Source organism: Rhinopithecus roxellana, chromosome 2 (assembly GCF_007565055.1).
Source record: "Rhinopithecus roxellana isolate Shanxi Qingling chromosome 2, ASM756505v1, whole genome shotgun sequence".
Lineage (NCBI taxonomy): Eukaryota > Metazoa > Chordata > Mammalia > Primates > Cercopithecidae > Rhinopithecus > Rhinopithecus roxellana.
This window is the reverse complement of record NC_044550.1, coordinates 190,397,176-190,640,968: the sequence shown is the minus strand read 5'-3', so window position 1 is coordinate 190,640,968 and position 243,793 is coordinate 190,397,176. Positions and strand designations below refer to the sequence as shown.

At 38.7% G+C, this 243,793-nt stretch overlaps 5 protein-coding genes and 1 long non-coding RNA gene across 11 annotated transcripts; 5 read left to right on the top strand and 1 right to left on the bottom strand.

The window, feature by feature from the left end:
• Positions 1-3,786: 3,786 nt before the first annotated feature.
• Positions 3,787-82,220, top strand: TRPC3 (transient receptor potential cation channel subfamily C member 3). 2 transcript variants are annotated; one of them, XM_010362558.2, is made up of 12 exons: positions 3,787-4,380; positions 23,321-24,092; positions 31,110-31,298; positions 40,755-40,919; positions 43,600-43,816; positions 45,282-45,515; positions 48,442-48,706; positions 51,510-51,705; positions 52,968-53,177; positions 56,772-56,855; positions 74,296-74,371; positions 76,836-77,442. In XM_010362558.2, the coding sequence occupies exons 1-12, from the start codon at positions 4,166-4,168 to the stop codon at positions 76,976-76,978; spliced, it is 2,766 nt and encodes a 921-aa protein (XP_010360860.1). In that variant the 5' UTR covers positions 3,787-4,165; the 3' UTR covers positions 76,979-77,442. The 2 variants fall into 2 exon arrangements, with proteins under 2 accessions (XP_010360860.1, XP_030773549.1); XM_030917689.1 differs by lacking the exon at positions 56,772-56,855 and having other exon boundaries at positions 76,836-82,220.
• A 3,982-nt stretch (positions 82,221-86,202) lies between these two features.
• Positions 86,203-141,967, top strand: BBS7 (Bardet-Biedl syndrome 7). Of its 3 annotated transcripts, XM_010362560.2 has the most exons (19): positions 86,203-86,421; positions 89,029-89,094; positions 94,442-94,504; positions 96,026-96,201; positions 98,522-98,708; positions 102,233-102,305; positions 102,979-103,095; positions 104,714-104,844; positions 108,936-109,020; positions 110,365-110,467; positions 112,190-112,382; positions 113,931-114,005; positions 120,539-120,604; positions 125,000-125,139; positions 133,000-133,164; positions 137,689-137,798; positions 137,916-138,019; positions 138,153-138,276; positions 140,430-141,967. In XM_010362560.2, the coding sequence occupies exons 1-19, from the start codon at positions 86,386-86,388 to the stop codon at positions 140,561-140,563; spliced, it is 2,148 nt and encodes a 715-aa protein (XP_010360862.1). In that variant the 5' UTR covers positions 86,203-86,385; the 3' UTR covers positions 140,564-141,967. The 3 variants fall into 3 exon arrangements, 2 of the variants coding, with proteins under 2 accessions (XP_010360862.1, XP_030781137.1); XM_030925277.1 differs by lacking the exon at positions 102,979-103,095 and having other exon boundaries at positions 140,430-141,918; XR_004055466.1 differs by lacking the exons at positions 138,153-138,276; positions 140,430-141,967 and having other exon boundaries at positions 137,657-137,798; positions 137,916-138,017.
• A 516-nt stretch (positions 141,968-142,483) lies between these two features.
• Positions 142,484-149,867, top strand: CCNA2 (cyclin A2). Its single transcript, XM_010362562.2, has 8 exons — positions 142,484-142,965; positions 143,742-143,985; positions 145,301-145,413; positions 145,607-145,830; positions 146,795-147,002; positions 147,452-147,565; positions 148,192-148,325; positions 148,683-149,867. The coding sequence occupies exons 1-8, from the start codon at positions 142,753-142,755 to the stop codon at positions 148,729-148,731; spliced, it is 1,299 nt and encodes a 432-aa protein (XP_010360864.1). The 5' UTR covers positions 142,484-142,752; the 3' UTR covers positions 148,732-149,867.
• On the bottom strand, positions 149,296-165,271 carry EXOSC9 (exosome component 9). 2 transcript variants are annotated; one of them, XM_030925285.1, is made up of 13 exons: positions 165,072-165,271; positions 164,645-164,739; positions 163,780-163,899; positions 163,557-163,659; positions 161,882-162,019; positions 159,019-159,101; positions 156,175-156,307; positions 154,617-154,705; positions 152,947-153,093; positions 152,267-152,448; positions 151,346-151,399; positions 149,864-149,942; positions 149,296-149,547 (listed from the first exon to the last, which is right to left on the bottom strand). In XM_030925285.1, the coding sequence occupies exons 1-13, from the start codon at positions 165,135-165,137 to the stop codon at positions 149,463-149,465; spliced, it is 1,374 nt and encodes a 457-aa protein (XP_030781145.1). In that variant the 5' UTR covers positions 165,138-165,271; the 3' UTR covers positions 149,296-149,462. The 2 variants fall into 2 exon arrangements, with proteins under 2 accessions (XP_030781145.1, XP_010360863.2); XM_010362561.2 differs by lacking the exon at positions 151,346-151,399 and having other exon boundaries at positions 149,402-149,547.
• A 17,478-nt stretch (positions 165,272-182,749) lies between these two features.
• Positions 182,750-191,490, top strand: LOC115895476. Its single transcript, XR_004055660.1, has 3 exons — positions 182,750-183,099; positions 190,976-191,132; positions 191,355-191,490. It is a non-coding gene; the product is annotated as an uncharacterized LOC115895476 (long non-coding RNA).
• Positions 191,491-203,517: 12,027 nt separating this feature from the next.
• Positions 203,518-210,089, top strand: TMEM155 (transmembrane protein 155). Of its 2 annotated transcripts, none has more exons than XM_030913712.1 (6): positions 203,518-203,887; positions 204,830-204,938; positions 206,138-206,207; positions 207,135-207,197; positions 207,332-207,489; positions 208,550-210,089. In XM_030913712.1, the coding sequence occupies exons 4-6, from the start codon at positions 207,144-207,146 to the stop codon at positions 208,728-208,730; spliced, it is 393 nt and encodes a 130-aa protein (XP_030769572.1). In that variant the 5' UTR covers positions 203,518-203,887; positions 204,830-204,938; positions 206,138-206,207; positions 207,135-207,143; the 3' UTR covers positions 208,731-210,089. The 2 variants fall into 2 exon arrangements, with proteins under 2 accessions (XP_030769572.1, XP_030769574.1); XM_030913714.1 differs by lacking the exon at positions 203,518-203,887 and adding an exon at positions 203,999-204,185.
• Positions 210,090-243,793: the final 33,704 nt, after the last annotated feature.

The window sequence follows — 243,793 nt, the reverse complement described above, 5'->3', positions numbered from 1 at the left end:
TTAACACAGAATCCTTATAACAGCCCTATGAAGTAGGTACAACGACTATATCTTCATTTTACTGAGGAAAAAACTGAGGCTTGGAGAGGTTAAGTAGCTTTCTCAAGGTCACACAGAACCTGCGAGCAGCCGAGGTGGGATCTGATTCCAGGCCTCTGGCCGTATGTTCTTAAATACCTCCCTATAATACAAGTTTAAGCTAACTTTCCAGAAAATATAATCATAATTTATAATTTATTTCTATGTTAAAGTAAATTTTGAATCCTAATATGGTTTGGCTGTGTCCCCACCCAAATCTCACCTTGAATTGTAATGATCCCCAGGTGTCAAGGGTGGGGCCAGGTGGAGGTAACTGAATCATGAGGGCAGATCCCCCATACTGTTCTCATGGTCGTGAATAAGTCTCATGTGATCTGATGGTTTTATTAATGGAAGTTCCATTTATAAATGGAAGTGCACAAGCTCTCTTGCCTGCCGCCATGTAAGCCATGCCTTTGCTTCTCCTTTGCCTTCTGCCTTGATTGTTAGGCCTCCCTAGCCACGGGGAACTGTGAGTCCATGAAACCTCTTTCCTTTATAAATTACCCAGTCTTGGGTATGTCTTTATAAGCGCATGAGAACAGACCAATACAAGTTCCAAACTTCTGACTAGAGGAAAATTTCAAAACATATGTTTTAAGTGAGGAAACTGCCTGCGATCGCCTTGGACTATAAGAGAACAGCAAGCATTAGCGAAAAGCAGTTTATGGGACATTATAAGTTCTGTGTAAAAGGCACTAGAATGTTAATTACCACATTATAAGTTTGGGAATCCTAATTTGGGGGAGGTTGATTGTTCTGATATGCAGCTTTTATCTTCTTAATTTATATGGGTAACAAAATTAATCAGTTAAGGCTACTTTAAAAAGCCAGCAAATGCATTTATAGGAGAACTTCTACTTTTTTTTTTTTTTTTTTTTTTGAGACGGAGTCTCACTCTTGTGCTCTTGTTGCCCAGGCTGGAGTACAGTGGCACGATCTTGGCTCACCACAACCTTCGCCGCCCGGTTTCAACCAATTCTTCTGCTTCAGCCTCTGCACTGGGATTACAGGCACCTGCCACCACCCTCAGCTAATTTTTGCACTTTTTTTTTTTAGTAGAGATGGAGTTTCGCCATGTTGACCAGGCTGGTTTTAACTCCTCACCTCAGGTGATCCACCCACCTCGGCCTCCCAAAGTGCTGGGATTACAGGTGTAAGCCACTGCGCCTGGCCAAGAACTTCTGCTCTCAACGAGGGGGAAGAAATGTACACTGTTAAGAACACTTTACCTGTTTCTGTGCTCTTGCTACCTTCAGAAAATTGCTAAGTCTAACTTCTACACTGTGTCTAATAAGAAGACACTGTTGAGCAGTAATTCTTACAGATAACTGTATTTATATTTTAAAATTTTTTTGATACATTGAAGTGTTTGCTTTTCATGCCTGTTTTTTTCTTTGTGGTTTCTCCTATTCCTTTTGAGGTCAGAAAGTTCTCCTCTGTTATGGGCTGAATTGTGTCCTGCCAGAATTCACATGTTGAAGTCCTAACCCCCAGTACCTCAGAATATGCCAGTATTTGGAGATGGAGTCTTTAAAGAAGTAATTAAGTAAAATGAGGTGATCAGGATGGGTCCTAATTCTATATGAGTGCTGTCCTTATAAGAAGAGGCGACCAAGACACAGGCACAGAAGGAAGACCATGTGAAGACAGGGAGATGGCCATCTACAAACCACAAAGGGAGGCCTCAAAAGAAACCAACCCTGTGAACACTTTGAACTCAGACTTCTAGTCTCCAGAATTGTGAGAAATTAAGTATCTGTTGTTTAAGCCACCCAGTCTTTGGTACTTTGTTATGGCAGCCCCAGGAGACTAAGGCATTGTGTAGGAGTAAACCTTGGTGACTCCAGCATTGGTATAGAGCTTCTATCCACAGTCCTATAAGGCAGCAGTTTATAAACATATTAATGTAATTATAAAGAAACTATAATCTTAATAATTCATCCAACAAACATTTATTTAGCTTGTCCTGCATATCAGGTACTGAGCTAAATAGCAAGGACAAAAAGATGAGCCCCTAAGTAGCTCAAAATAAATAAGATCCCACATCACCCTCAAGGGATTCATAGTTTAGAGGAAACTGGCAAATACAGAGTGAATTTCAGTATTGTGTGATCACTGGTAAGACTGTAGTATACATAGTGTGAGGACCAGAGCCTGTGGGAAATCCACTGGGACCCAAGAGGGCTGTCACACTGGAGGCCACAGCTAACCTAGTTCTCTAAGGAAAAGTCAAAGTGTGGCAAATGAATAAAGAGAGACATTTCAGTGACAGGAATGCCATAGACAAAGGCAGAGAAATGGGAAAGTATCTAGCATATCAGTTGATGACTGAGAGTTCGGGGTAACTGCAGTTAGAATGTGTATGAAAGAAGGTGGGAGGAGAGATTGAAAATTTGGATTTTAACCTGAAAGTAGTAGGAAGCCACCAGAGATTTTTATAGAGAAAAGTCATGATCAGATTTTGCTTTGAGCATGGTCTTTCCAGTAGTACAAAGAATGAAACAGTATGGTGAGAGGTGGGCTGCAGAAAGGCTGGATAGTAGGGAGAAGTAGGGGAGCCTGAATTGAGGCGGTGGTACCGGGTGGAGAAGGGCAGTCCTGCTTTAGAGATATTCCAGACGTGAAATTGAATAGGTCTGCTAACCTACATTGTGAAAATGTTAGCACTTGCTTATGTACTAACAACTGGAAAACACTTCCAAGCATAACGCACTATACAATATTTACTTGTTTTTGTTTTTCCTGTATTAGATGTATAAATATCATTGCTTCTTTCAACATATAGACTTGCCAATTTAATACACAATATTTTACTTACTTTTTAAGAATTAAATTCAAAGAAGCCACGTTTTCTTGTGTTTTGTTTAAATTTGGGAAGAACTGTTCCTCTAAAAAGTACAGTATAATTGGATACAGTTAAATAAATTTTATCTCATCAGAACGTGTCCAGTATTTTTGTGATTTTTCCAAGTTGGACTTGCTGGAAAGCCGTCTATTTGAAGCAAGAGAAAGTCTGGGAGAACACACTCTTTCGGATGTAAACTAAGTTTTCTCACTACCCACCTATCATGAGTACTTTGTTCAGTCTCTCTAGGCCAAGGGTTTCTTATTCATAAAAGGACCAACAGACTCCTTGATTCCTAAGATTCCTGCTAAGATTCTGTAACTCTTTTCTCCCAAAAGAATGACTGGTCTTGAATTCCAAAATGCAATTTTTGTGCGTGTGTTTTAAAAAGAAGACTGCATTTCGCTGAAAAATCTTCCTTGTAAAGTATATAAATCTTATTAGATGCCTTTGAGATTCATTAAAAGAACCGAAGCATCAGGCACGTTTAAAACATTACCAGGCTCGATGGAGTACAAAGGCACTGAGGGGAATGTACTTAAACCTCCGTAGGTTCAACCAAGTCTCACTGGGCGTAACACAACGAACAAGTGACGCTTTTTGAAACAAATTTGGAGTTGGCTGCAGGAAAATTAACAAGCCAGTGGATTTCCTTTTCCCTTCCTTAGGAAACTTGTTTCTGTAGATGCAAAAAGGGCCCTAGATCCTCTGGAAGAGAAAGAGGCGAGTGGGGAGGGGAAGTTTCTCTGCTTTCTTTACTCCCCACCTGCAGTCTGTCTGATTTCCTCTCCAGCTCTGTCTGATAAGGAATTGATTCTCCCCCTCCTCTTCCCCCTCCTGCCCTCCCTCTCCTTCTCCCTGAGTAACGATGCTGTCCTAGCAAGAGATGCTGTCGGAGACAGGAGACAGGCGCCTAGGAGGCATCGCCGCCGCCGCGGGGCTGGAGAGCCTCTCCCAGCACCAGCGCCCCGCTCGGCCCCGGGCTTCCTCGTCGCAGCCACGGCCGCGGCGGTTGCTCCCATGTTTTGATGGTGGGCGGCGGCAGCTCGGCTTCGGCGCCAGCCTCTAACTGCTCGATCGCTGGCCGCACCGCTCTCCGCTCCTGCCTTCCTGCCCTGGGCCGCCCGGGGCCGCGGAAGCCGCGGGAGGTGGGGAGGGGCGCCCCGGGAAGACCGCACCGCCGCGAAGGTGGAGGAGGCCGGCAGCCGGTACCCCCACACCCGGACCGCAGCCGGCGCGATGTCCACCAAGGTCAGGAAGTGCAAGGAGCAAGCAAGGGTGACCTTCCCCACGCCGGAGGAGGAGGAAGACGAGGGCGAGGACGAGGGCGCGGAGCCGCAGCGCCGCCGCCGGGGCTGGAGGGGCGTCAACGGGGGTCTGGAGCCGCGCTCGGCGCCCTCGCAGCGGGAGTCGCACGGCTACTGCCCGCCGCCCTTATCCCACGGGCCGGACCTGTGAGTACCGGGCCCGGCCGCGGCCCGCGCCTCGGAGGGCGGTGCCGGGCGGGGGGCGGGAAAGCGCGCGCCGGGCGGCTCCACAACGTGCCTGGGACCTCCGAGACCCACATGGTACGGCCTGGCAGTTCGATTCGGGGTGATTTGGAGAGGACAGACCTCGGCCGAAGGCTCGCCCCCTCGGTCCCGCGCGGTGGAGGGACTCAGGGGCCGCCGAGTGCGTGGCGGGGGCTCTGTCCCGGCTCAAGCGTACGGAGCAGCCCGCAGGCGGGCACTCTGACTTCAGACTGGCATCCTGGCGAACAGCCACTCCCTGCCCTAGAGCCGAGGAGCTCGCACGACTGCCGCCAGGGCTGGGCACCCCTTGGAAGACGGACCCCGGGGTCCCGAGCTTACCTAGGGAGGCCGAGGAAGGTTAAAAGATGTGCACAGACCCAGGCGCGCACTTGAACCCCGAACTTCTCCTGGGCGTCCCAGCATGTAGCCACGCTGGGAACTTGGGTCCCCTCCGACGCTCTGGGACGTGAGGGGCGGGGGCAGAGAAGTGGGGAGTAGGGAGCGGACAGTGCGATACAGGGTGTGGGTTGAAGGTTTGCCCAGGCGCCTCGTCTGTGGTTCAGGCACAGTTGGGGTGAAACTGGAACTGAAGCCCTATAGGGTTCCCTGAGGGAGGGAGTGGGCATCGGGCAGCCGGGGAATCGTTTTAGTGGTAACTTTGGCCGCGGTTCCCGGGCGGAGTGGCTCGCGCCCCGGCACGGGGGCTCTCTTTCTCTCCCTCTCTCTCTTTCTAAACGAAGGAGCGGTCGGCGCGCTAATGCATGAGAAAGAGCAACTTTTCTTAATTTCCAATCTTGGAGACAGCTTTTAATCAGTGCGAGACGCAGAGAAGATAAAAAGAGGGTGATCGGTTTCACAGGGTGAGATGCTCTGTATTTTTCCTGTCACGTACACTGGGAGTGCCACAGGGCTTACTGTCTTTTTTTAGGAAGAACGCTCAGAACTAGGTAGAGAACTTGGGGTCGGATGGTGGCGGGCGGCGCAGACCAGCTGAGCCGGGGAGGTGGTTCTCCAGGGTGGGGACAGAGGTTCTGCAGCGCCCCCTGCTGCCGGCGAGCGGCCCACCGCCCGAGGCCGAGACCTCCGGGTTGACCCCTGCACCCCAGGGTCGCGCGCTGCTTCGCCTGCGCAGAGTCTGCGTCTGGTCTGGCTGCACCTACCCATAGAACACAGGAACACAATCAATGGCTGGGAGTAGATCCCGCAGGGAAGAGTTCTGATTTTAAATGAGCGACTCATCCGGATATGGTTCAGTTATTGCTGAAGATAAGCGTGGAATGGAAACGGCCCAGGAAATGGAGGGAAGGTATATCCTTTGGGATTAAAGCACCACCAGCTCACTTCCCCGTCTCCCTAAGGTTTTAAAACATTGTCCATTTTTCCTTTTGACAAATTAGTTTTTATAACCTAGCTGTTTCTTGATTCCTTTATAAAATTCTTCTTTTTTAAAAACCTTAAATCCTTCCAATAGACACCTGAACTCTTATCTGAGGAAGTAGGGCGGAGCAGAGATTATTCACTTAGCTTCTGAAATTTGAGGTCAATTACACAAAGCTCTGGGGCAAATTCTATTGTAGACTTGCTGTCTCACTGCTAATAGAACATCTTTTGTATATGTTTGCTAACTTTACATAATTCAACAAGTAAATGTGGTGGTGTACTTATTTTGTAGAGGTCAAGAAGAAGACCCAGTCATTTTTAAGGAGATATACATTAAAAACTTTTTTTCTAGAGGCGGGGCAGCAAGCTCTTCATGTTTCTTTCAGGCTTGTCACTTGGTAACATCAGAGACTAGCTTGGTCTCTGTAACAGAGATTAGCTGTTTATTCCACCTTTGAGGAGAATATGGCCACTGTTTAATAAACAGTGTTTATTGTTGTTTAAAAGTGAACACGACAGCCGTAGAATGGATTCCGAGAAGGATATCCAGGGTCATTTCAGTAGACAAAACAGCATAGCTGAATTTAAAATTCAGCAGGATGCTGAGGATACAATCCCACCTTTACCAAGATAATTTCTCAGGGTAATTCTGTTGCTGGTTTCACTGCTCCATGCTCCCCTATTCCATGTGGAAATTTTAAATAGACTGACTTGGTAGGAAAACTGTCACCTGCTGTATCACTAACAAGATTATTTTTACCTGTTGATAGAACTCTTGATTCAACCACTGATTCAAACCAAGACTTCCTTCATCCCAATTGGTTGCAAACCTAGGACCAAGTAATATGTCATTGTAGTGATGGCCTCATTTTTTAATAGTGTTTCAGTTATTCAGTATATCTGATGAATTCCATAAAAGGTATTGGAAGGCCGTTTTCATGAGTCTCAATTCAAGTGTTTCTCAAGCATGCATATTTGCAAAGTGTGGGCTAGGTACAGCAAGCCACAAAGATGAGCATGACAACTTTCCTGTGCTCAAGAATTTTAAAATCTCATGAGGGAGACATGGGAATGAGACTGGGCATGAGCAATTATGCTGTAAGTTATAGTAAAATCAGTTCCATTAAAAAAAAGACAACATACAAAGAGTTACAAAGGGTCAAGAGAAGGACCACGTTAGGTTGTGGGGAAATCAAGGAAACCTTTATGGGCCTTGAAGGATAGATAGGACATGAAGCAGAGACAAGGTAAATACTTAATTCAAGTCCTCTCTTCCCCCCAAATGCCAGGCATGTCTAAGGAATATTAGTTGGGTTTGGATGGAACATAGATATGTGTAGGGGAGCAGTGATATTTAGCTGGACATGTTGGTTTGAGGCATTAGTGTGGAGGATCCTGTATGCCAGGACAAGGCACTAGGGAGCCACTGATTGTTTTAAAGTAGCAGTAATTTGAGCAAACCCACTCTGAACTGAAGTGGCAATTAATAGAAAGTGAAGAGACAAATTAGGAGACGACTGTAACTCTCCAGGCTGAGATTAGGCTCTGTAATAGTGTAGTGTTGGTGGAATGGAAAGGGGAGAAATTGGGGGAAAAAAAACCAGCTAGAATCTGAAATTTTGCAACTCACTATGCATGAGGGCTTTAAAGAGAAAGCAGGATCAGAGACAATTTAGTGATTTTTGACCCAGATAACCAAGTTGGTTGATGCCATTGTTGACAAGAAAAAAGCAAAGGTGAGGATCTGATTTTTCAGATAGTTCTTTTGTTGTTGTTGTTGTTGTTGTTTTCTTTTTAAAGGAATAGTGAATGATCAAATATTTCTGATAGAGGTGTTAAGCAGGGAAAAGGAAATACAAGTTTAAAGCTGTCTGATGGGAATTGTTAGACAGTTGTGTGAGTACATGAGATTACTCAAAGGAGTGTGAAGAGAGAAAGGGAGTCCAAGCTAGATTTTGAGGGAAAAAAATTTTTGTTTAGAGGGCGGGGAGAAAAAGCAGCAAGAAAAGAGAAACATGGATGCACACTTGGCAAAAACTGAAAAGATCAAGAGAAAAACGTATGACTCTACTGTTAGAAGAATCAGTCCTTGTACGTATTGGCATACATGCACAAAATCATTAGATTTTTCAGCAATGTTATCTTTAACAGAGAAAGATTTCTAGAAAAAAATTCTGTTTAGTTTTTCTTCAGAGGAAGTGCTGCCAAAAAGTAGTCACAATAAAAGCAGTTAATTTGTGTCTATATACTACTTCATGCTGTCGTTTATACTCATTCACTTAAATCGCTCCTTTTTAAAGCAGTTTTTAAAATCATTGTCACTTAGCAAATGAGGAAATTAGTACACAGAGATGTAATGTTCTAACGCTTCCCCGGCAAATCTATAATAGATCTTCTAAAACTCACCTTTATATGATCAAGGAACCAAAAATGAGTCCACGGTGCCTTGTAACTCAGATTACCTAAAACACTTTGTATGTTAGTTTCTGTGGCACTCACTGGTCTTGTATAAATGTTCCATTCTTGGCTTAGTGCGTGTGTTGGCTCAGGCATTAGACTGGAAGCAGCACTTCCTTCCCTGCCAACCCTGGAGGGAATCAGATTCTCCAAGTGATTGTTGAATCTTAGGGACATGAGTCTGAACTTTGAGTCCAGGCTGACTAGTGTTATTAAGAAAGAGGCAGCTTTCTTTACAGTTATAGTTTAATTTTTAAGAACAGCACAGCATGGCATTAGACTTAAGGAATTTATTTTTCTAATTTTTTTTTTTTTTTTTTTTTGAGACAAAGTCTCACTCTGTCACCTAGGCTGGAGTGCAGTTGGGCGATCATAGCTCATTGCAGCCTCAAATCCTAGGCTCAAGTGATCCTCACATCTTAGCCTCCCAAGTAGCTGGGACTACAGGCACACACTACCATAAATTTTGTAAAATTTGTCATACAGACGAGGTCTCACTATGTTGCCCAGGCTGGTCTCTTAACTCCTGAGCTCAAGCAATCCTCCTGCCTCTACCTCGCAAGTTGCTGTGATTATAGGCATGAACCACCGCGCCACCCAGCCTTGAGGCCTTTAATACTCTGAAACTTTTCTTTATATTATCAGTTCTATAACCTAGAGTAGCAATTTCACTATGTACAATGAGTCGTCATTTTTGTTGGTTTGTTTTAAATTATTTTATGTAGTATCAAAGTAATACACGAATATAGCTTTAAAAGTTAGATAGTGCTAAAAGACTTCTACGAACAACAGCAAGCCCCCAGCAATTTCCTGGTCCCTTCTCCTTTTCTGTGTGCTTCACTTTCAACTTTTTCATATACTGATATCTTTTTATTCATATTTTAGATGCTATCAATAGTCTCAGGTGAGAATTTATGTTCACATGTATCTCTTATTCTCCCCCTATCTTCCACAAGATGGTTTATCACAATTTCTGGTTAATATCTTATTTAAGTTCTTCATTAATATGGCTATGTAATCATTGTTCACTGCTAAGTCAAGTAGTATAGTATGACTAATTTATTTTATTTGATAATTGGTTGTTTTTCTTGGAGTAAATATTTGTCACATCGTGTCCTTTTTTCTTAGCTAAATCTTCTACAGTGTCTAACTGTGTATATTTTCCTGAAGTTATCCCTTCTAGAGCCCTCTAACCTTCTTTGTATGAGGTCTTTGTTTCCCCCCGCTTCAGGAAGCTCTTAGAATTGTCTCTTCATTAGCTCTCTTCTGAAGATGTACCTTGGTATGGATGCTTTCTTCACCATCTGAGCTGGACACTGGGGTAACACTTTCCATCTGGACATTATGTCCTTTAGTTCTGGGAAGTTTTAGTTCTGAGAAGTTTTCCTAACCACCATTTTTATTTTTTGCTTTTTCTAGAATTTCTATTGTCTTGATGTTGGACCTCCTGACTGATCCCCTAGTTTTTGTATCTCTTCTGTTCTGATTTCCAATGCTTGCTTTTTGTGTTTTTTCTATTTCCTTGTCTCTATCCCCCAACTCTTTCACTGAATGTATTTCCATCTTAGTGATTATATTTTTAATTTCTAAGAGTTCTTTCTTGTCTTATGAGTATTCTTTTTTGTAGCATTCTTTATTTCAGAGATCCAGGGTTTTTTTCCTAATATTTCTCAGGGGAGAAGAGATTGGGAAATAATAAACCTGGCTGTTGGTATTGACGAACTGGGCAAGAGTCCCCCTGTTCCTAGTTCCTGCCCTCCTGTAGGCCTGGTATCCCCACGTCTAGAGCATTTCTGTTTCCACATCTCCAGAGATTCCATATCCTATCTCTTATAGGGTTGCAGAAGGGTTGTCACTTAACCATATCAATTAGCAGGTGGGAATGTAGGGGGAGGGTTTCTATGTACTTGTTATACAGCCAATCCCCTCATTTTAGGTTCCAGCCTTATCTCTACTTTCTGGAATTCTTTTTGCCTTCAATTTCTGGGCATTCTCTGGCATTGAGCTGGGTGGATCAGCTTGTTTTCTGTAACAGCCTCTCCAGTTGAAACTTCTTTCTGTCCACTAAATGACTTACTATTTTAACAACTTACCACCTTTCCACCATTACATATTGTGGCTTGGAGTTACAAATGTCTCTTGGTTTCATGGAAGATGAAATTTGTGTTGCAGTTCCTTGTTCTCCTTGTTTAGGGAGGTAATTTTGAAAAGAAGTGGTGAGAAAGGCCTTTATTCCACCATCTCGAGACTGAACATCTCTATGATTGTGTGTTGTGTTTATTTAAGCCCTATCGTTGGCAGTATTATTTAACATAACCAAGAATGGCAGAAGGAAGAACATTCTTACTCGTAACTGATCTTATTAGGCACACGGAGTAGATAGTAACTTACACTGTGTGATAAGAAGGTCGTCTGAATTCCCCACCTAAAATCATCTTAGTACCACACTTCTGAAATTTAACAATATAGAATATTTTGAAGAATAATAGAATGTTTGAATTTAAAAGGATTTCATCTAGTCCAGTCTCTTATTTTACAAATTAAGAAACTGAAGCTGCAGGTTGACATCTGATTCACAGCAGCCCCAGGCCATCTGAAATCCCCAGCTTTCTGGGACTGTGCTGTTCTCACTGTGGCCTCCTTTGGTTAAGCATTTCTGTCTTCCTCAAAGAAAGTTTAAAATGTGTGTACTCCTGGGAGAAGCAATACAGGAAACTATTAATTAGTATTTATTTATGAAATCCAATTAATTCATCATTTAAATTTGGCTGCTGATGGCAGATCAACTTGAGAAAGTTGGTAAGCTAAGTAGGAGGAGGTCTAAGAATAAGAGGAAAGAGGAGAAAAGGTTATTGCAAAGCACAATTGACCCCCTGCCAAATATTATTTATGATTATCCCTTTTATTAATATTAGAGAGGTGAGAGGATCCCAGTCCAGCACTAGACCGTCTTCTGAGGACTGAGTTAGAATTTTAAGGATTTTTCATTATTGTGCTGGGATATAAAATGTGTCTGTTCTTCTGTCCCTCTCTCTTTCTCTTAAAGTTGTTATTAAACATTGAGCTTTTCCTTTGCCTACAATATCCCATAAACCTTTACTCCCCCACCCTCCCCCAGCACCCCCAGTTTATAATAGGCAATCAAACACCATGGGAAATGTAATGGGAGGAAGAAAATTTTATGGAGTTGCTGTGCCCTTTCTAGCTCAGGATTGAGATTTCCTGTTTCAGGGAGGATGCTTAAGGAATGATGAATGGCTGCTGGGCATTCTTCTAAGAAAGGGAGGCTCTTTGCTTGTCCAGAAGTCTTGCTTCTCAACCCTCTCCCCTGTACTGCCCTTGGAGTTGCATAACATCCACCCAGAAGGGGTGCTGTATTAGTGGGCTGTGCTGGATGAACACATAGGAGTCTGGCCCGATACAGAGGGTCTGCAGATGTAGACTGGGATGGCTGACTTCACACTTATGCATGAGGGGCTCAGCAGTGACTTTATGAGAATAATTAGGATTGTTATAGCATTTTGTGTTTAATTTAGCATTTAGATCAGGTATATTTGTCTTCAATTATCTAGTTTTAAAAAAAAAAACCCTATTGAAAATACTATTTTCTTTGCACTGTTCAAATAATAGGTGATAATATGGATTTGGTCCTAGGTCCTTTTAAAAAATGAGAATTAAATGTCCACAAATGCGTGACTTGTTAAGGAAAATGTGTGACTTGTTTCGACTTTAGATATGGATAATAATGATAGAAAACCAGATCCCTTTATTCTAATAACTATATATATATAATTGATAGTGACTAATGTATTTAAATACGAACTTCTCTCGGGTCAATAGAAGTTCCTTAATTTTATTATCTGAGGTCATTTTGTCTGAATTCTTGTTCAAGTATAGATTGAATTTATATAACTTTTAATTTGTCACTGATCTTCCTGAAATAATAAAAATTAGTTTTAAAAAGCATTGTGAAGATGAGTTTGAGATTTGTTTAATTACTAATTATTAAAAGTTATTAATTTTAAGATTTATCTTCTGTTTGCCTCTAGATAATCCTGAAAAAATATAACTATGTAAAACCAAAATCAAGAGATATAGAATGCATCAAATACTTTTGTGGTGTAACCAAGAATTAAATGTTATTAAGCAGAAATTTGCTTTGAAAGAATGATTGTTGACATTACTTTTATTATTATTAATTTATATTATTCGTGACTTTTTTTTTATAGATGAATCACTTCAATGCCCCTCCACCACTGCTTCTTCCACACATAATCATATGTGACCAGGGGTATTCTGTAATCTAGAGGGGGAAAATTGTCTGTTCCTTAGGTCTTCAGTGATGTGGTTTAAGTATGTGTGCATCTGTGCACCCATCCCTCCGATAGATATCACCGTATACTAAAAGCCAAGCATATGGAGATGAAAAGAGGCAGCCTTTGCCTTTAAGAACATTTTAGCATCACTGGAGAGATAGGCATGAAGACAGACAATTGCAAAGCAATGCAGTAGTTGGTTTAATGGGGAGTTATACATAAAACACAGTCCTAGAAGCATAAACATCTAAGTTCTAGAAGGCATTTGCTCGAATACTTTCTTGGGCACATACATTTAAGAAGTATTACCAAGAAGTCATGCAGGCAATGGCTAAGGGTCCTCACTTCTGCTCCAGTGTACTTTTAGAGGGAGCAATGCACTGTTAGGTATCTGTTTGCTTTTCTGGTTTTAGCTGCTGAGGAATCTGGCAAAGAGCTACTCATGCTTTCATGAAAAGAAGGAGAGATAAAGGAGAGACCAGGGTTCCTCTCCTTAAATACACAACAGCTTCTTGCTTCTGACAGTCATTAGGGCAAATGCCAAAATTATCATATGTCTAATAGATTTTTTTTAAGTTTTCTTTTTTGTTTGTTTGTTTGTTTGTTTGTTTTGAGACAAGGTCTCATTCTGTCACCCAGGCTGGAGTGCAGCGGCGCAATCTTGACTCATTGCAACTTCCGACTCCTGGATTCAAGCCATTCTCGATTCTCGTGCCTCAGCCTCCCAAGTAGCTGGGACTACAGGCATGCACCACCACGCCCAGCTAATTTTTGTATTTTTAGTAGAGATGGGGTTTCACTATGTTGTCCCAGTTGGTCTAGAACTTCTGGCTTCAAGTGATTCATCTGCCTCTGCCCCCTAAAGTGCTGGGATTACAGGCATGAGCCGCCATGCCTGGCCAAGATTTATTAAAATTATACATGAAGAATTCTGAGGCCGGGCGCGGTGGCTCAAGCCTGTAATCCCAGCACTTTGGGAGGCCGAGACGGACGGATCACAAGGTCAGGAGATCGAGACCATCCTGGCTAACACGGTGAAACCCCGTCTCTACTAAAAAATACAAAAAAACTAGCCGGGCGAGGTGGCGGGCGCCTGTAGTCCCAGCTACTCGGGAGGCTGAGGCAGGAGAATGGCGTGAACCCGGGAGGCGGAACTTGCAGTGAGCTGAGATCCGGCCACTGCACTCCAGCCTGGGCGGCAGAGCGAGATTCCGTCTCAAAAAAAAAAAAAAAAAAGAATTCTGAATATAATGCAGGCCAACAGAAACTATCAGGGAATTCATTACTGTGGAGACCTAAATATCTCTCTGCGCTTATAAGTGCTGGAATGTTTACATTTTAAATATTTATGTGTGTGTGTCATGGGGCGATAGGAAGGATGAGAATCTTTAGAAACAAAATCTGTGCTTTCCTCTTTCTTCAGTGAAGCACTTTATCTTGCTGGTTTGGTTGTTACTGTGACAATGTATTATTGAGCTCTATGATGTGTAGGTAGATGTAGGCTGAGAAGTAGGTATGAGATACTTGTGGGCTACCTGTGGCCATGTACCCTCTAACTAGACAGTTGAACTGATGGGCTAGCTTTCTCTACCCTTGCATGCTGGTGCATTTAGCAGCTACTGGGGTTCAGTATCCCCATTCCACTTCTTTCCTTCCAAAAAATATATATTAAGAGATGTTCAAAATGTGCGTTTTTGATGGTATTAAGACTGTTTGTGAGATTTTCTCTCCTCCTTCCAACCACATACACATAAGCCTACTGTGTAGATGTCAGATGTCTCCAGAGGTAGGTGCATTGACTGACAGGTGCCTGCTTGCCAGGGAGATTATGGGATTTTTCTATTTTTTGACTTTTCTTCTCTGATTTTCTTGTCCTTTGTCAGTACCTGCTGCTTCCCACCCTCATTACCATTTCCAATTATCACCATCTCCATAGTGTAACTAACATGGTGGCTGTTCTCTAACACTTTCCCCCACCTCTGTGCTTTTCTCACTACTTATCTTCTGTGGCTCCGTCTGCTCTTCTTGCCCTTCACAAACTGATGGACAGGATCCTGGCTGGTTAGCACTGTCACTTTCGTCAGTGTGGTAAACTCTCCATCCAAACATTTTGGATGTCATTCTCATTAACTCAACTCACAGTGATGGTGTTCTTACTTTGCTTGCTTGCTACATGGGTTGAACAGTTGGTTAATCTTTACATCATTCAGTAAAGGATTTGAGGTGACTTCCTTAATAATGTTCATGTATTGCAGCATGCTAAGGAGCTTGTGATTCAACCCAAAGAGCCATGTTAGAAGCTGTTCTTTGTAGAACCAAAATGTTCCAACACATAAGCTCAGCATACATTTTAATAATGATACTTGGATTTATAACCCATTGTTCATTTTCTTATTCCCTAGCAGCATCATGATAAAGTAGCCAGGAAGAAGACCTCTGAGCTCTAATCTTCTAGTTCTGTATCCCTCAGTGACTTTAAGGGAGGTACCATTCTGATGAAGTCTTTTAATCTGCAGAATTAGTATCAATTGCCAAGTATTTTTGAACATATACTACATTGTATAAGGTACAGTGGAGATAATATATCAAGAATAAAACATAAGATAAGCATAAAACGTTTATCCTCAATTGAACTTGAGGACATGAGTGTCACAGGAGACAATAATCAAGGAGATGAAATAAAATTAAGTGTCTATTATTTATGAGTAGACTACCTATATTACAAAAGCTCAGGCTGATGTGGTCGGGAATGGCTTCAGAAAGGATCAAAAGACTCAACATTTCATACTGAACAGAATCTTGTGGGTCATATCGGCATTGCCCTGTGAAACGTGACCCTCTGTATACAGAAGTGTGATGTAAACTGGACCACTGATGGTAGGAAGGATTTGAATTGGTGAAGAGCAGAAATAACAGTATATTCAGGGAGGGAAACACAAGAGGAACATCCCAGAGGTAGGTGTAAAAGGGTCAAGAAATCATTCACAACTTGGATGGGCAGCAACGTGTAGCTCCTGTAATCTGCCTGTGACAAAAGTCTGTCTCCCCAGCCTCCCACCTACTGAGTAGGAGAGAAAAAATTAACTGCCCAATCTGTGGTTCACATTAGTGTGTTTTTGCTTACTAAACAGACACTCAACAAGTGAATAGTGCAATCAATAAATTAAGCAATTAAGTCAATTAAGCAATTAAGCGGTTATGTGAATTGACAAGGAGGGAAGGCTTGCTCTGCATTTTGCAGGGATTTGGTCAGTTAGGACAGTGTCTCCCCATGTCTTGAGCTGGCGTGGAAGGGGTTTTTGCTTCCTGATTCTTGTCCCCCAATCTCCAAAAGGGCTCAGAGTCTTAGTGGCCTGTTTACCAGCATTCAGCACACTGCAGAAAGAGGCTGGGAGGCTGACCTCTTTTATCTTAGTTTGATACTAAAAGTAAATGTTTATTTGGATAAACTTGCTCAGGCTCTCAGGAACTACCCTTTCCCCTGCTCCTCTCTTGTCACATCTGGCCCTTGGGGGAGGGGAGCTTTCCCCCTGGAGGGGGAAAGAGTTAGTGTCCTAACTCTTCTGGTCTCTGGGCACTGTTCTATGTCTACTTGGGTGCTGCTTGTCAGCAGAAGTAACTGGATCTAGGCTGACTTTCTTTTGTTAGAAATCCAGATATGCTCCCTCAAGTACTTGGTTTCAGCAAAGCTCCCACCGCTGCAAAGCCCAGCACCTGCAACATCCTCCATCTGGCTTATAGTACCAGCAGTCTGTCCCAAGCCTTAGTGCAGGCTACCTGGCTCTCATAGCAGGGTCCACATCGCAGGGGAGATGAGGGTGGCTCGAGAAAGCTCTTTGCTTTACCCACATCATTCCATTACTCAACCAGTATTTAAGGTACTTCCTTACTTATTGAATTCACATCTTGACTTTTACTTCCTTGCTGTTGTTTATTTATCCTCCCAGAACAGTAAGCATCACGGCTTTGCTGTCAAAAGTGGGAGAGCTATCTTGTCTGCACAATGAGAGCACTTTATGATCAGGGTCCTTCAGGATGAATTAGAGGAATAAAGGAATTGAGCAAATCTTTTCATTAGACAATTTCTCTTTTCTCAAATTCTGCTTGCAAAATCCTCAAAATCATTCAGTCAAAAAATAGAAAAATCCCATAATTTTTTGCTTGCAAGAATCTGAACTTCTCCATGATCCTTTTCTTTTCACTCCTCTAAAATGTATCTTCTTGAACTCCTCTTGAACACACTCACCCAACTCTATGCTGCACCACCCACCCTCCAGGCAGAGATGTCCTGAGTCAACCAGGGCAAAGATCTTGTATTTGAAAAGGCAAAAAAGAAGAGCACCTTAATATATTTTCAACAAATATCCTTAATAGTACGGGAGTACCCTTGACAGTACAGGAATAGCAGAATAATATGTTTACAGGACAGTGAAGAATGAATCTGAGGAACAAGGGAAGGAAGTTTGGCTAGGCAGGGTGGGGTGGGCTGTGACCATCCCTGAAAGTCATACAGAGGAGTTTCAACTGATGAAAAGAGCAGTAGGGGGGTTACTAATGGTTTTCTGGTTTTTTTTTTAAAGGGAAGTATGATATGGTGAAAGCAGAGTTTACGAACAGGAAGATACTGGGCATGGTTGTCATGTATAAAGAGGAGAATCAGGTACAGCTGGAGACAATGAAAAATAAGAGTCAGACAGATTCCAGGTTGAATCCCAGTTCTTCGTTATTTTAGCATTTATGTTACCTTGGGCAATTTCATTTGAGCTCAGTTTTGTTATCTATGAAACAGAGAAAATTATAACTGCTTCGTAGTATTGTTATGAGAATTAAATATGATAGTGCATTGAAAACACTACATACATATGAGGTGCTCAAAAAAGTTTAGTTGCCTTCCCTCATGCCATCTCTGCTGGGAAGCTGTTACAACAACCTAGCTATGGCTTGATAAAGATCTGGAGGCTGGTGCTGGCAATGAGAATTGGAAGGAAGCATTCAGTACAAGAAACATCCCAAAGCAGAAGCTTTAGAACTTTGTGACTGACACGATCATAACAGTGAGTCATAGATGACCTTGAAATTTCTAAACCTGAATAATCAGCCTGAGATACAAATGTTAGGGGTGGGAGCTGCTTTAAGGAAGAAGGTGAGTTGGGGCATTTTAGAGTGGCCATGGGACAGACCACAGTACATGTGGGACCTAAGGTCAGGTGAGAGGATGGGATCTAGGAAGAGATTTGGAAACTCGACTAAACAGATATTTATCAATATTTACTTTCTATGGGCCACTGGGTAGAACTCTGTGGATAATGACAAAGAACACATGACTGGACTATGAATGTGTACAATAGTGGCATATATGAGAGGGTATTTATTAATACTCTGGGTTTTTTTTTTTTTTTTTTTTTTGAGACGGAGTCTCGCTCTGTCGCCCAGGCTGGAGTGCAGTGGCTGGATCTCAGCTCACTGCAAGCTCTGCCTCCCGGGTTTACGCCATTCTCCTGCCTCAGCCTCTCGAGTAACTGGGACTACAGGTGCCCGCCACCTCGCCCGGCTAGTTTTTTGTATTTTTTAGTAGAGACGGAGTTTCACCGGGTTAGCCAGGATGGTCTCAATCTCCTGACCTCGTGATCTGCCCGTCTCAGCCTTCCAAAGTGCTGGGATTACAGGCTTGAGCCATTGCCCCCGGCCTTTTTTTTTTTTTTTTTTTTTTTTTTTTAATAAATTCAGACACTTGAGTACCGGAGCCTGAGGTTGCAGGGAGGCAGAGGTTCCGGCGAGCCAAGATCCTGCCACTACACTCCAGCCTGGGTGACAGAGTAAGACTCTGTCCCAAATAACTTAAAACAGGTTTAAAACACATGGAATATAGGATATTTGGTTTTAAATCTATGTGAGAAATCATTTTAAAAAGGAGAAAGACTGTGCCAGAAATTTGGAATAAGATAGTAATAATAATTGAGCAGTTTTAGTTCCTAGCTATATTCCTGGATACCGTAAGAGGGGTCAGGGGAGTGAGGGTTATAAAGTTTTTATTATTAAAGGACAAAAACTCATCTGAAGAGAGAGGCTTGTTGATTTGCAAGTCTAGGTTGACTTTGGCACTTTAATCCTCATAAAAGGTACAAAGAATACTATAGTGAACAATCTCTTTAACTCTTTAATTGTTTTTGAAAACATACAATAATATTTTTAAAATATCACTCCTTCATAAAAGCAAGGTCTTGACATTAAATGGTCACTGCTGAAGGCATTTCTGTAGGCTGCCTACTTGCTATGCTGTGGTTTGGGTAAATAGCTTCCTGGAGACCAAATTTTAAATAGTTAATAAAGTTTAGGGAAACTAAATGAATGTGAGGCTACTTGTCCCTTAGCCCGTGCTGCTCAAACATATTATTTCGCCTTCATTTTTGGCAGGACCAGAGTGACAACTGCGTGAAGGCCTCATAGTCAGGGGTCATTGATCCAGGATGCTCCATTATTTTTATATTGGAGGTTCCCAGGAATTGTAAAGGACTTTCATTTAAAGTATGTATTTCAAGGTCCAACCATGAGAGATTCTGATTTAGTTCATCTGGAATGGGGCCCAGAAATCTGATTTCAACAAGCCTTCCAAGTGACCTTGAGGCAGGTAGTACTCAGGTCACACTTAGAGAAACCCTGTTGGAGGTCAGATGAGTTGATAGCAAAGTTATGAAAACTGAGGAGTGTTACTTGTATTTTAGCTTCTGAATAGAGTAGAGCAGAGGGTTCCCTATGGTTCCACCACAATATTTCTCAGAAGAGCCTTTCATCTGCTTAAGTGTTTTGTTTGGACAAATTCTAGGATCCCAAGAAGCATGAAAAAAAAAATGTTTTGCCTTAAAATGTATTGTCAGTGTCCTCATTCAGGCTGGCATGACAAAATATCATAGAATGGGTGACTAAAAAAACAAACAAAAAAAACCCAGAAATTTATTTTCTTCCAGTTCTGGAAACTGGAAGTCTGAGATCAGGGTGCCAGCATGTTCGGTTTCTGGAGAGGTACCTTGTAGGTGGCCACCTTCTCAATGTTTCCTTACATAGGAGGTAGCAGGGTGAGGGGAGCAAGCCCTTTTGTCCTATAAAGGCATTAATCCCATCATCAGAGCCCCATCTTTATGATCCTGTGATTTCATAATAATCTCCCAAAGGCTCTATCTCCAAATACTATCACATTACGGGTTAGGGCTCAACATATGAATTCTGTGGAGACACAATTTGGCAGTTGGATATTACTAGCTATCTGTATTAGTCAAAAGGAGCTTAAACATGGCCCTCATAGATCTGCGGGTCAGTGGTACTCCACTGCTTTTACTAGAAAGACGTCCCTGCAGAATGTACTGTCTGTCACAGCGTTGAATGACCCATTGGATGAAGATCAGAGGGTAGGAAATTCCTGGCAAAATAATTTTAGTGTTAAAATTGCTAGAGTTAAACATTCTGTCGTCCCATTCACCCACATTCCTTCCCTATTTTTCATGCTAGAAGAGATACATTGTCAAGGCCAGCTGAGATTATGTTTATGTATTGTGGATGATGTGAATATTGTCTCATTCCATCAGTTCAGACTAATGAAATTTATCTTAGTACTATAAGGAAAGTTAACAAAAAGACACTTCCATTTGTGAATTTACCATAAGATGAGTGACATTGTCAGCTCTTTTATTTTGAAAAAACAGTATAATTTGTTCTAATTGAGATATCTGACTTCTCAGTGTCATAAGTTTTTAAAGACAAAATAAAAATGACATGTGATTTGTTCTAAAATCAGACATTTCAGTTCAAATATATAGTATGGAGGTATAGCTTCTGAAGGAATAAGATAGCATTAAGAAAAAACTTAAAATACTAAAAATACAAAGGAAAAATTCATGAAAGAATGATGTCCTAATATTCTCAACCCAGTGTCTTTTGGGAGAAATAATAGGATTTTTATAAGTGATTTTCCCTGTAGGTAGCAATCATTAAATTAAAAGCCTTTCCACCAAGATGTCACACTTTAATAAGAGTTTATTTTCCCAAAGATAACCCCTCTGAGTATTGAAATTCTGACATATATACTCCGCATATATTTCCTCTCATCAATATATAATATTTTATACAACATGGAATTTCTGATCATTTGAAGAATATCAATTCATAGATTAATAATAAAAATATTGACCCAATGAAGTCAGTACCACTAATAGTAATAAAACATACTTATTGCTATCATATTTACAAGATTTGTTTAAAATCCTTGTCATAGAGTTTGGTCTTGTGACAAAGTTCTCTTCTATGCAGTTCTTGTCCACCTAAAAGTCATTATTATACCAACACACACACACCCCCCCCCACATGTGTCCCCCAACTCAGACTTGCACCCTGCCCTTGTCTCCCACACATACCACACATCATACACTCTACTCCACACCCTCCCCTACACATCATACCCTACTCATAACAGCCAAATACAGGACATTTATTTTGCTTCAGAAAGATTATAATGTAATGATTTCTAATAAATACTTATATTTTAACATTTTTGTCAACTAAGGGATTAAAAATTAAAATTTTAATAAATAAAAATTTAAAGCATTAATTTTATGTTTAATAAAGAGATTCACACTGTGGTTAAAACTATTCAAAATATGCAAGAGGGTATAAGTGAAAAGTGAAAGTCCCCCTTCCTCTGTAACTTCTTAGTCCCAGCCCGGATATGACTTCAAAAGCTTCATGTGTTCATTTCTAGAAACTGCTACAAATACATATGTGTATATAAAACAAATATGTTTATTTAATTTTTAAAAGTCAATCAGTTGACACTAGTCGAGCCATTAGAATTGGGTGCCAGTCACAGCACTGTGTCCTTGCATAAGTCAACAAGCCTCTCTGGGGACTCCTTTAGTTGCCATGCCTCTATAGAGTCAGGCTTGCCCAGCCACATTTGCCTTAGTCCCTATCCGGGAGACCTTCTGCCAGAGGCTTCTGTGCTCCTCTCTCTGTTTGGGGCCCTCAGAGCTGAAAACGGAGTTGGCGCTAGGCTGCCTCTGGTTCCTCTTGCCAGGGAAGCTTCCCAATTTAGTCATCCACCCCAGGCACCCAGGGAGGCCAGTATCCTCTCTAGTTAATTTTCAACTTCTGACTCCACGAATACAGTTTTTTCAATGGTAGGAGGTATTTCTGGAATATATATTCTAGAAATAAAGCATTTTCTTTTCTAGCCATTCACTTTTAACTTTGACTTATTTGCTTCAAAAGTCAGTATTGTGGAAAAAGCTTTATCTGGTACTTTTTGGTACAATTCATCCCACCAAAAATCACAGATTTTTAAAAGGAAGTTATCTTGAATGTTGGAACTGGGTAAGGTAAGATACAGATTTATACAATATTTGTGCAAAATTTTAATAGCCACCAAAATATTGCACAGATTATTGAAAGATTATAGATAGTCACAATGTTAAAAGTGTTTATTTAGCATTGTTTTTCAGAGACTCTGAATTTCTGAAAAAGCTTTTTATTCATAAGGAAAATCTGGAGAACTTTATAAAATTCGATTTTATACCTGGCATAAGGATGATGCACAAGGAAATGAAATTATTTACCTAACATCACGGAAATTAAGATGTGAACTCAAATCACTGTACACATCAATTGATGTAACTTTTATAATGCAGCTAAATAAATCTCAACTAATGTGGTTGTGTTAGGATTTCAGTGCGCATTGATCTGGATGTACAATTAGTGCCCAGCTGCTTTACTCACAAAGTAATTCTAGTGATTTTTAAACCATAATCAAACCTTATCCTTTGAGTTCCAAGAGGCCAATATGTAATACTAGTAATTAAACAATTCTCATTACAAAGGCACAGTTGTTTTCAATAAAATCAATCTAGGTTGATGCTCAAATTTTTAAATTGCTAAATCTTGTCTGCATCTCTGAAAAGATAAATCTTGTAACTTAGGGATGGGTGAATCCCCTTAAGAGAAATGCATAAGGTGGAGGGTGTGGGGGCGAGTGGCAGGTATCTGTAGTCCTAGCTACTTGGGAGGCGGAGGCGGAGGATTGCTTGAGCCTAAGAGTTCAGGGCTGCAGCTGTGATCTTGCCACTGCACTCTAGCTTGGGCCACAGAGACTCTGTCTCTAAAAAAATATTTAAATAAACAAAAATTTTAAAGAGAAAAAGATGAAACTAAGATCCTGCAAGATGATACTTGGCCTAAACCCTGTGCTTTTTTAGGGGGCTGAGGGTCAATGATTTTATTTAGTTAAAAGGATGCAATGACTTGGCAGGAGTGTTTTGGTCTCATTCTTGAAAAAATTAACTTCCCTTAGCCTTCAAGCCTAGTACTTTAATGCCAAGTACCTGCAAGCCTCAATGTCCAAGACTTTTAAGAGCAGAAGGTACGATGAGTTACATCTTTACTAGGGTCACAAGGAAGGCATGGGTATATGGAAATTTTTATTATTCCATCTGAATATCATGTTCTAGAGAACAGGAGCATTTGTTCTGAAGGGCTACCGGCTCCCTTCTGGGATCTAGCAGCCAGGGTTAGATCACAGGTGTCACTTTCAGGCAAGTAGTTAGCAACGATATCGCTAGCAACTGAGCCGGCCCCGTGCAGACAGAGGTTTGCAGTGGGTGCTGTGTATTACAGAAAGGGCCCTGACATGTGAAAGGAAGGAATATGCCCTAATATTCTACAGTTATTTTATCGTTGCTACTGATTAGGTCCATGGAGGGAAGCCCATCCCTGAGACGCATGACGGTGATGCGGGAGAAGGGTCGCCGCCAGGCTGTCAGGGGCCCGGCCTTCATGTTCAATGACCGGGGCACCAGCCTCACCGCCGAGGAGGAGCGCTTCCTCGACGCCGCCGAGTACGGCAACATCCCAGTGGTGCGCAAAATGCTGGAGGAGTCCAAGACGCTGAACGTCAACTGCGTGGACTACATGGGCCAGAACGCGCTGCAGCTGGCTGTGGGCAACGAGCACCTGGAGGTGACCGAGCTGCTGCTCAAGAAGGAGAACCTGGCGCGCATTGGCGACGCCCTGCTGCTCGCCATCAGCAAGGGCTACGTGCGCATCGTAGAGGCCATCCTCAACCACCCTGGCTTCGCCGCCAGCAAGCGCCTCACCCTCAGCCCCTGCGAGCAGGAGCTGCAGGACGACGACTTCTACGCTTACGACGAGGACGGCACGCGCTTCTCGCCGGACATCACCCCCATCATCCTGGCGGCGCACTGCCAGAAATACGAAGTGGTACACATGCTGCTGATGAAGGGCGCCAGGATCGAGCGGCCGCACGACTATTTCTGCAAGTGCGGGGACTGCACGGAGAAGCAGAGGCACGACTCCTTCAGCCACTCGCGCTCGAGGATCAACGCCTATAAGGGACTGGCCAGCCCAGCGTACCTCTCATTGTCCAGCGAAGACCCGGTGCTCACGGCCCTAGAGCTCAGCAACGAGCTGGCCAAGCTGGCCAACATAGAGAAGGAGTTCAAGGTAAGCTTTGCGCTCTACCCCGGCTGCTCTGCGTGCTCACCCACTTCCCCACTGCTGCCTGGCCCGTTCTGCCACCGTTCGCTCCACATTCGGTTTTGCCCAGTGAATGTGAAATCACAAGGGACTGAGCGCGTCATTCAGACCTCGTCGGATGTTTTCTTTTTCCCTCTCAATGATGGTGCTGTGACAAATTCGCTTTGGGGATCCAGTATTCTGGATCAGAGAGCTATAATTATGGTGCCGCTCTGTGTTCTGGGTAAGCATTAAATAAAACTCAAGATTTCTCCCCTTTTTGCTAAAAGGAGGGTTTTGGTGTGACTTTTTGTCTTCCAAATCCTTCCTCCTGTTTTGTAGTTAGTTGTATGGTAGCGCATAAGTAGTAATAGTTTGTTTTATTTCCCCTGAGGGAGTGTACCGTTTCTGGAGGTCCTGCAATACTAGGTCTGTGTTGGACTGGACAGAGCAAGCTCCCATTCCATCTCCAGGATAGTGTTAGTTTTGAATGCACTGTTCATTGGCCCAAGCATTTGTGTATCCCTTTAGAATCAAAAGTCAAAAGACCAATAAAAAATACTATTAAAGTCACTTCACTGATATGACAAAATGCCTCTCCCTGAATTCCACATATGTATAGTCAGCATGGTGAGCCGTAGATGTCAGTTCAATCTAGCAATATGAGGACAGCAAAGTGATTTGCTTTAAAGGATTTTTTTTAATGAGTGAACTTTTTTTCTGAACATTATTTTCAGTCAAGCAGTATTATTTATTTTTATAAAAATTATATATTAACGACAGATCATTTTTGTTTTTTAGTCAGTTGCTACCTCCTATGCATTTTGATTGGTTCTGGCTACTAAATCTGGGTATTTCATAGTTCTGATCAATATCATTTAGACTGTTTTTGGCAGGTTCTTGTCTCCCATTTCCCATCTAAAAAGATGATTGTAGACATCAATTCCTTAAATTATTTTCTAGATGCTAAGTTAATCTTTTTCGTTGAGTGTTATGGTGTCAGATCACAGAAAAAGTGATTATTCTTTCACATCTGAATATAGTTTTTATAGTTAGTGAGATTTACACAAATGCAACTAGCAATATAATTCAGGTTACAGAAAATATACTTTGCCCCGGTGTTGCAAGAAAATGGTGGGAAAGTGGTCTCATCCCTTTTCCATACACACAAAATTCCCTGGATATCCATCAATGCTCATTTTGTCCCAGTGGCGATCTGGACTTACTATAATTTTGTTAATCCATTAAAATTTTTTTCTGATGTAAAAGCTACACACATTTATTGTAAAAATTTTCCAAAAAAGGTAAAATACAAAGAAGAAAGTAAATATTACTTTGTATCGAATCCCTTTGAAGAGATTCATTATGTGGTATTTGAAAAGATTTATTTACTTGGACCCCAAATGATTTTTTTTTAGATAGAACTCAGAGCAAGTTGGAAACTCCAAATTCTGTTTAGAGACAGTAGAAAAGCAAGTAGGTAAAGCACTTTTAAATATCACTTTGTTATTTTGAAACAGTAATTAAAACATAATTCTAAACGTATTTATTTTCCACTGTTTCAAATGCCACACAAACCTTGTTTTTTACACATTTTTCTTGACATACTGAAAGTCTGCAAGAGATTCTATAAAGGAATATTTTCTAAGATCATGTTTTAATAATTTACTAAAGATGGTGATGTTTGCAATTCCACCCAGAGACGTCAGCTCAGTGCAACCATGGTAAGAGAATTTGTTATTCATAGTTTTACCCTGAAGCTGGCTAGATCCATATTGGTAATGCTTAGAATCTCTTTCATTGTAACGTAAAGAGTCACCTCTGATTACCTTTCAAGGGTGGGGAAATATCACAAATGAAGAGGCAAAAAGAGAGAAAACACAGTTGAGTTCTAGAGAACATCTATAAAGCTGCCAAATATCTATAAGGATATGCAAACATCATCTAAATCTCCCAGTTCTTTTTTCTAGATTATATGGAAAGTGCTTGTGTAGCAAGATAGCCCTCTCTGAGCCAAAGTTAAGACAGTTCTTTAGAAATTATAGTCTCCAAGGACTTCATGTCTCTCTCCCCTAACTCAATGTGCCTTTTCTCTCTCATTTTTACCTGTCCTTGTTATTCCTTTCTTATCTGTCTTTATTTCACCTTTCTCCCCTCTTGTCCCATGTTCATGTCCATCTGTCAGGGCTTTAGACAGACAGAGAAAATAGTGCTTCCATAGCACTGACCCAGAGACTCTGAGCTCTGAAAGGGCAGTGAAAATGAAGCTCATTTCTGAAGCAAGCAGGTAACCTAATTTGCCCTATTCCATGGTGTTCACTATATTCTTCCCATGGGGACTTTGAGCTCAAAGTGTTAGCCTTGAAATAAAAACATAGTTCCCTAGTGAAAAAGAGGTGATTTTTTTTCCTTTTAAAACACCTATATTTATTTTATCTTATCAATGGCCCATATATCTAGTATCTCACCCCTGAAATTGCCATCGTTTAGGTGCTTCAGAGAATATTCTCGGCCACTCTGCAGTTTTCACATTTCTTTGAGAAATACAGTAGGCATGGTGCTGAAAACATATGAAGGTCAATGCCCTAAGAGGTCAAACATTCTAGGATACAGATTTAGATAAATTAGTGGAGGATAGCTCGGTGACAGGTTATTAAAGAAATATTTTGGATATACAAATGCTGTTTGAAGCTATTCTGAGAAACAGAATATTGGAAGGATAGACTCTTGGTCTAATCCTCCAAAATGTCAGTGGCAAGGAAGCCAGTCATTTATTAAGCTGTGAGAACGCAAATTGAAATTTTCTAGTTCTGACTGAGTCATGACGCACCTTTTTTGTAAAAATAAAGAAGTGGGGAGAGGCGTTTGCTTCCCTGTGCCTCAATTCTCCTCTCCTTAAAGTAAAAAAAAAAAAAAAAAAATCACCTTATATCACACTACAGCTGTAAGGAAAAAAGAATGAATATAAAAAGCAAGATGACATTTTATAGCAGGAAAATACTCTAGGAATCATCTTTCATTTTGCAAAAGAGAAAGCAAAGGCTATAGGCAACATTTCATATGCTAAGCCTAGATTTGAGTGTCTTGAGTCCCAGTCGTAGGTATTATATCTAATATAATGTACCTGGTAATATCGAAGCACTTCTTAGCACCTAATTTGTATCAAACATGTTCTAAGCATTTAATCCTCATAGTACCAATATTGGGTAGGATTATTCATGTCAGAGACATAAAGTGAATACCACAATATCACACAGCTAGTAGGTGGTAAAGCAGTATTTGAGCCCAGGAAGTCTGGCTTCAGACTCTATGCTTTTAATCACTATGATAACTTGCCTCTTTTGTTATTAGGGAAGGCCTGACAGAACCAAGCCTGTTAAGAGTTGAATTTCAGTTTTCCTCTTCAGGATAAAAAAGGATTAGAATGATAATTAAACCACATACATTAAAAGGAGTGTGCAGAACCTGTAGATATACTGTAATGAAGACTGAACTTCACTGTTCTTCCTCTGGCTTGATCGGATCCTTAGGGTTTTAAGTTCTGCTCTATAGGGTGTGCAGTAGGTCCACCTGCTGACTGTGGAGGGCTGTGGTAATGGATGAGTGGTTTATTAAAGACCATTATGCAAAAGTAACTTAAGAAAAAATTATTAGAAAATGTAGACCAGAAAATGGTCTGATCTGTGAAGTAACATGGTGGAATTACCATTCAATGCGGCCTCATGGTGGAATTAAGAGTCAATACGGACTTTACATAGATGATTGCTTTTGCAGCTGAAGAGAGGCTGTTCTTACCTGGAGTTCTCCATCTTTCCCAGTGAGCTCTGCATAGGTTTAAAAAAAGGTATCCAATTACTGTAACAAAAGAAATCACCATTATCTCCAGTTCTGATTATTTTCTGCACTCTGGCAACAGACTTCTTTAAGTGGGAAATGTTTAAATTGTTATAAAAACAAACAGTGCTGTCCTTGCAATATGTTTGATTATCAGTTTTTTGGATTATTTACTGATCTTCCAGTGGATGTGAAAAAAAGCTTCCCTTAAAACTAAACAGGTTATAGACTATAATTTTATAAGTAATGAGTTATTATTTAGGTATTACTGCAGATGTGGGTACTAAGTTTTCTTCAAAGCATGGAAAGTAGCCTCTTTCTATTTCTGATCAATGGAGAAATGACCACCCTATGTTGTACCAAATCTTACAGAACAGTCTGAACTGAAGAATAACATGAGGAAATTTCATCTAAAAAAATTGTATTAAAAGGGAAGCTTTATATGGAAACGGGCATGGATTTAATACTTCTTCTGGATGCTATAATAAAATATTTCATTAGTCTTTCAGGAATGGAAAGCAGATGGATATTTAACTGACACTCTGCACAGAAACCAGAGACTGAACATTTTATTAATTTTATCAGTTGCATGGTACCAACTTGAATGGAAACTAAAGATTGAAGTTTTATTCATTTTATCTGTTCCCTTATGAGGGGAAAAGGATTAACTGTAACTGTTCTTTATCTGAATTTCCGATATCTGAAATGGAAACTATTCTAATCTGTGTAGCCTTTAAACAGTCTCTCTTCTTCTTGTTTATTTTGGCTGATGACGTGGTTTTGCCCATCAAATCACATTAATTATTTAAAGGAAAAAAGTTGGAATTCTTCATATCTTTTTTTTAAGTATGATTTTTGGAAGCCCAGTAATTCTACTGTGCCAAATATTACTTAGATATATCGACACTTACAGTGTCTCAGGACATGTTACAGTGGGGAATTCTGTTTTCCTCAAGTGTTCCACATTAGATTATTATCTGGTTAGCCTTCCTAATAGGCTAGAATTTTAGTGAAAGTCATAAAAGTAGAACTGGGGTTTCCAAAAATGAGACACTTTCTCAGGAGATGGTCGTTGACACCTTCATTAGAACAAATGGACTAGAAACAAAGCTCCATTCAGAAGGCAACAAGGAATGCTACCAACTGACTTACTTATAGTAGTCCATGGCAGTATATAAGTATGCAAATGAAATTAAAGATTCGTGGATTATTTTTAGCAAGGTGTTAGTTCCAGTGGCCTGGAAATTTTTCTCTCAGTTACTGAATTCTGTAACCCTTGAGAATTCAATTACATACAATGATATATTTCTCTTCTTCTAGTTCTGCAGGGCACGATAATATGCCCTTCAGACAAACAAACAAACAGAAAACTCTCTGTATACAGGTGGGTATCCATCTACCTCTCTACATTCATTATAAACCAATTATTCTCAAACATAATATGTATCAGAATCATCTGGAGGGTGTGTGAAAACACAGATTGCTGGGCTCTTCCTCAGTTTCTAAATCAGGACATGTGGTCTGGGGTCTGAGAATTTGCATTTCTAACACATGCCCAGGTGCTGCTGATGCTGCTGTTCTGAGGACTACACTTTGAGAAGCAATGTCTCCAGTAAGGCAAGGGATAATGAACTGGACAAGTTATTTTTCACTGTCAACCTAAATAACAGAGAGAGAGGTTCTCTAAAAGAAAATGAGGCCGGGTGCAGTGACTCACGCCTGTAATCCCAGCACTTTGGGAGGCCCAGCTGGGCAGATCATTTGAGGTCAGGAGTTCAAGACTAGCCTAGCCAATATGGTGAAACCCCATCTCTACTGAAAATACAAAAAAATAGCCGGGTGTGGTGTCACCTGCCTGTAATCCCAGCTACTTGAGAGGTTGAGGCAGGAGAATTGCTTGAACCTGGGAGACGGAGGTTGCAGTGAGCCAAGATTGTGCCACTGCACTCCAGCCTGGCAACAGAGCAAGACTCCATCTCAAAAAAAAATAGAAAATCATATTTATCTGGGAATGTAATATTGCAGTGGAAATACAATTGACATGGTAAACTCTGTGTGTATTCAGGGAGGTAAAGAAAGACAAGTTTTTTAAAGGAAAAGTGAGGAGGGCTACACTCCAGGAACAATAACAAAGGCAGAGCCAGTCCAAAGCTGTACAGGCAGTTGCTGGGCAGATGTCCTCACAGAGGTATTTTTTGTGTAAGGTTGCTATGGCCTTTATGCAAGGTTATGGTTTTTTGCACTCTCTTGTGATAGTTTTTTGTGTGAGAACCCTCCTTTCATGGCCTTCTCTGACTCTATTAGTCAGGGATTTTTGTTTTGTGTTGTTTTTAACACAGTTGACTTAGTTTTGACAACTTTCATATCACATATAGTTGATCTTCTACATCAAATTGCCATTTTAGAAAAATTGCCATTATAGAAAAATTTCCAGCGTAGAAATGGTCTTGTTTTGACTTTACAAGAACTATTGTTTGTACAAAAGAGGGAAAACTCTTTGATCCTTTGGTCTTTCAGCATACAATTTTTTGAGTAAATGCTTTTTAAAATTTTTAATTGACAAATTATTATTGTATATATTTATGGGGTACCATGGGATGCTTCGATAGATGTATACAATGTGAAATGATTAAATCAAGCTAATTAACATATCTATCACCTCACATTACTTTTTGTGGTAGTGAGATATTTGAAATTTACTCATCAATTTTGAAGTATGTAATATAGTATTAAAGCTATAGTCACTGTGCTGTGCAGATAGATCTCAAAAACTTATTTCTCCTGTCTAAATGAAACTTTGTTCACTTTGACCAATATCTCCTCATTCCATCTCTACTTTACCCTACCTCTTATTCCCACCCCCTGCCTCTGGTAGCCACTTTTCTATTCTCTGAGTTTGACTTTTTTAGATTCCACATATAAGTGAGATTATTATCATGCCGTTTTCAGAACTATCTCGGATGGTAGGGCTGTTTGCAAGAGAAGGAAACCTGGCTAAGGGGTTGGGTGGGTGCAAATCCAGCCTATATTCAGTTCAACAAGCCTTGTATCCAGGTAGGCTGCAGCTTTCTACTCCCAAAAGAAGGGATACCTTTTTCTAATTCACCCAAACACTTTCCATTGAATAAAAGCAAATTATTTGTGTTAAAACACTAAACCTCTTGTTCTTAGAATGACTATCGGAAGCTCTCCATGCAGTGCAAAGACTTTGTGGTGGGTGTGCTGGATCTCTGCCGAGACTCAGAAGAGGTAGAAGCCATTCTGAATGGAGATCTGGAGTCAGCAGAACCTCTGGAGATACACAGGCACAAAGCTTCATTAAGTCGTGTCAAACTTGCCATTAAGTATGAAGTCAAAAAGGTAAGTGGGCCTACTTTCATCTAGTGCCATATTAGAATAAACATGTAATACAAACTATGCCATAATCCTAGGAAAATTATTAAAATAATAAGACTAGATGCTAGTAGGCTGGGCAACATAGTTAGACCGTGTCTACAAAAAAATAAACAAAATTAGCTGGGCATGATGGCATGTGCCTGTAATCCCAACACTTTGGGGCCTGTAATCCCAGCACTTTGGGAGGCCAAAGCAGGAGGATCACTTGAGGCCAGGTGTTCAAGACCAGCTAGGCAACATAGCGAGACCCTGTCTCTACTAAAAATTTAAAAATTAGCCAGGCATGGTGGCACATGCCTGTAGTTCCAGCTACTTGGGAGGCTGAGGCAGGAGGATCACTTGAGCCCAGGAGATTTGAAGCTGCAGTAAGCAACGATAGCACCACTGCACTCCAGCCTGGGCAACAGAGCAAGCAAGTCCTTGTCTCAAAAAATAAAATAAAAAATAGATGCTATTGATAAAAGATTTTTTTGTGGGGGGTAAAGTTGCAAGTTAAATGTGTAGCTTCTGATCCTTTCTACTTTTTACCCATGGTGGGACCTTGAATAAGTCATAAATATGTAAATTTCAGTTCCCTCATGTACAAGGAGGATAATATCTCTTATCTATTTCAGGGTTTTGGTGGAATTTAAATGGGTTATGATATGCAAAAGCACTCTGTAAACTGTTAATTACAATACAATTAATAATGCTGTTACTTGTATATGTTTTTATAAGGCACTTTTACATTCTTATGTGAATCCTTGCAGCAAGTCTGTTATTATTCATTTTATCTACAAAATACATCAGTAGATGATGGGGTTTCTATTCTACAAGGAAACTGAGGATTGCCAAGCTTCAATGATGTGTCTAAGGTCACACAACTATGGAGTTGGTCATGCAGGTGCCAGAAATAAAAATTATGATTTTTTACTCTGGTTACTGCAGAAAAACTGTTATGTGTTTCTATTTGCCAACTTGTATGGGGCTTTTAAATAATTCATAAAAATTGTAGTTATAATGTTTCACAATAATAAATATCTCAGTTATCCAGAATCCAATACTTTATACATGTTATATAACAGATTTTTTTGTACTTTAAGAGAAACTGATAAATGACAAAGAAATAATCTGTTATCAGCTCTGGTTTTACGAAGTTGATCAATTTACAAAGAGACAAGTGTTCTGTCTTTTCTGCAGTGTGACATGGTGCTTAAGAGGGCAGGCACTAGAGCCAACCTGTAAGGATTCAGGTCCCGACACCACCATGTGCTCCTGTGTGACCATGGGCAAGTCACCTAACCATCCAGGCCTCCATCTGCTCACTAGTAAAGTGAAGACAATAGTTGTACCTACTTATTCATTTGTTTAAGGATTGCATGAGATAATGCATGTAAAGTAGTTAGCACGCAGTAGTACATAGTGATTGCTCAATAAGTATTAGCTATTAATAATAACATTTCTACATTATGAAAATTCATACCCAGAGTGATGACTCTCAAGCTAGTTAATCCTCACTCATCAAAGACAGATTTCATGCCGCTTGTACTGAATCAAGTCCTTAGTAAGAGGAGTTTATTTAAGCAGGAAGGAATTTAGTAAGTGATATTGAGGAAGCTCACAGAATCCTAAGAAGAGGTACAGGAACAAGCTTATCTAAGCTGTGCTTCCAAAAACCTCACCCAGAACCAGGCACAGCGCTGACCTGCTAAGGGAGTTTCTGTGGCCCAAATGGAACAATTCTGTCTCTGCTGCTCCCATATCAGCACAGAGAGGATGCTCTGAATCCTGCCTGTTTTCATATGGCTCTTTCCACTGGTCAAAATGCCTCTGATCAGTGGACCTAAGCCAATGTTTGCACCCTAGCAGCAAGTGAGGATGGGGAAATCTCTCTCACTCTGTCGCTGTCTCTTTCTCCTCTTTCTCTCTCCCCTCCTGTCTGTCTTTCTCTCTTCTGACACACATACTTCTGCTACGTCAATGTAGAAAACTTATACACGTAGTATTTGCAAGATTTTGGTCAACCATTAATGGCAGATCTCTCCTCTATTGCATAAGACAGTCAAATGTGAAGATTCTCAATAAAGATGGAAATAAAACCACTTTTCAAAGAAAGTATGTTACAAGATAATTAAATTGGCTAAATTGCCCTCCTCTCAGAGCGTTCTTGCTAGTTGAGGTTTAGTTATTAATATATTGAGGGAAAAGGATAATTTTGAGCAAGATTGATAGTAAACTGTTTTTCAGAAAACTCTGTGGAAATATATTCATACATCCTGCAATATGTATCTCTTTTCTTTGGCACCTGAGAGAATTGATTTCAGTTGTGACTGGTTTTTTATCATTGCTTTGAAAGTGTTATATGAGCAGAGACAGCTCATCTACACTTGTGCTTCTGTCAACTAAACTGCCTTGCAGAGTTTCTTTCTTCCTGCATGTTAACTTTAAATAAATTGGCATGTAGGTTACAATGTATGAGGTGTCGTTAATAATAAATTGATACCAGTCAACCATCAGGCAACCAAAAAAAATATTTAGAACTGTAAGAAGATTTAGGACTTTGCAAACCTTCTTGGTTTTGTTTGTTTTATGCTATAAAAGGAGTATTAATTAGAGTAAAGTCTTTTATTTGGAATCCTCACTCAATAAATGTATGTAAAAATTATATTCTAGAATAATAAATGTATGTAAGAATTCTGTTCTAGAATAATAAATGTATATAAGAATTCTATTCCAGAGTACTTGCAAAGCCCCAATTCCTCCTTTCTTTCTTCCTTTCAAAGGCTTCCTTCATTTTCAGTCAACACTCACCCGTCTTCACTCTCACAAGGAGGAAAAATATCACCCTACCCACTCCTGCTGCTTCCTTTTCCCACCATCTCATTTCTAGTCTCCAAGCAAAACCACATCTTGGGTTATAATGATGCATAAACCCTGCCCACTCTGGCACAGAGGTAGTCTATGGCCATATGCAAGTCATTGGGATTTCAAAGTAACTTTATATGGACTCCCCTACCCCCTGATAACATAATAAAGTCATATTTATTCAAATCAACCCATAATTCCACCAAGGAAACCATTCCTATCTAATGGTAAGCCATATTGGCCGCATATGAGACTCAGGAAGTCTTTCTTCTACCGACTGCCCAAGACCTACTCCCAGCTTTGGTTCTGAGTCTGTTGTCTTCTAACTGGGCTCATTATTCCCAGAGCTCTGGTCTTTCCTAGAAATCAAAGCGTGAGTTCAACCTAGGCCTTACAGAACTCAATGATACTTAATCCAGTAAATGAATATATAAAACACCAGAATAGGAAGTATCTGACCATGAATTTAATGTTTATGTCAGAAAGGACTTTCTAATATAAAAGCAAAGAAATCTCAAAGCAAAAATACAAATAATCTGGTCACATATAATTTAAAACCTCTGTATGACATCAGAAAGATTATAAACAAAAAAGTGAAGGGCAAACTGGGAAAAAATTTTTTTTATTATAACTCACAAAAGATTGATCTTCTTAATATCCCAAGAACTCAAACAAATTTGTAAGGAAAACATCCAGAGCCCTGTAGAAAAATTAGCACAAGGTTTGAATAGGCATGTCACAGAAGAGAAAATTCAAATGACTAACATGCATATTTAAAATTTTCAGACCTTCTAGTGATAAACGTATACTAATGTACAAATACCATTTTCCTTGTCTCAAACTAACAAAGAATAAAAATTTATAATTCTCAGTGCTGATAATAAAACAGCAACCATCTGCCTGCATCTTTACTAATAGGGAATGGATTTTGGAGATTATTCATCCTAAAATCTTTTTTTTTTTTTTTTTTTTGAGATGGAGTCTCACTGTCACCCACACTTTTGTGCAGTGGTGAGATCTCGGCTCACTGCAACCTCCGCCTCCCAGGTTCAAGTAAATTTCCTGCCTCAGCTTCCCGAGTAGCTGGGATTACAGGTGCCCATCACCATGCCTGGCTAATTTTTGTATTTTTAGTAGAGATGGGGTTTTACCATGTTGGCCAGGCTGGTCTTAAAATCCTGACCTCAAGTGATCCGCTCACCTCAGCCTCTCAGAGTGCTAGGATTACAGGTGTGAGCCACTGCGTCCAGCCTAAAATCATTTTTAAGGGATCTCTAAGGTAAATTATAAAACTGGAAGGATAGTAAACACTCTTACTATTTATAGAAATACCTATATTGTTCTTTGAAAAGAGAATGGAATAGACTGGAAGATGAAATTTGATTTTCTGAAAAATGGGTACAGGAAAATTAATTTTTAGGCAAAAACACTAATTTTGTTTAATTAGAATAATGGACTATTTGCCCCTTCCAAAAAGTCTTGAGTTCTAATTCTGACTCTACCTCTATCCTGCTCTGTGATGTGCAGCTGAACATTAATCCACTCCCCACCATAGAAATAACCAAAGTTCTACCTGTTTCACCATGAGCTATGTCTATTGTGAGAAAGTTTTTGACAAAAGATACCACTGAATCTGGAAAACTGGGCTCTCAGAAAGAGAAGGAGAACATTTCCTGAGTTCTTCCTTTCTGTTCTCCTATTAATATTTCCTCCATAGTAGGATTAGATTTAAATGTAGAAAAGCCATCCTAAAAAGAAACATGCAGCAGTATAAACAGGATAAAAGCATCCATTGTGTATCCACTTTCTGTGCAAAAAGTATACATGGGAAGCCCAGAATTAAAGAAATGCAATGAGAGAGTGGTAAATATGCCACTGAGACTTTGGAATGGGTGTGCTGGCTGGCACAGTCCTGTGTCCTATACTGCGTGGCCTCTTGTCCTGGTCTTCCCCAGGCACCAAGAGATAACAGAGCATTTTGCACTCAGCAAGTTTGAAAATCCAGAAAACCTGTGCAATATAAGTTTTGGGTTTATATTTCACAATTCATTGAGTTTTAAAAAGAAGTTGAATTGCCTAGTTTTTATTTACAAGAATATTTTCCTTTAAATTGTATGAATTGTGGCTCTAACAGTATCATTAAAAACAAATCCAGAGCTCCTACCATGTTTTTACACAACAGTATTCCCATGGAGACAGTTCTTGTGAAGACTGATTTGATGCAAAACAGTGTAACATTAATTAATTTTTAAATTTAAAATTTGATTGTTTTCCCTAACCTGCCCTGATCAGTGGTTCAGTTTATAATCTATTAGTCATTTGGCAAGAAAAAAACATTTCATTTGTTCTCAATGCTGATTGTCCAGTTGAAAGATTGAGATTTTCTTGTGTCAAGCATTCTCTCTTTAAATCAAAAAACTCAAAATAAGGGTATTATGATTGTGATGACTTCAATTTGCTGATCCACTGAAGTTAGAAAACAGCATACAAATGTTATCCAGTTGGGTGTAACTGGTGTAGTGACATAAGGAGATTTTTCAGGAGGTAAAACACTTTTCAGGTATAAAGGTCACTGCCCTATATCGAAGTCATTGAGAAGACCAAAACTCATCTCCTAAAGGGATTAGCTTTTTTGCCTTCACTTGCTATTATTGTACTGACTTTACTTTCTTTTTTGAAATGCTCCTTGTGTACTCGCATTAGGATTTTAAATCATTGGAGGAAAATCTGTTTGTGTGGATTAAATGGAATCAACAGAATCCATGAAGTGATGTATAATTATCTCAAAAAAAAAAAAAAAAGAGTAGAATTAGTAGCATAGTAGATAGACCTGTCAAGCTGAATTTTAAAGTGTAACAGGCAAAATGCAAAGACCACAATTTTGGTTACTACTTAATGTAGAGTAAGGGTTTGCACTGTTTTACAGGTTACATCAAGTCAAAGATTGACCATCACATATATGCCATATGGAAAAGATTGAGTCCATCAAGTCTTTGATGCTGTGCAGTCTTTATAAATATGTAATTAATGCCATAAAGCACATCTTCAAATTTAAAAATTAGTCCAAGGACGAGGAGTAGGAAAGGGAGATATACTATAACATCAATATTTCTGTCCTCAAGAGTTTAAAACCTAAGAACGACCAGTGCCTTAGTCCACTTGTGTTGTTTTAATAGAATACCTGAGATGGAGAGACTTATACGAACACAACTTTCTTGTCTCATAGTTCTGGAGGCTGGGAAGTCCAAGATCAAGGCAACAGTGGGTTTGGTAGTCTGATGAGGGCTGCATCCTCTAGAGGGGAGGAACACTATGTCCTCACATGGCAGAAGAGTAGAAGAGCCAGCTAGTTGAATGCTGCATGAAACCTTTTTTATAAGTGTCTTAATACCATTGACAAGGGAGCAGCCCTCATGGCCTAATCACCTCTTGAAGGCTCCACCTGTTAACTCTACCACATTGACAGCACCTGAATTTTGGAGGTGACACATTCAAATGATAGCTAACCAGAGACTCACAAAAGGGAAATTTGTCCATCAATTCCATATAGACACATGTCTACCTGTCTCCTAACTTCATGGGAATTTTGTTTCCTACAGAAACCCTTGGTCTAAAAACTGCATTGTTGATATCCTAAGTGGTAATCTGATTTGATGACATTATATGTTCCACCTGTAGTTTACCCTGAATGAACCATTACCTGTCCCAAGCTTAGCCTGGCTGCAGTCACCAGGGATGCCTTTTATTTATATCTGTCTAACTTCCCCCAAATGCAGATCCTTCAAATATCAAGATGATTGTACCAACATTCAAATTAAGACTATTTTAAATTCTGATTAGGCATCTTGACAAGCATATGAGTTGAAGTCTCAGTTATAATAGCTTATTTTGTGTCTATTCAAAGCTTACTGTGTACTCTAGAACAATGACCTCTTATCACTTAATTCAACTCTGATGCTTCCATTTTTATCTTCTTGTACCAATATACTGCCTGGATCTGGATCATACTGCCCCTGCCTGGATCGTAGGAGGGGCTTAAGACATTTTGATGAGTGAATAAATGAATGAATGAATGAAGGACATTTAGGGACCATAGAGGGAGAGGTGAAGCAGGAAGGAAATGATCTAAATACAGTACAGGGGCAGAAGTGGAAGTTTGGAGAAGTTCTCAACAAGAATCCTAGGAAGTTGTCACATATACCCAGGAAGCCTTCAACTTTGATTATATTCATGAGTTCAAATAATGATTGCATTGGTCTGTGAAATGCTGTTTTCAAAATTACAACCTTGGAAAAGTGACAAAATCTTGGGTTTGGAGAGAAGATCTAATATATCCTTAGCAACTAGCAGCTATTGAAAATCAGGGCCTGGGATTTTGAAAACTGAATGGAAAGGAACTCGCATGATAAAATATGCTTCTTAGTTCAGGCTGCTGTAACTAAGTACCATAGGCTAGGTGGTTTATAAACAACAGAAATTTATTTCTCGGCCAGGCACAGTGGCTCATGCCTGTAATCCCAGCACTTTGAGAGGCTAAGGCGGGCGGATCACATGAGATTGAGAGTTCGAGACCAGCCTGACTGCCATGGAGAAACCCCGTCTCTACTAAAAATACAAAAAATTAGCCAGGCATGGTTGCACATGCCTGTAATCTCAGCTACTCGGGAGGCTGAGGTAGGAGAATCGCTTGAACCTGGGAGGCGGAGGTTGTGGTGAGACAAGATTGTGCAATTGCACTCCAGCCCTGGGCAACAAGAGCGAAACTCCATCTCAAAAAAAAAAAAAAAAAAAAAAAAAATTATTTCTTACAGTTCTGGAGGCTGGAAATCCAAAATCAGGATGCCAGCATGGTGAAGATCTGGTGAGGGCTCTCCTCTGAGTTGCAGACTGCTGACTTCTCATAGTATCCTCACATGGTGGAAAGAGAGCAAGCTCTCCCACCTCTTCCTATCAGGGCACCAATCCCATTCATGAAGGCTCCTCCCTCATGATCTAATTACCTCCCGAAAGCCTAGCTTTCTAACCCATCACACTGAGGCTTAGAATTTCAAGATTATAACTCAGTTAATTATTTCAAATCTAATGTTCGTAAATTTATTCTCACCACCTCTGTCCATGGGTCGTTGAGTTCCCGTGTATGGTGGTGCAGAGGCAGCCGCCAGTGCAACCATCAGTGGACTTCTCCACTGGTTGCACTCTAGGGGCAAAAGCAAGGATTTGGGGAAAATTGCATCTCCATCACCTGTTCTGGGTGATAAGACTTTCTTTTTTAATTAAAGTTGTTCATGGGAAACTATGCACCAGTCAGTGGAAATCTGTGCGTTTCCTTGTAGGTGGGCTTTGATAAAGAGCCAAATATGAATAACTCTAGGAATTGCCTGGAGTTACTAAGAATCATCAGGATCATTAACTACAACTTGATTAAAGAGGAACCTTTTGACAAGTAGGAACTGCAGCTACTCTCTTTGTTTCTCAGTTCCCAAAAACATTTCATGGGTGTTTCTTAACAGGTTCATTGTTACTGTTTATTCTATTTTTTAGAAGACAGTGACACCTTGATTTTTGTGTTACTAAGAACTCCTTTAAAAAATATGTTGTCACTCATAGTTGATTTTTTAATTCCTGAGCTTGGACAACGAGCATATGACCATTCATAAAAAGGCATATCTGGCTGCAAATGGGCAGATTTTGGCATAAGGACCTTTACATGGGTCTGACTACAAATACATTCTGCTTCTTGAATAATGACAGGGCTTTAAAGAAATCCCAGTCCCTCTAAATGATGCAGGCAGAAAACTTAAGAAAATCAAATGGGAAAAAAATCAAATGGCTGGGCTGAAATAAGTATACTTTGCTAATTTTTCCTGATTAGAATTTTATTTATTAAAGAACTGCTGAAGATAAATAGTCGTGATATTTTGACCTTTTGATAAAGGAAGCAATAAAAAAGAGGACAGGAGGGAAGTGACATTTGATGTCAGTTCCTGGAAGAAGTGCATGTGTAGACCCAGCATAATATTTGCAGGTTCATTTATTATTTTTCAGACCTTTTACAGATTTGCAGTAATAGTACATCATTACACAAAGGGTGCATCATGCATTTTTTTTTATATGTAGCATTTTAGGGGTTGCTCACGAAACTTCACACATTTCTCTTTTAGCTATAGTCTACAATAAACCAAGTAACTTTTTTTCTTTTCCATTTTGAACTGAATGCAAGTAAGCTGGCCAACCGCAAGATGGGACACATTTTTACAAAAGAAGCCAGATGTCACCCAGATTCCACAGAGAAATCTGTGAATCATGGAGGGTTTCTATCAAAAAGAACTATGATTAAGGACAACACCAATTTTATCCTCTCATTTCCATTCTAGTTCTTCTATTAGTTCTGAAATAATTTTGAAAAATGGAGGGAAAGCAAAGAAGAATATTACCAGAACCTTCCAGTACCAATATGCTAGAAAAATATGCTTTAATGTCTTTAGGATGCACGTGTATTTAATAGTTGAACTACTGACAATGGTATGGTAACTTACCTTTCTTTCCCCTTCTCAAACTCTCTCTCTCTCCCAACAGTTTGTGGCTCATCCCAACTGCCAGCAGCAGCTCTTGACAATCTGGTATGAGAACCTCTCAGGCCTAAGGGAGCAGACTATAGCGATCAAGTGTCTCGTTGTGCTGGTCGTGGCCCTGGGCCTTCCATTCTTGGCTATTGGCTACTGGATTGCACCTTGCAGCAGGGTACTCGCTTTCTACATCTATTTCCTCTGTGGTGGTGTACTGTGTCTCTTTGGGATAAAAAAAGAAAAAGCTTCATGCTTAAGACTCGTATCAGTTTTACCCTGAATGTTAATTGACTCAAGAACACAAATTCTCCTTTTTAATTACTGGATCAATTCAAATAAGGGATGAAAAAGGATTTGGTACCAGTGGGATAGATCACATTTGCAGGCATGAAGTACTTAGGCTCGTTTAAGATAAAATCCTCATGGTAGACAGAGAAGGAAAAGGTGCTTGAATGAAGTAGCACTTGTACTGATTTTATTGACGGCTTAATAAGTAGTGTGTCAGCTGGGTTGGCCTGTGAACAGACCGGGGAATGGAGAGCACTACAGCAGTAGTACCAAGAAGCAGTTACACTGGGAACTAGAAGGGCAACCCATTTGGACCTGTCAGAAGAAATCCAAGGTTGAGTGTGTGAAGCACAGTTGAGAACAGTGGTGGTATCCAAAGTCTTCAAGAAAATGCATGTCAGGTTCCGCTAGCCCTTTGTTAATTCAGACAGTTCTTAAAAATGTAGGATTTAGGTTCAGGGATTTTAGGTTTTTTTAGATTATTTGTTTTTGCTTGGATCATTTTGGTTAGTACCTTTATTCTCCTCTCAACTTTCCAATGTAAAATCAATTTAGTTGTGCCCAAGAGATCCCCTAGCAAGATGTGGAAAGGAATACTATTCATGCCAGTTATGGGCACTGCCAAAGAGAAGGAGCTGTGCTGAGATCCTTTAATCCTGTTTTTACATTCTGAAATTTGGTTTTGTTTAAATCAGAGGTAGTTTCAAGGCAAAATGAGTCAAGGGCACTTATAAGTGATCCTGGAAATCTGTCATCTCTCTGGCTCAGCAATCTCCCCCAGCAGAGTTCTGCTCTGCAAACACCATATACGTGTGAGAACATTCATCCATCTCACTTCATCATTGAGTTGCCTATGCACGTTAAGGCAGAACGTTTGTCATTTTGATCGTGTCTGATGACTCAGCCAAGTTCTTTTGTTGCATATCATGGAAAATTACTTTAAGATTCTTCAAATACATAAACACTAAAGATGAAAAACTATAAATAATATGAGAGGGTGTGCAATAAAACAAAAATCATATCTTACCCAAATAATTTTCCTTTCTGAAGGAAATGAATTGGAAAGTTCGGGTCTAGAAGTGTTTGTCTCTTAGGGGAACTTAATCAGTTAAAACATTCCATCAGGTTTGAAGTAACCATCTTGGAGTCCACTTCTTTTCTCCCTGCACTTTTACAAGTACAACTAACAGTATGGCATGCTCTGCAGAGAAGGGAAACATGGAAGTTGAGCCATTCCCAGAGCCCATGTTTAGAGCTGCCATATACCACCTATCTTATGACAAAAAGGCAACATAGCAAGAATTTTCCATGTATATCCCATTTTTGAGATTTGCATTCTGCTTTCTTTTCATGTTATTTAAAGTTCTAAGAGATTGACCTTTAGGAGAAACAGGCTTGGTAATTCCCAAGAAATTTCTATGTGCTATGGATAAGCTACCCCCAAACGTGCCCTTTTTGCAGCTGTGTAACAAGGTGATGTGTAAATGTGTTGTTTATTTTTCTGTGTCTAACACGGAAAATGTGACTTTTGTGTGCGTTCATGTTCAATCCCAAAAATACCTGACATCGCTTTCATCATTTATTGACATCACATTAAGGTTCTAGACCTACAAAAACATTTGTTCGGAGTTACAGTCCTTTAAATGTGAACCTCAGTACTTTATAAGGTCACAGACAGGGTTAAAAAGCAGGGTCTGAGAGTATAGAAGAGAGAACATACTTGATAAATCTACCAAATGTACCTAATTCTTAGACTGTGGAGGCCCTTGGGACAGGAGGAATTGTTTTTCATTTTCACAGGAACATGGGACTTTTAAGGACATTATATCATAGGGGATTTTAAAGGAGTCACCTTAAAATAATTATAAACTGAACTTTGGAAGTCCTTTTGTACCATTTACATGATTATCCAACTCAGAGATTACTTTCAATTAAGGTAACCTACTTAGAGATTTTAATTATTGTGTATCTCCCTCTTCTTATTAAGGCAGTAACAGATGCAATATTCGTCTTAGTTCTAATATTTTCTGTCTTTTTTTAATAGCATACCAGGTATAACTTGATTTTGGAATATTTAGAAATGAGAACTAAAATTTACTTCAGTAGTAGTAATTTTTTTAATCTTCAAAGGGTTTTTAATGTCTTATATGAGTCTATAAGAACCTCATAACATCTCAGTTACAAAGCAATAAAGAATTACACAGTGCAAAGTTGAAGTTTCTTTTTCTAGACCCTAAAAATCTGGACTTTGCATATTCTTTTGTGTAAAAATAAAAGCAAGAACCGGTATGGCCCTGTGATTTCCAGAAGCGCATCTGTGAATGCAGTCTACCATAAGGCAAATTGGACATTTAGAAACAATGAATTTTGAAGACTTATTAAATTATTTTTGGAGGAAGCATCCCCCTAAAAAAAGAATATTTTTCATAATGTAGAGCTTTTTGGAAACAGAAGCAGAATTTTGAGTCTTCTCCTTTCATCTATTTTTTGTTTAATCCTATATTGTAATCTCCACAAGTGAAAGCCAGATTTTCTGAAGCAAACTTTTCCTCTTTGTTTTGTTATAGCTGGGGAAAATTCTGCGAAGCCCTTTTATGAAGTTTGTAGCACACGCAGCTTCTTTCATCATCTTCCTGGGCCTGCTTGTGTTCAATGCCTCAGACAGGTTCGAAGGCATCACCACGCTGCCCAATATCACAGTTATTGACTATCCCAAACAGATCTTCAGGGTGAAAACCACCCAGTTTACATGGACTGAAATGCTAATTATGGTCTGGGTTCTTGGTAAGCCTTTTATTTATTCTACCAAAAAGTAATTATAGAAATAATTGCCATTTTCTATTGAAAAAAATGTTATTATATCTTATATGGTGATAATATCACTGTTGCAAGATAAGCTAAATAGCAAAATAATCAAATAATTCTCAGCTAGGTAATGCTAAAAGGTGTCCCTTAACACTAAATAAAATTTTTTATGTGTAACACGACCCTAATTACAAATATACCATGTTTCAGAAATCTAATTTCAATTATTGAACAAGATGTAAGTTTTAAAATGTGACTTGTTGTGATCAATTATTTAATTGAAATACTTGTGAAATAACCCAATGACTATCAACTGATGACAAATACTTTTTGTTGTTTAGTTCCAGAGATTTTAGGAGAGTTTTCGTTTTCAGAATGTTTGTTATTAGGTTGGGTGCAAAAGTAACTGTGGCTTTTACTATTTTTAAAATGACAAAAACTTCAATTACTTTTGTGCCAACCTATTTCATCTTACAATAACCCATTTTGAATAGCTGTGTTAAAGTAAGAATTTGAAGTAATGTGAGGAAAAGAATTTGTTGTGCTCTCTGCTAAGAAATGGAGATTGGAACCAGGTTGTTTATTTCTGATTAATCCGAAGTCATTTTTGTATCTATTTTATCCAGTATGAGTCTTGATGTCTTCTCATTTTCTGAGTTAGTAGGTTAGTTCTTCCTCCCTCCTGTGGCCTCAGCCTAGGTCAAGTAATTATTTTATACATTTTCTTTTAAGCCATTAACTTTTTTAAAATTCTACAATATTTTCCCTTTATGTAGTCAGGACAATTTGTTAAGTTGTTAAGTTGTACTATTTTGTCCTCTTGTCCCAGAATGGCATTTTCTGCTTTCAGTTTCTTCAGAATGTCCTAGGGCCTCTCACTTAAGGGTTTTGTCTTTTTGAAATAATGTCGCTCACTTTTTAGCATGACATGGAAATGAGAAGAGGGGATAAGAGTGTGATATGAGTATTATTGGTAAACCGTTCTTCTTGTTAAAAATCTTGGGGACTTATTTCTCCAATAATCACTACGGTTTGATAACTAACCATTGTGATTATATAGAACATATTTTCTTCCCCAAAAGTCTTATAGGACAACTTGAAGAACCTTCCTTGCTTATTTTCTTTCCTTCTTTCTTCTCCTCACCCCCCTCCACATGTACCTCCTCTACATGAATAGAGACATTTCTGGTGCCACATGTAGACTGCTTCTCCAAATTCTAGTGTTGTGGGGTGAATTATTTTCTTAGCAGGAGCTTCTTCCATTTAACTCTGCACAGGGCCTCAGTGACCATATAGTTAGTCAGTCAATGCTTTGTGAGGCCTAGTACTGTGCTTGATGTGTAGGGTATTTTAGAGATACCTGTGGCCTGATGGTGGACATGGTAATGGCTTCTCGGTCTAGCCTGTAAAATCTGACCTGCACCTTCTGTATTTGTTGTGACAGGAATGATGTGGTCTGAGTGTAAAGAGCTCTGGCTGGAAGGACCTAGGGAATACATTTTGCAGTTGTGGAATGTGCTGGACTTTGGGATGCTCTCCATCTTCATTGCTGCTTTCACAGCCAGATTCCTAGCTTTCCTTCAGGCAACAAAGGCACAACAGTATGTGGACAGTTATGTCCAAGAGAGCGACCTCAGTGAAGTGACACTCCCACCAGAGATACAGTATTTCACTTATGGTAAGTGATTGGCTTCAGGGTCTCCTTATGTTTCAGGAAAGGTATTGGAACCACATTTTGGAAGGAAATGCCAATTAGAGTATGTTTAGTATAAGAGGTTTATTGGGCCGGGCGCGGTGGCTCAAGCCTGTAATCCCAGCACTTTGGGAGGCCGAGACGGGCGGATCACGAGGTCAGGCGATCGAGACCATCCTGGCTAACACGGTGAAACCCCGTCTCTACTAAAAATACAAAAAAAAAAACTAGCCGGGCGAGGTGGCGGGCGCCTGTAGTCCCAGCTACTCGGGAGGCTGAGGCAGGAGAATGGCGTAAAGCTGGGAGGCGGAGCTTGCAGTGAGCTGAGATCTGGCCACTGCACTCCAGCCTGGGCGACAGAGCGAGACTCCACCTCAAAAAAAAAAAAAAAAAAAAAAAAAAAGAGGTATATTGAATATTTATGGACAGTGGAGAAAGCATGAACTTTGGAACCTACAAAACTGGATTCATTTCAAGGCTCTGACCCCCTTTACTGTGTAAACTTGTTTAAGTCAACTTGCTTCACTGTGCCTCAGTTTTCATAGCTATAAAAAGACAATGTTACAAGGTGGAAGAAAATTACCTTTAAGCCTATAAAATAATTACTATTGGGAGACTGTCTTAATTAGGGAAAAAATAGTTTGATAAACTGCTTGATGTGAAAGATAAGTCCCTGAGAGCAGGAGATAGATAATAAAAGTTGCCAAACTGCTCTGCAGGCAAAGTGAACAGTAATTCAACAGAGGCAGGAAGTAGGTTCTAAAGTGACCATGAGAATGTAAGCTCTGGAGAACCAGCAGAAATGTTGGGGGAGGATGTTGTCCTGCTCACATGTCATGGAATGGGGTTCATGTCAAATATCTCTATATTATGAAGAGCAGTGAGACCTCAGCTGACACCCAGTGTGAAAGAACATTGATGCCTTCCTTGCCCCGTACAAACCAATGGTAAGTAATGTTAGCTTCCCTTCTCTTGAGGCCAAATTGAGGAGCCACAGTTAGCAAATTTGTATATAGTTGTAAAATCTGAAATCTGGAAAAGACTTTAGAAAGTGCTGTCTAAACTTCATCTTATAGGTAGGGGAACTCAGGCACAGAGTTTAACTGTGATCTGGTTGTGAAGAATAATTTTTTTGGGTGTAATTAGGGCACATTGTGATGAGTACAAGTAGCATGTAAACGTTATTGAAGGCTGGACTTCCGCTCCAAAATGTAAGATATAATTAAGCACCTCTGTTATTCTCAGCAAGCAAAAATTTTTATATACTAAGGAGACTTGTTCAAATGAGCAAATGATCACCATTTGTAATTAAAGAATTAATTTTAGATTGCATTTTATATATCTTGACTATTTCATAACCTATTTATTTAAATTTATTCATGTATATTTAGTGGCTGTTGTCTGGAAGGGATGGATTCAGGCTTCCCTATCTTCTATATGTATTGTTTTGATCAAGTTTTTAACCTTTCTAAGTCTGGTTTCTGCATCTCTAAAAGAGGATAATAATATCAAATCCATAGGATCATCGAAAGCAGTATTTGACACATATTAAATAGTCAAGAAATGTTAGTTTTTTTAACTTTTATTTTATATTCAGAGGGTACATGTGCAGGTTTGTTACCTGAGTATATTGCATGATTCTGAGGTTTGGGGCTAGGAATGGCCTCATTACCCGGGTACTGAGCATATACCTAATAGATGTTTTTCAACCCTTTCCTCCACCCTCTAGTAGTTTCCAGTTTCATTGCTGCTATGTTTATGTCCATGAATACCCACTGTTTAGCTTCCACTTACAAGTGAAAACCTGCAGTATTTGGTTTTCTATTCCTGCGTTAATTCACTTAGGATAATGGCCTCCAGCTGCATTCATGTTGCTGCAAAGGACATGATTTTTATTCTTTTTTGTAGCTGCATAGTATTCCATGGAGTATATGTACCACATTTTCTTTATCCAATCCACTGTTGATGAGCACCTAGGTTGATTCCGTATCTTAGCTATTGTGAATAGTGTTGCAATGAAGATGCAAGTGCGTGTGTCTTTTGGTAAAACAATATGTTTTATTTTGGATATATACCCACTAATGGAATTGCTGGGTTGAATGGTAGTTCTGTTTTAAGTTCTTTGAGAAATCTTCAAAGTGCTTTCCACAGTGGCTGAACTGATCAATAAATGTTAAGTTTTGTTGTTATTGCAGATGTCTGCAATACATCCATTCTTTTGGGAGTGACTCAGTTTGCACAAAATTAACCACATAATATTTCATTGACCTGACAGGTCTGCTGCAGACTTAATAAGTGACCTTGAAAGGGTTTTTAGGGGTCCTCATTCTGAATCTGTATCCAAAATTCTTTTACTTCAGTGGCATTTTACGTTTTTCAGGGACAAGTTATATTGCTGAGATATATTGTCAGCACCATTGTGATTCAGTGACATTCTCACTCCTCGAAATATTTTATTTGCATAAACTGTTGGATGAACTAATTTTCCCACAAAATATGGAAAAGAAGTTACACTCCAGCTGTGCCTATAGGATGACAAAATAACTGGTCAGTGAATTTAATAACTGAAGGGACAAATCAGTCAAGTCAGTTGTTTTGTCACCCTGGAAACAGTCTGTGTCTAAGGAAGTGTTTTAACCTCTTCATGCTTTGTATTTTATTCTGTTTCTGCTCAATGTGAAGTCAGCTTAGTATCTTTATAATAGTGTACCCTCTATCAAAAGTAATATAGAGTTTATGTTTCTGGTTGAAGATGAAAATAATCCCTGGACAGTTAATTAAATCTAGAGTAGTTTCAACTGAGATGGTAACCACCTACCTACAAGATAGATCCTATTTAAGGTATTTGCTTTGCATAGTTGACAATGAATAGAAAGCTCCATTTTTAATCTCTTTCTCTCTTTTTTTCTAGCTAGAGATAAATGGCTCCCTTCTGACCCTCAGATTATATCTGAAGGCCTTTATGCCATAGCTGTTGTGCTCAGCTTCTCTCGGATTGCGTACATCCTCCCTGCAAATGAGAGCTTTGGCCCCCTGCAGATCTCTCTTGGAAGGACTGTAAAGGACATATTCAAGTTCATGGTCCTCTTTATTATGGTGTTCTTTGCCTTTATGATTGGCATGTTCATACTTTATTCTTACTACCTTGGGGCTAAAGTAAATGCTGCTTTTACCACGTAAGTAAAACATCTTTTTATAAAGGAAAGAGAAATTCTAACCAATTTACAGAAAGCATAGGAAAAATTTCTCTGACTGTAATAAAGATGTTTTTAAGCACAGAAAATAATCCATCAAAAACAGTTAGTGCTTGTGTGTGATTACATTGCTCTGAAGGCTCATCTCTGAGCTTAGTGAGAGTTTGACCACAGAATGGGTCAGAATTTGGAAAAACCCTAGACAAAACTGGCTATATTAAGAAAACAGGATAACAGATTTATAATACTGGGTGTCTCTTGCATTATGTATAACATTAAAATTAGTTTCATCATTTTATAGCCAGCACTCTTCTTTCAAAACGGAAGCATCAGCTTTTATTTTAATATATTCATTGATCAGTACAGGGAGTCGAGTAAGAGGAAATTATAGCTAAACATTTTATAGCCCACTATCATAGTAATACCAGTTTCTTCCTTTGGCCATGCTGGTTTCTGCACTGGAGACTCACCTCTTCCATGAAGTCTTCCTTGATCAAGTTTCCTTAGTCATTTTCCCTTTAAGTTCCTTCAGCATGAAGACACCCAGATTGTGAGATCTGTTCTCACCCAGTGGTGTTTGGTTGTCATGGACATAGGGCCCCTGTTGTGTACTGCAGTTCTTCCAGGTGGGGAGGTCATAAACCCTCCCTGCACTCCCTTTTTTCCCAATAATGCCACTACTGGAAACAAACTATACACTCAGTAAGTACTCTATAGACCACAGTAGAATATCAAGCCCTTGTAGACATCTCAATTGTTCTAAAATGAATGTTTTAATAGTTAATATAGAACAGGTTTTGGAGGTGAAAGAGATTTGAAACTCGCTTTATTGTAATGAAGAAAAAAACCTGTTTTGAACCCAGCAGGGAAATGACAAAGAGATCTTGCACACAATGTGACCCCTGCCCCCATTTTCCTTTTAACTCTATGGTAACTCATTTTATACATTCTATTTTCTTCACTGTTTTGTCTAGGGATGTGACCATACAATGTAATAGAAAGGACACAGGCTGAAAATCATGCAGACCTGGATTTGAATGCAATCTCTGCTGTTTTCTAGCTGTGACTTTTGGTTAAGTTCCTGAACATTTCTCAGTGTCAGTTTCCTTATTTTTAAAATAAGCACAATAAAGTTTAAATAAGGTCGTTTTGACAATTATGTAAGGTGAGTTATATAAAGCCTCTTGCCCACAGTAGGAGCTCAGAACTGCCAGTGTCCTTTCCTTTTTTACTATCCCCCTCTTCCCACACATGCACTCTATATAGATTTGAAGAGAAGCTAGGGGCAGCAAGGTTTGCAAAGGAGCAAGAGGAAGGTGCAGGAGAATTTTGTGATACAGTCAAATAAATGGCAGGAAGAAAAAGGTTATAGTTTTTCTTACTCTCCTGTCAGCATCTATGCCATAACATCACACAGCCAAATGTTTCGTAATAGAGAGTAACTGTACAGGAATAGAGTTCTATTCAACCCTCCATCCTCAGGGTGTAGCAAAATTTCTAGAACATAATAGATGCTCTGTTAATATTTGTTTTATGAGTGAATGAATAAACCAGTACTAAAACCTACAAATCTATAAAATTCATTGTTATTTAGGATGTGTTATAACAAACTTAAAACGTACTTTTTCACAAATCTTTCTCTGAGACAGAAAAAGACTTACTTTTGAAGGTGTAATGGAATTTTATGTGTGTAAATCTTTAATTTAATTATTATTAATTTAGTTCACTAGTGATTACAATTTGGTTCTGTAACAAAACCACCCAAATACATGTTGCCAAATATCATTTAATTAAGGGACAAAAGTAGGTAATTAATCTGGTGAGGGTCTAAGTGCTAATTGTTGTGGTGGAAGAATCAGGAAGTACATTATGTAAATTAAGGGAAAAGAACAGGAGTCTTTCATTCTGTTGCCTCCTCTTCATTTCCAGTTAAGTATTTCTAGGTAGGTAATATATTCCTGTGATAAAAAATTTAAATAGAGAGGCGTCTACAGGGAAATGCCTGTCCTTCTCCCTACCCTTGGCACAGTCTCTTACTTCTCCTCAGTTCCCAGAGGCAATGGTTTCTTTTGAATATTTTCAGAGCTATTTTGTATATAAAAAAGAATATAAGTATTTGTATGCCCTTCTTTTTTATTTAAATGATAGAATATTTCACACTTGCTATATCTTATTTTTTCATTTAGTATATCTTTGATATAATTTTATATAAACACACAAAGCTCGATCTGTCTCATTTTCCCACAGTGGCTGCATAGCATTCCATCATATGGATATACCAGAATTATTTAGCCTGTCCCCTATTTATGGATATTTAGATTACTTTCATTCTTCCCTACTGCAAATGATGCTGCAAGGAATATGTTTTTACATACTTTTTAAAAATTGGTTATATAATTTTAATCCCAACCCTGTTCTACTACAGAAAACCTGATTTAAATTTCTAAATCACTTACAAAATCAAACAGCAAATTCCCCTTTTTGTAGGAGAAAGGAATGGTTATTGTGACTTGACTTCAGCTTTCTCCTGTGGAGTTCAGAGAATTTTCACTTGATGATAACTTCAGAAAAGCTAGACAGTGGCACCATTTAATCACCAGTTCCTGAAAACCCGAGAGAATAATTTTTCTATGAAATGTCATAACAAAGTAGTTATACTCTTGGAGTATATTATGGTGGCATTTTACGTCTGTACAGTAATTAGACCCTAACTTGTTTTTTACTTTTCACTCTTAGATATTGAAAACTGTTAACTTACTTACTTTTTACCTTATTTTTTCAACAGTGTAGAAGAAAGTTTCAAGACTTTATTTTGGTCAATATTTGGGTTGTCTGAAGTGACTTCTGTTGTGCTCAAATACGATCACAAATTCATAGAAAATATTGGATATGTTCTTTATGGAATATACAACGTAACTATGGTGGTCGTTTTACTCAACATGCTAATTGCTATGATTAATAGCTCATATCAAGAAATTGAGGTAAATCTGTTTTCTATCCATAGTGTCTATCCTTGTCATCCTATTCTGATAGTATACATCTGCTTCTGTATCCTATGGCTGAGCTCCAGCTCATATAACAAAGAGGCTTATATCCACACAGAGCCTGGGCCTTTCCCTGTGTTTTCTACCTGGATAGATAGCTATCCACATTCTGGTGTCTTCTAGGTACACAGCAGGGTTCCCCATGAATTTATTGCTGCTCTGCCTTCTCTCAGGGTATATTTCAGAAGTTTTGAAATAAGTGGCTAGAAGAAGTATTGGCCCTAAGGAAATTACTCTCTTTTCAATTAGTGAGCCCACCATTCTACCTGGTAGAATGACCAGATGTTTGGCAAACACTAATGGTGTTCTTTATCCAGTCAAAAGTTTGAGTATTCTAGAAGTCTCTTAATTCTTGGTTTTGGATTGAGCTGGGTTTGGTACCTCTCTTCACTGTTGTATCTATGTTTTCTCATGCCCTTCACTTCAGTGTTCAGTATCTTTTTAGTGCTTTGTGGTTTGTTAACTCCACCAAATCTCTATGTATGTTTTAGCAACTCATAATATATAGTGTCCTCAAAATAGAAGTTTTGGTCCTAATGGCCTTCTAGGCTGTGTGAACTGAGAGAGGCAGCTTCCTCCTAGTACGAACCCCCTTCCCTTCATTTCTCCTATCAGTTAGGGTGGTTATCTCCATCACCGTGGGCAGCACAGAGAATGAAAGGAAATGTAAGACAGGATCAGGCTACTCAGGGGCTTATGTGACATTTGGGGACATACGGTAAACACAGAAATGCCAAAAAGCAATTCATCTGAGAATCATTTTTTCCCCTTGCCCTTGAAATATAATATGCTGTGTCTACAACCTGGCTTGGATAGGTATAGGTGAGGAAGGAGGATGGGAAATAGGCAACTGATGTCAAACATGCAGAATTGACTGGGTGGGGGACAGAGGGAGGAATTAATCTTTTTATCCTTCCTCGGCACTCTATTTTTCTTGTCTTTTTTGCCTTGTTTTTGGATGGTAGACAGGAAGTTCTGGTTAAATTTCAGTGGGTACAGGTAGAGGCATATGAAAGAGAATGAGAATCTTTTATTTGAAAAATAAGAATATTATGTAGGTCTATAGAATATATGTAGATAAATGTGTATAAGTTACCTATGTCAAAAACATAACTTAGATTCATTGTAAAAACCTATTAGCATCAGTTACTAGAATATTTAGCTTTTAAAATTAGTTTTTTTTCTATTTTGTGACACAGGATGACAGCGATGTAGAATGGAAGTTTGCTCGTTCAAAACTTTGGTTATCCTATTTTGATGATGGAAAAACATTACCTCCACCCTTCAGTCTAGTTCCTAGTCCAAAATCGTTTGTTTATTTCATCATGCGAATCATTAACTTCCCCAAATGCAGAAGGAGAAGGCTTCAGAAGGATATAGAAATGGGAATGGGTAACTCAAAGTCCAGGGTAGGTATTGAAAACTTACCAAGACCTTAAAATAAATGTTCTGTCTCTTTTTTTTCTTGTCTTTTGATGTTTGTTCAATAATTTTTATGTGTGAACTTAGAAGATGTTAAAAGTAACTGTCTAGTCCACAGTCTTTCACAGACTAATACTAAATATTTTCATGATGTTTCAAGAAGTCACTGAGTCAAGGCCCTGTTTTGATCAGAACATCATATAAACTACCAGATTGTAAACAAACAAAAAAGACTTTAACTTGTTAAAAGTAACCAGAAAAGTTACTGTTAGAAAACACTTTGTTTTTGTGTGTTCCGTGCTTCTCAACTGTTATTCTGAAGTTACATAGTTTAAACTTCCAGCCTTCCTCTTGGTGTATGTATAGTTCACCACCACCATATTCTCCTTTTTTGTAGAAACATTCTATTTGGCTAAATAATCTTTTTTCCATTAGTGCCATAAAATAGATACAGGCCCAAGAGCATCCTCAAATAATCATAAGTACTCATTTTATAAATAAGCAAGAAACCCTTGAGTTATCCCAGTTGAGTCATAGTTTAATTTTAACAAAGAAGATAATTTTCATGATGGTACTTTGTTATCATGAACTAACTTTCAGAGATAGAATTGGTATAGATAGAAGGATGTGAGTGAACCTAAATAATAGGGAATGAGGCAGACAGGAACAAATGTATGAAGTATAACTTTTTCGAAAATTGTGAAAATGGTCTGTAGCTATAACATCCTAAAAGCCCACAAGATATCAATGTTATCTCCATAAAGCATATGCCTTCCTGAGCGAAGGTAGATATTTTTTCTCAGTTGAAACTGGGAGAAAAAGTTAAGATTAGTGCAATTTAATTTATTGCTTTTTAAAATTGTTGTGAGTCTTCAAGAATTGTATTCTTTAAGAAAGTGACCTTTTAAATCTTTTTTTGTTTGACCTGGATATGGGCTCTTAAGGCTATCGGGTTACAAGTCAGCAATTGGTTGTGACAGCCCATAATTTAAAATAATACCTCATGTATTCAGTGAGAAGCAGTATAACACAAAGAAGAGAGCTTCGGCATTAGACCTGGATTTGAATTGTGGCACTTGTGGCTTATTAGCAAGGAACATGGATAAATCACTTCACAACTCTGAGCCTTAATTGTCCACCAATTGTAGACAATTGTCTAACTCTGTAGAATTGTTGTGAGGATTATATGAGATCTACAAAGTTCCAGCCTCAACAAATATCAGTGCCCTTCCTCATTCACAGTTTACAAAGTGCTTTGCTGTACATTTGAACCTCATGCAACGCTGTGAGGTAGGTATTATCATTATTCCCATTTTATAGATAAGACAATTGAAGCTATTCAGATAACTTGCTTATGTGAGGTCACATAAACTGACCAGTGTGGGGTAGGTGCAGAATTCAAGTATTTTAGCATCAGATGCCTAGCTCTCTCTGCGGCACCCGGATGCCTCATGCTCAGCACCTGAGTCCACCCTTGGTTACCGGCCCACTTCCTCTCAGCAAGCTGTACCTTCAGCTGTGAGGTAACTGGTCTCTTAAAGGAGTCGGGCTCTAGTTGTCACCCTGGGCAGCTCCTGCTGCTACTGAAATTGACTTTGCTTTGAGGGACCTTTGTTTTTCTGGGGATTTATTAACTGAAGCTTTATTGCAAAAAAGAAGTCTCTCAAGTGTGGGAGCTCACAACCCTTGCACTTCACAGAACACACCCTGAATTTTCTTTCTGTAGGCAACAGGTCTCACTGACTTCATTCCTGATATTATCATAATGTAGAAGGGGAAATACTAAATGTCAGGCTGAGAGGAGCACACACAGTAGGCTTGTGGCTACCTAGACCCCTGTAAAGAAAGCATAGCCTGTTCACAGGAACGGGAAGGAAGCGTTGCATTTAGGTTGTCCTCTCCTGCCTGTATCGTACCATTGACAGGAAAGAATAGCCTTTCTCAGAGAAGATTCTGGAAATAGAAAGTTGGACACTGATCTCTCAGGAGGCTTGCTCCTCAACTTTCCACTCTTCCCATATCTGGTTAAAAACTGCCACAATACAGTGTTCCTCCTCTGGAACTAAGACATCTAGGCCAGCAGAACGTGATGTTGCAGGAACAGGAAACAAAAATTTTGCTAGTGGATCACTAGGGGTGATGGTGAGTGGTGCCACTTCCACTTCCACCCCTTGATTCCCGGACCCATGAATCCTGGCTATGGGAGAAATAGTACCACATATTGGACACTGATTCAGAGCATACACAGCCTTCTGGAGAACTCTGCCCCAGCCCTGCAAAATATTGTCACCTAGTTGGTTTTGTAATTGTGACTTCAAAAGGCCATTTCATCGTTGTATCAATCCAGCCACTTCAGGATGATGGGGAACATGGTAATATCAGTGGAATTCCATGAGCATGAGCCCACTGCTGTACTTCTTTAGCAATAAAGTGAGTGCTTTGGTCAGAGAAAAAAAAAAAAAAAAACTGCCACAATAAATAAATAAATTTTTGATTTTATTTTTTAAATTTTGCATACAGATGTTTGCATCTCTTTAATATTACTCATATTCATAGATACTCTTCATGTATTAAATGTAGCAGAAATTTGGAGAAATTATATTTTTCTATTTCTCTTTTTTAGAAGAGAGGGGAAGGAGCCTCAAGAAATCTTTCCGGCTAACCTAGACAGCTAACCTCAGTCAGCAATCAGATACTGGCCTCCAGTGGCTGATTGGAGAATTAACTGTTAGCTAAGGTTTTCGCCAGGCACAATTGTAAGAGAACAAAGGAAGGTCCTTTCCTATCAGCGCTACTTCCTTCTCTCTTAGCATCCTACACCTTCCTGAGTTAAATGGTGGGAAGTTAGGTGGTGAGGTGAATCATCTCTTTGGCTAGAGGGCCACGTCTTTGAATCACACCTTACAGTGGCAGAGCTTGTCCACAGATAAGAGGACCTGCTGATATACGTGCAGAGTAGGTAGTACCTGTGGGTTCCTCTTGTTTCCTGTTCCTACCCACTCAAAAGCTAAACCTTAAAAAGAAAAAGAAAGAAAAGAAAAGGAAACCAAAATTCTTTAGCCCAATTCTCTCCAAAATTGTGAACCTGACTCAGTATAAGGCCAAGATACTTTGGAAGATGGGTTATTTTGGCTAATATTTTAGGGCTGCAAAATACCAAATGGTGCCATCTGAACGTGCAATGTGTTTCTATTCAAGTCTAGGAGAGGAACTTAGACTCAGGAACAGATGAAACTTCTATGGAACTTGGCCTTCTAGATGCCTTGAGTACATTTTGATAAAGTATGCAAGGTCCCCAGGAAAAATTATGTTTCTTATGAGCCAATTTTTAACATATAATTTCAATTAAATAGTTCTATTACAGTAGTACATCGTGCCAACATTTTGATAAAAGTGAGCATATTGCTCACAGTAATTTTAACCTTTGGGAATATATTACATCACTTACAAAGCTCAACTTCCACAAAATGTTTCTTGGGAATGTTGACTCCAGAAATGTTAGCAAGGAGAATAAATGGATTATATTTTTTATTCCAAATGAATGTATTCTAATTTACTAGGTTAATTGTATTTTTTCCTAGTTAAACCTCTTCACTCAGTCTAACTCAAGAGTTTTTGAATCACACAGTTTTAACAGCATTCTCAATCAGCCAACACGTTATCAGGTAAGCATTCATTAGACGTATCTCTTGATCTGTATGTGATTCCATGTATGTCTGCGTGTGTGTTTGTGTGTGTGTCATGAGTTGAATTATATTCTTGAGATATGCCATGAGGATAGCTCAGAACAAAGAAAATGATTCAACACCTGTGAACTTTTCTTAAAAAATTAAAAATAAAAGAAAATAGTATGTTAGTTGGAGGAGACTTTAGAAATCAGAGTCCAAGTCCTTCATTGTTTTTAACTAAGAGTTCCTCTCACAATATTGAAAGCAAAGTGTTGCTACAATTACCAAATAATGTATAACTTAAACTGGAGAAAGCAGTAGAAGACAGAGTATGTTAGAATGAATAATTCTCCCACAGCAGGAAAACTTGGTTTTTCTCTCTGTTTTTCTTTCAGGTGATCCATTTTTTAAATGGATTGTTTGGCTATACTGTTTCATGAGTACTACTTTAAAATATCTTCTGCATTTTGATACTGGATGTGACATTTGAACAGTATTCTCCAACTCAGGGGAAGTTATAGCCCTTTGTTTTTCATCTAGTTGATCATTTCGATCATGAAGTCTTTGACTTTCTGATGTGTATAAGTTCACAAAAGTGAAGATCAAGGAATTTATAATATATTGGTGATGTCAATTACTGCATATTGTTCTATTCCTTATCCAATTTTTTTAGAAGCAGGAAACCACAAAATAGCTCAGCACACTGATTGTCAGTCTTTTTTTTTTTTTAAGAAAATTTTTGTAAATTTTACATATTTGTTTATTTTTGTGTTATTGATTTTGTCTAACTTTATTTTTAATTGATAAATAATTTTACATATTCATTGTCTACATAGTGATATTTTGATACATATATAGGGATCAGATCAGGGTAATTAGCATATCTGTCATCTCAGACATCTATCATTTCTTTGTGTTGGTAACATTCAATATCCTTCTAGCTATATGAAACTGTATGATATTAAAATATCATTGTTAACTATGGTCATGCTATAATAGTGTAGAACAGTAGTCCCCAACCTTTTTGGCACCAGGGACCGGTTTTGTGGAAGACAGTTTTTTCACGGATGGGGTGGGGTGATGGTTTCAGGATGAAAGTGTTCCACCTCAGATCATCAGGCATTAGATTCTCATAAGGAGTGTGCAACCTAGATCCCTCACATATGCAGTTCACAATAGGGTTCACAATAATAGAAGAATCTGATGCCGCTGCTGATCTGACAGGAAGTGGAGCTCAGGCGGTAATGCTTGCTTGCCAGCCTCTCACCTCCTGCTGTGCAACCTGGTTCCCGACAGGCCACGGACAGGTGCCAGTCCTTCGCCTGGGGGTTGGGGATTCCTGGTGTAGAACACTAGAACTTATTCCTCCTATCTAGTGGTAATTTTGTTTCCTTTAACAAATCTCTCCATATCCCCCCCACCCCTACCTTTCCCAGTCTCTAGTATCCTCTGTCCTACATTTTACCTCTATGAGATCAACTTTTGTTTTAGCTTCCGCAAATGAGATAGAACATGCGGTGCTTAACTTTATGTTCCTGGCTATTTCACTTGACATAATGTCCTCCAGTTCTATCCATGTTGCTGCAAATGATGGGATTTCAATCTTTTTTATAGATTCTATTGTGTATATATACTACATTTTTTATACATTCATCTATTAGACACCTAGGTTAATTTCATATTTTGAATATTGTGAATAGTGCTGCGATAAAACATGTGGGTGCCGTTGTCTCTTTGATATGATGATTTCTTTTCCTTTAGATAAATTCCCAGGAGTGGACTTGCTGGATCATACGGTAGCTCTCTTTGTAGTTTTTGGAAAATCCTCCATACTGTTCTACATAGTGGTTGTACTAGTTTACATTCCCACCAATAACATTAGAGTTCTCTTTCTCTGCGTTCTTGCCAGCATTTTTTTTTTTTTCTTTTTTGTCTTTTTGAATGTAGCCATTCTAACTGGAGTGAGATGATACCTCATTGTGGTTTGGTTAGTGATGTTGAACATTTTTTCATCTATTGTTGACCATTTGTATGTATTTTTTTGAGAAATGTCTGTTCAGATTATTTGCCCATTTTTAATTGGAATTTTTTATTTTTATTTTTATTTTTTTTGCTGTTGAGGTTATTGAGTTCCTTGTATATTCTGGATATTAATTCCCTATTGGATGAGCAATTTGCAAATATTTTCTCCCGTTTCGTAGGTTGTCTTTTCACTGTTGTTGTTTCCTTTGTTGTGCAGAAGTCTTTGGTTTGGTATGATCCCATATGTTTATTTTTGCTTTTGTTACTTGTGCTTTTGAGGTCTTGTTCATAAAGTATTTTCCCAGACCAATGTCCTGAAGCATTTCTCCTATATTTTTTTCTACTAGTTTTATCATTTCAGGTCTTACATTTAGGTCTTTGATCTATTTTGCACTGATTTTTATACAAGGTGAGAAGTGGGAGTCTAGTCTCATTCTTCTGCATATGGATATCCAGTTTTCCCAGCATCCATTACTAAAGAGACTGTCCTTTTCCCAATGAGTGTTTTTGGTGTCTTTGTAAAAACTCAGTTGGTTCTAGATACATGGATAATTTCTGAGTTCTTAATTCTGTTCCATAGGTTTATGTGTCTGTTTTTTTTTTTTGCCAGTACCATGTGGTTTTGGTTTCTACAGCCTGGTAATATATTTTAAGGTCTGATTGTGTGATACTTTCAGTTTTTTTCTTTTTGTTCAGGATTGCTTTGGCTGTTTGGGGTCTTTTGTGATTCCCTACAAATTTTAGGATATTTTTCCTATTTCTGTGAATAATGTCATTGGTATTTTGATAGGAGTTGCATTGAATCTGTAGATTGCTTTGAGCACTATTGTCATTTTAACAGTAGTAATTCTTCCGATCCATGAGCATGGGGTACATTTCCCTTTGTTTGTATCCTCTTCAGTTCTTTCATCAGTGTTTTGTAGTTTTCCTTGAAGAGGTCTTTCATCTCCTTGGTTAATGTATTCCTGGGTATTGTAAATGGCATTGCCTTTTTTATTTTCTTTTCCAAATAGTTTGTTGTTCGTGTATAGAAATGCGACTGATTTTTGTATGTTAATTTTGTATTCTGCAACTTTACTGAATTTGTTTATTAGTTCTAAAAGTTATTTGGTAGAGTCTATAGGTTTTTCAATGTATGAGATCATGTTGTCTGCAGACAGGGACAATTTGATTTCCTTCTTTCCAATTTGGATACCCTTTCTTTCTTTCTCTTGCCTAATTGTTCTGGCCAGAACGTCCAGTACTATGTTGAATAAAAGTGGTGATAGTGGGCATCCTTTTCTTGTTACAGTTCAAAAAAAGCTTCCAGCTTTTCCCAGTTCAGTAAGATGTTAGCTGTGGGTTTGTTATGTGCCTTTATTACATTGAGATGCTTTCTTTCTATACCTAATTTATTAAGATTTTTTTATCATTAAGGAATACTGAATTTTATGAAAAGCTTTTATCATCTGTTGAGATAATCATACGGTTTTTATCCTTCATTCTGTTGATGTGATGTATGATGTTTATTGGTTTTTGTATGCTGAAACATCCTTGCATTCCTGGGATAAATCCCACTTGACTTATCAAGTGGGATTTTGATGTGATTTTGGATTTGATTTATTAGTATTTTATTGAGGATTTTTACATCTATGTTCATCAAGGATATTGGCCTATAGTTTTATTGAGTGCTTATTTTGGTATTGGGGTTATACTGGTCTCATAAAGTGAGTTAAGAAGAATTCCTTCTGCTTTAATTTTTCTGAATAGTTTGAGAATAATTGGTATTAATTCTTCTTTAAAGGTTCAGTGGAATTCAGCAGTGAAACCATTTGGTCCTGGACTTTATTTTATTATTATTTTTTTGGAAGATGTTTTATGCACTCATTTAATCTTGTTACCTGTTTTTGGTCTGTTTAGATTTTCTATTTCTTCTTGGTTCAATCTTGGTAGACTGAATGTGTCCATGATTTTATCTATTTTCCCAGGTTTTCTAATTTATTGGCATATGGTTATTCATAGTAGTCTCTAGTGATCTTTCATATTTTTTTTTTTTTTTTTTTTTTTTTGAGACGGAGTCTCGCTCTGTCGCCCAGGCTGGAGTGCAGTGGCCGGATCTCAGCTCACTGCAAGCTCCGCCTCCCGGGTCCACGCCATTCTCCTGCCTCAGCCTCCCGAGTAGCTGGGACTACAGGCGCCGCCATCTCGCCCGGCTAATTTTTTGTATTTTTTAAGTGGAGACGGGGTTTCACTGTGTTAGCCAGGATGGTCTCGACCTCCTGACCTTGTGATCCGCCCGCCTCGGCCTCCCAAAGTGCTGGGATTACAGGCTTGAGCCACCGCGCCCGGCCGATCTTTCATATTTCTGTGCTATCCATTGTGATGTCTCCTTTTTCATTTTCTGATTTTATTTATTTGAGCCTTATCTCTCTGTTTTTAAGTTACTCTAGCTAATGGTTTGTCAATTTTGTTTATCTTTTAAAAAAAAAACTTTGTTTTGTTGATTTTTTGTATTTAGTCTCAATTTTGTTTATTTCTGCTCTAATCTTTATTATTTCTTCTACCAATTTGGGGTTTGATTTGTTCATGCTTTTCTTTCATGTTTTTTCAAGCATTTTTTATGCTTTTTTCCCCCTTTATGTGCTTCATTAGATTGCTTATTTGAAATCTTTCTAGTTTTTTCATGTATGTTGGCATTTATTGCTATAAACTTGGCGCTTACTCCTGTTTTTGCTGTGTTGCATGAGTGTTGGTTGTATTTCTATTTTCACTCATTTCAAGGAATATTAAAATTTCATTCTTAATTTTTTCTTTGACCCATTGGTCATTCAGGAATATGTTGTTTAATTTTCATGTATTTGCATAGTTTCAAGTGTGCCTTTTGTTATGATGTCTAATTTTATTCCATTGTAGTCAGTTAAAATACTTGATATAATTTTGACTTTATTAAGTTCCTGAGACTTGTTTTATGTCCTAACATGTGGTCAATCCTAGAGAATGTACCACGTGCTGATTAAAAGAATGTATGTTTTGGGGTTGGGTCTGGTAGCTCACACCTGTAATCATAACACTTTGGGAGGCCAAGGCAGAGGGATTGCTTAAGCTCAGAAGTTTGAGACCAGCGCAAGCAGCATGGTGAGACCCCACCTCTACAAAAGTGAAAAAAATTAGCCAGGCATAGTGGCACATGCCTGTAATCCTAGACACTTGGGAAGCTGAGGTAGGAGGATCTCTTGAGCCCAGGAAGTTGAGGCTGCAGTGAGCCATGATTGCACAACTGCACTCCAGCCTAGGGGACAGTGTGAGACACTGTTTCAAAAAAGAAAAGAAAAAAAAAAAGTGTACTTCCAGCTGTTGGATAAAATGTTCCATAAATGTATTTTTGGTCCATTGGTCTTGGTGTAGTTTAAATCTGATGGGTTTTTTGTTGATTTTCTGTCTAAATGATCTGTCTAATGCTGAGAGTGAGGTTGAAGTCCCCAACTATTATTATATTAGGATGTATTTCTCCCTTTAGACTTAATAATATTTGCTTTATTTATCTGAGTGCTCTGGTATTGGGTGCATATATAGTTACAACTGGTATATTCTCTTGCTGAGCCAATCCCCTTATTATTATATAATGCCTTTCTTTGTCTCTTTTTAAAGTTTTACTTTTAATAGTTACAGTGTATTCCATCATATGGTTATACTTATTTAATCATTCTTTTATTGATGGAAATAGAGGATATTGCTAATATTTAGCTATTACAAGCAATACTATAGTAAGTCATTTTGTATATATAACATCTCAATCATGAACAAAAACATGGAGTTGTCTGGTTAAAATATATTTGAATTTTAATTTTTTAGCTATTATACTGATGGAGCTTGTACTAACTTACATTCTTACAATAAATATGTGAGAGCACCTATTTCCTCCTTAATTTACAAACACTGTGTTACCAAAGGTTTTTATCTTCACCAGATAGGTTAAAATGTGCTGCTTTGCATTTCTTTATCATGAATGAGTTTTACCTTCTTTTTTATGTTTAATGTCATATATACTTATGACTCCATATATATTTGCTTTTCTTGATGGGCTTTTTGTTATCAATAAAGAGGAATTCTTCATATTTTAACAATATCAGCCTTTGTGTTATGACCTAGGAATGTTTTTACCAGTTTGTGTCTTTTTAGTATTTAAAGTATTTTTTCCCATCCACAACTTGTTTTATTTTTGTGTAGTCAACTTTACAAATTGTTGATGGCATCAGGTTTTGTGTCCTACTTGGAAAGATTTTCCCCCATAGGAGATTATTTAATATTTTTAACTCATATTTCTTTAGTTCTTTCACTTCTTTGGACTCTGAAAATATTTGGCTCATATAGAATATATTTTCATTTAACCTGTAGGATGGGAATCCAAATATGTTGTCTTTCCAGATTATTATACAGCTGGGTGTGTTGAATAATCTATCTTTTCTATTGATTTGAAATACCACTTTAATAATTTACTAAATTCCTGTATGAATCTATTTCTAGGCTTTACATTCTGTTCCACTGATCTGTCTATTCATGCTGTAGAACCCACATTAACATAATTGTTATAGTTTAAGAAAAAAATCAAACAAACAAAACACACATACATGTGCATGCTTGCACATGTGTACATATGCATGTGCGCACACATACACATCCTTCAGGTTTTTTTTTGTTTTTTTTTTTTTTACAGAATTTCCTATTATTTTTCCTTTCTTTTTTTTTTTTTTTTTTCTTTTCTTTTCTTGAGACAGAGTCTCCCTCTCTTGCCCAGGTTGGAGTGCAGTAGTGCAATCTTGGCTCACTGCAACCTCCAACTCCTGGATTCAAGCAATTCTCCTGCCTCAGCCTCCTGAGTAGCTGGGTGCCTGGACTACTGGTGCCTGCCACCACGCCCAGCTAATTTTGTATTTTTAGTAGAGTTGGGGTTTCACCATGTTGACCAGGCTGGTCTTGAACTCCTGACCTCAAGTGATCCACTTGCCTCGGCCTCCCAAAATGCTGGGATTATAGGTATGAGCCACCAGCACCCAACCTCTTCCTTATTTTTCTATTTGAATTTTAAGGTGGGTTTGTCTGCTGGTGTCTTTATTTTGATCACGTTAAGGCAAATTGAAGCTTTATAATTTCTTTTCTAAGGATGATACTTTTCGATTTATTAGGTCTTCTTTTGTGTATTTGGTGATATTTTAAAGTAGTCCCCTATTGTTTATATTAATTATGATTAATTTGGTGCAGTTCTCACAAAACCACCACATACCAACCTTTAAATGGCTAAAAGAAAATAGAAATTTATTTCTCTCTCATGTTCCTAGTGTGGTACCTAACAATGTCAGGGACTCAGGCTTTTTCCGTCATATTACTGCATCATGAATGGCTTTCAGTCTAACATTATCTCATGTTCCAAGAAAGCTCCTGGAGCTCTGCCTGTTATTTCTACATTCCAAAATATAGTTAGAAAGTGATAGAGAAGAAAGTTCTGTCCTATAAGAAAATTCTGTAAAGTTGCACAAACCACCTATCTGCAATGGAGCCTGGGAAATAAAGTCCTAATTTCAAGTGGCCACGCGCCAAGTCAAAAAGCTGCGGAAGAGAAATGGTAGTGTCTGCCGAAGTGGACTATGCTATATGTCTTGGTGTTTATCTTAATACTTTTAAACATACTTAGGTCTCTGTTAATTGATTGATATGTTTCAAGTTTTATCTTTTGATCCTTCAGCTCTAAACTATGAAGAAAATCAATATGTGTATTTACACCATTTTCCCCCTTCCTCTCCCAGCTCCTGCTTGTTAAATTATTAGAACTGTGCTTGTTGGGGGAAGAATAGTAATTTTCTTAATCCCTTTAGGTTCAGTACCTGGGGGCTATGAATTAAACTGATAAATGACTGATAAACAGGAGGGGGAAAAGGATTATTTATGCATGCAGTGCACATACATGTAGAAAAACTCAGTGATGAGTGGCTTAAAGGGGTAGTTAGCATTTGGGGCTTATATACCAACTTAACAAAGGACAAGAAGTTCGTGGAGAAGTGATATGACCAAGGAAAAAGTGTTTGGGTTGCTAAAGGTAGTAAATTGTTGGAAGGTGGAGGAAACTGATAGAAGATACAGGTTATTATAGTAAGGTTTGCTTGTGCAGAACCACCTTGGTGCTGACTTTCTGTCCCCAGTGGTAATGATTGTTTTTCTCCTCCTAACCTGAGAGGGGGAGAGGAGGAAGACCTTCACAAAGGGAAATGTATGTCTTGTTTTTAGGCAGATGGGTTAGGGCAGAGAGCTCTTTCTCTGTTTGCTACTTTTCAATTGCCTTCGGCTCAAAATAATCCTTATGCCAAAATGGTATATTTTGGGGTGGCATACTCTGATCTACTTCACTACCTTTTCAGGACTATAGCCTACATTTGGTTTAATTTTAGTCCCACAGTTAAACGTAGTCGGTATTCACCAGCAGTCTTTTTTGCCATAATTTTCTGTTTATCTCTTTGTTAGCTTAAGTTTGTCTTTTTGTAGTTCCTTCAAGAAGAGTTTGTGGGAACTATGTTCTCTGAGTGAGTTTATGTTGTAAATTAGTTTCCATTTCTATGTATTTATATTGACTACCTGTAATATACTTAGGTGATAATTTATTTTTAATGTATATGTAGACGTTGCTCCAGAGCCTCCTGGAATGGAATGTTGATGTGGAAGAGTTTGAGGCCAGACTGATTGTTTTCCTCATATAGTTGACCTGAGCTTTTAGTTTGAGTGCCCCAAATATCTTTATCTTTTAAATCCAACAACTTGGTATTGATGGTTCTATAGGTGGATCTGTATCAATTTTTCCTGGCACACACTATGGCCATTGTTTTTTTTTGTTTGTTTTTTTGTTTTTTTAGATGGAGTCTTGCTCTGTCGCCCAGGCTGGAGCGCAGTGGCGTGATCTCAGCTCACTACAACCTCCACTTCCCAGGTTCAAGCAATTGTCCTGCCTCAGCCTCCCAAGTAGCTGGGACTACAGGTGCCGCCACCATGCCCAGTCAATTTTTGTATTTTTTTAGTAGAAATGGGGTTTCATTGTGTTAGCCAGGATAGTCTCAATCTCCTGACCTCGTGATCCATCTGCCTCAGCCTCCTAAAGAGCTGGGATTACAGGAATGAGCCACCGCACCCGGCCACACTATGGCCTTTCAATATGTATATTTAGTCTTCTTTTAATTTTTGAATAATTTTATTGATGAATATCTCGAAGTATTTTTTCTGCTCCATTATTTTGGATTTCTTCTTCAAAGACACCAATTTAAAGCCTACTGAATTCTTCTTGACTGTCTTCATATCTACCATTTTTTCCCTATTCATTTTGAATTTTTCATCCATTTCTATTTTTGGCTCTTTTTTTCTCAAACTTTATTTTATTTTTTAATTTTATTTTTAATTGACACATTATAATATGCATACTTATGGCAAGCAGTGTGATATTTCAATACATGTATACATTGTACAAAGGATCAAAGCAGTGTATTTGGCGTGTTCATCACCTTGTTCATTTATCATTTCTTTGTGGTAAGACCATTCAAAATCCTCTCTTATAGCTATTTTAAAACATACAATACAATGTTAACTATAGTCCCCCTACTGTGCCCTGTAACACCTTAACTTACTTCTTCTATCCAACTATAACTTTGTACCTGGTGACCAACTTCTCCCCACCTCCCATTCCCCCTGCCCTCTCCAACTTCTGGTAGCCACTATTCTACTCTCTACTTGTATGAGATAAACTGTTTAAGATGTCACGTATGAGTGAGATCATATGATATTTGCCTTTCTGTACCTGGCTTATTTCATTTAACATGATATCCTCCAGGTCCATCTGTGTTGCCACAAAGACAGAATGCCATTGTGGCTGAATAGAATTCCACTGTGTGTATATATGCAACCATACTTTCTTTATCTGTTCATCTGTTGATGGATAGTTAGGTTGATTCCATATTTTGGCTATTGTGAATAGTGCTGCAGTAAACATGAGAGTGCAGATATCTCTTCACCATACTGATTTCATTTCCTTTGGGTATATACCCAGTAGTGGGATTGCTGGATCATATAGTAGTTCTATTTTTAATTTTTTAAGTATCTCTTCAATATACTGATTTCATTTCCTTTGGATATATACCCAGTAGTGGGCTTTTTGAATCATGTGGTAATTCTATTTTTAATTTTTTAATGAACTTCCATACTGTTTTCTGTAATGGCTGTACTCATTTACATTCCTATCAATAGTGCATGAGTTCTCTTTCTCCACATCCATACCAGCATTTGTTATTTTTTGTCTGTTTGATAATAGGCATCCTAACTAGGGTGAGGTGAAATCTTATTGTGGTTTTGATTTGCATTTCTCTGATGATTAGTGATGTTGAACATTTTTTCATTTGCCTGTTGTCCATTTGTATATCTTCTTTTGCCCAATGTCTCTTTAGGTCTTTTACCCATTTTTAAATTGGATTACTTGTTTTTTGCTGTTGAGTTGTTTAAGTTTCTTATATATTCTGGATATTAACCCCTTGTCAGTTGCATAGTTTGAAAATATGCTTGATGTAATCCCATTTGCCTATTTTTGCTTTTGTTGCCTGTGTTTTTGAGGTCTTATCCAAAAACTCTGTGCTCAGACCAGGGTCCTGAAGTATTTCCCCTATGTTTTCTTCTAGTAATTTTATCATTTTAAGTCTTACACCTGAGACTTTATTTTGAAATGGTTTTTGTATATGGTGAGAGATAGAGGTCTAGTTTTATCCTTCTGCATGTAGATGTCCAGTTTTCCCAGCACCATTCGTTGAAGAGACTGTCCTTTCCCCAATGTATGTTCTTGGTGCATTTGTTGAAAATCAGGTGCTTCCTGGTTCATACACAACTGTGTTCTCACTCTGTCTCATATGGCAGAAAAGGGACAAGGAAGTTCTGTGGGATCTCTTTTATAAGAGCACTAATCCCATTTGTAAGGGTGGAACCTAATCACCACCATCACATCGGGGATTAGGATTTGAACACATGAGTCTGGGGTGGACAAAACATTCAGTTCATAACAAGTGAACAAGTGAGTGATAATAACATTGTTTAGTTGTTAGAGTTTTTTTTCATGCAGCATGATTATAATAGGTGAGACTTACCTTTAAAACTATTACAGAACTTGGGGGTGGGTGTGGTGGCTCATGCCTGTAATTCCAGCACGCTGGGAGGCCGAGGTGGGTGGATCACCTGAAGTCAAGAGCTTGAGACCAGCCTGGTTAACATGGTGAAACCCTGTTTCTACTAGAAAAAAAAAAATATCAGAACTTGGTCTGCTAAATAGGGATTTTCTTTCAAAGTGAATATACTAATATACTAATATACTAATATACTCTTAGAATATACTAATTCTAATGGGGCCATCACAACTCAGAATATTTTTAGAACATCTTTAAATAATTACTTTTATAATTAGTCCATAAGACAAAAAATGTTTCATTTTTTTCTAGTTACTGAACTTATTATTCTTATTAATAAAACTTAGTGCCATGACTTTGCATTTTTAAAAAAAATGATCACATCCAACTTCAACAAACATGTAGCCATCACCAATAGGGTCATCACCTATATGTGTTTTATATCCAAATGAGGGTTTTTTTCTCCAAAACAATTTATTTAAAGACAGAGATTCAAATACGCCCCAAGGGGCCACAGCGGAAGAGTTTCAAAAATATTTTGATCAGGGCCAGACGTGGTGGCTCACTTCACAATCCCAGTGCTTTGGGAGGCTGTTATGGGATGGCAGTTTAAGCCCAGAAGTTTGACACTGCAATGAGCTATGATCATGTCACTGAACTCCAGCCCTGGTGACACAGCAAGACCCTTTCTCTGAAAAAAAGACAAAAATACCAAAAATGTTTTGATCAATAGTGGTATTTATATTAAAATTAATTATTAATAGCATGTTGAAGTAATTATTTTATGTGTGTAAAAAACTTTTTTTAACTGGGTGTGATTTTTTTCTCAAGAACATACTTAGGAGGATGGCTATGATTAAATTCTGCTGATTTTAACGATATTTTATTTGTTATTTATTATAACAATATTTGTGTTTGGTTATTTCAAGTTAAAAGCATGCAGATATGCTATGATAAGTTAAGAAATAGGAATTTATTGTGAGACTCCACAGAAGTTGGACTGTGGGTTCTTCAGTTTTATTCTCTCTATTGTCTCTTGTGGGCAGATGTGCTTTCACAGCTGACTTCGCTTTGGTAACACCCTTGGTCCAAACAAATACAGTATTGGACAGTCTTTGGCCCAGGTGGTGGACTCTGGTCCAGTTCATGAAGGATATCATTGATGACTTGGTTTTACTAGAAGCACATGACAGTTTTTCTCTAAATGGGGCAAAATGAGATGTTCCTGAACTCCACTCACAGTGAGCTTCCAGGCACATTCAGGACAACACCTATTATACATGATGTTAGTTTATACAGATACAAAGATATAGGTCATGCCTTCAAGAATCTCTCCATTGAAGTAGAATGGCAGTGTTGAGGTTAGGAGGAAGGAAAGGAAAGAATAAGTAGACAGATACTCACATAACACTACATACTATGTGGTATAGTTATGCCTATATATGAAATAGAAATAAATATAGATGCAATGAAATATAAATAAAATGGTTTGGGAATAGAGAAAACAAAAATAGCTCAGAGCAGTCTGAACTATGTGAGGTATGCAGGCCCAGAGAACATGAGTATGGGACTTTCAGTCACAGTCCCCTACCTCTACCCATGCCTGAGGGCGGTTGTCTAAATTCATTTGTTCCTGACTTGCAGCCTCACCTGTTATCTTCATGTTCCTGGAATTTGTGATGCAAAGAAGAATGTATAACCATTCAAAAGCTTATGTTATTTCAAATCCTTGATAAACAACTTAGGAACTGCCTCTTTTTTACATTTAAAAACCCACTAGTACTTGCTGCTAATTGGAGCACATATCCAGGGCAATTTGAATCTGTGCTCCCCAGGTTGCAGTCCTTAAACTTGGCCCAATAAACTCTCTACTTATATATTTAGTTTGCCTCAGATTTTTTCTTTAGGTCAACAGAACTGGGAAACCTAGAAGAGAGGATATTTTAAAGTCAATCAATAGGTTTGCAGGTCCCTCTTCAAAAATAAAAAAAATAAAAAAAATAAAAAAAACGCAGAAAAAGGTAACAGGTAAAAGTCAATCAAGTAGAAGGAAAAACAAATTTATTCTCTGTTGCCCCAAAGAACACAACTTGGACTGATAGTTATTTTGGCTTCAATACAAAGGAGTTGTTTTCTAACAGCTATAGTTGTCCAAAAATAGATTAAACCAGCTGTCTGAAAAATAGCAGGCCCTCAATCACAGAAGTTTATACAGAAGCTGTGTAATGGTAATCTTTCACAAAGTTTCATGAGTGGTATAAAAACATGAAAAACAATGATTCCTAAGGTCCTTTTCCTGTCTAAAATTTTACTCTATACTTCTGAGTTTTTTTCTGTCTACATCAGTCTTATTACCCTTCATTCACACTTTTTAGATTGTTAAAATTCATAGTACAAAACCTACTAATGACAGTCAAATTTGGCTTCTCTGTAGAATTAAATGAGAGAATGAATGTAAAAAGTACCTGATAGAGTGCTTAACAATTATTAGCTGAATTTGAATCAGTAAAAAATACCAAGTGAGAAGAAAATCTTTCACTCCGTTTGGGAAGGAAGATATCTAACCACCTCACAGCTACCCAACCACCCACATCTTATTTCTTCTCCCAGTCTTAATGGAGGGTTGAAAAATGAAATTGGGTTTGTTTGCAGGAAGGACTGTTTGAAGTAAGTACCGCCTGGGATCTTTACCTGGTTACCACTGAATTTCAGTTTTGGAACCTCTGTTTAGGATTTCCATACCCTGGACAGAGAAAATCAATAGTCTTTATAGAGTTAGAATGTCTTCCTTAAAGAGTGACTCACAGGCTTGTACCAAGAAAGCTGTATAATTTCTGGAGGTTTGCGGAATGTGGAAGTTAATCTGTCGACTTCTATTGTGTTAGTTAGTTAGCAATTTGAGCAAGAGGGAAAAAAGGTGAATCTGTTATTGGTAGTTTAATTTTTAGTACTAGCTTTAATTAAAGAATCAGTTGGAAATTTAGTTAAAGGTAGTATTTAAAATGGTACTTTTACTTGTTATATATGAGTTTCATGGTCCTTGCTTATGGTACCATCATTAAGATGGATTTATCGAGATACACTTTACAGAAGCTTAGATTATAATGAGAGAATAATAGTTATATTATTCGAGGACCTACTATGTAATTTACATGTACTGTCTCTTTTACAAGACACAGTCTAGCATCTCCATTATGCAGATTAAGATACCAAGGTTCCAGATCTACATGATTTGTTCTTGCAACTCACAATCTCAACTGTGTTAAAGAAAACCAGAGTTAGATAGTAGCTAAAGTAGTAAAAACAGATTTTATTCAGGAGCTAGTGCAATAGGGGGAGAGAGGCCTCAAGAGTCTTTGTTGCCTGTTACACAATACTGTCTTGGGTTTACTAGACAAGCTTCCTAATAGAATGGGGATGGCCAATCTTTGTCTCCTTCTCTGAGCTGCAGATCATTTTAGAATTCTCATGAATTATCTTTCCAACATGAACAAAGGGATAGACTATTACCAGGTAGTGTCATATATGGGGAAACTGATTTCTGTCTAACCTCAGGTACCTTCTTGCCTTGTGCAGGGGCTCAACTTGTCTCAGCACTAATTGTTAAATAGTCATTTATTTTCCATCAATTTGTATTACTGCCTTTTAAGCTGCTTTTAACTGATATACATAACTTTGTATTTTCGTTTTATAGGAATCTGTCTTCACTGTCCCCTAAATTTAACCAGATCCCTGATATGTTCACCCATTATAGTAAATTGTTCCATATCAATATGAAGTTTCACTGGACTGGGGACTGTGTTCACTGTTGTATTCCTAGCACCTAGTTCAGTACCTGCCACAGAATTGGCTTTCAATAAATATTTGCTGAATGAATGAATCAATCCAGTTTAAGATCCATCCAGCTGTGAGTCTGTCTTGGGATCTAGATTCTACAAAATTCAACAGGTTTTATATCTTACAGTGACTGGTAGAATGAGCTTTTCCTTTTCAGTAGCATGGGCCCTCTCACTCTGTTGTTATACTCTGCATAACATTTTGAATCTTCCTGAATTCCTCTCTTTTACTTGACCTTGGTGTAATTTCTACTTTCTTAAAATTGAAGTATGTGTTTTCTACTCTCGCTATGCCTGCATCTTAGTTCAGGTCTTTTTCCCTTTCCTTTGTTATCTTTTATATACAATATTTGTTACATGCATAAGAATATGTATAATGCAGAATAAATTATGAAGCATAATTACATTCACACCTATGAAACCACCACCGACCTGACAATGATAACATTATCCATCCATTGCCTCTACTTATATGCACCTCCCTATCTACTCCTCTGCCTTCACCTAACAGTTAATCCCTATCTTGAAGTTGGGTTTCTCCTCTTCTTGCTTTGATTTTCTTTTCAAATATAATTTATTGTATGTGTCAATATTCCTAAAAATATATTTTATAGATTTACTTGTTATTGAGCTTCATAAGAATAGCTTCATACTTTGTGGTCTTCTGCAACCGGAATTTTTCATTCAACATTATGCTTCTAAGATTCATCCACACTATTGTGTGTGGCTATGGTGCATTAATTTCATTAATGAACACAATAACATTACATTGTAACATACTACAATTTGTCTATTCTTATTAATATTTGTTTAGATTGTTTCCAGTGTTTTGCTATTTCAGACAGAGTTGCTACAAACATTGTTGTATGTCTCTTGGTTCATACCTGCAAAGTTTCTCTAGACCTTATACTGAGAAGTGGACTTTCTAGGTGAAAGGGCATGCAAATGTTCAACTTTAAAAGCTAATACCACCTGGCTGCAGTGGCTCATGCCTATAGCTCCAGCTGCTTGAGAGGCTGAGGCAGGAGGACAGTGTTGTGCCCAGGAGTTTGAGGCAAGCCTGTGCAGTATAGTGAGACTCCACATCTAAAATTTTTTTAATATACATCAATTTAAAAACTAAAAAGATAATACTAAATTGTCTTCAAAGTTGACTACAGTCTTGCCAGTAAAATATAAAAGTCCCCATTGATCCATATCCTTTCCAACACTTGGCATGACTAGATTCATTAATCATTCTCTTTATTAGATGTAAAATTGTGTCTCCTTTTTGTCATAATTTGTATTTCCCTGCAACAGAGTTTGAAATTGTTTCTTAAGCTTGTTGACCCTTCACGTTTCCATTTTGAAACATTCGTTTGTCTTTTGCCCATTTTAAAATTGGGTTATTTGAGTTTTTCTTATTGAATTAAAGTTCTTTATATATTTGGATCCAAATTATTTTTACTTACAAGTATTACCAATATTTTCTCCCAGTCTATGACTTACCTTTTCACTTTCTTTATGGTATCTCTATAAACAGAAATTTTAAATTGTAATGAAGTTGAATTTATCAGTCTTTTCTATTGTAATCATAAGTTTTAATCTTGTTTTTTTAAAAATCCAGGTCTACCCTAAATTTATAAATATACTGTCTTATATAATATTTTCTTTTAAGGATTCAGAAGCTTTATCTTTCACATTACAGATGCATGTGGAATTAATTTTTGTATTCATGGTATGAAATAGGGCTCCAATTTAATTTTTTCCATATGGATAAACAGTTATCCTAGAAGAGCATTTATTTAGACTGAAAATAGTCACTATATATAGATATTAGAGAAAAGCATGCAATGTAACAAAATACATGGCATTTAGAAAATGTAAAATATAATACAGTAATTAGTATATATACAAAATTTAAAGAAAAGATATTGGAAGGACATACACCAAAATGACAACAGTGATTATCTTTGGATGGCGAGGTTGCTAATGATTTCATTATTTATTTTGTTCTTCTCTGTATTTTCCAAATTCTCTGTAGAGAGCGTACATTAATGTATTTTTCTAAATACTGGGAAATAAGGTAGTGTCTATGGGTGATAATGTAGTGTCAATATAACTTAAAAAGAAACTATTAGTTGAAAGAGAAGCCGTGAATTCAAATCTTCAAGCTTAACTTCTTTTTCAAAGCTTCTTCCATTTCTGAGGCAAAAAAAAGTATTGGTGGATTATGCAGTAAGTCTCAGTAGAAGGCGTTAAGAGAGTTAAATTCTGAAACCTGCGTAATTTTTCTATACATAGTTATAAAAAATTTTTCTCCCAAGTTGTTTGCTTTACAGGTATGTAAGCCTCTTTGGAAGATAGGATTCGGGGCACTTATGTATATCATTGGAGATCTAATCATTTACTTTTGCCCAACAGCAGATAATGAAAAGACTTATAAAGCGGTATGTTTTGAAAGCACAAGTAGACAAAGAAAATGATGAAGTTAATGAAGGTAAGCATCTCCAACTTGAGAAATATCCTTTTATAACTAACTTAATGAACGTGGAAAACTTCATATTGAGGCATACTTTAAAAATCCAATCCCAGGTTATAGGTTGGATGCCTCTCAGATGGGAGAAGGATCTTATGTTAAATTTTTAAAACTTCATCTTTTAAAATAAACAGTTATTTAAAATATTGATCAGAGGCAATTTATCTCTACTCATAGTGCTCTGATTCTAAGAATGTAAAGACTGACATCTTTCTAGCAGTTTTTTAATCCCTCTGACATAAAGTAGTCAGTAGTATTGGTTACATTTTCAATGAGTTCACATTAGTGTTAACATTTTTCCAGTTAAGCAGATAAAAGAACAGTGACTCAAACAGAATTCATGTGCTCAGGAAAACCTCTATTTTGTTGTTCAGAAACACAGTTTTAACCTATTTTTCTTGTCTGGTGCTTCTCTTTTGAATGTCACTTTCCCCCCTGCCTCTTTACTTTAAGGAAGTTTATTTTTTTAAGGCATATTTGAGGCAGGGCATCTGTCTGGACTATAAAAATTTTTTATGAAAGTCTAGAAGGTAGAGCTAAACACAGGCCCAGAGTTAGAAAGAAATCAACCAGGGAGAAATAAGTTGCCCTAAAAATGGAAACTGTACCTTCCAATATCAATGAGATGCCACTAAATCTATCTACACTGATAAAAGAAGAAAGGGCTAAACTTAATAATATTGTTCATGGACTTTGAAGCCGTTACTTGATTAATACAAGGAATCCCTTTTAAATTGAAATCAATCTAATAGTATATGTATGTAGAAAAGAAACCTGTGAATTTATAATTGATAACTAGCAAAAATCTAATCATGGTGACCTAATCAAACTGTCTCAGGAGAAAGGACTGGAATGAGGTTGTAGTTTAGAAAGCAGAAGTCTGATCAGTTGTACCATAACCTCCATGGCGGGTGGGGAGGGAGGAACAAAGTGGGAAGAATTGTGTGCCCAAAACAGCATAAAAAACAAGAAGCATTTCCCAAGCCCTTGCACAAAAGAGGAAAATCAATGAGAATTTGGAGTTTTGAACAAAGTTCTTACTAAGAAAGTGTGTCTTATAACCTCATTTAATTAACGAGGAAACTAAAATCTGAAGAGTTTGAGTAACTTGTGTTTCCTGAATTGGCAGACTAAATATTTAATACAACACATAGGTTGTAGTCTCCCCATGAGTCGGGAACAGGGAAGAAAGGATAGTAGAAGGTGAAATGGGGCAGGGGATCCTCTATGATACTGAATGGTGTGAGAATCCACTCCTTCCACTGAAGTCTGCCTCATGATTTCAATTAAGATCAGTTTATTCCTTTTATATTGCCATATGCCAAAGGAAGCACTTTTTTTTTTTGCCACAAAAGGGCTCCTCAAATGTTTTGTGTGTATTTCTGAGAGTTAGATTTTTTTTCAAATAAAAAGGCTCTGACTTTTATATAATAGAAGAATATTGAAATTATACTTTAAAGCATATTAAAGATACCAGGAAATATCATCAAAGGTGTGTTTCAAATGCCATTCTACTATAAAAAGCTAAGTCAATGGTTTGAAGAATCATTTGTTAGATTCAAGGTAAATTCTTGCTCCAACATTCACTTTTGAAAGTCAGTGATTTATCTACATTACAGTCACTTGCAAGAGAATCCAGTGTTTCTTTCCTTTTTTAACCAAATACTGCCTCTCCTTGAAGAGAATCCAGTTTCTAATTGTAATACATGGATGCTCTAAATATTGCCAAACTGAACTATGGGAACAATTTATTTTTATAGCCAAAACTTTCCTATTCTCTTCAAGAATATATTGCCAGTGGTATCATATCTAAACTCCTCAATTGCACTGTTGCTTGTTCTTCCTTATGCATTAATCCTTTATGCTGGACAAACTAATGTCTTCATGTCCATTGCCATTACCTTCCCTAATAAACACTCCCTACGCTTTTTTCTTTCTTTCCCTTATTTCATATTTGCCTTAAAATTATTTGCCTGTCAGATAGATTGATTCATTTTTAGTAAAATTTAGTTTTTCTAGGATTCCCTTTGATCCTAGCAATGGGAAATGTTTGATGCAGGTGTCAACCTTTATACTTGAAAGAAACAAAGGGACTCCCGTGTAGTCAGAAAGGAGATATCCTGACTGTAGATTAGTTAACAGAGAATCACCTTATGTTAAAAGGTGGGTGAACAAAAGGACAATACTTTAAGCTGAGTGTTACTCTTAAAAAATATAGCTGGACTATTTTTATAGCTTTTTTTCAAAGGTCAGTATACCTTTAAAGACAGATGTTTCTTAAATATTTTAAAGAAAAAACTTTGAAGTAGCTACTTTGGACACCTTATGAAGCAAATACATTGATATTGTAAGACTTTCACTCTTTGTTCTTTTCTACATCCAAAGAGCAACTTACCAATAATTTTTTTTAATATCAATACTATAGGTGAATTAAAAGAAATCAAGCAAGATATCTCCAGCCTTCGTTATGAACTTTTGGAAGACAAGAGCCAAGCAACTGAGGAATTAGCCATTCTAATTCATAAACTTAGTGAGAAACTGAATCCCAGCATGCTGAGATGTGAATGATATGGCAACCTGGATTTGGCTTTGACTATAGCACAAATGTGGGCAATAATATTTCTAAGTATGAAATACTTGAAAAACTATGATGTACATTTTTAGTATTAACTACCTTTATCATGTGAATCTTTAAAAGTTAGCTCGTAATGGTTTTATTGTTTTATCACATGAAAATGCATTTTATTTGTCTGCCTTGACATTACAATGACATACCATTGTGTTGAAAAGCCCAATATTACTATATTATTGAAATTTTTATTCATTTTAGAGTAAACTCCACATCTTTGCACTACCTGTTTGTCTCCAAGAGACTATCAGTTTCTTGGGGACAGGAATCATGTCTTATTCATCTTTGTGTCTCCAGCATCTAGTACAGTGCCTGGTACATAGTAGGTGCTCAATAAATGTTGAAACCAACTGAACTGAACTGCCAACAAAATAAAAATAAAAAGTCCTCACTATGTAGCATACCTTCCCTTGTCCAAGTTCTGAGTTCTGAAGAGATCTTTTTTTTTTTTTAATAGAAACTGAAGAAATTTTACAACCAGCTATGACTTGGTAAGACATTCTTACAATTTTAGGTGTCACTGATCATCCTAGAACCATTGAGCCCCGAGGGAAGAATTTAACAACAAAATAGGTTAATGGAAAATATACTTACATTAAATATTTAAGTTTCATATAATTATTTAAAACAACACATTAAAGATTTTTCTAAAATATAGACTGCTTGCTCTCTGTCTTAGACTTATATTTATCATTTTTCAGTAATGTGATTTTCTTTTAAGTTGGAGTTTATGCAGGGTTGTCATTTCATTGTAACGGTCTATTTTCTGCCTCTGCTGCTTTAATGCTAAATGAGATATCAACAGCTGACTTCGTATCTCATCCGTGAGCTCCCTTCTGAGTTTTGGAGGGTCTGCTCATAGGAAGAAATAGGAAAGAGCAATGACTATGGGCGTACCTGGAAAGACATGGCCAAGCATCCCCAGGTGTGTTTCAGTTCCTTTTGAGGCATTTCCTGCCATCATTGCTTACAATGATTGACATCCTTTTTTCTTATCAAAGGATTCCAATTCCACTTTCTATATAAAATAGATTGTGATGTATCTACGTATGCCTTATTACATAATTGAGCTGAATGCTGGTAATATCCGCAATGCCTCTTGGGAAAAGGCATACAGACCAGTAAGTTCCCCGGTCACTTCAGAGACCATAAAACATTCAAAGCATTTTTTAACCAGCTACGTTTAAATCTCTCATAGAGTTATGTTTAGCATCCTGAGTCTCTTCAGTCAGTTGCTGTCAAGTCTTATAGGAATACGAATTGTGATCATAGCTCAAAGAGTTTCAGAGGTCCTTAAAACCAACTAAATACATGCTACTTTAAAATCATTGCTGTCACACAGAAAAGCTTTCTAGACATGAAGACAGAAATAAGTGTTAAATGGAACTACATAAAGCTCTTTAAAGTTACTTCTTAATTTCTACTTTTTGGGAGTTAAAACAAATTAAGAAAGGAACTTTATACATTTTTTGCGACCATTGTAGAACATTTCATTAACTTTTGTGCGATGCTAGGAGTATTTGTCTTAAACATTTTTAAGACTTTATGTTGTGTCTCAGAACTGAATAAAACATTGAATTTTTCCATTGTTATATGTTACCATATGTTATATTAAGATAGTAAAGATACAAAGTTTCTATAATAGATATTTCTGATAGTTTTATAGTATGGTCCAGATTCCAAGTGTGAAAAGTTTTCGCTTATTGCTATGGAACTGAATATTTTGTAATTTTCTTCCTTGGGGTTGGAAAAAATGCTGAATGAAAAAGTGGCAGATTCAGCTGGGGACATTCAGCCTACGATCCTTGGAATCTGAAGATCAGAGAAGTATGAAGATAAGCCTCATGGTATCCACACGATGTGAATTAAAAAAAAAAAAACTTTTTTTTTTTTTTTGCGTCCATGCCCCTCACAACTGTAGAACTCTTAACAGGCATTTTTTCTTTATTTACTATGTATAAACTGGTATAGTTTTAATATTTCATTTTTTTTCCTTATCATTTCAAGGTGTTGTTTCAGAAGAAGGTGTGATGACAAAGTGTAGTGTGTGTGGTTGATGTTTTGATGCCCTGCCCAGATGCCCTCTACTGGGCCAGTGCACCTGTCTCCCATATTCTCCTGTCCAGTTCCTAGCTAATCACTTCTCCTGGAGAATTGCCCTCAGCTAAAAATAAGCAGTCTTACCCTGGATGTGATGCCTCCACCTCCCCATGGCCAGTGACTGATGGGTGGGGGCACAAAGGGCCAGCCCCTTGTCTCAAGGTGGGGCCAACTATTTGGTGCAGTTCATGCTCCAGAGCTCCTGAAAGGATTAGGCTGATGCCAGACTCAAGCTGAGATGAAATCTTGGTTTAGCTTCTTCCTCTGCCTTTTCGAGTTTCCTTCCCTCCCTTTCTCCAGAGAGCATCCCCTTAATGAGTCATCACATCCAAATCTTGTTAGGTTTTGCTTTTAAGGAACTCACACTAAGACAGAAGGTATTAATGTGGTAGCCTACGGTTGAAATGAGGATTAGTCAAGGGGATTGCTGTCAGAATTAGTCCTTCACTTGAGGATAAAGATAGCTCTGGGTCAGCAAGTCCTTTCCCTACTCACTTTTAACAGGTACCTTTGGGAAAACAAAGCTCAAAGTTGTTGGGGCAATTCAGAGAAGGGAGCGTTTAAACAGGACCAAAAACAACTTTCTAGAAAAAAAAAAAACATTAATTAAAGGATTGTCAAAACCCCAGGACTCTTCTTTCCTTGGGACATCTCTCATTTTTTGACCTCTTTGCTATTCTTATTTTTTTCTCAGTTACAGATAAAGAAAAGAAACCAACAGTCAAACTGCTTCTTGGACTTACTGTTTGAAAAGTTTGGTACTTTTTAAGTTCCTGCTATATTGAATTTACAGAGCACCCGTGACTTTATGGAAGTCACAATCTGTTCAAAAGTTTGGGTTCTTAGACTTGAAATAATGAGAAAACTTTGAAAAATGGTACACAGTATCTTCAAAGAGTTTATGCACAATAAAAACTTTAAAATGATACGTTGTATTTATTAAAAGCAAATTTGATACAATTTAGGATAACTATCTTACCCAATATGTCAATATATTTATATTTCAAATGTGCAAGCCAAGTGAAAGCAGCTTTTGTAAATGGGAAGATAAATTGTCTTATGGACAATATCTAAAGAGAACTGAAGCCACACTAATGACTGTGGTGTGGGACAACCCGTTTAACTTCTCTGGTCTTCATAAATAGTTCAGGCAAACAGGGTTATGCTACATCAGGGGTTTCTAGTCCCTGGAGCTCTTAGAGGTGTTTCAGCAGGTTAATATCATCCAAGGTGGTAATCTTTCTTTCTGTGTCTTTTTTAATTTTTTAAAGTTTTTAAAATATATTTTTAGAGATGGGTCTCCCTTTGTTGTCCAGGCTAGTCTTGAACGTTTGGCCTCAAGCGATCCTCCTGGCTCAGCCTCCCAAAATCAGGCTGGGCACTGTGGTGCACACCTGTAATCCCAGCACTTTGGGAGGTTGAAGCAGGTCGATGGCTTCAGTTCAGGAGTTTGAGACCAGAAGGGCAACATGGTGAAACTGTCTCTACAAAAAAAAAAAATTAGCCGGGCATGGTGGCGTGTGTCTGTGGTTCCAGCTACTCAGGAGGCTGGGGTAAGAAGATAACTTGAGCCCAGGAAGTTGAGGCTGCAGTGAGCTGTGTCCACACTACTGCACTCCAGCCTGGGTGACAAAGTGAACCCCCCCCCCCCCCAAAAAAAAAACAAAACCTAAAACGGGTATCTGTAACTTTGTTCAGTTTAAAAAACAGTTTGAAAATTTCTAAATTTATACCATGTGTTAGGGGAAACTAATGTTTTTACTCATGACTCAGTCACTCTGCTGACCACCACTAGCGTGTTAATGGTTTTAACTTTAATGCAGTTTAAATTGCTTTTATTTTTAGCCATAAGTTGTTTAACTTATACTCATAATTATTGCTTTAGCACCATAACATCAGGTTATAAATTACTGAGGTGCATGGTAATTCTGCAAATTTGTCTCCAAAGTGGTCTTTGTCACATCTGAGAGGCAATCATCTTCTGTTGAGTTTTATAAAGACCACCAAGATGTCTCTGATACCTTAAAACATCTTTAAAAAGAGGACACACAGTGGTGATTTAACTTGACATTTTCTTTATTGTGAATAAAAATTCGTCACCCTGCTAATTAATTAGTTGAGGAATACTTAAAATTAGTAGTTTGAAATCTTTACTAATCATTTAGAAACAAAACATAGTATGTACTTTAAAAATAATAAATTGCATTTTTAAATGCAAAATCAAAGAACTCCAAATATCATATTATGCAAACTTTTTGTACTGTTTTGATGCTATATCATAGCCTCATTTCACTGTTTTAAAATAAATTTGAGCTTCAAAACAAACTCTTGCTTTCCTTCTACACAATTAATTAAACAGTGGACATCACTTGTTAAATGGAAAATAAGCACTGCCAGCATTGTCTGTTTTTGTTTTTGTTTTGCCTATTGTTTAGAATCATAGTATTTCTTAATTATTTGTATGAACTATTTTTTAAGATATTAACTCTTTTCTCCTATATTTTTGTTTTCATTTAAACATTGTTTTGACATATTGAAATGTTTATCTTTACTTTTTTTTTAAGTTAGTTTTTTGTTTGTTTGTTTTTTAGAGATGGGGCCTTGCTATTTTGCCCAGGCTGAATTGCTGGGCTCAAGTAATCTTCTTGAGCCTCAGCCTTCAAATAGCTGAGACTACAGGCATGTACCACCATATCGGCTTTTTTCCTTTGTGGTTTCTTCTATTCCTTTTGAGATCAGTTTCCTTCTGTTATGGGCTGAATTGTGTCCCCTCAAAACACGTGTTAAAGTCCTTGCCTTCAGTATCTATAGTTGGAGATAGGGTCTTTAAAGAGGCGATTAATTTAAAATGAGATAATCTCAGCGGGCCCTAATTCAATATGAGTGGTGTCCTTATAAAAAGACAAGATAAGACACAGACAGACATAGAGGAAGGACCATGTGAAGACACAGGGAGAAGACAGCGATCTACAAGCCAAGAAGAGAGGCCTCTGAAGATTGGTTTGGTTCCCTGCTGACACCTTGATCTATGTCTTCCAGACTCCAGGACTGTGAGAAAATAAATTTCTGTTGTTGAAAAGCTTCCCATTGTGTAGTACTTTGCTATGTCAGCCCTAGCAAACTAATAATATATCCTCCAACCTCCAAAATTCTGTAAAATGCTATACAATTCTATTTTCTTCTATCTCTTCTATGGCTTTATTTTTCAGTTGACTTCTAAGATTTATCTGTATTTTTTTCTTGAATGTAAATTGATGTATATTTCCCCCAAATTGCTGAAGAGCTAACCCATCTTCATGCATTGTCTGTTTTAATGTGGAATGATTTTAGCCTCAGAGAAATAATTGTCTGGAACATAGGGAAAACTTTTTCAAATATTGTTGCAGTAAATAACTTCTCTTCTAAAGAAGCACCTCTTCTCAGGGATTTAATTCTTTTTGTTTCACAATTATTTGTGAACTCTTTCCTGGAAAGCCACGGTGGCTCATGTCGGTAATCCCAGAACTTTGGGAGGCTGAGGTGGGCGATCACTCGAGCCCAGGAGTTCAATACCAGCCTGGGCAACATGGCAAAATTCCATCTCTACAAAAAAAAAATAGAAAAAGAAAAAGAAAAACCACAAAAATCAGGGAAGTAGCTGTATCTGAACTCATTTGTACTTCCCTAGGCAGAGCTCTATGCACATTAAAGAAGGACTGATGAAAGTGAGTCAAAGAATGTCAGCTCTTAAATCGTGGGTCACTATGGGTCAGTAGTAGTCTGTGGGGCCCCGAGGGGCAGAGGTGGTTCCTGAGGCCTTTTCACAGCTGTCTGCAATTTTGAAACTATTTTCATAATACTAAAATGTGATTTTCCATTTCACTCTGCTGACATTTGCGATGATGGTACCAAAACAATGGTGGTTAATACTGCTAGTGCTTAAGCATAAATCAAAATAGTGGCTCCAAACTGTACTAGTAGACACTATATTCTATATGCCATGCACTGATAGGAAACAAAAACCATTTCATATAAAAATGTCCTTTACGAAGCAGCAACATTGTTAATATTGTCTTTTTTCTTTTTTTCTTTCTTCTGATTCAGCCCTCATTTATTACATCTTAACTCTTGGATATGTCTTTTTAAATGTTCTATGTGATGACATAAGAAGTATGTATAAAATCCTTCTACTGAATACTGAAGTACATTAGCTGTCTCAAGGAAAAGCACTTGTGGGATTGAGCTGCTAGCTGAACTTGCTGCTTTTTTCATGGCACACTATTTTTATTTGAAGGAATTACTGACAAATCATGATTATTCAGACTTAGATATTTGGCATTTACTTTCTTGTGAATTCAAGAAGGGAACCTATCAGTTCAAGGAAAACAATCGACATTTGTTGCCAATGTGTAAATTTCAAACTTTCAAGCACAAATTTGAATTTTGGAAAATATGTATTCGCCATCTAAGTTTGACAGATCTCCCATACTCGGGACTTTACTGATGAGATCCATGGTGGTACTAACAGATGGGATTTTTTGATGTATGTAATGAAGTCACATTTCACATTGCAACTAACCTTTCAAAAAACTACCCCTTGTTGAGTTTGGATGAAATTTTCTTCATATACATGAACAAAAACAACATATAATAATAGATTGAATGCAGTAGCAGATTTGAAGCTCCTCCTGTCTACTATTAAAATGGACAGAAAATAGATTTGCACACAGTACCAGTTATTTCATTTTACTTTTTGATTTTGGAAAATATTTTTAATTAAGATATTTGTCATAGGTTTTTAAAAAACACTGTTTTCAGTTCTAATGTCTAATATGGTTAAAATCAATAGGTAAACTCATATAAACAAATGGTCTTCATACTTTCCAAAGCAATCTACAGATTCAGTGTAATTGCCATCAAAATATCATTACTATTTTTCACAGAACTAAAACAAAAGTTCTAAAATTCATATGGAACCGAAAAAGAGCCTGAATAGCCAAAGTAATAATAAGCAAAAAGAACAAATCTGGAGGCATCATGTTACCAGACTTCAAATTATACTGCAAGGCTAGTTACCAAAACAGCATGGTACTGGTAAAAAAAAAAAAAAAAAAAAAAAAAATAGACACATAGGCCAATGGAACAGATAGAGAACCCAGAAATAAAGCCAAGTACTTACAGTCAACTGATCTTCGACAAAGCATACAAAAACGTAAATTGGGAAAAGGGCACCCTATTCAATAAATGGTGCTGGGAAAACTGGTTTAGCCACATGTAGAAGAATGAAACTGGATTCCTATCTCTCACCTTATACAAAAATCAACTCAAGATGAATCAAAGACTTAAATCTAACACCTGAAACCACAAAAATTTTAGAAGATAACATTGGAAAAACTCTTTTGGACATTAGCCAAATGCAACAAAAACAAAAATAAATGGGACCTAATTAAACTAAAAAGCTTCTGCACAGCAGAAGAAATAATCAGTAAATAGTCCATAGAGTAAAATAAAATATTTTCAAATTGTGCATCTGATAAAGGACTTGTATCTAGAATCTACAAGGAACTCAAACAAATCACTTAGAAAAAAACAATCCCATCAAAAAGTGGGCAAAGGACCTTTTTCAAAAGAAGATATACAAATAGCCAACAAACCTGAAAAAATGCTCAACATCACTAAATCACCAGGGAAATGCAAATTAAAACCACAGTGAGACACCACCTTACTCCTGCAAGAATGGCCATGAGGCGGGCAAATCACGAGGTCAGGAGTTTGAGACCAGCCAGGTCAACATGGCAAAACCCTGTCTCTACTAAAAATACAAAAATTAGCCAGGCGTGGTGGCGGGCACCTGTAATCCCAGCTACTCGGGAGGCTGAGGCAGGAGAATCACTTGAACCCAGGAGCCGGAGGTTGCAGTGAGCCTAGATAGTGCCGCTGCACTCCAGCCTAGGGAATAAGAGCAAGACTCTATCTAAAAAAAAAAAAAAATTAAAAAACAGTAGATGTTGGCATGGATATGGTGAAAAGGGAACACTTTTGCACTGCTTGGGGGATGTAAATTAATACCACCACTATGGAAAACAGTATAAAGCTTCCATAAATAAAAGTGGAGCTACCATTCAATCCAGCAATCCCACTATTGGGTATCTACCCAAAGGAAAAAGACACATATATATGCATGTTTGTAGCAGCATAATTCGCAATTGCAAAGATATGGAACCAACCTAAGTGTCCATTGACTAAGGAGTGAATAAAAAAAATGTAGTATATATATACACCATTGAATACTACTCAGCCATAAAAAGGAACGAAATAATATCTTTTGGCAGCAACTTGGATGGAGGTGGAGGCCATTATTCTAAGTGAAGTAACTTAGGAATAGAAAACCAAATACTGCATGTTCTCACTTATAAGTGGGATTAAGTTACGAGGAGGCAAAGACATACAGAGTGATGTAATGGATTCTGGGGACTCCAGGTGGGGAGGAGATTGGGAGCGGGGTGAGGGATAAAAGACTACATATTGGGTACAGTGTACACTGGTGGGTGACAGGTACACTAAAATCTCGGAATTCGCCACTCAGGAGTTCATCCATGTAACCAAAACCCAAAACCCACTGGTACACCCAAAACTATTGAAATAAAAAATAAATAAAAATGAGAGAAAACCCACAAAAAGCAAATGGCTTTGTGGTCCTCAACGGTTTTTTAAGAGTTTTGTAAAGAACTCCTAAGGCCAAAAGTCTGAGAACCGCTGCTGTAAGCTAACACCTATAACGGTGGAACCCAATTCTTCGCGGGACCCTTTCCAATGTCAGAGAGAAATCGGTCAGAATCTAGTAGGCTTAACTAGTTTTTCCTACAGCGATGAGGAAAGAAGTCCAGTATTAGACCTGGGCCGCGGTGAGGGTGGAGCCAAAGCTGCATCTGGGGTCTCTGTGGAAACCGCCCTGTCTGGGTCTCCCGGCCCTCGCGCCCTTAGTTCCTCTCCGCCTCTGATTGGAACACGCTACTAGTGGGCGGTGCTTCGGGAAAGGGGCGGGCCTTCATAGTCATCCAGGAGCCCCTCGCAGCAGCGTACTGACGTCACGCAGGACGCCACTGCCCTGTTGCCCGGCCTTTGCAGCCCAGGAAGTGGGCGCGGTAGCTGGAGCTGGATTCTGAGGGGGCGCGGGCGGCTTTTTGACTGGGTCGGAGGCCTGCGGGCCGGAAGTCTGTCCCTCCTGTTCTTGTCCGGCGCTGCTTAGCCCCTCCGCTTTGTCATCATGGATCCGATTTTAAACCGAATGGATTATCTACAGGTAAACTCAAGGGATGGGGCGGGCGCCGCGCTGGACAAGCCCAGCTCCCAAAGAGGATTCCTTCCTTCCACTGCCGAAAGTCTGGGTCTCCAGGAGCTGGTGCGGAGGCGAAGGAGCCGGGCTGGGTGCCGACCTCTCAGCGCCCCGCCTTTGAGCAGCTCCCTCTTGTCTGTGACGGTCCAAGGCGACCGGGTAAAAGCGGCGCAAGCCTCCACGGTGCTGGCTCCTGCCGGGTCCTGAGGATGCTCTGAAAATGCTGACACGGTCTGATCCCGGATTCCCCCCGGGCCCTTCTCCTGCTCCCTAGCCGTGGCTGCCTGAGGGCCTCTAATCCTCAATCTCCATCTCTACCCGGACCGTTCCCCGAAGCACCGGGCACTTGTTTCTTACTGTGAGCTGGACCGCACCAGGCAGATCATAGTAAAGGCAATGAAAACTGGGCCGGGGGCGGTGGCTCACGCCTGTTATCCCAGCACTTTGGGAGGCCGAGGAGGGCGGATCACCTAAGGTCAGTAGTTCGAGACCAGCCTGGCCAACACGGTTAAACCTCGTCTCTACAAAAAATACAAAAATTAGCCCGGCGTGGTGGCGGGCGCCTGTAATCCCAGTTACTCGGGAGGTTAAGGCAGGAGAATAGCTTGAACTCAGGAGGCAGGCTGCAGTGCGCCGACATCATGCCACTGCACTCTACCGGGGGCGACAGAGTGAGACTGTCTCGAGAAGGGGGAAAAAAAGCAATGAAAACAGTTTAATGTGTATCTAGCTTATTCTAAGAATTTAGCATACCTACCAACATATTTAATCCTCATAAGAATTTGCAAAGTAGGCCGGGCGCGGTGGCTCAAGCCTGTAATCCCAGCACTTTGGGAGGCCGAGACGGGCGGATCACGAGGTCAGGAGATCAAGATCATCCTGGCTAACACGGTGAAACCCCGTCTCTACTAAAAAAATACAAAAAAAACTAGCCGGGCGAGGTGGCGGGCGCCTGTAGTCCCAGCTACTCGGGAGGCTGAGGCAGGAGAATGGCGTAAACCCGGGAGGCGGAGCTTGCAGTGAGCTGAGATCTGGCCACAGCACTCCAGCCCGGGTGACAGAGCGAGACTCCGTCTCAAAAAAAAAAAAAAAAAAAAAAAAAAAAAAAAAGAATTTGCAAGGTAGACAATATTATAAATGAGGATCTAAGGGGTTAAAGAAGGTAAGTAATTTGCTTAATAGCTAAAAATTAGGGATTTGCTATTTGAATCAAAGTCTCGGACTCCAGAACTGGTGTTTTTTTGTTACACCACACTGCCTTTCAGAATTCCTTTCAGACCTAAAATTCTCTCTACCCCAATTCCTCACCATATTTTTAGGCCATCTCATTTCAGCTAATGGTACAAATGTTTGCCCAGTCAATTTTCTAGGGGTTTATGCTATCTACTTCCCACCTTAATATCTTCCATATCCAACTGGTCACCACATCTTACTGCTTTTAACTCCCAAATATCTCTTGAATCTGTCCCGTGTCTTTCATCTCTATTACCCTCATTTGGGTTCTCATCTTCTCTTGCTTGAATAATTGAAATAACCTCCAAACTGGGCTCCTGAACACCAGCTTCATCTCCCTCCAAGCCATCCTTCGCATCACTTGCTAGATTGATGTTTCAGAAATACAAATCTAAACAGATGACTTTAATACAATTTTCTGGAATTCAGAATAAAGTCATTTATACTATATGACAGTTTTATCATGATGTGTTGTTTTCACCAATTTCTCTCCCATTGGTCCCATCCTCTTCTCCTAACTATACACCAGCAGTGACAGTTCCCTGCTGCTTTCATCCTCTGTATTTTTTTGTAAAATAATCTTCACCCGTTAGATTGGATATTATGGCCATCATCATGTTTGTTATTTTAGCAGAAATCGTTGTTGTTGTTGTTGTTGTTGTTGTTGTTGTTGTTGTTGTTTTGAGACAGGGTCTTGTTGTGTCACCCAGCCAATCTGGAGTACAGTGGCATGTGGCATGATCATGACTCACCAAAGCCTCAAATTCCTGGACTCAAGTTATCCTCCTGCCTCAGCCTTCCAAGTAGTTGGGCCTACAGGCATGCACCACCATGCCTAGCTAATTTTTTATTTTTTGTAGAGACAGAGTCTCTTGTGTTGCCTGGATGGTGTTGAACACCTAGGCTCAAGTGATCCTCCAACCTCAGCCTCCCAAAGTGCTGAGATTACAGGCATGAGCCACTGCATGTGGTTTTAACGTTGCATTTTTAGTAACTATAATCTATTTTCAAAGTTCTTGAATCACTTTGCTCAACAACTGTATGCAGTTGGAAAAGAAGGCTTCTAGAGATATTTTTAAATAAAGCATCTTGACAGTCATCTTACACAACTATTTTTGGCTTGGCAACTTTATAGGATAAATTTTACTATTTTGGTTGTTTTGTATATGTATTCTGACTAATATGACATACCTCATTAGAAAATAAGTTAATTACTGATAATAGTTATATCACTAATTTCAGTTTAACAAAAAGGTTCACTATAACCTAAATCTGCTGATCCTTTTAATCTCTGTAATAACTTCAAATTAAATTCACTAAGCACCTGGTGTTTTTCTTTAGGTTGGAGTAACATCTCAGAAGACTATGAAGCTACTTCCTGCCTCAAGACACAGAGCTACACAAAAGGTACCGTATAGATTCTGATTTCTCCACTATTCGCTAGTACTGACAGAGGAGAGGCTCCTATTTCCTTCTTTATTGTTAAGTTATTCTCTTAAAAATGCTAATGTTAAAATGGAAATGATTTTTTAAAAATTTGAACAGAAATTGGAATACCGAGGGACATTTATAGACAATAATTTTCTTGGACATTAAAATTATTACATACCATTAGTAAATAGTATAGGCAAACTTAAAAACCATACTCCATTTTTCTGTGTATCAGATGTATGAAAAAAGAAATATAAAGTAGAATAAGATATCAAGAAAATGTTCTCTTTAAACTTTCTCATATTTTAAAGTCATTAAATATTTTGATGTTAAACTTTGTACTTAACAACACTGATTATGTTTAAAGAAATATTGATCCTATTATTTCCACAAAACAATTACAGTTTCTTAGTAGACTAGCCAAGTATTTTAAAACTGCAAAAAATACTTTATCCTGATATATAAACATTTAGCAAGATGAATCAACAATTACATATAGTACTAGAAATCTTAGCCAGAGCAATTATACAAGAAAAAGAAATAAAGTGTATCCAGATTGGAAAGGAGAATCAAATTATCTGTTTGCAGATGACATGATCCTATATATAGAAAAACCTAAAGACTCAGCCGGGCACGGTGACTCACTCCTGTAATCCCAGCACTTTGGGAGGCCGAGATGAGTGGATCATGAGGTCAGGAGATCCAGACCATCCTGGCCAACATGGTGAAACCCCGTCTCTACTAAAAAAAGTAAAAATAAAAGTAAATAAATAAAAAAAAGCCGGGCATGGTGGCAGGCGCCTGTAGTCCCAGCTACTCGGGAGGCTGAGGCAGGAGAATGGCGTGAACCCAGGAGGTGGAGCTTTCAGTGAGCTGAGATCGCACCACTGCCCTCCAGCCTGGGCGACAGAGCAAGACTCTGTCTCAAAAAAAAAAGAAAGGAAAACCTAAAAACTGTACCAAAAAATTCTTAGAACTGACAAATGAATTCTGTAAAGTTGCAGGATACAAAATTAATATACAGAAATTAGTAGTGTTTTTATACACCACAAACTAACTGAAAAAGAAATCAAGAACACAGTCCCAATTATAATAGATAAAAGATAAAATACTTAGTAATAAATTAACCAAGGAGATGAAAGACCTCTATAAGGAAAACTATAAAACACTGATGAAAGAAATTAAAGAGGATACAAACAAATGGAAAAACATCCCATGTTCATGGATTGGAAGAATTAATATTGTTAAAATGACAATACCACCCAAAGCAATCTACAATTCAATGCAATCTCTATCAAAATACCAATGTCATTCTTCACAGAAAGAGAAAAAAAAAATCTTAAAATTTGTGTGGAACCACAAAGACCCCAAATGGTCAAAGCAATCCTGAGTAAAAAGAACAAAGCTGGGGCATTATACTACCAGATCCCAAAATACACTACAAAGCTGTAGTAACCAAAACAGCATAATACTGGCATAAAAACACAGAGACACAGAGAACATAAAACAGAATAGAGAACTCAGAAATTAATCCACATATCTACAACCAACTAATTTTTGACAAAAGAGCCAAGAACACCCTCTGGGGAAAGGACAGCCTCTTCAATAAATGGTGCTGGGTAAACTGGATATTCATATGCAGAAGGATGAAACCAAGACTTCCACCTCTCACCCTCTCACCCCATATAAAAATGAACACAAAATGGATCAAAGACCTAAATGTGGCCAGGTGTGGTGGCTCACACCTGTAATCCCTGCAATTTGGGAGGCCGAGGCTTGTGGATTACTTGAGGTCAGGAGTTCGAGACCAACCTGGCCAACATGATGAAGCCCCATCTCTACTAGAAATACAGAAAATTAGCTGGTCGTTGTGGAGGCACCTGTAATTGCAGCTACTTGGGAGAGCAAGACTCCATCTCAAAAAAGCAAAACAAAACAAAAACAAAAAAAGACCTAAATGTTAATGCTTTAGGACATTGGTCTGGGGAAATATTTAATGAACAAGACCTCAAAAGCACAAACAACAAAAGCAAAAATAAACAAATGGGATCATATCAAACCAAAAAGCTTGAAACACAGGAAAGGAAACAAGAGTGAGAAGACAACCTATAGAATGGGATTTAAAATATTTGCAAACTACTCATCCAGCAAGGAATCAATATCCAGAATATACAAGGAACTCAAACATACCAATAGCAAACAAACAAGCAATCCGATTAAAAAGTGGGCAAATGATCTAAACAGACATTTCTCAAAAGAATACATACAAATGACCAAAAAATAGGAAAAAATACTTATCATTAATCAGGAAAATGCAAATCAAACCACAATGAAGTATCATCTTACCCCAGTTAGAATGGCTGTTATCAAAAAGACAAGAAAACAAAAAACCAAAAAACAACAAATACTAGCAAGAATGTGGAGAAAGGAAACTCTTCTGTGCCATTGGTGGGATAGTACATCCACTATAGAAAACAGTACGTAGGATTTTTCAAAAACTACAAATAGGGCTGCCATGTGATCTAGCAACCCCACTACTGTGAATTTACCCAAAGGAAAGGAAATTATTATATCAAAGAGACAATTTGCACCCCCATGTTTTATTGCAGCATTGTTCACAATAGCCAAGATACGGAATCAGCCTGGGTGTTTAACAACAGATGAATGTATTAAAAAATGTGGTGTACATACACAATGGAATACTGTTCAGCAATAAAAAATAATGAAATCCTGACCAGGCACGGTGACTCATGCGTGTAATCCCAGCACTTTGGGAGGCCAAGGCGGGCGGATCACCTGAGGTCAGCAGTTGGAGACCAGCCTGGCCAACATGGTGAAACCCCATCTGTATTAAAAATATAAAAATTAGCCAGGCATGGTGGCAGACATCTGTAATTCCAGCTACTTGGGGGACTGACGTGGGAGAATCACTTGCACCCTGGAGGCAGAGGTTGCAGTGAGCCGAGATGGCACCGTTGCACTCCAGCCTGGGTGACAAAGGCAAAACTCTGTCTCAAAAAAATAAAAAAAGAGCGAGAAGAATGAAATCCTGTCATTTGTAATAACATAGATGGAACTGGAGGACATTATGTTAAGTGAAATAAACCAGGAACAGAAAGTTGAACACCACATGTTCTCCTTAATATGTGGAAGCTAAAAAAATTTGGTCACGTTAAAGTAAAAAGTAGGACAGAGAATACTAGAGGCTGCAAAGGGTAGAGGGAAGGGAGGGATAGGGAGGCATTTATTAAAGGATATAAAATTATAGCTAGATAGGAAGAATAAGCTCAAGTATTCTATACCACTATAGGATGACTATAGTTAACAATATATAGTTTCAAATAGCTAAAAAGAATATATTGACTGATCCCAACACAGAGAAGTGATCAGTATTTTAGATGATGGGTATGCTAATTATCCCAGTGTGATCAGTATATGTTATATGTATTGAAACATTGCTGTGTACCCCACAAATACGTATAATTGTTGTCAATTAAAAAATAAAATTAAATGAATAAAAAAGGTAAACCAACAGATTTCTGATTGTCATTTATTGTATTAAGTCTACTAGATTAGCACTTCTGAAACTTTTTGGTCTCAGCACCCCTTTACACAATTAAATGATTGAGGATCCCAAAGAACATTTTTTTATATAAGTTGTATGTATCAATACTTACTGTATTAAAATGAAGACTAAGAAATGCTTAAACTATTTTATTAAAAAATTAACTCATTACATGTTTATATAACATGTCTTTATGAAAAATAATTATTTTTCAAAACAAAAAAGAATTTAGTGGGTATAGTGTCATTATGTTACACTTTTTGCAACTTCGTTAATGTCTGGCATAAGCATACACACATAGATTTTCATATTTGTTTACTGCATTCAATCTCGTGCTATGTTGTTTTGGTTGAAATATTTGAAGAAAATCAGCTTACACAGATACATAGTTGGAAATAAGGAGGGGTATTTAAATAAGTTTTTCAGATGATTGTGACTCTTCCTATTTGATACTATGCCTAAACTTGATTAGTAGTTTCTTTTTTTTTTTTTTTTTTGAGACGGAGTCTCGCTCTGTCACCCAGGCTGGAGTGCAGTGGCCGGTTCTCAGCTCACTGCAAGCTCCGCCTCCCGGGTTTACGCCATTCTCCTGCCTCAGCCTCCCAAGTGGCTGGGACTACAGGCGCCCGCCACCTCGCCCAGCTAGTTTTTTGTATTTTTTTTAGTAGAGACGGGGTTTCACCGTGTTAGCCAGGATGGTCTCGATCGCCTGACCTCGTGATCCGCCCGTCTCGGCCTCCCAAAGTGCTGGGATTACAGGCTTGAGCCACCGCGCCCGGCCAGATTAGTAGTTTCTTAAACCAGAGCTCCCAAACTTTTTTTAGCACGAGGAACCAGTTTCGTGGAAGACAGTTTTTCCACCAATGGGGCTGGGATTGTTTTGTGATGATACTGTGTTCTACCTCAGATCATCAGGAATTAGTTTGATTCTCCTAAGGAGCATACAACCACGTGCAGTTCACAATAGGGTTTGTGCTTCTATGAGACTGTAATATGACACTGCCAATTTGACAGGAGGCGGAGCTCAGTCTGTAAATGATCGCTTTCCCGCTGCTCACCTCTTGCTGTGTGGCCAGGTACCCAACAGGCCATGGACTGGAACTGTTCCAAGGTTGTTTGATATCTCCTTTTGGGAAGAAGTGCTAAAATGTCCCTCTATATTTATTTCAAAATAATTCATTGTCTGCATGTTGGTAATTGTTGAAACTAGGTGATGGGCACATGATAATTCATTATAATATTTTGTGTACATTTTCATACATTAAAATTTTACTTTTATAAAAGGTGTTTAAAATTATTAAATATGTCACTCACAACTTTATTTGATAATCTGTTTTAAAAGTTAATCTTAAAATGTTCTTATGCTCCAGTTATGAAAAAAAAATTACTTTGTAGGCATTTCTGACCATAATCCATTGTCTGGAAGTATACCTTCATAACAACCTGCATGTGGATTCCCAGAACCTACAATAAAAGTTGAAAAAAAACAAAAAAACAAAAAAAAAACCATATTTGTGTTGTCCTATTAACATTATAGGAACAAAATCTATGGCCAATTACTTTTCTAATGACCCTCCATATCCTTCTCTTTTGGCTCTTGTTCTTTTGAGGATTATTTTTTGTGGGGGTGTCTTTCCTAGATTTTCTGTTCTCTATTAAGTCAATATTTATAAATTAAGAATCTTGCTTTCCCTGTATATAATTATTAGGTCATAATATTAATAATAGTAATTTTAGATTCTCTTCCATCTATTACAGGTGGTTATTGGGGATCATGATGGGGTAGTTATGTGCTTTGGCATGAAGAAAGGAGAAGCAGGAGTAAGTATAGCCTTGTGAAGGGGAAAAATATTTCTCTAAAACAGAATGCACTATTTATTGAATATACTAGGTTAAAAATTTCCTGAAATACAGATAATGGAAAATGGGTTCTGAGGGAAGTAGTTAATGTGAGGTATGAGTCTGCAGGCAGCACAAAAGTCATTTGCTAGCTAGTTGTAAGGCACCTTTGGCATCCTGTGGTTGTGGGTTACTTTTCTACGCTGTGTAATATATTACCTCAAATTTAGGGCCTTAACACGCATTTATTATCTAACAGTTTCTGTAGCACAGGAGTTTGTGCTCAAGGTTTCACATAGCTGCAATTTAGGTGTCAGCTAAGCTGTGTTCCTTTCTAGAGTGTGGGGTCTTATTCCAAGCTCATGTGGTTGTTTGCAGAATTCAATTCCTTGCTATTACAGGACTGAGGTCCCCACTTTATTAATATCTGTAAACCAGGGGCTGCTCTCAGTTCCTTGAGGTCTCTACAATTTCTTGCTGTGTGGTCCTCTCACAGTCCTTCTCACAACATGGTAATCTAATTCTTCAAAGCCGGCAGGAAATTTCTCTAGTCTGCTAAGAAAGAATCTTATGTAGCATAATGTAATCATGGAAGCAACTAACCTACAACCTTTGCCACTTAATTTAACCTAATCGAGTAAGTTATTACTGTTATATTATCATATTTACAGGTCATAATTAGAAATTTAGAATGATGAGTCTGAGATGTGAATTCTGGTATTCATTATATACTATATGGAATTTCCAAAAAGATGAAGAGAATAAAAACTACCAGAAACTCAGTGTTTCCATTATTCGTTTTCTCCCAGATATCTTATTCTCTGTATACAAAGTCATGGGGAGGAAGTGGAGGAGAAGAAGCTGGTGCAAATAATAAAATGGAAAATAACCATGAAAAACTTAATGAAATGAATATTGTTTTCAGTTAAATAGATATATGATTATAGGTATTAAGTCATACATTCACATTTTCAGTAAATTCTATAGTCCTTTACTATTAAAATTTATAAAAATTGTAAAGAAACCAGGAAAGATTAGTTTTAAAAGATGATTGAAGTGTAAAAACATGTTCATTGGACCTCATTAAAGAATTTGCCAAATGGACTTCCCTGTTCATAGGAGTATTGTTTAAGCCAGTGCCTCTAAAACTTCAATATGCATAGGAACTTGCTGGGGAATCTTGTTAAAATACAGAGTCTCATTCATTTGATCTGCATTTTAAATGAATTTAGTGATGCTAACACTGCTGCTTAGTGAACTGTACTTTGAATTGTAAGGATTTAGATTTCAATGACATCATGCAAATATGTGTGGGAATATATATTTAAAAGTTGAGTACAGCAAAAAACCTGAAGACCTACTAAAGTGTACAGATTATTATCTAAAATTATTTCTGTATAGTGGAACTATAATATTTTGCAAATTTAACATAACATTTTGTATTGTAAAGGAAAAAATGCTCACAATAATTTGTGTACTTTTTTCATGAATGATTTTTTTCAGGCAGTGTTCAAGACTTTACCAGGGCCGAAGGTTGCAAGACTGGAACTGGGAGGGGTTCTCAACACACCTCAGGAGAAAATTTTTATTGCTGCAGCATCTGAGATTAGAGCCTTCACAAAAAGAGGAAAACAGTTCCTCTCTTTTGAAACAAACCTCACTGAAAGCATTAAAGCTATGTATGTCTATTGTTCCTTTTTGTATTTTTACATACTTATATATAATATTTTGGATAGATGTAAGGCAGCTGATTAAGTATCATATCTTAATAGGCTTTCTGGAAAATAAAATTAACTAAAGGTATTTTATTAGTCAGAAACTAAATTTGGCCTACAATCAATATGAAATTGGTTGTTGAAATTTTGTTTTAAAAAACTTCATCGTATTTATACAATCATTTTTGACTACTTGGTTCAGTTTTGATTCATTATCAAGGTATGGGAAAAAATTGAAAATAAATTTCTAGATATTTACCTTTATGTTCCTTGGCTATTTTTGCTAATTCTGGTTTTCAGGTAGCATCGTTATGTTACAAGGCTGTCAAAGTTAGTGATTACCAATAGGGTATAATTTCAGGTATATAAGGTAAGACTCTAAGTGAAATATAGCTCCCTAAATGGCTTCCTGATGTGAAATTTTGCAATTCAGATTTTAGTTTTTGAATCACAGGGAGCTGAAAAGGGCTTTAAAATTAATCTAATTCACTCTTTCTTAAATTTGCTACTTAGAAGAATCCCTTGGGACACTTAATTCCTTGTCCCACCTCATACCTACTGAATCAGAATAACCAGGAGTAGGTTTTATTTTTATTTTTTAAGTTCTTCCTTTGAATCTAGTGCAGCCAAGTTGTATAATCAGTCAGATGCTTAGGCTAGAAACAACTGATTCAGCCCAAAGTTTTGTATAATGCACAGCGTATCTCCTGATGTTTGAGATGTAAAATGTTGGTTTGGTAAAATTAGGTAACAAACAATGATAAGTGGAAATATGTAATTTCAAATGGTTTAACAAGAATAGTAACACTTTTGAAATACAGTTGTATATAGACATGGCCAATGATAATTGTGAAATACTAAAAGTAATGTGTTAATAGCATAACTCTACATTCGGAAAGGTATATGGATAGTAGTGTGAGAAAGATACGGAGTTTCTCAGTAATAGTCTCTTTAAATGGTTTCTTAAATGTTTTTACTAGAGTGGCAAAGATGGGGTAGAAAAGTTCTTTACTCAGTTTTTGAAAATTGATTATCTGAATCCCCACATTTGTAAGATTTTATAGGAAAACAAAAGTTATAACTTGAAGATACTCAGTAAGGAAACTGACCACTTAACATTAGTCACTACACATCCTTTCCTGCTTAATGCTGCCGTGTATCCCCACTCATGTCAGCAATAGTGATTGCTAAATAGTACTTTGGCCAATATAATGCAAATATAATACAGATTGGTTTCAAAATGGAATTTAAATTTTTGAAAAACAGAGAATTTCATGAAGTTGATAAAAATAGTAAGAGGACTATTCAATCATATGCAGAGCCACAAAGTGAGGCCACTTAACTGAAGAAGAGAAAATCAGGGATGATTATTATAGGATAAGCTCTTTAGATAACAATTTTAATATAAAAAATTTTAAATAGAACTTGGAGGTAGAGGAATACATGAAACATTCAAATAAAATTACCTTCTTTATGATAAATATGGTAATAACAATCTAGAAGTGAAAAATATATCACACTTACATATAAATTTTTGTCAAGCCATTTTAGCTCACCCAAGTGAAAACTTGATTTAGTCTAAGAATTAGAACGTAGTTATGACTATTGACTAAATTTTGTTAAGTGTAATTTGAAATGAACTTGTTTTCATTTCTCTTTTCAAAATGAAGTTCTAATGAAATCATTTTTTTTTTCTGCTGTTTATCATTTAGTTTGAGGTAGAGTCACTTAAAATAGATTTTTTCAGGCAAATTAGTGTGCTGGTAAGAAAGCTAACTCGAGCAAAAAACTGAGTTGCAGTCTAATCTACTACTTAATAATTAGGTGCCATTAGGCAAGTTATTTAACATTTTATTATTCACCTGTAAAAAGGAATAATAATGGTCCCTATTTTATAGAGTTATGATGATTAATTGATCTAATACGTAAAAATCGCTTAAGATAGTACTTGGCACATAGTACACAAAGAAGTCATTTTTTGACGTATTAATTGCCTTTGGATATAGACAGTTAAATTATCATTATCTTGTCTTTGTTTTCCATTTTTCTGAGCTCAGTTTTATTGGGAAGCCTGAGGCCTTAACATCCTCATTTTCAGCTTTCAAAATCAAAAACAGTGTTATACCAAAAAGACTAGAAATTAAGTAGGAGAAAGTTTTAAAAACTGTGTTCTCTAAGTCTATAATAAAATGTTAGTAAACTGTGTAAATTGTTCTGTTTTTATCTCTGAAAAAAATTCAGTACCTGTGCTTATTTTTAAAAATTACTATTTTAATGTTCTCAGGCACATATCTGGCTCAGACCTCTTTCTCAGTGCAAGTTACATCTATAACCATTATTGTGACTGCAAAGACCAACATTATTACCTTTCTGGGGATAAAATCAATGATGTTATCTGCCTTCCAGTGGAAAGATTATCTCGTATCACACCTGTATTGGCCTGCCAGGACAGAGTGCTCAGAGTTTTACAGGTTGCTGTTATTTGTGTTTTTCTAATTTTTTATAATTTATGTGAAAGAATATTGATGAACATTATGTACTTGAGATAAATAACTGTAGTGGTTACTGTTTTAAGTGCTTATATAAATATATGGAAACAATTTTTAAATAATTTGACACATTAATTTTTTTAACTTGAGTCAAATGTCTTCTTTTGTAAGTTTTTAGAGAAGCATATTTGGAAGAAAAGGGATATTTTTTGCCTCACCATCCACAATTTCTGAACTATTATCAGAATGGAGTACTCTGACTACAGATAACCTTTGCCTGCCTTTTTGTTTTGTTTTCTTCTTCCATCACCTTTCTCTTCCCCAAAAAATCAAATTAAAGGAAGAAATTGGGCTGGGGGGAGGGTTTTATATAACTTGAGTTTATCCAGCATTTATGGAAGTATATGGAATAAGCACTCAGTAAATATTTGTTGGATAAGTAAATGAGTGATAGAGGGAAAAATCGTTTTGATGTCCTTATATTTCTGGTAAAAACCACGATTGACTAAAACAACTGCTTCAGGTCACTGTTGTGAGTAATAATAGTTACCACTATATCTTCTTGAGAGTGGCTTTCAGTAAAATGCATGCACACACACAAACACACACACACACACACTCTATAGGATGCTTAAAATAATATTTAAATGTAAATAGCATATAACAGATAGATGAACTGGATCAGAAACAGGCTGGTAATAGTTGGTGCAGTTGATGAAAAAGTTTAGCTGTTAAGTCCATGCCAGCACAGGCTATCTCACTCTTTGGAATTCCATAGACAGATGGCCATTTCTTGGCATCAGCACTTTTGTAGAAGGAAAGATCCAGTGAGTCTATGAGGTTTTTACCCCCAAGGGACAAAGTCATGTTAAAGGTTCATTTTAGGCTTGGTATGGTGGCTCAAACCTGTAATCCCAGCACTTTGGGAGGCTGAGACAGGAGGATCATTTGAGGCCAGGAGTTTGAGACCAGCCTGCCCAACATGGTGAAACCCCGTCTCTACTAAAGATACAAAATTAGCTGGGTGCAGTAGCACACCCCTGTAATCCCAGTTACTCAGAAGGAAGGAGGCTGAAGCACAAGAGCACTCGAACCCAGGAGGCAGAGGTTGTGCAGTGAGCTGAAATTGTGCCACTGCACTCCAGCCTGGGCAACAGAGGGAGATTCCATCTCAAAAAAATAAAAATAAAAAAAAAGGAAAAGAAGAAAGGTTCATTTTAGAGTTATGAATGATTAATTTCCCCCATAGCCTGTGCTTTAAAATATGAATTATTTTGAACAAGGCTTTTAACAGGAGCTGTTTAGCATTCAATTAGAAATTGACTGAATTCTAGGATTCTGCTTTGTTTGACAAGAGAGCCATATGCTTATTACTTTTTAAAAAAAATTACTAAAGATCTGTAGAAAATAAATTGAAGTCTTTCCCTCTGCACTGCATACTTTTTTCTCACTCCCCATCTATCTCTATGAATAATCCATTACTCCAGAGGTTGCCTCTTTTTAACAGTTTTGTGTATATTCTTTTGTGTTTATATAGTTATGTGTAGAAAACTGTAAATTTTAAAATGATATTTTAAATAAAAGATAAAGCTTGCTGGGCACAGTGGCTCAGGCCTATTACCCCAGCACTTTGGGAGGCCAAGGTTGGAAGATCACTTGAGTCCAGGAATTCAAGACCAGCCTGGGCAACATAGTGAGACCCCCATCTCTTAAAAAAAAGTTTAGCTGGGCATGGTGGTGCATGCCAGTAGTCCCAGCTACTCAGGAGGCGGAGGTGGGAACATCACTTGAGCCTGGGAGGTCAAGGCTGCAGTGAGCTATGGTCACACCACTGAACTGCACTCCAGCCTGTATGACAGAACCAGATCCTGGCTCAAAAAAAAAAAAGAAAAAAAAAAGATGAAGCATATGGCTTTCTTATGTTTTCTAAATAAACTTTAAACTTTTTTAGGCCCGGTGTGGTGGATCACGCCTGTAATCCCAGCACTGTGGGAGGCTGAGGCAGATGGATCACCTGAGGTCAGGAGTTCAAGACCAACCTGGCCAACATGGCAAAACTTTGTCTCTACTAAAAATACAAAACTTAGCCAGGCATGGTGGCCTGCAGCTGTAATCCAGCTACTAGGGGAAATGAGACAGGAGAATCACTTGAACCCGGAAGGTGGAGGTTGCAGCGAGCTGAGATCACACCATTGCATTTCAGCCTGGGCAACAGAGTGAGATTCCATCTCAAAAAAAAAAAAAAAACAAACAAAAATGTCATACCATATTTACTATAATTTTGCAAATTGTGTTTTCTTTTCTTTTCTTTTTTGAGACAGAGTCTTGCTCTGTCACCCAGGCTGGAGTAGTGGCGCAATCTCGGCTCACTGCAACCTCTGCCTCCTGGGTTCAAGCGATTCTCCTCCCTTAGCCTCCTGAATAGCTAGGATTACAGGCACGCACTGCCATGCCTGGCTAATTTTTTTGTATTTTTAGTAGAGACAGGGTTTCACCATGTTGGTCAGGCTGGTCTCGAACTCCTGACCTGATGATCCACCCGCCTCAGCCTCCCAAAGTGCTGGGATTACAGACAGGCGTGAGCCACCATGCCCGGCCCATTTTGCAAATTGTGTTTTCTTTGAATTCTAGATCATGGATATTTTTTCCATGTCAGTATAAGTTCTTCTAACTCATTCTTTAACAGCATCACAAATACTGTGCCCAAAATGACAAGCATTACAAGTAGCAAAATTGAAAAACTGAGAAATATAAAAGGACCTAACTTGGTTTTTTTATCTAAGTAGCAGGTCATTCTGCCTCTAACTGGAGCAGATTTTGGGAATACCCAAAGGCAAGGCCAACATTTTCATTAGGAAGTAACTTTGTGTCTATTAAAATATTTGGATGTATTCCAAGTTAAAGCCTTCCAGTTAACCTAGAGAGGACAAAGGGAATAATTTGTTCCTAGAGACTTGATAGGAAAATCTACCAGTGTCAAGTTTTCAGGCAAACAACATATTTAAAATGTATTAAGGGTAGACAATATTTTAAATGTTTTCTCCATGGTCTTTTACATTATATATATGTGTGTGTGTATATGTGTGTGTGTATATATATAGTGTGTATATATATACGTATGTGTATGTGTGTATATATATACGTATATATGTGTGTGTATATATACGTATATGTGTGTGTATATACGTATATATATAGTGTGTATATATATACGTATATATAGTGTGTATATATATACGTATATATGTGTGTATATATACGTATATATGTGTGTGTATATACGTATATATATGTGTATATATATACGTATATATATGTGTTCAAATCAGTTGATATATGCAAAATTGCTAACAAATGCAAGTTGTATTCATAACCTAATTTTTAAAGCAATTTTATTCTAGATGTTACTGAGAGTACTGTATTTGAATATTGATGTTATTCATGAATGCCTCTATTATTTTCAGTCTGTATTCTGTTTCAGTTTTTAAATATTTCTTTTCCTTCAGGGATCTGATGTGATGTATGAAATTGAAGTTCCTGGCCCCCCTACTGTCTTAGCACTACACAATGGAAATGGCGGTAATCAGGATTTTATTTTTCACAAATCAACTATGTGTTTTAATATTAAGTGAAAATGGGAAATTGTAGAAAGGACATAAACTAGAAATGAGACAGTTGTCTTTCTGGGATCTTGCCAGTAACTAACAGCACGAGTTATTGAACTTTTAATTCTCCATTTTTTTTGTTTTTGGGGGGCTGGGGGGCAGGCTCTCACTCTGTCTCCCAGGCTGGAGTGCAGTGGTACAATCTCGGCTTACCACAGCCTCGACCTCCCAGGCTCAAGGGATCCTCCCGCCTCAGCCTCCCTAGTACTACAGGCACACATCACCATGCCCAGCTAGCTTTTTGGTATTTTTTATAGAGACAGGGTTTTGCCATGTTGCTCAGGTTAGTCTGGAACTCCTGGGCTCAAATGATCCTCTCACCTTAGCCTCCCAAAGTTCTGGGATTACAGGCATGAACCATGGCACCCAACCTAATTTCATCATCTTAAAATTAGATAATGGGGAAATGTCTTATCTCTTATAACTATAAAATTGAGTGAATATATAATAACCATTCTCAAAAATTAAGTTTTATGTCTTTTTGTAATATTTTTTAAATGAGATTTTTACATAACAATATTTTAATTTTAAAGAGATTACTAATTGTAGGAGGAGAAATATAATATGTTGACTTTAATTATAACTAGGTGACTCTGGAGAAGACCTTTTGTTTGGGACATCAGATGGAAAACTTGGGCTTATTCAGATTACTACATCCAAACCAATACACAAGTGGGAAATTCAAAATGAGAAAAAGAGGGGAGGTATGCTTTTCATGTAGTTCAGATTCTGAGGTGTCAATGATTATTAAGTATCTTAAATTATATAATTTATTCTATTTTATTTATACTACATAGCAGACTTAGCAATTCACACCTTGATTTATCTACTATTTGTTTATTTGTCAGGTCTGTTATACTATTGGCATAATTTTTTTAAAGTAAGAAATGCTTATAGTAATTTGGTATTGATACTTTTTACAGGCTAATATCGTTTTATGCTAATATCCAGTTTTAATTGGATTTTAGTTGTCTGAGGTAATTTAGTTGTCTGAGGTACAGAATTAATTGGAATCTAGGAGTCTTTGTTATGAAGCAAAGAAGAAGTGCAGTGGGTCAGAGAATATTCCTGTTTTCTAAGGAATTTATAACTTTCTAAGGAGAATTTATAACTAATTTGGTAGATAGTGAGATGCCTATGTGTATGTTCAGGATGTTCATATATTCATTTATTCCTTCAACAAATACTTATTAGGAGAGACAGAGTAAAAACAAATAAATACATAAGACAGCTTTACCTAGTCACCTGAAGAAAATAAAACAGTGCAGTGTATTGGAGAGTGATGATAGAAGGTGGAGGGTCACTTTTAGACCAGGTTGTCAAAGGTAGCCTCTTAGAAGAGGTGAAATTTGAACTGAGATCCGATTGATAAGAAAAAGAGTTAGCAATATGAAGATTTGCGGGGCAAGAAATGTTTCAGGAATAGGAAAAAGTAAGTGTGAAAGATTTGAGGTGGAGGTAGATTTGATTCATTTGAGGAACAGTAGGAAGGTCAGTTTGGCTAAATGCGTTAACATGGCAGGAGATGGAGTCAGAGAGGTAGAGTAGAGCCAAACTATGTAAGCCTTGGAAAACAGTTTGAATTTTAATCTAGGTGCTGTAGGAAGTCATTAGAAAATTGTCAGTGGGAGTGTGACATTTAATTTACTAAACCTAAACAAAACAAAGGACACTGTTTGGAGAATGGATTGGAGGGGGCGGGAGGAAGCATGTCAAAATCGGAAGCATGGAGACCAGTTGGAAGAGTTATTATAATTTATTCTAGTCTAGGCTAGCTTAGTCTAGGCTATCAGTAGCTGGAAACCTAAAGGAGACAATTTCAGTATATATTGTGGAGGTAGAGAAGATGGAATTTGCTAGTGGTTTTGATATGAGGGGTGGTGAGAAAAAAAGAAATCAGAGATGTAGCCCAGAATTTTTGTCTAAGCAGCTAGGTAGAATAATTTATGGAGATGAGGGATAACAGAGGGAGGAGCAGTATTGAGGGGGTATGGTAAAAAGGAGAATAAAGAGTTTTGTTTGGGGTATGGAAAGTTTAAGATGCAGATGTCTGTGAGAAGATACCAAATTGAATATATCAGTCTGGAGCTTTGGCCAGAGCTGGAGGGAGATATAAATGTAGGGGCCGTTCTCATACAGATTATATTTAAAGACCTGGAAATAGATGAATGTGGATGGACAAGAGAAGAGCACTCGATTTTGCTCAAAGATATTTACTCAGCATTCTCAGTCGGAATATGTGTTATTTTCATTCTTACTTGGCATATACTTGACCATAACTATTAGTCTTCTTAATAACTTATCACATATCTCTTTTTAAAGGTATTTTGTGTATTGACAGCTTTGACATTGTGGGTGATGGGGTTAAAGATTTACTTGTTGGGAGAGATGATGGAATGGTGGAAGTGTATAGTTTTGATAATGCAAATGAACCTGTTCTACGATTTGATCAGGTAAGTTCATTAAAAAAGACTATATATGCTTATTATTTGTCAAATTATTATAGAGATGACAGATGGTTTGAATTTTATTAAGTGAAAATATATTAAAATCTTGTGTTTGGTTTAAAATACTGCTATTTTGATGTTATCAGAATCTTCTCCAGACTTCTCTTGTGTTTGAATAATAGACTCTTGCCTTTAAGCAGGATAATAAATTACTTTTTCGTTATACTTTAAAGTATTATTATAAGTATCTAAAGTATTAAATATTTTGCCTTAGTTTATAACGTATAATGATACTTTATGGGAGCAATATTTATATGTTTGGTTAATATAAGTGAATCTGTTGTCTTAAAATACTAAGATTTTAGGAATAAACTTCATATTGTTAGGACAGTATCAGAAATAACCTTAAGCAAAAGGAAAAAAGTAGCAGTTTCACTCTACCCACTCAAGGGCTGCCTGTATAAGAAGAAATACTAGATAAAAGTAATTTTAGTTCACAAATTTTAAATGTAAGTAAGCTGATTTATGCCAAGCTATAAAGTTACATAGAGAAGCATTCTGGCATAAATTGAATCTTTCCTTTTCATGAACTAGTGTTCTTCAATCCAGGGCTTCCCTATCCTGCCTCATATAGGACATACTGAGGCTATTAAACTTAAAGAAAATAAAAGAGTTCACAACTCAAGTGTCAACTCTTTTTTTTTTTTTTTTTTTTTTTTTGGTCTAATTTCTCTACTAGTGGTACCTCCCAATCCTAACTTTAAATGCAGTTCAGAAAATACAAGTGGTTTGAAGCACAGGTAAAGTATATCATTTAGAAAATATAGGGATAAAAATGTTACACAGTTGAGGTTATTTTTTAGATTGGTTTCAAATTTGTTCATCTTGTTTTGGTGTAAAAAGTCATCCTGCTAATGAGGCAAGTAATAGTTTAGGCTTAGAAATAATAATCCGTTGTTGATGATCTCCTGCTTTTTCTCATCAGCCCTTTGAGAAACTTTCCTATTCAGACCCCAAGTCTGCTCTTTGACTTTTATTCTAAACCCCAGAAATGTCATAGTATTTACCTGTTCTGCCAGGTCTGGCACTAAGAAATCCTATCTTCCTCTTATTTCTTCTGTCTAATGACAGAGGTCCTGCTTTCAGGTTATTCTTAGGTTGGGAGTACTCTGCGTTATCTTGGATTCACATCATCACTTACTTTTATAATGTTGCTTTTATAATCAGGAGAAGACCTACTGTCTGACACAGTCTGGACTGGTAGATGGTTTTTAATCAAAAAAGATAAGTTAAGGGGTAAATCATAAAAAGAGAAAATATGTATACCTTGAACATTGCATTTTAACTTAAACTTATATATTCATTTGCCAATATTTTGAGGAAGGACCAAGGTCTTTTTTTTGTAAGTTTAGTTCCATGTTTTCTTACGTAAAACTTATCCATACTATATTGCCCAGGATCTCTGATTTTATGGTTATAGGATCCTTCCTTCCTTCCTCCCTCCCTCCCTCCCTCCCTTCCTTCCTTCCTCCCTCCCTCCCTCCCATTTTTCCCTTTCTTTCTTCCCTCCCTCCCTCCCTCCCTTCCTCCCATTCTTCCCTTTCTTTCCTCCCTTCCTCCCTCCCTTCCTTCCCTCCTTCCTTCCTTTTTCCTTTGTTTTTCTTTTCCTACTCCTTGCAGAACAAGGCTACCCCATAGGGAGTGTGCAGAGTAGCCCCAATTTTTTTATATAAGTACATAAGATAAATGAATTTCATTAAAATGTTCTATTAGCAAAAAAGTATATAGAAATGAACAGTTAAAAAAAGGAAATGAATAGTTTTAAAAATGTTTTCCAAGTATATTGCATTAAATATACTCTCTAAAGTTGTAATTAATAGTTCCCTGATAAACCACTCAGAAAGTGAGAATGTACGTGTTTCTATTGGTTGAGTAAAACATTATTCTGCAAGTCAGGTGATTTCCAGTGTTTTGTGTTCAGTAAATTAAAGGAAGTTCTAATCAAGTTGTCAGATCAATAAAACACAATTTTTTGAAAACTTTTATTATACACATCAACTGGACACTTGTTAAAAATGCAGATATTTGACCCCACCTGTAAATCTAACTTTATGTGATTTATAATCAAACCTTTGTTACTTGAATTTCTCAGGTAATTAGCCTCAGTAACAGCTATCACAGCCTAATTTGCAGGATAGCTCAGAGGTTTGCCCCCTATAGGGTAGGTGAAGAGAACTAGCATTTTGTTGATTGTCCGGTTTAATGCTAGTGTCCCTTCCTTCCACTCCCTCCTTTAAAACAAAGGTTCTCAGCCTTGCCTGCTAAGAATTACATACCAGAGTTTTTCAAACTGCTAGTCAAAACCAATTAGTGTGTTGCCAGTGCAGTTTTTAAAAAACAAAATAGAATAGATTAGAACATATCAGAGTATGACACAAATCTTTTAAGTTAGATACATTGCTGTATATGTTTATTTGTGAATGTATACCAGATTGTAATATAAAATTTATTGCTTGCTTTCCAAATAGCTTGAAAGCCACCGACCTAGAGTGTTTGTTAAAAACAGAGTTTCTGGCCAGGCACAGTGGCTTACACCTGTAATCCCAGCACTTCAGGAGGCCAAGGTGGGAGGTTTGCTTGAGCCCAGAAGTTCAACACCAGCCTGGGCAACATAGGGAGACCCCAGTTCTGCAAAAAAATTTTAAAAATCAGCTAGGTATGGTGGCGTACCCCTGCAGTCCCAGCTACTTGGAAGGCCAAATTGGGAGGGTCACTTGAACCTGGGAGGTTGAGGCTGCAGTGAGCCATGATCATGCACTGCATTCCAGCCTGGGCAACAGATCAATGTCCTGTCTAAAAAGCAAACAAAAACAACAAATCAGCTCCCTGCAATTATTTTAAAAGAAAGAAAGAAAAAAAAATACAGATTCCTAGTTGAGTTATGTAAGTGGTTGTCAAACAAGTTTGGGAAGTATTGCTTAAAAGATGGTTATTATAAACCCTGAGTCATCTGAAAAAACTTGATTTCTCTCCACAATAGCAGTTTTCCTAAAGATTCCATATAGGTTACCATCTTCTTTATTTATCTAAAAAACTATTTTGAGAATACACATAAGAGATGGTGCATGGAATTCAGATAATAGACTAAACTTACAGGGTATTTTGCTTTTTGCTTATGTAATTTTTTTTTTTTTCCCCCAGACAGAGTCTCATTCTGTAGCCAGACTGGAGTGCAGTGGCATGATCTCGGCTCACTGCAACCTCGACCTTCCGGGTTGAAGCCATTCTCCTGCCTCAGCCTACCGAGTAGCTGGGACTACAGGCACGCACCACCACGCCCACCTAATTTTTTTGTATTTTTAGTAGAGGTGGGGTTTCACCATGTTGGACAGGATGGTCTCAATCTCTTGACCTCGTGATCCGCCCACCTCGGCCTCCCAAAGTGCTGGGATTACAGGCATGAGCCATCGTGCCCAGCCTTGCTTATGTAAGTTTTTTAAAAACCTTTCTTTATGAAAATAAACTGGCTGGGTGCTATGGTTCGGGCCTATAATCCTAGTAGTTTGGGAGGCCAAGGTGGCAGATTGCTTGAGCCCAAGATTTGAAGACCAGCCTGGGAAACATGGCAAAGCCCCATCTCTACAAAAAATAGAAAAATTAGCCCAGCGTTGTGGCGCGCACCTCTAGTCCCAGCTACTCTGGGGCCTAAGGCAGGAGGATCGTTTGAGCCCAGGAAGTCAAGGCTGCAGTGAGCTGTGATTGCACCACTGCACTCCAGCCTGGGTGATGGAGGGAGACGTTGTCTCTAAATAAATAAATAAACTATTTTAGCTCATTAGATGAGTATATCATTAGTTGAGTGGTACCCACAAATATACTAGGATCGTTTTGAATCCTCTTTCCCAAATTTAAAAACACTGAAGTTTCCTGCCATTTGTTCAAGATATTTTGTCTTTCTAATCTGAGTGTCTGCACATAAGCATTCAGTAAATATATATTGAATGTCTGGAGCCAGGGAAAACGTTGTGTAGCTTACTTTTAACATGTCTGTGAATTTTTTAGTTACTAATGAAGTGCTTGGTCTTAAACTTCCTTAGATGTTGGCTGAAAGTGTCACATCTATCCAGGGTGGTTGTGTAGGAAAAGACAGCTATGATGAAATCGTGGTGTCCACATATTCAGGTAAAGTAAATGATAATAGGTAATTGAAGAAAGAGTCAGCAACAAAAAAATATAAACTTAATAAACTGCTTTTGATGTCTCTTTTTAAAAAAGAGTTATAGTAGTCCCCCCTTATTCATAGGGAATCTATTCCAAGATCCCTAGTGGAAGCCTCGAACCTCAGATAGTACTGAACCCTGTGTATATTTTTTTCCTATACCTACATGCCTATGATAAAGTTTAACTTACAAATTAGGCATAGTACAAGATTAACAATAACGAATAATAAAATAGAGCAATTATAACAATATGCTTAACATCACTACTCTTGTGCTTTGGGGCCCTTATTAAATAAAGTAAGGTTACTTGAACCCAAGCACTATGATACTGCAACAGTTGATCTGATAACTGGTTTGGCTTCTAAGCGAACAATAGATAGGCTGGTAGCAGGTATCATATACAGCAAGTGATATGTTGGACAAAGGGATGATTTACGTCCTGGGCAGAATGGAGCAGGATGGCATGAGATTTTATCACCCTATTCAGAATGTTGTACAGTTTAAAACTTAGGACTTATTTCTGGAATTTTCCGTTTAATATGTTCAGCCTACCATTGACTATGGGTTACTAAAATGCAGAAAGTGGAATCGTGGATAAGGGGAGGCTGCTGTGTTAATCAATCACTCTTACTTGCAGCGTTAAAAACTTTCTTGGTTAAAAAATAAGGAGAAAGTATAGGCTTCTTGATTTATAAAATAGTTGATATTTGAATAATACTTTTATAAGAGTGTTTAGCATGTCACTCTTACCTTTATTAAATTATCTTATTTAATTTAAAGAGAAGTACTTATTGAGATTTATTTTATGTTTTGGACTATGTATGTGCCTGATAAAAAACTTTTTTTTTGAGACAGGGTCTCAAAAACTTGCCAAAACTTCTTTTGAATTGGTAATTTTTGCATCCTCATAGTAGTCATGTGAGAGTTTAAATTTCCATGAAAGTAATTTTTAAAAGGCAATTCTTATTTTTCAGCTATTTTTGAAATTGCTAGACTATGTTGACTTATTCCATATTTTAAATCTGTTAAGAAGTAAAAGATTCCCTTCACTATAGTATTATGTTATTTCAGGCAAAAAAAAAAAAAAAATGATATCACAAAATGCTTAAGTAATTTCTCTATAGTCTGGATATTTTCCAGCTTGATTTTATGTTTTGTTTTTGAATTACGTCCTAGAGTTGAGATAGGCTGATATTGGTGGACAAAGGGGCATGTACATTGGAGTTTCTGCTACACAATGCATATAATTTATCTTTTTTAACACTAGCAGTACTAAGTAGTGCGTGACTGTAATTCATCTCTACAGGCTGGGTTACAGGTCTGACAACAGAGCCCATTCATAAGGAAAGTGGACCAGGAGAAGAACTAAAATTTAATCAGGAGATGCAGAATAAAATTTCTTCCTTACGGTAACTTTGAGTTTTTTATTTGCTTTTTTAAAAATCTCATGAAGTGTGTGGTTGTTGCTTTTTATTAATTATAGATGGAGTATATTTTATTGGAAGGAATTATATAATTAATTAATCACCTTTTAAAATGGAAGTTTACAGTTTTGAGAAAATTAGCAGTAAGTACTGATTAATATCTTGGAGATAGAAATATACTTTTTTGTATGCCTTATTCTGAATTGACTTTTTCTTAGGTCAAGAGTTGTATTTTTCTTTTTTTTTTTTTTTTTTTTTTTTTTGCGTCATAGACACTTGTAGTGTTTTATTTTTTGCTTTTCACAGACATTAGAAATAAATCAACACAGATGGCTGTATTATTTCTCATTAACTCTAACGTTTACTCTTCCTGTGGACCCTTCTGAATCTGTAATGTTGGCTTATAAATTTTCTTAACTGGAACTGAGTTATGTTGACTCCCCTAGACACAAGAATTGTTTTTATGGTATGCTCAATTTGACGTGTGCTATGAAAAGGGGGACCTCAAACTCAAATAAAGATGCTTCATACAATGAAGAAGTAGGAGTTGCTGAAACTTTTAATGACTGCTCTCCCCATTTCAACCCATGCTGACCTTTTGTGGAGTGAAGGATGATCTTCTTTTGGTGGTAGTTGAAGGCTACAGAAACTTTTAAGGCAACAAATGCCACAAGTACTAGTAGCACAAGCCGTTTCACCAAAGCCACCAGAGAGCAAGCTGTAATGTTCATGCAAACAAGTATGCCAGATTCATTCAGGATATCCTACTTCATGCAACAAGGATACAAGTATAGTTAATGACTACTCTCTCACATCCTCAATACAGTACCTTTTATTTATAACCAAGTCTACCATTTCTTGATTCCACACTGGAATGTAAGCTTTACGAGAAGCTCAAGTCTGATTTGTTCATTTGATACCCAAACACTGCTAGGTACATAGGAGTAAATAGTAGTATTTAGCAGTAAATGTTTCTTTAATGAATGAATCTTTTCCTTTGTTCATCACACAGATCCCTTCCAAGCTCCTCCCTAGACTTTTCCTCCTAAATTGTGGCTAGTTAAGCCTCATGTTGTTCTATCCCAATGACTGTTTACTCCATTTGCATGTAGACCTTCCCCTTAACTGGAGCTCTAAGCAATGCCTGTGTAGTTCAGTCTCAGCAGAATCCTCTCCAACACTTGGTAGTTAAGCTGTACCACTGGCTCATGATCATCCTTGTGGTCCCTAAAATGCTAATATTCTGCAGCTTCCTTTTTATTTATGTCTTCCCTAGTGTCTTACTGAAAGTTACATGTTTACTAGCTTCACACATTTTGTCTCTTTTCATTAAGTCTAGTATGTCTGCAATATTAATTTCTCTTCTCTTTAGTAAGTTTCTCTTCTGATTAGTACTTTATGTAACTGTAATAGGATTCCTGTGTTAAGATTGATTATTTTGTAGCCTACCATGATATTTAAAACTCTCTATTAATATTGCTAGTATGGGACTGAGTAGGTGTTTTAATTTTTGGGTTAAGGATAAATAATGTGGAATCATTTAGTCAGTCATAGAAGCAAAAATTTTGTTCCCTTTATTTTTATTTTATTAGCTCAACCAATAAAAACACATTTTGTAAAAGCAAATGTCTCAAATTTTTGTAAACATTCTAAGAACCTCAAATGTTTATACTTACATTTGACAAATTTGTGTATGTTTTTCTCCAGGAATGAGTTGGAACATCTGCAGTATAAGGTATTGCAGGAAAGAGAGAATTATCAGCAGTCTTCTCAATCAAGCAAAGCAAAATCAACAGTACCTTCCTTTGGTATAAATGATAAATTTACGCTAAATAAAGATGATGCCAGTTACAGCCTTATCTTAGAGGTACAGACTGCAATAGATAATGTCTTAATACAGGTAAGCAAAATGTCTAATTTCTTAGTTTTATGACTGGATCTATTTTGCAAACCAGTCATATGTACTAATTATTATTGAACATTTTTAGTTTTAGACAGTAATTTTTTATTTTTTTATTTTTATTTTTTTGAGACAGAGTCTTACTCTGTCACCTAGATGGAGTGCAGTGGTGCAATCTCAGCTCACTGTAACCTCCGCCTCCCAGGTTCAAGTGATTCTCCTGCCTCTCAGCCTCCCAAGTAGCTGTGACTACAGGTATGTGCCACCACGCCTGGCTTATTTTGTATTTTTAGTAGAGACAGGGTTTCACCATGTTGGCCGGGCTGGTCTTGAACTCCTGACCTCAGGTGATCCACCTGCCTCGGCCTCACAAAGTGCTGGGATTGCAAGCGTGAACCACGCCACCCAGCCATAGACAGTAATTTTAAATGTTTATGGCCTTTTAATCTTTCTTTAGATTGTTTGCTCATAGATTATTTGAGTTGTATTTTTACTTTTTATGTACTTAATAAACAAACCAAAGATGGGCTTAAATTTTAAGAAGAGATAGAAAAGACAGTAAGGTTTTTCTTCTTTGGCTACCCTCTGGGAGAATCTTAACAAAGATGTGACTTAGAAAACTACTATATTTAATGCCCTTGCTAGAACTTTTTCTTTTTAAGCCCCAAACATTAAAGTACAGCTTGCTCATTAACCCAATAGTTTCTGGTAGGTCAACAGGCAAAGTAGAAAATCCTAAAGGGTGAAATTTAGGGATAATAATGTATGACTCCATTCATCAATGTATATATTTGCTGACTTATTTAAATTGGAAGGTATTCAGGAAATAGAAAAGGATAATAGGATGAATAAAAAACAAATAGAATATTTATATTTGAATATTCTATTATAAATGAATAGAAAATGAATAGAAAAAAATAGAAAGCAAAAGATAGTAAACCAATCACAAAATGAGAACATAATAAATTGGAGGAAGAAAAGGTTTAAAAAGACGTAATGAAGAGATCAGATTATTTTAAAAAACCTAAAGGCAGAAAACTCTCTTAAGTAATGCTAGCTCACGGGTTGTTGCATTGAGCAACTCTGAGAATGCCATTCACGTAGAACACAGTGCAACAGCTTTGTCCTAGAAACTGCCTCTCCAGAGGAGACCAAAAATTATCTTCTTTCTGTGTTACAGGTGAAATTGAAACTGCTAAAAATGAATCAGAATGGCCATGTGATTATTTATAGCTCATAGTAACATTTTTAGTACTTTACAAAAATAAGTGGGATGATTGGACTTCTAAGGGGGTGGTAAGAGATGATATTCTGTGATTTTTATATTCCAAGTTAGAAAAAAACAGGTGATTATAAAATAACATTTATTCTTTATTATATTTATTTTCTAGAAGTATATAATATCAAGTATAAATTAAGAGAATTCATACTCTCAAATTTAAAGATGAATATAAACTAGAACTAAGGAGAACTCTTAGAGAAGACATAATTTATGAACATTTTTAGGTTTTTCATCTAAACCTTCTTTTTTTTTAATATTGACTGTAGAGTGATGTTCCAATAGATTTACTTGATGTGGATAAAAATTCTGCTGTTGTTAGCTTTAGCAGCTGTGATTCTGAGGTGAGTAAAAAATATAAAAGAATTCTTCACATGCTTTCATTTCTATTATGCCATTTTGATTAAAGTCTATAAATGCTATTAGGTTTTGATGTTTCTTTTTCAGTCATTTCTTATGCAACCTCTCCTTCAAAATCTGTGTTGGTTCTCTTTCCCTGTCCTCAGTCGAGAAACCTAGTGTTGTCCTAGATTCCTTCCTTTCTGTGATCTGTTACAGGTTGATATCCCTTATGTGAAATGCTTGGGACCAAGAAATATTTTGGATTTTGGATTTTTTTAGGTTTTGGAATATTTGTTTTATACTTACTGGTTCAGCACCCCAAATTTGAAAATCTGAAATCTGAAATGCTCCAGTGAGCGTTTCCTTAAATTATTATCTTGGCACTCAAAAAGTTTAGGGTTTTGGAGCATTTTAGATACTCAGTTTGGGAATATTCAGCCTATATACCCAATTAGTCAGTTTCTGTCAGTTCTACCTCCATGGCTTTCATACTTCTACTTGGCTTCATTCCTACCCCTGTTAACTTAGTCCAGGCCCTTACCATGTCTTCCTTGAACTACTTTATACATTTCTCTGCCTCTAGTCTTGCCTCTGACTTCTGGGATATGCTGTATGTACACTACCACCAGAAAGTCTTCCTTCCTAAAACACAAACATCACTGTATCTTTCTTTTCTCAAAACCTTTTAAATATTCCTGATTTCCTGCTAGATATAAATATAGATTCCTTATTGTAGCATAGAAAACTTTCCATGATTCAGCTCTTGATTACATCTCTAATTTCTCTCTCACTGGCTGCTACCACCCCTCCCATGCACATTATTTCTGCCAAACTGAAGTTCTTAAAATTCCTGAAAATGCTATATAGTTTCACACATCCCTGCATTGGAACATGATCTGTTGCTTCCCCCACTCTTCCTGCCCTGCACCACTTTTTCTAGGCTTGCTGAATGTGTAATAAACTTCATTCAACAGACTTTTATTGAGCACTTAACATGTGCACAGTACCTGAGATGAGATCACGTCAGTGCTTTTGGACATGCTTTCTGTATCGCTTCTTTCTGCTTAGTACTAGCCGATAAGCAGACTCAGAGCTATGTGTGACTCCTGAAGAGAAGTCAAGGTATAGATAAGGTTTGGATTAATTGCATTGGAGAAGGCAAGCCAGAGCAGGAGGAGATGGTAACTGGAGTTGGTGGGTAGTTGTATTAATATGTATTTTATTTTTATTTTTCTGCATTTGCACTGCTGCAGAATATATTTTACTTACTTGGTTTTTGTTACTTATTTACTTTTTTTAAGACATGGTCTCACTCTGTTGCCCAGGCTGGAGTGCAGTGGCGTGATCATGGCTCACTGCAGCCTCGACCTCCTGGGCTCAAGCAGATCCTTCCACCTCAGCCTTCCAAGTAGCTGAGACTACAGGCACAAGCCACCATGCCTGGCTGATTTTGAAATTTTTTGTAGAGACAGGGTCTTCCTATGTTGCCCAGGCTGGTCTCAAACTCCTGGGCCTAAGTGATCCTCCCACCGCAGCCTCCCAAAGTGCTGGGATTATAGGCATGAGCCACCATGTCTGGCCTTATATATTTTTTAAAAAGGAGGAATAAAAGAGTAGATAAAGTAAAATATTGATAGATATAAGAATAATTTTCTTTCTTTCTTTCTTTCTTTTTCTTTCTTTCTGTTTTTTTTTTTTTTTTTTTTTTTTTTTTTTTGACGGAGTCTTACTCCATCACCCAGGCTAGAGTGCAGCGGCACAATCTCAGCTCACTGCAACCTCTGCCTCCCAGGTTCAAGCAATTCTCCTGTCTCAAGACTCCAAAGTAGCCGGGACTACACACACACGCCACCACACCCGGCTAATTTTTGTATTTTTAGTAGAGATGGGGTTTTGCCATGTTGGTCAGGCTGGTCTTGAACTCCTGACCTCAGGTAATCCACCCACCTTGACCTCCCAAAGTGCTGGGATTACAGGTGTGAGCCACCATACCCAGCCTATTTTTCAATATAACTTCATAGTAAAAATTTTATTTTTAATAAGAGATTTTATAACATTTTTATTACATTATCAATATATGGTTTGTCATCCCTGTTTGAGAACAAAACACAAAAGATATGGCCTACATTTTTATGATTATTTAGAAAATCAAGTTAACATAAACTTAAGATCTTTGGTTCTTAAATTACTATGAAAGATTGATCTGTTTTAATTACATCACTGAAGGATTCTTTAAAATGACTATTTCATACTAATTTAAAATATGTTTTCTAGGACAGTGGCTTTAAAAAAACTTATTATGGAGATTTCAAGTATACACAAAAGTAGAAAGACTAGTATAATAACTTGCATGTACCTATCACTAATTTTCAACATATGATTAGTCTTTTTTTTTTCAGAGATGGGGGTCTTACTCTGTCACCTAGGCTGAAGTGCAGTGGTGTGATCATAGCTCCTTGCAGCCTCAAACTTCTAGGCTCAAACTTATCTTCTTGTCTCATTCTCCTGAGTACATAGGACCATACGCATATGCCATGATCCCCAGCTAATTTTTTTTTTTTTTTTTTTTTTTTTTTTGAGACGGAGTCTCGCTCTGCCGCCCAGGCTGGAGTGCAGTGGCCGGATCTCAGCTCACTGCAAGCTCCGCCTCCTGGGTTCACGCCATTCTCCTGCCTCAGCCTCCCGAGTAGCTGGGACTACAGGCGCCCGCCACCTCGCCCGGCTAGTTTTTTTTTTTTTTTTTTTTGTATTTTTTAGTAGAGACGGGGTTTCACCATGTTAGCCAGGATGGTCTCGATCTCCTGACCTCGTGATCCACCCGTCTCGGCCTCCCAAAGTGCTGGGATTACAGGCTTGAGCCACCGTGCCCGGCCTCCCCGGCTAATTTTTTTACATTTTGTAGAGATGGGGCCTCACTTTTTGCCCAGGCTGGTCTTGAACTCCTAGCTTCAAGCTGTTCTTCCACCTCCGAGCCTCCCAAAGTGCTGGGATTACACGTGTGAGCCACCATGCCCAGCCCAGTCTTATTTTTTCATGCTCTTCACCCTCTCCTTCCCCACTCCCAAACCTCATCCCAAACATGTTATCTGTATCATTTATCAATAAACACTGTAGTATATAATGTTTGTTTTTAATCATACAAGAATATATTTACGGCTTGGCACCATGGCTCATATGTGTAATCCCAGCACTTTGGGAGCCCAAGGCAGGTGGATCACTTGAGGCCAGGAGTTCAAGACCAGCCTGGCCAACATGGTAAAACACCCTCTTTACTAAAAATACAAAACAAGTAGCTGGATGTAGGGGCACGCGCCTGTACTCCCAGCTATTTATTCGGGAGGCTGAGGTATGAGAGTCAATTGAACTCAGGAGGCAGAGGTTGCATTGAGCTGAGATCACACCACTGCACTCTAGCCTGGGCAACACAGCAAGACTCTGTCTCAAAAAAAAAAAGAATATATTTACTTTTAAATTGATCGATCCTGTCTGTTGAGTTTAAATGATTTGAAATTGTAATGTTTGAGTTTTATATTTTATATTACCATCCTTTTTATTTCTTTGATTATTTAATAAAAATAGAGAAATAGTCTCAAAAATAACATAAATTATCTTATGTTGCTATGTCTGTTTTTGTAATCCATGAACCTAGCTACATTTCTCTATTTCTAGTAGTTTAATATTCAGTTTCAAGAAGTTATAATATTTGAAGGAACTCCTCTAGGTTAGTTCAACAAACATGTATTAAGTGCTTACAGTGTGCCAGGCACTGTGCCATTTGCTGGGAATAGAGAGAAGAGATATTTCTCTTTCCTCTGTAAGTATTTGTGAAAAATCCAAGAGATTTAATATCAAACTCTGATGTATGTGCCTTTATAGTATAAACATTTTGTATGAGCCCATTTTCACACTGCTGATAAAGACATATCCAAGATGGGACAATTTACAAAAGAAAGAGGTTTATTGGACTCACAGTTCCACCTGGCTGGGGAGGCCTCACAATCATGGCAGAAGGTGAAAGGCACATCTCACATGGTGGCAGACAAGAGGGAATGAGAGCCAAGAGAATGGGGTTTATAAAAACATCAGACTTCATGAGACTTATTCACTACCATGAAAAACAGTATGGCAGAAACCACCCTCATGATTCAGTTTTCTCCCACTGGGTCCCTCCCACAACACATGGGAATTATAGAAGTACAATTCAAGATGAGATTTGGGTGGGGACACAGCCAAACCATATCATTCCACCCCTGCACCTCCCAAATTTCATGTCCTCACATTTCAAAACCAATCATGCCTTCCCAAAAGTCCCCCAAGTCTTAACTCATTTTTGCATTAACTCAGAAGTCCACAGTCCAAAGTCTCATCTGGGACAAGGCAAGTCCCTTCTGCCTATGAGCCTGTAAAATCAAAAGCAAGTTAGTTACTTCCTAGATAGTGGGGGTACAGGCATTGGGTAAATACAGCCATGCCTAATGGGAGAAATTGGCCAAAATAAAGGGGCTACAGGCCCCATGCAAGTCCAAAATCTAGCAAGGCAGTCAAATCTTAAACCTCCAAAATGATCCTTTGACTTCATGTCTCACATCTGGGTCACATTGATGCAAGAGGTGGGCTCCTATGGCCTTGGGCAGCTCCACCCCTGTGACTTTGCAGGGTATACTTCCCACTCCTGGGTTCTTTCATAGTCTGGCATTGAGTGTCTGTGACTTTTCCAGGCTCACAGTGCAAGCTGTCGGTGGATCTACCGTTCTGGGGTCTGGAAGACAGTGGCCCTCTTCTCACAGCTCCATTAGGCAGTGCCCCAGTAGAAACTCTATGTTGGGGCTCCAACCCCATATTTTCCTTCCACACTGCCCTGGACAGGTCCTCCATGAGAGCCCTGCCCCTGCAGCAAATTTCCGTTTGAACATTCAGGTGTTTCCATACATCTGCTGATATATGCTGATATATATGGCGGAGGTTCCCAAACCCCAGTTCTTGACTTTTGTGCACTGACAGGCTCAACAACACAGGGAAGCTGCCAAGGCTCGAGGCTTCTGAAGCCACAGGCCAGGCTCTGCGCTGGCCCCTTTCAGCTAAGGCTAGAGTGACTAGGACACAGGGCACCAAGTTGCTAGGCTGCATGCAGCATGGAGATCCTGGGCCTAGCCCACAAAACCACTTTTTCCTCCTAGGCCTCCAGGCCTGTGGTGGTGGGGGCGGGGGGGGCTGCCATGAAGACCTCTGACATGCTCTGGATACATTTTCCCCATTTTCTTGATGATTAATGTTCAGCTCGTCATTACTTATGCAAATTTCTACAGCCAACTTGAATTTCTCAGAAAATGGGATTTTCTTTTCTATTGCATTGTTAAGCTGCAAATTTTCTGAACTTTTATGATCTCCTTCCCTTATAAAACTGAATGCTTTCAACAGCACCCAAGTCACTTCTTGAATGCTTTGCTGCTTAGAAATTTCTTCTGCCAGATACCCTAAATTATCTCCCTTCAAAATTCCACACATCTATAGGGCAGGGGCATAATGCTGCCAGCCTTTTTGCTAAAACATAGTAAGAGTCACTTTTGCTCCATTTCCCAACAAGTTCCTCATCTCCATCTGATATCACCTCAGCCTGGATTTCATTGTTCACATTACTATCAGCGTTTTGGACACAGCCATTCAATAAGTCTCTAGGAAGTTTCACACTTTCCCACATTTTCCTGTCTTTTTCTGAGTGCTCCAAACTGTTCCAGCCCCTGCCTGTTACCCAGTTCCAATGTCACTTCCACATTTTTGAGTATCTCTATAGCAGCACCACACTCTACCAGTACCAATTTACTGTGCTAGTCAATTTTTACACTGCTGATAAAGACATACCAGGAACTGGACAATTTACAAAAGAAAGAGGTTTATTGGACTCACAGTTCCACCTGGCTGAGGAGACCTCACAATCATGGAGGAATGTGAAAGGCATATCTCACATGGTGGCAGACAAGAGAAAAGAGAATGAGAGCCAAGAGAAAGGGGTTTCTGCTTATAAAACCATCAGATCTTATTCATTACCATGAGAGCAGTATGGGAGAAACTGGCCCCATGATTGAATTATCTCCCACTGGGTCCCTCCCATAACACATGGGAATTACGGGAGTACAGTTCAAAATGAGATTTGGGTGGGGACACAGCCAACACATTTGGTGTTTGCATTGTCAGATTTTTAGAAGAATTCTTAATGTTTAAAAATGTTATCGTAAAAACTCAAGATGGAAAGAGCATGAGCTTTAGATAGGAATTTGAATTCCAGTTTCATCACTTAATGGCTGTGGGGAAGTTATTTAACTCCTCATAAACTCAGTTTCTTCATCTGTTAAAGCTTAATTAGTAAAACTTAGTGCATAGGGTTTTTGTAAATATAAGTTAGAACATGTTTCAAAAGCACTTAGCACCAGTGACAGGTACTTAAGTAAATGGTAACCATTATTATTATTGATGCCTTTTTTTTTTTGTTGCTAAAAACATGGATTCATTCTTTTCCTCTACTTTGTATTCTTCCCAGTCAAATGACAACTTCCTTCTCGCCACTTACCGGTGCCAGGCAGATACTACAAGGCTGGAACTCAAGGTAAAAATATTAGAAATTACCTTTACTTGAATGTTTGAATTTCCTTTTTCCTGCTGGTGTGTCTTATAACATATGATATTATTTGTTTGCATTTAATTTCTCCCTGAAATGAATTGTTTTGGAGTAATGAATTTTGAATGACCAGTTAGGATATAATTTAGCCCAGACCACAATCCCTGCTATTATTTCTTAATCACCTTCTCTAAAATTACTGATTTTTATTTTTTAAATAGAAATTGAGTTTTGCCATGTTGCCCAGGTTGGTCTCAAACTCTTGAGCTCAAGCAGTTCACATGCCTCAGCCTCCCAAAGTGATGGGATTACAGGGATGAGCCACCATGCCCGGCCTAAAATTATTGGTCGTAAAGTTTCCTCTAACTGAAATTTTTTTTTCAAATTTTCTATTATAGAAAGTTTCAAACATTTATAAAAGTAATGAATCCCCATGTATTAATCACACAGCTTCAGCAATGATCAACTCATGGCTACCTTGTTTATGCTATCATTACTACCCTAAAATATTTTCAAGCAAATACAGGATACTCATAATTTCATTTAGTTTGTCTAAAAGATAGGTACTCTCTCTTTTTTTAAACATAACTACACTATTATCACACCTAAGAAAAATCAACAATAATTTTTTAATATTATAAAATATTTAATGTTCAGATTTTACTGATTTTTGTTTTACAGCTTGTTTAATCCAGTCATCCTTTTTTTTTTTTTTTTTGAGATGAAGTCTCGCTCTTGTGTTCTTGTTGCCCAGGCTGGAATGCAGTGGCACAATCTGGGTTCACTGCATCCTCCACCTCCCAGGTTCAAGCAATTCTCTTGCCTCAGCCTCCTGAGTAGCTGGGATTACAGGTGCCTTCCATCACACCTGGCTAATTTTTGTACTTTTTTTTTTTTTTTTTCGTAGGGACGAGGTTTTACCATGTTGGCCAGGCTGGTCCTGACAGTCATCTTCTAAATTAACGTAGTTATTAAAGTATCTGAGCATTCACCATATATGTTTCTACCACCTGAATTTTGCTGATTGCATTCCAGTGATATCATTTATTATCATACATTCTAGAGAAAACCTTTTAAAGTTTTCTCTAGCAATTTAATGACATAACCATTTTTATAATTAAATACTTACCATAGCACACAAATCCGTTTTAGTTATTTATAGTGGGATTAGTTTTGATAGACCTATGATCTAAAAATTAAGGACTGTAACTTTTTTCCTGGTGTTGCTGATGTTTTGAAACTCAAAGGTTTTTTTATTTTTCAAGAGAGATGCTGTTACACAATATTTTTTTCACATCTGGTTAAGGAAGTTCCAGTTAAATATGATCTTTCCCCTAAACAATTCATTTTGGTCTGCATACATTCCTTTTTATGTACTTTGAAAGAAAAATGGAAAACTAGGATAAATTTATTTCTTAAAAAAAAAAAAGTATCAGTAAGTGACCTAATTAAACATTTTACATTGAGCAAATTTCTGCTAACGAATTTGAAAGTTGAGTAAAAATTGATTAAAAACAATGTTTCACTTTTTTTGTTGTTGTTTTGTTTTGTATTTTTTTGAGACCGAGTCTTGTTCTGTCACCCAGGCTGGAGTGCAGTGGCGCAATCTTGGCTCGATGCAACCTCCACCTCCCTGGTACAAGCGATTTTCTTGCCTCAGCGTCCCTAGTAGCAGGGATTATAGGCGTACACCACCATGGCTGGCTAATTTTTGTATTTTAGTATAGACAGGGTTTCACCATGTTGGACAGGTTGGTCTAGAACCCCTGACCTCAGTTGATCCACCCACCTTGGCCTCCCAAAGTGCTGGGATTACACGTGTGATACACCACACCCGGCCATGTTCTTCTTTTTTTAATTGGATATAATAATTTTAAAGTGTAGAAGAAAGACAAAATGCCTGAAAAGAGCCAAGAAAATTATGAAAAGAAGAAAAGTAAGGTGTAACTTGCTTTGCCATATGATAAAACATACCATAAAACTACCATAATAAAAATAATGGAGGATATTTCCAAGCCTAAATAAATAGGCCATGCAACAGAATAATCTAGAAATAGAACCCAGAATATATTTCACATTTATGGGAATTTAGTGCATGACATTTCTATTTTAATAGAAGAGAATACTTCTATTAAATCACTATTTCTGTTTGAAAATTACTGTTGACACAACTGGCATCCATCTAGAAGAAAATCAAATGAATTGTTATCTTATGCCATATATAAAAAATAAATTCAGATGAATTAAGTACCTACTTATTTAAAGAAAGAAGACTTAATTGTCTAACAGTAATTGTCAATAACATATAAACAGCCTATTGTTACAATAAAAACCACCAAGTAAGGAAAATAGGCAAAGGATATGGACAGGCAAGTCACAGAAGAGAAGATTGGGCACAGTGGCTCACACCTGTAATCTCAGCACTTTGGGAGGCCAAGGTGGGCAGATCACTTGAGGTCAGGAGTTCAAGAACAGCCTGGCCAACAGGGTGAAACCCTGTCTCTATTAAAAAAAAAAAACAAAAAAGTTAGCTGGGATTATGCACCTGTAATCCCAGCTACTTGGGAGGCCGAGGCATGAGAATCGCTTGAACCCAGGAGACGGAGGTTGCAGTGAGCTGAGATTGTGCCACTGTACTCCAGCCTGGGCAATGGTGTGAGACTCTTATCTCAAAAACAAACAAACAAGCAAAAAACTCAAAACACAGAAGAGGAAATCAAAATAGCTAACAAACAAAAACGTTCTACCTCATCTTTAGCCAGAGAAATTCATATTAAAATAATAAAAAGCAGTTTCTTTTATCTAGCGGAATAGCAAAAAATTAATAGTTAAAGAACAACATCGCTAGGGGACGGGGATGAAGAAAATGACACTGTCAGTCATAGCTCGTGGAAATATAAGTTGTTACAACCACTGTGGAAAATAGATATTAGCTCCTTTGGGGGAATCTATTAATAGCAATAAAATAGCAGTAATATACACACAGACATGAATATAATTAATTGCAGCATTGCTTGTAGAAGCAGAAAAGTAGAACCAAGGTGAATACTCATTAATGATTGAATGGCTGAATAAATAAGTATTTATCCATATCTTGGAATATTACACAGCTACTATAAAGAATGAATTGATTTATACAGATTAACATGGAGGAAATTTCATAAAACACACAAAATGCGGATAAAATCGCTATATATAATTTGAATATATTTTTATTTATATTAATATAAATATGAATAAATGTATGAAAAGAAACACACCTGTCTGATATAGCCAGTTATATAATATGGGAAGGCATAAGTGGGATGGGAGGAGCAGCGAGGTGGTGGTGATAGGAGAGGCAGAGATAAGGGGGAAAATGTGAAAATTAGAAATGAAAGCAAAGATGTGTATGATATCCAATAGACTTAGTCATATGAAATGATATATTAAATTAGGTCCTTCTCTTAAATTAGATCTTCCCAGCTCAGTGAATTACTATTTCCTGTTAAGTATGTTGAATTCTCAGGATATCCAGCCAGTTATATTCAAAATAGCCCAAAAGAATTTCCAGTTCAAATATACCATAATTAGATTATAGGTAGGCATCTCTATTTTCACAGAATGTCAATAATTAAGTTATTTGAAACATTTTTTCTGTCAATAGATTTTTATAATAACAGCGATGTGCTAAATACTCTTTTTTTGTACCTGTACGTAGAGAGACGTATGAAAGCATAACTACCAAAGTAGTAATAATGATCATCTGGGGTGGGAGGATTTCAGGTGACTTACATGTTTGTCCAGATTTTTCTTTATTGTTTGAATTTGTAAATAAGGAATATTAATTGTTATACTGATTATTACAAAATAATTTTTCATATAAAATTATTATGTTCTATATTAAAGCTCTTTTTCTTGTGGAAAAATCTATCTGCTAATATGAGCTTATTACTCTTTAAAAATTAACACCAAAATATAGGTTTATCAGATCTATTTTTTTGTTTTCTTTCTGTAGTTTTACTTATTATGTTTTCTTATCCTCTTCCTTGTCAGCAATATTCACAGTGCAACATTTGCAAAAAATCTTGCTTAAACTTTTTAATGTTTCCCACTTAGGTCGAATTTTGATGTTTTCCCCCTCATGCCATGAAAAGTATGAGTTAAAGTATTAATTAGATTAGAGAAGTTACCTTTGTGTAGTACAAGAGGTACTACAATCTGTCCCGTGAATTGGAACAGAGTGGGACAGGAGAAAGAAGCTGGACAGCTTTCCAATTCCTCTTAAATTAGGTCTTCACATCTTAGTAAATTTTAAGTACTTGATAACTTGTGTTGAACGTTTTAAAGATATGTTTTGTTGCTAAATATTCTTATTTTGTTTCCTTTTTTCTGTTGAATCAGATTCGATCAATTGAAGGCCAGTATGGCACACTACAAGCATATGTGACTCCAAGAATTCAACCTAAAACCTGTCAGGTCCGCCAATACCACATCAAACCTCTTTCACTCCATCAAAGAACTCACTTTATTGATCATGACAGGTAGGACAAAGGAAAGAGCAGTTTCTTTTTAGGATATTACACAATTCAAATAGACCTGTTTTTTATTTTTGTAGTGTAAATTCTGTTAGCAATTTCTACTTTTAAAAATTAAATAAACAGTTTAAATATTATAGATTTAGTATTTCTAATAAATATAAGATTATTTGTCTTATTTTACAGGCTGGTTTGAGTTGTACTTTTCCATCTTTCTCATATATTACTATTCTGGGATTCTTGGAATAGTAGTTCTCTTTCTCATATACATAATGTGAGAGCAAATACTGTTTAACCTTTTTTTTTTTAATTATTATACTTTAAGTTCTAGGGTACATGTGCACAATGTGCAGGTTTGTTACATATGTATACATGTGCAGTGTTGGTGTGCTATACCCATTAACACGTCATTTACATTAGGTATATCTCTTAATGCTCTCCCTCCCCCCTCCCCCCTCCCCACAATAGGACCCTGTGTGTGATGACCCTCTTCCTGTGTCCAAGTGATCTCATTGTTCAATTCCCACCTATGAGTGAGAACATGCGGTATTTGGTTTTCTGTTCTTGTGATAGTTTGCTGAGAATGATGGTTTCCAGCTGCATCCATGTCCCTACAAAGGATATGAACTCATCCCTTTTTATGGCTGCGTAGTATTCCATGGTGTATATGTGCCACATTTTCTTAATCCAGTCTGTCACTGATGGACTTTGGGTTGATTCCAAGTCTTTGCTATTGTGAATAGTGCTGCAATAAAGCACTATAAAGTGTCTTTATAGCAGCATGACTTATAATCTTTTGGGTATATCCCCAGGAATGGGATGGCTGGGTCAAATGGTATTTCTAGTTCCAGATCCTTGAGGAATCGCCACACTGTTTTCCACAATGGTTGAACTAGTTTACAGTCCCACCAACAGTGTGAAAGTGTTCCTATTTCTCCACATCATCTCCAGCACCTGTTGTTTCCTGAGTTTTTAATGATTGCCATTCTAACTGGTGTGAGATGGTATCTCATTGTGGTTTTGATTTGCATTTCTCTGCTGGCGAGTGATGATGAGCATTTTTTCATGTGTCTGTTGGCTGTATGAATGTCTTCTTTTGAGAAATGTCTGTTCATATCCTTTGCCCACTTTTTGATGGGGTTGTTTGCTTTTTTCTTGTAAATGCGATTGAGTTCTTTATAGGTTCTGGATATTAGTCCTTTGTCAGACGAGTAGATTGCAAAAATTTTCTCCCATTCTGTAGGTTGCCTGTTCACTCTGATGGTAGTTTCTTTTGCTGTGCAGAAGCTCTTTAGTTTAATTAGATCCCATTTGTCAATTTTGGCTTTTGTTGCCGTTGCTTTTGGTGTTTTAGACATGAAGTCCTTGCCCATGCCTATGTCCTGAATGGTATTACCTAGGTTTTCTTGTAGGGTTTTTATGGTTTTAGGTCTAACATTTAAGTCTCTAATCCATCTTGAATTAATTTTCGTATAAGGAGTAAGGAAAGGATCCAGTTTCAGCTTTCTACTTATGGCTAGCCCATTTTCCCAGCACTATTTATTAAATAGGGAATCCTTTCCCCATTTCTTGTTTTTGTCAGGTTTGTCAAAGATCAGATGGCTGTAGATGTGTGGTATTGTTTCTGAGGGCTCTGTTCTGTTCCATTGGTCTATATCTCTGTTTTGGTACCAGTACCATGCTGTTTTGGTTACTGTAGCCTTGTAGTATAGTTTGAAGTCAGTTAGTGTGATGCCTCCAGCTTTGTTCTTTTGGCTTAGGATTGTCTTGGCAATGTGGGCTCTTTTTTGATTACATATGAACTGTAAAGCAGTTTTTTCCAATTCTGTAAAGAAAGTCATTGGTAGCTTAATGGGGATGGCATTGAATGTATAAATTACCTTGGGCAGTATGGCCATTTTCATGATATTGATTCTTCCTATCCATGAGCATGGTATGTTCTTCCATTTGTTTGTGTCCTCTTTGATTTCACTGAGCAGTGGTTTGTAGTTCTCCTTGAAGAGGTCCTTTACATCCCTTGTAAGTTGGATTCCTAGGTATTTTATTCTCTTTGAAGCAATTGTGAATGGGAGTTCATTCATGATTTGGCTCTCTGTTTGTCTGTTACTGGTGTATAAGAATGCTTGTGATTTTTGCACATTAATTTTGTATCCTGAGACTTTGCTGAAGTTGCTTATCAGCTTAAGGAGATTTTGGGCTGAGACAATGGGGTTTTCTAAATATACAATCATGTCATCTGCAAACAGGGACAATTTGACTTCTTTTTTTCCTAACTGAATACCCTTGATATCTTTCTCTTGCCTGATTGCCCTAGCCAGAACTTCCAACACTATTTTGAATAGGAGTGGTGAGAGAGGGCATCCCTGTCTTGTGCCAGTTTTCAAAGGGAATGCTTCCAGTTTTTGCCCATTCAGTATGATATTGGCTGTGGGTTTGTCATAAATAGCTCTTATTATTTTGAGATACGTTACATCAATACCGAATTTATTGAGAATTTTTAGCATGAAGGGCTATTGAATTTTGTCAAAGGCTTTTTCTGCATCTCTTGAGATAATCATGTGGTTTTTGTCTTTGGTTCTGTTTATATGCTGGATTACGTTTATTGATTTGCATATGTTGAACCAGCCTTGCATACCAGGGATGAAGCCCACTTGATCATGGTGGGTAAGCTTTTTGATGTGCTGCTGGATTAGGTTTGTCAGTATTTTATTGAGGATTTTTGCATCGATGTTCATCAGGGATATTGGTCTAAAATTCTTTTTTTGTTGTATCTCTGTCAGGCTTTGGTATCAGGATGATGTTGGCCTTGTAAAATGAGTTAGGATTTCCTCTTTTTCTATTGATTGGAATAGTTTCAGAAGAAATAGTACCAACTCCTCCTTGTACCTCTGGTAGAATTCGGCTGTGAATCTGTCTGGTCCTGGACTTTTTTTGGTTGGTAGACTATTAATTATGGCCTCAGTTTCAGAGCCTGCTATTGGTCTATTCAGGGGTTCAACTTCTTCCTGGTTTAGTCTTGGGAGAGTGTAAGTGTACAGGAAATTATCCATTTCTTCTAGGTTTTCTAGTTTATTTGCGTAGACGTGTTTATAGTATTCTCTGATGGTAGTTTGCATTTCTGTGGGGTCGGTGGTGATATCCCCTTTATCATTTTTTATTGTGTCTATTTGATTCTTCTCTCTTTTCTTTATTAGTCTTGAGAACGGTCTATGAATTTTGTTGATCTTTTCAAAAAACCAACTCCTGGATTCATTGATTTTTTGGAGGGTTTTTTGTGTCTATCTCCTTCAGTTCTGCTCTGATCTTAGTTGTTTCTTGCCTTCTGCTGGCTTTTGAATGTGTTTGTTCTTGCTTCTCTAGTTCTTTTAATTGTGATGTTAGAGTGTCAATTTTAGATCTTTCCTGCTTTCTCTTGTGGGCATTTAGTGCTATAAATTTCCCTCTACACACTGCTTAACATGTGTCCCAGAGATTCTGGTATGTTGTATCTTTGTTCTCATTGGTTTCAAAGAACATCTTTTTTTCTGCCTTCATTTCATTATGTACCCAGTAGTCATTCAGGAGCAGGTTGTTCAGTTTCCATGTAGTTCAGCGGTTTTGATTGATTTTCTTAGTCCTGAGTTCTAATTTGATTGCACTGTGGTCTGAGAGACAGTTTGTTATAATTTCTGTTCTTATACATTTGCTGAGGAGTGCTTTACTTCCAACAATGTGGTCAATTTTGGAATAAGTGTGATGTGGTGCTGAGAAGAATGTATATTCTGTTGATTTGGGGTGGAGAGTTCCGTAGATGTCTATTAGGTCCGCGTGGTGCAGAGTTGAGTTCAGTTCCTGGATATCCTTGTTAACTTTCTGTCTCATTGATCTGTCTAATGTTGACAGTGGGGTGTTGAAGTCTCCCATTATTATTGTATAGGAGTCTAAGTCTCTTTGTAAGTCTCTAAGAACTTGCTTTATGAATCTGGGTGCTCCTGTATTGGGTGCATATATATTTAGGATAGTTAGCTCTTCCTGTTGAATTGATCCCTTTACTATTATGTAATAGCCTTCTTTGTCTCTTTTGATCTTTGATGGTTTAAAGTCTGTTTTATCAGAGACTAGGATTGCAACCCCTGCTTTTGTTTTCCATTTGCTTGGTAGATCTTCCTCCATCCCTTTATTTTGAGCCTATGTGTGTCTCTGCATGTGAGATGGGTCTCCTGAATACAGCAAACTGATGGGTCTTGACTCTTTATCCAATTTGCCAGTCTGTGTCTTTTAATTGGACCATTTAGTCCATTTACATTGAAGGTTAATATTGTTATGTGTGAATTTGATCCTGTCATTATGATTTTAGCTGGTTATTTTGCTCACTAGTTGATGCAGTTTCTTCCTAGCATCGATGGACTTTACATTTTGACATGTTTTTGCAATGGCTGCTACCGGTTGTTCCTTTCCATGTTTAGTGCTTCCTTCAGGACCTCTTGTAGGGCAGGCCTGGTGGTGACAAAATCTCTAAGCATTTGCTTGTCTGTAAAGAATTTTATTTCTCCTTCACTTATGAAACTTAGTTTGGCTGGATATGATATTCTGGGTTGAAAATTCTTTTCTTTAAGAATGTTGAATATTGGCCCCCACTCTCTTCTGGCTTGGAGAGTTTCTGCCGAGAGATCTGCTGTTAGTCCGATGGGCTTCCCTTTGTGTGTAACCTGACCTTTCTCTGTGGCTGCCCTTAACATTTTTTCCTTCATTTCTACTTTGGTGAATCTGACAATTATGTGTCTTAGAGTTGCTCTTCTTGAGGAGTATCTTTGTGGCGTTCTCTGTATTTCCTGAATTTGAATGTTGGCCTGCCTTACTAGGTTGGGGAAGTTCTCCTGGATGATATCCTGCAGAGTGTTTTCCAACTTGGTTCCATTTTCCCCCTCACTTTCAGGCACCCCAATCAGACGTAGATTTGGTCTTTTCACATAATCCCATATTTCTTCAAGGCTTTGTTCATTTCTTTGTACTCTTTTTTCTCTACACTTCTCTTCTTGCTTCATTTCATTCATTTGATCTTCAGTCGCTGATACTCTTTCTTCAGTTGATCGAATCAGTTACTGAAGCTTGTGCATTTGTCACATAGTTCTTGTGTTATGGTTTTCATCTCTATCAGTTCTTTTAAGGTCTTCTCTGCATTGATTATTCTAGTTATCCATTCATCCATTCTTTTTTCAAAGTTTTTAGTTTCTTTGCGCTGGTTACGTAGTTCCTCCTTTAGCTCTGAGAAGTTTGATCGACTGAAGCCTTCTTCTCTCGACTCATCAAAGTCATTCTCCGTTCAGCTTTGTTCCGTAGCTGGCAATGAGCTGCGTTCCTTTGGAGGGGGAGATGCGCTCTTATTTTTTGAATTTCCAGCTTTTCTGCCCTGCTTTTTCCCCATCTTTGTGGTTTTATCTGCCTTTGGTCTTCGATGATGGTGACGTACTGATGGGGTTTTGGTGTGGATGTCCTTTCTGTTTGTTAGTTTTTCTTCTAATGGTCAGGACCCTCAGCTGTAGGTCTGTTGGAGTTTGCTTGAGGTCCACTCCAGACCCTGTTTGCCTGGGTATCAGCAGCGGAGGCTGCAGAAGATAGAATCTTGCTGAACAGCGAGTGTTGCTGTCTGATTCTTGCTCTGGAAGCTTCATCTCAGGGGTGTACCCCACCATGTGAGGTGTGAGGTGTTGGTCTGCCCCTAGTGGGGGATGTCTCCCAGTTAGACTACTCAGGGGTCAGGGACCCACTTGAGCATCAGTGTGTCCGTTCTCAGATCTCAACCTCCATGGTGGGAGATCCACTGCTCTCTTCAAAGTTGTCGGTGAGGGCCATTTACCTCTGCCGAGGTTTCTGCTGCTTTTTGTTTAGCTATGTCCTGTCCCCAGAAGAGGATTCTACAGAGGCAGGCTGGCATCCTTGAGCTGTGGTGGGCTCCACCCAATTCGAGCTTCCCGGCAGCTTTGCTTACCTACTTAAGCCTCAGCAATGGTGGGCGCCCCGCCCCCAGCCTTGCTGCCGCCTTGCAGTTAGATCTCAGACTGCTGTGCTAGCAATGAGGGAGGCTCCATGGGCTTGGGACCCTCTGGGCCAGGTGTGGGATATAATCTCCTGGTGTGCCGTTTGCTAAGACCCTTGGTAAAGCACAGTATTAGGGTGGGAGTTACCCGATTTTCCAGGTGTTGTGTGTCTCAATTTCCTTTGGCTAGGAAAAGGAATTCCCTTCCCCCTTGCACTTCCCAGGTGAGGTGATGCCTCTCCCTGCATCAGCTCTTGCTGGTCGGGCTGCACCCGCGGACCAGTGCCAACTGTCCAACACACCCCAATGAGATGAACCCAGTACCTCAGTTGAAAATGCAGAAATCACCCGTCTTCTGTGTCACTCACGCTGGGAGCTGGAGGCTGGAGCTGTTCCTATGTGGCCATCTTGGGCACGCCCCCCGGTTTAACCTTTAGATAGTATAATAGTTCTCTGTGAATGGGACCTCATTGTATTAGCCTCAAATATTATATTTCCTTTATATTTCTTCTTAGGGAATACTGATAAAGCAATTGGTTGTGATAGTTCCTTTTATTTCCATGACAACTTAGGCATCCACCTTTTTGTAGTTTTTCAGAACATGGGCTTAAAAAGAAGGGAAAGAGAGGAACAGTTACTGATTACTTTATTTGTGCTATGTATTATGCTGGGAGCTTATGTAGTATTTAATTCTTATAGCAAGACAGGTAATAATGTCTCCATTTTACAAATGAGAAGTGGAGGCTTAGAAAAGTAAGTAACTTGCTGATAAAAGGACTAAAGCTATGAATTTAAGCCAAAACCCATGTTCTTTGTATTGCTGCCTATAATTTAAAATATATAATTTAAATAAGTTGTAAGGCAGACTATTCCTAAAGAAGATTTTTGGAAAACATTAAAAGTCAAGGTTTTATTAATGGAGGTTGCGTGGCATGCTAGAAAGAACAGCAAATTGGTAATCAAGAGACTTGGATTACAATCTGTTCCTGTCTGACTGGGGGTTTAATTTAATTTAGTCTCTAGGTTTTAGTTTTTTCATCTGCAAATGAGAGGATTCGTCCAAAGTTTTCGTTTCATAAACTGCATTTTCTTAACTCTTTATAATTATCCATCTGATTTATTTTAAATTTGATTTATTTTACAGTTTTTTTATGTTGCTTTAGTGTGTGCTTTTGCAAGATAGAAAGTATGATCCCATATTTCGGGAAGATAGAAGGTATTATTCTGTAGGTTGTCTAATGGCACAGAGCTAGTAAATAATGGAACAACCCATGCCTGTCTTACTCAAAAGCCCAATTCTTTGCCTTTACACTATACTGATTATTTCCCTAAGGAGGTTCTTATATAAGTATGTTTTGTAGTTTATGTAGTAGAAATACTAGATAAGCTTTTTTAAAATGAGGGCTGGGCATGGTGGCTCACACCTGTAATCCGAGCACTTTGGGAAGCCGAGGGAGGTGGATTGCTTGAGCCCTAGAGTTCGAGACCAGCCTGGGCAACATAGTAAGACCTCGTCTCTATAAAAATAAAAAAAAAATAAACTTTTTAAAAATGAAATATTCCCAAATAAATGGAATTTTATTTGAAAAGCATGTTATAATGAGTAAAACCTGTTTACATATATCACTTAACTGATACTTAGCACAGGTGCAGGTATACGTAAGTGTTCGATTTTTTTTTCATGAAATTGAAATGTTCGTTTATTTTACGTATAAGATTAATCTGAGAAAATTGAATGTTTTTGTTTATATTTGTTTAACAAATATTACAAAATTCTGCTTATTACTGTGTACAGATAATACCTCATGTATTCCCACACATAAATATGTGCCTCTACTATTGTATTACAGACCCATGAATACACTGACTCTAACAGGCCAGTTCAGTTTTGCTGAAGTTCACTCCTGGGTGGTTTTTTGTCTGCCTGAAGTTCCAGAAAAACCTCCAGCAGGAGAATGTGTGACATTTTACTTTCAGAACACCTTTCTAGATACACAACTTGAAAGTATCTACAGGTAAATCAAACTTATTACTGGTTCACAAGTGTCATTTTATGTAAATGTAGCTTCTAAGTTTTCTTTTGTTTTAACTTAGGAGTTATTTGTGAGTAATCTGATTGAAAATCTATACTGTTCAAGATAATCTATTGAAAAACAAGTCAAATTAGTAAGTTTGGAAAAGCGATTGAGTAAAGATGTATATGCAAAGATCAATACATTTCCTAAGTTCCCAACAATAACAATAACTAGTGAGAAAATAAATTATTTTAAAAGACCCTTTCAGAGTAGCAATAACAATAACAAAATAACCAGATAAAATCTGTAGGAATATTCTTTATTAGAAATATGTAGAAGTTACATGACAAAAACTGTAAGATTTTATTGACATAAACGCCTTGATTAAATGGAGTAATATATTCTGTAGTCATCAATATGAAGACATTGTAAAAGATGACAGTGCTACCCAAATTGATTTGAATATTTATCCTAATTCCAATAAAAACTCCAGTTGAATTTCTTTATGCACAAATATAACATGGCTTAGAAGGTTAGGGCTTAGAAAATGCAGGCTTTTGGCAGCTATTCTGATACGGTTTGGAGGTCATTATATTGTTTTACACTCTTCTCAAGCTTCTAGTTACACCCATCGCTCCTCCACCATTACCTCTAACTCATCTTCTATAAGCTCCAATAATTCCTCTCAACTTCTCAATATAGTAGAAGCTAAACTTTTTTTTTTTTTTTTAGCCTGTCTCTGAATGTGAAATGGTCTACTTCTTGGGCAAGGCTAATTTCTCTGCATCTACCCATTGAGCTTGGATCCTCCTGCTTCTTCAGAGTCTTTCCTTTTTCATTCTTTCTCACATCTGTAGGTTGTTTTTTGTTTGTTCCTTTTGTTTGTTTTGAGACAGGCTCTCACTCTGTCACCCAGGTTAGAGTGCATGGCATGATCTTGGCTTACTGCAGCCTCGACCTCCCAGGCTCAAGTGATCCACCCACCTCAGCCTCCTGAGTAGCTGGGACCACAGGCATTCACCAACATGCCCAGCTAATTTTTTTATTTTCTGTAGAGACAGGGTTTCACCATGTTGGTCAAGCTGGTCTCAAACTCCTGAGCTCAAGCAATCCTCCTGCCTTGGCCTCCCAGAGTGCTGGGATTATACGTGTGAGCCACCACACCTGGCCTGTAGGTTGTTTTTGTTTTCTGCATGTGTGTGTGTTTGTGTTTTTGTTTTTGTTTTTGTTTTGCTTTGTGTTGTTTGTCTGGGAGAGAGCTCATTATTCTTTCTGTCAGCCTCTTAAGGTTCTTTCCCTAAGCAGATAATTGTGGTATTCTCCTAAGTTCTAAAAACTTAGCGTGGTAAAGTCTCAACTCGGGAGCAAGAAGTAGAATACCTTTTGCTTCTCTTGTTATTTTAAAATAATAACAGTATTGTTCTAAAAACGTAATTTTACCTCAGAATTCAGCCTTTTAGAACCAAGAACTCTTCAGAAATCTAATTGGTTTTAACATCCATTCTATGGAGGTTTTTCACTATACCGTCCAAGGAAGCTTATCTGTGTCTAAACCTGTAATAATTACTCCCATTTTGAAGTACCACAGTGAACCTCACACGTTAATCATAGCAGACAATTCAACATGCCCCTAGCATATTATATACTTTTATAATAGCACACCTTTGCTCTTTATCATTCTGTGGCTTTGAATATTTTTTCTTAAGATTCAAAACTGTTTATCCTTTAAGGTCCAACTTAATAGCTACTTTTTTTCTTTTTTTTTTTTTAAGAAACAGGGTCACACTGTGTTGCCCAAGCTGGTCTCAAACTCCTGCCTTCAAGTAATCCTCCTGCCTCAGCCTCCCCAGTAGCTGGGATTATAGGTGCAAGCTACTGCACCCAGCAGTAGCTACATTTTTGAAGTCTTCCTTGATTCTCTTCTCTGTTTCCATAGCATTTTTTTCTTACGTGTCTGTGATATTTATTGTTATCTGCTTAAAGTATATAATTATTTTTTATTTTTTATTGTATTTTTTTTGAGACAGAGTCTCGCTCTGTCACCAGACTGGAGTGCCGTGGCACGATCTTGGCTCACTGCAACCTCCACTTCCTGGGTTCAAGTGATTCTCCTGCCTCAGCCTCCTGAGTAGTTGGGACTACAGGCATGTGCCACCATGCCCAGCTAATTTTTGTATTTTTAGTAGAGATAGGGTTTCACCATGTTGGCCAGGATGCTCTCGATCTCTTGACCTCATGATCTACCTGCCTTGGCCTCCCAAAGTCTGGGATTACAGGCATGAGCCACCACGCCTGGCCCCTAATAATTTTTATATAAACTTATTTCTCTAAACTTTATTTTTGTGGACAGTCTAATTTTAAATATTTTTGTATGTAGCCTCCAAGGACCTAAAACATAGTTTTGCACATAATAGGTGCTCAACAGATGTTTTTCAGATGCCTGAATAAAATATATGTGTATGGAGGTAGTGTAGAAGTGTGTGCTTTGCAGGCAGATGTACTTAGATTTGAATCCTGGCTCTGTGACTTACCAGCTATGTGACCCTAGCTGGTTGCTTAACTCTCTGAGCTTCAGTTTTCTTTTCTGAAGAATGAAAATAATAGCACTTACTTTATTGAATTGTTATGATGATTAAAAGAAGATAACCATTTGAGTCATTCTGTAGTACCTGGCCCTATGTGTTTACTAAAGATCATCTGTTAAGATTAAAGACTAATAGAAATGTCATGATTTCTAAAACACAATTGAGATCAAAGTAGTAAGTGTATTATTCATTTCTAGAAAAAAAAACAATTATCTTTTTTTTTGTTTGTTTTGAGACAGGGTCTTACTCATCAGCCCAGGCTGGAGTGCAGTGTCACAATCTCGGCTCACTGCAACCTCCTCCTCCCAGGCTCAAGTGATTCTCATGACTTAGCCTCCTGAGCAGCTGGAATTTTAGGAGTGTGCTACCACTCCTGGCTAATTTTTGTATTTTCAGTAGAGACAGGTCTCACCATGGCCAACATGAGGTCTTGAACTCCTGACCTCAAGTGATCTGCCTGCCTTGGCCTCCCAAAGTGCTGGAATTACAGGCGTGAGCCACTACACCAGGCCAAAGCAATTATCATTTGCATATAGCTAGTTGGCATACATCATTTCTGTGTGTGTGAAAACCAAATGAAAAGGCATTAACTATATGAGAGATGATATATATTAATTAGGAAACTTGGTCATCGTAAAAAGGAACCAAATGCAAGCAGCTTAACCAAATAAAATAAATTTATCATCTCACATAACTCAAAAGTCTAGCAGTAATCTGCCTCATGCACAACTGGATCAGTGGCTTAATTGATGTCATCAAGATTTTATCCCTTGTTCAGTTCTGCTTTTATCTTTTCTTGGCTTTACCATGCAGTGTTATGGCCACCAGCAGTTCCTAGAATCCAGTTGTATATATTTTCAGCTGCTGTAGAATTTCTCTTGCCTACTAGCTCCAGTAAAAATCCCAGGATTGAGTATCATTGTCAAGCCGTGAACCACTGTGGTCAGGGGTATGGAATGTACTGCTCAATGCTTCCTCCTGAAGTCCCATAGAGACCAATGCCACTGAAACTATATGGACTGAAGAGGGCAAGAGAAAGAGGAGTGGTACCCTAAAGAAAAATAACGATCCTGGCCGGGCATGGTGGCTCACGCCTGTAATCCCAGCACTTTGGGAGGCCAAGGCGGGCGGATCACAAGGTCTGGAGATCGAGACCATCCGGGCCAACATGGTGAGACGCCATCTCTAAATACAAAAATACATCTAAAAATACATCTAAAATACATCTAAAATACATCTAAAAATACATCTAAAAATACAAAAAATTAGCTGGGTGTAGTGGCGCCTGCCTGTAATCCCAGCTACTTGGGAGGCTGAGGCAGGAGAATCGCTTGAACCCAGGAGTTGGAGATTGCAGTCAGTCGAGATTGCGCCACTGCATTCCAGCCTGGCAACAGAATGAGACTCCGTCAAAAAAAAAAAAAAAAGAAAAAGAATGGTCCTCTGACCATAAGCAGTGGCATTGGATGCTGAGCATGAAAAACAGCAGATTTCACTCTTACATATTTGATATCAGATTTCTTTTAAGGATAAAGCATATAGTCACATTGTAATTTGTGTGATTACATGAAAGAAAAACACACTTATGTAACTAAGCAATTCTAAGTGCATTTTATATATGTATATATATGAAGTTGGCGGTTCGAAATATTAGTGAAAAATGAAGGTAAAAGTTGTTTTAAATGAAGTTTTTATATAAATTGTCACATCTTTAGGAGGCATATATCTTTTGTTTAGTTTTACGAGTATGTTCAGAAGCTGAATTAATATAATAGTAAAGGATTACATGTTTAAATTTGCTTTATATTAATGATATATGTATACAAAATAAATCTACAGTCAAATGAAATCTGTACACTAAGTACTAATCATAAAATATATATGTACTGGACAATTTCCTTCTACAGCTATCCTTTTAAAAAATATATTAATTTTATAGAAAAGGAGAGGGAGTTTTTAAATCTGACAACATTTCTACTATCTCCATCCTAAAAGATGTGCTTTCTAAAGAAGCTACAAAAAGGAAAATTAACCTCAACATATCATACGGTAAAGAAACAAACAAAATTAATAATTCTTTCTGATCTTTATTTTGTGTTGTTGTTACATTATTAATGTTTCTGATCAAAGTGATTTATCTAACTGCATCTGGTCAACTCCTTCTAGAGATAAATGAGGTATCAGTCCAACACACTTTAAAGCTAATCCACCCAAAGCTGGAGTACCAGTTGCTTTTGGCTAAGAAAGTGCAGTTAATTGATGCTTTAAAAGTAAGTACATGTGTTGTCATGGACTGGTGATTATTATTTTAAGTCACAGGATTTCTAAAATTATCGTTACTTTAACATTACATTGGATTGAATTTTGAATATTAAGGTGCTTCTGTTTTTAATTTTAAATAAGGAATTGCAGATTCATGAGGGAAATATGAACTTTTTGATACCAGAATATCGCTGTATTCTAGAAGAGGCAGATCACCTACAGGAAGAATACAAAAAGCAACCTGCACATCTTGAAAGACTCTATGGTTAGTGGACCATTCTAGAATACCTTGCCATATTTCTTTTCAACTGGCTATTTCCCAAGGATCATGTAAGACAAGCTGGGCAGAAAGATAAAAAGATTACATCAGTCATGATTCATGAACCAGTCATGAATCAGTTGACAATCAATTTATTGCACAGGATATTTCTGTTTTTTGTCAAGCTACTTTTAATATTTAATTCTTTTACTTGATAAAATGCAAGTATATTAAGAAATAAGTATACCATGATGAATTAATCTATATATATGAACAAACCTGGTATAAAATGAATGTAATCTATGAACCTTTAGAGCTTAGACTGTATTTCACACAAATAATTGTCATGTTTTGTTGCTATTGTGAAATATAAAAATGCAGCATTTAAAAATTTTAAGGCAAAATTTAATAAAGGATATACGGTATTCGTGTTGTGTCAATTTACAATTCCAAACTTACTTTGGTGGTGAGAAGTTGAATGTTTCACAAATTGTATTGAAACAGAGTAAAGGAGGTGAGGGGAGGGAAAGAAGGAGTGAGGAAGGAAGAAACAGCTTAAGACAAACAATTTTATTAGCAATCTTTACATAAGACCTGTTGCATATAGCACACTATTTACACTGTCTTCATAATCAGGTGAGATATTTAATCCTTACAACAGCTCTGCAAGGTTAGGTGGTATTATCTTCATTTTTCATATACTTTAACTGAAATCTGAGTCTAAGGAATTTGTTGTCACTTAGCAAGCTAGTGATAATGCTTGCATTAGAATCTTCTCACTCCAAAATGCATGCCTTTTACACTATGCCAAGTCTTCCATAGTCACTGTAGAGCCAATTGGTATCATTAGTCCACATTGATCCTTAAGACTGCCTACTGAATTTCTTATTACATATCCAGAGACTTTCTCACAAACTGTGGCTATATTTAATGTCTTAACCTTTATTACATGGCAAGCACATGATCTCTTTTATCCTTGTAATAACTTATGAGATTGGCTGTACATAACATCACTGATTGCAAAATCCAGACAGCTTTGTAAACCAAAGTTTTTTTCATAAATAATTTGACAGCAAAATCTTGACTTAATCTGAATTAATTTAATAACAAAACCTGACTTAACCTGACGGGAGGTTTTCTTTTTTTTTTTTTTTTCTTTTTTCTTTTTTTTTTTTTTTTGAGATGGAGTCTTGCTTGGTCTCCCAGGCTGGAGTCAGTGGTGCAATCTCGGCTCACTGCCACCTCTGCCCTCTGGGTTCGAGCAGGTTTCCTGCCTCAGCCTCCTGAGTAGCTGGGATTACAGGTGCGTGCCACCATGCCCAGCTAATTTTTTTGTACTTTTAGTAGAGACGGGGTTTCACCAGATGGCCAGGCTGCTCTTAAACTCCTGACTTCGTGATCTGCCCACCTTAGCCTCCCAAAATGTTGGGATTACAGGAGTGAGCCACAGTGCCCAGCCTGAAGTTATATCTTTTTTATTCCACTTAGTGCAAATATTCATCCATATATTTTGTGACAGAAATAGTACTATGTTTTGCTATTGAATGCTGCCACTCAGTCCCCTTGGGGTTAATACCATAGTATATTCCTTTCATTATTCCTAAAATAGGAAAAATTCTGAAATATATCTTGCATCAAGCTTTTTGGATAAAGGATTTACAGCTTGAATAATTCCTATTTTACATATGAGAAAACTCAAGGCGAAATGATTTGCCCAGATCTTTGAACTTAGGACTATTTGCCTTCAAGTCAAATCCCAAGAATGGTCAACATGTAGATGGAATATTTTAATTCAGATAAGCTGTTAAAAATAGAATCTGCCTACACTATGTCAAAATGGTCTGCTTGGTGGAAAAAAGATACCACTTGTTGTGATGTTATATATACTGATAGCAGTTCAAAAATGACGAGTAGTTGATTGTCTGAATTAATAGCTTATAATCAATTGTTAAGAGGGTTATTAGGCAAACTATTTATATCTTGAAACTTGTTTTAAAATCCCCCCAAAATGAATGTTTTTAAAAACATCATGGCTTTTAGGTTTGTGTATGTTAAATAATGGAATTACAGGTGCTTAAAAATAGATTATCAAGCAATTAGTGAAATACTGTGTAATTAAATATAATCACTGACTGGAAATTTATGTTTTTTCTTTATAGGCATGATCACTGATCTTTTCATAGATAAATTTAAGTTCAAAGGCACCAATGTAAAAACTAAAGTACCCCTTCTGTTGGAAATTCTGGACAGTTATGACCAAAATGCATTGATTTCATTCTTTGATGCAGCATGAAATACAAATAAGGTAAAGTCCCAAAGAAGTGGTCTGTTTAAATGAAAAATATTAAAACAGAATTAGAAGTTAACTGTGTACATACTTTAATTTCAAATGCTTTTTTATATCTAAAAATATTTGAGATATAATGGATGGCTTTTTAAATTAATGCTTCTGTTTCTTTTGAGAAGTTGAACTTTCTGAAAGAGTTTTTATTTTTGAAACACAAATAGAATGATTTAAATAGGATTTTAATGAATTTTTGGCAAGTGGCTGTTTTAATTTTTAAATTGAGAAGTAATATGTGGAAAATGAAAATATATTCAAATGTATTACAAGGTACATAAACACATAAATATGTAAACTGCTTTATAGGTTTCAAAATGTATTTTTATATATTACCTTATTTGATCTTAACAACTGTTGTATAAGTTTGTCAAATCATATAAGAAAACTGATTCTCAGTGAAATTTTGTGATTAAGAGGACATGCTAGTATTTTATAAAGCTGAGACCAGAACCCAAGTACTGGTACTTGCTTTGTGTCCTGGTTACTATGTATGTTGCCAGCTAGTGGAAGTAACCTACCAATTATTTTTTCTAGGAGATAGGATTGATTTGCAACTGATTTTCCTTTTGCTTGCTGATGTTTTATGACTCTGCTGCAGTTTGTGGAAATGCTGGACTTGGCTCAGTGCTATAAATTGTAGTCAGGGAAATAAGAAGAGCTTACACAGAGTGGGGGGATTTTAACTAGACATGCTGTAACCAGTGGAGCTATTCAAGCGTGCTACAAGTGAAGAGTGCAGAAATAGTGATGCCATCTTAGATTTTCCTACACCAGTATCTTCTAGATCTCTTTTTATCATATATGACGTTAAGGCTACAGAAGTTTTGTACATTAATCTTAATTCATATTTATTAATTTCAAAGGAATATTGAAAGGTTTTAAAATGGCATAAAGATAATGGAAAATAAGCTTTATGTTTCAAGAAGGGCAGACTCACTAATTTTTTAGAAAACAATGCTTCTTAATGATATGCTATTATACTAATTAGTTACGTGCAAGCTTTGTATATAAATATAAAAATTTGTTACAGGCACATATAGTTAATTTTATTTTAATAAGATCATATTGTTTTTACTATATTTAAAGAAACTTTACTTCTGAAAGGAACATAATTATATCTAGGTCACTAGAATGTCATTGTATTTTTTGTTGGCTGCCACAGTTGGGGAAAAATAGATAAAAATTAATGACTCTATTTGAATATTTTGTAATGCATTGCTATTTATTATATATATATCAACAGTAGTTCAAGGTGGCACTTAAATTAATTGCATCTTCATTAGGAAAAATAAAAAGCATAAAACACAATTTCTGGTTACTATGAATAAATGCCTAAATGTTAAGATGACATTACTACAGTCTGACACTTGAGTACTGTATTACTATGTGAGCTCCGTGTTAATTTATGCACATTATTTAATCCTAACAACCGTATTACTGTAGTTATTAGTCCCTATTAACAGATAAGAAAACGGAGAATCGGAGATACTGAAAAACGTCGTCCAGATTTTAGACTTGGGAAAAAGTCACTTGAGCTAACTAGAGGTCCCAGAGCTAAAGGCTGGGCAGCCCAAATGATAGTCGCCAAAGTTTAATTCCGTTTAATTCCCTAAAAGGCTTAGAGTCAGCCTTTGGACCGCCTCGCTCTCTAGGTGGCTCAAAGTAATCGGAAGCTCGGGCCCTGAGTACCCCCACCTCTCCCCGACCCGCGCAGGCGTTTTCTCCCGCCCCAGCCCCTGTTCTTTTCTCCCTCCTGCCCCGCCCCTGCTCAGTTTCCTTTGGTGCTTCCTTCACTCGCTTGCGACCCTGTCGCCTCGAATGACGTCAAGGCTGTGAACGCTTTCATTGGCCCATTTCAATAGTCGCGGGATACTTGAACTGCAAGAACAGCCGCCGCTCCGGCGGGCTGCTCGCTACATCTCGGGGTGTCTTTGGCCCGCCACGCCCGGCCTTGCCTTCCTGCGCCTTTCGCAACCTCCTTGACCCTGCGTGGTCTCGAGCTGGGTGAGCAGGCGGGCGGGTAGGCTGGCCTGGGCTGCGACCGGCGGCTACGACTGTTCTTTGGCCGGGTGGGCTGGGCAGAGTGCACGCTGCTTGGCGCCGCAGGCTGATCCCGCCGTCCACTCCCGGGAGCAGTGATGTTGGGCAACTCCGCGCCCGGGCCTGCGACCCGCGAGGCGGGCTCGGCGCTGCTAGCATTGCAGCAGACTGCGCTCCAAGAGGACCAGGAGAATATCAACCCGGAAAAGGCAGCGCCCGTCCAGCAACCGCGGACCCGAGCCGCGCTGGCGGTACTGAAGGCCGGGAACCCGCGGGGTCTAGCGCAGCAGCAGAGGCCGAAGACGCGACGGGTAAAGGGATGCGGGATATCTGCAGGAGGGTGGGTCGAGCAGGGTTTGGCACTGGCTTGGCAGGCAGAGAAGAGTGGCGAGAAGGCATGTCCTGGGCTTTTGGAAGGGGGCCAGGGTCTGGAGTCCACTTGGTGCTGGTGTGTGGGATGCCACAATAGGAATTCTCCCATTATTAGCATCAGGACCCCGCCAACACTGTGTGTATGCTGCCTGTCTGCTCTCTACAGGTGGCATCTGCCTGTACATAATGGGGTCAAACCAAGCTCTAAAACATGTAGTCTTTGCTCAGCTCCGCGCCTTTCTCTCCACTTTTAAACCCCAGGCACTACTGTAGGACTCTGACCCCTTTCCTCCTCACGGTTAAGAGATAACCTCTACTTTAGAAAAGGGTGTATGAAATAACTTTGCTTTTGGCAAATTCCGCCATTTTAGCCGGATTTGCTCTGTTGCTCCACCCTCGGGCGACAGTGGTGAACCAACACTTTTTTGCCATGTCTTTCCTAAACTTGTCATGTATTGACTTGCCACCCGACCCTTCTTATGGCCCTGATTAGTTTTGCATAATTCCACCTAGTGTTATCTGTTGATAGCCTTTGTGGGAATGCCTGTGACAAATGGGAACATCCCTTCTCTTTTGAATACTCAAACTATTCTTTGTCCCAGAAAGTTTAATTCCTGATAGAGTATTTGGGAGAAAAAGCAAAGGCCAACACCCATAAGAGAAAGAATGCAAAACTATTTAGTAGGCTCAAAGCCAGTTATTAATTCTTGTTTAGGTTGCACCCCTTAAGGATCTTCCTGTAAATGATGAGCATGTCACCGTTCCTCCTTGGAAAGCAAACAGTAAACAGCCTGCGTTCACCATTCATGTGGATGAAGCAGAAAAAGAGACTCAGAAGAAGCCCGCTGAATCTCAAAAAACGGAGCGTGAAGATGCCCTGGCTTTTAATTCAGCCATTAGTTTACCTGGACCCAGAAAACCATTGGTACCTCTTGATTATCCAATGGATGGCAGTTTTGGTAAGTTTTAAGGAAAATCTGTATGAATTTACGGTAATTATAATTATTAGATGATATTAATGATTTGCATTTTAAGATGTCTTATGTAGTCATTTTGACTACAGTGAGTTAGGTTTAATGTAACAAGGCTTAGAAAGGATGTGACTTAATCTCAGATCTCACAGCTAACACTTGACCTGGTGATGTACAAAAGGATCCTAATCTAGTGCTCTTTCAGGTTCACTGCCAGTCACATCAGTCTAATTATAATTAGATCTTAAATGCTTATTTTAATCTGATCCCATAAATGTGTTCTTGGTTGGGAGAATAGATTTCAGTTTTATTTAACTCACTTATATGTCACTTAGAGAGTGCTGTTTGAAGATGCAGTCTTAAATATTGTGATTACATAACATCTCTTCCAGTTTTATAATTTTGTTTCTATAAAACCAGTCCGGATTATCATCTGATACCAGAAAGTGACACTTTTCCTCCTACAAGTAAACAGTTGTACCGTGGCTGTTTACTCTTACCCATGTATTAAAGTAGCTGCTGCAAACAGCTCTTTGCAGTTTGTACTGTTTCTTTGCCCTAGGGATATCGAGTCACTGGACAGCTCACTAAATCCAATCTCATTTTAGTTTTAGTTGTATTGATTGTGGGGAAGGAGGGGTGAGCAGGAAAAGTCCTTTGGAAATAATAATTTGTGTGTTTTTATCAAAATTTTTTAGAAAATGTTTAATCTCAAGGTGATCTTTGAAGCGAAAATAATAATGGATGATACTCTTTGCTTCAAAAGATAATTTATACTACAAAAAATAAATTATTTATAGTGTTAATCCATTTGCCCATAACAAACCTAATTTCTTAATAACACTTGTTAATGGAGGCCATTTAACTGATTCTAGCTATTGCCTACTTGGGCTTTGTATATGTCAGACTCTGGGATCTGCAGTCTCTCTTAGGGCAAGTCTTAGATATTATCTCAAAACTTGGATTTTAAGTGTTCTGTCCTAACAGAACCACCATGCCATCTGCTCCTTTCTGTTGTGGAAGATGGATACTTTAAGATAATAACCGATTCTTGTTTTCCTGTTAGGGGCCTACCAATATGGTTTTTTTCCCCCTTCATTAACTAAAATCATTCTAAAGCTATATGTACAGAGATACTGAGACTAAGGTAAAATATTCTACATATTTCGTCATGAGAAGCTCTTTTTAGTTTGATGAAATAAGTGCTTTGTTAATATGAAATTCCTTACAAGGGCAGTCATTTTTAGCTATTAAACTAGGTAGACAAACAATTAATTTAATCATATCTTTTGAATTGTCCCAGAGTCACCACATACTATGGACATGTCAATTGTATTAGAAGATGAAAAGCCAGTGAGTGTTAATGAAGTACCAGACTACCATGAGGATATTCACACGTACCTTAGGGAAATGGAGGTAAAGGTTCTCTGAATCCAGTTTGTGTAATGTATTTGTTAAATGTGGCTAAATGAAATTGAGAGGATAATGTTTAAATTTTTAAACTAATGAATTATTCTAATACTGCAGTTAAGTTTATAGCATGTAGCCTCTCTTAATTGTAAAATAATCTAATTGCAGTTTTAACACTACTAAATACTTTTCTCAATAGGTTAAATGTAAACCTAAAGTGGGTTACATGAAGAAACAGCCAGACATCACTAACAGTATGAGAGCTATCCTCGTGGACTGGTTAGTTGAAGTAGGAGAAGAATATAAACTACAGAATGAGACCCTGCATTTGGCTGTGAACTACATTGATAGGTTCCTTTCTTCCATGTCAGTGCTGAGAGGAAAGCTTCAGCTTGTGGGCACTGCTGCTATGCTGTTAGCCTCGTAAGTCTACCTTGGTTTGTTTAAAAGTGATCACGATCTTTTGTCTAGGGAAGAAATTGATTTTTAATGGTGACCTTTTAACATACACCAGGCAGAGAGTCAGTGACTACTTTAGGGATGGCAATGTGGTGGGGTTGGGGGAGTGGAGGAGGATGAAATTGTGTTCTAATCTACAACACTATTTTTCCCCAAACTGGATTCCTTGAAGACAATATAGTACACTAGGTTAGAAATTTTAAAACATTTTCCTTCCAATATTACTTTCTGGCATATAAGCAGTGTCTCTTTTATTAAGAAGTAAAGGCTGGGTGCGGTGGCCTGCGCCTGTAATCCCAGCACTTTGGGAGGCCAAGGTGGGTGGATCACTTGAGGTCAGGAGTTCGAGACCAGCCTGGTCATCATGGCAAAACCCTGTCTCTACTAAAAATAAAAAAATTAGCTGGGCATGGTGACACATGCCTGTAATCTCAGCTACTGGGGAGGCTGAGGCAGGAGAATCGCTTGAACCTGGAGGGGGGAGGTTGCAGTAAGTTAAGATTGGACCACTGCACTCTGGCCTGGGCAAGAGAGCAAGACTGTCTCAAAAAAAAAAAAAAAAAAAAAAAAAAAACACTAAATTTAAAAATGAAAACATGAAACATGTTTTCCTAAGACTTGTATTTCCTAAATTTTCAGCTACTTGGTGAACTCTGGCATTGTTCCCATCTTGAGAAGTCTCATGCCTTTCATTTACTTCCTTTGACTGAACTGGGAAAAATATCTCAAAAGTCCTTTATTGATTTGGGCCTTTTAATTAGCAATTAGCTATCCAGTCTCTACTAGAAATGATGATCAAGTGTCTGGAAATGCAGTTGGTATGGATTTTGGATTCATTCCTTATATTCTGCTAATGGGATTTCAGAATTGGGATAAGGAAGCTTACTTCTCTTTTAGGACTGATTACTTAAAACTTTTTTCATTGTAGAAAGTTTGAAGAAATATACCCCCCAGAAGTAGCAGAGTTTGTGTACATTACAGATGATACCTACACCAAGAAACAAGTTCTGAGAATGGAGCATCTAGTTTTGAAAGTCCTTACTTTTGACTTAGCTGCTCCAACAGTAAATCAGTTTCTTACCCAATACTTTCTGCATCAGCAGCCTGCAAACAGCAAAGTTGAAAGTTTAGCAATGGTGAGTTAACTTTCATTTTGTTGAATGGCGATTCTTAGGTAATGTAAGCCCTAATTCCTTTGTACAGGAACGTAGTTCCTTTGTACAGCATGGTGAAGAGATTTAGTATTCAGAGGGAGATTAATGCTGCAGTATGAAAGAAAGCCTACTGCTGGCAAAAGATAATCTATATCAGGAAAGCACTAGAAGCAGAGGTCTAAGGATGACATCTTGGGGATGGGTAGTCAGAAGAATTGTTTTTTAAAAGTTAATAAAGGAGGGAAAATACAGGATGAGGATGGAACAAAACACTAAAATGATTGATATGTTTAAAGATGAGGCTGTGAAATATTTTTTCTAGGGTTGCTACAGAGCCATTATCAAAGGCAGGAAAAAATTAGGTTAGAAGGCAGAGGTTTGACATTTGAATTCTAAATGCTTTTGTGATCATAAAGTATTTTTTATTCCAGTTTTTGGGAGAATTAAGTTTGATAGATGCTGACCCATACCTAAAGTATTTGCCATCAGTTATTGCTGGAGCCGCCTTTCATTTAGCACTCTACACAGTCACAGGACAAAGCTGGGTATGTATTACGGTCTTCACACACCTATCTTGTGACTGAAATGCGTGTGCCAGATTGAATAATAATTGTCCTACAGAACTGAGGGTTGCCTAGATGTTCTTACTTGGAAAAACTTCAAATATATACAGTTGACCTTTGAAAAATACAGGTTTGAACTGTGTGAGTCCACTTACACATGGATTTTTTCCCAATTATATGTGGACTGAAACTACAGTATTCAGGGAATTCAAAACCCATATATATGGAAGGGTGACTGCAGGACTTGAATATGTACAGATTTGGGTATACTTGGGGAGGGTCCTGGAACCAATCCCTCATGGATGCTGAGGGATGATTATATACTGTTTAAGGCATGTTACCTGTTGAACAGTAGCTTTTTGTTAGGTAGTAAGCTTAGTTGTAACTTGAATTGAAAGGTGAGCTTTTTAAAAAGCATCTGACCTGTTGCTGGCAGGGAAAGTAGTAAAAAATGGATCGAGAGATGGAATAATGGCCTGAGAAAGCTAGTAGGTGGAAAAGTTAAAGATTAGTACAGAAATTTAACATAAGCTTAATGCTAACTATTAACTGTTTGGTATCTGTTACTAAAAGCAAAACTCAGGGCTTCTCTATTCCCTTCTCCGTAGCCTGAATCATTAATACGAAAGACTGGATATACCCTGGAAAGTCTTAAGCCTTGTCTCATGGACCTTCACCAGACCTACCTCAAAGCTCCACAGCATGCACAACAGTCAATAAGAGAAAAGTACAAAAATTCAAAGTAAGAATTAACTTGGATATTGAAGCTTACTTTTCTAGATTATGGTTGAGATCTTTGACATTTTAACTTTATTCATGAATCTGCCATAGCCTCCTTGAGAAGCTGTTCTCTTAATTGGTTATGTGTTTGAAGAAGGTTGTAGTTCATGCTTTCTGCCCTGGGTCTGGGGGAGAAGAGAGAAGGAAGAGGGGCATGCATGTGTGTTTCAGGGACCAGTGTTTCTAAAACCATCAACTCGGTCAGATAGAAATAGCATTTTTTAGTTCCCAGTACATGAGTACAAACATTATTCCACGATCTCCTTTACCCAGTGACTGTTTACTAAAAATATTTTTGTTTTTGTTTTCCTACTTACAGGTATCATGGTGTTTCTCTTCTCAACCCACCAGAGACACTAAATCTGTAACAATGAAAGACTGCCTTTGTTTTCTAAGATGTAAATCACTCGAAGTATATGGTGTACAGTTTTTAACTTAGGTTTTAATTTTACAATCATTTCTGAATACAGAAGTTATGGCCAAGTACAAATTATGGTATCTATTACTTTTTAAATGTTTTTAATTTGTATATCTTTTGTATATGTATCTGTCTTAGATTATTTGGCTAATTTTAAGTGGTTTTGTTAAAGTATTAATGATGCCAGCTGTCAGGATAATAAATTGATTTGGAAAACTTCGCAAGTCAAATTTAACTTCTTCAGGATTTCACTTAGAAAAGTTTACTTGGTTTCCTATATAATGGGAAGTGAAAACCTTCCTCTAAAATTAAAGTAGGTTTAGGAAAACAGACCCTCAAATTCTAACATTCATTTTCCTAAGCAACTGGATCAATTTGCTGACGGGCATAATCTAAGCATATCTGAATACAGACTTTTTCACTCTTTGTAAAACCTGTTTAGGTTCTGCAAACTAAACAGAGGCTGGGAGCGGAAGAGGGTGGGAAGCTTACATGCAAATTAACAGACGAGAAATGCTCCAGAAGGTTTATTATTTTAAAGCATAACATTAAAAACAAAAAACTATTTTTAAAACCCTGCTAGATTTTATAATGGATTTGTGAATAAAAAATACCCAGGGTTCTTAGAATGGAATAAATATCCTTTTAATAGTTATATATACAAATATACAACTGTTAGCTTTAATTGGCAGCTCTCTTCTTTTTTCTTCTTTTCACTGGCTTTTTACTTGGTGCTTTTTCTTGTTTTGCACTGGTGGTCTGTGTTCTGTGAATAAAGTAAGAATTTACTAAGAGTATGCTTGTTAAGTTTTGGATTATTGAAATAAGAGGCATTTCTTAGTTTTCCAATAGGATATAAAATGTGTAAGACTGGCATCCAAAGAGTTCTATAGATTTTGGTCCTAATTTTTATAAATCACAAGGTAAAGAAATCACAGAACAGATGGATCTCTAATGAAAAAGGGACGTCTTTTTGTTTATAGTCATGTGGCAAGATGAGAGTAAAACCAGAGAACAAACCTCTAGAAGTGTTGAATATATATATATATACACACATTTGAAATAAACCAGAAATGTATTACCTTATTTTCTTTGGATTCTTGTCTGGTTCCAAAATGATCATTTCTTCTTCTTCACTATCTGAGAGTATTATGGGAGCATCTTTAAAAAAAAAAGGGGGGGGGTAAGCAATCTCTTGCAATATTTATTTCTGCATGAGTTTATTTCTATCAGATGTTCTAAAACTCTTATTGCTGGGGCTGGGGCTGGGGCTGGGCTGGGCTGGGCATGGTAGCTCACACTTTTAATCCCTGCATTTTGGTAGGCTGAGGTCATTCTGGTCACCTGAGGTCAGGAGCTCGAGTCCAGCCTGGCCAACATGGTGAAACACCATCTCTATTAAAAACAGAAAAATTAGCCAGTTGTGGTGGCATGTGCTTATAGGCCCAGCTATTCATGAGGCTGAGGCATGAGAATCGCTTGAACCAGGGAGGTGGAGGTTGCAGTACCACTGCACTCCAGTCTGGGTGACAGAGGAAGACTCCATCCCAAAAAATAAATAAAAATAAGACTATTTGCATATAATAGCCCACGTCACTCTTTAGGTGGAGGCTTACTCTTCTCTTTAAATCAGCTTCTTAGAGCACTCTAGAACTCATCTGTAACATTGGTTTCTTTAAACCAAAAAAAAGACACCATTTGTGTGACAATTTGGTACATGTCATAATAGAAAAGTTAGGGGGAAATCTATATAGCATCTTTTGTAGAGACAATTGAATTGTTTTGTGCTACTCTATTCCTCCAGAAATAGTTCCAGTTTACATTCCAATAAATAAAAGAACCCATTTCCCATATACCTTTGGCATTGCTGGTATTTTTAATACTGCCCAAAATACAGTAACAAAAAATGCCATGTCATTTTTCTTTGGATTTTATTTGTATTACTATCAGGGCTGACCATGAAAAATATTACTGGCCACTTGTATACTTTGAGTACTGCTCCCTGTCTTTTGCCCATTTTTCTCCTGATCATTAGTTAATGATATACATAAAATGTGAATTAACCCATATCAATTCTTTGTATTTTTAGTTTTCAGTTAGTTTCTCCCTTTCTTCACATGCTTTAGAAAGGCTGTACCTGCTCCATTTTTCCAATTCTTAGGTCCACCTTCATTATATTCAGTTGAAAATACTATTCACTGTTAGAAGAATACACTAAACATATAAGGTATATGCAAGTGCAAGGATATTAACTGAAAAAATGGAAACAACTTACATCTTCAATAAGAGAATTGTTAAACCAACTAGTTATATTCAATGCTACATAAGTCTATGCAGCATTAGCTTACATCACTGCACAGAGAGTAAACAAATACCTGGGACAAGTATTTGGAAGAATTATACCAAATAGAAGTAACCACTGGGAATTTTGAGTAAGGGTCCCAATCAATGGGAAATTTTTTCCTTACCTTATGCAAAAAAACAAAAAGCTCAGGCTCTAGTAATGTTCATAATTTCTCTCTTTGAAAACAGAAGTATTTGTATTACATTCCTACTAAACATACCACCTTCAGTTTTCTCTGCCAGCCTAGTTCCCAGTTCCTTGTAGGATTTCTGTTCTTAACACGTAAGAAAATAAGTCATTATTCTATTATATAGACCAGCAAGAATTTGTTTTTTTAAGTGAAAATAACCATACACAAAAATAACTTCTTCAGTTCTATGGCTTTCAGAGTGCAAGAAACGTCTAGGACTATCAGTATTCTAGTCACTTCTAGGATTTTTTTATGTTCTAATACTGCAATATCTAGTATGGTAGCCACTAGCCACATGTGGCTGCTTAATTTTGTATTAAATAAAATTTAAAATTCAGTTCTCAGTAACACCACATTTCAAGTGTTCAATAGCCACATGGGGCTAGTGGCTGCTATACCAGTGTAATGTTTCTATCCCAGAAAGTTTTATTTAGACAGTATTACATGTTCTGATAAAGGATGGGCTTTTTGTTTCAGTCTAGAAACCACAAAAAAAGACAGCAGGAAGGAATAAGATCTTCCAGAAACTCATTCCCTTAAAACCCACCCAAATACATATACAAAAAAAAATTTTTTTTAATTAAAAATGTCACTATCATTTTATGCCAAAGTGTACCACTACTCTACAAAGATATGCATATTCTTTTAGTAGCGTTAGTACTGCAGTTAGCCACAATAATTTAGTTGAAATTTAAATCACAATATTTAGCCCCTCTAAAAATGCAATACTTACATCCCTATATTTAACTGTATATCTACATTCTCTCTATATAGTATCCTGTATGTTATTTATCTAGTATACATCTCTATATAGCTGATATGCTATATATTACTACATATATAGTGATAATATAAATATGCACATTTTATGCATTATTATATATATAACTATATGGTAATACTATATATATGTAATATATAATGATAAGTGTGCCACAAAGTGTCACCTACCTTGGCTTCCAATATCAGAGACTTCTACTCCAGTGTCCATTTTTATACTATCAAGAATGATAGCTTCATCACCACCGCCTTCATCATCTTCCTTCTCAGAGTCTTCAAGATCACCCCAGGAGTTTTCTACTCCCTCTCCAATTTGGGCAGTTCCAGGAGTCCACAGCACAGGTGTAGAAACACTTAACAAGTTAAGAAAACTGAGTAACAAAAATATTGCTATTTGATGGACTGTTGAAAAAGATGAGAATGAAAGTTTTCTTCTTGTAAGATTGATTCAAGTGTGCCTCAAGTTCCTAGGGAGAAATAAAACTTAATATAGCTACACTATGTATGGATGGCTGAACAATGAAGAAGAAAAAATAACTCAGGCAAGATTTTATGGATGCAATTAATAATAAGAAATGTGAAGAGACAGCTTCAACATTTTAGTTACAGTACTAAATTAAATTGGTCCTTAAAACACAATCTGGTTTTTCCAGGATAACTGAAGAGAAGCTCAATGTTATACCATCAACAGAATATGACTCACATCACTATCTTGTATTTTAAGTGTTTTCTCTAACAAAGTACAGTGTTTACAAAAACTAATTTCAGTATACACATCCTTCATATAGCCTAATATTATAATGCCAAGTGTTATGAATCTTGTTACTGCAAAAACCACCAAATAAAGATACACTTCTGAAGGAGGTTCTGCTTCAGCAATGATTTCTTCTGCTTTTTCTTCTACATCCGAGGTATCAATAGGGGCCTTTTCCATTTTAAATGCTGTGATCCTTTGATTTGCTATAGACTCTGCAAAACCAAACTTTCCACCTTCTTTCCTGTATGTGGGGGTTTTTTTTGGTGGGAAGGAAGCGGGAGGAAGGTAACAGATTAGACAGAAGACAGGAAGGGAAAAAAACTATTATTTTGTCCTTTGGTGGATGAAAAATATTGAAAGAGAGTTTATCTAACTTAACCTCACCAATTTATTATGCCTAACAAGAGTCATGGCATAATCATTTATTAAACCATGTGCCAGACCATGTGCTAGGTGCTTAAAATACACTATTCTCTAACCCTCAAATCAGCCCTACCAGGTAGTGTTAATATCCCATATTATAGAAGAGGACACTGAAATGCTGGGTTATGTATCTTGCTTAAGATAGCACATTAAGAAGTAGAGATGGGAATCAACCTGTTTCCTTACATTAATTTGAGTTACTAGATTATTTTTATCCTAAGAAAATGTTAACTGTTAAAGAAAAATCTTATGTCTCCAGGTGTGGTGGTTCACACCTGTAATCCTAATATTTTGGGAGGCCCAGGTGGGTGGATCACCTGAGGTCAGGAGTTTGAGACTGGCCTGGCCAACATAGCGAAACCCCATCCCTACTAAAAATACAAAAATTAGCCGGGCATGGTGGTATGCATCTGTAATCTCAGCTACTTGGGAGGCTGAGGCAGGAGAATCACTTGAAGCCATGAGGCAGATGCTGCAGTGAGCCGAGATTGCACAAATGCACTATAGCCTAGGTGACAGAGTGAGACTCCATCTCAAAAAACAAACAAAAATCTTACATGATTTTTCAATATAGGTTATATTTAAATTGCAGAAAATATAGTAAGTCCAATCAACTTTCTAAAAACACACTAAGTAGTATACTCAATTGTGATTAACAAATAAGGAAAGATCAAGTGTGAAGTTTATATGGTTTGCCCTTGTTCAAGGAAAATCCTTAAGAGAAAAAATACATTAAAAGACCATTTAAGGCCATTTCCTGTTCCCTGTGTTGTGTCTTGGAGCCTGGAGCAATGAAGACCTCTTGTTCTTAGGCGGGTCTTTCCTCTTCATTGTTTTGGAATTCTGGACTTGACCCAGTGTTAAATTCCCATCTGTGATGCATTTTGTAATAAGTGGGTTTGATACCAACACCCTGAAAGATATTCTCATAAAACAAGAATCACCAGCTCCCACACAAAGTAAAAACTGTGAACCTAATTTTAGCAGTGTTAATAAGGAGCAACTCTCCACGAGTCACTGCATCAATAATGCTTGTGTTATAACATCCTCTCCTCCCTAAGGCACAGCAGCAAGTGACACATACTTGTCTGGAAACCAGTTTCATTAATACTTTTATTGTGTCTGTCCAAAGATGAGTAGCAATATCTGTTACCAGTTTCACTACCTTTCGGAGTTTTGGATAACATATCTATACCATATGAGTTAATTTTAAGTGAAATTGCCATTCTAACTTTGTGAAATCAAATTCATGCATAATAAAGTTTGCCTATACTAAAAAAAAAAAGTAAATATTTAAAAAATGAAAATAAAAGACCATTTAGTTCTGGAAAAGTTACTTACCTTACTTTTTGGTCATTCTCCAAAGCTTTCAATATTAGCTCTGTAATTTCTGCTACTTTCACACCAGCGATTTTACTGCATCTCAAAACCTATTTATAAAATGAATTATGTTGTTTAAAGACGGTAAACCAAATGGTTTTCTCTAACGAAACTAAAACCATGAAATTAATTTTTCTACCTTTATAAATTTAAGCCTGGCTTTTCCAAACATGAATACAATGTAAACACAGATTAAGGCAAGATGTGAAAGTTGTTTTAAGATATGTGAAGGACTATCACATTATGGGAACAGACACAAAAACTTCCTTACACAACAGTATAAATACTAATACCATGGAAGAAACCACAGACACATATGCTCCAGGATGCACTAACTTCCTTTCTTTGTGAGTAATCTGGGTAGTACTTGTGATGCTGGTAAAGATGATGATACCAGAAACTAACATTTATTGCACACTTAGTATATGCTAGACACTGTGCAATATATCTATCTTTATATCCTTAAAACAACAAAGTGTTGGCAATAACATCATTCCCTATTTTACGGATAAAGAGAGACCCAAAGATATAAAATCATTTGCCCAAGATCAACTAGTACAGGGGCAGAACTGGAATTCAAACTAAAGCAGTTGTTAATCACCTACACTGTATGCTATATGGAGATCTATTTTCTAAAAGCTCCCATGTGAATCTGATATGTAGCTGGGTTTCAGAACTACTACCAATTGTACCCAAATCCTAAAAATAAAACTACCTTTTTACATAATTTCTACTATTGGATGTTTAAAAACTTTTATTTGCTCTTGAGACAGGGTCTTATTCTGTAGCTCAGGCTGGAATGCAGTGGCACGATCTCAGCTCACTCAACCTCCACCTCCTAGGCTCAAGCAATCTTCCCACCTCAGCCTCCCAAGTGGCCGGGACCACAGGCATGCATCACCAAGCTCAGCTAATATTTATTTATTTATTCATTTATATTTTCAGATGGAATTTGGCTCTTGTTGCTCAGACTGGAGTGCAATGGCACGATCTCAGCTCACTGCAACCTCTGCCTCCCATATTCAAGCGATTCTCCTGCCTCAGCCTCCCAAATAGCTGGGATTACAGGCGTGTGCCAGCCACCACGCCCAGCTAATTTTGTATTTTTAGTAGAGATGGGTTTCACCATGTTGGCCAGGCTAGTCTTGAACTCCTGACCTCAAGTGATCCACCAGCCACGGCCTCCCAAAGTGCCGGGATTACAGGCGTGAGCCACCATGCCCGGCCACTTTTTTTTTTAATAGGGATATAAATCTTTTTCTTCACTAGACCCTGCTTCTAGATGGAAGGGTCAGACTCTAGCAGGCCAGACATGGGAGCACCAAGGTAGGAAGGAGGAGGATACCTCATAGCCACCAGTCAACAGAATGTATTTAATAGTGACAATACTGAAACCACATTCTAACACATCCTAGAATCAATCACTGGAAGTATCCCCATTGGATTTTTGTTAAAAGACAAAAAAAGCATCTAAAGAGAAGCAACCTATTCTTAATGGGACATTAATCAAAGCACTAACTTGATCTTTTAGTAGCATTATCCCACCACTGGACTGGATAGTACAAATCTCTCGATGTTTGTTCATGGCAATCACCAGCAAGCCATCCATCACACGTTCTTCTCGTTCATTGGGATCCACCAATAAATATGTTCTGAAACGAATGTTAAATGGACCTGAACAAATCTGAGACCGAATGCTTACCATTTCTTGGGTAATGAATTTTTAAAAGATGACATCAATAAAGTCAACAGAGAATAAAGGTCTGAGCCTATGGATTTGGGTCACTGAAATGGGGAAAGAGACAAGAAAATTATTGTGTTTATGAACACAAATGAATGCTAAGTGGATATCTCCAGTTATTACAATGAAATCACATTAAGTTCAGATTGTATTTACTTAAATGATCATCTAAACATAATGCTATCTCTTTGATTAAATGACTTCTGGCTCATTAATACAAACTTAGATAATGTTAATTTGGCTAACCCTAAAGTTGCCCTAATGTCCTATACTCCAAAGTTCTACTGTGTTCTGCTAATGGCTCATGAAAAAAAATACTGTCTATTTCTGCACTGTCCAGTACCCTCATCAATAGTCACCTGTGGTTACTGAGTCCTTGAAATGTAATCAGAGTATGTAAAATATTGGATTTCAGAGACTTAGTGGAAACAAAAGAATGTAGACTTAGTGGAAATAAAAGAATGTAGACTATCTCATGACTAATTACTAAAATACTGATTATTTCATTTTATTTCACTAAAATGAAAATATATTCATTAAAATATATAAAAATTAATTTTACCTTTTTAATGTGACTACTAAAAATATAAGTACTTAAAATATAAGTAGTCACATTAAAAATTTTGAATTACACATATGAGGCCAGGCATGATGGCTCATGCTTATAAGCCCAGCACTTTGGGAGGTCAAGACTGCAGGATCACTTGAGCTTATGAGTTTGGGACCAGCCTGGGCAACAAGGTGAGACCCTGTCTCTACAAAAAAAAAATTATTTTTTAATTAGCTGGGTATGCCACACACCTATAGTCCCAGCTACTTGGAAGGCTGAGGTGGGAGGATCACTTGAGTTCAGAAGTTGGGAGGCTGCAGTGAGCTATGATCACACCACTGCACTCCAGCCTGGGTGACAGTGAGACCCTGTCGCAAAAAAATTAAAAAAAAAATTAAAAAGTAACAAAGACTGCACTAGGTGGCTCAGGCCTATAATCCCAGCACTTTGGGAGGTGGAGATGGGTGGATCACTTGAGCCCAGGAGCTTCAGACCATTCTGGGCAACACAGTGAAATCCCATCTCTACAAAAAATAAATAAGCTGGGCATGGTGTACACCTGTGGTCCCAGCTACTCAGGAGTCTGAGGCAGGAGAATCACTTAAGCCTGACAGGTTGAGGCTGCAATAAGCCATGATCTCGCCACTGCACTCAAGCCTGGGTGACAGAGGGAGACCTTGTCCAAAAAAAAAAGAAAAAGAAAAAAGAAAAAGAAACAGCCAGGCATGGTGGCTCATCCCTGTAATCCAGCATTTTGGGAGGCTGAGGTAGCCAGATCACTCTTGAGCTCAGCAGTTCCAGACCAGTCTGGGCAATATGGCAAAACCTCTTTTTCACAAAAAACACAAAAATTAGCCAGCCATGGTGGTGCCCGCCTGTAGTCTCAACTACTCAGAAGGCTGAGGCTGAAGAATTGTTTGAGCCCAGAAAGCAGAGGTTGTAGTGAGCAAAAATCGCACTGCTATACTCCAGCTTGGGCAACAAAGCCAGACCTCATCTCAAAAAAAAAAAAAAAAAAAAAGAAAAATAAGAAAATTTTATATATGGTTCACATTTTATTTCTACTGGACAATGCTGGCCCATTTTCCTCTGATGAAACTCTACACTTAAAATCACTAAAACTTGAAAGTTCTTCTCTAGTCCTTGTACTCAACACTGTGTGAAATATTTTTATCTTCCCTTGTTTCTAAAGGAATTTAAGGCTCAAGTTTTCCTTTGAAAGTACCATTAAGTGGACCTGAAAAACTCCAAGTTTTCAGCCACAGAAGGATTTAGCAGTTAAGTAAACACTGGAAAACTGAAGAATTGCCGGGCGCGGTGGCTCAAGCCTGTAATCCCAGCACTTTGGGAGGCCGAGACGGGCGGATCACAAGGTCAGGAGATCGAGACCATCCTGGCGAACACAGTGAAACCCCGTCTCTACTAAAAATACAAAAAACTAGCCGGGTGACGAGGCGGGCGCCTGTAGTCCCAGCTACTTGGGAGGCTGAGGCAGGAGAATGGCGGGAACCCGGCAGGCGGAGCTTGCAGTGAGCTGAGATCCGGCCACTGCACTCCAGCCTGGGCGACAGAGCAAGACTCCGCCTCAAAAAAAAAAAAAAAAAAAAAAAAAAACTGAAGAATTTAGATTTTTTTCCTCCAGTTTGTGAACCATCCCCTCTTGTAACTGACTCCTAGAACTACTCCATCTAATATGCTCCATAGTCCCCTGTCTTCCAATAACCTACAGTAATTGTCATCCCACTTTCCCAAATTAGAGCCTAGCATATAATTCTCTTAACCCCTGTACATCCTAGGAAACATAAAACACTACCATGCCATAGTAAACTCCTAAGTTTATGAGTATGCCATGAAAAGAAAAATGTTGAGAAATATCTTCATCATAGTATAAGAGTTTCATTACTTCTATTGAGAAAGCTCTTTGCCAACTAATGCCCTTACAAAGAAAGAAAGGAACTATAAGGTGTTTTAATATTAAGGGAAGTATTTAATATTAACATGACACACTTGAGTAGAACAATAAAATTCCTAGCTGCATTTGTAATTTTGGCCCATAACAAGGTGAGGCTTACCCTTGCTGGAAAAAGGCAAAACTGACACAAATGGGCATGTGGTGGATACTTAATGGTACAGGATCACGCTCTTCAGGTGTATACTGTTTCAAAAGAAAATGTTTAATAATTATAGTCACTAAGTTATGAACATACAAAAAAAATCTTGCACATCAAATACTAAAATAAAAATGAAGTTCCTTTATTCCTTTTGACTACCCAAATAACTTCTTTTATATTAATTACCTGTTTGATTTTGCAATCAAACCGTACAACTTTTTCAAAAACCTTTTTCAAAAATTTGCTGACATACATATAATTTACATCCCATAAAATTCACTTTTTTTTTTTTTTTTGAGACAAAGTTTGTTGCCCAGGCTAGAGTGCAGTGGTACGATCTCAGCTCACTGCAACCTGCCCCTCCCAGGTTCAAGCGATTCTCGTGTCTCAGCCTCCCGAGTAGCTGGGATTACAGGCATGTGCCACCATGCCAGGCTAATTTTGTATTTTTAGTAGAGATGGGGTTTCTCCATGTTGGTCAGGCTGGTCTTGAACTCCCGACCTCAGGTGATCCACCTGCCTCGGCCACTCAAAGTGCTGGCATTACAGGTGTGAGCCACTGTGCCCAGCCAAAACCCACTCATTTTAAGCATATGATTCAATTTTTAGTAAATGTATAGTTATGGATATATTTATGGACCCATCACCACAATCTAGTTTTGTAATATATCCATTACTCCCCAAAATTCCTTTTAATCTGTCTGTAGTCCATAGGAGTCTGGTATACTCCCACCCTAGCCCCAAGGAACCACTGATCTATCTTATTTCTGTCTCTGTAAATCTGACTTTCTGAGCATTCTATATAAATGGAAAAAAAATTGTAATGTTTTGTGCCTGGCTTCTTTCAACTTAGCATGCTTCATGTACCTTGCAGCATTTGTCGGTAGTTCAGTTCTTTTCATTACTGAACAGTATTTCATTATTTGTATATATGACATTTTACTTATGTATTCACCAGCTGGACATTCGAATTGTTTCCAGTTTCTGGCTAATACATGATGCTATGAACATTTGCATTCAAGTCTCTGAACACAATAAGCTCTTATTCCTCCTGTAGATTCTTAGGCATCGAATTGCTAGATTTTTTTTTTCCAATTTTAAGCCATTGCAATTTGTCTTAATATTATAAGGTTGGCCGGGGGCAGTGGCTCACATCTGTAATCCCAGCACTTCGGAAGGCCGATGCAGGCGAGGTTGGGAGTTCGACACCAGCCTGACTAACACGGAGAAACCCTGTCTCTACTAAAAATACAAAATTAGTCAGGCGTCATTGTGCGTGCCTGTAGTTCCAGCTACTTGGGAGGCTGAGGCAGGAGAATTGCTTGAACCCGGGAGGCGGATGTTGCAGTGGGCTGAGATCACACCATTGTACTCCAGCCTGGGCAACAAGAGTGAAACTCTTGTCTCAAAAAAAAAATAAATAAATAAATTACAAGGTCAAAACTGCTGAAAGATGTACATATAAGAAAGGAGTATTTTCAGCTGGGCATGGTGGCTCACGCCTGTAATCCCAACACTTTGGGAGGCCGAGGTGGGAGAATCACTTGAGCCCAGGAGTTCAAGACCAGCCTGGGCAATTTGGTGAAACCGTATCTCTACAAAAAACACAAAAATTAGTCAAGCGGTTGGCACATACCTGTAGTCCCCACTACTCAGGAGACTGAGGTGGGAGGATTAAGTCCAAGAGGCAGAGGGTACAGTGAGCCGAGATCATGCCACTACACCCCACCTGGACAACAGAGTGAGACCCTGTCTCAAAAAAAAAAAAAAACAACAAAAAGAGTATTTCCTTCTATTGTTATTTTTCTGAATATAGAATGTTGTCTACACTTAAAACTTAAAAAAGCTGTCAAACTTTTCCAACATGGCTGTACCATTTTACATTCCCACTAGCAATAACACCACAGTATTCTTCAATTGATTTTTCAAGTGTAGTAATCGCTTTCTACTTTGTTTTCACTTCCTTATATAAACTCTCTCCTCTAAAAGAATATCACCTCTACTGTTAATAAACCTTTGTCCCTACTTCTCACTTTTTAACAGTTCTGCTCCAGTCTACTGCCCAAAAGCAAAATTATGAATCATTGTTTAGAAAATCTGGGCATCTGATGTGTCCTTCTGCAACTTCAGGATTCAAACTACAACTACGGTGCACTTTCATTATTCTAGCATGTAATTTATATAAATCAAAACTGACATACTCAGAACAAAAGATAAAGAAAACGTACGTCAATGGTTTTCAAAATGTGCTCCCTGGACCAGCAACATCAGTATTACCTAAGAACTCAAAGTTAGAAGTACAAATTCTTAAGTCGTAGCCCTGTTTCACTTTGGGAGTAGAGTCTAGCAATATGTTTTAACAAGCCCTCCAGGTATTTCTGATGGACTTTCATCAGCTCTTTGCCTAATTAACAAAAGTCCTGGAGACAAATATGAATCTGCTGATTCCTCAGTGCTTTTCAGCTATTGCGTATCTCTTGCAGGGTAAGCATCTCACTGTGCTGAGAATCATTTATTTTTCACACATATGGCCCTTAAACATAAGTCAACCACTTCATCTAATGCTCAATCCAAAATAGTCATCTAATTCTGTTCTGAAAAACCAGGCTACGGTATGTTCTTACTGACAAATATTTCAAGAGAGGAACTGTTAAGAGATTTCAAGGGCAATTCTGACCATATGCAGTTTTAGTCTTATGAACAAATTTTTAGAACCTACCCAATTGCCATCTACAACGTAACTTCACTAAAAACAAGTTGCCTGCACATTTAGGACCCTCCTCATTCATTCATATCAAGGATCCTGGTTCACATAAGAGCTTACCAGTGTTATTTCATCTCCTTGGACAGAGACATCAGGTCTTCGGAAGTGACATAAAGCCACGATTGCAGCAATGCTGGCAGCATCAATAATATTTCCATCATGATTTAATAAATGTAGGTCTACACGTATTTGCCAAACCTGATAATGAATTTAAAATAAAATAAATCATAACTGATTACAACCAGTGGCTATTTATCAAGAAAAGTAACATTGTGCACAAAGTAATTTTTCTTGCTGTTAAAACATGCAGTTACTCCTTCTAGTTTGTTAACAAAAAATGTATTTTAGAAAATTTAAGCCAAACATCTGAAATACTATGTAAGTCGTTTAATCATAGAACACATACTTTAAATAGACAGAACTACTCTAATGTTTAATACTAAGATTTTCCTAACCTCAAATCTAATTACATTTTTATCATGTCTGTTAAAAACCACAAACTCTAGGCCAGGCACAGTGGCTTACACCTGTAATCCCAGCACTTTGGGAGGCGAAGATGGGAGAATTGCTTGAGCCTAGGAGTTTGAGACCAGCCTGGGCAACACAGCAAGACCCTATCTCTACGAACAAAAAAAAAAGTTTTTTAGTTAGCTGGGTGGAGTGGCATGCATCTGTAGTCCTAGCTATTCGGGAGGCTAAGGAGAGAGGATCCCTTGAGCCCAGGAGTTTAAGGTTACAGTGAGCTATAATAACACCACTGCACTCCTGCCTGGACAAAAGTGTCACCCTGTCCCTAACAGAAAATAATGTTTTCAAAAATTAAAAAACATTAACCTTTTAGGTTTTGTGATATTTTTAATAACCTTACAAGTAATGCAAATAGGAAGTATTATACTTAGGTATGGAATATGGAAAGCTAAATGACTTCTCTGGAATAAAAATGCTTGTCAAATACCCTAACCAAGAATCAAATTCTGGCCAGGCACAGTAGCTCACGCCTATAATCCCAGCACTTTGGGAGGCCAAGGTGGGTGGATCACTTGAGGTCTGGAGTTCAAGACCAGTCTGATGGTGAAACCCCGTCTCTACTAAAAATACAAAAATTAGCCGGGCATGGTGGCAGGCACCTGTAGTTTCAGCTGCTGCTCAGAAAGCTGAGTGGGAGAATTGCTTCAACAGGGGAGGCGGAGGTTGCAGTGAGCTGAGATTACACCACTGCACTCCAGCCTGGGCAACAGAGTGAGACTCTGTCTCAAAAAAAAAAAGAATACAATTCTAATATCCTAATGCAGCACAATTTATTGGGACTAAGATTTTCAAAGTTATCCCTGCCACTGACATGGTGTGGCCCTGTGTAAATTGATAAACCTATCCAAATGAAGGATTTCTTCTGTTCTTGAGTTCTGCATGAAAAAGGAAAACTACCTGCTGCTATGAACTCATGCAGATAAGAAAATGAGATTATATGAAAAAGCCACAAGTTCTTTGAATAAAATATTTTTACACAAAAATCTAAGTTGCTATTTTCACCCTTTTAAGATAATGCTTTTTATCCCTTCAGAGAGAGAGAGAGGTGGCACAAAGTTCTATGGGTATCACTCAAGAACATCTGAAGTGAAGTGAACCAGTACAAAACTTGAGTTGACTAAAGTTCTGAGAATAAAAGCACAGACACCGAGATCCATGAATCAACAGTATTCATCCTAAGATTAAGAATTATGGGCATATTCCCCACCTTTTCACCAGCAACAACACAGAGAGATTCAGTGTCTATACACTTCGAATTTCTTAGACATCTTTCCAAGAGTCGATTCAACTTCACCAAGAGATCTGATTGCCTATAATAAGAAAATAGGAATGGGCTACTGTCATGACATATAACAACAGGTATTAAAACAAAAGCTCATTGCTGTTAGGTTCTCCATGACTAAAGCAGCTTAAGAAAAAGATTTAAATACCTGCCAGGTTCGAAAGCTGGAGCGGCCATCTGAGAGAGTTCAAGGTTAAAAAAAAGAATACCTTCTGTTGCCCTATTGAGTTTTGGAGACACAAGTTCACAGGAAACCTGTCCAAGAACTCTGCAAAGATAAAGTACAAAGTATTAACTAAATAGACTCTCCTTCCAAAAAAAAAAAATCTGAAACAGATCACAAGCTTCAATCTTAATGTGAGTAATATCATAGTCAGCCAGATAAATCATAGAACGTAAAAATTATATGTAAAGTATAATATACACAGAAATAAAACATAAATTGGTGCAACTAAAAACACGACAGAAAAAACACCTCTCTTATTACAATGTTTACTATTCCACAGATTGTTCTAAAAAATCAATAACCTTTACCTCTAAAGCAAGTATTTATTGATATAAGATGGCATGAAAACTTGAGATTTAAGTGTTTTCACATGCCATAGTTCACCATCATTAACTAACCAAATAGCCTTACAACTTTCAAATGAATATCTGAAAACCTAACTTTCATGTCACTCGAAAAAGAGGAAATCAGGATGTACACTTAATGACAAGATGCTCAAGATCTCTCTGTATTAGTGTGAGAAACAAATTCGATATGATCACTACTGGTTATCTATACAATTTACAGAAGTCAGAACTATGTGATACGTGACAGAAAATACGTTTATGACTAAAAAGTTCAATGTGACCACAAAATCAAAAAATCTTGCATAAAAAAATACTTATTTTTGTCAGCTAAACAAAGAATACTGTGCAGACTTCTTAGCTGCTTTATAAACAACCGAGTCAATAAGGTTTTTTTTCAAACTTCTCCCTTTTCAATGTGTATCTCATTTAAATCCTGTTACCTTGTTTTGCCAAGTTCCACCACGCAGCATCCGTAATCTGTTCCAAATGAGATCCTGATGTTCCTATAATCATAGGTTTGTCTGCCATCCAGCCGCTGTAAGCACAAATTCATTCATTCATTTATTCCTTCAACAAGTATGTCTTAAGCAACTACTTTTTGTCTGGCCCTAGGCTAAGCACTTGGGGGAAAGTGGAATCCTAACCACCCCGCCCATACAGCAAAGTGGAAACTACAGCATGGACAACTGCTGGGGTGACTAGAGACTTGAAAAGAACCTGTGGAAAAAAAATAAAGCCTGAGGAATGGGGTGAACGTGCCGGTCGTTCCCCTAGTGGCTCCCCGGGCCCAGGCGGGCCAGGTATGAGTCCACACCTTGAGACCCGGGCGCCCTCGCAGCGCGCAATTCTGCGGGGACCAAACCATACCTTCTTTTCTTCGATGGCACGGAGTAGGAAGCGGCGTTCGCAGTTTGAGAGTGGCGTTTCCTTCATGGTGTTGGGTCACCGGCCCCACAAGCACCAGAATCCGCGGGAAAAACGGAAACTGACTTTTCCTTACGTGCCGCTGCCCGTCCCGAGGCGCAGGAAAATTTCGTCATCAAAACGCGGCGGCAGGAAATAGGCAAGGGCTTGGGCAGTCGCTACTGCGCAGACTCAAAGCGTGAGTGGGGCGAGCCAGCGGTCAGCGAGAAGCCAGTGCGACTTAGGGAGGGCGTTTCTGAACGTTAAGTTGCGTTTCTTTTCTCATAAGATGCGGAGGAGAAAAGGATACTAAAAATAACCATCAGAGTGGTAGAAATTAGTATCAGTAGACCAATCTCACACTTCACCGTTCGCTCAGTCCTCTTGCGGGGTGGAGACTAGACAGATATTACTGCAGTTTCACAGATGAGTTGACATTGGCCCCCAGATAGTCGCAGATGCAGGATTTGGAGCATATTAAATGAACAAACACTGGAATGAGGCGGCATAAGGGTTGGGGGAGAAAGTGAAGATGGTGAAATGGGATGTTTTTGTGGCCAAAGGTGAAATTTTGTGGGATCTGAGAAGTTGATGAGAATGGAGAACGTTCGCACGTTATAACCAATGATGTTACTACTACTGTGGACTGAAACTAAATGTACCGTTTATTTCTTATCCCCTCTCCAGTTATTTTAAGTCGATAGACTTATTTTTATGGTCACAGAAAAACCTTAGCTGGGCCATGCTGCCAACCAATCAGGTTTTTTGGAGAGGCAGTATCAGATAGTACTTTTAAAAAGTGTTCACTGCCAGGGTTCAAATTTTAAGTCTGTCGTTAACTGCTATAACCCTGGGCAAATTAACCTGTGTGCTTCACATTACTCACCTGCAAAAAGAAAAAAAAAAGGGCGGGGAGGGGGGTGGGGAGTGAGAAACCTATTTATTATGAGGAATAAAATGAGTAAATAGATACATAAACTGTTTAGAACAGTGCCTGGCATGGAGTAAGCACTATTTAAGTGTTTGCATATTATTATTTTGTTTCCTTTTGCTTTCGAGGTGGTAGGCACTGTAACTCCTACGCAGTCTCTCTTTGGCTTCTTTGGTAGCTTCTCACACGTTATTTCTACCAGTGATACATTTTAGTCTCACTTTGTACCACTTGCAATCCATGTACTCAATAAATACTTGAAGAGGGCCTACTCTGTCCAAGAATAATTTAAGTGCTGGAGAAACAGGGTAGACAAGATCCTTTCTCTGAAGGAATTTATATTCTTTTTGGAAAGACAAAAACCCCTAAACAAATAGAACAATTTCACACAATGGTAAGTGCTCTCTGAGAATAGGAATGCTATCTTAATAGGGGTAGTTGCAGAATAGGTGACTTTGTAGAGGTGACATCTAAGTAAAGTAAATCTTTGGTGTTGAGCAGGAGCACCCTTGATGCCATCTGGAGAGGAAAAGTGTTTCAAGCAGAAAGAGTAACATATGCAAAAACTGAAATGGGATGAGCTCCACATGGTCTGGAGACAGAAATTGTGAAGAAGAAGGAAAGTGGACAGAAATGATTAATTTTCAAAATCGGCAAGGGGATTACAGGGTACTAACCACTTAAGTTCTTTAACAACATAAGTTCATTTTTATTGTACAGTTTCACACCAGAACTGCTGGTTGATAAGTTCTTCATTTAAATCCTTGGGTTCTTTCAGTGGCCATTTGGTAATTTTCCCCTTCAGCAATGAAATAGGCCTTTGTTGAAATAGCCTGTTACTTCCTGCAAGGCAGCTTGGTAATGGAAAGAGAATGGACTTTGGCTTCAGATAAACTTCAGCTCAAATGGACTTGGAGTTAGCTAAATAATCTTTCTTATTTGGGAGTTCTGTATCTTCAGATTGGAAGTAACAATTACTCTGTATTAAATGGTCTGAATGAAAGTATCTAATGAAACATTTTGGACATGATAGCTATTCAAATGTTAGTTTCCTCCTTCCTTGTTGGCTTGGCAAAGGCTTCCCATGCAACTGCCCAAACTCAGTATGACAGATTGCTTTTCTGAGATTGCTGCTTGATTACTTTGCTTTCCTTCTGCTTTTGTTGAATTTCCACTGTTCTTTTCTACTTTCACTTTTATATTCTAATTTTAACACTTCTGCTTTTGTCTTTTTATTTTTGAGTTAATCCAAACGTGTATGACCCATCTCCACTTACTACTACATACCATCATAAAATATATCTACTTTACAACCTTGTGTTTATAAGAAATTTTTGAATGCCAAAGGAAAATTTGTTTCATGATTTCAGGGAAAAATAGGTTTGGAAGGTTAAGAAGAGGTTCAGACTATGTGATACATTCTATTTTTTTTTTTTTTTTTTAGACAGAGTCTCACTCTGTCACCCAGGCTGGAGTGCAGCGGCATGATCTTGGCTCACTGCAACCTCCACCTCCCAGGTTAAAGAAATTCTTCTGCCTCAGCCTCCCGAGTAGCTGGGACTGTAGGCATGTGCCACCACACCTGGCTAATTTTTGTATTTTTGGTAGAGACGGGGTTTCACCATGTTGGTCAGGCTGGTTTCAAACTCCTGACTTCAGGTGATTCACCCACCTTGGCCTCCCAAAGTGCTGGAATTACAGGCGTGAGCCACTGCACCTGGCCTTACTTTCTGTTCTTAAAAGAAGAATCAATTGGAATCAGCATGTTAATCTGGATGATCTGTCTAAAAATAACCTAGTTCTCAACAAACTATTTGAGTGTGCATTCTCTTTATTGAACATCAGTTGCTTTGTCTGACCAGCATCCTTTTATTTCTTGGAGAAATGCGCTTTCCTGACCCCATGCGATTCTGGTGAGCCAATACATTTGAGTTGGTCTTTGTAAAAGTGTGTCCAAAGGAATTCTAATATATTTCTACTAGAATATAAAGTCCATATCTTCTTAACCTTTGTAGCACCCACTGAGACTGGTAGTGTACCTTGTGAATAAAAGGATGAATGGCCTATTATAGCATATCTGGTGAAAGAATTAATGGGTGGAGGCCAGGTGCGGTACCTCACGCCTGTAATCGCAGCACGTTGGGAGGCCAAAGTGGCCAGATCACTTGAGGTCAGGAATTTGAGACCAGCCTGGCCAACATGGTGAAACCCCCGTCTCCACTAAAATTACAAAAATTAGCTGGGCATGGTGGCACACACCTATCCCAGCTACTCAGGAGGCTGAGGCTGGAGAATCACTTGAACCCAAAAGGTAGAGGTTGCAGTGGACTGAGATTACACTACTGCACTCCAACCTGAACAATAGAGCAAGAATCCATCTCAAAAAAAAAAAAAAAAAAAAGGCCTGGGCACCGTGGCTCATGCCTATAATCTCAGTACTTTGGGAGGCCAACGCGGGCAGATCATTTGAGTTCAGGAGTTTGAGACCAGCCTGACCAACATGGTGAAACCCTGTCTCTACTAAAAATACAAAAATTAGCCAGGCACGGTGGCACACACCTGTAATCCCAGCTACTCGGGAGGCTGAGGCTGGAGAATCACTTGAATCTGGGATCCAGAGGTTGCAGTGATCCGAGATTGTGCCACTGCACTCCAGCCTGGGTAACAGAGTGAGACTCCATCTCAAAAAAAAAAAAAGGAAAAAACTGGGTAGATGAGTGAACAAATGAAAGTTTCTCATTTTATGTACCATATGTCTGCTGTACAATTTGTCTGTGTAGAATTTGGTGTACCCAAAAATTATCCTGGAAGGGAATAAGATGAAATATTAGGAATGGTTATCTCTGAGTGGTAGGAGTCTGGGAAAAGTTTTTTTTTTTTCATTTTGATATTTTTTCTTTATGAATTTTCCAAATCTTCTGTAAGGCATGTGAATAGCTTTTATTGTCAGAAAAAGTAAAAAAGTGTTATGTTTTCTTTTTATTGTTCTGCCACACTTAGCTATTTTTTTTATTTAAGGGAATTTTGACTTTCAACTACATTTAACAAAGACATTTGTTTTGTTGTTTTTAAGATTCAAACTGGAAACCACTTATCAGTTAATATGTTGAAAAGATTTTATGTATTGACAGCTGAACACTAATATGTCAAATGTAGTGCAAATTTGCCTCGCATATGTTTTATTGGAATTATAGATTTTTAAGTCCATTAGACTATCCAGTCCATCTCTGGCTTCCTTGGATATTGAAAAGAGCTCTCCCTTTGACTCTGATGGTATCATTTGTTATGTCCAGGAAGCTGTATGTGATCTCTCATATTATTATTATTAAATTTTTCCAATGTATTTAGAGGAATAAAAAATTATCCATTTTTGGCTTATCAAAAATACAACAAATTAGAGGATAAGTCAAGAAAGGGACATTTTCATTTCACTTTACTCAGACTATGCATATGGCTCTATCTTGGACACATCACTGATGCCCTTGATCTGTTCTCATCTATTAAAAGAAGATTCATGCTCATTGATAGAAATCTGTAGGAAATTGTATTGTTTAATGTCTAAGCAATAAATACAATCTAGAAAAGTTCTTTGTCAATTAGTTTTCTACAAATAAAATAAGTAGACTTTGCTTTAGTGAATTAAACTAATTGTCATGTAAATAACTATTATACGGTTGTGTAGTAGGCAAAACAATGGCCTCTTTTAAAAATGTCCATGTTCCAATCTCTGGAAACTGTGAATATGTTGCCTTATGTGGCAGAAGTTTTTTTGCAGCAATGATTAAATTATGGATTTTGAAATGGGGGGGTTATCCTGGATTAGCTGGGTGAGCCCAAGAAGGAGGCAGGAAAGAGAGAGAAGTGAGGATGACAGACGGAAAGGTCTGAAGAGAGATGATGGCCAGTTGTGGTGGCTCACACCTGTAATCCCAGCACTTGGGGAGGCTGAAATGTGCAGATCACCTGAGATCAGGAGTTCGAGACCAGCCTGGCCAACATAGTGAAAACCCATCTCTACTAAAAATACAAAAATTAGCTGGGTATAGTGGTGAACACCTGTAATACCAGCTACTTGGGAGGCTGAGGCAGGAGAATTACTTGAACCGGGAGACAGAGATTGCAGTGAGCTGAGATCGTGCCACTGCACTCCAGGCTGGGCCACAGATCAAGACTCCATCTCAATTAAAAAAAAAGAAAAAGAAGAGAGAAGATGCTATGCTGCTAGCCTTGAAGGTAGAGGATACAAGTCAAGGGATGTAGGGGGTCCCTAGAAGCTGGAAAAGGCAAGGAAATGCATTTTCTCCTATAGCCTCCAAAAAAGGTCACCTTATAGACACATTTTAGACTTCTGACCTCTAGAACTATAAGATAATAAATTTATGTTGTTCAGAGCCAGTAAGTTTGCAGTAAGTTTGCCTTGGTCTGGACTGCTGTAACAAAATACCATAGACTGAATGGTTCATAGACAACAGAAATTTATTCTCACAGTCCTAGAAGCTGGGAAGTGCAAGACCAATGCACAAGCAGATATAGTATCTGGTGAGGACCAGATTCCTAGTTCACAGACAACCATCTTCTTGCTGTGTCCTCACATGATGGGAGGGAAAGAGAGTTCTCTGAGGTCTTGTTAATAAGGAGCCTCAGATTCCCATTCATGAGGGCTCTGCTCCCATGACCTAATCACCTCCCAAAGGCCCACCCAATACTATTATATCAGGAGTTAGGATTTCAACATATGAATTTTGCAGACACAAATATTCAGTCGATAAATAGAAAACTAATATAGATTGCCAGATAGAATACAAGATGCTTAGCTAAAATTGAATTTCAGATAAACGATGAATACTTTTTTAATATAAGTGTGCTTAATTTGTTCTGAATATTGCCCAGAACATACTTATAGTAAAAAGTTATTTGTTGTTTATCTGAAATTCAAATGTAACGACATATTTTTAAAAAAATAAATCTGGCAACCATAAACTATTATAATGCACCCTGTTTATTCCTTTTTGTATTAATTTTGATCTCCAGTTTTATTTGTGAATTTTTCTTTTCAAAGAGTGCTTGTGTTCAACATAAATTATGTTGTTTTTCGGGAGTATTTATAAAGACATTTTTACCTGAGAAATCCTCATTGCAGCATAAAGGTATGTCGTTGAAAATACTGTGTAACTATGGCCCTTTTCTGTGCTAGTAGGAACTTGTTCTTTGACGCAAAAGGGAAAGTCTGTAGATAACATCTCTTAATTGTAAAGCTGTATGGGCTCTGAAATATTTTCTAGTACACGAGGAAGGAGAGAAAGAGAAGAGCAAGGGCTTGCAAAGCCAAATGATTTCAGGGTCCAGGCTAATTATAAATGAGTGAAGCTGGTCAGATATAGGACCATAGAAAGTAGGGAAGATAGTGGTGACCCATGTAACACATGCCTGTGGCTGACTATCATGGTTACTACTTGAGACCGTCACTACGACAGTTACTACTGTTACTACTTGAGACTGTAATTATAAGACTTACTACTGTCACTGTTTGAGACTGTAATTATGAGACTGAACAAAGGACGATGAACGCAGCAATGAAAACTTCAAATAAACTGTTTTAAAGGAAGGGACCAAGGGAAGAAGAAGAGAGTTCCCTGCTTCTAGTGAGCAAAGGCAACAGCCTTTTGTATTTATTGGGTAGAAAGAGCAGGGAGAAGGAGGTAAAAGTGGGTCAGCTGCTTGATTGATCACAGGTTCACGTTATTGCTAACAGGCTTCAAATGTGCCCAATCACAAGAAACACCTGTGCCTGGGTCATGCCTACCCTCAGCATTCCTTCTGGGAGGCAGACACAGTTTGTCAGTTTGCCAACATCCTGCTTTCATGAGAAACAGTTTGCTGTTTACTCATATAGCCTCCAGTGGTATACTGAGTTTATCACGGCCCTCATTCTTTTGGCCTTCAACACACGCCCTGCCAAAATGATTCAATTATTGTTAAAACTCTCTGAGAGAAAAATAAAACATAGCTTGCTAGCCTGTTTAGTTCCTCTCTCATAACCTCTTATCACCCTCGATCCATCCAAATAAACTCTTATTCTAACTAAACACAGTGTGATTACCAAGCAAATGCAGCCTTCTGAGTTCTTCAGTCCCTTTCGGACAGATTACTGATCCCAAACTCTTCCTATTTATAAATTTCAGAGGGTCTACTGAACAGAATTCAGCTTTATCCAAACTCTTGCAACTTTTCAATATGATCCACTGCCCGGCAGCATCAGCATCACCAGAGAGCCACTTAAAAATGCAAATTCCATCAACTCGTCATTTACATCAGGTATGATGGGTGCTGACGAGTTGATGGGTGCAACACGCCAACATGGCACAAGTATACATATGTAACAAACCTGCACGTTATGCACATGTACCCTAGAACTTAAAGTATAATAAAAAAATGCAAATTCCCAGGTCCTGTCCCAAACGATTTGAATCAGAAACTATTTTACAACCCACTCCAGCAATACCTCCAGATGATTCTTTTTCTTTTTTCTTTTTTTTTTTTTTTTTGAGATGGAGTCTCACTGTGTCACCCAGGCTGGAGTGCAGTGGCAGGATCTCGGCTCGCTGCAACCTCCACCTCTTGGTTCAAGTGATTCTCCTGTCTCAGCCTCCCGAGTAGCTGGGACTACAGGTATGTGCCACCAAGCGCAGCTAATTTATTATATTTTTGGTAGAGATGGAGTTTTGCCATGTTGGGCAGACTGTTCTCCGACTCCTGACTTGAAATGATCCGCCCGCCTTGACCTCCCAAAGTGTTGGGATTACAGGCATGAGCCACTGCTCCCAGCCCCCTCCAGGTGATTCTTATACACATTAAAGTTGGAGAAGCCTTGATCTAAATTTCTCGAAGAGAGGGATATACCCAATCTTATCTAGCTCTAGGATTCCCTGTCTGTTTTGTGCAAAATATGCTGGGAGGTGTCATCACTCCCCTGTTCCCACAGGGCAGTGCTAACTGCATGCTTACAGATTTCCTGAGTTAGGTGGAATTCCTGCTATGTGCTAGGCATTGTGATTGGTGCCAGCAAAGTTCAACATGAGGTACTTCCCTACAATGTTTGCTAACTTGGTGTTCACTCATTTTGTGAAAGGAGCGCTTTCAGTGACAATCTAATCTTGAGGCATATTTTAACATCATGATTTTATAAACTCATAGACAATTTTAAGAACAATTTCAGGTAAAGAAAAAATTGAGTGGAAAGTACACAAAGTCTCCATATACCTTTCCCCCACATACACAACCTCCTCCACCATCAACAGCCCTCATCAGTGTGGTACATTTGTTACAGTACCACACTGATGACAGTATTCGTTATCTGTCTTTTACAGATGCCTATGTTACAAAGTACAGACAGATTGAGTAGTTTGTCCAAGTTTGCACAGCTAGTAAGCCATAGGACCAGGATTCATACCCAGACAGCCTGACTCCAGAGACTGTACTCTGTGCTGCTTCTTGTAAATGGGAATTCATTTCTATGGCAAGTGTCTTCTCTTCACTCTTAACACCAAACCAGGTTATTGCCTATCTCTCTGTGAGGATCTTAACTTTCCTCATTTGATTACTTTGCCATCTGATATCCATGTAGAGAATAAAGCTGCTCTTATTAGATTATCCAAACTCAATTTCTCATGCTTTAATCTGACACACAATTAGAAGTATAATGATGAAGTAGGGCTCATTAATGCAAAGAGACATATGAAGTCTGACTACAATTCCAAAGCTAGCATACAGGCAAGAGTGAGGTTGACACTGAGCTTTTATCACAAGCAATAGGAGGAGTTGGATGTGCAAAAGTGGCCCTGGTTCTTGATGGAGAGGCTTTTACAGAATATGTTATTTGTACTACGTTGGCCGCTCTCCATTAGCCCAGCTCCCAGGGATGCTGCACCCATACTGTTGATCCACTCCTTAATCAAATAAATGACTTAAGAGGAAAAGTTTCTGTTTTGCATCCATTCACTCTCACCCTGTTTGCTTCTTCCTAAAGTTGTCTAACAAGGAAGGCTTAGGCTGTTTCAGAGGCAGCAGCTTCAGCAGAAGTGGGAGAACACCAGACGATGCTGACTGTCCCGTGAGGTGACCATGGACAGCCTAGGCTGGAAGGTGGCATCATGTAGGCATATTTCTTTATCTTATTTTTTTTAGACATGGGTCTCACTGTGTTGCCCAGGTTAGTCTAACTCCTGTACTCAAGTGATCATCTCAGTTCGGCCTCCTGAGTTACTGGGAGTACAGGTGTGAGCTACTGTGCCTGGCTCAAGCATACATTTCTCTAGCAAGCAATATAATATTATTTTGAGATAGTATTTCAGTGGAAAGAGGCCCCTAAGATGGTCCCCAGTGATTCATACCTCCTGATATTTAGGGCCTTATGTGATCCCCTCCCTTCGAATGACTTACTTGTAATCAACAGAATACCTCAACATTAAGGGGATGGCACTTCTGCTATTGGATTATAAGAAAATACAACTTCGATCACGCTAGCGGACTCCCTCTCTTGCTGCATTTGATAAAGCAAGTTTCCATGTCAGGGGGCCCACATGGCAAGGAACTGAGGGTGTTCTGCAGCCAGTTGCCAGGTCAATATTTAGGACCTAAATCTACATCTCAAAGGGAATTGAAGCCTGACAACAGTCACAGAAGTGAGCTTGTTGAGCTTCCTTTGCTGAGCTTTTAGGTGAGACTTTAGCCCTTGCTGACATCTTGATTGTAGCTTTAAGAGAGACCCTTAAGCAAGCCCTGTTAATCTGTGCCTGGATTCCTGACTCACAGAAACCATGAGATAATTAGTGTGTGCTGCTTTAAGCTGCTAAGAAGCAAAAGATGACTACTGCAACTTTGAGCACAGACTCTTCTCAGGTGAGCATTACTTATAAATCTCATAATTCGCTAGACTATTCTCATCTCTATGATAGTATAAATAAAATCCCTATTTGCCTTTTTTTTCCAACATTTGAAGTTAGCAAGGTGTTGCTAACACCAAGTATGGTAGTGTGCGCTTGTAATCCCAGTTACTCATGAGGCTGAGACAAGAGGATTCCTCGAGCCCAGGAGTTCAAGACCAGCTTGAACAACATGGCAAAACCCTGTCCCCACAAAAAAATACAAAACTTGGCCATGTGTGGTGGCACATACCTATAGTCCCAGCTACTAGGGAGGACCACCTGAGCCTGGGGAGGTTGAAGCTGCAGTGAGCTGTGATCATGCCACTGCACTCCAGTCTGGGTGACAGAGTAAGACCCTGTCTCAAAAAAAAAAAAGTTTGATAACGGGAGTTTCCTTTAATTTTTGTTTCTAGTATTACTAATAAAAATTAGATTTGTAAGAAGTAAAAATTTATAAGAATTCAGTCATTTGTATAAGTATTCTTTGCGAACCTACTATGTGCCAGGTTCTATTTTAAGCACTGGGATAATGTAAACAAAATAGAACAGGTCACTTGGAGCCTGTATTATAGAGACAGGTAGACAATGAAGTAATAATCAAACAGTCAATAGTGCCTGGTAATGAGAGGTGATACAAAGAAAAGAAAAGCCAGGTGAGAGAGGGTGGCCAAGTAATGTAATCAAGAGAGAGGCCTTTTTGATAAGGGGGCATTTGAGGAAACCTGAAAATGTGAGGAGTCAATAATTAAGTAAATGGCCCAGGCACAGTGGCTCATGCCTGTAATTGCAGAACTTTGGGAGGTTCAAGCAATTCTCCTGCCTCAGCCTCCCGAGTAGCTGGGATTATAGGTGTGTGCCACCATGGCCGGCTAACTTTGTATTTTTAGTAGAGACAGGGTTTCTCCATGTTGGTCAGGCTGGTGTCTAACTCCTGACCTCGGTCGATTTGCCTGCCTTGGCCTCCCAAAGTACTGGGATTACAGGCGAGAGCCACCGCACCTGGCCATGACATACCTTTTAAAATAGGAGAGGTATAGCCTTCAAAGTTGCAAGCCCAATGTTCTAAGTAACTTTCCTGGCCTCTAGGAAAGTTTCTGCATATAGACCCAGAAATAACTTCCCAGACACATTAGGTCTTTTGCATATCTGGATACATGATTAAAGTAAAAGTATAAAGAAGTGGATGTCAAAGGTTTTTTTGAAAGCCCAAAACGTCACACATTTAAAATGTCATTTCTGATATGGTTCAGGGCATGGGCTTTGGCCTCAGACAGTCTCGGGCTTAGATCTTGGCTGGGGAAACTGTGATGTCCTCGACACATGATCTTACCTCTTGTCTTTTTTTTCTTTTTTTTTTTTCTTTTTTTTTTTTTTTTTTGAGACGGAGTCTCGCTCTGTCACCCAGGCTGGAGTGCTGTGGCCGGATCTCAGCTCACTGCAAGCTCCGCCTCCCGGGTTCACGCCATTCTCCTGTCTCAGCCTCCCGGGTAGCTGGGACTACAGGCGCCGCCACGTCGCCCGGCTAGTTTTTTGTAGTTTTTAGTAGAGACGGGGTTTCACCGTGTTAGCCAGGATGGTCTCGATCTCCTGACCTCGTGATCCGCCCGTCTCGGCCTCCCAAAGTGCTGGGATTACAGGCTTGAGCCACCGCGCCCGGCCTACCTCTTGTCTTAAGCAGCTCATGCTGCTATATAATAAAATACCACAAAGTGGGTGGCTTACACAACATAAATTTATTTCTCATAGTTGTGGAAGCTGGAAAGTCCAAGATCAAGACACTGGATGGCGGAGGGCCACCTTTTTGCTATATTCTCAGACAGTGGAGAGACAGCCTTGCTCTTGTGTCTCTTTTTAGAAGGGTACCCCTATGATCTAATTACTTCCTAAATGCACCACCTCCTAATACCATCACACTGAGGATTATTAGGGGATTATTTTGAGAGAAACACAAACATTGTCAATAGCACCTCTCTAAAATGGAATTGTTACAACTGATGCTCATAGAGCAATTACTACATGCCAGACACTGTTCTAAGATGTTTGCATTTATTAATTTATTTAATCTTCACAATTCCCTTACACTCCACTTTACAGATGAGCAAAATGAGGCAGAGATTAAGTTACTTTCTCAAGGTCACATGTCCATTTAAGTGACAAGGTCAGGATCTGAATGGAGGCTATCTCATTCCAAGTCTGTGTGCTTAAGTCACACACTGCTACCTCTTGCTAACAATTTCTACCTCGTAGATAAGCACTCAGCACAATGTGAGACACGAAGCAAACCCTCAATAAATGTTTGTTGAATGAGTGACTTTGCAAAGTCATAGTAAATTATCACAGAGCCAATAGAATATTTGTATACTCTGTCATGGCTAAATAACTCAAATTTTCATCTTTTTAGGTTCTCTGGTGTGTACAATAGCAGCTTGGCAAATCTATTTTCCAAAAATAACCCTATTTTGATAGGACCATTATATTATCTGTAAAATTCGATTGTGATGAGCCCATGCTGATGCCTAATCACCACCTCTTACATTTCTAAATTATTACAGACTATCTAATCACCTGTTTTAGATTTTTGTCTGCAATCAGTATAAAGCTCTTCATTTTTTCTTTCTTTCTTTCTTTTTTTCTTTCTTTCTTTCTCTTTCTTTTCTTCTTTCCTTCTTCAGCTTCACTTGACTGTTTTTTGTTTTTGTTTCTGTTTGCAAAGAAAACGGTTTAATGATTGGGCTGGCCCAACTAGGAGACAGGAGGAAACCTCAAATCCATCCCCTCAATGACTTTGAGCTTGGATTTTTAAAGGTTTGAGAGTGGGTGGAGGTGAAGAGATCATTGATTGGTTGAAGAGTTCAGGGTGGAGACATGGAGCAGGTAGATGAAGAAGCTGTAATCTCATGCTGATTCTGTTCCTTTGTGCGGGTCTTTAATCTGATTGGCATCAGATTTTGCTGAATTCAGGCTCTCTCTTCATTCTATTTAGTGTACTACAGTATTTGCCTTCTTTGCATATTTTGGAATTTAGGGGAACTTCTGGTTCTCTTTAGGATCAAAATTGGGTATACTTCATTAGTGATGAAGACCATCAAAAATTTCCCATATAATGTTAATTTTTTCTTAAAGCAATGAGATGACTATATTGTGCTTGAAGAGCATTTGAATTATGCAGCTAGCAACTGGCTCCTATTTCAGGCCATAACTCTATCAAATTGTGGGTCTGATCCAACATAAAATGAGATTACTCATCTGTCAGAGGAAAAGCTCCAACAGGAAAATTTAGGTAGGATGTGAGTCATATAATGTGACATTCTTCTGCCCTGTAAATAAATCTTATTTAACTAAACCATATGTTTTAAAGGAGTTTAAAAAATGAAAATGTAAAAATGTTCATATATCTAACCCCTTGACCAATTATATCTTTCATATATTTGAATTTCTCAGAGTTATACTTGGACTTTGAGAATAAGTCAGTCATTTTCTTTGTGGCAAGCTTTTCCCACTGCATTTTTTCTTTAATAAATAATTTGTGATCATTTAAACATAGCAAAGAAATTGAGTTATATGTACTTTTGTTGTTGTTGTGTTGTTGTTGTTGTTTTGTCTGGATGGTATTGCCTGAATCAAAAGTTGGTAGTAAAAGTTCTGAAATGTTAAAATGTATAGTCCATGATCTCCCTTCTTAAAATTTCTAGGAGTCAATTGAATTCTTAGAAGATGAGAATTAAACTTCATGACTTCAGTGGTCAAGTTAGCATTTTATCTCTGCAGTTTACTTTTAAAATAATGATAACTTGCTTCTATTGGGAAGTTTCAGTTCAACAGCTAGAATTGGCCAGATGCAGTGGCTCGTGCTTGTAATCTCAGTACTGTGGAAGGCTGACGGGGGAGGATGGCCTGAGCCCAGGAATTGGAGACCACCCTGGACAACATAGCAAGACCTTGTCTCTACCAAAAAAAGAAAGAAAGAGAGAGAGGAAGGAAGGAAGGAAGGAAGGAAGGAAGGAAGGAAGGAAGGAAGGAAGGAAGGAAGGAAGGAAGGAAGGAAGGAAGGAAGGAAGGGGAGAGAGAGAGAGAGGGAAAGAGGGAAGGAAGGAAAGGAAGGAAGAAAGGAAGAAAGGAAGGAAGGAAAGAAAGAAAGAAAAGCCAGGTGTGGTGACATGCACCTGTGGTCCTACCTATTTTGGAGGCTGAATTGGGGGGATCCCTTGAGCCAAGGAGTTTGAGTCTCCAGTAAGCCATGATTGCACCAAAAACAATAACAACAAGAAAAACAAACAAACAAACAACCCCCCCCCCAAAACCAAAACCAAAAAAACCCAGCCAGAATCAGGGTACTACTGAAATGGATTCAGTTTTGGTCACAGAACTTTCGAGTTGTACCCTACCCCTTGTTTCTTTTCTCTTTTTGCTTTTGCTATGCTGAGGGCTACAGATGAGTCACAAAGAAACTGCAAAAGATGGAGGTGGTAGGATAAAAAAACAAGAGAGAGCAGACCTTGTTGTCTCTTAGGGGAACATTAGCCTCTTATCTGAGGCTTTAAAATCTGTGAGTATGTGTATGTATATGTAAGTGTCTCTGTGTGTGTTTGTGGAATCTAGATAGACTTACATCTCCTTGTTAAAACTAATAAATATTGAGATCTTAATTTTCTGTATCATTTATCATCTGTCTTCTTGAAATGTTGTTTTTTCTTGACTTTAGTGAGCTTCTCAAAGTACCTTTTTCTCTTGACTTTAGTGACTTGTTATACTCCTGTTTGTTTCTACCTCTTTGGATATTCCTTTTCAGTTCCTTTTGGGGAGTCCTCTTCTTCAGTTCACCTCTTAAGTGCCAGTGTTTCATGGGATTCTGTCCGGGAAAATGTCTCCTTTTATACACTCACTTTAGTTTTCCACTTCTGTGGTTTCAATTACCAGCAATATGCTGATGACATCTAAATCTATTGTACCAGCCTAGACCTCTTCTTTGGGCTCTCAGTGTCTCCAGATGTTCCAGGGACATTTCAAATTCACTGTGTCCACAACTGAACTCTATCTTTCTTCTAAACTTGTTCTTCCTTGTGTTCCCTTGAGTGAATGGCAATACCCCAGTAACCAGTAAACCAGAGTATCATTCTTGATTCCTCCCTCACCACACCCACTCCTTCTCATAAATCACCAAGTCCAGTTGAGGCCACCTACTAAACACTTAACCCATATGTTTTCTCCAATTTCATTGTCACTACCATAATTCAGGTCACTATCATCTTTTGCCTAAATTTTTATCAGCCTCCAACTTAACTTTCTAGCCTCCAGTGTTGCCCTGGAACAGTTCATTTTCCACATCTTGTATGATGCTTCTAAAACACAAGGCATGGTGGCTTGTGTCTGCAGTCCACCCACTGGGGAGACAGGTGGGAGAACCACTTGAGCCCGGAGTCCAAGGCTGCAGCGAGCTATGACTGCACCACTGCACTCCAGCCTCGGCAACAGAGTGAGACTCCACACCCCAAAAAGTAAACAAAACACAAATCTAACAATGCTGTTTTACATATAGCCCTCCCATGGCTTCCCATTGCTTTTAAGATACATTGCAAACCCTGTGCCATGGTTTACAATGCCTTTTCTGATTTAGTTCCTGTCTATTTCCTCAGACCCATCTTTAAAAACTTTCTTATTTAATCTTAAACTTTCTTGAATTATTTTAAATTACTCAGAAGTACCAAGTTCTCTCTTAACTTCAGCCATTTGCATTGGGGTTACCTGCCTGAAAGACTTTCCCCCACATATTATGCTTGGCCAACTCCTAAGCATTCTTCAGGTTGCATCTCAGAGAAAGCAAAAAGCCTTTCCTAAAACCACAGACCCGCTTAAACCCCCACTCTGTGCTCCTGAGGATTTGATACTTCCTCTATCTTTGCATTTATGGCATGGATTAAAGTGGTCTGCTTGCCTGGCTGTGTCTCCCGTTAAGCTCTGTTGTAGTCACTTTTTAATCCACACTGCCCGAGCCTGGAATATGGAAGGAGCTTAGTAAATATTGAACGAGTGAATGAATGAATGAATGAATGGGAGAATAGCGGGAAAAGGATGAAGATGGGAACACATTTACCTGGAGCCACAAGCCTAAGTGGTACTGCCTAGCAAGAGTGATCTTCATGGCCACCTTTGCATTCCTTCCATGTTCCAGGCACTGTTCAAAGCAACTCCCATACATTTAATTTTCCCAACAACCTGGACTAGATGAGGATTCTGATGCTTAGATAAATAAGGTAACTTGACAAAGTCAGGCATTGATAAGTTTGATGCTTTCTCTTCTTTAGTGGCGAAGCTATGCATGTTTAGGACATCTAACAAGATAGACTAACTAATCATATATTGCATATAGGTAAGACCAATATGATTATAACAGACTTCCAGGGTGAGCCTTCAGGTTCTCTGAAACTAACAAATAAATACATTAAATAATTAAATTAGAAAATATCTTATTTAAAATAAACATACATCTTTGTTATGAGAAAATTGTTTTCAATTTTTTTTTCCAGATAGGGCCTCACTCTACCCAGGCTGGAGTGCAGTGGCACAATCGTGACTCACTGCATGCAGCCTTGACCTTCTGGGCTCCAGCGATCCTCCCACTTCAGCCTCCTGAGTAGCTTGGACTACAGGGGTGCATCACCATGCCCCACTAATTTTTAAAATTTTGTGTAGAGACAAGGTGTTCCTATATTGTCCAGGTTGGTCTCCTGAGCTCAAGCAATTCTGCCTTGGCCTCCCAAAGGGCTGGGATTACTCAGGTGTGAGCCATGGCGCCTGGCCAGAGAAAACTGTTAAACAGGATTAATTACTCTATAGAACCTTTAGTTGACATTATATAAATGAAAGTGGAACATTTCAATGAAACTACCTTCTTTTCTTTAAAATAGTTTCAAAATCTCCTTGAGAAGGATACATGGTGTGTCAGTCATCTACAATCATGTGAAGGACACCAAAGTCAGCTGAGGTGAGGCAAAGAACCAAGTACGATAGAGCCAGGCTAGTGATTTAAGATGCATAAAGACATTTGTTCAGAATTGGAAAATTTTACAGAATCCAAAAAAACCTCACAACATATCTAGCCATCCAAAATATATTTCACAAGCTTCTCAGTGCACTCAATTTTTCTTTAGGAGATTAGTCAATGTTTTGGTAATCAGGCTTTGGGAAGCCAATTTAAAACTCTGCTTTTCACAGAGAAGGTGATCAGTGCATATTTGTTGATGGAGTGGCTTTAGATGGCAACACTTTGAGCTTTACCCTGAAGGAAATACATGCTGGTTGATTAACATTGTGTAAAAATAAATTCATAGCAGTTAGAACTCAAAGTAATTACATGAAATTTAAACCAGTGAAGATATTAGAGTGGTAGGACTTTTCTCCCTTAATTTTATGGAGATGCTGTATGTTTTTTCATAGATAGAAGTTGAGAAGAAATACAAGGTTTGCCTAGCACCATGTACAAGTGGGGAGGCTCAAGCATCTGGCTCATATCCAGGTGAACTCTGCAAAAGCAGCCCTGTGGACTGAAGTAGGTAGCTTCACCCTGTGGCCATATCCCTCAGGCTTTGATATCTATTTTGTCTTGTTGTGACACCAGTCAACAAGATTTCATTCTGTCCCAAGCCACAAAACAAGCTGATCATTTGATTAGCCCACACTCTGCAAAAGCCCTGTGCTCAGTGCACAGTCATGTGTACATATTTGGTTGTGCATGTCCAATATTTAAGAGCCTCCAGCAGAGCCCAGGGGCAGAAATAGAGACACTCCCTTGGGCTGAGCTCTACCCCACTCTTCTCTGTGGGTGTCACACTGCTCAGAAAGAAGTAGGCAGAACAGCTGGAGTGAGGCAGGGCTGTTGGCAACAGAACGTGATGTCAGAACCCACTTGGCGAAGAGCACCCATTGGTAGTTACATTCAGAGTGCCAGGGCTTTTCAAGCTGCCAAGAGAGAATGCTTGTGGGTGGGTGGTAGAACAAAAAGGCAAAGGGAACAACGCAAGCCCATTTCCAAGGAGGGGTGAGAAATAAGCAACAAAGAAGATGCCCTCAGATATGTGATGTATCAGTGGCTGTTCTGGGGGTGACGCCATCTGTATTAAGTGAGCTACCTACAGATAAGGTAAGTTGACAGCTTGCTTGAGGAGCTGTGTATGAGACACAGTTCTTAAAACACCAAGATGGGCTTTGTGGGCTTGCTGTGATTCCACACAGGGTCAGAGAGGGATGCAGGGCTGCTGGCATCTCTGCAACAGCAGTCTTGGAACAGGGAAATAACTTGCTAGAACTACAAGGCTCTCCGGTGACTTCTGGACCAGAAAAGAACTTCCTGAATATCAGGAAGGTGTGTTTATGACATCCCAGGAATGCACCAGGCTTGCCAAAGCAGATTAATAGTCCAATTTACCAGACATGATCCTGTGAAAATAAGAATCTAAATATGAATAGTGACCTCCTGGAGACAGGAAATATTAATATTTAGTCTATTGCCTCCATATATGTGGGCATTGTTTGTTCCTTTTGCCTTTTTGTTCTACCCATCCACCCACTCATCGTCCTTTTCTAGCAGTCTAAAAAGAAGCAATGGGCCCCGCAAAAAACAAACAGTTTCCTAGCTAGAAAAATACCCAATAAATGTTACCTCAGTCCTTCCTATGAATCCCACCTCCTTCTGCTTGTTTGTATCACTTTGATACATATGATATCAAATTCTGTAGCTCTTTTCCATATTCTGCTCTGTAATTGTTATCTGTTTTATTAAATTTAGTCTCTTCCGAATCAGAAAATAAAAATTCCTGGAGGATTCCTTAAAGATGAGGATGTACATTATGCATTAGTTAGCTGGGGCAGCTATAACAAAATACCATCAACTGGGTGGCTTCAATGACAGATGTTTATTTCTCACAGTTCTGGAGGCTGGGAGTCTGAGATCAAGGTGCCAGCATGGTTGAGTTCTGGTGAGGACTTGCCTCCTGGCTTGCAGATGGCTGCCTTCTTGATGTGTCCTCATATGACAGAGAGAGAAAAAGGTCTGGACTCTTACTCTTCTTATAAGGACACTAATCTCATGATGCCCCCCCCCATGACCTTATCTAAACCTAATTACTTTCCCAAAGGTCCCACCTGCAAATACCATCACATTAGAGTTTAGGGTTTTAACATATGAGTTTTGGGGGAACGTATATTCAGTTTATAACAGGATTCATATTTTATTAATTGGTATTCTATCTAATGCATAAAGGGTGAACTGTGGACAATATAGAGTTAATGTTAAGTGTTTTTTTTAATTTCTTTAGTACTTGACACAGTACAGTTGCAATCAGACATTAGAAACCTTTTGTTGATTTATTAGATAACCCTGTATGTTCATGATAAAGTTTGTGTTTTTGATTTTGAATCTATTTGGTGAAATGAAGTGGGGAGTTGCACAACTATTTGGTGAATCTTGATTAAGTCAATCCACTCTTCACACCCACTAGGTTGGCTATAATATAAAAGACAAACGTAACAAGTGTTGGTGAGGATGTGGAGAAATTGAGACCCCTGCATATTGCTGGTGGGAAGGTAAAATTGTACAACCACTTTGGAAAACAGTTTGGCGGTTCCTCATCATGTTAAACATAGAGTTACACGAGTGAACAGAGAGTTAAATATATGACCCAGCAAGTCCACTCCTTCACATCTACCCAAGAGAAATGAAAACATGCTCACATAAACACTGGTACACAAATGTTCAAAGAAGCATTATTCACAATAGCCAAAAAGTAGAAATGATGTAAACGTCCATCAGCTAGAGAATAAATAGACAAAATGTACTATAGCCATTAAATTGAATGTTATTTAGCAATAAAGAGGAATTTTTTATTGATACATGTTACATGCCACAATAGGGATGAACCTCAGAAACAGTATGCTAAGTGAAAGAAGCCAGTCAAGAAAGACCACATAGTGTATGTTCTCATTGATATAAAATACCCCCCCAAAAAAGAATTTAGAGACAGAAAGTAGATTAGTGGTATCGTGGGACTGAGGAAGGAAGGAGGTGGTAAGGAGAAAGGGGAATGGAGAGTGACTGACAGTGGGGCCAAGGTTTCTTTGGGAGATAATGAAATGTTCTAAAATTAGGTTATGATTATGGTTGCAGAAGTCTGTAGTATATCAAAAACCATTGAATTGTATACTTTAAAGGAGTGTACTTAAATTATATATTAATATATGATATATATAATTATATAATTCAAAGAGTGTATGTAAATTATATTTCAATAAACATGTTTTTAAAAAGACAAAATGTCCATCCATGTGTACAAGCTAAGATAAACTCCTTCTTAAATGATTGATTTTTGAACAGAGGATCAGAGTTTCCAGTTTCCAACTTGTGTTCTGCCACTACCTTGGACAAGTGATTTGATTTTTCTTAACATAGTTTTATTAACACGCTTTCCAGATCTAAATTTTTAATAATATAACAATAAAACCACCCCCACCACTCTTATATTTTAAAAAGCCTTCTGTAACATAAGAACAAATTATATTTGAATGAAGAATACTGACATTATTAAATTGGAAAATAATGCCAAATAACTCTTCGGGTTAGACTACGCTCATCTTTGGAAACAATTCAGGAAGTTCTACCCATGTTTCTTCACATAGTTGGAATTGAATTTGTGCACTTTGCAGAAAGCTCTTCGTTCTGAATTGAAGATTGCACTTGGGATCAAATTAGATAATGTATGTAAAAGTGCCCTGTTAATTGGTCTACAAATATATGTTATTATTATTATTTATTTATTTTTAGAAACAGCATCTCATTTTGTTGCCCAGCTTGGAGTGCAGTGGTGTGATCATAGCTCAATGCAGTCTCAAACCCCTGGGCTTAAGTGATCCTCTCACTTTAGCCTCCTTGAGTAACTGAGACTATAGGCACCCTACGCACTCGGCTAAGTTTTTTTTTTTTTTTTTTTTTTTTTTTTCAATAGACACGGTATCTCATTATGTTGCCTAGGTTGGTCTCTAACTCCTGACCTCAAGCAATCCTCTTCCCTTGGCCTCCCAAAGTGCTTGGATTACAGGCATTGGCTGGGAATATAGGAAACAATGGGCCAGGCGAGGTGGCTCACACCTGTAATTCCAGCACTTTGGAAGGCCGAGGCGGGTGGATCACAAGGTCAGGAGATTGAGACCATCCTGGCTAACATGGTGAAACCCCGTCTCTACTAAAAATATAAAAAATTAGCCGGACGTGGTGGCGGACGCCTGTAGACCCAGCGAGGCAGGAGAATGACGTGAACCCGGGAGGCGGAGCTTGCAGTGAGTCGAGATCGCACCACTGCTCTCCAACCTGGGCGACAGAGTGAGACTCCGTTTCAAAAAAATAGAAAGAAACAATGCAGCCTAGGATATATTTTAGGATTCTTTAAAAATCAATCCCTCTTAAATCTTCCTGAAAAGCGATGTACCTTCACAAATATTGTAAAATTGACATCTTAAATATTTCATCATAAATTTAAACAGTAGCAAAGGATATTGTTTGTGGCACATTGTAAATATTTATATTTTAAAATGAAGCTTTTCTATCACTCTCCAGTGGAAGTACAGATACCACAGTAATTTGGAATCCATCACCATCGTCCATTTAAAACATTAATAAACGAGCTCCTCTCCAACAGTCAGAAGCTTCACATCATCCTTTTTCTCTTTCAACTTCCATTTCTATTCTACATCTCCAATATATGTTTATCCTAATGTAATATATTTATATTTAATGTCTTCAATTGGTAATTCAATTGGTAATATTCTTCATATAAAATATATGTCCTGTGACTCTATGTGTAAAACAATTTCTTTTGGATTTACTTGTTATTCTAAATACTGGTAATATATATTTGATCAAAACAGCACACATTATAAATTTTGATAAACCATTCTTAGATGACTATTAGGTGGCACAATCCCCCTGGATGATACACAGAGGGCCAGTAAGGTTTATTGGAAGTCTTATATCAAAGAAACACCAACAAAGCACACAGAATCTCTCAAACCATCATCCTGCAGAGAGGAGTGTGTAGGTTCAGGACCTGACTTGTGGAAACCTGGGGCACTAAGAGGAGACAGGGAGCACTTATTTGACTATGTGACAGTGGGGCTTTCTAGAGGTGGGATGACTATCTTAGAAAAAGGAAATAGTTGGAGCTCAGTGAGGCTGACATTGGCTAGAAGCTGCTCAGTGAGGCTGACATTGGCTAGAAGCTGGTGGAATAGGGAAGAACCACTGAAGCTGTGCAGTGAGAAAAAACTTGTTTCTTGTCACCTAAAAAGTACAATTTATTGGAAACCTATCTCTTAATGAGGGGATAGGAGAGGATGTATTATGGTGCCTTGATCAAAGGAATTGCTGGATTTCTTCTTGATTTGGCAATGTGTGATAGGGTAAGTTAGGAGTCAGTAAGATATTGTTAAAGTGGAGGAAAAAAATCTGGAAAGCAGACTATGACAATAGACCTGGCTGGGCACGGTGGCTCATGCCTTTAATCCCAGCAGTTTGGGAGGTCGAGGTGGGCAGATCATGAGGTCAAGAGATTGAGACCATCCTGGTCAACATGGTGAAACCCCATCTCTACTAAAAATACAAAAATTAACTGGGCATGGTGGCACACGCCTGTAGTCCCAGCTACTTGGGAGGCTGAGGCAGGAGAATAGCTTGAACTGGGGAGGCAAAGGTTGCTGTGAGCCGAGATCACGCCACTGCACCCCAGCCTGGGGACAGAGTGAGACTCTGTCTCAAAAGAAAAGAAAAGAAAGAAAGAAACAAAGAAAGAGAGAAAGAGAGAGAAAGAGAAAGAGAAAGAAAGGAAGGAAAGAAAGAAAGAAAGAAAACAGACCCTTGACCTATTGCTAAGTGAAAGAAGCCAATCTAAAAAGACTGCATAGTGTATGACTCCAATTATATGAGACCCTGGAAAAGGCAAAACTATTCAAACAGTGAAATGATCACTGGTTGTCGGACATTAGGAGAGAGGCAGGAATGAATAGGTGGAACACAGAGGATTTTTAGAGCAGTGAAACTGTTCTGTGTGATCCTGTAATAGTGGATACCTGTTACTACACACTTGTTCAAACTCATAGAGCATATAACACCAAGAGAGAACCCTGATGTGAACTGTGAACTCTGGGTAATAACATACCCATGCAGGTTCATTGTTGGTGACAAATGTACAGCTCTGGTGGGGGGCAGTGATAATGATCTGTTGATAGGATGGCTGTGTGAGAAGGGGAGGTAAATGAGAAAACTCTGTACTTTCTACTCAGTTTTGTTGTGAAAACTGCTCTAAGAAATAAAGATGAGAGAGAGGAATAAAAGAGAGGCAAGGGTACCCTTGATGATAGACATCTTCTTAGACAAATAATTTTAGGAAAATGTATGTAGACGTTGAGTATTTGGACATAGTCACAAAATTAACCATGTTTGTGTGCCTTTATTTATTCATTTATTTTTATTTGTTTGTAGAGAAGGGGATCTCACTGTGTTGCTCAGGCTACTCTTGAATTCCTGGGCTCAAGAGATCCTTCCACCTCAGCCTCCCAAAGTGCTGGGATTACAGGCATGAGCCATTGTGTCCGACCTTCGTGTGCCCTTTAGAAAGTCTTCATATACCCTTAGGTATATCTGAAACCTAGTTTGAAGACTTTTGGTCTAAGGTAGGGGAGAGTGAATGAACAAGGAAAATGTAATAGAAAAGATGGATTATTCACTGACTGAATGATTCTTGGATAACTGGGTAGTCAAATGGAAAAAAAAGGATGGATCTTTACATCTTATCAAAAATTAAATTCTGGATGTATCAAAAATTTAAACATAAAAAATAACCAGGGACCCTGGTACATGCCTATAGTCCTGGTTATTCAGGAGGCCAAGACAGGAAAATCGCTTGAACTCAGGAGTTAGAGGCTAGCCTGGGCAATGTCATGAGACCCTGTTTCTAAAAATATATGTCTATATTTCCCTATATAGAGATGTATATATAAAAGTTTAGGCCGGGGGTGGTGGCTCATGCCTATAATCCTAGCACTTTGAGAGGCCAAGGTGGGTGGATCACCTGAGGTCAGGATTTTGATACTAGTCTCTACTAAAAATACAAAAATTAGCCAGGTATGGTGGCAGGCACCTGTCATCCCAGCTACTCGGGAGGTTGAGGCAGGTGCATCGCCTTAACCCGGGAGGTGGAGTTGCAATGAGCCAAGACTGCCACTGCACTCCAGCCTGGGCGACAAGAGTGAAACTCCATCTCAAAAAGAAAAAAAAAAGGTTAAAAAACCCATAAGCATACCGAATACCAGCAGAAACAATAGCGGGAGAATGGTAAGTGTGATTAGTGAGGTGGGCAATGAAGCATACAGCTGGTTTCTGTCATCACAAGAGTGCTCACAGATTGGCGCTGACATCGGTATATTCATATGCTGACTTGTGACATGTTAACAATAAGAATAACAGTTAACCATTATTGAGCGCTTATTATGTTCTTGACACTGTTCTAAGCATTTTACATGTATTAAACCATTTAATCTTCACAACAACCCAATGATGAGAATAATATTATTATCTCCATTTTATAGATGAGGCAATTGAGTCACCAAGAGTTGAAGTCACATGCTAGTTAGGAGTAAAGCCAAGATTTATTAATTTAGGCCGTTGGCTCCAGACCCCAGGGACTAGGTCACCACACTTTACTATGAAACAATGTTTTTCACAATATGCCTTTAAAAAATACTAGACATACCAGATTAATAACTGTTAAATTTTGACAAAGTTGAATCTGCAGTGATAAGTTTAAACAATTTCTATATTTCCTTTAGAAAAAGACTGTCTTTATTTAACAGTTCAGTGAAAGGACATAGTGCTATTTTATCCCTTATATATTTCACTAGGAGAGTATAATTTTGACATCTCTGCAAGGTTATGTCACAATTTAATTTCATAGTATTAAAAAAAACACAGCTCATAGAGTAGAAACACATTGCCATTATGTATGAATTATTTTACAATTATGATTATCAATAGTTTATCACAGGATGGTAGACAAAATAGTCATTCTCTACATTAGTATTCTGCTTGTGTTGAAGCTGGGAGCAAATATCACATTATTTCTTTGGCAGAGTAAATCTGTAAATCTCATTAGAAATACATAAATACCAAATAGCATACCAAATGTAATAGCTTTATAAGATTGTTGTGAAATAATTATTGTGATGTTAAAGAAGATATAAAATAATGTATTGTCAACTGCTTGATAACAAAAAATGCTCTATGAATGCTCTTCAGTATTTAAAAAGGAATTTGTAAGATAAGACCAATTTTTGTTCAAAATTAAATTAAGACTAAGAGAAGCCTTTTTCTCAGGGTGGTAGAGATGGGGAAAGTTTCATTCTTAAGCCTGTACAAATGAATTTTTATTTATTTGAATAAGTAATCTGAAAGAGACTAAAAACTGTATGCCATCACACAGTACATGAAGCCCTGTCCTCAGAAGTATAGGTGGGAGGTCTTATCAACATAGCTTGCTTTATTTCCCATCCTTTTCTACTTGGAAATGGTTTGGGCTGTATCAGAGAAGTTGAAGAGGTACGTGTAATACTCAAGGAAAAAATACCTTCTTCTCAGCTAGTAGGAGAATTCCTTGGGGGCAGAGATAATTTTATTTAAAAGGCAATTTGATAAACCTACAGGTAGAAATTAGCTCAGGTTGGCACCTAGGTTTCCTGCATAACAAAGAAAGGAAAGGAAGGAGAAGTGACTACTTTGCTGGGGAAGAAAGGTTATGAAAAGGAGACAACTCCAGGTGCTCTCTGCATTGTTCAGTCATGCTTTGTGAAGCGGTTTTTCTCCTTGAGGGAAACAACATGTTGTGCTGAGTTCTGTTCGTGGTTTGCACACAGTGAAAAGGTGGCTGATATGTAGGTGACACATGAATAACCCCACTTACTTAATGTATTAATAAAAGGAATAAAGTCGTGGCTGGAATGAGCAGTGAGCTGTGAAGGAACCTCTTCTGCAAATGTGTCAGAGGCCCTTCCTGGAGCCAATGACTCCCCTGAAAGAAAGCACTCTGGGTTATCCACCTACTCTGTCATCTTGGAAGCTGGCAGCAACTCATTCCGGTAATCTCTCTCTTCCACCATCCCTGGTTTTGGCAGTAAAAAATGATAAGCTATTTGAATTTTGGAACTAGAAGGGATTTGGAGATAATTATATTTAATCCCCCAATTTGAGGAATAGAACCACAGTGAAGTTAAAGACATGTGCGATGTTGTATGGCTTATGCTGGCAGGGGACTGTGAGAATCCAGGCTCTGAAATTTTCAACCAATACTCTTTCCACAGCACCAGAAAATATGAAGAAATTTGGAGAAGGAGGAAAAGTCTTACCAGTAAATATAACCAAGGCATCAGCAAAACGATGAAACTGATATATAGCTGTTTTCCTCTTACAAAAGACTTTTTCATCTGACAAGATACACATGATAGATGAAAACATTAAATGTGAAAAATATGTAAGTAGCAGGTGCTGAGCTTTGTATAATGAGTTGTGTGTTTATTTCTTCTTGAAGGTGAGAAACGGTTCAACCACAGCTGGGGTGGGTGGAGAAACATAATTCTTAGTGATGTATAGTGAAAATCATAGCCCACCAGCTCAGCCATACAGCACTTGAAGAGGTCATGATTATGAAGGGCCGCACACAAGAGCCAGATGTATACCAGTGACAAGGAATACGCATTTTCTTCAGATGTCACAAGTCCTCTTTTTCTTTATTGAGTAATGACTATAACAGCATCACTTAGTTCAACCAACAGTATCTGTGATGGGGCAAAAGAAAACCTCAAGACAGTATTAGTGTTCAAATAACACGAGTTTCACAAACATCCAGAACATTTTCCTTTTTGCAATGATTCATAGGTGATTTAAAAAAAAAAAAAAAAAAACTGTAAGACAATTTCCTGTGGTGAATTTATAACCATAGCTTTTGAATTCTTGAAAAACAATGTTTTCAAGTTGGCCATCTCTATGATGCTGGTCATCTTGGTGTTTAGGTGTTCAGAGCCATTAAGCTACAACAAAGCACATAAGTATAAAGTGACAAAAAGAGTCCTTGCCTGTCTCTCCAAGCCAGCAGCTTCTCATCGGGAATAACGGTTTCAGAGGGGAGGGTTAGAAGATTCCTTGGATAGATTCATGGTGGCTTCCAGATGGCTGATACAAAAGCCAGAGGGAGGCTTGGGTAGGCAGTCATTTGATAGCTGGTTTATGACGAGGATAGCAAAATGAATTTCCAGATATATTTCCAACTAGAGGCCTTAGAATCTCTCACCCAGGGTTTCTGTTGTAAATTAAAATTGGTATTCATGACAATGTGCCTTCTAATATGACATATTATGGAGGCAATCATACCAAGCCTATACCTTAGCCACTGTGGAACTGGCCTCTCTAAATATAGAAAACTAAGTAGAAATATTTCATATGTGCAAAACAGCATTGTGGCTTTCTATGTTAAGCATATTTAAACTCTACAGGAAATAGTCCAGGAGGGATATGTGTATGCTTTCCTATAACTTACGACTAAAATAGATTACTTTAATGTTTTAGATCATATGGTGAAACTGCAGTTTTAACGAAAATAAAATATATCTACAGGAATGGTATATGCATATAATGGAATATGTATTAGTCAGGGTTCTCCAGAGAAACAGAACCAATAGGAGAATGTTAATGTCCTCCAGAAACACCCTCACAGGCACACCTGGAATAATGTTTGGCTAAATGTCTGGGCACCGCAGGGCCCAGTCCAATTGACACATAAAATTAACCATCACAGAATATTATTCAGCCTTAAAAAGGAAGGAGATTCAGACATATGCTACAACATGAATGAACCTTGATGACATTATGTTAAGTGAAATAAGCCAGTCACAGAAAAGAAAGTTACTGAAGCCACTTACATGAGGTACCTATAGCAGTAAAATTCATAAAGACAGAAATTAGAATGGCTGTTGCCAGGGGCTAGAGGAAGGAGGAAATGGCAGTTGTTTACTGGGCATAGAGTTTCAGTTTTGCAAGATGGAAAAATTCTGGACATGAATGGTGGTAATGTTGCACGAGAATAAGAATATATGTAATACCACTGGACTATACACATAAAAGTAAACAGGATGGTAAATTTTATGTTAAGTGTATTTTTCCATGTTCAGAAAGAAAAAGAAAAGAAAAAACACTGTCTATGAGAAATATTTACCTAGATGCAAATCAAATGGATTAGAATGTTTCCAAATATTTTAGGAGACCACCTGGATGATGTAAACACCCCCTCTATCAAAGTCATCACACAAGCAGATTCATAATTTCCACAGAAAAAGCTGTGAAATTATTTTACCAGACAGTAGGGATGGAGTCAATATTAGTTCCTCAGTTTACTGCACAGGCATATCATCATTTGTATATAAAACAGCTTCTCTTTCAGTCCCCTGATATACTGAATTTTTTTGAAATAGGGAAAGTTTCAACAATGTGTTTCTATATATAAAAATTAATAAAATTCAAAACAAACATCGATCATTGGTTTTACCTCTAATGTAGTAATCACTACAAAATGCTTTCACATAAATTTCTCATTTGATTCTTAAAACAATCCTGCAACATTTTATTTTTACTGTTGATGAACTTTAGTGTCAGAAAGGTTAAACAATTTTCCTGAAGACACACAGCTAATCCACAGTGGAGCCATCTAGAATCCCATCCCTCAAGGGATGCAAGAGGCAGAAGAGAAATGCCTGAGTGGAGTATCACTCAGGGATCTGCCAAGAGCCAGGCATCCTCTAAAGGGATGATCAAAGAGATGGCATCTTACTCTGTGTGGGCTGCTGTACCAAAAATACCATAGACTAGGTGGCTTAAACAACTTACTTCTCACAGTCCCGGAGGCTGGGAAGTACAAGGTCAAGGTGCCCTCAGATTATATGTCTGGTGAGGGCCCACTTCCTGGTTCATAGATGGCTGTCATCTCACTGTGTACTCACATGTTAGAAGGGGTGAGGGAGCTCTCTGTGGTCTCTTTTAAGGACACTCATCCCATTCGTGAGAGTGCTGCTCTTATGACCTAATTGTCTATCAAAGGTCCACCTCCTATGCATCCAGGGTTAGGATTTAACATATGAATTGGGGCCAGGGGACACAAATATTATCTTAGTTTGTTTTGTGCTGCTGGAACAACATATCTGAGACTGGGTAATTTATAAAGAAGATAAATGTATTTCTCACCATTCTGGATGATGGAAACTCCAAGATTAAGGTGCTGCAGTTTGGTTGTCTGGGGAGGGTTGCATCCTCCTGAGGGGAGGAACGCTGTGCCCCAGCAGGGCACAAGGTGGAAGGGTAAGCTTGCCAAATGAATGCTGTAAGAAACCTCTTTTATAAGAGTTTCAATTCCACTCATGGGGGAGGAGCCCTCATGACCTAATCACTTCTTAAACCCTCACCTCTTATGCTTTCACATTGGCAACACCTGCATTTTGGCGGGGGACATATTCAGACTATAGCAAACAATTAGTTCATAGCAGATGGTAATGAAGGGATGACAGCAACAGCAGGAAACTGTTACCATCCATAATCTCAAAGAGGCGAAGGGAGAGGCTGGGTACTGGAACCTGGTGAAATCAGCAGCTACTGGACACTGAGGACTCTAGAGGAGGGAGTTGGCTATGATTAACTTCCAGCCTGGCAGGGAGGGGCCAGGGAATAAATACCACAACCCCTCTCTGCTTCCATCTTTCAATGATGCCTCCCTTGGAGAAAGCCTAGCAGAAAGTGTAGGGCAAAGAGTGACTAATCAATATGAGCTAATGGGACACACAGCAGAGTGGAGGGTAGACCTGAAAGGCACATGGAGAAGATCTAACACAGACGGGAGAAGGTTAGCTTTATTCAAAACCTTTCAAGTGAGTGATTCATTTGCAGAACTTCCAGGTACTGTGGTAAGTAAGACACATTATTTTCATCAAATTTTAAAAAATTATTATTATTTTTGATTGAAAAATTATAATTGTCTTATTTTTTGAAGAATTCATTTCTTTGAGTTCTCTTAAATAAAACATTGCAGTCTATTGTATTGTGAATTAATAATTTTTTAAAAGTTTAATGTGGGTTTTAATTAATTCTAATTCAGAGGCAAAATTAGCATTTCAAAAACAATTCTAACTATAGGAAAACTGCTACATAGTTTAAAAAGAAAAGAAAGGAATTCTCAATTGGTGGAAAGAACATAACTACCAGACAGTAAGCCTGAATTGCAGTTTTCATTTTTGTACTTCTTTTGTGTCTGACTTTGGGTAAGTCACTTATTCTCATTGGGTTTCAACGTGTTTATCGGCAGTATAAAGAAGTTGAAGTAGAATAGTGATTCCCACATCTGGTTAATCATCAGAATCATTTAGGAATTAACTACCTTCTTTCCTTCGTGTTTTGTTTGTTTGTTTGTTTAGACAGAGTCTCACTCTGTCACCCAAGCTGGAGTGCAGTGGTGCCATCTCAGTTCACTGCAGCCTCTGCCTCCTGGGCGTAATCGATTCTCGTGCCTCAGCCTCCTGAGTAGCTGGGATTACAGGCATGTGCCACCACACCCAGCTACTGTTTTGTATTTTTAATTGAGATGGAGTTTCACCATTTTGGTCAGGCTGGGCTCAAACTCCTGACCTCAAGTGATCCACCTGCCTCTGCCTCCCAATGTGCTGGGATTATAGGTATGAGCTAACACTCTTGGTTGAAAGAGGTTTAATCATTGTGCTGGTCCAAGTAGGAGACAGGAAGAAACCTCAAATCCATCCCCTCAAGGAGTTTGGGGCTAGGGTTTCATTCCTTCCTTTTTTTTCTGGTAGCAACTTACTTTACTGAAATGAATGATACAAATATTGAAGGGAAAAAGGCAGATGGTTTGGTACAGTCTATGGGAAGAGTGAAGATAACCCAAAGATGTGTGTAGTATATTGGTGACCATGGAAAGTCAACCCCATGGCCATGAGTTCCCAGGCTCAAGCCTAGGATGGGCTTGTCAAAGAGATGCTCCACATGCCAGATTCTACGGCCACCACTTCATGCAAGCTGCTTACTCCTGCTCATTCACATAATGAGTCTCCAGAACGTCACACAACCCAGAGTTGTTTTGTAGTTTGGATAATTTCAGTGGCCTATTTAGATAATATCAGTAAAAACACAATACTTTAAACAATGTAAATGTACTCCTTTGTACTCGGCTTACTCTCCTAGTTCTCATGGTCTGGCTTCCTGAGGATTTGAAGATTAGGCCACCTTATTGGTTCTGCTGTTTTACCAGTTTCTCAGCATGGTTCCTTTCCACATCATCCTAGTGCTTCCATAGTGAGGTATGGAAAGTACAGCCATGGCAGATGAAGAGCTCCAGATTGATCCACTTTCCAGGTCCTGGTGGTGGCTCCAGTGTTCTTATGAGGAGGAAAAAAGGGAGATGGAGGCTGTGTGGTGGATGGTGGTGTGTAGGCCTCAGCATGGAAAGCTGTATGTGGCAGGGATGGAAGGCTGGCCTGGAGTGGCTGACCACATTTATTATTAAGCTATATTTGCTTGGCAACACAGTTAGAAATATTGTTACCTCCATTAAAAATGATAGTAATAATAATAACACAAATCACCATTTGTTAGGTGCCTGTTAAATGCCAAGGGCTTTACATGTATTATTCCATTTAACAGTTACAACACCCTTATTCAAGTAGATGTCATATCATGCTATTAGCCCCATTTGACAGATAAGAAAACTGAGACTTTTGAATATATCTTAGGGTGCCTCTAGCAGTTCATAATAATCAAACTCAAACCAGCTTAAACAATAATGAAATGCATTTTTGTGCAAAATAGAATGCCCAGAGGTAGGCAAGCCTTCAAGATTGATGGATTTACTGGCCCAGTAGTGCCATCAGGGAAGCAGGTTCTCTCTACCGTGCCATTTATCAAATCACCCGCATCCTGTGGCTGATTCTCCCCATGGACGTAAGGTGGCTGCCACCAGAAACTGGGCTGCCATTCTTATTTACTTATATTTGACATGCATGAGAGAGAACCCTCTCCCCAGTGCATGGATCATGTGTACTTCCTATGCTGGGTAGTGTCTGTTGTATTTCAGCTTCATTCTTGCCCTTCTCTCCTCTCAACCATCTTGTTGAGAGCCTAGAGTCCCCTGCTACCCAGCTTCCCATTAGATAATGTCATAATGGGAGGCATTACCATGAGGTTGGAAGATGAGAGGAAGGGAGAATACCTCTTTGTTTCCTGGCTTCTGGTGGTGTCTTGGGAGGTGGCTGGTGAGCCCAGTCCTTGGATCCAGTTGGGAGATTCGACTTCTCCACCGGCAGCAGCAGCCATGGATACTTGGGGGTCTTTCCTGATACAGTGATCATGGGCTCTGTGTAATCCCATTTTCCTCTTTGCTTCTCTAGTCCAGGAGAGCTACAATCTTGTGGTAAACTTACTGTCTCCTTTTTACTCCTTCTACCATTCAACAGCCTTGTAACTAATTTTATGAGTTTAAACAATATTAAATTCCCCTACTTTAGATACTTGTAGTGGTTTTGTTTTCTTTGTTGGACACTGTAATACTTGAATTAGATTAGATCAATTTACATCAGATGTGCCCTCCTGGATGAAAAAAAATCTTCATATTCCCCGAATGAATTTTAGACCATTATGGTCCCAATTCCCTGGAACAGTTTCCTCTAAGTCACATGGGATGCATGGAGAAGAGGTAGATACCTAAATAAAGTCTTGTTGCCATTTACAGCACTACAGTATATGGTGTAGTACAAGGTGGAGTATCTAGGGTTGGGCCTGGAACCAAGTGTGTTTGCTGCCAGTCTGTGCCACAGTGTCTACCTGCACATGTCTGGAAGGCAGATTGGGTCACCAGGTCCGGGAGTGCAAGCCCTAAGTGTTGAGACGGTTAGATCTCACAAGCTAGTGTTTCACTAAGGATGTAGGAGTTACAGACAAAATCTACTTTCATCCATTCTTTTCCGCCCTCTGGACTGCCCAATTTTTGTCTTGTGTGTGTGTGCAAGCTCATCGCTCTTCATCATCAACTCATGCAGGAGCTTGCAGACCTGTCATCAGCAGCAACAGTTTCTCCACTGCCATTAAAGTTATGCTGAACAAAAGATACATTGCTTAATAATGCTCAGATTCTTTATTTTGCTACATGACATAGTATTGATTAAGTCCAGGGTCGGCCACAGTCACATCGACTTTTTTCAATGTTCCTGCTAATTTACTGCAGAATCCAAACTGAAGATATAGCATTTGGCTGCAATTACAATCTGTCACTTAATATTTTTCTTTTCCAATATTGAACAGACTTAGTGTATCTTCTGCTGTGTTTAAAGACATTCTAAATCAAGGACAGAATCCAGAGTATTTTTCCCAGAACTATTCTTAGTGGCAAATTCTGGATTTCAAGGGCTACCCACATAGGACTCTCTCCCACATACCCCTCCAATAAATGTCTTCATTAGACTTCTTTTCTTTGTCTTCCTTCCCTCCCTGCCTCCCTCCCTCCCTCCCCTTCTCCCTTTCTCCCTCCCTCCCTTCCTCCCACCCTTCCTTACTTCCTTCTCACTGGAATTCCTGAACGGTTACATGAAATTTAAATAGCTTATCACATAAATTTTACTTATTTCCTGAAGAGCATCTCATTTTATATGCACTGTATAAAATGCATATTTATACAGTTGATTTGAGGATGGGATCTGGGAAGAGGTGACGGTGTAAAGAGCAAATCCTATCATGGGGTGTTACAGTAATAGCTGATCAACTTTATACAACTCCCTCAAGCAGAACAATTCACTTTTCTGTTCTCCTACAGCAGCGAGCATTCTCTTAGCCTTTCTAATTCTGATCTAGAGGGTTGTAGGGGTGATAAAGAGTATCAACAAGGAGCAATTTCAAGGAGGTCCAGTTTGTATCTCTTCCGCAGAAATGAACATGGTGGTGTTTTTGTGTATGGAGCAGAAGCAAGGGAGGTGCCACAGAGGCATGAATAGTATGGCTGGGATATTTCTGGGCCATTGGAGTCACCAAGATCACTGGGGCTGATTCAGGTCCTAACTAGCCAGGACAGGTCCTAGGGCCTGGAAGCTTCCAAGGAGTATGGACCTCATTCCCAGCACATGCATGGGTGCTTTAAGGTGATCCCATCTAAGCAAACATCATCTATGGGTCACTCAATTCTTATGGCCTGCAGCACCTGGGAAGGTGTGCAGTTACTTAAGAACCTGTCTTACTACCCAGGTTAACAACACATTTTAAGACTAGAGCATGTTGCAAAACATTTCTTTGTTTTTTGGAGGGGTTCACGTCAGGCCAAGTTGAGTCACCTTTAGAAAGGTGCCTGGAAATCTCTTTTTCTGCTGTCTCCTGCTTTTCTCCTGCCCTTCTCCTGGGGAAGCTTCTTCTATCCTCCAGGGGCCAACAACAGGTAAGTCCAGGTAGGATTGTGACAGTAGATTTTTACAGCCCTTTCTGGGTGTCTTCTTAGGTGTTTAGACTCTTTGGAGAAGCACATTTACGAGACACATAAACCTTTCTGTTCCTGGTATTAATCATTTCTCATAAATATCTATGATGCTTGTTATGATCAGATACCTGCTTCCTATAAGAGATGAGAGTTGGGAGGAACAAGGTGGGAAAAGGGAAGGGGAAACCTCATCTTGCCACACGCCATAGAGGTACGTAGGCTAAGACCTTGGGCAGCTCTGGGGCAACATCTAGTTGTTTTGAGACCCCCGGGGAGGAAACTGAGAAGATGAAAGTTGCATGAAGTCTAACTCTGAGTGGGGGATGAGGCACGCTGTTAGTGGGAGTGTATGTGGGGTCCACACTGTGGGCAGTCGTATGTGATTGTAGTGACACAGCTCCCTCCACCTACCCATTTGTGCATCTTTTAGTTGCTGGAAGCAGTTATGCTCTTATCTATAGTGAGTATCCTTTCTGCTTTTTAAAATGCTTGGGTTTTCTTTCTATGAATTTCCATTAATGTGCATCTTTAGGAAGAGAAAGATTCTGCTTTATTCATATGGAGTCATTTATACAATATAAACTGAAGTTCAGAGCCTTTATGAGGTACATAAATATGACCAGAGACTGAAAAGCATTGGGAGCATCTACTAAATGTAGTATGTTATTTTTCGTGGCAGCAATATTATTTTAAATACAAATTCTATGGAAAGTGAATATAAGAATTTGTTAGTTAATACCTATAAATCCATTTAAGCTGCTCAGATAAATGGATAATCTAAATAGTTATGGTTAGAAAGGCTGACATGTGTTTGAGCTTGGCAACATAAAACCTTCATCCCTTGGCCTTTTCCCACAGCATTCTGCAGGCAAACACTGGCTCATTTGAAGTTCTGACCTTCAAGATTTCAAAAGTAGGAGCTGAGATGCAGAAGACATATGTCTCTTGAAATGTGTTTCTTTTTAGTCTGACGCTCAAAAGAAAAAATATGTTGATTAATTTGATGGTCATGCACACAAAAGTACACTTTTCCCTGTGAGGCAGTACAATCACGAGGGTTGGGAGTGCAGGCTCTGGAGCCAGACTTCCTGGGTTCACATCCCTCTCCTGCCACTTGCCAGCTGTGTGATCTTCAGCAGGTCACTTAATCTCTCCATGCTTCAATTTTCATCCTTCGATAGCTTGGATATCTGGATGGCAATGTGCCAAATCACATGCCTTTCCTACCAAACACCTTGTTAATTAAGAGTGCTTAACATGTGTCAAGTACTTAAGCAATGCCTTCTTAATTGGTCAGTGTTCTCCTTTGAAAACTGGCACTAACCACTTGGCCTCACAGCAATAAGATTTCCTGGAAAGCCAGTGAAAGGTTATGGAATGGAAAGAAAGCAGGAGGGCCCGGTCTGGGCCAGGAGTTGAGGATGCCGTCGAGGCAGGCAGCAGTAGCCATGCCTAGGTCACTCTTGGGACTGTTCTGGTGCTCAGATTGCCTGAGCAATGGGGATACATCTGACTTCTGAACATTCCTCCTGTTCTGTCAACTCCCAAGATTCAGAGTCCTGGAGACAAGGATATTTGACTAAGTTTCTGGCATAGCTCTTTTTGCCCTCCTCCCCACACTGTATCAGGAGTGGGTAAAAGATATATCTGATCCCCTTGGTTTCCGTAACAGGAGGTGGCAAGGGAAAGTAGGCACTGGGATCTGTCTTCTTGCCAAGATTACATAAAATGGAGAATTCCATCCGTAGGAACATGTGGTGCTTAGAGTGGAGGTGTGTGGATTCTGGGCGGTCAAAAAAAAAAAAAAAAAATCACAAATCTTTGCTAAACTTGTATAAGACTTCAAATTTCTCTCAATAGCCCCACGAGCAGTGTTGTGCTGGTTAATGTAACAACTGCCTGCCTGGTCCTGATTTGTAGCATTTGTCCATTTTCTCAAGGCAAACCCACTCATCATAGCTAATTTCAGGCTACCAACACGACAGCACTGAACACAGCTGGGAAGAGATGCGCAGTAACATACCACTATGCAGCATCTTCACCACACAGCTACAACACATGGAATTAACCTCAAGTGCACAGACAGCAGTGAAATGTAGTACGTGGTTTTTGCTTTTAATGGCAATCACGGTTTTTGCTTTTAATGGCAAAAACCATGATTGCCTTTGTACCAACCTAATAAAATAATTAGAAAGTGATGAGTTTTGAGTATTAATTACCTTTGTTGTTAACATAATTGTAGCTTTATATAATTCAACTTTTAATAATAGCTGGAATTTAATAATTGGTTTACAAAATTTAACAGTCAGCTCCTGTGAGTCATTACGAGCCAGTTCCAGCATACCACTGCCTTGAAGTGGATCAATATAATGTTATTGAGAGAGAGACAAAGAGAAAATGAAAAAAGATTCTTTTCATTTATGCACTAAGACGCTTGGTGGAGAGGCCAAGGGCCTGGAAATTTTGTTCAGTAGCTTGCAGCATTGGGGGCCCTTGGTAAAAGAATAATAACAGTGTCTGACGTTTATATAGCAAAGCACATTTTTATTTAACATTTGCTCATTTTTGAGCCTCACAACAAATCCAAGGGAAAGATAAGCAAGGCATGTTACAGACGAGGGGACTGAAAGTCATTAAGCAAAAGTGACCCCTGACAGGTAGAGCGGACACTAGAATCAGGTCCATGAGACTTGCAGTTCACACACTGTTTTCATACCACCCTGTCTCTTTGAACCCCTGTCACCTCTGGAGCAGCCACTTATTACAGTCAGGGATGTTGTCAGGCCTCATCCTCAGAATTCAGTCCAGGAGGCAATTCCACATCTTCATAAACAAAGAATAAAATAAAGTTAGGCCTACAAATGGGCAATGATAACTGGCTGTATTAGCAGCTGTCATAGCTGACTCCAAGACCAGCCCCAGTGATCCTCACTCCTTGGCGTTCATGTTCTTGGATTACTACACTGAATAGGGCTGACCTGTGTGACCAGTAGGATAGTGACCGCACATGACTTCTGAAGCTAGTGGTAAAGAGCACTGCAGCTTCTGCTTTGTTTCCTTTCATCACTTGTTCTGGGGGAACCCACAGAACAAGTGATGTTCTGTTCGGACCCACAGAAACTGTGAGCGATGATCAATGTTTATGTTGTTTGAAGCCACTACATTTGGGGTTAATTTGTTGCGCAGTAAGAGATACACTGAACAGCTTTCAAAGCTGCGCGATATGGGTTTCGGGTAACGTCTACTAGATACAGAAAGGTTTTAGAGACTCAAGAAACACTTTGAGTAAACTTGTTTCCCTCTTTTCACCAAAGAAACTGAATTTGGGGCCAATATTTGAAACTTTGTGCTATATAACTTCTGAAATACATTGTATTCTTAAAGAGTTTCCAAATGACCTGTTGTCCATAGAAAAGTACATTCAACACTGAATGCATCTGCTACTCTGAAGAGCAAGACAGCTCGAACAGGAATTCACTCAGACAGCTCATAGCACGAAATCATCTCACAGCCTTTCAGACCCCGTCTTCACTGTCACCTTTCATTCTTTTGGGTCTCTGGGCCATGGCAACCCCTGTCTTTTCGGAAAGCAGGAATGGAGGGCTATAACGAAAGAAATGAATTCGGAAGGCAGAGGGCTAGGGACCCTACTGGATGTTGGGGGTGGAACTTTTAAATCATTTGCAAAACATCAGTCCCGACCTCCCCTGGGAGACTGAGCTGTTACCTCTTCTGGCGTCCCTGCCCGCGAAACTTCGCTCCTAGGGAAGTCGCTCGCGTCCTCGAGAGCACCTGAAAGGATCTCGGCGAAGCGGAAGGCTCTGGTGCCAGCTGGGAGAGTCGGCGCCGGATTTCCTCAGCTCCTTGGCGCGTTTCCTCGGAGCCGGGGGAGGCAGAGCACGGACCCCGGAGTCGGCGCCCAAAGCCGCACGGCCTCGCGAGGGGCGGGAGTGCGGGGAGGTGGGTGTGCGGGCGGCGCGCTCGCCCTCCAGCTGCAGCCCGCGCCGAGCGCGCACTGCAAGCGAGCGCCGGCGCCTCCAGCATGGAGTGGGAACTCAACTTGCTGCTCTACCTGGCGCTCTTCTTCTTCCTGCTCTTCTTACTTTTCCTCCTGCTCTTCGTGGTCATCAAGCAGCTGAAGAACTCCGTGGCCAACACAGCCGGGGCGCTCCAGCCCGGGCGCCTCTCCGTGCACCGCGAGCCTTGGGGCTTCTCCCGAGAGCAAGCGGTGTGACCCGAGTGCGGGCACTGGCGGGAGGGCACCGAACTGCGCGGGCCCTGGGCTAGGTCTCCGCCTCAATTCTCTTGACTTCGTGGCCTCCCAGTTTCCAGGTGCGGGGCTCGGCGGCTCTGACGGGTCGGTTCCGGCGTGAGGCGCAGGTACCCGGGTCTCCGCTCCTGTGGGAGGCCTGGGGCTCGCAGCGCGTTCGGGTGCCAGGGACGGTGGGTGTATGGGGTCTGGGCTGGCGCTTTGCTCTTCGGGAGGGACCCCAAGTTGTTCCAGGGCTGGGAGAGATGGCGAAAAGAGAATTCGCCCCTTGGAGCCGGAGTGACTTTGGACAACAGCAAGCTCTTTTCGGTTCAACTGCATTTTAGTTATACCCAAGGAGTGGAAAAGTAAATTATTCGGGTAATTCAGTTTAGCTCTTTTCGAACAAAATTGAAGGTTAACCTGAATATCCACATTTTTGAGAAAGAGTGTGTGGGCTTTGGGACTGGTGGCAGGAGGAAAGAGCGCACTTGAACTATTTTAAATATTGCTTTAAACATTTTTGCGCTTTGAGAGATGGTAAATGGAGTTTGTCTGGTGGTGCTGGGGTGGGGCGTGGGGGAGGGAAGATTCAGTTGCCCATTTGGAGCGAGGAATCCCTTCTTCCTGGTGATCCTTACTCATATTCTAGCCACCAACCACAGTTAGTGCCTTCGGATTGCAGTACAGGGTAGGTTTCGAATCTGGGACAGCGGATGGTGAACGTTACAGTGAGAGTCATTTGAAAGATGCCTTAGGGTTGGCCGGTACGTGACCTTTTGGGTGATGGCATGGAAGGCCAGCTAAAAGAGGTACTGTTTGCATAGCGTAGGGAAACAGGAAAAAGGACGGAGAGGCGGGTCTGTGGTTTCAGTTTAAATTACTAGAACTTTTGCAGAAGATGGGCGGGCAGGAGCAAACTCGAGTACCAGTATGCCCTAAGTACCCTCTCGGTAATGTTAGTTTGGGAAATATCTTCATCCTTCGGAAGCTTTTCCCTAGATTTATGGCGTCTCTCTTTCTAGAGCCGAGCTGCTGCCCTTGACTGGTGCATAGAGGACCACAGCTGCAAAGACAGTTTGGGCCTGCAAAAAGAAGGCTGGAACAACGGGAGATGGAAGCTTTCTGCAAATGGTAGGTTGGGATGGCACATGGTTTCACGTTGGCCTTAGTTATGACTAAACTTCTAAAGATCCAGGGCCTAAAAACATGTAGGTTCAGGATGGGGGAAATGGGTACAAGGAAGGAAAGGGCTCTCTCCCACTCAAATCTGGTGAGCTTCTACCAGAACCACAAAGCCAAACTGACTCCTAACTCATTGGGAGAATCAGTGTCTCAGTAGAGGATTGTGGAAATTTGACTGAGATGTCAGGAGTGTTTGCACTTTTAATAATCATTCTGCTCTTTTGAAAAACAGTGCGGGGGTTCATGGGGTGAAATATGTGATGCAGATATACTCTGTCTTCAGTAAGGGAGGATTTGGGTTAGTCATGTCAGTGTGGGATAAGCTAAGTCATAACTATAGTACTGAAAATACTAATTTTAGACACAAAGAAAGACCATATAGAGAGGTTAAAAAAATGAAATACTGAAGTTTGCCTAAGTTGATAATATAAAAGTGAAGTGTAAGACAATTATTTTAATGCTTTAAAGGAAAAATAGTCTCAGGTGAATAATTTTGGCCCAAGACATCAGATAATTTCCCACTTTCTATTTCACTCTCCCCAGATAGGCCTGTTCTTAATAAATAAGTGGTTTACTTTAATTATTATGGTATGAGCAAATTCTCACCTCTTTATCAGAGTTATGGTAAGACTTGATTTGAATTCCCAGTTTGAATTCCCTGAATCAACTGCAGTGATTCTGTATTGTGCTTTGAACAATAGTTCTCTAATTGGTTGATATCTCCGCAGTGGCATTTAGTTAAAGGGATGTATGGTTAATATGGACATTGAAGATGAGTGTGGGAGTAATTAATTAGCAATGATAGTTTTTGTAAGGATTGAAAACAATCATTTCACACTTTAGAATAAGCAGAATGGAAATTATTTTAACCACATGCTTGGCTTCTTGAGTTTGCAATCCTTTTATCTTCGTAGCAGCACCACTGGTATCCATGAGTTTAACCTGCCCATCATTCTTCCTAGACAGGAGACTACTGAAAAGTCAGGGTGACTAGTTTATTACCATCTGAGTATTAATCCAATCTCTCAGCTGGTTCTACTGACTAATGTTCCTAAGAAAGCAGGGGTGCCTTTCTATCTTGTGTCCAGGATCATTTTATTACCTCCTTGTAATCAAATTCATTAATGACCAAGTTTCCATTTATCCAGGCCACAATGAATATTTATTCCTATTACTCAACCTCTGCTTGGAACTTGACTGTAAGCTCTGGGAATTAAGGTAACTCACATTTGCTCTTAGATCTTGCTGCTGTTGATCTCCTGCCCTGCCCTTGCTTTGTTAGAGGCTCTGCTTTTGAAACTTTGACACCTGTAGATGAGCTGTCTTTTGCTATTTATTTAATTATTCAATCATCATTTTTCCAAGACCTGACATAGACCGAGCTCCCAAATTAGAACTACTTTCAAACTCACATTTTTGGCTACCTTAATGCATTTTTGACTTAGATCAAATACTCTGACACCCACAATGATCTAGGTTTCAGGCTTCTACATGTTGGCTACTCCATCCCCTGACCACCCCCTGTTCTGACAGTCGCTATGGGCCAAGTCTATTTTTAAAGACTGTGTAAGTATGAGATAGACATTAAAGCACTTGAAAAGTCAAGAATATTTAAAATAACTGCTTATTATATTAACTTCATTATAGAAGATTCCTATGTTTTATTTTCTTTTTTTTTTTTTTTTTTTTTTTTTTTTTTTTTTTTTTTTTTGAGGCGGAGTCTCGCTCTGTCGCCCGGGCTGGAGTGCAGTGGCCAGATCTCAGCTCACTGCAAGCTCCGCCTCCCGGGTTTACACCATTCTCCTGCCTCAGCCTCCCGAGTAGCTGGGACTACAGGCGCCCGCCACCTCGCCCGGCTAGTTTTTTGTATTTTTAGTAGAGACGGGGTTTCACCGTGTTAGCCAGGATGGTCTCGATCTCCTGACCTCGTGATCCGCCAGTCTCGGCCTCCCAAAGTGCTGGGATTACAGGCTTGAGCCACCGCGCCCGGCCTATTTTCAATAAAAAGGTTTTTAGTGATTCTTCAGCAATGTTAGAAGGTGGCTTGAATTTCTTACATTATAAGGAAATAAGCCATAATTCTATTATGTAATATTTGTATTTTATTTCAAATATTATTATTTCATCATTGTTTCTAAATTTCAGGTGTTCAAAATGGCTTCAGATCTTATCAAGACAATCTTGGTTGTTGCACTAATTTCCAAACTTGTAAGTGCAATGGATCTGCAGTTCTACTTGGCAAGATAACCATTTTAAATTGAATGAGAATGACATCACACTCACACCTGCAAAATCTAAAATGTCTAATAAAGTAGATTCCTATGTCTGAACTTCAATTTTAGGGCACAGCTGTAGATGCAGAACTGATGCCATCTGGTGTGATTCTACAGAATAAGAGAGAAAATTTACCCAGAGTGTGCCATGCACTGGCTTTTCTGGGAATGGCAAGGTGCCAGGATTTGTTTTTGGTTCGCTTGCAGGGGTGGAAACTTGGAACTAGGTGAGTAAAAAATATGAAATACTCTTTTTAGTTTGACATTCTATATTTCCAATTTTGTCTATAGTTTCAAAATCCGTGCAATGGAGTTAAATTTTAAATGACCAAAATTTTAAAGTTTGTAAATGGTTAAACCATTTAGAATAGTGGGAAATGTTTGTTTTTTTCTAAGTCACACTTACTAATCTAGAGACTGGTAGAATACTAAAGATACTAATGTAATACATAAGGTATCTACACAGTGCTGTATTTTGTTTTTAATTTTAACAGCTACTCTGAGATATTTGTGCATATTTAAGCTAAATCCACAATTAAAACTCTGGGATCATTAGAATGTCACTGTCAGCTGTCTGTGTCACATACAAGGGAAGGTTAAGAATTGAGTTGTAAATCTTTGATGTAGTTTTTTTTGTTTGTTTGAATCAGTGAAATACATTTCTCAGTCCTCCACTTTTTATTTTGTCTACACAAAATAAATAATGTTATGGGTTAATAATGATCTGATTAAGTATCTGAGTCATGAGCCTCTTCCCATACAGGAAGCTGGATTATCAGAAGGGCATTTAGACCCAGTAATCAGAACCTAATAAGCATGCAGGAAAAGCTTTCTGATGGATTAAGGTTAAAAAAACCTTCTTATTGTCCTTAATAGTAGCCACTTTGTATAATGAACCCAAACATTTCTGCCGTTCTTGGTCTGTATAGACAGATTCTGAAGACATGGGTGGGTTTGAGCTAAAACCTTTATCTGCGACTTTTGTTTTATTAGTATGACTCTGAAGTTACTTAAATTTATTGAATAGATACAGATTCTTCAAGCAAGATGTCTTTTCCTTTCAGATGAAAATAACACTTTCCTATTGGGAATCAAGATGAATTTTTATCTTGATAATGGAATAGGAAGTTTTGGACTGAAGAGCGGCTTAAACAAATTAGAGGGTTTGTTCTTTTCTCACAGAAGAAGGAGGTTAGAGGCAGGCAGCTGCTGGTGTTGGTTCAGCAGCTCATGGGTATCAGGCTTAATTAAGGTGGCTGCTGAGGTTACTTTGACTTTTTCCTCCAGGTTCCAAGATGGTCCCTGCAGCTGCCCACAAGAAGGAGGAGGAAGCCCACAGAGAAAACGGGGCATGCCAGTTCGAATCCACTTCCTTTTAAAGAGCTTCCTCAGCAGGCCAATAACTTTTGCCTCCATCTCATTGGCCAGAACTGTGTCATTGGCTACTGCTATCGGCAAGATTGTCTGAGAAATGTAGTTTTGTAGCTGGATATATAACTGCCTTTGACAAAAATCCATTTTCTCTTAATGAGGAAGAAGATAGTGGTGGATCTTGGGAGGACAACTAACATTTTATGCCCTGGCTACAAAATACAGTTGCAGAGGAACATAAAGTTCAAAAAGATCAAAACTCTAGTTCCTTCACAACTGTCAAAGCTTCAAGCAGCACTGCTCCCCTCTGACAGTGAGCAGAGTGAAGGCATGTCAGGTGTTCTCACAAAACTCTTGACAGGACTGACCTCTCTTAGCCAATATCCTTGTCCCACATCAGGATTTTCTAGAGGGCCCTGGGTACCTGCGCACTTCCTTGGTGGCCATAACCTCTTTATGGAGGGTTGGTGTAGGATAAAGAATGTTCTACCACGCTGCTCCCTCATCTGCATCATTTCTCTCCTCTCTAATTTTCCTGTCAGTTATATTTTGGTGGAGTCTGGGTTTGTGTATTTGATTCCTATAAAAAGACCATTGCTTTCATGCATGGAGGAGGGGAACCTATGCAAAGAAAGGCTACCTTACTCCTTTCTGTGACTCCACCACCAGTCTAGGAATATCCTGGGAGAAGAATTGCCTCTCAAATCTGCTTCTATAAGCAGCCTACATCCTAGCTAAGCAAAGAAGAAACACTTCCCACATCCAGGGCTGTCTAAAAGAACTTTCTGTGATGACAGAAATGTTCTATATCTGCAGCGTCCAATATGGTAACCATTTAGACACATGGGGCTAGTGAACACTTGAAATGTGGCTAGTGTGACTGAGGAAGGAAAATTTAAATTTTGTTTAATTGTAATTAATTTAAATTCAAATAGCCAAATGGGGCTACTAGCTTTTGTGTTAGATAGCACAGTATACTTTATTCTCTTTCTTGTGTTGTAGAACCAGCTGGGAGAGGTGTGGGTCAGTCATGGGCTTGATGTCCCATGGTCTTCACTATTCTAGCTTGCCATTGAACTTGGCTCCCAGAGGAAAAGAAAGAATGGTGTTTGGAATTAAATTCAAGATGTTAACTTGGCATCTATATATTGCACATATTCCTGTATAGTGAATGGAATGGTCTCCTGGGAGTACCTGTGATTGATTTGAGTGATAACTGATCTTGAAGAAATGGCAGTACTGCTCCACTTCACCTTCCTAGTGACTATTGTGTGTTCCTAGTCAGAGTGACTCAGCAGAGATTATTTTGTTCTCTTGTGCAGTTTATTCTGTGTCATTTTATTTTTGTAATATTGTGGCAGCTAAATGATTATTCTGTGTATGTTTTTCAAAATATTAGGTGGCTTATATTTTTTAAAAGGCTATGAAATAAAAATAAACTATATGTAACACAGTTTTTCATGTGGCTTTTTATTGGTGAGTTATTATTACCAAACTTTGTTAATGGTCAATTAGAATGAGATTCATAGATAGAAATATTTATTTTTATGTTAAATTTACTTTTTAATGGGCAAATTTATATGCCGATTAGTGTTATCTTCTTGAAATATTAAATGATTCTTCTATTATATTCAGAGTTTGGATCAAGTATGAAGGTTGTATAATATTACTGGATTAGTTCTTATGTATCTGGTTGTTTCATCACACTAAGCGTCACTTGGACCTTATTTCTCTACGAGTGCCCTATTTTGGATTGTTTGTCTTTTGTTATTGAGTTATAGGAATTTTTAATATCTTCTGGACACTACTCCTTTATCAAATATATATGCTTTGCAAATATGTTCTCCCACTTTGTGGCTACCCTATTCATTTTCTTAACAGTGTCTTCAAAAGATGTATTTTAAATTTTAAAGTTTAATTTATCTACTTTTTTCTTTTGTGTTGATTGCTTTCTCTGTCCTAAGAGACTTACCTATACCCTGTCAACAAAAATATTCTCTTGTGTTTTCTTCTAAGCTGGAAACTATAGTTTTCACTTTTACTAGGTCTATTTCCCATATTAAATTAATTTTTGGCCAGGCGCTGTGGCTCATGCCTATAATCCCAGCATTTTGGGAGGCCGAAGCTGGTGGATCACCTGAGGTCAGGAGTTCAAGACCAGCCTGGCCAACATGGCGAAACCCTGTTTCTACTAAAAATACAAAAATTAGCCGGGTATGGTGGTGGGTGCCTGTAATCCCAGCTACTTGGGAGGCTGAGGTGGGAGAATCACTTGAACCCAAGAAGTCAAGGCTGCAGTGAGTTGAGATCATGCCACTGTGCTCCAGTCTGGGCAACAAAGTGAGACTCCATCTCAAAAATAAATAAATAATTTTTGTGTATGGTATGAGGTGAAGATTGAGGTTATTTTTCTCCCCATATATAAACAATGTTTCTGTTTTTGTTTTTTATTTGTTGAAGAGACTTTCCCCATTGGATTACTTTGACATCTTTGTTAAAAATCAAATAACCACGTAAGTGTGGATCTCTTTCTGGTTTCTCTGTTCTGTTCTATAGGGCCATCCTTATGTCATTCCCACAGTGTCTTGATTACTGTAAGTTTTATTGTAAGTCTTGGTATTCACCATAAAATATTATGCGTTTGAACTTTTGTAATCATCCACTCTAAGGCTGAGTCTACATGCTAAAAGGATTGAGTAATTTTGTTGAAAAGGGTTCAGATTCATTTTTTAAAACCCCACCCAACACTGTGCTTCCTTTATTTCTGCTCCCAGCTCCATGGAAAATCAGAGTCTACATCTGGGGTAGCTCTTGGTCAAAAGGGATGCCCTCATGTTTCAGCCTATCAAGACAAGCAAACTATATGCACATTGTTTTTACTTTGCTTTTAAACAAATTTAACCATTATTCTCTATTCATTTATTCAACAGATACTTCCTGAAGTTATACCAGGTGCCAGACACACTGGCTATTTAGGCTGTATTAGTGAACAATAACAAAGCAACAATACCTTCCCTATCATGGAGCTTACTTGCATTCTGCACATATAGTTGTCCCATTTTTTTTTGTTTTTGTTTTTGAGTCTGAGTTTCACTCTTGTTGCCCAGGCTGGAATGCATTGGTGTGCTCTCGGCTCACCGTAACCTCCGCCTCCTGAGTTCAAGTGATTCTCTTGCCTCAGCCTCCTGGGTATCTGAGATTACATGCATGCACCACCACCACGCCCCGCTAATTTTGTATTTTTAGTAGAGATGGGGTTTCACCATGTTGGTCAGGCTGGTCTTGAACTCCCAACCTCAGGTGATCCACCCACCTCGGCCTCCCAAAGTGCTGGGATTACAGGCATGAGCCACTGCGCCCGGCCAGTTGTCCCTTTTTAACTGCTCTGTAGTATTTCATGTGTAAAAAAAGCATAATTTATTTAACTAATCATTTGTTAATAGGTATTTAGTTGTTTCCTGACTTTTGCTGTTACTGACAATAGTACATAATCCTTTCACGTAAATCTTTGATCGATATGTGCATATATCTATAGGATAAACTCTTAGCTGTGGACTATCTAGGTATGTACATTTTGTAAACATTCGTTGTAGAAACTTGAAACATATATAGAAATAGAGGGAATATTGCTTCAAAATTTATTCTCATTGATTATTTTAAATTTTTATTTATTTTTATTGATTTGTTCTTTAATAGATTTCATAATTGAGGGGCAGTTTTCAGGTTATAGAATAATTGAATTGAAAGAGAGTTCCCACATACCAACCCCACACTCTCCAACCCCACACTCTCCAACCCCACACTCTGTTTCTCCTATTCTTTTTTTTTTTTTTGAGACGGAGTCTGGCTCTGTCGCCCAGGCTGGAGTGCAGTGGCCGGATCTCAGCTCACCGCAAGCTCTGCCTCCCAGGTTCCCGCCATTCTCCTGCCTCAGCCTCCTGAGTAGCTGGGACCACAGGCACCCGCCACCTCACCCGGCTAGTTTTTTGTATTTTTTAGTAGAGACGGGGTTTCACCATGTTAGCCAGGATGGTCTTGATCTCCTGACCTTGTGATCCGCCCATCTCGGCCTCCCAAAGTGCTGGGATTACAGGCTTGAGCCACCGCGCCCGGCCTCGTTTCTCCTATTCTTATTGAAATCTTTTATTAGCATGTTACATTTGTTACAATTGATTACCAATATTAATACATTATTAACTAAAGTTTACAGAGTTTACATTAATATTCAGTCCTGTCTATTAACTGAAGTTTACAGTTTACATTAACGTTCACTCTTGATGTATGTTCTATGGGTTTTAGCAAATGTACCATGACATGCAGCCACCATTACTGTATCACACAAAATCGTTTCACTGCCCTAAAAATCACCTGTGCTCTGCCTATTTGTCTCTCCCTGCCTCCAAACTCCTGGCAACCATTGATTTTTTTTTTTTTTCCTGTGTCCACAGTTTTGCCATTTTCAGAATGTCATATAATTGGAATCATACAGTAAGACAGCCATTCAGATTGGCTTCTCTCAATTAGCGATATGCATTTAAGTTTCCTCCATGTGTTTTTGTGGCTTGATAGCTCATTTCTTTTTATCTCTAAGTAATAGTTCATTGCACAGATGTATCAAAATTTGTTTATCCATTCACCTATTAAAGGATATCTTGGTTGCTTTCAAGTTTTGGCAATTACAAATAAAGTTGCTATAAACTTTCTCATGCAGGTTTTTGTGTGGATGTTAAGTTTTCAACTCATTTGAGTAAATACCAAGGAATATGATTGCTGGATTGTATGGTAGGACTATGCTTAGTTTGTAAGAAACTGCCAAACTGTCTTCTAAAGTGGCTTACCATTTTGCATTTCCACTAGCAAAGAATGAGCTCTGGTTGCTCTACATCCTCATCAGCATCTGATGTTATCAGTGTTTTGGATTTTAGTCATTCTAATATGTGTCTAGTGGTTTCTTGTTGTTTTAATTTGCATTTCTCTAATGATGTATGATGTTGAACATCTTTTCATATGCTTATTTGTCATCCGTATATCTTTTTTGTTGAGATGTCTCTTTAGACCTTTTGCCCATTGTATAGTTGGGTGGTTGTTTTTTTCTTATTGTGAGTTTTAAGAGTTCTTTGTATATCTTGGATATCAGTTCTTTATCAGATAGGTATTTTGCAAATATTATCTCTGTCTGTGGTTTGTCTTTTTATTCTCTTAACGGTGGCTTTTGTGGAGAAAAAGTTTTTAATTTTAAGGAAGTTCAACTTAACAATTTATTCTCTCATAAATCATGATTTTGATGTTGTATATAAAAGTCATCACCAAACCCAAGGTCACCTCGATTTTTTCCCTAAGTTATCTTCCAGGGGTTGTATAATTGTATAGTTTTGCATTGTACATTTGCATTGCTGTGGCCCATTTTAAATTAATTTTTGTGTGTTTTTGCATGTAGATGTCCAGTTGTTCCAGTACCATTTGTTGAAAAGACTCACTGATTTTTTTTTCTTTTTTAAAATTTTACTTTAAGTTCCGGGATACAAGTTCAGAACATGTAGGTTCATTACATAGGTATACATGTGTCATGGTGCTTTGCTGCACCTATCAACCCATCACCTAGGTTTGAAGCTGCGCGTGCATTAGCTATTTGTCCTTATGCTCTCCCTCCCCTCATCCCCCACCTCCGAATGGACCCAGTGTGTGTTCCCCTTCGTGAGAACACATGGACACATTCCCCTTCCTGTGTCCGTGTGTTCTCATTGTTCAACTCCCACTTATGAGTGAGAACGTGTGGTGTTTGGTTTTTTGGTTGCTGTGTTAGTTTGCTGATTATGATGGCTTCCAGCTTCATCCATATTCCTGCAAAGGACATGAGATCATTCCTTTTTATGGTTGCATGGTATTCCATGGTGTATATGTGCCACATTTTGTTTATCCAGTCTATCACTGATGGGTGTTTGGGTTGGTTCCATGTCTCTGCTATTGTAAATAGTACTGCAACAAACATATGTATGCATGTGTCTTTATAGTAGAATGATGTATATTCCTTTGTGTATATACCCAGTAATGTGGTTACTCAGTCAAATGGTAATTCTGGTTCTAGATCCTTGAGGAATTGCCACACTGTCTTCCACAATGGTTGAACTAATTTACATTCCCACCAACAGTGTAAAAACGTTCCTGTTTCTCCACAACCTCACCAGGATCTGTTGTTTCTTGACTTTTTAATAATTGCCATTCTGACTGGTCAGATGGTATATCGTTGTGGCTTTGATTTGCATTTCTCCAATGATCAGTGATATTGAGCTTTTTTTCATGTTTGTTGGCTGCATAAATGTCTTCTTTTGAGAAGGGTCTTTTCATATCCTTTGCCTGCTTTTTGATGGAGTTGTTTGTTTTCTTCTAGTGAATTTGTTTAAGTTCCTTGCAGATTATGGATATTAGACCTTTGTCAGATGGGTATATTGCAAAAACTTTCTCCCATTCTGTGGGTTGCCTGTTCACTCTGATGATAGTTTCTTTTGCTGTGCAGAAGCCCTTTAGTTTAATCAGATCCCATTTGTCCATTTTGGCTTTTGTTGCAATTGCTTTTGGCATTTTTGTCAGGAAGTCATTGCCCATGCCTACATCCTGAATGGTATTGCCTAGGTTTTCTTCTAGGGTTTTGTATAAGGTGTAAGGAAGGGGTTCAATTTCAGTTTTCTGCATATGGCTAGCTAGTTTTGCCAGCACCATTTATTAGATAGGGAATCCTTTCCCCATTGCTTGTTTTTGTCAGGTTTGTTGAAGATCAGATGGTTGTAGATATGTGGTATTATTTCTGAGGCCTGTTCCCTTCCATTGGTCTATATATCTGTTTTGGTACTAGTACCATGCTGTTTTGGTCACTGTAGCCTTGTAATATAGTTTGAAGTCAGGTAGCGTGATGCCTCCAGCTCTGTTGTTTTTGCTTAGGATTGTCTTGGCTATATGGGCTCTTTTTTGGTTCCATATGAAATTTAAAGTAGTTTTTTCTAATTCTGTGAAGAATGTCATTGGTAGTTTAATGGGAATAGTATTGAATCTATAAATTACTTAGTCTACTGGTCCTGCCTACTTCCCTGTTACCTTTTGGATGCAAGTAAGAGAAACTCAAAGTCAAGATGCTGTAAGCAAATAAAGAAAATTGATGGATTTAGTAACTGAAAGAACCAAGGGTAGATTTAGTTGAGGTACATAGAGACAGAGATTCAAACAATGTTATCAAAATCTAGTTTTTCTCTAATCTCTGAGCTCCATTTTCATATATTTAATATCCAATCATATTTATTAAGCATATACTTTATTCCAGACAGTTTTAGATGCTGAGGAAGCAGTGGAAATGAGACAGGTAAGGTCCTTATTTTTGTTGAGTTTACATTCTAGTAAAAGTCTTGAGACACATTCTGATTGAATAGGCTTAGGTCATATGCCTACCTTTGAACCAATTACTTGGCCGACAGGATACATGCTAATGAGGTTTAGGCTGGGATCATTTGCCTGATCCCTAGGGCTAAAGATGGGCCTGCACCTGGACCATATAGACTGAGAGTAGGCAAGGGCTCGATGCTCAAATGAAAATCTGGGTTGTTGTTGAGAACAGGCAGAATGGATGCTGGGAGTCAAATGACAAATGTGTCCTTCAATTAATTTCTTTGGGATGGCCTACTCAAGAAACTTATCCAAGAAATTGTTTCTTTTACAGTGGTTCTCAAGAATGTATTAATATTAGGATCCCTCAGTAAGCTCTTACAACACACATATCCCTAGGCCTTTACGGAACCAAACAAATTTTATTCAGAATGGTGTGTCTGAGACATTACTTTTCCTAGACTCCCTTGCTGATGACTTAAAAGCTGAAGCTACCAGACAGGATCTCCAAGAAGACTCCTGAAGAGGCAGATGTACTAGGGCATCCCCTATTGCTATTTCTGCCTTCCTTTTCCCTGCTGCCTGCAGGGTCTCGATGGCCCCAGCTCCAGAAGCCCCTTTGGACATTAGTCTGTCGTGACAATGGAAGCCTATGCTAAGAATGGCAGCCAGAGAGTAGGAAAGAGCTGGATCTCTGTGACCATGGAGCAACCACACCTACTCTAGACCACTTTTCTCCGAACTTCTTCTGTGTAAAGTCACCCATATTTTCACTTTTACGTTGTATACAGTTGAATTTAATCTTACCTGCTTCACTTCTTCACTCGCATGCTCTGATATGTTTGAGGTTGAGAACATATAAAAAATGCTTCCTAGATAGTTTGATGTGAACTTGTCCTAGTTGTTTGAGGACCAACATTCTAATGTCTAATTTTGGCTTTTGAGGATTAGTGGTGACAATAGACATGATCATGAATGGAAAAGGAGAGTCATTCAGTCACCCTGCTTTTGTTTTTGTTTTTCTTTGTTCTCATTATGCACCAGGATGTGCATACAGCTTTGCAGGAGGGGACCAAACTGGCTGGCAAAGGAGTCCTTTCACTGCTACTTAGGATGGAAATCATCTCTTTATGGACCAAACTGCCTTTGTCTAGCTGAGTTGGTGAAGAATATGGTTTAAAAAGCTAGATATCTTCTAATTTCATTTTTCTTTTTCTTTCTTTTCTTTAACAAGGCAACCCAACTCTGCAAAGGTAATAGTTACTTGCTTCACTGTTATGAAATATAGAAATAAGAATATTGTATGGGCTACGCTATATTTCTCCAAAATTCATATGTTGAAGTCCTAACTTATTCTTTTTCTCATTGTTTGAGACAAAGTCTGGCTCTATTGCCCAGGCTGGAGTGCAGTGGCGTTATCTTGGCTCACAGCAAGCTCTGCCTCCCAGGCTCAAGCCATCCTCCCACCTCAGCCTCCCAAGTAGCTGGGACTACAGGCATGTGCCACCATGCCTCGCTAATTTTTGTATTTTTTGTAGAGATGGGGTTTCAGATATTTAACATCTAATCATATTTATTAAGTATATACTTTGCTCCAGACAGTTTTAGATGCTGAGGAGGCAGTGGAAACAAGACAGATAAGGTCCTTATTTGCCCAAGCTGGTCTCAAACTCCTGAGCTCAAGTAATCCTCCTGCCTCAGCCTCACAAAGCGCTGGGTTTACAAGTGTGAACCGTTGTGCCCAGTCTGAAGTCCTGAAGTACTGTCTTCTAGTATCTCAAAATGTATTTAGAGATAGGTCCTTTAAAGAAGTGATTAAGGTTAAATGAATTCATTAGGTTGGATCCTAATTCAATATGACTTATCCAAAAAAAGAGGCGATTAAAACATAGACAGGCCGTGTAAAGATAGAGGAAGATGATGGCATTCTTCTAGCATTCTCCAAAGAAAACTATGCATGTGTATATATACATATATATAGATGTAAGTGTGTACCGTATATATGTATGTATATATACAAATAAATATATACATATGTACATTACAATACATAGCATATATTCACACATCCATGCATCCTTTTTCTATATATAAATATATATGAAGGAGGTTTATCATGAGGAATTGGTTTACATGATTATGGAAGCTGAGTCCCATGATCTGCTGTCTACAAGCTGGAGACACATGGAAGCCAGGGGTACAATTTAGTTCAAGCCCCAAGGATTGAAAACCAGGGGACAGATAGTGCAAATCCTAGTCTGAGAACAGGAGATGAGATAAAATATCCCAGTTCAGAAACAAATGGGTCGAATTCCTCCCTACTTTACCTTTTGTTCTATTCAGGCCCTCAGTGGATGAGATGGTACCCAACCGCATCAGGAGAGCCATCTGCATTACTCAGTACACCAATTCAAGTGTTAATCTTTTCTGAAAGCACTCTCAGACACACCCAGAAATAATGTTTGTCTGGGCATCCTGTGACCCAGTCAAGTTAACACATAATAATAACCATCACAATGGCCATCTGCAAGCCAAGCAGAGAGATCTCAGAAGAAATTAACCCTGCTGACACTTTGATCTCAGACTTCTGGCTTCCAGAACTGTGAGGAAATAAATTTCTGTTCTTTAAGCCACCCAGTCTTTAGTACTTTGTTATGTCAGCCCAAACAAACTAATACAGAATCCAATCACTTCCTAGACTCAATTTGGTGAGCTATTCTGGCATGCAGAAGATTGCTTTAGAACAAGCAGAAAGCAAGATTTTTGTTATCCTGCATCTGAAGGCATGTGCATACAGAGCACATATAAGAGTAATATAAGACGAGTACTTCTCATGTCCACCTATGTATGTATAATTTAATGTGGATGCAATTTGTTTACTTCTAATTTCTCAGGTGACAAATGCCCAAATTACTCAATATAGTTATTTCTCCTGCATGCTATTATGAATTGATGTTACTGAGTGCTTCTAAATCAAGATTTGAAAAAGATGAATTTATAATCCAATCAACATGGATGCCAATTAGATATGAATCTGTGCTAATATTAGATGATCACAGTGCTAATTTTTACATAGGGCATAAAGGAAATATAAGGTTTTAAAAAATGATTCACTCATAATTATCTGTAATAATTACAAAATCATAAAAAATGGATAAGAATTGTCTAAAATCAGATTATAATGTCCTAAAATGGTTTTCTTAGAATATTTACTGAGTTCCAAATATTGCAAGGTAGACATAATTAGAACGTGAGGCAACTTGGGGGCGTCTCCAGGTCCCTAAGTGTTTGGGAAATTTATCAGTCCCTCAAGGGAGGAAACCCTTTTGACATCATCTAGGTAAACAAAGAATTAAACAATCATTGAAATTATTTAGGATTAGACAGTAACTGGACGAGGTTTCTGGGAATGCAATATAATAAAATCTTCTTTAAAAAATGTTTTTCCTTTGATGTTTCAGTATGAGCTCTTAAAAAACTATATGGTTTGGTTATGTGGCCATTTCAGTTTTAGTTGTTCTTATACCCATTTTAATTGCTCTTATTTTTGTTTCTGAGCCTTGTACTACAGATGTAAAAGTACTTAAAAAGTTAAAATTGTCTTCACAAATATGAATTATTGATTTCATGACCATGTTGTTATCCTGCCAGTTTTTTGTCTGGGGCAATATCATAACAGGCATAATCTTCAAAGCAGAACAAATAAAAATATGAATTTTGTGTATCTCAGTGTAAATGTATTGGGTTAATTTAATAATCCCAGTAATCACCTGTCTACTGCTATGAACAGCATTACGTCCCAAATTTATTAATTTTGTGAGGATTATAGATTTACTTCAGCTGCTTCCCAGTTTTTTTTTTTTTTTTTTTTTTTTTTTTTTTGAGACAGAGTCTCTCTCTGTCGCCCATGCTGGAGTGCAGTGGCGGGATCTCGGCTCACTGCAAGCTCCGCCTCCCGGGTTTACGCCATTCTCCTGCCTCAGCCTCCCGAGTAGCTGGGACTACAGGCACCCGCCACCACGCTCAGCTAATTTTTGTGTTTTTAGTAGAGACGGCGTTTCACCTTGTTAGCCAGGATGATCTTGATCTCCTGACCTCGTGATCCGCCCACCTCGGCCTCCTAAAGTGCTGGGATTACAGGCTTGAGCCACCGCGCGTGGCCAGTTTCTCAGTTTCTTAACAGGTGTCCCCTCTCTTTGGTTAAAATTCTAACAAAGGGAACACGAACTCAGATGCCTTCAAAGGCCAGGTTCATAGCATAAAGGTCCTATAACACTGTGTGTATTTGGGTGTATGTTTGCGTCTGTGTGCGTATGTGGTTGAGTGTCTATATATGTGTGTTTATACAATGTGTATGTGTGGTAGTGTGTGTGTTGTGTGTGGTTGTGTTTGTGTGTATTTGTGTGTGTTCGTATGTGTGTGCGTGTGTACATGCACACATGTGCATAAGGTGAGGGGTAAGGACTGTGGCTAGCTGCATGGTATGTGCTTTACTGTTAGATGCTTTTGTTCACAAATGTATAAAATACCATACTGGCCAAACAGAACATCAAAGTCTTTATGCTTAGATTCTAAAATGTCTTAGTAGTACAGAGTTAAGTTATCCTTTATTTCTAATAAAAAGCGATTTGAAAAGTACATTTTAGAAAGACACCTTGTCCTAAGATTTTGGTGTCAGATTTGGGTTGAGATTTAGCTACTTAAATATTAACTATACACTTCCTCTGTCTTCCTTACTGTATTTTATTTTATTCTTATAATAGGGATTGTTAGCCTGATGCTGCAGGGTTAGTTTAAGGATAAGATGAAAGAAAATATGCGAAAATATCTAGTCCAATGCTGGAAATATGATTTAAAGAATATGTACTCTTTAAGTCTGTGTACTCTCTGTACTTATCTATGTAAGTGTTGATAGAGATATAATCTTTATCTAGGTTGTGGGCATTGTAGAAATATTCAATAAATATTTAAGAAATTCATTACAGTAATTGAGGAATGATGAATTAAATCATAATTTTCTTAATGCAATAATATACAGCCATTTAAAAATAAAATATATGAAGTCTATGTAGCAAAAAGAACAACGTAGTAATATCATATGAAAAAAAAACCTGACCATAAAATTTTATATTTACCATGGTGGTAACCATGCAAAATACACATAAAAAAATGCTGTAAGGGAATACGTACAATGAGAATAGTTGTGTTAAATAGTGGGATTTGGAACTCCTGCATCTATTTTCCAGACTTTAAAAATGTTGCTTTAGAGCCAGACACAGTGGCTCACTCCTGTAATCCCAGCACTTTGGGAGGCTGAGGCAGGTGGATCAAGAGGTCAGGAGATCGAGACCATCCTGGCTAACACGGTGAAACCCCGTCTCTACTAAAAACACAAAAATTAGCTGGTCGTAGTGGCGGGCCCCTGTAGTCCCAGCTACTTGGGAGGCAGGAGAATGGCGTGAACCCGGGGGTGGAGCTTGCAGTGACCCAAGATCACGACACTGCACTCCAGCCTGGGTGACAGAGAGAGACTCCGTCTCCAAAAAAAAAAAAAAAAATGTTGCTTTACTGCTTTTATAATGAAAAAGTAAATTTATTAAAATTTAGGAAAACCACTTGTGAATTTTTTTCTTTTTTCTTTTTTAATTCTGGAGTCTCACTCTGTAACCCAGGATGGAGTGCAGTGGTGGGATCTCGGCAACCTCCACCTCCTGGGTTCAAGCGATTCTCCTGCCTCAGCCTCCCAAGAAGCTGGGACTACATGCGCGTGCCACCACACCCGGCTAATTTCTGTGCTTTTTGTGGAGATAGGGTTTCACCATGTTAGCCTGACTGGTCTCAAACTCCTGACCTCAAGTGATCCTCCCCCCTCGGCCCTGCAAAGTGCCAGAATTACAGGCGTGAGCCACTGGGTCTGGCCTGTGAAATTGTTTTTAAACCTAACATTTGGATATCTGACATGCCTTCAGGGGAAGAGGCCTCGCCACCCTGGTCCAGGTGTAACACTCAAAGGCAGGATTTGCTTCACTCTGGAAAACCTGGGTCCCAGGAATTCTTGAGATGGAGAGCCTTCACTTTTTGCTTTCTTTTTTGAAGAATATTGCAAATATATCCTTATTTCTTTTTCCGAATGTAAAAGTAATGTTTACTCAGTATAAATATTCAGACACGTATTAAAGATATTCCATAATCCTATGCCCTTAATAGATTTTCCTATTTTTTCATGTATATAACATTTTTATTATTTTTTGAGTCATAATTTGGAACCTATTCTACTGCTTTTTTTTTTCATTGCTTTTCTCAATAATGTGTGACAGCTTTTATCAACATTACTTTTTAATTTGAACCATATTGTTTGTAATCACACCAGATATTTATTTAAAGTAATGTAATGAACAGCCTCTCTTGGAGAAATATCAGAAAAGGTAAGTTACTAGTTGTGCAATACAGTTATTCCCCTACCATTCCCACTGAGATTCAAAAGTTATAGCTAATGCCATTATAGCCATGACAGTTAAATACCATAGCTTTTATCAGTCTAAAGATTCCTTTTAGGATAATAACATTAAAGTGTTCTCTATCCTAATACATTTGCTATAAATTTGTTCTGTTTTGATCTTCACCTTTACTTCTGTCTGCTGCTTTTATTAGTTGTACTGTAACCTTGGCTGAAAGCAGTGAAATTGTTAGAGGTTAGCACAGACTAGAACAGAGGCTTTCAAAAGGTTTTGACCAAGACCCAATAAGAAATGCATTTTGCCTTGTGACCCAGTGCACGTACATATACATGAAAATAAATGAAATACAAGTTTCATTATATGGTACACTTAAGTGAAAGGCACTCTGATACTTTCTGTTTTATTCTAATTCTATTCTAGTCATTTTACGTCATTAAAAATACTACTTGCCCCCTCTTACTCTATCCAGTAAATTGATTTCAGGACCCACTCATGGGCCTTGATCTGCATTTTATAAAACAGATTTGGAAGATAACTTCTGCCTTATAGCTGGAGGAAACTCCTATTACCTGTGAAAATAAAACCCAGTGCTGCTTAGAGATTGTTCCTATCCCATCTATAATCTAAATAATTAATGTTTAAAAGTTAACCTTGATAATACCATACATTATCATATTTAGAAAATTTGTATTGAAACATAATATATAATAAATGTGTTAATATTGAGAAAAATGCTATTCCTATTATTTAAAAGTCTTCCCGAGGTTTTAAAATTAGGGCTGATTACCTTATATATTTTATTTTTTAAGTCTATTAGAGAAAGTAATCATGTGATTGATTCGGTAGCTGGTATTTCTCCTCTCAATGGGATTTTTACTGCTTAAAGTCCATGGTTGTCTGTGGGTCTTTACTATCACCGTAACACTTCAGGACACTTTCCTATTTGGTTATAATAGTGTTTTGTAATGGATTACTCTTTATTCTTTACTTCTTAGCTTGATCTTCTTTATTTTTAAATAACATTCTCGAAGCAAGATATAATAGCTAATACAGAAAACTTCAACTTTTTGCACATTTTAAATGTTGTATATAACTAATTTTTTTGTGTCCCTTACACAATCTATGTTTTGATGTATGATTTTGTACATCAAAATAGGATGAAAATGCAGAACCAAAAATGTAGTATGTCTCTCCTCTCCATTTGTTGAACTTTCAATACTGTATGGCAGAAATTAAAGCTGCATTACAGGACTGTGGGCAGGGTTTAGGAAACCAGCAGAGACTGGACAAGCACCTCAGGGACAGCCACAGTGGGGAGATGGAGCTGTTACCAGCCCTGGGTCTAGAGAGGTGAAAGGAAGGGCAGTTGCTGGGACTCAGGAGAGTAGTGGTGGGAGATATCCTTTTGACAGGAGCCAAGGTCTTTGGAAAATACAGCCAGTGCTTGGTGACTCAGCAGGGAGGGAAGAAAGGGAAGGAATACTCAGAACCCTCATTCCTTCCAACCATTCATTTTCTACCATTGCTTCCCAGTGGCCAAACCCAGACAAAGCCAGAGGATGAGGGAGCCCATTGATGCCCCTCCTGGGACACAAGGTAGGGTGGAGAAGAGTGAAAGATAGATCTAGAGGGTCGGTGGGGAAACACCCAGCACACAGACCTACTTCAAAATTTTAATGGCTGCATGTATTCCATGAAACTTAGTAACATAATTTGCATAACAAACCTTACATAGATGGATATTTAAATAGCTTCCATTTTTTCATTAGTATAAATGAATGAATTTGGAAGCCCTTATTAGCTAAGTGCTTGTGCACGTCCATAATTCTTTCCTTACGATAACTCCTAAAAATAGAATTTTTGACTTAAAGCATGTGCACATTTTGTATTTCTGTCATTGTTAGACTGATTTCCAGAATTGTTATAATCATTTATACTCTACATAACAGTACATGATCTTTTTTTATATTTTCCAATCTGATAGATTAAAACATTTTATTCTTGTAGTTTAAAGTTATTGATGAGATTGAACAAGCTAATTGGCAATTAGAACATTTTTATCTAGTACATGTCATCTTAATATTGGGGTCCAAACAAAAAAAAAGAGATGAAATTGTTACATTGTTACAACTACTTTATGATATAAAGTCAGCTCCTTAGTAAACATGATATCAAAAAAGATAGAGAATTTATTTGGTATTTTGCTCCTTGGTCATTACACAAATAATTGAATTCATTAGCATCGTTAGGAACAGGGAATTCAGAAGCAAGTATGAGTCAAGCTGCCCTGTGGGTAGGTCTGGGAAGGCAGGATTTTACAGCACTAGAATGTCAAAGAATGATTAGAATTCTTCTTTCATGAGAGCTCTTCAGAATTTTCTCTTCTCTAGGTTAAACAGACGAAGTTTCTTTTAGAGAGTGCCAGACTCTACCGTTCTGTTTGCTCCCTCTGGAAGCCCTCCAGTTAGATTACATTCCACTTAAAAAGTGATGCTGTTGGCTTGGGTGTGGGTAAACAAGTCCTCATACACTATGGTAGAAATGTGAATCTGAATGGATACATTGAAGGGTAATTTGGCAGTATCTATTGACATTTAAACTGCACATAAGCAGTAATTCCACCTTTTCCTATCTTTATAGAGAAACACACATACACACTAGAGACATGTATAAGGATATCGATGTTAAAAGCAAAGGAATAGAAGCAACCTAAAGGGACGTCTGTTTAGCTAATTAATGGCTAATTAATTAACAGCTAAACCATTAATTTATTCAGCAAATATTGTAGGTACGTGAATACCTACAGTGTGTCAGGTACTGTTCTGGGTTATTGGGTACATGGCTGATAAAAAAATAGATGATTCCTACCTTTAGGAACTTATAGTCTAGAGCAGGGAGACAGAAAAGAAACATAAAACTTAATTAGCAAATTATCTTGTGCCATTAGAAGGAGACACTGCTATGAAAAAGGAGAAATTCGAGCAGCGTAAGGGGCCTTTGAAAAGCTGTAGTCAAATAGGTGGTCCGGGTAGGCCGCCGTGAGATGAGAGTTGAGTGAGGGATTGAAGGAGGCACAGGAGCTGGCACTGTGGGCACCTAGGGGAAGCTCTTCCAGGCAGAGAGAATAGGGAACGCAAAGGAACTAAGGCAGGAGCTTGCCCAATGTAACGGAGCTGCAGCAGACCGGCCAGCGTGGAGGGAGCCACCAGGGGCTGGCGCCTGAAGGGGTGCTGAGGGAGAAAGCAGCCGCAAGTGGAGGGCCTTGTGGACCATGGTACAAACGCTGGATTTTATTCTGGGTGTGATGGGGAGCCATTGGACAGTTTCAAGTGGAGGAATGATGGGTTAGTGCTTTCAAGTGGAGGAATAATGGGTTAGGTCACTCTGCTATGTTGAGAAGTGACTTGAAAGGGCAGGAATGGAGACAGGGAAACCGGTTTAGGAGGCCACAGTCCAGGACAAAGACGATGGTTGTTTGGAGGCCCCAGCCACGGTCCAGGTGAAAGATTATGGTTGTATGCGGGCGGTGAGCTCTTTGGGATTGGCTCCTGTATTTCTATTATGTATTCCATCCTTTCTTTTCTTGAGCACTCTTTACTTTCTTACAAGGTGCTCTGGGCCCAGCTTGTATTTTCCTTTTTTCTTTCTTTTTTTTTTTCTTAATAGTTAGCGTGTTTTTATTTTTGTTGTTGGTTGGTTGATTTTAATTAAACCTCAACTTTCCAACTTGTAAAGAGATGTTAAAATCTTAGATTTCTAAACTTACTCTTTTTTTTTTTTTTTTGCTTTATTGACATATAATTGACAAATAAGGAAATAATAAAAATGTCTTCACACAGTTATACAACATATTAACTCTCTTAGGCTGATGTCATAGAAAATTTAGCTAACTTTTTTGCCTTTTATGTCTTTATGTGGTTTTTGGCAAAATCATTGTTTAAGTTTGGGTCAGATATAGTCTTAGAATATGCCCATACCTCCCTCTAGGCTGTTTGACATGGATTCATTTCTCAAGACACTCTGAGTTTAGTTTTCATTCAGCTAGATATCAATCCACCTGACTGTTCTATCATCCATACCACGTCTCCCCATCTTGTTAATAGAAAATCATGAGGTTTTGTCAGATACCAGGGGAAAACTACATTTTACTATGCTTATGGCATTTCTTATTATGGCCCAAGAGGATCAGTTTATATTGCAGGAAGGCAATGAATGATGCCTTGCAGGGAGAGAGAGAAAGTTGGATCCTTAAGAAGATGGGGCCTTGGAAGTCTGAGTTGGACTGCCTCCACCATATGCAGTGTTCAAAGACAGGTGTTGAATTAGTGTACATTTTAGGCAGACTTACGTGGTGAAGCCTGAGAGTAGGTATCCAGGCAGTGGGTAGCATTGTACATCTGGATAATCAGTCCATTTATGTTGGGTCAGAGGCCGAAACTAAAGGAAGCTGAACCTAATGGACTAGAGCAAGGGATAAGCCTCTGGGACAAACTCTAGGCAAAAAGAGTGAGTTAGAAGCCTTGCCAAATGGTCTGGGCCAACATGGTGATGAATAGGAATAGGCTGTAAATCATAATTTTACTCTGGGCTCACTGGATGTCTGGTCAGCGACAGCAAGTCACTGATTCCAGCTTCCGTATTGCCAACACAACCGGGCATGCTGAGATAACTGGTGTGTGTTCTAACCTGGTGGGCACAGTAGATTTTAGCCAGTCTTATCTACTGTGAAGGAACTGGAAATTATTGGCCTACATTTGGAATTTGATCTCCACTCCTACAAAATACGAAGTACGACTTTAGTGGTTTTCAGATGGCTGCACTTCTACATGCTCACAGACTGTATTTTTAAACACAGAGTTTTGATATGGATTGACATTAAACTTGTTCTTTCATAATTTCCAGACTCCTCTCCTCACCCCAGCCCACTCTGTCTGCTTTTTGAAAAGAGGACCATTTGCCAGCCCCTAAACTTGTGGTTCTCACCCTGTTCTCCATGATTCCTCCACATTCCTTGCAGGTTTGATGCAAAACCGCCTTCACGAACTGTGGCTTCTCAGAACCCACACAGAGGAAGGGAGGACATTTGGATAACAGATTTTCTAACAGCTGAAATAATCAATCAGTACTACATTTTGTCTCTATGCCAGCTATTTCTCTGAATTAAACTGCATTATTATATCTTATGTCTAATGCCTGCTCAGGATGCCTGTCTTACATGAATTTCACTTTTTTCTCTCATTTTATTTGCAATTGAAATGATCTCACAATGATTGATTCCATTCTCTAGTATATGAATTTATCTCACTCTCTGTTGGCTAGCTCTACTCTATTAGAGAGACAGTGCTTAGACACTGGAGCCAGGCTGTTGCATTTAAATCCTAGATTGATCACCTGACTGCCTCTCTGTGCCTCAGTTGCCCCATCTGAAAAGACAGATAATAATACTTGAGAAACACCTTGAACATATGTGACCATATGTGATAAATAGTTACTGATCAATAAATGTTACCTAGTGTTTCTGCTAGGCAAAGTATAGTCTTCCATCACTGCATTCTTACTTTTTTGTCCCGTTTCACAATATCTTTTGTTTGACACAGTGTTCCTCTCCTTTTTGCTAAAATTTTAAATTCACTAGATATATTATGAATTACCCTATACTTTGATAATTTATATAGATATCTGAAGTCATGGTATTGTCCCCAATCTACTTCCTTGTTTTCTGCCAAGACTTATTAGTCTGCTCCTATGCTATTGTTCTTCCCATGTGATTCCTGGTATTCTTCATATGTGTACAGTTGTATCTGGGCATTTTTTCCTTCCTGCAAATGTCAGGTTGGCACTTTTCTGCCAAATGTATTCTTTCTAGCTTATGCAAAAATAGTCCAGCCTCCACAAGAGTCCACTGTTCCAGAAATCCAAATTCACCCCTATCCATAAAGAAAGCCGGCTGGTTACTTCTCATATCCTCTTTAATCTTGCAAAGTCACAGACTTCTCCTGGAATGAAAGATGAAAACACACTCCATGCCCTGAGGTCCTTCAGCCTCCTGCTCAGAACTTCAGAATGCACACAGAGACATTTTGGAGAGTTCTGACTATATTCAATAGGCTCAGATGAACCATTAAAAGTTAGTAGTAGTAATAGGATTTGATGAATGTCAGCAAACTTTTTGACCTAGCTAAATCAAGAGCCAAAAATCTATGAACACAGAGATAACGAGCATCTGAGTAGTCAAGAGGAGAGAGAGGCAATGCTGGGATCTAAATATTTCCAGCGCCAGCCCTCTGATGTTCATGGGGCCTGGAGGGTTCCACATTCATTATGTATGTGAGGTTTCTGCCCAGCAAGGCTGCTGACATGAGGCAAAGCAGAGCTCTGGCAAGGATGCTTCCGGGGTCACTGCACATCTGCCTTCTCAGGCGTGTGTTCTGTGATGGACAGTAAAGGGTGAGACAGAATTGAAGTGTTTTTCACATTCATTATACTTACACATTTTCTTCTGTGTAGAGAGTCTTTGAATTATGATAAATTTTTTTCGTACCTATAATCTCAACTGGATTCTTTCTCTTGCAGGAATTTTATGATGTATAACAAGATCTGAGCTTCTCTTCACATTCGTTAAATTGCATTAACTTCATAGCCTCACTGCTTCTTTTCTTTTCTTTTCCTTCCTTCCTTCCTTCCTTCCTTCCTTCCTTCCTTCCTTCCTTCCTTCCTTCCTTCCTTCCTTCCTTCTTTTTTCTTTCTTTCTTTCTTTCTTTCTTTCTTTCTTTCTTTCTTTCTTTCTTTCTTTCTTTCTTTCTTTCTTTCTTTCTTTCTTTCTTTCTTTCTTTTTTTTTTTTTTTTTTTTTGAGGCGGAGTCTCGCTCTGTCGCCCAGGCTGGAGTGCAGTGGCTGGATCTCAGCTCACTGCAAGCTCCGCCTCCCGGGTTTACGCCATTCTCCTGCCTCAGCCTCCCAAGCAGCTGGGACTACAAGCGCTCGCCGCCACGCCCGGCTAATTTTTTTGCATTTTTAGTAGAGACAGGGTTTCACCGTGTTAGCCAGGATGGTCTCGATCTCCTGACCTTGTGATCCGCCCGTCTCGGCCTCCCAAAGTGCTGGGATTACAGGCTTGAGCCACCGCGCCCGGCCTCTTTCTTTCTTTCTTTCGAGATGGAGACTCACTCTGTTGCCCAGGTTGGAGTGCAGTGCTGTGATCTCGGCTCACTGCAACCTACGCCTCCTGGGTTCAAGCGATTCTCCTGCCTCAGCCTCCCAAGTAGCTGGGACTACTACAGGTGCCCGCCACCACATCCAGCTAATTTTTTGTATTTTTAGTAGAGATGGGGTTTCACCATGGTAGCCAGCATAGTCTTGATTTCCTGACCTCATGATCTGCCTGCCTTGGCCTCCCAAAGTGTTGGGATTACAGGCGTGCGCCATTGCACCCAGCCTGTTTATTTTCTTACATGAAACATCTGTACTAGGAGAGGGAATCTGCCTTTGGAAATTCATCTCACCTCTCAGATCTGTGCTCAAACATCACAATTCTCATTAAAAACAGGTTCTTGGGTAGTCTTGATTATGTCCACTGGCACGCCCACCACGTATCTTCATTTTGGATTAATGATAATAAAAGTGTGTAATTATATTAGATGTCTACCACATAGCAGGCCCTATGCTGATGTGAGGTTAACTCATTGAATCCTGACCACAGCTTTGAGGAAGGTGCTATTATGCTAGCATCATTTTCCCTACAACTCCCTTTCTTTTCACATTTTGCACCCACAGCCCATGGTATTCCCAATTATGCCCTAGCCTTGGGCCCTTGAGTCCAAGGCTAAGGGCTTGTGACCAGAAGACTCTGCAGCCTGAATTTGGGGAACACAGTATCAGCTCCATCTGAACTCTTTATTCAGCATCTAAGCTTTTATGGCCACCAGGTGGGAGTATTGGGATTGAAAAGAACTGTCCAGAGAAAATATCCAATGTGATTATGAACAAATCCACCTCCATACAGGTCACTTGTGATTTTAATGGGTGAAAATGCTTCACAAAATAAAATCTAAACTTCTTTTGTAAAAGCACATCTTAGCTATTTAATGACATCACAGTATCATGGGCATATCCACAAATTCTGCAAGTGGATCACTAGCAGTGACCATAAACAGGGTCATTTCTGCTTCCAGCCCTTGATTCCAGGACCTGTGTATTCTGCCTACTGGGGACACAGCACCATATAAAAGTCGTTAGGTGGAGAGTGTTTACTGCATTCTGGAGGATGATGCTGTATCTTCCCACTGCTTTAGGTAGTGAAATGTATGACTGAGAACATATAAAGCAGGAAAGGGCATAGGGAGTACAGGGAAGAATGATTAAAATTTTAGATAGGGTTGCCATGGCTGGCCTCATTCAGAAGGTGACCTTGAATAAAGACCTAACAAAGAGAGAGAAATCTGGGGTAAGATCATTCCAGGCAAGGTGAACAGAAAGTGGAAAGACCCTGCGGTTCCTGGCATGTTTGATGAATAGCTAAGTATTCAGTATGCCAAGGATGGAGTGAGGGAAGGGCAGAGTACTCGTAGAAGATGAGATCAGGTTGGTGACAGGCAACCATATCAAGTAGGGTCTTAGATGTCACTGTAAAATGTTTGCTTTTACTCTGAATTGAGAATCCATTGGAAAGTTTTGAGGAGAGAAGTGATATGATAGGACTTGTGCTTTAACAGAATCTCGATGGCATTATGTTGATACACTGAATAGGGAAGGGGGAAGTTGACATACAAGTTATGAAGCTGTTGCACAATGAGGCAAGAGATGATGATGGTTGAACCAAGATGGTGATAGTGGAGGTGGTGAGACTCACAGATCCAGAGCTTCCAGAGGCATCACTTACTATATGTTTAATGTCAGAGGGGCCTCTTGGAATTGTATAATGTGGCAGTACTGGGTAAGTCAAATTCTGGTTACATTTTTTTCCTTTTAATATGGAGTCTTGCTCTGTCACCCAGGTTGGAGTGCAGTGCATGATCTCAGCTCACTACAACCTCTGTCTTCTGGGTTCAAGCGACTCTCCTGCCTCAGCCTCACAAGTAGCTGAAACCACAAGTGCCCACCTCCATGCCCGACTAATTTTTGTATTTGTAGTAGAGATAGAGTTTCACCATGTTGGCCAGCCTTGTCTCAAACTCCTAACTTCAAGTGATCTGCCTGCCTCGGCCTCCCAAAGTGCTGGGATTACAGGCGTGAGCCACCATACCCTACCCTCAGCTACATTTTGTGGCAGAGACAGTCACATTTGCTGACGCGGAATGTGAAAGGAAGAGAGGTATCAAAGATGACTCCAAGGTTTCTGGCCTGAGCAACTGGGAAGTTGAGGTTGCCATCAATTAAGATGGAGAAGACAATAAAAGGAGCAGACTAGGGGTGGAAGCAATAATAGAAACTCAGTTGTAGATGCATTAAGCTTGAGTTCAGAATTCTACATTTGGGAGTCATTAACATAGAGATGGCATTTGAAGCCATGAGAATGAATGAGACTGCTTAGCAAGTGAGGGTGGTGAGAATAAATGAGATAACCTAAAAAGTAAGTATGGGAAGGGGAAAAAAGATGCCAAGGACTAACCCTAATGCACTGCAATGTTCAGAGTGTGAGCAAATGGAGAGGACCCAGCAAAAGAGATGAGGCAGGAGGTCAGAGAGGTGGGAAAAAAGCAGGCCAGAGAGCTATCCTGGAAGCCAAGTGAAAGAAGTGCTTAAAGAAGAGATGCAGAAGGAATGAGTTAGCCAGGCATATGGTCTTAGAAATTTTTATAAGAGTTGCTTCCCTGGGCTGTTTGAATCTTATCCACATTCATCAACATTTAAACTGATGCCAGTGGAGTATTAGAGAACACCCACCCTTGCAGCCCCCTGAATTTGGACAATAAAGGTCCAGCTTATCATTTGCAAGGACAGTCTGGTATTCTAGAGGAGGGACTACTGGGATAGAAGACATTTCAAAGCATTCTAATATGGTTATAGTTCTTTCATTTCTATCTTTCTTAAAACACCTATTTTAACAAGTTGTTTTGGGCTCTTGCCTGGAAAGCTAAAAAAAGCGAGAAGCTGTCTGTTGCCTTAAGCTCCACAGCCTAGCACAGTACATGAGAAGAATGTGTGAATATACATTGCTATACATTGCTGGATTCATGATGTGGCACTGCTGAAGCCATGCTCAGAGGCAGCAGCAAAGAAAAAACCCTGCAAATTCCATTTATTATCAATTGACTTTGAGAACCTGAATACTTTTCAGTTTTCTTAAATGAGACTTGAAGAGAGGGAAGTGTCACTAGGAATTATAAAACATAATTATTTTTGAAAGATGAAAAGATTGAAATATTTTGCTATTAGTCACTTCATGTAGAAATGTGAAAATCGTTGCATTAATCTGTTTTCTGTTGCTTAGAATACTTGAAGCTGGGTAATTTATAAGGAAGGAAATTTATTTCTTGAAGTTCTGGAGGCTGAGAAGTCCAAGGTTGAGGGGCTGCATCTGGTGAGGGCCTTCTTGCTGGTGGGGACTCTCTGCAGAGTCCTGAGGCAGCACAGGGCATCACATGGTGAGGGGGCTGAGTATGCTAACATGCTAACTCAGGTCTTTCCTCTTCTTATAAAGCCACTAGTTCCCCATCCCTGATAATCCATTAACCTATCAATGGATTAATAATTCATTCATGAGGGCAGAGCCCTTATGATTCAATCACCTCTTAATGGCCCCAACTTTCAATACTGCCACTTTGGGGATTAAGTTTCAACATGAGTTTTGGAGGGAACACTCAAATCATAGCAATCATTTTTTTAAATGTAGGAAAAAACTACCTTTCTTTAAAAAAAAAAAAAAGTAAGAGTAAAATATTTGAAGAGAATATGGGTCAGTCCTCTTTTCAAATACTTCCTCCTGAATTGCAGTATCTTTAACAAATTCTATGTGATTTTACTCATCTCAAACATATTTTAAGATAGGAAAAATATGGAGAAAGATTTAAGTAAATGAATATCCAAAGCAGTTTAAAGTAATTAAAATTTCCCTTTTCCATAGGAAAAAATGTTTTTAAAATGTTTAATCTGTTCATTTCAAATTTAAATGTTATTCACAGAAAAGCTACTGAAAATTTTGTACCTCTGAACAAATTTCTTTTTAAAGAAAACAAATATTTTTGTTTTTTTACTTTTGAAAATCTTACTATGAATAAACAACATTGTTAAGTAACTATCATTTATTTCTAGCATATTTTGGTTACACAGATTTATTTTATTTTATTGAGACAGAGTCTTGTTCTGTGGCCCAGACTGGAGTATAGTGGCACAATCATGGCACACTGCAACCTCCAGCTCCTGGGTTCAAGTGATCCTCCTGCCTCAGCCTCCTGAGTAGCTACAACCACAGGCATGTGCCACTACGCCCGGCTAATTTTTGTATTTTTAGTAGAGACGAGGTTTCACCATGTTGGTCAGGTGGTCTCGAACTCCTGACCGCAAGTGATCAGGCCACTTCAGCTCACCAAAGTGCTGGGATTACAGGTGTGAGCCATCTCGTCCAGCCTGGTCACACAGATGTTTATGAAAATTAATTGTAATTAATTTCTTTAAACCGTGAGTTTAAACATGGTCAGAAATAATTCGATGTTCCTAGATTACTGCTCTAACCTGCATACTGCAGTATAGGAATCTCAAATTCCTTAACAAGCTCCACACATCTCGGTGAGTCTATGGATTGAAACACAGATCCTTCTCTTTCAGGTCTGTGGTCTCTGGGAGAAAAGGTACCCTGCTCCATGACCCACTGAGAAACCACTTGGGGGTGACATCTCACAGCTGCCTGAGTACCCTGACAAAGGCACAGACCGTGATTTAGAAAATGTGAAGCCCTCACAGCGCTGTTTCTTTGACCCTGAGGCAGCTCTGCAGGGGCCTGGGCCTCTTCCCTCCTTGTGAAAATAGTTCCTGCACCTGCTGCTTGAAGCTTCTTTTTCCACAGCAGGATTTTTCCAAACCCGAGCAATGCATTATGAAATCGATTTAATGGCTGAAAGGGAGAGTCATTAATAATTATAGGAGATAACAGCATCAACTAGGACTGTGCGGGGCAAACCAGGACGTACGGTCACCCACTAATTTAACACTAGCATTAGAGAAAATGGAATGGAATAAAATAGAATCCGAACAGAAAATACCAGTGCGTCACACAGAGAAAGTGTAAATAGTGTTTTGTGAAACTTTTCCTGAGGGCAAGAAAAACAAGTCTTATTGGAGTCAAGGACAAAAGCACTGGAAAATCGCTGCAAAGTGGAGCTTGAGAACAGGCACCATGCAGTCCTCAGTGGTTCTTCCCACTCTGGTCTCCTTCCATCCAAATCTAAGTTCTTAAACAAGGCAGCTCCCACAAGTAAACTCCCACCTGTCCCTCTAGTTAATTGGCCTGAGCCCTGGCACTAAGCCCAGGTTAAGCCAAATTCTGAAACATGGTAGCTTTGTTTAAAGGATAATACTTTTCTTGTCTGGAATAGAATACGCAATCAGTAAGGGAGATAGGGGATCTAAAGCTATTCACATATGGGTATCTAAATGTAAATGTTTGTAAAAAACAAGCTAAGTTTTATTTTTTGTTTATTATTACAAGATATTATTATTATTATTATTATTATTATTATTATTATCATCATCCTTGAGGGTAAGACCTTCTTAGAAAATAGCATCAAACCTGACAGATGGAGTACTTTTGTGCTTATTGAAATCTGCTTGTTTGATGGCTAAATTTTCTCTGGTTTTGATAACCATGTGTTGTTTCCTAAGTGGTGTAACTGCCTCTTTTGTGGAACCGCTTCAGTGTTTTCTCTCATAATAAGGATGAGTCTCCAGCAGGAGAAAATATACGCCCTGAAAATAATATCATAATGGGGAAAGTTCCATGATATAATTCATGGAAAGCAGTTAGCATGATGCTTGATATCTAGTGAGTGCTCAGCAATGGCAATGGTTGCTGTTATTGCTATTAAGTAAACAGAATAAAGACAGAAGCACACAGAAAAATATATTAACTGTTTGCCCTTGTTTCACTCTGCAGAAGCAGGCAGGGCTTTTAACACTTAGCTTGGTGGTTCTGTTTATTAGGTAAACTATTAGTGAATTGATTTTTAATGGATACCATTCGTTCTTAGGCCCCTGGGCCACCTGCTTTTTATGTAGTCTCTATGGTGTCTCTTTACCCAGATAACACAGAGCAGGCTTTTGTCAGGTTGTGAAGCAAGAACGAGGTCATCAGCCTCAGTGCTAATTCCTCTGAAATTGAAATGCCTGTGCCTTTGGTTTGCTTCCGGCACCCTTTCTCTGGGCTTTGGTGATAGTTTGATGGAGGAGCCTGGCTTTCTAAGCAGAGAAGCAGGGTTTCTCGGCTTCAGCATAATTGACTATTTGGACTGGATAATTTTTTCTTGCCAGAGCTGTCCTGTGCATTGTAGGATGCCAGTAACACCTTTCCCCATCCCAGCTCCAGTTGCAACAACCAAAAATGTTCAGAGACATTTAAAAATGGGCCCTAATCAAGAAACACTGAGATAGATTAAAGAGAAAAACCAAGATAATAGTCCTAAAATGTGTCAGTCTTAAGACATTTCAATGAAATGCCATATATATACTATGTGTGTGTATATACATATATTCATATATATACTGTGTATATACTAATATATTCAGATATATACTGTGGGTATACATATATCCACATACAACAAGAATAAAGGGACCACTCCCGCATGTTTCCTACACACTCCATGCACATGTATGTCGACATACACACACATTATATATGTAAACTTAGGAAGTTTAAAGGGTCTTCTTGCCATATAGACCAATGGAACAGAACAGAGACCTCAGAAATAACACCACACATCTACAACCATCTGATCTTCAACAAACCTGACAAAAACAAGCAATGGGGAAAGGATTCCCTATCTAATAAATGGTTCTGAGAAAACTGGCTAGCCATATGCAGAAAACTGGAACTGGACCCCTTCCTTACACCTTATACAAAAATTAACTTAAGATGGATTGAAGACTTATGTGTAAAACCCAAAACGATAAAAACCCTAGAAGAAAACCTAGGCAATACCATTCCAGACGTAGGCATGGGCAATGACTTCATGACAAAAACGCCAAAAGCAATTGCAACAAAAGCTAAAATTGACAAATGGGATCTAATTAAACTAAACGGCTTCTGCACAGCAAAAGAAACCATCATCAGAGTGAACAGCCAACCTACAGAATGGGAGAAAATTTTTGCAATCTACCCATCTAACAAAGGTCTAATATCCAGAATCTGCAAGGAACTTAAACAAATTTACAAGAAAAAAACAAACAACGCCATCAAAAAGTGGGCAAAGTATATGAACAGGTACTTCTCAAAAGAAGACATTTATGCAGCCAACAAACATGAAAAAAAGCTCTACATCACTGATCACTAGAGAAATGCTAATGAAAACCACAATGAGATACCGTCTCATGTCAGTCAAAATGGGGATTATTAAAAAGTCAAGAAACAATGGATGCTGGCGAGGCTGTGGAGAAATAGGAACATTTTTACACTGTTGGTGGGAATGTAAATTAGTTCAACCATTGTGGAAGACAGGGTGACAATTCCTCAAGGATCTAGAACCAGAAATACCTTTGACTCAGCAACCCCGTTACTGGGTATATACCCAAAGGAATATAAATCATTCTACTGTAAAGACACATGCACACGTATGTTTATTGCAGCACTGTTTACGATAGCAAAGACATGAAACCAACCCAAATGCCCATCAATGATAGACTGGGTAATGAAAATGTGGCACATATATACCATGGAATACTATGCAGCCTTTAAAAAAGAATGAGATAATGTCCTCTGCAGGAACATGGATGGAGTTGGAAGCCATCATCCTCAGCAAACTAACACAGGAACTGAAAACCAAACACCACATGTTCTCACTCATAAGTGGGAGTTGAACAATGAGAATACATGGACACAGGGAGGGGAACAACACATGCCAGGGTCTGTCAGGGAGTGGAGGCCAAGGAGATGGAGAGCATTAGGACAAATACCTAACGCAAGTGTGACTTAAAACCTAGATGATGGGTTGATAGGTGCGAGTAACCACCACAGCACATGTATACCTATGTAACAAACCTGTATGTTCTGTACATGTATCCTGGAACTCAAAGTTAAAACCAAAAAGGTACTTTTGTCTGGTTTATTACAGTTGTATTACAAATAAGACAATTTAAAAGGTCTTGCCTTTCAAAATGCAGCAAAAATCAAGGGGCCACTCCCCCATGTTTCCTGCACACTCCATGCACAAGAATCACCTTCTACTTAAACTGCACTTCCCCTCCTGGGCAAACTCTTACTTATTCTCCAATACCCAGTTCAATTGTCACATGCTTTTTAAAGAATTCCATGTGCCCCAGTGGCATTTTATAGATATGGTCTGCCATCATGTTTACATTTAGTTATGAGTGTATCTCCCTACAAGTTTGGGAACTATGTCTTACTCACTTTTCCATTTCTGGTCCTTAGTGCAGTGCTTGTCACAAAGCTTTTCCACAGTAAATGGCTCAGGGCTTGATTGCCAGAGTGGCAGTGTAGAAGCTGAAAATCTGGATTCCAATCCTTCTCTGCTCCTCATTAGCTCCATGACCTTAGCCAAGTCTTTTAAATCCTTAACAATTCAGCTTCCTCACCCATAAAATTAGGATGATAATACTTACAACTTGACAGCAGTGCCATGATTTAAACCCCCCAGAGATATTAGTGCCTCTTTGGGAAATGAACTGGGTTAGAATATATGAAATTTATTATTAGCATAGTTTTGACAGAGGTCTCCCAGGGGAAACCAGGTATTATGAATTATTTAATTATGACTGTAATATTTAATAACTACTTGCCTTAAAATATTTTTTAAAGAAATTGTATCCTTCAATTCCCAGAAATGTATCCAGGGGACTTTATTCAGGGCTGGAGGGAGACCTCAGAACCACCATTATTTGGTGATTACTGTTCTTGGGACCGAAGGCTGAGGATGCCTGGCTTCATCCTCATTCATTGGGCAATGCCACAGGGAACATTTAACAACATTCCCATGATTCTTCTGCTCTCTGTTGCATTGGAGGAAACTTGGAACAGAAAGATGATGGGCTCTGGGGCCAGATGATTCACCTACCTGTGTATCATGTTCAGCAAATTGTTTAACATTTCTGAGCCTCATTTTCCTCATCTTTTAAAAAGTGAGAAAAACGGTCGGGCGCGGTGGCTCGTGCCTGTAATCCCAGCACTTTGGGAGGTAGAGGCAGTTGAATAACCTGAGGTCAGGAGTTCAAGACCAGCCTGGCCAACATGGCAAAACTCCTTCTCTACTAAAAATACAAAAATTAGCTGGGCCATTCCCACACTTGTAGTCCCAGCTACACAGGAGGCTGAAGCAAGAGAATCGCTTGAACCCGAGGGGTAGAGGCTTCAGTGAGCCAGGATCGTGCCATTGCACTCTAGCTTTGGCAGCAGAGCAAACCTCAAAAAAGAACAAAAGTTCTCTCTCTCTCATACTTGCTTTGAAACTGAAATAAGGTCACATATATAAAAGATCTAACAGACGCGGGGCACATAGTGAGTACTTGCCTGGTATTAGCTGAATTTTATTCATGGAGGACAAAGCACTTTTGTTTGTTTGTTTGTTTGTCTTTTTGAGACAGAGTCTCACTTTGTCGCCCATGCTGGAGTGCAGTGGTGCGATCTCAGCTGGTTCAAGCAATTCTTGTGGTTCAGCCTCCTGAGTAACTGGGATTACAGGCACCCACCACCGGCTACTTTTTTTGTATTTTTAGTAGAGATGGGGTTTCGCCATGTTGGCCAGGCTGGTCTTGAATGCCTCAGCCTCCCAAAGTGTCGGGATTACGGTCATAAGCCACTACATAGCCAGGACAAAGCACATTTTAAACATCTTTCTGCTGTTTCTCCGCCATGTGGTATGTGTCTGGCTTGCCTTTTCACTATCAGAGGCTGTGGTGCAAAGAGCTGTGAACTCATGTATAAAGTCTTCCAGTACTCTTAATAGGGGTATTATTTTTGCCTAGTAATAATGATCATATTCATAACAATAGCAACCACAGTGAACATATACTAAACATTAGTGTGCTTGCATATTTCTACATGCTTCATACATACGAATTCAACAACACTGTGAAAACAGGTCTAATATTAACCCCCCTTAACAGGTTAACTGAGGTGCAAATGGATTAAGTAATTGTTCAGTGTCACTCACACAGTTGGAAAGTGGGGAACCAGAATTTGAAAACAGATGTTTGCCACCAGAGCACATCTTCTTAACCACTAGGCCTCACCATCTGGTGGCTGCTTACTGGTGTGTTCACTCATCCATTAAATGAATATTGAGCAGTTATTTTACACCAATCATTGAAACTCAGTGGATGAATAAGACACACTTTCTTTTTTTTTTTTTTTTTTTTTTTTTGAGACGGAGTCTCACTCTGTCCACCAGGCTGGAGTGCAGTGGCACGATCTCTGCTCACTGCAAGCTTCGCCTCCTGGGTTCACGCCATTCTCCTGCCTCAGCCTCCCTAGTAGCTGGGACTACAGGCGCCCGCCACCGTGCCCGGCTAACTTTTTGTATTTTTAGTAGAGACGGGGTTTCACCGTGGTCTCGATCTCCTGACCTTGTGATCCGCCCACCTCGGCCTCCCAAAGTGCTGGGATTACAGGCGTGAGCCACTGCACCCGGCCTAGATCCCATTTTTCTAAAATATTACAGGAAGGAAGTGAATTTCAAGGACTTCTAAATGAGTCTTTGGGTGAAATACTCCGTTCTAGCCAACAGACTTTCAATTAAGACACACTTTAAATTCTGGAAGAGTTCACAACTTAGTAGTCAAGACGGACAGGTAAATAAATGGCTTCCATGTAATGCGGTTAGAACAACAGCAGAGGTCAGTATTAGGTACAGTGGAAGCACTAACGTGGCAGGACTTGATTCTATGGCTGATTTCCTCCGGAGAGATAAAGGAGCCCTTGAATGAACTAAACAGTGAACAGGTGAATGGCCCTGCTACAGAAACAAGTACCCAGCAGCTGCTGTGGCTGGTCAGATGCAGGTAACTGCTGATCAATCTAGTGAGAAACCTACTTAGAGAGATCATTTAGGTAGACATTCAGCCCAATATTTTCCTACTTCAGTTATCTTCTTTGTCTGATAAAAGAAAGATAATAAAATACTATATGACTTAGAAGCCAGGCAGTTGCTATATGTGTTGTCATTATCAATAAAACCGATAACCTAAGAAACAGATACTCAACTTGTCCTATAAAAACAAAAAAGTGCTGTGGTTTTGACGTTCATGTTTTACAGTAAGACTGTGTTTTCATCAGCGTTAAACTTCAAGATGGTGATCTCAAGATTTATTCTGAGCAGGGGGAAATAAGAAAAAAAAAGTTTTAGATATATCCTTCCTTTTTTTTTTTTTTTTTTTTTTTTTTTGAGACGGAGTCTTGCTCTGCCGCCCAGGCTGGAGTGCTGTGGCCGGATCTCAGCTCACTGCAAGCTCCGCCTCCCGGGTTCACGCCATTCTCCTGTCTCAGCCTCCCGAGTAGCTGGGACTACAGGCGCCCACCTCGTCGCCCGGCTAGTTTTTTGTATTTTTTAGTAGAGACGGGGTTTCACCGTATTAGCCAGGATGGTCTCGATCTCCTGACCTCATGATCTGCCCGTCTCGGCCTCCCAAAGTGCTGGGATTACAGGCTTGAGCCACCGCGCCCGGCCATCCTTCCTTCTTGAAGCCACTTTCTATGTTGACTGCTGGCTTTCTTTCTTTTTTTTTTTTTTTTTTTTTTTTTTTTTTGAGATAGAGTCTCATTCTGTTGCTCAGGCTGGAATGCAGTGGCACAATCTCGGCTCACTGCAACCTCCACCTCCTGGGTTTGAGCGATTCTCCTCCCTCAGCCTCCTGAGTAGCTGGGATTATAGGTGCCAACACCACACCCAGCTAATTTTTCTGTATTTTTAGTAGAGATGGGGTTTCACCATGTTGGTCAGGCTGGTCACAAACTCTGGACTTCAAGTGATCCTCCCACCTCGGCCTCCCAAAGTGCTAGGATTACAGGCGTGACCCACCGGGCCCAGCTGACTGCTTATTTTCTGAGTTGTTAGGGAAAATGGGAAATGGCAGGGCTTCTCAGGCAGCCTGCTCACCAGGCATGTGTCTGGGCTCTTTTCATTTCCTCTGATGGTCTGGAAGAGAACTATGGTCTCAGAGAAAAAGCCATTGTTTCAGGAACGTCCATCTGTAATGCATTGTGGCTTTCAACCAAGACATCACTTATGGGACGGAACATTGGTGTATCTACTTAGTGCCTGTGACTTTCCCACTGAAGGAAGAAATGAGCTCCTCTAGATTTCAATATTGTACTGTAGCAAAGCACGTCTTCCCCCACCAAAAAAAAAAGTTGTGGATTTAAGGGAGACTTCTTACATAGATCTCCTAGGTACCTAGGTTAAAATGTGTAGGAAGAGTCCTAAGCATTTAAAAGAGTTGTCTCAGAAACCAAGAAGGGCTTATTCCAAGCCTGGTGAAACTACCTTTGTTATGAAGCAATGTCTTGTTTGGTTTTTGCTGTTGCTGTTGTTGTTTTTGAGATGTGGTCTTGCTATGTTGCCCAGACCCATTTCAAACTCCTGGGCTCAAGCAATCCTCCTGCATAGCTGGGATTACAGTCATGATCCACCAAACCCAGCTCCATAACTTGTGCTCTGAAAGGAGGTATCACACAGGAATGTGAAGAGGAGACTGCAAAGAGAGGGGCTGTCAAGGGACATGAGGACTGTGAAGGATGGGGTTACACAGAGCTGATGCTTTCTGTTGTAATCACTCTTAGCATTGTACAGGGCTTTTAAGTGAACTAGATCAGTGCTTCTTATCTTTTTTTCCTCTGCTCCAAACACCTGAGAGACAAAATATTTGTACTAAAAACACCTGCAGGGCTGGGTATCAGAAACTCGGAGTGAATGGGGGTTACTGGAAGAAGGGAAGAGCGAAGGAAAGAGAAGAAAGAAGGAAGAACGTACGCATTTTAAAAACAGGTGAGTGGGAATCTGCTTCCCCTGCTACAAAGAGTCACCACAATCCAGTGAACCACTCTCCTGTAGGGTGTCTTTGTCTGAGGCCTCTCTGTCCCTGAAAAATGAGTTATGCTGGTTCAGATGTGGGTCATTCCTACTTATGGGTTCGCCCTAAGCTTGTTCTCTGGAATGTCCCAGAACATGTCTGTTAACTCTTCCCATATGACCATCCTCCAAATATTTGGAGTCAGGCCTCTTCTAAAACTTCTCTTTCCTTGAGTAAACTTCAGCCCTTCTCTTCCTACCCATCCTACACCCTCTCACCTCAGGATTCCACTCCGTGCCAGGTGAGACCAGCTAATCTGAAAAACAAATTCATACTATATCAGCCAATAGTAATGTTACCCTCATGTTTGCAATCACAAAACAGGAAGAAGCCTTAGAGGTCAGCTCAATCCAATTCCATATTTGTTCACACAAAAAAAGTGGAGACTCAATGTTACATATTTGTTGATATTTGTTGGTGGGTCAGTTAGGACCAGAATGCAAGTTTCCAAACACCGCGTGTAATAGAACATGTGCCACGTCACATTCCCGGAAAGAATTTCAATAGGTGGTAAGTTCAAGTGTAAGTAGAAACGAGCAGTACAATAAAGAGTCCAGCCTGCTAGGGACTTTTGTCTATTTCAACACAGTCTATGTAATTTAATTTTATAGAGTAAGATAATCGCCAAACCAGGGAGACTTCTAAGTATGTCTGTTTCTTATCATTAAGATGGTGGTTTGTTGTTTTTTGGTTTTTTGTTTGTTTTTGTTTTTGTTTTTGTTTTGAGACGGAGTCTCGCTCTGTCGCCCGGGCTGGAGTGCAGTGGCCGGATCTCAGCTCACTGCAAGCTCCGCCTCCCGGGTTTATGCCATTCTCCCGCCTCAGCCTCCCGAGTAGCTGGGACTACAGGCGCCCGCCACCTCGCCTGGCTAGTTTTTTGTATTTTTTAGTAGAGACGGGGTTTCACAGTGTTAGCCAGGATGGTCTCGATCTCCTGACCTCGTGATCCGCCCATCTCAGCCTCCCAAAGTGCTGGGATTACAGGCTTGAGCCACCGTGCCCAGCCTGTTTTTGTTTTTTGAGACAGAGTCTCACTCTGTCACCCAGGCTGGAGTGCAGTTGCACAATCTCAGCTCACTGCAACCTCTACGTCTCAGGTTCAA

Excerpts from the sequence above, each read along its gene's own strand:
- TRPC3 (XM_010362558.2), top strand. The coding sequence starts at position 4,166 with ATGTCCACCAAGGTCAGGAAGTGCAAGGAGCAAGCAAGGGTGACCTTC. Across the intron at positions 48,707-51,509 it reads GTAAATGCTGCTTTTACCAC|TGTAGAAGAAAGTTTCAAGA; the intron begins GTAAGTAAAACA and ends TTTTTTCAACAG. Across the intron at positions 53,178-56,771 it reads TGGGTAACTCAAAGTCCAGG|TTAAACCTCTTCACTCAGTC; the intron begins GTAGGTATTGAA and ends ATTTTTTCCTAG.
- EXOSC9 (XM_030925285.1), bottom strand. The coding sequence starts at position 165,137 with ATGAAGGAAACGCCACTCTCAAACTGCGAACGCCGCTTCCTACTCCGT. Across the intron at positions 164,740-165,071 it reads GTGCCATCGAAGAAAAGAAG|CGGCTGGATGGCAGACAAAC; the intron begins GTATGGTTTGGT and ends TTGTGCTTACAG. Across the intron at positions 152,449-152,946 it reads GCAGAACCTCCTTCAGAAGT|TGTTTCTACACCTGTGCTGT; the intron begins GTATCTTTATTT and ends TAACTTGTTAAG.
- BBS7 (XM_010362560.2), top strand. The coding sequence starts at position 86,386 with ATGGATCCGATTTTAAACCGAATGGATTATCTACAG. Across the intron at positions 103,096-104,713 it reads AAATGAGAAAAAGAGGGGAG|GTATTTTGTGTATTGACAGC; the intron begins GTATGCTTTTCA and ends CTCTTTTTAAAG. Across the intron at positions 104,845-108,935 it reads CTGTTCTACGATTTGATCAG|ATGTTGGCTGAAAGTGTCAC; the intron begins GTAAGTTCATTA and ends AAACTTCCTTAG.
- TMEM155 (XM_030913712.1), top strand. The coding sequence starts at position 207,144 with ATGGCTTCAGATCTTATCAAGACAATCTTGGTTGTTGCACTAATTTCC. Across the intron at positions 207,198-207,331 it reads TTGCACTAATTTCCAAACTT|GGCACAGCTGTAGATGCAGA; the intron begins GTAAGTGCAATG and ends CTTCAATTTTAG. Across the intron at positions 207,490-208,549 it reads GGGTGGAAACTTGGAACTAG|GTTCCAAGATGGTCCCTGCA; the intron begins GTGAGTAAAAAA and ends TTTTTCCTCCAG.
- CCNA2 (XM_010362562.2), top strand. The coding sequence starts at position 142,753 with ATGTTGGGCAACTCCGCGCCCGGGCCTGCGACCCGCGAGGCGGGCTCG. Across the intron at positions 143,986-145,300 it reads TCCAATGGATGGCAGTTTTG|AGTCACCACATACTATGGAC; the intron begins GTAAGTTTTAAG and ends GAATTGTCCCAG. Across the intron at positions 148,326-148,682 it reads GAAAAGTACAAAAATTCAAA|GTATCATGGTGTTTCTCTTC; the intron begins GTAAGAATTAAC and ends TCCTACTTACAG.